Here is a 288,358-nt window from a genome sequence, read left to right as displayed (position 1 = left end):
GTTCTCTCTCATGTAGCTTATTCAATTTAAAGATGCACAGATATCATAGTTATTTAAGCAACCTGTGTGAAGGACACCGATTGTAACTGATCTGATTGTTGGTGGGGAAACGCGTTAGAAGATTTAATTTATGCACCCAGCAGGTCACCAGAGTTATCAGCTGCCATACTGCTTTCATTTAAAGGGGACACAGCCATTTTTTGGACTCCAGAGAAAGCTGCACTGACGGTTGCCAGCACCAGCAGCTTGGAGGCATAGGCCGTGGATGCCCTGAAGGGTATATGAAACCTAGGGGGTTATTCTAGTCCATTCTTTCTGACAAAATCCTTCTTAGATGGACAAAACCATGTGCACTGCGGGTGGGGCAGATGTAACTTGTGCAGAGAGAATTAGATTTGGGTGGGGTTTTTCTTCAAAGTGAGATCTATATTGAAGTGTAAAATCATGCAGTCAGTATTTTCCCTGCACAGAAACAAAATAACTCACCCAAATCTAATTCTATCTGCACATGTTACATCTGCCCCCCTGCAGTGCACATGGTTTTGTCCATCTAAGAAGGATTTTGTCAGAAAGAATGAACTAGAATAAACCCCCTAGTAAAGGTGTCTGTTCATAGTCTGGACATTATTCATATTATATGCTTTATCAACCATTAGCAGGACTATATCTGCTCACTGCATGCTTTACTACCAAAAGCAAAATCTCTCTCTAATGGGAAAAAATCATGTTGCAATGCAGGTGGGGCAGATGTAACATGTGCAGATAGAGTTAGATTTGGGTCATTTATGTTCAAACTGTAATCTAAATTAGACTGAAAAAATAAAGGAGCCAGTATTTACCCTGCACAGAAACAATATAACCCACCCAAATCTAACTCTCTACGCACATTTTACATTTGCCCCACCTACACTATACATGGTTTGCTAATTAGATAAATATTCTGCTTTTGTGATCCTTACTGAAGGTTGTGGATTATTAGGTTGACAGTGATTTGGTGGACAGTGAAAAGGTTGACTTACAGGTGAACAAGCTCACGTGGTGAAACGCGTTCTGAGCTACTCAGGAAATTTCCCATTGCAAGGAGACTTCAACTGGTGCATGCTGACAGGCACCCTCCACATTCGTACACTCTTTAGACAGGCATCATTCTGTGTGAGGTCTAGCCTTTTGGCATCGCATCCACCCCCTGCAATCATAGGCGAATCTAGAATCATGGTAATGGGTGGTCCCAGATCCAGACATAATAGCAGGGGGACCTTTGCGCGGCGTAGCTGAGCGGCATAATGAGGGAGTGGCCTCATGGGAAGGAAGTGTGGCATCAAAAAAAGGGGTGTGGTATTACACTTTAGACAATACACAGTAATGCCCATTACACATTTTAGCAAACTCCGTAATACCCATTACACAAAGCCACACGCCGTAATGCCAATTACACATAAGGCCACAAACCATAATGCCCATTACACATTGTGCCACACATCATGATGCCCATTACATACTATATAACAAACCGTAATGTCCATTACATATTTGCCACATAAGTGCTGCTTACCTACGTGCTCATTGCTAGGGGGTTCTTGCTTGATGGCACCATAGTACCCATTACACATGATTCCGCACACCATAGTACCCATTACACATGATGCCGCACACCATAGTACCCATTACACATGATGCTGCACACATAATGTCCCTTACACATGATGCTGCACACATAATGCCCCTTACACATTAAGCCACACATTATGCGTAATGCCCCCACATACTGCCACTTGTAGCGTCCCTTAAGCAATGCCCCCAAAAGTGCCACTTAATGCTGCAGGGAGAGATGGAGAGCGGTGCAGCTGCTTCTATGGGGAGAAGAGCAGAGCAGAGCATGCTCCCACTCCCCTCCTGGTGTCCCCTCTAGCCAAGTGGACATTTGAAATAGTGTGCGTGCTGTTGTTGTGCGTGACGTCGGGGGTGCACGCCGGGTGGCGGCACCACATGCTTAAAGGGGGGGGGGGGGCGGCTGAGGTGAAAGCGGGGAGAAGAATTGGAGCTGAAGCTGCAGGGGTAACAGTCATTGACAGCTGGGCAGAGAGCAGGGGGCTGCCCGGCTGTATTCAGAGCACTGCAGGTCACGGCTGTTTGAAATAATACCCCTTTTCACAACAGAAAATGCAGGGATTTACCCGGGAATATGGTCCCAGGATCATGTAGGGACATTCCCAGGCTGACCCCTTATACACCAGCCTAGTCCCTGCATTTTCTGGTGTGAGGGGGAGAGGCAACCACTCCCCTCTCCCTACCCCCCTTTAACCAACCAGCTATATCTTCGGAACCAACTGACCCATTTACATGAGACCAGTATCATATTGAAGAACTTTTGAGTTGGCTTCAAATGATTTTGGACTTGTGAAACTGGGCTGTTTGGTTCCAGAGAAATCAACCTTTAAAGAACATAAACAGTCATGAAATTACATTTAAGAAATGAAAAAAAAAAACAACAACGGTTTAACCTCAATATCCCTGGAACCAATTAACCCATATGGATCCAGCCTGGTATCAGATTGAAGGCCGAGCGATTTGGGTTCGACTGAGATCAACCTCGAGCTTCAGTGATGCCGAAGGGGGAACTGGCAGCCATTGAACTGGGTGGGGGTCGGAATTAGCGGGTCCCATGTTATCCTATAGGGAAAACGTTCCAGTTTTGCCTGGCAGTATCTCCGGTTCCCAGGGAGCTAGAGACACGGGGCTGGGCTCGTTGTAAAGCCCCATCCCTCAGCTACAAAATGGGCTAATGGGTGGTCCTGTGCACCCCCGGACCACCCCCTAGATTCGCCTATGCCTGCAATCCTAATATATAAGGGACTGTCTGGTGTGTACACACTTGTACAATTTAGACAACATTACAATTTAGACCATGGGTCCTCAAACTGCGGCCCTACAGATGTTGTGAAACTACAAATCCTAGCATGCCTTGCCACAGTTTTGCTATAAGGGAGTGTTAAAACTGTGGCAAGGCATGCTGGGATTTGTAGTTTCACAACATCTGGAAGGCCGCAGTTTGAGGACCCATGATTTAGACTATCTGCATACAAAATATACAGGAGGGTCCCTGCTGTGCAGCAGCTTCCGGCTACAAGGCAGCAATTAAGATAAGCACTCACAGCTTTACAGAGGATCTTCACAGTAACCCAAAGTCTTTCTACAGCTAAAGCCGGGTAAACACTGTCAATGGCAAATCATCCTTCACCCAGGATATATAAACCCATAGAGTAATAGAAGTGGCACCACCTTGAAAAAGACTATCCAAAGGTTGAAACGCGTTTGTGGGGTGCCACTATTTTTGAAGCCTGTGTGTTACCGAGTTGCCCCATATACCAGCAAAACCGTGAGTGTGCTTCCCGGGTTTTCCATCTGGCCGCTTCTGTGTTTCTGGTTTTGTATTCCATCTGGCACTGGTTTTTATGTCATTGTTTACAATAAAAAGAAAATTGTTTTACTGAATGAAGTTGGAGACACATTTGTGCAAAGAAACCTTGATGAGAGTTCCACCATCTCCTTACATGTAAGCTACAAGTTAGCACCCTTTACTGATTGGTATAAAGAGAAAGAAACCTTTATATAAGGGGTCCTAACCCTTTTCATGAAAGCAGAGTGTAAGCTGTTATAATATCATATCGAGGCACAAGGTGATCCCCTAAAAGAAGCCCACTAATTCTCACGCGGGTGACAGAGGAATCCACCAACTCATCTAGCTCCGCGGGAACCCCTACATATATATATATATATAAACTATATACTTGTGGACTACTACACAAATTGTGTTTTTTTCTGTTTTTATTCACATGTTACCGGATGAAATAATACTGGAAAAGATACAGTCCAGGATTTCCAGCTGGTAAAATACAACCGTTTTTTAAATTTGTCAATATTACCCACAATAGAGCGCTGTCCTCCCAAAATATTATATATTATATATGCTTTTTGTCTGACCAGGTTGATAACTCCTGGTAGAGGTGGCCAGCAGCATTTTTAATTGCACATCAGAATTTCAATCCATTTGTTTTGAATGTATACATTTTAGACTATCAGCATACAATTTAGACTATATAGTGCAGAACTGAACTATATAGTCAATGCAGCCAAAACTTTCTGGCTGCGATACGGGAGCTCACATCAGGATCGCAAGGGTTAAAACCTGTGCGATCTGCATGAGATCCAGATGAGATTTTGACTATATAGTCAAAATCTCATGCACATTGTACAAGTGTGTACACACCATAACACTGCAGACAGAGATGGTTCCTTCTCACTCTTTTCTCTCTGGCATTTTCAATACTCACCCCCGGTCCGCTTATTGATGACAGAGGCAGTAGGAGTATTGGATCTACTATGCCTGGTCTTTATCTATATATATACACATCATTGAAATTATAATGAAAGTATTCACAGAGTTACCATAAATATTGTCCTTAACAAAAACAAAACTTGAATGGTTAATTATTAACTTACATATACAGTAGTGCTTTGGGTACTAATTACTACAAATTATTATTATATTATTCATTGCCTGCCAGCATCAGAAACGCGCTCTTGAAAATTTGGAACATCTTAATCATGTTTGACGATAAATGCACCACAATTACTTTCATGTTTTAAATGCTTATAATGATTTATAAACCCCATATAAGGTAGTATTCTTGACACCATTATCTTACCAAAAGATAATTAAACTTTATGTTTTAATGTCTTCATCATTTCAAATTGTTAAAAGTGTGCCTTTGCTAAGAAATTACTTTGTTTGGCTGCAGACGGAACCAAACATCCCGTGTCTATTGTAAACATTTCGTACCCGATTCTGTGCGGGATACACTTCTTGGTGATTAGTATGCTTAAGCTTACTCAGCATGACAACTGGCACGCCTCTTGCAGGGACAGAAAATTTGCATTTGAAGACACCCACCCACCCAGTTCTTGGACTTCCTACAAAATGGCGGTGTTACCACTGTTTAAAAAGCTAATACCATTTCTGCCTTTGCACCCCAAAACGATTACAGCACAATCGGCCCTGTCTTAGGTAAAAAAAAAACTTCCAGGAGATAAAAACAGGCAAGAGACAGACAGGATTTGTATAGGACCATGTAGAGAGAATGATGTTCATCTCCACCATTCCAGCTGTCAGAAAAGCATATGCTGGTATTATCCAAGCAGGGTTCAACACATGTTCCTCCAAACCCTCTATAGACAGAGCACCGCACTATAATAGGTCTACATGTTACACACTGTGCCCACCTTCATGATCCAGGATTCACTGCCTTCAAGGCAATTTTTATTTAGGGTAACAAAAAAAAAAACCTTGAAATGTAATTAGCAGGTGGCAGCCATAGCAGGCCCTGGGAGTCTGCCTAGATTGCTTTATTTATAATTTAGTTCTGCCTAGAGCACACATGTAACCAGAACAGCATTGTTTGCAACAGGACCAGGCGGCAGAGACAGTATCGGCAAATTAATATACAGTTGCCATTAATTGCAGCAACAGAGCGCTGTCGATGATCATGGTGCAATTGGGCAGCATGGCCCCCGCTAGCAATGTTTTGTCTGCATGCAGGGCCAATTGTGGATTTAGACGACAATGCATGGGAGTGTGCATCGTCAGCAACATAGTTAGTGGGTACACACTAGATGATGTGCCCCATTTGACACTCCGATCTGCCAGATTTGACAACATGTTGTCTAGTGTGTCTCCAGTTTTAGGTGAAACAAAGTTGACATAATTAAAATAAGAAATCTACAGGTTAAACAAACCTTTGGCTGATTATGAGCACTTAAACGTTTAAGGGTTCTAAGACATTTTTCTGTGGTCTGGTTACCAAGACACAATTACAACATAGATAAACAAAAGTGTGTTATTAAGAGGGGAGAAACCATAATTTACTGTAAATTACCATGTTCACATAATCACAAATAACACTCAGACACCTGGACAGCAGTGTAAATGTATTTCTCAACCTCAGAGAGACACTTAAACCTAGGCAAATTCCAAAAAGGAAGTTGCAGAAGTGGAGCAATGTGTGAAAGGGTAATCTTTCTAATCAAACACACATCATAAGGGTTTGGACTAAATATAACTAATTCCGTCTGTCTCTCTCATATATCTGTGTGTGTGTGTGTAACTAACATATATATATTGTAACAAGTTTGCCGTTCAGACAGGACACAGCAGGCAGTTTTAGTAATTGTGCATACTGCCCCTGCCCGTCTCCGCTTCAGGGAGATGGGCAGGGTTAGGGAGAGGAGGTGGATACAGGCGGACAGCAACTGGGAGGCGGCAAGGACCGACGGGAAGCTCCGTCATAAGGGACGCATGGGCCTCTCATGCACGCGCGCCCTTCCGGGGGCAAAATTTTAATTGTCTGTTATTTTAGACTCCTCACATCATTTTGTTCCTGCACAATACTGCCTTGCATGTGCTGTCTGCTGACAGCACATGTGATGACCTTCTGCAGTCAGGGCTGCCATTAGAAACTGTGGGGTCCGGGACTGTCAAAATCCCCCCACCACCGTGTATTGAAATGATACCTGTGGCGATGGCGGTGGCAGCGGCTTCTCAGGTCCTCCTGAGTCCTCCAGAATCTGGCATGCTGGCATTGATGATGTCACACCATGCACGGCTTAGTGCGGGTGCCCAGCATTTCTGCTACCCGCTGCACTGCCTGTGTATATCCCCGGGCAGCAGGAGGATACTGCTGGGCCTGGGGATTGTCTATGCGCAGCGGGCTGCGGAGGACCTGCAACACGCCACTGTGTAGTAGGGGAGGACGGCTGTATGGGATGGGGGTGCTGGTGGGCTGCTGCCCAAGCCCTACCCTCTGTCAGAGGCCGGGCCTGGGACATTTGTACCCATAGCACCCCCCTGTAGGCGGCCCTGTCTGCAATCATTTTATGGTGTTATGTAAATATTATTACTGTTGATGGGGTTCCAGAGCAAAATTGTTTGAGGACCCCTGTATTATATTATTCACTTTCTTAATTTTACTAATGTGGTGTATATAGTTCCTATTGCTGTGTAAGTATCCGGTGGAAGGATATAACAGATCTAATTTTCTTGTGTGTTAGTTGGTGTATGAATATCTGTAATGTGTGTAGTCCCTTCCCTGCAGTTTATACAGTAAGTAAAGAAGCATGCTGAACTTCCTGTGTCCCCTTTCATGAATGTTTGATGTAATATAGGTCACAGATTTAACACTGGTGATGAGGATAAGAGACCGTTTGGTTTGTGGGATAAGTGCAAATACACAAAAAAAATTGCTGGTTGAGCCTAAACTGACCTTTGAGAGGGCACTCTCCATAGCTATTTTAATGGAGAATGCAACCAGAGACGCAAATATTGAAGAAACACGTTGCAGACACGCATCAAGAACTATCCAAAGGACTCTTACATTATGCTCTCATTATTTGGACTGGGTATAGTCAACTCCGGCTTTGTGCTTTATATCCCTTGTACAGTTCCTGAAGGATCGCCTGTTCACTAATTGTTTATATAGGTCTGCGAAACACTGCTGGCAGAGAGTGAAACTACATCTCTTTCTCACACATGCACAAGAAGGTAGCAGGCAAGCTTCAAAGCTTTTGCGTTGAACGGGCTTACGAATATTTTATATATATATATATATATATATATATATATATATATATATATATATATATATATATATATAGCTCGTGGTGGCTGGCTGACACTCGTGGCGCTGAAGCAGTGTACTTGCCCGGTGCACTCCGTAAATGACCTGCTTTGCAGCTAGGTCGGTATATCCATTTCACACACTGGTGGCACACTCGGACTCACAAATAATGTCAAAGGATACCGCATGTAGGTTATCAACGTTTCAGTGCCCTGTGCACTTTTATCAAGAACGGTGGAATGTTCTTGATAAAAGTGCACAGGGCACTGAAACGTTGATAACCTACTTGCGGTATCCTTTGTCGTTATTTTTGAGTCCGAGTGTGCCACCAGTGTGTGAAATGGATATACCGACCTAGCTGCAAAGCAGGTCATTTACGGAGTGCACCGGGCAAGTACCACCAGTGTGTGAAATGTATATATTTGAGTCAATAAGTTGTTCCAGTTTTTTGTTGTAAAATTAGGTGTCTCGGCTTATATTTGGGTTTATTTGCACTGCAAATAAACCTGTTTAGGTTTCACATTTGACTCCGTCTCTGAGTGGGGTGACGAAGTCCTGTGACGAAACGCGTAGAGACATGGCTTGTGTGACGCTACTCTGCTGCTGGAGACGGTGCTGGTGGTCCGAGCTGCTTGCCGGGTGTGTGTGCCGAGCGCAAAGTCGCATCCAGCCGGGAGAGCCTGTGGAGATCTTGAGGGTCCCGTGGGTCCATCATTGCGAGCTGTCTTGCCAGTGGTTTATTGTGAAATCTTGTGGTAGCCAGCCCACACCAGAGGGAGACCTTGGTACGGGCACTGCTTTCTGCAAAATTGCTTTTATATTGTTTGCACACGTTTTTGATTAAAAACAATATTACACTATCAGACACCCCCTCTATTTTTGTAGATGGATATATATATATATATATATATATATATATATATATATATATATATATATATATATATTATTAAGACAGATAGATACACACACACAGAATAAGTAAAGATGGGCATTTAGCAAGGTAAAAGTTTTTCAGTTACTTAATTATGAATCATGAACATGGTCAACTTGACGTTTCGGCCCCCTATAGACCATCATCAGGACATATGCAACGCAGATGTCACCAAACAGCCAAATCCTTCCTTCCTTCCTTCCATGCAGGCTTCTCTGTGTGATAAAAGTTAAAAATAAACAAGTAAAACAAATGGCGTGGTGTGTAGTTCCCCCTTCCACCCCCCCCCCCCCCCCACACACTTCTACAGCACACAGAGAAACCTCCATATTTTCCAAACATCCTCTGCTACAAGGATAATGATAAATATAAAAAAAAATGTTTTTTTTTGGCCAGTCGCACAGAGATTGTCTTTGTTCAATGTATAGGTTTGGAGAACCCCTTATATTGAAGTGTTAGTCATGGACATCTATACACATTAGGGGTGTGCTACCACAGGACAAGATTGAAACAGATTAGGCAGAGAAAAAGAATGTCGATTAGGCAGAGAAGACATTCTTTTTCTCTGCCTAATCAATAACGATAAGTACCTGTACCATACACCTGCTATCCATCACCCTCACACTGCTGTCACCCTTACACTGCTGTCACCCACTGTCCGTCACCCTTACCCTGCTGTCCCCACTACCAGTCACCCTCACGCTGCTGTCACCCACTACCCATCACCCTCATGCTGCTTACATCCACTACCAGTCACTACTGCTTATCACCCTCACGCTGCTGTCACCCACCTATGGATATATATATATATATATATTCGTCGGAGAAGGGCAGCACTCCAGTACAAATGAGTGTAGACAGCGGTGCCTTCCGAAGGAGACCCAGCAACGGAATCCCCAACACAACAAACATAGCGGCGGCACTCGTCAAATAACTGGAAACAGAAGCAAGAGCTGGATATATATATATATATATATATATATAGATAGATAGATAGATATATAAGATAGGGGCCCAACCGCACGGCTTTGCCCAGGGGCCCGTAATCTTGTTACGATGGCCCTGATCTTCAGAACTAATTGCTCCTCTGCAAAATTTGCAGATGTCTACCAGTAGATAGTCGCCACCCAGACAGAGTGGAAACCCACACCGTGTACATCTGCAAGTGAATTGTGAAGACTTTGCAATCCGCTATCCATACACAATTAACTCACCATGGATTGATTTTCCCAAAGTGGGCAAATGTAATGCTGTGTACACACGGTCCGATTTTCTTTCCGATGTTGACGATATAGTCAACATCGGATCGGCATCGGATCAACATCGGATGCAGATCGCAAGGGTTTTAACCCTTGCGATCCCGATGCGCGTTCATGTATCGGAACCCAGAAAGTCTTGGCTGCCTTGTCTATATAGTGCAGATCTGCACTATATAGTCAAGATAGAATGCAAATCGGATGTGCCTTAAGATCCTATCCACAATCATATCTGACCCTCCTACAACTCTGCAACAGAGACAGGCCAATCAAAACCGGCGCAGAGGTCACAAACCCTCCCAGAAAATGCTTGGTTACCAGTAGCGCATGCAGGAAAGGTTTCTGAGTACCCAGAACCCCAAGGCTGAAAGCTGAGGGTCCCCTCTTTCCATGGATACAAGAATTTTTAAAATCGGCCCTTGGGAACCGGAGATATCTGACTTCAAAGCAGTGGTCCCCATCCAAACCTGTTAATTGCTCTTCCCAGACAGATATTTCAGGTTCTGACTGACTTATGCCCCCCATACATGGTCCGTTTTTTCAGTCCGTTCTGTACTTTTAAAGTACACATCGGATCGGATCGCATCCCTAGTGCATGCAGTGTGCATGCACTGCGATCCGTTCCGATGTGTAACTAGTACAAAAAGTATGTGCAGCACATACTTTTTGTAACGTACTATGGGGTTTATTCTAGTTCATTCTTTCTGACAAAATCCTTCTTAGATGGACAAAACCATGTGCACTGCAGGGGGGCAGATGTAACATGTGCAGAGAGAATTAGATTTGGGTGAGTTATTTTGTTTCTGTGCAGGGAAAATACTGACTGCATGATTTTACACTTCAATATAGATCTCACTTTGAAGAAAAACCCCACCCAAATCTAATTCTATCTGCACAAGTTACATCTGCCCCACCCGCAGTGCACATGGTTTTGTCCATCTAAGAAGGATTTTGTCAGAAAGAATGGACTAGAATAACCCCCTATGTGATGTGCGGGAGCGCGCATCGCATAGTACAGAACGGAGCCCTACACAATGGACCGTGTATGGGCTCCTTTAGAGTTTTTCTGATGGTATATTCCAAAAGCTGGGACGCTCTCCCTTTTATGGACACTAGTAGCTTGTCTTTACTGTTCCCAAAACCAGAGATATCAGCCTTCCAGCAGCTGGTTACTGCTCCAGCTCCACACACCTGGTATGAAGTTTTATATACTCGTTGGCAGATTGCTCTGCCTCCTGAATTCTGATCCCCTAGTCCCCAATACCATTTGGTAGGTGGGCTTCTCTAGTTTTTTTTAATTCCATTAAAATATAAGAAATTTATTTCCGGGAACTGGAGATATCTGCAGTCAAGCAAGCTGTCCTCCCACCAGAAATTTATGAATAATAAGCCCACTCCACTATACACCCCTCCTCTGCATATTAAACATCCTCTACCACCCTGGAAGTTATTTGTCAGGGCCCCTTCATTCAGCCCAATGCCCCCTTCTCCCACCTAATCTCCCACCATCTGTGCAGTAAAGGGGTAATTAGTGGAAATGACTGATCCAGGCCCTACATGCTGAGCGGTTGATATAATACCCCCTACCACCTGCGGGACATCAAAGCTTCCCCCACCCCTACCGCTGATGGATTGGTAGGGGCCCCAATACATTGCTATGCCCAGGGGTCTACACTGCTGTTGACACCCCTGTATGTATATATATATATATACAGGGCTATTTTTGTGCAGGCTCCAGCAGGAACTGTGGCCCTTATTCTAGCTCACTCTTTCTGACAAAATATTTCTTAGATGGACAAAACCATGAGCACTGCAGGTGAGGCAGGTGTTACTTGTGCAGAGATAATTAGATTTGGGTGGGGTTTTACTTCTGCCTCACCTGCAGTGCACATGGTTTTGTCCTTCTAAGAAATATTTTGTCAGAAAGAGTGAGCTAGAATAAGGGCAACAGTTCCTGCTAGAGCCTGCACAAAAATAGCCCTGTATATATATATATATATATATATATATATATACACACACATACATACATACATACATACATACATACATATGTGTGTGTGTATATATATATATTTATTATTATTATTTATATACATTTGGTCTATCTATAATACTTTAACTGACCCGGCATATACTGGGTCACCTAAGTGTTTATCTCCGTGCTTTGCTCCACCCCTTTGGAAACCCCCTTCTGAAAATCCTGCGTTTGCCCCTGGTTACCACCCACAAACAGCGGCTTCCTTTCAAAGTTGCAAAAGAACTGTGAAAAAATGAATCACTGATTTTTTACACTGTTTGGCTACGTATAAGTGCAGTCTTTCAAAGACCGTTCACCTTGTAAATTCACACAAAAGCTATCAGCTATGAATAAACCACAGTATACAGCACTTATTGAATCCTGAGATGCAGTTTTAGAGCTAATGACTTACAGTATGTATATTGAATTCTGCCACTAGGTGGAGACAGAGCACTGCTGAATTTGTTCTGCAGATATTTAATATAGTAAAGCACATATTTATCAAGTTTAGTACAAAAGAACATTTGCCAATTTATATATACAACATATAAAATCAAAGTTTTCAGATCCATCTTGTGCCCTACAGGTACTAGTCACTCTTATGTTCAACAAAGCTACCAGAATACAGAGTTTAAGACAATTGTTTATGCATTCACTTATATAGCATGAGCATAGAGCAGTGGCATTTTAATAATGGAGCAATGTGTGGGATGCTCACAACCACACACACTGAACCCAGGGGCGTAGGAAGGTGGTGCCAGAGGAGCGGGAGCTCCGGGCGCCGAGATATCAAAGGGTACCGAAGCCATGCAGCCCGCTCCCTCCCCCGCCCGCTCCCTGTTCTGCCTGGCTGAGCTCAGCTGCCCTGTCCACCGCTACTAAGTCTCCTGCTGGAAGCTCCTGGCATTGAGCATGAAGTTCCAAGCAATGAGCATGTAGGTAAGTGGCACTTATGTGTCAGATGTGTAATGGGCATTATGGTTTGTTATATAGTATGTAATGGGCATCATGTGTGGCCTTATGTGTAATTGGCATTATGGCATGTGGCTTTATGTGTAATGGGTATTACAAAGTTCGCTAAAATGTGCAATGGGCATTACGGTGTGTTGTATAATGTTAGGCTGCGTCCCCTTTTTCGCTGTGCAAGAGCCCCGCCTACTACAAATCTGGAGGGGAAGGGGGCAGAAAACATGCCCTTCCACCGGGCACTGTGGCACCTAGCTACACCACTGACTGAACCCATTCTTTAATACTGAGGGCCAGATGTACTAAGCTTCAAAAGTGATAAAATGGAGAGTGATAAACAGCCAGCCAATCAGCGCATACCTTACATTTTTCAAACACAGTCTGTGACATGGCAGGTAGGAGCTGATTGGCTGGTTGTTTATCACTTTCCATTTTATCACTTTTGAAGCTTAGTACATCTGGCCCTCACTCTCTGAAGCCCCACAATGAAGTCAGCAGCACTGCCGGAGTGTGCAGTAGAGGGCGCTTTTTGGTGCTGAAACTCTACTGCGCTAGTGGGCGGGTGCTGCTCCCTGCAGAGAGGAGGGGGCCAGCCCGGCTGCACACGGGCCTCCACCTCTCTTAAAGCACCCCTGGTACAGAGTACTCTGCAGTGCTTTAAAACGTGAAAAAAATATAGTAATAATATGAAGATTAAGACAAATAACCATGATACTGCTCTCATGAACTTGCAATCTATCAGAGTACCAAGTACAATTTATATGTACTATGCCTATGGGTCTAATTCATATGTATAAAGATGGAGCACCTGTCAGCTAGCCTAAAGAATCGCCAGATCTCCTGAGCTGGTGCAGGCTGGCGCTCATGCATCCCCATGAGCACAATAGCAGGGAGTGGAGACGGGCAGGGTGAGTGGGAGCTTCAGGGTAGACGGGGAGCAGTGGGGAGCCAGCGGAGGGCTCCGACAGAACGGGGAGTGCAAGCATCTTGTGCGCACATGCTCACTTCTGTTGGATGGTGCACATCGGCAATTGGCGATTCTATCTGTACTTCAAAACTGTACTGATTTTCACTAGAAAGTTATGATTTTTTTTTGTGCCTGTCCCTCATCCAACTGTGGTCAGCAGTGTCCCACTGTGTGTGTGTGTGTGTGTGTGTGTGTGTGTGTGTGGGGGGGGGGGGCAGTTAGGGGTTCTGTTACCCTAATTTGGGTCTATGGTTAAGCAGCCCGAGCCACATGTAAATGGCTCTTTACTTAATTTTATCCAAACTACAATTATGCAAATATATGTAACCAATATCTCTGAATTCTATTATCATGTAGTTTTCAACACTGGTTACTAATACCATTCAGTGAGCTGAGGGAAACCATGTATTTTTTACCTACGGTACATAATTATATGAGGAGGTGGGCCATTATTGTGTGAGCAGGGGGCAGTTATATGGAATAACCCCTTGTCACACGCTGCTCTGCCTAGCAAAGCATCATCGATTAGACACTTTGCACAGGCCAGCAAATCACAAAGTGGCAAACAGGGCGTGGCTTTGTGATCACGGACATTACACAAGGCCTTTTTTTCTGCAACTTGCGGGAGTCCTGACTGGGGACCACTATGCAAATGCACTGTGGGCAAAGTACCACTGACACACACTTAGGGCTTTATTCTGGTTCATTCTTTCAGATACACATCCGGCCAATTGAAACGCGCACACGGTGAGCGAAGATACGCCTACAAGGCCACAATTCCATTCGTATGGACCAACACACAAAGGGAAGTGGCGTATGGCTCTTGCAATGTCCGCACAGACTTCCATCATAACCTCCAGCATGCGGACAGCCGGACAACCGACCAAACGCCCTCTGATAATTTTTTTCACGCCACAGCACGACTCATGCTTTAACCCATGGGTCCTCAAACTGCGGCCCTCCAGATGTTGTGAAACTACAAATCCCAGCATGCCTTGCCACAGTTTTAACACTCCCTTATAGCAAAACTGTGGCAAAGCATGCTGGGATTTGTAGTTTCACAACATCTGGAGGGCCGCAGTTTGAGGACCCATGCTTTAACCCATTACCCAAAGTGTATGTTGTTTATTGCATTCAATTAACTAATAGCCTACCTCAATTGCAATTGAGTAGTGTAAAAGGTTAAACTTGCAACGTATGCTTCCCGCGTTGTTGCCATATGAATGAGAGAAACCTGTATGTCGCTGGGGTGTGTATTGCGTGAAACTGAACTTTTTTAGCCATTGCCCGAGCAAATGCGGGCCCGAACATGCGGCTGGTGATCGGCTGGTCAACAGAGCTTGAGACTTGCTTTCTTTTTAAGAGTGTTTTTCATGTGAAAAGCTCTGACCGTTCGGAGACTCGGGCGAGGTGTACGCCCAGCACTTGTCACCACCCACATGCACGCCCCGGTTAACACCGTGTTTTGACCACTTCTGATGTCCCGCCCTGTGATACACCCACATGGCACCCACTGTGTCCGACCATGCACGGTTTAGTTTTATTTGTTTGCGGTCTTTCGTCCGCGCATGGAGGTGGGCGACCGCACATGCGCATGGCGAACGGGACGCATGCGCAATGGGCTGAAAAACGCACTACGTCCAAATTCCTATCCGTCCGACTCAATCAGAATAAGGACCATAGTTATGGCCCTGGATGCTCTGTATCACACTACTCATATTGCTACAATAGGAAGAATACAGTATTAGGTGCATATACACTTTTCTTTGGAGAAATAAAGGGATTTCGAGTTACTTGTGTTACTGTGAACTATGTTCTCTTCCTCTGCATCTACATTGAAATAATACAATACATCTGATTCTGATGGACTTTGGTCTGAGTTTCTGATCTTTTATTGATATATTTCAGAATATGAAACCTTGATGCTCTTGTTTGAAGGATGCGCTTGTCATGCACTTAGTCTTTCCCACCTAAGAAGTTGTTTCTTTTGGTGTTGGATAACGATAACGAATCTAAAAAGTGACAATATTAGTCACTCCTGCAATACACAATGACCTTGCTGTGTTTATTCAGACATGCGACATGTGATGGGAATAGATATCCCCCAGTATAGTTGTACCTCACAGCACCTTGGATGTATTATAACACTGTTGTGCGACAGTCATTTCCTGCTACTGAGAAACACAGCTGGTAGCAAAGATTTATACAGCCGACATTTATAGCTTACTCTCAACACAATGCATAAATTATAGATGTGTATTTGGGGCAGCTGGAATAATTTATCCCACACAGAACTTTATGTTTTTTATGTCGTACTTCTCTTCTAGCTGCATTTTCACACAATGGAAGGATTGAGCGTCATTACCGCCAGTGCCATAGCAATAGAATGAATGTGCAAGTTTATTGGGGTAAGATCAGAGTGATGCAGATGATGCTGCAGGCGAAGCTGGATTTCACCATTATTTTAAAAGCTGTGTGCTCTCCCGGAATACCAGAATACACAGTTACCATTTTTCAGTTTGCCCTTTGTCAAGTTAATCACAGCAATTATGCAACACACGCATGTAAGTATAATCCCACTGCGGGAGTTTATCATTTTGCTGATCTTCTCTTATGTATATCACATTTTTCCTGCGGTTCATGTAAATCTCTCTAAAGTCATAGAGATGCCGTTATGAGCAAAATCATCAATATAGCATTCTTTCTTTCCACTTAAATCAATAGCTTGATTGAAAGGAACAAGAAAAATATCTGCTCGCTGAAAAGATTTGAGATGCTTATAGGATTTTACACACCACACACACACACACACACCTATTCAAAAGTGACAGACTGGGGTATAGTTAACAAGGCATGGTAAGAGAAAGAGTACCAACCAATCAGCTCCTGTCCTTTATGAAACTGATAGAAGCTGATTGGTTAGTGCTTTATCTATCTCCAAGCTTTGATACATATACCCCTATACCCCTTTATCTAGATTTTATTTCCCCAACTATTAATTATACAAGTTGTGTGACATAACTGAACGTTGGGCCGGACTTAGACCTGCTCGCTAGGCAGTGTATATTGACTGCCTAGCAAGCAGGTAAACGCTGCCCTGCTGAATGTACCCCCCCCCCCCCACCACCACCACCACCCAAATCCCCATTCCACCATGCAAGCAGATGTGTAAGCCACACAGTAAAAATCATGCGCTAGTCACACACCATCTAATGGTTTTTCAGATAACAGTCAGCCTATACATACTTTTATCCTGTACAGAGATGTCCGAAATGGGGACGGATGCTGATGTCATGTATGTTTTGACGGGCCAGTCCATCGGTTCTATGGGCGTGCACACTGTTTTTGTGGGCACACATATGAGGTGTCTAGAATGTACAACAGGCTGATTATTTGAAAGATCTAATTAATAGTAATTAATGTGTAACTGCAGGGGGGGGGGGGGATACGGTATGTATACACCACATGAAAAGCCTGTTTTTGTTCCTCTGTACCTTGCTCTGCAGGAGACCTGACAGGCTCAGCACTGCCTCTGATTGAAAACCCTCCCATAACGAGGCTGCTGCGGTCCTCCTCGGGCCTCCACCAATCACAGCTCAGCACAAGCCTCTCAGCCTCTGACCTCTGTGCAAAGTCTCATTGGACTTAGTCAACTCCCAGTAATTCACTTGTGCAGTCAGTGTGCCTCATCACCATTAATCATTGTCACATTGGCAGATAGGTAAAACTGCAGCACTACCCCACTCACATGCACAAAACCTTCTTTTTTTTTTTTTTTAAATACACGCCAGCCACAGGGGGACCCTAGACCAAGGAGAGCCCAAGGGTACTGACCCCCTGAGCCCCCCTTAATCCAGCCCTGTGAGGGGGGGTTTGCATAATCACACAAACCAGTTTGATTTTGCAGTGTAATTGATTGCTGGTTTAAAAAAACTGGAGATTTTTTTACCAAAACTCTCACTTTGTGATTCTCTCATCCTATTAAATGTCACCCTAACTCTCTCTGCACATGTTAGATTTGCCCCACCTGTAGTGCAGCATGATTTTTTCCATCTGTAAAAATTGCAGCCTTGCTAACCATTCTGGCTCATAGTCAGAATCGTGCAAGCAATATTCTTTGGCTTAAATGGGACTCAGCTATTGTGCTTTACGTTCAGTTACTAACGATAGCATTCTCACTGCGGTGGAGACAGCTTAACAAATATTTTCTACCGCACTTCCAATTCCATTGCATGAAGCTATATCGAGCAAAGATTACTGAAATTGAAATTGAAGTGCAAACTATTTATTCTCAGCCATGTGATGAGATTTGTTTGTGCTCCATTTCTGCCCTATGCATGGCTGAACAACAAGACACTTAACACAGAGAAATAAACACATGGGCGCGGAGGACACATTTATTAAAAGGGACAGAGGGACACCAATGCCAGATAAACAAAGGAAAAAAGCATGGAAAATACACAAGTGGTAAAAAGGTGCAATGACAAGGCATATGGCTATGCTGAGGGAAGAATGACATCTACCTGGAGGAGATGGCCCTTTATCAAGGTCTATTGGTCAAAATTGAAGATGTTATTATTGGCAGTTTTGAAGCCGCCACACCTTACCAGTGATTTCGCCCTCTTTGCTGCCAGATTAGTAATCTGGAAATTTATTAGTGAAAATGATACCAAATCCAAATTAAAGGTGATTTTTCGGCATTACTGTTCATGTCAATTTTAAAATTGGGGTAATTGAAAATGGGGTGTTGTATAGAAGGTCTACAGTGTCTAAGTAAACAGTCAGTAGGTTGACCCCATATGGCAACATGCATTAGGTTGGCAGGGTCATAAGATTGACAGGTTCTCGTAAACTCTTTAGGTACAAGAGGAATGGAATATTCTAGCCTTGAAGAGCTTCATAATACCCTTTTCAGACATACGCGAAAATCACGGGTTTTTTCACATGAACACGCCCAAACCAGGGACTAGCGTATGTCTGAAAGGGTATTCCTGGGATTTCACTCCCGGATACTGAGCACCTGCAATAGACCAGGGTTTTTCCCAGTATTTTACTCCCGGGTATAATACCAGGCTTATGTCTGAATGGTATTACCTGGGTTTTTCAGTTTTAAACATGTGATGTGGCTTTTTTTGCTGCCGGGGCGTCTTTTGATGAGGTCATCAGCTGCAGCCGAGGAAGACGCCTCAGGCACACGTGCAGCGCTTGCAAAGGCAGTGGCTGCAAGTTGCTCCTTTGCTCCCTTTGCAGCAACAGAGTGCAGAGTCCTGTGGGAAGTCAGGTGCCAAGCCATAACAGCAATGTATTGTGGGAACTCACCACAGGCCCTTTAGTAGTCAGCAACCACCTTTGAATGATGTCATTCTTGTGAGCCAGCAAAGTGTCTCATTTTAATGATGAAACACTGAAATGCTTGAAAAGCCTGGCTTATGTGTGAAAGGGGTATACCCGGGTTTTTCCCGGATCTGAGGTGTAGTTTAAAGAGGGTCTGTTAAAATCCCGATAGTGACCTGGGTTGAAAATCCCGGGTAAACCTGACCAAAATCCCACGTAGTATGTCTAAAAGGGGTATATGTCTCTCTTCAAATTGAAGCAAAGATTTTATGTACAGGGAATAGGGCGGAAGACTACTCACTAGAAAACTCAGGGGTAAAATGGGAAGGGACTGAATCAGAATGATCACTAATTTGAAAAGCACTAAAAAGTGTCAGATCGCTCTGATGTCGCAGATGCTTTTGCAGTTTACCACACTATATTGTACAAATTAGCTAACTATCCCTTGATCTCACAAACCACGATGGTGGAGATAGATCAGTTCCTGAAAGACCCCAGTCCCCCCTCATTAGATGTAGATCTGCTTCATTCTCTTAAGTGTCCATGGTCTAAGGAAGAAATAAAATTAGACACAGCCTCAATAGACAAGTCCCTCTGTCCTGATAGTTATATTGATTTTTATAAAAGTTAAACATTTTCAATGAAGCCTCTATCTGTGGCTCATCCTCTAAGGCAAGAGTAGTAGCAGTTACCAAACTAGGAAAGATCTCTGCTTTATTGGCTAACCAATGGCTTTGCTTAACACAGATGGTTAAGTTTATTCAAAACTTATAGCTCAATTCTTTATTACCCTCTATAATCCATCAGGACCAGGTGGGATGTGTTCATGATCGATAATCCCTGGATAACACAAGGAGGGTTATTAATAAAATACATCTGACAAACTCCTAAAAAAAAAAAAACCTTTTTCTCTAAACTCCTCTCAATGCTGTCACTGGAAGTGAAGAGGCATTTTATATACTCCACTGGGGATATCTCCATGCTGACCTCCCAACATTTGTATTTAGTGGTAGAGCCCTAACATCAATATCAGCTTTGTACTCTTCTCCATCCATCATGTTATACATGGTATACTGATAATTTATGTTTGCCTCCATCCATAAATTCCCCTTTCTTGGTTTGGTCAGCTTCTGTCCTAGCCACTCATAAAGAATGGGTAGAGTTGGATGCTAGATCCACCAAATCCTTTTCTCATCCACTCAGCTCTCCTTCGAGGGCTTAGCATACCTCATCCCAAACGTATAATTTCCATTTTGAATAACTTGTGTGGGATTTTGCTTTCTGAGCTTACGTCATGTAATATCTTACTTTCCTACTCCGAGACTAAAACACAGTATTCCGTATCTTCTAAAGAAGTTTATAAATATCTTCAGTTAAGATATTGGTTACTGTAACACAATCCCCTAATACAGTGTCAGTTATTCCAATATCTCTCTATGACAACATTTAAAAAGCAGATATAAAGAGTAGCATGATCACTTTACATAAATGAGCCTGTCCCTTAAAATGGGAAGCTGGTTTATCTTGCTCCATTTGGGAGGAGGATTGGTGTTTGACGTGTCAAAAATGTTTTCTAATCTCTAAGTACATTTCTCACTAACTCTCCATCTCCCGTACCTTATAAAAGGACAGTGGTCTCAAAGGAAGTGGGGTAGTTTTGTACCTCCAATTCAAATTATGCCAACCAGTAGCACAATCATATTTACATTACACTGTATGTAGTGTACCTGATTCATATTACACCACAAAGTAGTATTCACATTATGTTACACAGTAGTATTGCTTATCAGGGCCGGATTAACAATGGGTTTGGATTTTACACCCTAGGGTGTCACCCTGCGCTCGGTTGCACTTGCCGCTTGGTAGGTGCAGGATCTAATTCAATTGATTAGTAGATCACATATACTAAAAACAAGTTTCTTGAATAATAAATGTAGTTTATTAGTAATAAGACATCATGTTAGCTTATGACACAATAGATAAATGCAGTGGTTCAAATAAAATATATTTAAAAAGTTTTTAAAAAAATTTTTTGTATAAGTACAATACAATAAAATAAAAGGTTTATATATATATATATATATATATATATATATATATATATATATATATATATATATATATATGGGTGCACAACTAAACTAGTACCGGTACAACAAACCACATGGGGGAGGATGGGGTAAGGGATGACGAACTGAGACTAACACAGTCCTTCTGGTACCAGTTTAGGGTGATAAGCGATTGCTGGTGTGAAAGTTTCAAAGTATAGGCTGAATGAAATCTGCAGTAAATGCAGTATTGGTATGTTCAAATGGTTCCTTTACCTTTTCCTTATGGTCAGGCTGGGATGAGTGTCTGCCGGCAGACTCTCGCTGGTGCTGCTCCTGTGCGTGCAGCGCTGGGCGAGTCCAGGTAGTTCACCTATCAACTAGTTTCACCTTTTGCAGGCTTCCTCAGGATAGTGGTGAGTTTCTGGGCTTCTCTCCCCTTTGCCTTTTTATACCGTTTTGCAGTAAAGGTTGCCTCCCTCTGGGCTGTTCTCGGCTCTCTGCCGCTGTTTACGTCACTTCCGCCCTCACTGTCTTAGTGACTGGGCGGCTCTCTTTCGTTGTACTTCCGCCCTCACTATGCGTAGTATGGTCTGGCCGTCCGTGGCCGTGCTTCCGCCCTTCCAGCCGCATCACATCCGCTTTGTGTGCGGGCGGCGCTGTCTCTCAGTTCCTGGTTATGCGTTTCACGTGCGGGTCAAATTGCCTCCATGTTAATCATTTCCGCATTCCATTAGTGCTTCGTTTTTTCCTCTTAGCTTATTAGAGTTCTTACATGAAACATGTAACACGTAACACTGGGGTTGGTAAGGAACGGGGGTGGGGGGAGACATATGGCTTTTTTAATAGATGGTTGATATACTGCTTATCCTCAACCTTTATGCTTTCTTGCAAATTTATATGCGTGTGGGTAAACATTGTACATTTAAATCATATATAAATGGATAAATACATACATAAATGAATGAATGGATATGTAGATGGTGAGATGAGCGGCCATAAATAATTTATTCTATGGTTTGAAGTTGATCTGGAGGCTCTATATATTTCGGGAGTGGAGCTATGTCTAGAGAAGGTATTCATGCACCTTATCAATACGGATAATGATGAATAGGAGTATAATTACCTTAAACCAAAGGACCCCATTATTCCTGTACTGTACCACCTCCCTAAAATCCAAAAGGATTTAGAGAACCCTCCGGGACGCCCAATTGTCGCGGGCATTGGATCAATCACCTCGAACTTATCGGAGTACATTGATAAATTCCTCCAGCCTGTGGTCACCAAACAACGAGGGTACATCCGTGACACCACTCACATCTTGGAAATGCTCGATACAATCACATGGAAAGACACGTACATACTGGCCACATGTGATGTGAAAGCGCTCTATACCTGCATCAAGCACGAACATGGATGCGAAAACATAAAGAAAAAACTAGAAGAAACAACATTGAAAGATCCCCAAAAAGACTTCATTATAGCATCTATCATATTCATCTTAACTCATAATTATTTTTGTTACGATAATACGTTTTACTTACAACACAAAGGCACGGCAATGGGCACCAAATTTGCCCCCTCATACGCAAACCTGTTTTTAGCGCAATGGGAGTCAGACAACATCTGGGGCACAAAAGACCACTCTAAGAATCTCAAACTTTGGGCGAGGTATATTGACGATGTGATAACTATATGGGACGGCAACAGAGAAGATCTTGAACATTTTATAGAAAAAATAAACCTAAACCACGTCAATTTGGAATTCACTAGCAACATAAGTAGTACCAACGTCGATTTCTTGGACTTGAACATTTACATCGAAGAAGGGAAATTAGAGACAAAGACTTACATCAAGAAAACAGACTGCAATAGCTATCTGGAGGCAACCAGTAACCACCATAAAAAATGGATCCAGAACATTCCAGGAGGACAGCTGAGAAGAATAAGAAGGAATTGTTCAAAAACAGCAGACTACAAATCCCAAACAGAACACTTGATCAAGAACTTCAAAGAAAAAAAGTATGAGCCAATGTTTCTACAAAAAGAACAAAACAGAATTGAAAAAATTGAAAGAAAAGAACTACTCAAAACTCAACCGAAAAAAGAAAATAAACAAGACAGCCAAGTCACATTCATATCAAACTATTCAGCACAAAGCAAAAAATTGGAAGGGATACTGAGAAAGCACTGGCACGTACTCAGAGCAGATGAAGACCTGAAGGAGTACCTACCTGATAAACCACGGGTCATATACAGACGAGCAGGCACAATAAGGAACTCCCTAGTAAGAAGCTACCTAAAACCAGCCAATACCACCCAGATTGGAGGAACAATAACACATACAAAAGGCTTCTCAAGATGCGGCGTCTGCACAGCTTGCAAAAAGACCCAGAATAAAGACACTAAAATCAAGAAAGCAGTCATATCCCACTCCAACGGAAAAAGTTATGAAATTAAAGAACGCATAACCTGCAATACCACAGGGGTAATCTATATGTTGGAATGCTGCTGTGGATTACAATATATAGGGAAGACAAAAAGGAAGCTACACACCCGAATACAGGAGCACCTGTGCAACATAAAAAAACAGAAAAGAAACACACAGCGTCCCTATACATTACACCGAAAAACATAACAGCAACCCTGCATCCCTCATCTTCGTGGGCCTCAAAAAAGTCACAGTACCTTGGAGAGGTGGCAACCAAGAAAACACTTTGACAAGAGAAGAAACAAAACTGATATACCATATGGGAACTCTTACCCCAAGAGGAATGAACGTCGACTTGGAATTAGCAGCCTTTTTATAACCAAAAGAAATAACGCCTCACACACAGCATCCAATATAACATTTCTACTCCTAGCCTAATAATTATAAATTGAGCTCCTCATCATTCATTTTCCACACCCATTTTTGTTTAATATCAATTTCTGGTTTACTTTATTTTATTTTATTTTATTGTATTTTATTTTATCTTATTCTATTTTTCTTCATTTTATTTTCAATTTTATTTTTATTTTTATTTTGATATTCATTTTCATTTTTATTTTTATTTTTATTTTATTTTTTATTTATTTTTATTTATATATATATATTTTAATTTTATTTTTATCTTTATTTTTATTTTTATTTATATTTATATTTATTTATATTTATCATATATATATATATATATATATATATATATATATATATATATATATATATATATAATTTTTCTTATAATAATTTTTCTTATAATGTTTCCTATAATTCTCACATATATATATATATATATATATATATATATATATATATTTTGTCTCATGTCCTACATCATTCATTTATTTATATCTATATTCATCATTATCCGTATTGATAAGGTGCATGAATACCTTCTCTAGACATAGCTCCACTCCCGAAATATATAGAGCCTCCAGATCAACTTCAAACCATAGAATAAATTATTTATGGCCGCTCATCTCACCATCTACATATCCATTCATTAATTTATGTATGTATTTATCCATTTATATATGATTTAAATGTACAATGTTTACCCACACGCATATAAATTTGCAAGAAAGCATAAAGGTTGAGGATAAGCAGTATATCAACCATCTATTAAAAAAGCCATATGTCTCCCCCCACCCCCGTTCCTTACCAACCCCAGTGTTACGTGTTACATGTTTCATGTAAGAACTCTAATAAGCTAAGAGGAAAAAACGAAGCACTAATGGAATGCGGAAATGATTAACATGGAGGCAATTTGACCCGCACGTGAAACGCATAACCAGGAACTGAGAGACAGCGCCGCCCGCACACAAAGCGGATGTGATGCGGCTGGAAGGGCGGAAGCACAGCCACGGACGGCCAGACCATACTACGCATAGTGAGGGCGGAAGTACAACGAAAGAGAGCCGCCCAGTCACTAAGACAGTGAGGGCGGAAGTGACGTAAACAGCGGCAGAGAGCCGAGAACAGCCCAGAGGGAGGCAACCTTTACTGCAAAACGGTATAAAAAGGCAAAGGGGAGAGAAGCCCAGAAACTCACCACTATCCTGAGGAAGCCTGCAAAAGGTGAAACTAGTTGATAGGTCAACTACCTGCACTCGCCCAGCGCTGCACGCACAGGAGCAGCACCAGCGAGAGTCTGCCGGCAGACACTCATCCCAGCCTGACCATAAGGAAAAGGTAAAGGAACCATTTGAACATACCAATACTGCATTTACTGCAGATTTCATTCAGCCTATACTTTGAAACTTTCACACCAGCAATCGCTTATCACCCTAAACTGGTACCAGAAGGACTGTGTCTCAGTTCGTCATCCCTTACCCCATCCTCCCCCATGTGGTTTGTTGTACCGGTACTAGTTTAGTTGTGCACCCATATATATATATATATAAACCTTTTATTTTATTGTATTGTACTTATACAAAAATTTTTTTTAAAAAACTTTTTAAATATATTTTATTTGAACCACTGCATTTATCTATTGTGTCATAAGCTAACATGATGTCTTATTACTAATAAACTACATTTATTATTCAAGAAACTTGTTTTTAGTATATGTGATCTACTAATCAATTGAATTAGATCCTGCACCTACCAAGCGGCAAGTGCAACCGAGCGCAGGGTGACACCCTAGGGTGTAAAATCCAAACCCATTACCTCCAACAGGTATCCTGTAGTATACCTCCACCACCCCGCAGCCCACCCACTTGCACAAGGTCTACAGCGCGGTCACCCCGTAAAAACCCTTTTTGTCCCGGATTAACAATGGGCCTGATGGAGCTGTAGCTCCAGGCACACTCTACAAATAGGAACGTTTTCCCCATAGGATAAAATGGGACCCGCTAATTCCGCCCCCCACCCATTTCCAAGGGCTGCCAATTCCCTCTCTGGCATCACAGAAGCTCGAGGTTGAGCTCAGTCGAACCCAAATTGCTGTCAATCTGATACCAGGTTGGTCTATATAGATAAATTGGTTCCAGAGATATTTTGGGTAAACTAATTTTTTCATTTCCGAAATGTAATTTCTGGCTGTTCATGTTTGAGGGCAGATTTCTCTGGAACCAAATGGCCCAGATTCACAGGACTAAAATAACTCAAAGCCCACTCAAAAGTTCGTCAATATGATACTGGTCTCATGTAAATTGATCAGTTTGTTCCCAAGATATAGCCGGTTGATTAAAGGGTGGTGGTTTTCTCTCCCCTTCAGCAAATGCAGGCACTAAGCTGGTGTGAAAGGGGCTAGCCCGGGAATGTCCCTGCATGATCCTGGGACCATATTCCTGGGTGAATCCCTGCATTCTCTGGTGTGAAATGGGTATTATTTCAAATAGCCGGGACTTGCAGTGCTCTGAATACAGCTGGGAAGCCCCCTGCTCTCTGCTGTCACTTCTGCCCGGCGGCGGCTGTCTTCCAGTTACCATGAGCATGTATTCCCCCTTGGCAATGAGCATGTAATCCCACATGGCAATGAACATGGAACCCCTGGCAATGAGCATGTAGGTTAGCAGCACTTATGTAGCATAATTTTTAATAGTCATTATGGTGTGCGGCTTAACATGTATTGGGCATTATGGTGTAAATTTTTATGAATCATATTGTGAATTTTTGCTCAATCCATTTGGTATAGTGTGTATTTTTGCTCAATCCATGTGGCAAAATGTGAATTTTGACTCAATTAGTGTGGCATAATGTGTAAGAGGCAAGTACAGTATAAAAGGGTTACTATTGTGTTGATATGTATTAGGGGTATATGGGGTGGTAAACTTAGGTGACTTAAAAGGTGCTGAAATGTTGTCTATCAAGTTTTGGCTTTCAGTATTTTTTTATGACTGGAGTGCCGCCTCACCCCGCAATTATCTTAGGAAATCGGTATTCTGTAGAGACAAACCCAGGAGCAGACCACCCAACAAGAACACTGGTCATGCCCCCCACATTATAAGGTGCTGGCCACAACCCCTATTATTGCGCATATTAGGCCCTTGATAATTTTTAGCTCCAGGCCCATTTAGACCTTAATCTGGCACTGTTGCTTATACACATAATGCCCAAAGCAGTAGTATCCTTTACGCAAAATGTCCACAGTAAGTTCCCTTTATAGACTTAAATGAGCTTCCTCGCCTCTCCTTCACTTCAGTGGTGGTGAGGGCATGACCTCACACATGCCGTGCCAGAAAAGGAAGCCGCTGGAAACGGCTTTTCCATGACGGAGGTGGAACAGAGTTCCCCTACCATTACAGTTGTTGAAACTCAGTTCCACCCCATTACCCCTCTGACTTTAACCCCTGTATATAACACTAGTTTTGTTGCATACAATATGGCCTTCTCATTCCAAATTGTATGGGCATAACTGCTTCCTTCTACACATATTGTGGTCTTGCCTGGCGCTATTTAATCTATGGTCCTTGGTGTTTGATCTTATTTCTAAAGTTTTGAGTATTCATATATTTAAACCGTTTATTATTAAGGTCTAGTTTTGTTTTTATGTGTGCAACTATTCCCTTTTATGTTTGTTACCCAATTCCTATTCCTTAAGGTCCATATACACACAACGATGTCAGGCAGACAGCAATGAACGATTCCATTATAATTCATCACACTTCTTTGCGAGCCGACCAGAATGACCTCCAAAGTGTACTAGGGTAAAGCACATAAAACAGTACAAACTATAGATATTTAGTGCAGAATTTAAGGCTGCCCGAGTTCAATGGCAGATAACTTACAAGGCATGGTTTTACCTTGTAAGTTAATTCCCCTTTTATAAAAACGTCCGAGTTCGGCAGACATCTCGTACTGCCGCTGAACTTGGGTGGCATTAAATTCCGCCCATAGATTTGTTTTTTTTTGTTTTATTTAACTTGCAGCTGGATTTAAACTAAGGAAAAGTGCACCAAACAGTATAAGCAATAAAAAACTCTTTACCCCTCACAGGGGTACAGCACACACAGGTTAAAATAATATATTTTTTTATTTTCTTTTTACTTACAACTGGCAATGATAATACATACTGTAGTACTGCTTGTGAACACACAGCCACTTTAGATCTACACAGCACAGCCACTTAAACCAGCCGAGTACAGCGCACCATACAGCAGCATGCCCCTAACATCACTGACTATGTAGAGCACTGGAGTCTCAGTGCAGTCAATTTATAGCAGAGTGCAATGCAGCACACACCAGTGTTTCTGTGAAATGGCGGTGCCTCTTTGTATATGATCCAAACCCGCGAGAATCTGATGCCAGAACCACAAAGTTTTGCCTCATTTTGGTATACGGAAAAGATGTGGACATCCAATATCATGGTTCGGATCCACGTGTTACTGGTAAGTTCGGTTTTCTACAAACCGAATCATCTCAGCTCTAATCAGGAGAACATTTGTGAGGGTGTCCCCAAGATTTTGACTGCCTAGGAGCCTCCAGAGGGTATAATCCAGCACTGGTGACCAGTATAATTTATCCATGATTCGTATGGGATTGGTCCAAAAATGTGCTGCATAATATAGATTCTCTTCCTCAAAAATGTGTTGCTGCACAGTGTGATGACAATCTTGTACATTGTGCTTTAGAGTCTAGATGTAAATTGGTCTATTTACTCCGCCGCTCCATATCACATACATATTTGTCTGTCATCTCTGCAGGGACTCCCATCTGAGATTTGCAGCCCAGCATGTCTGTATATCAAACACACTGTAAATGGAAAAGATTCCAGCAAAACAATTACCCAGTCTAGTGACCTTACTGAATGCTGTCTGCCCCAGTTTGCAGCAGGTCTGATTTATGACATGCCAACCTGCTGACCGTCTCGGCCCATTCACTGAAGATATAAGCAGAGTCCCAGGATGCTGTCAAATGTTTTTCTATAGTTATTATATTTTACAGATTCTCAGATGCTAGATATACAGCAGCATGCGATAAACGAGGGAGCATGAAATATAGAGAGTCGAAGAACCATACATCAATGTGATTGTTTGGAAAGTGTAATGACGCTGTGTACTCTGACAGGTACTTAGTATCCAGTGCTGGGTTTATACTACAGATGCCATAAGGGTTCGGAAATATTTTGCATCTTCTATGAACTACACCAGGTCACACCTGACATACTGAGAAGAATATAAAATCCATATACCCAGTAATACTATAAATGATGGAAAATAGGTTTGGGATTTTTTCACTCGATGTAACGAATGCGGTACATCACACAGAGTAATACTAATTAGGCTTATAGGGGTTTATTTACCAAGATGGAAATTCTATTAAAGATGGGATGTTGCTATGGGCAACCAGTCAGATTCTATTATCTTCTAGAAGGTGCTAAATAAATAAGTAGATTCTGATTGGTTGCCCATAGAAACAACCTATCTGAAATAAACCACAGTATACCGCAATAGGCATAACTATAGCTTGATATCCTCATCCAATCCATAACTGCCTTATGCTATGTGGGTAGGGGATGGTCAGTGCTGTTGAGAGGGGGGGAAGCAGGTAGTTTTTACCCGGGTCTGATGGAGGGTCCCGTGCCCCCTCCCCGGCTACAGGGACCAGGCAGTGGGAGTAGAGAGCAGAGGCTGTCACAGCAGCACAGCCTTTCTCCCCCACTTAGAATTCACTGCTCGGTGCCATATGCTGAGCAGGGGAGAGAGGCAGCAGCAGCCTGTCCTGCGGCACACAGCCCACATCCCCTGCAAACTTTATTTACTGGGGCATGTTTATGCACCTACCACTAGCAGCTTCCTTTATTTAGAGGGGCCACGTGGTGCTTTCAGTGGCCCTAGGGATGGTCATAGGAAACTGATGGTTGGCAGCCATTAATGACTCTGTTCGAAGGAGATGTGTTTCCATGCGATTACGGGATTTCAGTGGTTGCCACCATTGCGCACTCCTTTTCTGTGGTTGCTTTCTGATGACTTTACATTACTCTTGGTGCATGACTTGTTTCCTTGGTGCATGACCAAATTTCAGCTGTCCACTGCACATGCACACTGGCATACCATCAATGGTTTAACCCTTTGAGTGCCAAGGGAATTTGTCAAAATAGGTGTGAAAATTGCCAAGCAAACCTTTTTAATTAACCCTTTGAGTGCCAAAGTTGCTTGTGAGAGATCCTTAAAATATCCGTTAAAAATGCCAGCGCCGCTCACAGCGAGCAGTGCCAGGACTCTGACATGCCAGCTCGCAGACCATCCGCATCTTTTCCCATAAGTAAGATGATGCTTGGCTGCACTTTACAGTGCATGCTCCTATTTATTATTTATTTACAGTTTCTTATATAGCGCAGCAGATTATGTTGCGATTTACAATTGGAGACCGTGATAGAACAAACTGGGTAACAACAGACAGACTTGGAGGTAGGAGGGCCCTGCTGCAAGCTTGCAATGCCTATTGAATATTTATATTTTTGCTATTGCACCACATTACAGCGAACTAATGAAATTTTACAAATAAAAATGTATTTATCAAATCACTAATGCACCATTATAATAATCTGGGGTTAAAATGCTCCAGAGTGGGTAATGGCTGAGAGGCTCCCGTAAACATGGCCAAATCCCCCGCAATCCCCCCTGCCCCCATATTTGAAATAAGTGACCTAATATACAAAGGGCATTCACGTGCACACTGGTCCTTATTCAGATGTGGATGGAGTAACCATGGTGGAGATGATGTGGTACTCTTTACTTATCACGGCGGAGATCGCGGGCATTGAATGCACTAAAAAATCGGGTGCGACGCGACCGACGCGATGCCCGCGATTTCCCATAGGGAACAATGTTAAATGTCTCAATTGACCCGATTTTCCTGTTCAATGCCTCAATTGACCTGATTTTTCCATAGGAAACAATGTTAAATGGCCCACAGAGGCCGAATAGGCACCCTGAAGTGTGAAATGGCCCCCACAATCGTTAACGCCACCCCACGATCAACGTGAACCCGAAGCGTGGCGAGCGCAGGCGGTACGCGTTCTACGACCTTTTCATACCCCCACTATCCACGGCGTGGAGTTGAGAATAGAATAGTGTGGCGAGCGCAGCGAGCCACTGAGCCCGAAGCGTGGTGAGCGCAGCGAGCCCCGCGAGGGGACGCGGATACCTGTGAAGCCCGCGAAGGGACGCGATTACCTGTGAAGGTATCCGCGTGCGCTCACCATGCTTCGGGCTCGGTGGCTCGCTGCGCTCACCACACTATTCTATTCTCAACTCCACGCCGACGTGGATAGGGGGGGTATGAAAAGGTCGTAGGGCGCGTACCGCCGCCGCTCGCCACGCTTTGGGTTGACGTTAACAATTGTGGGGGCCATTTCACACTTCAGGGTGGCTATTTGGCCTCTGTGGGCCATTTAACATTGTTTCCTATGGAAAAATCGGGTCAATTGAGGCACTGAACATGAAAATCGGGTCAATTGAGACATTTAACATTGTTCCCTATGGGAAATCGCGGGCATCGCGTCGCACCCGATTTTTAGTGCATTCAATGCCCGTGATGCCCGCGATTTTTTTACCTGCGATGCCCACGATCAAAATCGTGGGCGCCGTGCTAGGAAAAGAGTACCGATGGTGTTTATGGCGACTGAGCGGCTGTGTGTGTGGCAGTGTGAGAGAGGCAGCTGAGCGGCCACAGGGACCTGTGAAGGAAAGGCTGAGGCAGCCGGCGGTACAATTGGCAGAGTGTGCGAGCGGCGGCTGAGCGGCCGCCGGGGCTGATAGTTTCTATTGGCATCATTTAGATATATCCAAAGGAGGGCAGCGGGAGGTTGCTTCAACTTATTTCCCATATAAAATTGCTACATTTTAAATCTTATATATTGTAAGGACCTGGGGGAAGTTAAATAAGGTCGGTAAGAGAAGTAACGTGAACTGCAGGGGTAATACAGATGTAGTGTCTGTGTGTTCTCTAATGCATAAAAACCATTAACTCTGTGGGGTTAAAACTGTTCTGTGGGGTTAAAACTGTTGACTGTGCCCTTGGAGCAATTTGCAGGTCACCTGAACTGAGAAGTCGAGAAATCCAGGATAGCAAACACCTGTGATGTCGGCAGTGCTCACAGATTAGGCAGGAGGTTGATGTGAAGGCGACCGCATCTATTGGACCTGACTCCAGAGGAGATCTCATCATAATCACCAGGTGTGAGGACGCAAGGAAGGCTAAAAACTACAAGACGAGATACTGTAAGTACCAAACATCAAACACTGCCTGATTCATTCTGTAGAGAGTAGTGGCAGAGCATTTTCTTTTTCTTCTGTGTACCAGGGGTGAGCGTCAGGGAGTCAGATAAAAATGGGTGGGGCCATGATTGAAAACCTCACTCAGTGCATGGCGTGCAAAATGTATGCGCACCTGGAGCACGAGTCCCAGTGCGAATACATCTGTGCGAAATGTGAGTGAACGTGTGCCCTGGAAGCCCAGGTCACTGATCTAGAGGCAGTCAGCTGGGTCACGGTTAGGAAGAAACAGAAGAAGAGGGTCAGGAGGGATAGGCACAACATTTCAAAGCTCTCACATCCGAATAAATTTGCCTGATTGGACGAAAATTCGGCTGATGATGGCGATGATATGATGGAGCTGGAGGAGACTGCCCCCTCTAGCAACCAGGGGAGGGGTCCCTCTAGCTCAAATGGGACGGCAGCTAGAGAAGAACCTAGCCAGATGTTGGTGGTAGGGGACTCTATTATCAGGAGAACAGATAGGGCAATCTGCTATCGGGACCGCGATCGCCGTACGGTATGTTGCCTCCCGGGTGCTCGGGTACGACACATCGCTGACCGAGTAGACAAGATTGTTGGGTGGGGCTGGAAGCAACCCAGCAGTCTTGATACACGTCGGTACCAATGACAAAGTTAATGGTAGGTGGGATGTCCTCAAGAAAGATTATAGGGAATTAGGTAAGAAAGTAAAGGCGAGGACATCTAGGGTAATTTTCTCTGAAATATTACCAGTGCCACGCGCTAGCCCAGGGAGACAGAGGGAGATCAGGGAGGTAAATGTGTGGCTCAAGGAATGGTGCAGGAAAGAGGGTTTCGTGTTCATGGAACACTGGGTGGACTTCTCGGTCAGGCGCCATCTTTTTTGTCGTGATGGATTGCACCTGAACGAGGAGGGGGCTGCGGTCCTGGGGGGAAGGATGGTTAGAGGGTTGGAGGAGATTTTAAACTAGGCACTGGGGGGGGAGGGGGTAGCAAGATTATATGTTACCAACAGAGAGAAAAGATGGACTGGGGGCAAGAAAGTTCAGGGGGGAGGATTTGGGGGGGAGGATATAGGATTAGGATCAGGATTAGTAAAAGGGGCAACTAAGGGTACCGTTGGTGAGATTCCTAGGGTACATACACATATATCTTGTACTAACAGTGATCCTACAACTTTACAGCTTTTGTGTACTGATGACATTATTACAAGTAAACGTATGAGGGGCGGTGGTGGATCTTTCTATACTGTAAAAAAGCTGTGTCAGGGGAGTAGCGGGGAGGGAAATATGGATTATATCGAGATGGAGTTAAGCACGAGGGTGGATACCGGGAACCTGCCTAATAACAAAGGTAAGTTTAATGGTACGGATATGACTAAAAGTAAAGAGAATCTAAAATGCTTTATGGCTAATGCAAGAAGCCTGGAAGGAAAGGTTGGGGAACTGGAATCAGTGATAAGTAGGGACGGTTATGACATTGTTGGTATTACAGAGACTTGGTGTAATGAGGCACATAACTGGGCACTTAACATAGAAGGATTCACACTCTACAGAAAGGATAGAGTAAAAAGGAGGGGTGGAGGGGTGTGTTTATATGTTAATAACAGCCTATTATCAAGTAAGAAAGTAATAAGCGTAGATATGGAGGAAGATGACTCAGAGGCTGTTTGGGTGGAGATTACGGGCATTAATAACAAACCAATCAACAAGATAATTATTGGAGTATGCTACAGACCTCCGAATATTAAAGAAAGAGAGGAATCTCTTCTCTTCAACCAGATCAAACTATCAGCAAATCAAGGTCAGGTATTAATTCTGGGGGACTTCAATCTTCCTGACATTGATTGGGAGAGGGAAACAGGAAAATCATCAAGGAGCAACGAGTTCATACGTTTGCTAAATGACCATTACATCACTCAATTGGTAGATAAACCAACCCGAAATGAATCAATCTTGGATTTATCATTAACAAACAACCCTGACTTAGTTTAAAATGTTGAAATAATTGAGCAATTAGGCAATAGCGACAATAATATGGTTACCCTGGAAATTACCTTCAGCAGATCAGAACACAAGGGACAAGTGAAAGTACTAAATTTCAGGAAAGCGAACTTTAATCTGCTTAGGGTAGCTCTTAGAAGAATGAAGTGGGACAATTTAATGGAGGGTAAAAATGCAGAGGAGATGTGGGATTCGCTAAAAAATGTACTCGATCAACTAACAACCAAGTATATCCCTAAGGTAAACAAAGGGAGAAACAACAAGAAAAAGCTGCCTTGGATGGACAGAAAAGTAAGGGCAGCTATAAATAAAAAAAAAAAACAGAGCCTTTAAACTCTATAAAAATAAGTTAAATACAACAACATTCGCCAGCTATAAGGAGTCAAATAGAACTTGCAAAAAAGTTATTAAAACAGCCAAACGCACATATGAAGAACGCATCGCTATGGAAAGCAGATCCAATCCCAAAAAGTTTTTTAAATATATAAACAGCAAGCGGGTAACTAAAGCAAATATAGGCACAGACAGCAGTGGAAATAAGGTTACTGAAGATAGTAGGAAGGCGGTACTATTAAATGAATACTTCGCATCAGTTTTTACTAAGGGAAATCAGACTGTGGAACTTACACCTTCAAAGCTTGGGTCAATGAACACAGATCTCACTGTGGATTTTAGGCACGGGGATATAATTGAGAGGCTTAGCATTATCAAAACAAATAAATCACCAGGACCTGACAGGATCCATCCCAGGGTACTCAGGGAAACAAGGGAGGAACTAGCCATCCCCCTGCATCTCATCTTTAATGAATCATTATCCACAGGCAAAGTTCCAAAGGACTGGAGGATAGCAGAGGTAGTGCCAATATTCAAGAAAGGTAAAAAGGAGAACCCTGCAAATTACAGACCAATAAGTTTAACATCGATAATGAGTAAAATATTCTAAGGTTTTTTAAGGGACAGTATCTTAGAATATTTGGACGAACATCATATTCTTAGCAGGAACCAGCATGGGTTCACAAAAAATCGTTCATGTCAAACTAATCTGGTAGCTTTCTATGAGTTGGTTAGCAGAAACCTCGATGAAGGATACGCTGTGGATGTGATCTACCTAGACTTTGCCAAAGCCTTTGACACGGTACCACACAATAGGTTAACTGCTAAAATGAGGGACATGGGACTGGGGGAAAACATATGCAGATGGGTAGGAAACTGGCTGTGTAACAGGGAGCAGAGAGTAGTGGTAAATGAAACACTATCAGAGACACAACCGGTACTAAGTGGAGTGCCTCAAGGTTCAGTCTTGGGACCCATATTGTTTAACATTTTTATCAATGATATAGGGGTGGGATTGCTCAGTAATATAGCCACCTTTGCAGATGATACAAAATTAAGTAAAGTCATTAAATCAGAGGACGATGTCACATCACTTCAAAGTGATCTTGCATCTCTGGAGAAATGGGCAAAAAAATGGAAAATGAAGTTCAATGTGGACAAATGTAAGGTCATGCACCTAGGGAGACACAACCTTGGTGCTAACTATAAGTTAAACGGGGTAGTACTAGGTCAGTCTGCACTTGAAAAGGATTTAGGGGTCATTATAGATAATAACCTGGGATGTAGCGCCCAATGTAACGAAGCAATGCAGAAAGCAAACAAAATGCTTGCATGCATTAAAAGAGGCATGGAATCACGAGACTCAAAAGTGATAATGCCACTATATAAATCCTTGGTCAGGCCTCACCTTGAATACAGAGTGCAGTTCTGGGCACCGCACTATAAAAAAGATATCGCAGAAATAGAAAAAATCCAAAGAAGGGCAACAAAGCTTATAAGAAGAATGGAATTCCTACCCTACGAGGAGAGACTATCGAAACTGGGGCTATTTACATTAGAAAAGCGTAGACTAAGGGGAGACATGATTACCATGTTTAAATACATCAGAGGACAATATAAGGAATTGTCACAGACCCTATTTACTACAAGAAATGAGACTAGGACCAGGGACCATGAGCATAGATTAGATGAAAAAAGATTTCATACAGCTGGAAGAAGGACATTTTTTACAGTCAGAGCAATCAAACTTTGGAACTCTCTGCCAAAGGAGGTTGTTTCAGCATCGACAATAAATTTGTTCAAGTCAAGGTTGGATGAACACTTATTGGTTAAAAATATCCAGGGCTACTCAAAATAAATTAGGGAAGCAAATGTAACAACTAAATATGAGGATATCTAGGGAGAATTAGCTTAACTTGGTTGAACTTGATGGACGAAAGTCTTTATTCAACCTTACCTACTATGTAACTATGCTTCCTTTAAAGTACCCGCAATGCTTTCATATAGCCATGCAGCAAGCAAGAGGCATCTGATATACAGTAACATGCATGCATGCATGCATGGGTGATCCAGTGCAGTTTATGAGGTCACAGCATTGTATTACTTGCTACACTATCGTGGAAACCCTGAGGTCACGCAGATTGGGCACTGCAGTTCCGTTTATGAGGCCAGAAAATCTCCATCAGATGGCAGAAACCATGGCATCATCACTTTCACAAAAGGGAAGAAACACGCCTCCATTTTGGGAAACATTGCCAACCACTGCCCTAAACGGCTGTAGTCTGTGAGACGCCTGACGTCTGCAGACATACCGCACCCAATAAAATAATCCTATAGGACAATTTGAGCGCTAGGGACAGGTGTGCTGTGCCGCGTACAAATGGCTGCCTTCTGGTAGAGGGATGCCGCCCTCACTTAGGGGGTAAACAGGAAAAAAGAACCAGTGGGCGTCTTCTGTACGCTAAAACAATTTATTACACAAATAACACGAAAAAACACAGTATAAACACACAAAATTATAATAAAAACAATAGTTTGCATGCATGCAATACTTCAATAAAAAGATTATAAAAAAGCCATTTCACTGCATTTGCATAAGATGTAACCAATAGTTACCAGTTCCTGATTGGATGGATAAATTGCCAGGTGTGGACAGATGTTTCAGTCTCGCACAAATTTTCTGTGGGCAAAATTTTTTTTTTTATAAATCCTTCCAAGTGGGATCAGGGCTTCCAGTACGGATACACACCGTATGTGTAGCAAGAACTCCTTATTGGTACTTGGTGCTGTCTCCTTCGATCATGAAGACATGTGTGAATTGGCCTGATGGATGTGCCGAGCCAAATACCTGGTGTTATTTAAACCCTTTCTCCGGGTGCTGCGCCAACCGGCAGCCCCACTTTGGGCTAGGATGGACGGTGCTCCACTGAGTCAGGAACAGCCCAGCACTTACATGTGCTGGCGTGTGCAGCGCAGACCTCTGGTGCAGACAGCGGCTTCTGGACTCAATTCCCAGCCGGCTGTCTGTATGCACAGTGGGGACCCGGTTGCCGCAGATAAATGTCAGTCAGGCGGCGGGCTAGTAATGTTAGTCAAGTGCCCTGCAGGTCCTCAGCTGCTAGTCCTCCTCTATAGACTCAAGACGCATTTTGCCGCGCTCAGGTGGCTTTGTCAATTTTAGGAATTCCTAAATGTAAGTGCTGGGCTGTTCCTGACTCAGTGGAGCACCGTCCATCCTAGCCCAAAGTTGGGCCGCCGGTTGGCGCAGCACCCGGAGAAAGGGTTTAAATAACACCAGGCATTTGGCTCGGCACATCCATCAGGCCAATTCACACATGTCTTCATGATTGGAGGAGACAGCACCAAGTACCAATAAGGAGTTATTGCTACACATACGGTGTGTATCCGTCCTGGAAGCCCTGATCCCACTTGGAAGGATTTATAAAAAAAAATTTTGCCCACAGCAAATTTGTGCGAGACTGAAACATCTGTCCACACATGCCAATGTATCCATCCAATCAGGAACTGGTAACTATTGGTTACATCTTATGCAAATGCAGTGAAATGGCTTTTTTATAATCTTTTTATTGAAGTATTGCATGCATGCAAACTATTGTTTTTTATTAAAATTTTGAGTGTTTATACTGTTTTTTCGTGTTATGTGTGTAATAAATTGTTTTAGCGTACAGAAGGCGCCCACTGGCTCTTTTTTCCTGTATACCGCACCCAATGTCACAGAGCCAGTTCTGCACATGTAAAGTATCAAAAATCTGTATTTTGTGTTTTTTACATTAATGCCCTTGTAATCTGAATCAGGTCCATTATGATGATTGGAAAAGACTGAGTATAGTTAATATCCTGTGCTGCCCGCATATAATAGCCCAAAAATAAAAGAATATTGCAGTTCAACAACAGCTGGAGGACCAAAGGTTCCCCATCCCTGGTGTAAACTCATTGTAGACTATGGAGGCATAGTAGCAGGAGAGTTAATCAACCTCCCACACCATCTCCACAGGTGCCGGACCGGTTACCAGAAACGGACACTGTTATTTTAATCCATATAATTGTTCAGGCTTTGCCGTGTGTGTGGTTTAGGCTGGGTAAATGTAGATAGTGGCAGGTGCTCAATTAGTTTAGTATTACCATTCATGTGCATGAAAAGGAGGGGTAATACTGAGAAAGTAAGAATGCATGGTTTCCCTCAGCTCACGGAATGGTATTAGTAACCAGTCTAGAACACTACATGATAATAGGCGTTCAGAAATATTGGTTATACTACAGTATATTTTTGACATGTGGGTGGAAACTGGAGAACCCAAAGAACTATTTAATTATGGCATAAAACTTATAATTTTATGATATTTCCATGGTCTAAACATCATAAATATTGTATGATTAATTATTTAGTAGGGGATTATTTAGCTAATAGTAAACTGGTTAAATCGGTCTGATTTATTACCTTTCAATAAGTAAAACTTAAAATTTAGCAGGATGTCACCTTCAAGAACATAAATAATTATAACGCTGACTGCTGTGCGGCTGCCTTGTGTGTTTTTCCTGATAAATTGAAAGCACATGATAATAGATTGCTCATTTATCATAACAAGATTTACTGGGTGTAATGCACTAAACGAATTAAATGGCTGAGAACAACTGGCACTGACTGGTAAAGCAATAACCCTACATATTGGATAATCACAAAATATCCAACATCACAGCACTAAATATTGCATTACCATAGAAGGTCTTTGACCTGTGAAATTTTGTTAATGAAGAGTATTTGGGCATACTTAGATCATGACCAACATGAGGTGTGAAATGAAATAAACATATACTAAAATGGAAATTTAGGGCCTCAATACACAATCCATTTTTATTATGTGCATAAGGGTATGTATTTTACATGCAACTGGTGAATCAGATGCAGCCCGCAGCCATCATTATCTGCTCACATCTTACACCATATTACCCTTATTCAGATCTGATCGCAGTGCAAATTTGTTCTCAAAATGGGCAAAACCATGTGCACTGCAGGTGGGGCAGATGTACTGTAACCTATATAGAGAAAGTTAGATTTGTGTGAGTTTTTTGTTTCTGTGCAGGGTAAATACTGGCTGCATTGATTATTGCAATAGTTTCCTTATTGGCCTTCCCCAATACAGACTCTCACCACTACAGTCCATCATGAACGCAGCTGTGAGACTAATCTTCCTAGCCAGATGTTCATCATCTGCAAAGCTACTCTGTCAGTCACTTCATTGGTTAGCTGTGTTTTACCATATTCATTACAAAATTATTTTACTTACACACAAAGCCATAACCCAAACTACACCAACATACATATCTTCTCTTATCTCAAAAGACCTTCCAACATGAGCTCTACGCTCCTCCCAAGATGTGCGGCTCTCATCCACACATTACTCGCTCCCATTCCCGACTGCAGGACTTTCTTCTCTGTGGAATGCCCTCCCAAGCACAATAAGACTCTCCTTCAGTCTCCAAACCTTTAAGCGTTCCCTGAAAACTCATCTCTTCAGGCAAGCTTATCAAATTCCAGAACCTGTCACAGAACCTTGCATTCTGGTGGAATAAATGCATTAAAGAGTACAGTATCTATCCTTATGTATCATATATTTCCCTATAGATTGTAAGCTTGCGAGCAGGGTCCTCCTACCTTTTGACTGTCTGTAAATACCCAGTTTGTTGTATCACTGTCTCCTTTTGTAAAGCGCATCGGAATATGCTGCGCTATATAAGAAACTGTTAATAAATAAAATACATTATTTTTACACTGCAATTTAGATTTCAGTTTCAACACATCCCACCCACATTTATCTCTCTCTACATCTGCCCCACCTGCAGTGCACAAGGTTTTGCCTATTTTGAGAACAATTTTGTACTGCGATCAGATCTGAATAAGGGCCCATGACATGGCAGCTGCAAGTCATGTTCCTCCATTACAGACACATTTGCACTTAATTTGGCCATCTTGCTATACAGTTCATTAGCCACATCTACACACACTCACCACAGCACCCTAAATATATGTGGACGCAAGTAAATGGAGTAAAGGACAAGCATGCAAGAAAAAATAACAAATTGCAGCTAAAGTTCATCAAACTTACAAATCTACAAACTTTGGAGGAAATTGGCAATAAAACATTTCTCATAAAGGGCCGGATGTATTAACCATGTGAAATACAGATGAAGCCGCTCTCAGCCAGCTGCCAGCTCACCATATTGCAGTTTCTGGCGGACGGCAGATGGTAGGGTTGGGGCGTGCGAGCAGTTCACTCGCTCACACGTCCCGATACTATGCTCCATGTACCTCGGTGCAGGCTTGCTGGGGTCGGTAAGAAAAAAATACAAAAATAAGCCACGCTAAAAACTAATATTAAACAGACTGGTTGATCTATTAAAATTAATTTATTAATACTTCACTAAAATATATATGTAGCCAGCATGAATAAAAACAAGGAAATAAAACAAATGTGCACAGAATTAGAATTTATGCGTAGTCTCCACCAACTGTTTTTGTTTTAGTGTCTCGGAGGTCCTTTAGGCCCATAGATGTAGATGCAGGTCCCGAAATGGACATCCAGGGGGAGAACAGAATAGTAGAGATTTTGCCAGACGTGGCCCAAGATGGCACAAATCAACTCCTTCCACAGATCTTCATGCAAGTGTATTAGTCCTCAACCTCCTGTATTAAAAAATGAATTGTAATAGATCAAGGGGGGTATGCTCTAACATCCGCGCCCCCTTACCGCCCCCTATCGCCGGCTACCGCATTCATAATTATCGCATATGCTGTAACATATGCGATAATTATGGCAAAGGACAGCTCTTGTGTTAAGAGCTGTCCTTTGTGGTGAGTCAGGGGCTCCCCCCTCACCTGGCTGCTGCTGTGGGGGGGCTGGCTCTCCTCCTCCCTGCACCCAGAAGAGGTTCAATGCAGAGAGGAGGAGGTCACAGGTCCAGGCAGCACAGCTCTGTGCTGCCCGGACACAGGTGAGGGGGGCGATGCGGGATGGCAGGGGGTGTCGCGTTAGAAGCCCATAGGCTTCTATGGGGCATCGCCAGATTTCCTGGCAATGCCCCCCCGCCGCGGTAACCCAGAGGGGGATGATTAGTGCATCCCAAAATTAGGTAAAAACCCCGATAACTGAGTTTTTTACCGCATTTTTAGCTTAGAGAATCTCCCACCAAGTATTAATAAATGAACTGTAATAGATCAACACCATGGTCCACACCACATTCTACTGGGGTCGGTGCAGGCTTCGGGTGCAGGGTTAGCAGTAAAGCAGAGCTGGGCTGGAAAGCGTGCCGCTGGAACTTCTGCTGGATGGTCGCGAATGGGGCATGCATGCCCCATTCTTGGTGGTCGACGGACGTGGCACATGTTGATAGTCGTGCCAGGTCCCTGTCTAAAAAGAGTGGCTTCATCTATGCATCTGGCACTGCATCCCAATGATACTAATCCCTTATGCGATTAGTATTGTAAAATACAGCTCTTGACCAATTTTTATGTGTGCTACTGATACACAGAATATTATATTTTGGTCAGCACTAAAAACCCTGCAGTGCGTGATCAAAAAAGACACCTCTCCAGAGGTCTCCGCAGCTATCGCTGGTCTCCCACTCCATCTTTACACTGGGGATGGGGCTGTCTGGAGGGGGTCCCGACAGTCGGGATCCCGACAGTCATTAACCCGACGTCGGGATCCCGACAGTCATTAACCCGACGTCGGGATCCCGACTGTTAAAACACGACGGCCGGGTTCGACGGCCATCGGCTATTTTCCCTCGTGGGGGTCCACGACCCCCATAGAGCCTGGCGAGCGCAGCAAGCCCGCAAGGGGCTTTGTTGCGCTGACCACGCTGTCTGAGACCGGGCAGTCGGGATCCCAACGTCGGGATAATGACTGTCGGTGAATCATACCACACCCTCTGGAGGTACAAAGTGAAGCAAGTAAAGGAAGCAAGTAAAAGAGAAAAATGTCCATTCAGGTGTGGGGAAGAGGGAAGGTGCATGCTTGGCTGGTCGGTGTGACAGTATACACAGGGCCAACCCATAGTAAATGCATCTGTTGTGACATCTCTTTTTGTAGGAGCTCTTTAATTAAAATGTCCAGTAAATATTGTATTACTATTATGTGGAGAAGGAAAGCCAGCATAGGTTTTAGTACATTTAAATTAAAAATGAATTTTCTGTGCAACGCTGAGGTGGATTGCTAGTTATAAATAAATCCTAATCCCTATTTCTCAGTTACAGATGCTAACATACAGATAAGTAGCTGCTGCTCTTAATTATAAAAACTGAATTGTCATTTTGCCACATACAGAGTAAGATGCAGCAAGCGATGCATCCACCACTTTCTGCATGCACTGCATATCGGCATTTTAAGGCTTAATACATGAAGAAAATTACAGAGGACATCTCTTACGGTAAGAGCAGCGCTTTGCAACGATAGGACCTCCAGGTTCAGGATCCAGAGTCCATTTGCTCATGCGACAAGTGATGCAGGGGGTGCTGGGAGGGATCAGATTGGCTCCATCTCAGTAATAGAAGCCCATGGGCTTCTATTGGACAACACCATCTGAATCTATTGCATTCCAGGCTTGGTCTAGATGTGGTACGTGGCCAAAATTTAAAAAACTGCATTTTGTGGAGTTCACTGCATATATTAGCCTACTGCATCTCACCAACTGTACTGGTTCCAAACAGTGGGGATACAGTGCCTATGATCACCCGTTATTGTTTGCTTGTCCACTGTAGTAAAAGTCAGTCAAGCTGCATTTTCTGCATTCAGTAAAAACATGGCAACGGACGCGCTGACTGGTTATACCGAAACACGCTGCAGTTTGTGTTGTTGTCAGTAACCATGGAGACCATGCTCTGGCCTGCGGAAGCCATGTTGGATCACGTGTCCTACGTGGTGAGACGGACGGCTCTACACCCTATTCTAGTTGGACAGGAAGTGACACACCTGTCTTGGAGGAGGCCGGGCAGGTTGCACACTGACGTCTGTCTTAGTTCCCATGTTCACAGGTGAGTTTGTTCAGCTCCTTCATTTGTAATTGTGGCCTCTATATATACCCGGTCAGTCAGGTATGCTCCTGATGACGGACACGGTCTTTGCGAAACAGCTGTAGAGTATGCTTGGCTCCTGACCCTGAATGCAGTATGAACTTTACTTGTACATCATCTCTGTTAAGTATATGGATCAACTGTTTTTTTTATTTTCTACTGCATTATGGATGACATGATTCTCTTTATATAGAGACTTTTTACTTTCAATTACTACAAAATTCAGTAAAAACAAAATATTCAAACAAAACCTATTTAGTGAACAGTATGTTCTATATTCTAAATCTTATAGATAAATAGGGTGTACAGTAAGGGTGATATTTTCACTGATCCAATTCATCAGCAGTTCCTCTGCAGGAGACCAACATCACATTGTCAGCATCGTAAGCTACTTATCCTGCTTTCCCCAACACACACACATTGTGTCTGCATGACAAATTAGCAAAGCTCTTTTTTAATTATAAAAACAATTACAGTATATAAAATTGCTCCCAATTGTCCAAAAAGGCTTGAGGTTCTTTGTGGCGACCACAACAGATTATTATTGTAAATATAATTATTTGTGCTGAACATATTCTGCAAAATGTCACAAAATAAGTGATAAATTATGGGTTTAGGCTTCCACTAAGGAGTATGATGTGTATTCTGTCAAGTTAAAAGGGTACCAGCATCTAGCATGAAAAAATAGTTATTTGCATTTGAATAGGTTTTATAGTTATGAGAAACACTAGCTTCCAGTAAGATAGGCTTGGTCAATACAACACTGAGAGGCTGAACCAAAGTGACAAAAAACCTGTTCATACACACGCACATACACGCTAATATTTATTATTTTTATTTAATTATTAACAGTCTTTTTTACAGCAAGTTCCAATGCAATTTACAATTGTAATTGGGGATAAAACAAACTGGGTAGTTACAGACAGTCAAAATGATAGGAAGGCCCTGCTTACAATCTTTAAGCAAATAGGGATTGATACAGAAGTAAAGGTGTTATTTATTGCATAAATGGCCCACCAGATAGCACATGTTCTTGGTGGGCTGTGATACAATGACCCAGCAATGTTGGCCAGGGGTCAGGAGGATGGAAACATGAGACACAAAATAAGTCAGGATGTGTTGGTACTGTACAGCAGGGATGTAATTGGATAGGGAATGTTTATGAAGGTTATGTGGGCGGTTCTGGAAATGGTTAAGCTTGTCTGAAGAGGTGAATGTTCAGGGAACGTTTGAAGGTTTAGAGACTATAGGAGACTCTTACCGTGTGTGGGAGGGCATTCTCCGAAGAAAGTCCTGGAATATAAACAAGTAATGCATGTGTATGAGAGATGTGAGTCTAGTGAAAAGCAAAGAGGATGTGATGGGAGATATTTTGAGGTAAGTGAAGAGACTTATGTTGGCGTAGTTTTTTTTTTTTTTTTTGCCTTGTTTGTAAGTAAAATAATCTTATATTGATTATGGCAGAATACAGGTAACCAATGGAGGGACTGACAGAGCAATATATATAAAAAAGTGTGGCCTTCATTTGCGCTATTACAGTGGCAGCACTTCTATAGAACCTCTCTGTTAACCCCTTCACGACATTTGACGTATATATACACGTCATGGCCGGGAAGTACTTCCCGACACATGACGTATATATACGTCATGACTTTAAACTGTCACTGCGTCTCGAGACGCAGTGACAGAGGGACGATGTCTGCTGTCCCTGACAGCAGACATGTCCCTGCATGCCCAGGGGGGGCTGCGATGTCGCCCCCCCGTCGGCGATCGCTGTGATTGGCTGTTCAGTGTGAACAGCCATTCACAGCGTTTTCCTGTGTTACCAGCGAATCAGACGCTTGGTAACACAGGTGTCAATCACCGCCGGGCGTCAGGGGGCATGAGGGGGTCATCGGTGACGATGACACCTCACCCCACCCTCACCCCACCTGCCCCCAAGGCTGTGATTGGTCCGTGGGACCCACGGACCAATCACAGCCAAGGCGCGACATTTAAACTAACGGTGACTGCGCTGCAGACGCCATTCCGGTCTGGAATAGCGTGCAGAGCGGTCACCGTGCCTATCTGCCGTGATACTGACCTGATCCTTGCTAATACTTACCTGATCCTTGCAAATACCTTACCTGATCACTTGATCACTGCTTGTAGCGTGCTGGACGCTTCCTGGATCTGACTTCCTGAGACTTCCTGCTGCTGCTGCAGTGTGATAGAGAGATAGAGAGATAGAGAGAGATAGAGAGAGATAGTGACAGAGAGAGCTATATTTTGTGTCTGCTACCCCCCCTTTTTGGGGGTGCAGGGTTTTTTTATATATAAATAACTGTCACTGCTGCTGCTGCAGTGTCATAGTGATAGATAGTGATAGATAGTGAGAGATAGTGATAGATAGTGATAGATAGTGAGAGATAGAGAGATTTGTGTCTGCTACCCCCCCTTTTTGGGGGTGCAGGTTTTTTTTTTATATATATAACTGTCAGTGCTGCTGCTGCAGTGTCATAGTGATAGATAGTGATAGATAGTGAGAGATAGAGAGATAGAGAGAGATAGTGACAGAGAGTGATAGAGAGTGTATATTTTGTGTCTGCTACCCCCCCTTTTTGGGGGTGCAGGTTTTTTTTATACATATAACTGTCAGTGCTGCTGCTGCAGTGTGATAGATAGTGATAGATAGTGATAGATAGTGAGAGATAGAGAGAGATAGTGACAGAGAGTGATAGAGAGTGTATATTTTTTGTCTGCTACCCCCGCCTTTTGTGCTGATCACTATATCTGAGGTGATCAGCAACTTTTTGGGGGCGCAGAGGTTTTTTTTTTTCTATATACCTGTCAGTTGCTGCCAGTTGCACCAAAGGTTGTGCACCTGCTGCCCCTCACTGGTAATCAGTGTCGCATCACTGATCACCTTTTTTTTTTTTTTGTGGGTGCTGTGTGGTCTTTTTTTAATTTTTTTTTTACACACATTGTGATTTTGTGGGTGTCCTGTGGCCACTGTGCGCTGATCAGTGACGTACATCACTGATCAGCTTTTTCGGCACAGGGTTGATCTATTTTTTTTGATCAAATTCCTGTTGCCTTTGAGCGCTGTTCAGTGACGGACGTTACTGACCAACATCTGTGCTCAATTTTTGGCGCAGGACCTTTTTTTTTGTTTTTTTAACCCCTTCAATTTTTTTTTTTTTTAACCCCTTCAATTTTTTTTTTTTTAACCCCTTCAATTTTTTTTTTTTGTATAAAGTATTTTTTTTTCTGCACTACATACACACTACACACTACATACCCCCCGGGTTGAAATAAAGTTTGTACCCCCCCCTACACTATACACGTGTTGAAACATTTCACTACCAGTAACACAAAAATAAAAATGTCATCCCAAATGTCATCCCAAATGTCATCCCAGTCATCCAGAAGAATGTATTCAGTGGAGGAGGCATATGCCATGCTTGCTTCTGATTCTGACACAGCCAGTGAGGCAAGCGGGGAATTTGAAGGATTCGTCTTAAGCTCCTCTTCCTCCTCTGGTGATGAGGGACCCCCTCAAAGACGCCCCCGTAGAGCAGCTGAGACCCCCCCCCCAATAATTGATCTCGTATGGACCCCACCACCAGACAATTTTGAGCCCCAGGTTCCTGAGTTTTTGGCCATGCCAGGAATCCAATTTGATTCCACAGGTCTCAGAGAAATTGACTTTTTCAAATTATTTTTCTCTGATGATTTTATAAATTTAATGGTGGACCAAACTAATTTATATGCCCAGCAGTTTATTGCTCAAAACCCCACGTCATCATTTGCTAGGTGGACCCCTGTAGATGCAGTAGAGATGATGACGTTTTGGGGTCTGGTGTTTCATATGGGCATAGTAAAAAAGCCACAAATTAGGCAATATTGGAGTACAGATGTTCTGTACAGCACCCCATTTTACCGTATGGCCATGACTCGGACTCGTTTTGAGGCAATCCATAAATTTATACATTACACCGATAATGCACAGTGCCCACCCAGAGATGATCCCACCTTTGACAGGCTATTCAAAGTCAGGCCGGTCATTGATCATTTCAGTGCCAAATTTGCAGAGCTATACATCCCTGATAAATGTATTAGCATCGACGAGTCCCTTATACATTTTAAAGGAAGGGTTAAATTCCGCCAGTACCTTCCCAGTAAGAGGGCAAGGTATGGCATAAAAATGTATAAGCTGTGTGAAAGCACCACAGGGTACACCCACAAGTTTAGGGTATATGAAGGGAAGGATTCAAGAATTGAACCGCCAGAATGCCCCCCCTCCCTCGTAGGTGTTAGTGGAAAAATTGTCTGGGATTTAATGCACCCCTTCCTGGATAAGGGTTATCACCTCTATGTGGATAACTTTTACACCAGCATCCCCCTGTTTAAGGCCCTTGGTTCAAGAGGTACAGCAGCTTGCGGTACTGTGCGTAAGAACCAAAGAGGCCTCCCAAAAACGCACATTGCCCAAGTAATGAGAAGGGGTGAAAGCAGGGGAATATGCACCGAAAATATGTTGTTGGTCAAATATAAGGACAAGAGGGATGTCCTTATACTGACAACAATTCATGGAGACAGTACCACCTCCATCCCTGTACGAGGTACCAGTACCCACACCTCAAAACCTAATTGTATCCTAGATTACAATAAGTACATGGGCGGAGTGGATCTTTCAGATCAGGTACTGAAGCCGTACAGTGCCCTGCGGAAAACAAATATCTGGTACAAGAAGCTGGCCGTGTATATCATCCAGATGGCACTGTATAACGCTTACGTGCTATTCCGTTCTACCGGCCAGAGGGGGACATTTATGCACTTTCAAGAGGAAGTCATAAAGGGCCTAATATTTGGGAACCAGCAGGCAGAGGGCCCCAGTACTTCTAGTACTGGCCCCCGTATTGTACCAGGGCAGCATTTTCCCAACGAAATCCCCTCCACTGCAAGAAAGGGCAGGACACAAAAAAGGTGCAAAGTTTGCTATAAAAAGGGAATAAGAAAGGAAACTATTTTCCACTGTGAAACTTGCCCCGACAAACCCGGCCTATGTATAAAGGAGTGTTTCAAAATATACCACACATCTATGGATTATTAGGTTCATCATTTCACCGTGCTTCGGGGGTCTTGCTAATGCCACATAGCACCCACCATTCATTCCACCAGAATCTGAGCTGCAAAATCCAAAAATCACTCCTTCCCTTCTGAGTCCTGCCATGCGCCCAACTGGTATTTTTTGGTCACATGTGAGGCATTGCCGTACTCGGGAGAAATTGGGGCACAGATTTTGGGGTGCTTTGTCTCCTTCATTCCTTGTGAAAATGAAAAATTTTGAGCCAGAACTGCATTTTTGTGTAAAAAAATGTAATTTTTCATTTTCACTGCCCAGTTGTATCAAAATTGGTGAAACCCCTGGGGGTTTGAAATGTACACTATACCCCTAGATGAATTCCCTGAGGGGTGTAGTTTGCAAAATGGGGTCACTTGTGGGGGGGTTCCACTGTATTGGTAATGCAACATAGCACCCACCATTCATTCCACCAAAATCTGTGCTCCAAAATCCAAAAATCACTCCTTCCCTTCTGAGTCCTGCCATGCACCCAACTGGTATTTTTTGGTTACATGTGAGGCATTGCCGTACTCTGGAGAAATGGGGGCACAGATTTTGGGGTGCTTTGTCTCCTTCATTCCTTGTGAAAATGAAAAATTTTGAGCCAGAAGTACATTTTTGTGTAAAAAAATGTAATTTTTCATTTTCACAGCCCAGTTGTACCAAAATTGGTGAAACCCCTGGGGGTTTGAAATGTACACTATACCCCTAGATGAATTCCCTAAGGGGTGTACTTTGCAAAATGGGGTGACTTGTGGGGGGGTTCCACTGTATTGGTGCTTTGGGAGTCTTGCTAATGCAACATGGCACCCACCATTCATTCCACCAAAATCTGTGCTGCCAAATCCAAAAATCACTCCTTCCCTTCTGAGTCCTGCCATGCGCCCAACTGGTATTTTTTGGTCACATGTGAGGCATTGACGTACTCGGGAGAAATTGGGGCACAGATTTTGGGGTGCTTTGTCTCCTTCATTCCTTGTGAAAATTAAAAATTTTGAGCCAGAACTGCATTTTTGTGTAAAAAAATGTAATTTTTCATTTTCACTGCCCAGTTGTATCAAAATTGGTGAAACCCCTGGGGGTTTGAAATGTACACTATACCCCTAGATGAATTCCCTGAGGGGTGTACTTTGCAAAATGGGGTGACTTGTGGGGGGGTTCCACTGTATTGGTGCTTTGGGAGTCTTGCTAATGCAACATGGCACCCACCATTCATTCCACCAAAATCTGTGCTGCCAAATCCAAAAATCACTCCTTCCCTTCTGAGTCCTGCCATGCGCCCAACTGGTATTTTTTGGTCACATGTGAGGCATTGCCGTACTCGGGAGAAATTGGGGCACAGATTTTGGGGTGCTTTGTCTCCTTCATTCCTTGTGAAAATGAAAAATTTTGAGCCAGAACTGCATTTTTGTGTAAAAAAATGTAATTTTTCATTTTCACTGCCCAGTTGTACCAAAATTGGTGAAACCCCTGGGGGTTTGAAATGTACACTATACCCCTAGATGAATTCCCTGAGGGGTGTAGTTTGCAAAATGGGGTCACTTGTGGGGGGGTTCCACTGTATTGGTGCAACATAGCACCCACCATTTATTCCACCAAAATCTGTGCTGCAAAATCCAAAAATCACTCCTTCCCTTCTGAGTCCTGCCATGCGCCCAACTGGTATTTTTTGGTCACATGTGAGGCATTGCCGTACTCGGGAGAAATTGGGGCACAGATTTGGGGTGCTTTGTCTCCTTCATTCCTTGTGAAAATGAAAAATTTTGAGCCAGAAGTGCATGTTTGTGTAAAAAAATGTAATTTTTCATTTTCACAGCCCAGTTGTACCAAAATTGGTGAAACCCCTGGGGGTTTGAAATGTACACTATACCCGTAGATGAATTCCCTGAGGGGTGTAGATTGCAAAATGGGGTGACTTGTGGGGGAGGTTCCTAACTTTTAGCACTTATGGTGCCTAGAAACCTACATGGTGCCTAAAAAAAAATCTCATAAAAAGGAGGCTCCAAAATCAAGTAGGTGCTCCTTCTATTATGAAGCCTGTGGTTTGGTCAACGTGCACACTAGGGCCACATATAGGATATTTTTGAAAACAAAAGAATTGGGGGAATCAATTTTTAGTCACATTTCTCTAGTAAAATCTACTGTATTCGTTAGAAAAATGTATTAAAATTGAAACTCTGCAAAAAAAAAGAAATTTTGAAATTTCACCTACACTTTGTTTTAATTCCTGTGAAACACCTAAAGGGTTAACAAACTTCCAAAATGCTGTTTTGAATACTGTGAGGGGTGCAGTTTTTGAAATGGCATCATTTATGGGGGTGTCTCACATACAAGTCCCTCAAAGTCACATCAGAACTGAACTGGTCCCTAAAAAAATCAGTGTTTGAAATTTTCTTGAAAATTTGAGAATTTGCTAGTCATATCTGAAGCCTCCTAGTGTCCAAAAAAATGAAAAGGAGGTTGAAATAATGATTGCAACATAAAGTAGACATATGGTCTTTGTTAGTTATTAACTATTTTGAGTGGTATGATTATTTGTCTCACAAGCAGAAAATGTGACATTTTGCATATTGCTAAATTTTCCATTTTTTCACGATATTTTGGTATTTTTCACAAAAAAACACAGACTGTATCGACCAAAATTTACCACTAACTTGAAGTACAATGTGTCACGAGAAAACAATCTCAAAATCACTGGGATAAGTAAAAGCAAAAAAAAGTTATCCCCACTTAAGTGAGACATGTCAGATTTGAAAAAAAGGGCTCTGTCATGAAGGCACAAACTGGCTCTGTCATGAAGGGGTTAATAGAGGCCCAGGGGATAGAGATGAAAGCGAGAAATATAGAAGTGCGCTCTAAGTTTTCACCAGAAGAAATACACAATGGTAAAACAAGGAATGTATTTATTCAAATAATTTATGCATAGATTTATCTTCAGATAGATATTTCACATGTAGTTCCGATATTTGATCCAACACCTGAATACAGTCAGTTCACAGATATAACCCAATGTGTTTCGTCCGCTAGGACTTCCTCAGGGGGGATCTGGATCCAGTAGTATTTATGCAAAGGATTTTGTTCTCCTCAATATTAAAAACTGGACGTAGAATATAACGGCATCAGAAATCGTACATGACATCTTGTCATATAGACAGGTATATCTCCAGTAACCAGATATTGAGACAGGCTTTGAATAAAGGTTTTACAGCTCACAGATGGGTGTGTCTCTTCAAAAATATGTGTACTCAGTGGTACATTCAGTTATCAAGAAGAAATTCATGACACCAGTCATAGTGCACTCATGTTCCTTGAAGGTATTTAGATTCAAAGTGATTTCAGAACAGCAGCACAATGAAAAACAAGAGGCTGCATTTCATGGACTTAGATAAATCAATAATGTATTCACAACAAAGGTCATTGACAGTTACAGTATAATGTCAACATTTTTAAGGCTGTAGCCCCTTCTTCAGGATGACTGACAATGATAAAGTGCAATGTGCTAGCGCTAAAGAAAAAAACAGAACAGAAACAGATTCTACCTTACATACCTGAAATACAAGTGCTAGTGCAATGAGCTGGACTTCTGTGGGCGTTTTGGCCCATACAAACTAGTATTAAACAAGATCTTGAGCACTTTGGTTCCTTTAGGCCAAGTTACAAGGGCCCAAACTGGAGGACCTGGACCAGATACACCCATCGTGGAGGCCAAACAAAAAGGATCCACCCAGCCTCCCACCAGCAAACCAACAATCTAGTATTTAACTTATCATCCCATTCACTATCACAGGCCGAGCATAAAGTATTATCAAGAGATTCATCTTGATAATTGGAATGTAGACTTATACCACTTCAACCGTAACTTACAGTTATAGGAATACACTGTCTGTGCAATGCAATAGCCTCTGGTCAGTGCTAAGTTGACCAAGGATTCAACAACCCAAAACATACCTGCAGTTTATGTTAGAGCTACCTATGGGGGAAAAGAGCCAGCTGGTAGGTTTTAAAGGTAAAAGAAAAATGGATGCAGTCAAAATACCAAACAATTGGTATGTTGACAGCCAGAAGACCAACACATTCAAGAAGTAAGCACAGGGGTAAGATTAGGCACTAGGGGGAGGGTTAGGCTGCAGGATTGGGAAGATAAGGTTAGGCTGTGCAAGAGGAGGGTTATGGTTGGTATAATGGGCAGGAGTAGGGTAAAATACTTACCATGATGTACAGTACCATGGCTGTCAAGATTTCATACCCAAACCAGAAAAGGAACCTACAAGTGCAAGTTTGTAGGAAGTTCTGCAATAGTGTTGGGATGAAATTCCTGAACAGTATCGGATTTCCATTGTAGAAAGAATACCACAAATGTGTTCAGAGTTTAGATCTTCAAAAGGGGGCTATTTTGAGGAGACTAAAACTAAAATTTGATAAATACATAATTTTAGTATTTCATTTTAATCTCCAGTGATTTCTTTCTTTTATGCTTTCATTTCAAAATATATTGCAATAGTAACTATGGACACAGAAGATCGCTAAATGACAACTAGCTGCTGATGAAAGTATGGGAGGCCACTGCAAGGCGGAAGCATGGTCAGTCACAAGTACTGAAGCAGTCATTGATGAATAGCATTTTCTGGGCAGCTACTGGTTGGAGCAGTATGGTAGGAAAGAAGGGAGACATAGTCATTGTAGAAATGTTAAGATTAATATTAAGGTCAGCAGCTCAAAACCATAATTGTCTTTCCCCATTAAATATTAACTGTATGTACTACCTCATCTGATTGTACTGCCTCATCTGGCTGTACTACCTCATCTGGCTCTGAAAAGTGCATTGCATTAACTGTCTTTACATCCAGAATACATATGAATGACTGGCGTTGGGCTTGCCAATCGCTCAGAACAAAGACACCAGCAACCTGTAGGACGGAATACCTTCCCCCTGCCCACCCCTAACCCTCCCTACAGCCTAATCCTAACCCTTGTACCCTGCTACCTTAAGCTAACCGCCTCTTCTATTCTCTATACCTAACCCTCCCCCATACTTACATTCAGAATGCCGGCAGTCAGGATTCTAGCACCAACATCCTGGATGACATTCCGGCTCCGGTCTTCTGGCACTAGTCAGGATGCTGGCATCAGTATTGTGACACTTGCATTCTGTCTGCTGCAGTACTAAGAGCGTTCCTTACTTTCTTATCTGGCTGTGGAAAAGGCTTTCTTTGTGGTGATATACTTGTAATTATGCAACAGATCAACATTTTGTGTCTGAAATTATTCTATGGTATCATGCTCCAGCGATGGAACTAAAAAGTAGTGGGCCCAGTTGAAACAATTTTGGGCCCCCATTCTAATATTGTAAGTATGGACAGTTCATGACTAAGACAAAAGGGTCCTGGGCTCATTGAAGGTTGCGGCCACACAATAGTACCCCACAGTAGCACTCTTTATACACGTTACGGCACATAGTAGATCTCCTTATACATTTTACAGCACATAGTAGTGCTCCTTTAATATATTGGACTGCTTCCTATACACAGATATTTTACAGGTGACTTCTGTAAGAAAGCAGCTTATATATGGCCACTTCATCATCCATATGATTACAACATTGATTTGGTACCAGAAGCCAGACTTCCTACAGGGAGTCTATTTTCACTATCCACAACTGAAGTCAATTGAGGGCTACACTGAGTAGAACTACGAAAAAGGCAAGGTCAGTCTCATTTATGGGCAGGATTGTTTTCTGTAAACACAGATGGTGGCTTGTGGACCAATATTTATTACAGGGTTTTCTATTAAATTGCTGTAAAAAAAATAATAATAAAAAAAATAGTACACTTTACACCATTTTCCAAAATTCATTCAGTTGATGTACTTTGGGTTTAGTAATGCATTAGCAGTCTTTCAGGAATTCATACAGCCATACACAGAAGTGAGAGATTTCTGAGGAAAATAGTTTATGGTCTACTACAGTGGGTCCCAACACTGGTCCTCAATTACCCCCAACAGTGCATGATTTCCAGGTCTCCACACAGAATCACAAGTGACCTAATTAGCTCCACCTGTGAATCTTTTAAAATGTGTCTGAATAATGAGTGCACCTTGCTGGGTGACCTGGAAAACGTGCACTGTTGGGGGTACTTGAGGACTAGGGTTGGGAACCGCAGGTCTACTTGGATGATATATTGGGGCAGATGTATCAATCTCCCCTTAACGTTTGTAATCCAACGTTTCCCACTTCTCCTGGCATAACGCTCAGGAGAAGGGACAGTTTTCATCCTAATGTATTATCTTAAAGTTAGTGAGTAACGCTAATCGTTAACTCACCTTTTTTTCTGTCAGGTTTTTTTTTCCTTCTCCAAGATAACGCCTCTCTCTGGCCGTATCTCCCCCTCCTGCCCGCAGCAGCTTCCCCTGTCCCCCTGGTAGGCGGCATATAGGGGCAGATGTATTAATCTTTATTTAAAAAGAAAAAAACTTTAAGTTACAAATCACCCCACCAGCTATTGGAGCTGGCAGGGAATCCGTGCGGCAAATGTGTGGAAGCCGCGATCAGAGAGGGGTCCCTGCGGTGAAGTGGATTAACTCGGCGGGGTCCCTGCACTGCATTGGAAATAACTAGTGCTATCCCCCGGGCGGTGGCGCGGGAAGCGCAGCTGGGTTTGAAACCACTTGCTGCACGATGATTGGCTTGAGATTCAGCCAATCATCTTGCGGCAAGTGGTTTCAAAACCAGCTGCGCTTCCCGCGCCGCCGCCCAGGGGATAGCACTAGTTATTTCCAATGCAGTGCAGGGACCCCGCCGAGTTAATCCACTTCACCGCAGGGACGCTATCAGCTTCCGGAGCTCCCTGGCCGCTGCTGCTGCATCTCCTCCCCCCCCCCTTGCCCGCAGCAAGGCAAGTAACACCACCAGAATCTTGTCCTACTGTCTTTCCCCCCCGACACGGTAGCTAACACGGCAGCCGGCCGTCCCCCTGCTCACAGCAGCCTGCCCGTTCCCCTGCCCACAGCAGCTGCGCCCGTTCCCCTGCCCACGGCAGCCACCCATATTCCCCTGCCCACGGCAGCCGCCCCCACCCCACTTAGCTCTTTAATTAAAAAGAAAAACATAAAAAAAAAATCTAAATCTCTGCAAAGCCAGCCTGGGGCTGGCGAAAAGGACAGAGTGGGCTTTACGTCTGGGAAGGCAATAATACATTGCCTGAGACGTAAAAAGCAATAACTAAAAGACGGAGGACAGCGCCTGAACGTTAAGTTCAGGGCTGCCTCAGAACGACGTAAACAGCAACATTCATACATGTGCACAAAACGTTAAACAGACCATTTACTAGCGTTAAGTGCTAATTAAGCACTTAACGCTGCTTTGTACATCTGCCCCATTGAACCCTGTTTGTCGTGGAGGCAGAAATGACCCTGTGCATGCACATACGCCCATCATCGATGGCTTTGTGAAGATTCTGGTCAATGCGAACGGACCAGAATAAGGGCCTTAGTACAATAAGCATGCTGCTTTAGCACATCACATGCTTTTGTACTAGAAGCAACTAGTACAAAACGTAAAGAGAACATCACTCCGTGTATGGGCACCTTTACTCCCCCTGAGCCTTAACCTAAGATAATAGACAGTAAAAGAGAGAAACTACCATTGAAATGAAAATAGTACCTCTATTTGTTGATTTACCAATATTTATGCTAAAGGCTTGATATACCAAGCTCTCTCTCTCTCTCTCTCTCTATATATATATTTGATATTATGACCTCCCTCACCCATTCCCATATATAATTTTTTGAAGGACCCTCCCACCCCATTGTGTGGATACAGTATATTTAGGGCCAGATTTATGAAGCTTCAAAAAGTGATAAAGTGGAGAGTGATAAACAACTAGCCAATCTGAGCTTTCTTGTCATTTTTCGAACCTGGTTTGTAACAGGTCAGGTAGGAGCCGATTGGCTGGCTGTTCATCACTTTTTGAAGCTTGATTCATCTGGCCCTTATTGTTTTCTGCCGTGTATGTACACATCACACTCCCATTCCTTTTTATGTTTCAGTGGTAAAGGAATCTTACCTTAATGTAATCATTACTCTGCAGCCCTTACTGTAAAAGATGTCCCCCAACCCCAATCTTCTATAGTGTCCACTGTGTTTCAAAGTAAATGCTCTCTTTATATGCTTTTACCCGGCTGGCTAGGGGCCAGGGACCCTCCAGTATGGCAGTTTCTTCATGGGCTGCCTGAGGAAGCATTGTTCTCTTGCCAACACAGTGCAGGAGGTGGAGCTGGCTGGAGCCAGGAGGATGAAAATCAGGTCCAGGGAGAATCTGAAAGTTCATTTTGTGGTGGTCGGTTTCAATGGATTATGGTGTTTGTTCCCTTTTAACTGGCCATGCCGCACTAGACCCCATGACAGCATCCATCACAGTCACTACAGCCAGTCAGTGCTAGACTGAGCCAGCAGCTGGCTTTCATGTAGCACTGCGGCTGGCCTCCGCACATGAATGAGGGAGGAAGGGGGGCCACATCTGAGTTGTACTGACTGTACAACTGTCAGTGCTCCACGGCCGATGGTTTGGCTATGAAAGCCACCTGACACAGAAGTGCTGACAGCTGAATCAGCAGTGTCCGGACAACTCTGATCGCTGGTGGCCGCAGCCATGCAAAGACAAGTCTGTCTCTGAAAGAAAATTTGGTCCATCAGAGGGGGTTTCTGGGTTACTTGGAAACCCCCCTGGCGTGCGCTACTGATCATAGGAATAAAAGTATCACTTAATATCACATTTGAGTTTTTACTTTTTCTCTCCTAAAGTACTAATCCTCCAAGGCTTTATTTTCATTAATTTAGAGAGTTTGAAAAGCTCTTGTTAATGTTATATGCACAATCTTTATACCCTGCATAGGATGAAAAAAAAAAAAAAAACCTCAGTCTTGTGACCAGGCCTACCAATGTTTTCAAATGAAAAATTTAAAATAGAACTATTACAAATAAACACATGATGCCAAAAGCCAGAATAACTAAGAATAGAATAACTTTTTTCTTTTTTAAGACAGGCCATTTCATCATTCAGCTATCAATTTTGGAGAGCACTCAAAGCAGTCTCTAGCACCACACTTTATGGGTAATAAAACCTAGAAAATGTAAATTGCAATTTTATTGCAACAAAATTCTAAATATGTATTAGATTTAACAATGACTAAAGATGCTTGATTTCCCCCCCTCCCCCCAGCGAACATACAAAAAAGGTAGTTAAGCACCCGAGGTAGTATAGGGATGTGTGTGCACCAGTGGCACACACCTGCTAATCAGTAGTATGCCTGAAAATTTTCCGGGAGAGCCCACTCCTGCAGCGCAGCGCAGCCTGGAAAATACTACCAAAGCAGTTAAGCAGCCGAGTAGCTAGGCACATTTCAGAATAAGAGGTGAAGTTTTAGACCAAATATATATATATATATATATTTGATATAGATATATATAGATATATATAAATCACACATTATTATTAAATTAAATTATATATAGATATATATAAATCACACACAAATACATACACACACTCAATAGTGGTGCAGAGCCAATAAAGAATGTCTTAACCAGAATGTCATATATTATTGTCCAAAGTACAGTGAAGCAGACAGAAGCGATGTCCATACATATTTTACTAGAAAAGATTCTTCCACAGGTTGGCACAAATTATACAATCATATATGCATAGAAGAGACAGCCCAACGCGTTTTGTCTGTAATAGACTTCATCAGGGGCAATTTTTCTACAAGCATACAGTACATGAATGTTGAATCAGTATAATATGCAAAAAAAAACAAAACAATTAATATGCTTTACAAGTTTAAACAAACAATTTACAACAAAAAAAGATAAGGAAAAGGAGAATGGAAGGGGTGATGGTGAAGGGTTATTAAAGTGGTATAAAAAATAAACATACCTTCAGAAAATGTATATATATTTCGACAGTCGGAATCCGAGGTTGAATACCCCCTAATTCTTTTTCTTAAGGAGGTAAACACAATTACAATGCTGATTGATAGATGATATTATATTTTTATATTAGCCATTATATCGCTTACATTTTTAGGGCCGCCCACAAGTTTGTTGTCCAGGGCCCCCACAAACCTTAATCCAACCCTGTTAATAGGTCTCATTAAGATACAGGAAACAAATAAATTACATATTAATATTTATTTATTGTTTTGGTCTATAATAGAATGATACATTTACAATCATTTTTACATGACAAGTGCTGTATTGGTTGGAGTGAACAATGATTTTGCCTACTAATAGTTTGCACCAACTAATACAAAACACAATTTAAGTTAATATATGTGAAAGCATTTGCTTTGATTTATTTAAGTGCAGACTCACACACTGCTGACACATTTCTTCATCACTTTTCCCTTAGGCTGGATACACACTGGGACAATATCAGTAATAACATTTGCTGTATTGGAATCACAGACTGTCTAAATGGTCTGGTGTGTACCCTCAATCTAGTGCGCACTCTCACGGATTGTCAGTGAAAGCACTACTTGGTGGAGGCATGTCCAAACTATGGCCCTCCAGCTGTTATGAAACTGCAATTCCCATTGTGCCTTGCCACAGTTTTACTATTAGGGAATTCAAAAACTATTGCAAGGCATGCTGGAATGTGTTGTTTCACAACAGCTAGAGGGCCATAGTTTGGACATGCCTGGCTTGGTGTGATTATCTCTCATACCACCATGCCAGGTAAGTGGTTGTGAAGGAAGCAGAGTATTTCTGCAGGAGATATTATTGTAACGGGATCATGAAAATTAATATCTTATATCACCTTGCAGGTGGCAGCTATGGGTCAGAATACACTGCTTCCAATTGGGCGCCTCTTGTACATTTCCTAAAGAAAGAACTTTATGATGAACACATTAAACAGTGTAAAATAATAATAATAATAAAAAAAAAAAACTAAATACAAAGTTGTAACAATTTAAGTAAAGACAGAGTTGATTAAAAACAATAACAGACGCTACAACAAACAGAAAAAGGCATGGATCACATAAGTTTACTACGGAAGGTGTGTGTTACTTTGTTTAAATGTCAGGTAGAGCAAAAATAGGAAACTCTGCATGGTAGATAAATATTCACATTTAAACATATATGCACCTCTACCGCTCCGCCCCAGACCGCTCGGGGTCTTCTAGCCAGGATTGCCGCGGTGGCCAAGAAATCCATACTCTCAAGGTGGATTTATTGCGATACTTTGACCTTACAGTTTATGCTTCCAAGATTGCAATTTTTATTTCAAATGGACTGGATTGAATATTCATTGGATATAGAATCAAGGGCATTGACATTTTTTAATGTCTGGTTACCGTATGTCCGCTCACTAACAGATTTGGAAAAAGACCGTATTAGACAATTTGTTAGACTATCCACATGGTATAATATGACTACTTTAGAACAGGGAAGCCCGCCCTTTTGAGGAATGTCTGCTTATAGATTTTTCACAATGCCATGTATTGTCTACCTCATTGTAAAAAGTAACTTCGTTTTGGGTTTCCTGGAAGAAATCAACAAGCAGTGAATTCTAAAAACATTCATAAATGGCTCATAAAGTATGCCAGTTTTTTGCACAATTTAATAGGGATTAAAAAAATATTGAACTATTTAAAGTGAAAACTTCTAGAATCAAGTAAACATCCAGCACTAAGGTTACATACCAGCCAAATGTCCCGATTTTTGTGTTTTTTTGGGACTGTCCCACTTACTGGCAGCAGCGTCCAATAGTTTGGGTGAGAGGGGGGGCAGTTTGGAGTCTATATGTCAGCAGTGAATAGATGCTACGGTCATGCGCACAGTGTCTATTCAAGGAGACAGAGGGAATTGGGACATGCTGGCAGCTCCATTATAGCAAAGGCCACGCCCCTTTCTGGGCACCAGAGCAGCTTTGCCACACAAGGGTCACTACTGTCTGTTGGGAATTTTGGGTGCCATGTATGTGGTTATCAATTATATTAGAAACATCTGAAAGTTTTTTCTTAAAATGTCATGGATATTGTGAAAAAGAAGCTGTGTAGTGGAAGCAGGCCCGGCAACAGGGAGGGTCAAAGGGGGCACATTAGACAGGCCCGAGGGTCAGCGGTGCACTACAGATCAGGAATACAAAATACCATGTCAATTTATGATGGCCTAGAAATCTGCCCATCTGCCACTTACCTAATTTAATTTAGACCCTGGCTGTGATCCCCCCCCCCCACTCTTCACCCAGTCACCTGGTTCAGCCCTGTGATGGTGCTGCGCCAGCCCTTCCCATTCTGTTTGTTGCTACTGCTGTGGTTGCTGAGGAACACCCCGTGATCCCACCAAGCAGTTGTGTTTGGCCAGCTTCCCGCCAGCCCCTAACACAAGGGAAGTGTGTGAGACAGCAGGAGCAGCGGCCCTCTGCCTTACTCCCATGCTGTCCCAACAACCTTGCTGCGGTGTGTCCCACCACGGTCCTGGCACCCTCACCACCATCTATATTTGGGGTTATAAATTCGGTCTGCAGTAAAGTGCATCTGTTACAGAGATGATTCGTACCCGCAAAATCATGTGTAATTGGGTTGACCCCTTTATGTCACAGACCTTCTCTTTGCTGCCACTTAAAGAGAAGAAAAAATGTTCTTATGTTTTAATGAGCTTTAAAGTTACTACTGAAATGTTAGCCTATATGTTAATTGAAACGCTTATTTTCTAATGTCACTGGAAAACTGTCAAAGCCAAGTGTACAAACAACAAGACTAAGCATTCATTTAAGGGCTGCTACTTTAATGTGCAGATAGACTTCTAATTTGTCCAGGATTTGCACTATGTATGGTAATAATAAAAGGCGGACTGTTGCTGAACGCTCCCTGTTAGGGCTTCTGCACATGGAAGTTAATTAATTCTGTCTCTCTGTTCTATTTCTGACAGGTGAGCAGAGGAAAGACTGAAACTAATAGAGATTGCTATAGAGATTGCCAATGTAGTGCACACAGCAGTCTAGCAAGGTAAAGGACACAGCAGGGACAGAGGATGGAAAAACACAGCATGTTCTACTATTCTTCATTATTGTCTTTACCGTCAACACAATTGTATGCCATACACCAGCTTCTTTCTAGCTGACTAGCGATACTATCGATATATTTATATAGATCATCAGTGCCACTAATCAAACATGATAGCACATACACACGATATTGGTTTCTGATATCATTCAGCGACATCACTGGGTGTATACAAGCATAGTTGCCTACCCTCCCTGCATTCTGCAGGAGACTCCCTGAAATAGCAGCAATCTCCCTCTCTCCCTCGTTAGTCTAGCAATCTCCCTCATTTCACCTAGCCCACATTACACTGTTACATTTCGGGGGAAAAAAGAAATGAGAGATAGATACATTTACATTGAATCATCAGCACCATTTCCCAGCACTTTAAGTAGAGTAGCTCTTACTAACTGCTCTGGGGCTCATCTACATTTGGATAGAAGTGATTTTAAAAGATTTTTCGGTACTTGTTTCCTAGAACGGCCACAATCGTGAGTGATCGTGGCTCTTAATTAAGGGACACGATCCTCACGATGTGGCCGATTTTTTACAATTTTTTCCCTTTGATTGACAGAAATCGGGTCAATCGGTCGGTCGCGACCAATTAAAATCGGCCGCGATGCGACCGACCGATTGACCCGATTTTTCCATAGACTTTAATGTTAAAAAATCTTTTAACATTGAAATCGGGAGGATCTTGTCGGTCTTGTGCCATTATAATGGCACAAGATGAGATGGACTTGATTAAGTCCATCTCACATAGGGAAAAATGATAAAAAAGGTGAAATGGGCCAATATGACCCATTTCACATTTTTTATGTGCCCGCCATGACCCCACGATAGACGTCAACCCGAAGCGTGGCGAGCGCAGCGAGCCCGCGAGGGGCGGCGGTGCGCGTCCTCCGACCTTTTCATTCCCCTACTATCCACTAGGGCGTGGAGTGAGAATAGAATAGTGTGGCGAGCGCAGCGAGCCACCGAGCCCGAAGCGTGGCGAGCGCAGCGAGCCCCGCGAGGGGACGCGTATACCTGTGAAGTTATACGCGTGCGCTCGCCACGCTTCGGGCTCGGTGGCTCGCTGCGCTCGCCACACTATTCTATTCTCACTCCACGCCCTAGTGGATAGTAGGGGAATGAAAAGGTCGGAGGACGCGCACCGCCGCCCCTCGCGGGCTCGCTGCGCTCGCCACGCTTCGGGTTGACGTCTATCGTGGGGTCTAGCCCACTTAGTAACATTTGGGGGGGCAATTAAAAATAATCAGGTGAAAAAAAAAAAAAAATCGGGTGAAGGATCGGTCGCATCGCATGCGACCAAATCGCATGCGATGCGATCGATCCGATTTTTTATCTTACGACCACAACGATCTAAATCGTTGTGGCCGTGCTAGGAAACAAGTACCGATTTTTCATGCCCCACGAAGTATGTGTTTTCATATGCTGTTCAGTTACTGTCATGTTACTCTTGCAAAGCTTTGCATCTTGTGAAAATTGTCCTTCCTGGTTCCTGTAGGGCCTCTGATATCATTAGCCCTGCCTATCTTCCCATCTCTAGCTCATTGTGTGTCTGACATTTTAACCTTCAGTTGATTCCTGTTTAGCTCTGGCAAATTATTATCTTTTCACCTACTGTTTTGTGCATTATTACAAGAATATCGGCTTGAAATAAACCCTCACCTGGATTTTTCAGACATGCCCCTTCAGTTGAGTTGACACTGTCTGACAAAGTCTCCTGGTGTAAGTACTGGTTCACTACAGATATAAACAGATGAACGGTCTTAAAAGGCCTTACATTTAAAGCTTGGTTATTGAGTCAGAACAAGATTCTTCTCAGATATAGCAGTACACACCCACACTTCTAGGTGCCATGTTCACAATCTCTCCATATATGGAACTAGACACGCCCTTTGGGAGGAGCATGACACGAGCATGACACCCCCCCTCAATGGGCCGCTTTGCAAAATTCTATTCCCATGATAAACGTGATAAACAGCCAGCCAATCAGCTCCTACCTGCCATGTTACAGGCTGGGTTTGAAAAATGAAAGGCAGGAGCTGATTGGCTGGCTGTTTATCACGCTCCACTTTATCACTTTTGAAGCTTGATACATCTGGCCCATAATCTCCCTGAAATTGGTTTTCAAAAGTAGGCAAGTATGATAGAAGTCGCTGACTATATAGTCAGATTGAGCTGTATGCACAGGGACACATGATATGCGCAAGCAGGCACCATTAACATTGAAAGTCAAAATTAAACTCTGGAGGTCACCTGGACGCGGTGGGCAAGCCGTTACTTATGGCCATAAATAAAATGCAATTTTTTTAAATTGGGAGTTTAATTTGTGCACCTGCACCTTTGACTTTGTATGCAGTTCTACTGAAAGGTCTCCGCAGGGTCGCACCTCTCAATTGGTGTGCACCCCAGGACCCCACCCCTGTATATCTAATGCCGTGTATTTCCATACACATTAGAAGGCCAGAGACCCCTTCTGCGCCTGGTGGTAGCACCCACGCCCACCTGTCCTATATATTGGTTTTAATTAGGTTCCTGACATTTCTTAGACTGCATGCAGAGCAAGGTGAGACCTGCACAAATGTTTAATGGTTCAAAAGTGCAGATGGGGGGGTGCATTTCTGGGTTGTGGGCCCTCCTGGACTGGTGTGGCTGTTTGGCATCCGGAGCAACACAAATTAACACTTATTTTAATTTTCACTTTCATCCCTATTGTGTGTTTTATTTCAATGTAATTCATTTCTCACCTTTACCTCTCACTAATTCACCTCTCACTACTTTATCTCTCATTTTTTTACCTCTCACTTAGCCCTGCTATCTTTAGCAGCCTCTCTCACTAACCTATCCTCACTTTGTTTCACTATATATTTCTTTCAGTCTTGTGTTGCCCTGGGGTCACTCGGCTGCACCATTTTGGATGCCCTGTGCCCTAGATTTGTACCCCCCAAAATGTTAGGGACTTCCCCGACTAATGAGGTCACCTGGACGCGGTGGGCAAGCCGTTACTTATGGCCATAAATAAGCGAAGAACCTCGCTTAAAATGCAAAATTTTATTGCAAAATTTTTAAATTGGGAGTTTAATTTGTGCACCTGCACCTTTGACTTTGTATGCAGTTCTACTGAAAGGTCTACGCAGGGTCGCACCTCTCAATTGGTGTGCACCCCAGGACCCCACCCCTGTATACCATTAACATTGAGCATGCACACTAGATGTGTTCTGAGCGATATCTTTCAAAAACTTATCTAGTGTATATAGTGCATAACCAATGGAATTTAGGGAGCATCGTGTTTGCCCCACACTTGTGTACAGAATGGTATATTTACTAAAGCTAGTAAAACCAAGTGATGATGTCGCTCAACCAATCATATTTAAATTATTCTCTATTGCAATCTAGAAAATAATAGACTAAAGCAATTTGGTTGCTCTGGATAACACCACTGCTGGTCTGTTTTAAAAGCTTTAGTAAGTCTGATTTGAAGTTACTTTTGGATAAAATAACCAAACAAAATGTTTCGGCAATTTGTGTGCCCATATTTTGAACCTGAATATGTTTTTGCACCTGACAACCTTTCATCTGTCGTCCAAATGCAAGTCAACCTGTACATTGTCTTTTATCTGGATACTGACCAAAAGACCAAACGATTAAAAGAAAAAAACAAAACTAAAAAAGTTTTTGGGGAGACAATTGATATTTCACTTTATTTTTTATTTTAGAATAACCCGGGATGATACAGGCCATATACATTTTATTTCCACCAATCTGGCTGAGAAGTGAGCAATAAGTTAGAACATAAAGAGTACATACTGTATGATTCCTGAAATTAGATGTTTACTTTTTCAAATATTCTAATCCATTGGATACACTGTAATACTGTACACACATAAATCTGAATTCTTGCTGCAAATAAAGCTATAACTTTCCCCAAGCATTACTTTTCATTAAGATCACCATGATAATGCACACCAGACATGAGAGCTGAATAAGTGGGGAATGGGGTCTCAGGGGACTCAGTACCCCGGACCCCTTTTGTCAAGTGGGCCCTTCAGATGGAGAACACTTATGTAAAAGGTTCTTGTGCAGCAGCAGTAGGACACACCCAAAAAGGGGCATGTCTTGTCTAATGGTGATTTGTGTACCCAGGAATGATGCTTGTGAGTCATGCCTCATGTTTTCATCCGTATGGAACCATGTCCAGTGCTCTTTGAGTTGCCAGGCATGCTTACCCAGCCCCTCCATCTGCTGTGCTCTGTTTAGTAGAGAAGTTGAGTGATAAACTGATTTATCTGGGTCCTGTATAACCGGTTATCTGTTGAGGGTGTTCAGGACTGGAGTGAGACACACAGATTAGTAAGTAGCACATAGGCTGCTGCTAATCTTGCATGTGACAAGATAGACCATATATTTTAAGGTTGTTTAAGTGGTCCTTGTTCCACTATAGAAAAACCTTATAAAATAGTTGTTTCTCAGTTATGTGGCGCTACTAACAGTATGTAAGCATTAGTAAACCATCAGTTTAAAGCTATCATACACAACGGATTTCAATGTCATATACACAATCTAATATACAGCCCACTACACACGCCTTCCTGGAGCGCACACTGCTGCACTTGCACGGTGCAGTCCTGCAGAGGAGGTAGGCAGGATGACAAGATGTGCACTTGCTGGGGGGGTCCCCCTGTCTTGTGCCCTAAACACCGCCCTTCCCACCACCGCCCAGGCTTCCTCTGGCCCTTACAGAGACTTTCTGTACTTGGCTTGAGAGCTCTAAGCTGTAACCCATTAGTGACATTAAATACCTTATTCCACCAAGTCTCAAATTTACAGGAATTGTATCCAATTTCTCTTTGTGAAGCCTTGACATCTTACAGATCCCCCCCCCCAAAGGATTCTTTTTTTCCATCCAACAGTTAATTGTCACTGTTGGTCATATTTCCATTGACAGTCTTTCTGTTGTTATCTATTAAAATGATGCGATAGTGATAGGGGTACAAATGTGACAAGTTGGAAAATACTGCATTGTGAGGACTCCTCTATGCAAGCTAAGATTGTTACATGTACATTCATTTAAAAGGCAGCTACACAGGTGATCTTCACAAGCCTCTATAGTGCTCCTATGTCCCACCAGCCCTTGTACTGGTAAGCCAAGGCAATGAAACGGACACATATTCCGTTCTAACCATTGCTGCATGTAGCAAGTGGCATTTTTAAATACAAAAGACAGACTTCTTCAAGCTATCATGGAGAGAAAATCTTGTATTAATAAAAATGTGTAATCATGAAATTCTACACCCAAGGACATCAGTCAGCCCGCTACATTCACTCATTTTGTTGACAGATTATGTTATATCTAGTTTGATAAGATGCCATTGTACAAGATTTATTTTCTTTACAAATGCCTGTTAAGGGTTGGCAAGAGTGCAGAGATTTATCTATCATGTTATTATATCTTACATTAGATCGGGTTGCTGTGGAGGAAGACAAGAGTCTCTTCAGTTACTTGATGGCAGAAGAGATTAACTGAAATCAGTGTATGGTGAAAGCAGGGAAGACTGTCCACTCTTCATACACATGAATTGTTTGGTTGCAAAATAAAGGATATTCGTCAACTGTACCAAAAGGGCTTGAACATAAAATCCAAATGCGCGGCATCAACTCCGATTTAATTTTTTTTTAGGGCATATCCGTCGATGCTTACATTGAAATGTAGAACCTGCCCATTGCAGTTATCACCTGCTAAAGGTTTCTGAACTGCATTCAGCTCCTGAAAACACATAGAAAGCTTTAATTTGATCTCTTCAGGGACCGCGCTTTGCGTAGACCTTACACAGTACTGTCATTTACACAAATGCTGTTAAACAACTAAGTGTCAGTTATTCAGTATTAAAGGACATAAAAGTCACTGTTGTTGTTGGATAGATCCGTATACTGCTGTAGACTGAACGCTGCTACAGGGGGTTGTGCTGGCACCTGTTGGGATGTACCATTTTGAACCCAACGAGTTTTATTTCCATATGTAACAGGTTTACACAAATGTGTTTCCCAATTAGGCTTTGCTCCTGCCCTGCATTTGCTCTTAAGTCTGTTGTCACTATCACAGTACGTCACACAACACTGGCAGGCTTTGCCACCCTTCGGCCCATTTCTCACTTTTACTGTGCCTGCTTGCACATTTTTATCTTTGTCACTGGCCTTTTTTGGTTGAGCAGAGGATGTCCCTTTTAAACGTCTCTTCTTTTTCTGAATCTGGTCAAGACTTATATCTGACTGAGAAGAGCAGCTCTCATTCCAGCTGGACCTTGTATTCAGGCTGCGCAAAGGCAAAGCCAATCTTAAGGCCTTCCAGAACCTAGAGCTGCTGCGCCTGGAACCTTCCCCTTCCCAGCGGACAAAGGGAACACTCTCCTTGAGTTTAGAAATGGTGGTGTTTGGTCCATGGAGAAGCTTATATTCCACAATGACTAGACTGGTGCAGACAGCATTTTGGCATACGATACCTAGCTTAAACTCCAGCATACTAATGCTTTTATCTGTCAGGTAGTCAGGACTCAACACAACAATCATTCTTCGACTTCTTTGTATGAAATCAAACACAGCTTCCACGGTATCTAGGAAGTGCAAGGGGAAGCATGGTAGGGAGAGGTGAAATGAAAATAGTTTTGAGAGAGAGAGAGACAGAGAAAGGAAAATGTTAAAATTGGGTAGAACCAGATTGAGGCAGAAAAATGTGATTAAGCAGAAAAGTACAGTAGTTATAGTTGTGACTCAACTTAAAGAAAGCAAGCAACTTTATTTTTCACGCAGGCATTTCCATTATGGGACTTTGGCTCCTTAGCTGTCCCACACAAAGCTGAAACCACGAAAACCTACAACGTTTATACCATTGGTGTATGCGAGTTTTCAATAAATGTGAAACAACTTTAGGGTAAAAAACTGTTCAAGCAAACACTGCTGAAGGTGTGAGCAACGGAACAGACCTCCTTATAAGAACTGTGACTACATAAACGGCATACTGTAGGCAATTTATTTTTTCTACTAAATGCCATATATCAGCCTACTAACCATATACCTGTACCAAAAGTAGATGTAATCACTGAAAAAGCTTAATGCAAATCATTAAAACATGGTTATTTCCATAATCACTTTCAAAATACACACAAAATTATTTTGCAAATATTAACAGAGGTCATGGTTAATGCAAAACCCATTAAATGAACACAGATGAAATGTCATTACAGTATTTAAAACTCTTTATTCAGAGTACAAAAGATGTACTTATATGTATTAACAAGGAAAGGTCTTATTTTTGGTAAAATTTTTATTGCATTACCAAGAGGAAAGAAAAACTAATAAACAAAACAGAATAACAGCAGCTATATAAAGTTGCAATGTATAATGTGTAGTGTAAAGGTCCATACACACTGGGCAATTTTGCCCTATGTCTATGGACAGCGATGACGGGGAAAATTTTCGCCCTTCTAAATGATTTTACCCACGGGTGAACGACTTTCCATAGCAGGATGATATGAAAAGCCATCCACCATGTCGCTCATGTGCTGAGCCAGCACATGAATGGCGGCCGCCTGCGATGATGTGGGCGTGCACATCAGCGCTCACCACTGCTCTGTACATACTGGGTGGCTTTTGAGCTGAAAGCAGCTCAAAAAACAAAACTGAGCTGCTTTCAGCTCAAAATCTCCCAGTGTGTATGGGCCTTAAGGGGGAGATGGGATAATTATTACTTGCCGGCAGAATACTACATCCTAGTCTTTTTAAAATATGGACCAATTTATGAGGTAAAAGCTTTAGACCACTTCATCATTAATTAGCCAAAGGTGCTGCATGGATGGATCTAAAGATGTGGCACTATAAGATTTTACAGTTTTCTGCAATGGACCATCTAGCAGCTGTTAAGACCTGATTAATTAGCACTTTAATAAAACTGGAAACCTGAAGAAAAGACTAAACTATCAATACAATAACTATGGACTTTAAAACGGAACCTCATACGGCATTTCACAAGGCAATGAAAGGCTTGTGAGATAACATTTTGTGTTCTCATTTAGGGGTAGATTTATGAAGCAGTGATAAGGGAGGAGAAGTGATACAGTGCCTGGTTATTTATCACCGGCCAATCAGCTCATACATGTATTTAAACCCAGCCTGTAACCTAACAGTCAGGAGCGGATTGGCTGGCCGGTGATAAAGTACCAGGCACTTTATCACTTCTCCTCCCTTATCACTGCTTCATAAATCTACCCCTCAGAGCTGAATGTTTTGTAAAAACAAAAAGAGCACTCTGTGCGCAGTTTGCAGTGCTTGATGTACCCAATCAGATAGCTACTGATCATAGTCATCAGAGTAAAGGTGCATACACACTGTACAATTTTTTTGACCAATTTGGTTGAAAGACATTTCCATTGAACCCAGTGTCCTGGACGAAAGATGTTGACAAAAGATATTGTCAACAAACAAACGATGAATGATGATGCGCATACCCGCCAGTTGTTCATCAAGATTGTTCGTCAACTGTGCATGCAGCTCAATTTGAATATCTTTCAAAAAGAGCCTATAAACTGTAGCTAGATCTTTCTTCTTTCGTCTGTCGTCAATATTTTTCGTCAACATCTTTAGTCCAGGACACTGGGTTCAATGGAAATGTCTTTCAACCAAATTGGTCAAAAAAATTGTACAGTGTGTATGCAATGGAAATGTCTTTCAACCAAATTGGTCAAAAAAATTGTACAGTGTGTATGCACCTTAAGGGCCAGATGTATCCAGCTTCAAAAAGTGATACAATGGAGAGTGATAAACAACCAGACAACATCATTTTTCAAACCCAAACTTTAACATGACAGTTAAGAGTGGAGTGGCAGGTTGTTTATCACTCTACATTGTATCACTTTTTAAAGTTTGGTGCACTGAGTGAGTTGCTATGGTGACTGGTTTATGTGCATCTTTCTAGTCATCTGCATAGGATGATTGTGTTCACGCACCTTACATATCCAAATTTACTTTGTACAAAATAGCACAATTTGGGCACACAAATAAATACTCTTATGCCCAACTCCATATACTACCCTGTATGTCTTCTGTTGCTTGTGCAGTAATGGTATCGATGGCAATTCTAGTGCAGTGGAAAGCAAACACTTATTGTGTAAGCTAGGAACATTCATTGAGCAGTAAAATATAATCACAGAAAACTGGTTTCGAAAAAAATAAATGAGACTATGGGCTCTAATTCTGGCAAGCGTTAGCAACCGTATAAAAATGATTTCTAATTCAATTGCCTTCAGTAGGCTCCATGGGTCCTCTAGGGGCAAGTCAAGAATATGCCTAGGAATCCAGTTTTGCTTCCTTTTGTTCAGGTTCTTATTAATAATGCATTTCATTTTAATTACTTGATTGCGCGTGATTATGAAAGACTACAAAAAGAAGACATGCCTAAAATAAAAAAAGAAGATTAATAAATCGCTATTAGCAAATCTGAAGAAAAACAAAAACGGGAAGGCCGATGGTGAACAGACAGCTCTTGCCACTTTCGTTAAACATGATTTTTAATGAGCAAGTAAGGACATGAAGACACAAAGGATGGTATCCAATTACATAGGATAAAAATCGGGAGCCAAAAACATGTGTTTCACAAAGCTCTCTGATTTTTCTCTGCAGAGTCCGTATATTGACAAATAGCATCTTAACCACCTTGTGCTGACCCTTCTGATAGCACAGCAAAAAAAAAAAATTTTCTGGAAAAAAAAATTGTGTCTCCTGCTCTTATACACATTTAATAATGTGTAATGATAGCAGCCCCTGTATTATAAAAAAAAATTACATGTAACTTCAAAAATTGGAAAATGGGTTCCATTTAAGAGTGTAGCGTTCAATAAACAAATGACACGTCTTGATAAATTGATTACATTGTTCAGACGTGTTGCTGGACAGTAAGAGATTAGAGACACCAACCACACTGCAGGATTTGACATTTCTGCGAAGTATCCAGCAGTTTCATTATAGCAAATTGGTGTACAGACGCTAACCCACTGTTGGAGGTTAAACAGTGTTTACACATACCTTTAGAGTGATTTATTTTATATGCTAAAATGAATAAATAGTTCATCATATAGAATTTATTTTTCTCATATTGATTACGTAAGCTTATGCACCTATTAATTATGAAATTGAGAAGACCATAATAATAAAAGAAAACAAAAACAAAACAAAACATAGTTTGAGTTTCACACCCAGCAGAAAAAGAAAAAAAAAATGGGCAAAACCATGTGCACAGCAGGTGGGGCAAATGTAACATGTGGAGAGAGAGAGTTAGATTTGGGGGAGTTATTTGGTTTCTGCCTGCCTTATTTCTACATTACAATTTACATTTCAGTTTCAACATACACAACCCAAATCTAACTTTCTCTGCACGTTACATCTGCCCCATCTGCAGTGGGTTTTTCCCATTTTGAGGACAAATTAGATCTATTGGGTCTAAATTAGGCCCAATGTTTTATAGCACTTAAGGATTACATATGAAGACTTTTCTGGAATTGTATATATACAATCTTAATATGTTGAATCACCCCTATACCCATTGTTTATTGAACGTTATACCTTTAAATAGACTGCATGTTCCAATAAAAGTGATCTGTGCTTTAATAGGTTTGTTTTACTAAATTTTTTTGCTGATATGTCCAATTGATCATGCAGGAGGATTATGGGTTCCTGTATTCATTACAAAATCAAGAAACAAAAATAAAAACTACTGTATAGAAGTACAATTCATATACTATACTGTACAAGGTACCACGCGGAGTATAAAATACAGTCTGTGGTAAGCACATATTACATAATGTGCTGGGTACCATTGGAAGAGTACTAATCAAGGTCATCCTACTCTGACAATAACTCCAGTCCGATACATCAAGCTTCGATGTGGGAAGGAATACACGGTGACCAAAGGATTTATAATCTCAACACTTGCTTACTGGGATGGTTAATCAACTTAACCAAAGTCTTCAAAATTAAATCACATTTAAATAACAAAACATTTTGACAAAGAAAAAAATGTACCTTAGAGTTTACGATACATTTAAATTTATTTATTTATTTTTTTCCAGATTGAACACCCCTAAATTATAATAGATTAGACCAGAAAGGCCAGGCATCAAAACCTGTACGGTCACCTGAAAAAAATGTATATAGGTAATATTGGAAACAAAAAGCAGACCCCAGCATATATGGCCAGCATTTCCTGTTCTGCAACATTCTATTTATTTACGTAATACTTTAATCATTTTTTGCACAAAAAACAAATGGATGTTCAAATTTATGGAACTGTTCCATTACACAAACACTCTAAATATAAGGTTATATTTTAAAACAGTGGCATGATGTGTCACAAGTAAGTGTAAATAATTATTTATAGATTAATTTACCTTGCAAATGTTAATAGTAGAAAATATGAGTACAGAAACCACGATCACTGTACATTGGTATTCATAAATATGTATGTGTGTTGACATATTACTTTCCTCATAAAATGTAAAGTACTAAATTTATACAGTCATAACATTTATAGTGATAATATAAAAATGATAATAAATAAAAATCCAGCCTTCATAAACTTGGTAAAGGAGAAGAGAACAACAAAGACATAAGTTATAATTTATAACAGTAGAACTATCTAAAATACCTTTATATTTTAGCATGTTTTTTTAAATGTATTATATATATATATATATATATATATATATACTAAAAATACAAAGTAAAAACATAAGACACTATGCAATTTCACACATACCAGCATTTCAGACCCACAGAGTAAGATTTGGGCTGCAAGGCAGAATATGCTCCCATAGCACAATACTATTACATCACCAAATTGTGCTGAATATTATATTGCTTCTCATGAATATTCCTGAGACATTTTAAAGCACACTCTGAATTCCCTCTGCAAATATTAAGCAATTTTATCACTTTTATCTCACAGTGCTATGCATAAGGAAATCCACATGAAACACTTCTCGGAAGCTGACATAACTACATGTTGCGCTGATGCTTGTAAACTTTGCAAATGATGTAGGAAGGAAATGGATGAAGGGGTTCCTTTGGGTGAACATAAGGAAGTTAATTGCGTTTAAAGGTACAGAAGAGCATTTTGGAATATATAATTTTACAGTGTAGCACTAATAAAGTATAAGATAGGGACATCATTAATCTTATTCATTGCCTCTCTCTGCCTAATTGTTCTCTTTCACTGAATATCGATGTGCATATTGAATGCTGTATGCCAAATGGGACTGGTTTGTTCTGAGATTTGCAGAGTTAATTCTACCTCATTGTAAGCTAATCTCTGATCTTGATACAAATTCAGTGTGGCAGACGCCGCAGCAGCACACACGATAACGTATTCTCCTGACAATCATCTTAACCAGAAATTTAAATTGATTCTTTATGATTAGACTTACACTTGCTGCAGAGTTCTACCACATATTCTGGGTGATCCACATTGTTCTATTATGGAAGAAGGTTAAATGTACAGAATGAGTTCACACAATGGAGCAATTATTGGCAGATTGCGCAAGTACGGAGATCACAATGCACATGCACCATGGTGCTACTGCAATCCAGCTCGCTGTGAGGGTTTCATGGAAAAGGGATTGACAAAAACTGACTGACTGCTGTGGTAAAGAGGAAATGGTTAGCAAAACACGTATCATGGCCAGGGCCGGATTTGTGCCTAGGCCTCAGGGCAGCACCAATTTAGGGCGGCACGGCAGGCTAACTGAATAAATGAATAGCAACTGGCAGAGCGTGTGACGAGCGCCTCCACCGACATGCTTCATCATATGTTGGAGGCAGTGCCGCTCAGGTCCTCAGTACACAGTCCAGACTGCTTGAAAAAAATATTGAGGTGGGCTAAAGTTACATTTAAATTAAACATATATATATATATATATATATATATATATGCAACAAAGATATAGAGTGCGCCTTTGTGTGTGTCACCACCACCACCATAAAACAGGTGTATATTTGACACTTTTTCGTAATTTATACAATTTATTAAAAATAAATAAAACAATTTTTCAGATATATTTCATTCTTAAGTAGTCATATTTTCATCATTCCAATGACCCAACGCGTTTCGTCGCTAGGACTTCATCAGGGGTACAAAAAATGACTCTAGGTGGTAAGAAACAAGAATTGACTTAAATATCTAGTACTATTGTCACGTTTAAAATTCTTTTGTTATGTGTGTAATGGTATACATACCAATAGAAATAAGCTTTTTAGCTCAACAAAGGAGACTTCCTTAGATCTTGAACCAATTTGGGTAGTTTAAAAAATCTGCAATAATTATATAGTAACATATTTACATAATTAGGAGGTGAGCTCTTAGATAATTAATGTATATTATTAGTAATAATTATACAGAAAAGGAGGTACAGGTACATACCCGCAGTGATGTTGAATGGGGCAAAATGAGGTAATGTATGGAGAGGTAAATTCATCTGTCCTCTCTAAAATATAATATGGGTTTATGTGACCAACATATTTGTATCAGGAAAAACAAACATTCTCTGGGTACAACTATCTTCCATTATACCACACAAATATATAATATAATAAAAAATGGCCTGAAACCATATATAAGTGGGCTCAGGAACAAGCTTAATTATAAACCTGTTATGCGACAAACTTCAATAATAGGGAACTCCTAAGCCGTACAAACGTATCATATAATGTTCACATTGTTAGATAATTAAACCATATGCATTTCCATGGCAGCAATGGTTCAAGATCTAAGGAAGTCTCCTTTGTTGAGCTGAAAGCTTATTTCTATTGGTATGTATACCATTACACACATAACAAAAGAATTTTAAACGTGACAATAGTACTAGATATTTAAGTCAATTCTTGTTTCTTACCACCTAGAGTCATTTTTTGTACCCCTGATGAAGTCCTAGCGACGAAACGCGTTGGGTCATTGGAATGATGAAAATATGACTACTTAAGAATGAAATATTGCTGAAAAATTGTTTTATTTATTTTTAATAAATTGTATAAATTACGAAAAAGTGTCAAATATACACCTGTTTTATGGTGGTGGTGGTGACACACACAAAGGCGCACTCTATATCTTTGTTGCATTTTTCGTTCTTCTTCCCCCACTAACAGGGGGGACTTGTAGAGGTGCTGCCTACCATTTCAGCGCAGTGAAAGGGTTATTTCTTTATATATATATATATATATATATATATATATATATATATATATATATATACATATAGGCAGGTGTGGTGCGGCACTCGAAGTGTCTTATTATGCCGAGAGTGCCGCACCACACCTGCCCATATCTCTACCTGTGAGGGCACCGGCTCAAGTTACAAACCTGTCTCTGGGAGTGCCGATTCTTGGACAAGTATATATATATATATATATATATATATATATATATATATATATATATATATATATATATATATATATATATATATAAATGCGGGGGGGGGCCCTTCCTGCGCTATAGGAATGGAAGCAGCACCTCTGAAGGGTCTTCTGTTAGACAAGACCCAGATAATAGAAATGGGAAAACAGGGGGGTATCACAGTGCGCTAAAATACAATAGATGACGATTTAAACATTCAGTATTTAATATAAAATGTACAGGTACAAGAATAAAAAATGAGCCCTTTTTTTAGGGTATCACAAATATACAATTGGTGAACATGAATGATTGCTGTTCAATTCAGGAGATCTTGATCACAGTTAGTCCAACGCGTTTCGTCATATCATGACTTCATCAGGGGCGGATATTGTAATCAGCAATGACGTAAAGGAACAAGTAGAATCTATGTATGTCCTATATACAATTTTCAGCGTGATGTCTCAGAAACATTCCAATGGGATTTCAGCAATCATAAAGGTAAGATGATTCCAAAAGAAATGTCAAAATTTTGCCAGATGTATAGAATTATTAGAGAGCTCAGGAAACAACAACCAGTCAGCAGGGGTTCACTAGTGCAAGTCAATATATATATATGAGAAAGAATGTTTCAGGGCTAGGATGCCCTTTTTTGAAGACAACTTGGCAAGTTAGGACTTATTAAAATAGGGGGGAGGGTCGGCTAAAAAAATGTTGTGCCTAGGGGCGGCCTGACCCTTAAATTCGCCCCTGATCATGGCTTTATTCGGGGCATATATCTGCTGTGAGCTTGCATGTGCGTTGCATCTGTCGTGTCCATTCTGCATAGCTGTTGGCCTCCCTTCAAGCTAAATGTTCCTCATATTTTTGTATTGGCTGTGAATCAGATTGTGATTGCTCCGACGGGCATCTTTTTTTCATTTCTGGATGACTGCTTTACTGTTACGCAACGTAGCAGGCAAATCGCGGCATAGCAGGTTGAATGCTTATGCACACGCCTGCTAACTATTAATAGCTATAGGGCAGCCAGCAGCTACAGGTGGTCGCAGTGCCGTAACGAAGCCCTGTTGTTCAGAGCAGCAACTATTGAGATCACATCTGTAAAAGGAAGAAGTGTGGAAATGTTCTGGAACAGTTAGTTCCACAATACCCATATTAGGAGTCTACAGTTCCCTATCTTCTGAAAAGCCAAAGCCAGATTAGAGATAGGCAACATGCTAAATTCATGCACTGCAAGTAAAATATAATCCAAAAGTCTTTTATCATGGCACATGGGGGTGAGGGGGATACTTAATATTTGCAAGTACTCCCTTAAAGAGAAAATAAAATAAAACTCGGAAATTCCAAAAATGACCCACACATTATGCCATCACAGTGTACAGATAAAGCAGAGTATCTTTTACTTTTATAATCTGACTGCAGTACTGTACAGGACCTACACATACTGTATGTAAAGGTCAAAGATGCTGTGCATTTCGCAATGATGTTCTACCCTGCACACAGAAGAACTATGATCAAAAAAGGCACAACGGTTTCTAGAAACCATAATTGGCATTCAATGGCTTCATTGTATTTCAGCTTGAGCTACAAAACTTTTTTCCACAGGTAAAGCAAAGTGTCATTCCTTTCTGCTCTCACCAGACTCAGAGGGGCTGGCTATTCCTGCAGTTTGTAAGTTGCAGTCATGCTTGTGCCATCTTATGCGGCAGTGTGCATCATTGCCAGAGTATTTAGGTGCCCAGTATGTGAAGCCTGTCCTGAAAGTCGGACAGGCTGCACATACGATAAATCACATGTGCAGCCATCAGCAGCACATGGTGTGTGTTTCTTAGCACCCACAATATATCACATCCGATGCCGGAACAGGAAAGTGTCACGCAGAAGAGGCGTTCTGCGCACTCTGCAGCTGGTAGTGGGCAGTGGACGCAAGTGGCAGTAGAAGTGAAAAAAAAAACACATTCATAATAATGGGATGCGGCTAATTGGCTAAGAGAGACCACTCTCAGCCAATCAGGGGTCGTCGATTCCTTTGACTTTTTTTTTTTTATACTCTTGCCTCCCGCCTTCAGCTCCCCGGGAGTATTACATGCGATAAATGTCATGAGATTTATTTATCGCATGTAAAAATGGCACGTCAAGTGCCAGATCGTCTGCCCAGGGAGCTCGGGGAAATTGGGTGTTCTTTCCTTCTCACTGGTAGAGTTCACTGTAGCAGGGGATCAAAATATGATAGACAGGCTTAAATTTTTATTAGCAAATGGTTTTAATCTTTGAGCATTACCTTTTCCATTCATTCCATTGAGTGCATTGAATAAAGTTGCTCTATCTCTGTGTGATGGCACTGAGACTATAATCAGAAATGCACCTACAGTACTAATGTTATTCGCCTCAATGGAAACTTTTTCATGTACTGTACCACTCCCTCTAATTAATTTCTCCTCCATGATCCCTCATCAATTTCTAATTACCCTTTCATATAAATTAATCTGCTACAACCACCTATAACCTATGTAAATAATGTCTTTCCTGCAAATTATTCCCCATGGCAATTCATAACCTCTCAACTTCTGTAATTCATTCAGTTTCCTTCCCATGTAATTCATTCTCCCGAGCCAGTTCTTACCTTATATACAAGCAGTAGACAGGAGTCCATGGTATAAGTCAAACACCCGTCAGCTGTTCAGGTCACTGACTGGGTGTGTGAGCCTGCTCCCAGCCTATCAGTGGCACCCAACAGCACGTGGCATGTGGCTAATATCTGTGCTTCCGCTATCCACTGCTTGCAAATAAGGTAACCATATGGTATAACAAATGTGCCACGTTCAACAAGTGTGGTGGATTTATTTTCTTTTGAACATTCCTGCGAAGCAGCACAAGGGTTTGCACTGCTAATTAAAATTGGTCTTGCATTGGAAGGTATAATTTTATATTTTTGCCCCTGCTAATAACCACTAACCGGCTAATATCTTTAAAAAATATATCCCTAAAACTGAGGATTATTTTATTATCAATGCATGTAAATAAGAGCTATTTAAACTCTAATCAGTATAATTTTATTAACAGATATAAATATGTGTTATTAAATTTATACCTAATGAGGGTTAAAAATGTTTTGACTTGCCATTTAACAATTATTAGCAATTTCAGGGACATTTAAAAAAAAAAAAGTAGTCTTATACAGTTAATAAAATACTCTTGAATAAAACAATTCCTGTAAACTGCACTTACACTTACTTGGCTGTCCTGTAGGAACCTCAGTGAGCAGCAGGGGGTGACACAAAAAGTTTGGTCTTTTGAGCTGCTTTCAGCTCAAAAGCCGCCCAGTGTGTATGTGGCAGCGATGAGTGCTGATATGATATTACGAATAAATAACAAGAGCTGGACCTTTAGGACTAATCCACAGCAGACATGGCAGGCAGGGTTGGACTGCCTGAGCCATGCCACAGCAGACATGGCAGGCAGGGTTGGACTGCCTGAGCCATGTCAGCCAGCCCCAGCAGCCCACAGCTCGGATTGGGCACCAGCATGGCAGCAAAGACAGGCAGGTGGCGGTCCTCTTTCCCTTAACAACCATCCCAGGACCCTGGCTGCAACCCCCCCCCCCCCCTACAGCGGTGTTTCACTCATTGAGCACCTAACAGCAAAAAAATAAATCGGCACCTCTGAATTTACAAAACTCAAAGTTCTTAACCCCTTACCGACGCAGTATGTTTTTGCCTTCCTGACAGAGGCCTTTTTTTCAAATCTGACAGGTATCACTTAAGTGGGGATAACTTTTTTTTGCTTTTACTTATCCCAGTGATTTTGAGATTGTTTTCCCGTGACACATTGTACTTTAAGTTAGTGATAAATTTTGGTCGATACAGTTTTTTTTTTTGTGAAAAATACCAAAATGTCGTAAAAAAAATTGTACATTTTGCTATTTGCAAAATGTAAAATTTTCTGCTTGTGAGACAAATAATCATACCACTCAAAATAGTTAATAACTAACATAGACCATATCTAAACTTTATTTTTAAATAATTATTTCAACCTCCTTTAATTTTTTTGGACACTAGGGGGAAGCAGAGTCTAAATTTTACACATCAGACAGTAAACGCTGCTTTTGGCTGTTCACGTTTGAACAGCCAATCGCAGCGATCGCCCATGGCGGGGGGCATCGCTGCCCCCCCTGGGCAATGAGGGAAGATGTCTGCTGTCAGGGACAGCAGACATCGTCCCTCTGTCACCGCGTCTCTAGACGCGGTGGCACTTTGAAGTCATGACGTACATTTACGTCATGTGTCGGGAAGTACATCCCGACCATGATGTAAATGTACGTCAAATGTCGGGAAGGGGTTAAACCCGACAATGGCAACATTTTATGTTGTGATGCTCACTTCCTGTAAGACTGACGCCGCAACAGTTTTGAACCACTTTTTTTAATAGGTAAAAACAGTGACACACTCAAATGAATAGGAGTCGGCAGTTCAATTGTGTTCTATGTTGAACAAAAAATATATATATTTGTCTACATAAACAATACAAAAAACAAAATGAATAGTACTGTACATAATAAAATATGATATATACATTAAATATAGAAAATGTTTCATACACAACATGCTGTCCGTAATATAAATGCCTGAGTTAAGAAGGGGTAGATGCATAGGAGTTGGCTCCATAAACTAGCTACGCTGTCTTTCTGACACTGCAATAGCCACCTTCTGGCTTAAAGCGCATTAAAAAGGCAGATTTCTGTGGTTTACTGAGGGAATGCATGACAGGTGGATGTATAAAAAATATGCTGCTGGGTTGCTACATATTTGGTTGCCTAGAGAGAGCTACTTAATTCACTTTCACATTTATGCAGAATGATTTGGCTGGACCCTTGGGGCCACTGAAAACATCCTCCTCCTAGACCTCTCGGATTTAGCTAAGTGGAGAATTTCTAACATACGCTATCAGCCTCCTTGTAATTGTCTAGTCAGCAATTATATGTGCTGCTTCACTGAATGCACAGTAAAAATGCTGCTCTTGTGCTGCTAAGGACATGAATTATATTTGAATTATATTTGGCGCAAATGCTTGATCAGCAAAAGATTTATAGTATACTGTATGTGATGCTCACCTAGTGGAAAAAGATTTCAGAATCATTCAATTATCAGTGCCTAATGTGCGGGACAACTTCAACAGACAAAAAAAAAAGTATTGGATGGTTTGATAAAATAAAAATCAAAAAGTTCAGTGTTCCTTTCAAAAGATACACAAAATATAAAAGTATATCGAAAAAGTTCTTAAAATCAACCACTCAGCTCAATAAACAGGCCAAGTGAAATTATAAAAAAGGATGTGGGGCTGGATGATGACTCACCAGAAGGGGTGAGACCACACATTGGCGGTGTTTAAAAGTAATTAAAAATGTACTTTGTTTATGCAAACCCCCCACCCCCCATTTTTTTATTTAGTTGAGGTATTCTTTGAGGGTGGTCTTTAAGGCTACAGAGTTTCCAAGCTTACCTACAGTTAAAAAAAATGTATCTAGTCACAGTTTTGGCATGTTGCATGTTACAGCAATACAGTAAAGAATCCACTATCAAGTCTAAGTCTTGTTAAAATGTTTCTGAACCTTTTCTTTCTGTTAAGATACTGTAGATCTTCACTCTCCAAATTCATACATTTATGTTCTTGTAACTTTGCATATCAAAATGGTCTCCAGTGTTCCTTTTCAAACCATGGAGCACCACCGCTTAAAAGCATTTTATACCATTAAAATTCACAGATTGACTTTGATCAAACTAGTCTACATTCTCAGAGCCCAATATAGGGGGATTACGGCTACGTCACACCCCTTCTAACTTTCCCTACACTGGAAAGCATCCAACATTTTCAAACATAACTCTACCGGCCCCTGATGTCCATATCTTCAACCTCTATCAGGAGCAGACTGCTTACTTTAGTGTCACTCTACATTGTACATGGAGGACTGCGGGACCATGCGGAAACTACAACTGCTTTTAGTGGAGGATGTTTTCTTCACAGGCAGCGCAACGTGGAGCTGTTTCCAAAACCTACCCCCGGGATAATTTGATTTTTCACCTTTCCATTTAATCACGCCGAGTACTGATTGAGCTAATTTCAGTTCTTTAACCTTCTCTCTGTTCTTAATTGGCCTAAATTGAACTAACACAAGCCAGATATTGCCCTTGGTGGCCATGTTTTCCAAGCCAGCTTTCAGCTCCAGGAGGGCCTGTGTACCTTGGTTGACATAACAAGGGCTAATCACAACAAGAAGACGTCGGCTTTTCTTAATGAAGCTCAGAGTCTCGTCTGTAATGACTGGGGAAAGAAAGGCAATATGTTAGTGAATCTGAATGCAGCACAATTAGGTTTGTAGTGCACCAGGATTCAAATAGTAACAGAAGAAAACCTTGAGATAGAAATCTGCAGACATGGACTTTGTACCTAGGAACTGTGTAACCATGTCCGTTGTCCGTTGTGTTATGATTCATGAAAAGCAAATTATTATACCTTAAATGTTCTATGCTTGTTTCTCTTCATGTCCAACCGTAATCCAGTCTCGTGAGAGTTTAGACCGTTAGCTAAACTGCTACATACATACATACTCAATACACCAGATGGTCACAGTAACAAGACATATGTTTCCTACTGAAAATGTAACCAAGTACTTGCGAAGAATAACCAAATTATCCTGATGGGCCCTCCAGCACAGTTAAAAATAGATGTGCCTGGCGTGAAGGTTATTTTAAAATGCTTTTCTTGTGAATATACACACTAAAATTTGTCCAGTTTCCTTTCATATGTTCACTTTAAAAGAAATTTAGTATGATCTTAAATAGATTAAATACAGTATAGTAAGTCTTTACAGTACAGCACATAAAATAATTGTAACCTCGTAGATTAAGATGATGCATATTGGTACGATTCAGTCAGCTGCATTAAGCTGATATTACGCGGCTGGTTAGCTAAAGTTGCAGTATGCGCTGTCGTATCTATTTGAGTCAAAATACAGTAGATCACCCCTTCATAATTCAACAGTATGCAACCTGGGGAAACCACCTTACACTCCCAATAAGTGACAAAAACATGATATAACAATATATAATGATAAGCAATGCATTTGAGTTTCTTAAAAAGGGATCTAGTCATAACGTTAATATTCATGTCAATTTATGTCACAATGTCAAGATCTGAAAACATCAAGATTCAGAAATTACTGGATAGTTGGGGCCAAAATGAGCAATATTATTTAAAATATTGCTAAGTGTGTATGGGGCTTTATTCGGCATTAGCCTACTATTGACATTTTGTTAACATTCTAATCATTGCCTGGTTCATGGTTGCACGCTACTCCGACGTCCACTGAGTTGAGCATTTATCGATGGTCTACTCATGCGTCACTGTTTCAACACAGTGATTGAATTGCAATTAAGGTCAGAACAAGGATTCATTTGCAAGTGATTGACAAGGGGCATACATTAATAGGCAGTGGCAGTAGAAATATGGGTGTGTCATGAACATTTTCATGGTGTTTATCAGCCACGGACTGTGACCCCATACACAGGAAGCACATGTTGGACAGCCATTCTGATGAGGCAATGTTTGCCTAATCTGTGTTGATGCTGTGAACATGTTCTCATCTGAGGGTAGCTGCAGGTGCTCTGGTCGGTGTTTCTATGCCAATTACGGCACCTGTTATATCAGCATATTTTTGCACATCCTCTAAGTTAAAAATTGCATCTGCAATAGCATTAGCATACAACTATGAATCAGGCCCTATGTCGACATGAAAAATGTTATCACCATGTCGATATAATGTCATTAAAATATACACACCCAATAAATGTTTTTAAAAAGGTAAATATTTACCTTTTTTAACATTGGAGACATTATGATATTCTATTTTACCAAATGAAAGCCTCTAGATTATTGTGTGGATAGACAAATTTGGGGAAAAAAACATTTGTAACTTTCGTCAACAAGTACCACTTTCCCATCAATACAACACCCCAAAATACCGATCCCACATTTTTTAGCTCACAATCACATTTATTTATTAACAGTTATTTATATAGTGCACGCATATTCTGCATATTTTTACAGAGAATCGTTGAACATTCACATCAGTCCCTGCCCCAGTGGAGCATACAATCTATATTCCCTACCACATGTACACGCACACACAGACATTCTAGAGTTAAATTTGTTGGGAGCCAATTAGCCTACCAGTATATTTTTGGAATGTGGGAATAAATCGGAGTACCTGGAGGAAACCCACACAAGTACGGGGAGAATATACAAACTCCGCAAAGTTATGGCCATGGTGGGAATCGAACCCATGACCTCAGTGCTGTGAGGCAGTAATGCTAACCATTACACTGCTCGTGCTGCCGTAATGAAAAATGACATGTCCTTCAAGGCTAAATTATGCTATTTAATAGCGTTGAAGCATAATATTCTTCACTGTAGCACGAACATGGTTGGTATTACCGCCTTACAGCATTGGGGTCATGGCTACGATTCTCACCATGACCCTATATGTGTGGAGTCTGTATATATATTTTCCCTGTGCTTGCGTGAGTTTACTCTCGGTACTCCCAATTCCTCCCATAATCCAAAAATAAACTGGTATGTTAAATGGCTCCCAAAAAATGAACCCTAGTGCGAGTGTGTACATTTAGTAGAGTATATAGATTGTAAGCTCCGCTAGGGCAGGGACTGATGTGATAATGTGAAATATTCTCTGTACACTGCTGCGGAATCTGTGTAGCATTGGATGTACAAGAGTTTCTGGAGTCTCACCTGCTCAGTGGCTAAAAACTAAAACCAATGCAGCCTCCGGTGAAACCCACGCAAACTTAACACAGGTTACAAATTGAATAGCAAAATCTTGTGGCTGTGGGTTGTTCACCTACTTTAACCCTTTGAGTGCAAACATATCTGTGAGAGTTTGCAAAGTATCCACTAAAAATTAACAGTGTCACTCACTTTTGTTTTATTAAAAAATGACGTGTAAAAAAAGGATTATATTATCCTGCATAAGATAAACATTACAGGTCATTATGATGAATACAAATGTTTTCCTGGCAATTTTCACACCTATTTGACAATTTCACTTGGCACTCAAAGGGTTAAGAAACGTTCTGAGAACTTGCTGCTAACTGCATTGGCCCCTTTATCGAGAAAATTCAAATGGTTACTTACTTCCACCAGGCAAACTGTCTCTGTCAAATATACACAACTTGTAGCCAAATTCATTTTCCAGGACCCCTCTTAGTGTCACTAGAACAAATTCCTCTTCCTCTGCATTCCTTGCATAGGACACATATACATCGTATTCCTTTCCATCTGCCAAAACCACAAAATGTGAGATACAAAACAATAGTATCAGCAATACAATAGTCCACAAGTTGCACAAAACAAAAAAAAGACTTGATTCTGGCTAAGCCACCACACTGTATGGTGGGAAGAAACTCAATAGCGGATACCGATTTCTCTTTTTTCCATTTGGATTTTTCTCCAATGAAATTGCTCTAAATACATTACATTGGAGATTGACTACAGATAACATATGGTTGAATTGTTATCCACTTGCCCCTGATAAAGTCATGTGAATGACGAAACGCGTTGGGTCATCTGCATCATCCGAAAGATGCGCGTCGTCAAATTGCTTTAAAGGACGCCACACTGATGTACTGTAAAACATTGTATATGTGATTCCTATACACTTCTGGTTTGCCAAAAATGGCGATTTTTTTTAATGTGATTTTATAACAGTTTTATGCATTAAATTTCTACTTTGAACAAATTGAACTGATTCTTAGCGCCCTCTGAAATTTTTTTCTTTCATATCTATATGTTGGGTTCGGTCTGACAGGGGATCCTTCAGAGGTGCTTACTCATGGTGGTCTGAGCGCAGATTGGAGACTCGCCCTCTCATATATATATATATATATATATATATATATATATATATATATATTTGCAGAGAAGTCGGCACTCTTCCAAAGAGTATAAGCTTGGCCCCGGTGCCTCCAATTCGAAACCCCAGGTCAGGATACATACATACAGAACCAGCAGGTGGCACTCGGTTTCCACAATAAAGGACACAATAAAGGACTCAAAGACGTGTGTCAGTCAACAGACTGACACACGTCTTTGAGTCCTTTATTGTGGAAACCGAGTGCCACCTGCTGGTTCTGTATGTGTATATATATATATATATATATATATATATATATATATATATATATATATAATATTATATATATATATATATATATATATGTATGTGTGTGTGTGTGTGTGTGTGTGTGTGTATGTGTGTGTGTATGTGGGAGGAGATTATGTGTAGAAATAGAGAAAGGTAGTGCCATAAGGAGGAGTATGTGGCCACATAGGGTGGGCAGGCTGGGGGTAATACCAGCCGTACCTGCCTTCAGTACCAGCATGCGCCCCCCCTCTGGCTCCATGGCCTGTGTACTGTGTGGGTAGTGCTGATATTTCATTTCCCATAGTGCCGTGGAGCTGTACTGCTGCATGGAGCATCTGTAAGCAGCTTGGTTGATTATGTATAAAGATTTGAGCGCCGACCAGAGGGCGGGTGAAGCACAGCACGTAACGGGGCTGGGCACAAGAATACTGTATTTTAAACAAAACTAAACAATGTTTTCTTTATTTGAACATCTAATCATTATTTTTGGATTACCCTCATACATTGGGTAACATTTACTTTAAATCATTTAAAAATGTTAATGTACTAGTCTAAAACATCCATAAGCTAATAATATCTGCACAAAACATCACCCCATAACGGTAAAAGTCCCAAAATGACAGTAGCATATAATATTTTGAGCTAAAATGTACCTCCAATAGTTTCATCTGTACCAAAGTGAGCCCTGTAGAACAGCACCAGTTCCAGCCAGTAGATGTGGTACACCACAATGAAGCACACAACAAGAAACAGAGTGGCTCCCAGGCCACAGGCCAGCTCGGTGATGTATCTTGGAGTGCCAACTGCAGAAAATGTTCCAAATGCCATGTTATTATGATGCTCATGTCAGCATGAATACTGCAACTCGCATCCAAATTAACTACAGGGAGATCCCTAATGACTCCATACAGACAGATTTCTTCAGTGGAGATGTACATTTGTCTTTACAGCACATGTCAATTCGGTATATGCATAATAGAGTAGAACAGCTACAAAAACATAATTGGATGCATTTTTGGCACATTTCATTTCACATACCTACAATTGGGAATAAGGAAAGATCTCATTTATAATTTAAAATTCATCATGACTGGCTGTCTACAGGAATCCTAATAGACACATCTATGCATTTAATTGTGACTTCTTGTTATCCTTGTTGATGTCAATTATTCAACAGCCAATTTAAGGAGGGAAAAAGAATGCTGTAACTTCTCATGGGAAACAGAACAGATAGGTCAGCAGCAAAGGGGTGTCAGGAGTTCAAAAGGACATTGCCATCAAGACAGAGGACGGTTAACTGGTCAAATAGCAGCAAGAGAGCGTAAACCTTAGAATAATGATAATCAGATTGCAGATCTAATTATATTGACATGGAAATATACCTAAAACATGTAAAAATAAAGTACAAAAGGCTATCGGCTGATTCAGAAGATATTTTTTCTCGTCATACTGAAAATAAATATAGTAACACTGGAATCTGAAATGCATGTTGAGAGTTCATTTAGTTATAATAAGATAAAAAAAGAGGAAGAGAAAAAAGAATGGGGAGAGAGGGCTGAAGAAAGACAGGAGGAAAGAGGGAAAGACTAGAAAGAGATCTGTATTGTAGAAGATTGGGAGCAGAGCATGCTAAGTTAAGGTTGCAGTACAAAGTGGGGAGAGTTGTGTTTCTGTAATAGGTGCAAGATCTGCAAAGGGGCTATGAGTAATCTGAGCTTGGGCTGATCTAGTAGGTAGAGGTACAGAGGTGTCCTCATACAGCTCAAACTGCCTTGCTGTGTGTGAGCCATAAGGTTCCTTGTAACTCAGCTAACCATGTGCATTATTTTTGCTGCACGAGGTGACTGTGCTGATTAATATGAATTATGTCCCTAGTATATTGTGTATGTCTGAGCCTGTAGCAGAACAGAACTTGTATTGGAAAAAAGGTGCGGCTGATACATTGTCGAACTTCATACACAAATTCAGAGACTCAGTTGCACACGGATATAGAAGAGTTATATCAAATTAATCAGCAGTGTCTCCATTGTGATCCGGAAAAAAAAAAAAAAATTTCATAAAAGATGCCCAAAGGATCTGGCTGCCAATAGGGACTATTTGGTGTGACTAAAGCAGAGATGAATGACGCCATAAATACACAGTAAACCAAGTCTGGCATGCAGCAAGGTGAGGCATATAGAACATAAAAAAATGACACGGGCATATCAGCTAATATATTATATATAAATATACATTTGTTGATATTTTGTTGATATAACGTCCGTTTCTATCAGGGCAGATGGTGATATTAACAGGAAAATTATCCACTTTTTGGTCCTCTCCAATATGTATAGTACAGTATGTATGTATGTATGTATGTATGTATGTATGTATGTATGTATGTATGTATGTATGTATGTATGTATGTATGTATGTATGTATATATATATATATATATATATATATATATATATATATATATATATATATATATATATATATATATATGTATATATGGCCAAGAAAACTCCTTATCTTCCAAGTGTTCACCTGCATGATCTTGTTTTAATCATGTACATTCCCTTCCTTGTTTCACAATAAAGCATGGCACTGCAAAAATTTTGTAGTTTTCAATGTCACAGATCACTCATGTCTTAAAAGATACCGCAGGTCTGTTGCCTCAGATCAAAAAATTTTTTGATTTGGAGGCTCTCCAGCCTCGTTCTCAAGATAATGTGGCATGCATGAGCAATGAACACCCATCTTAGTAAATAAACCTCTTAGTGAGCACAATGGAGCAAACTGGCAGCAACTGGAAATGGCCATATACCATCTGAACATCTTCACAGTTAAACAGGGCAATAAACATAACATATATGGTACTTGTGTATTATCACGGCGCCCATCGCATCGCATCGCATGCCACTAATTAAGGTATGCGATGGGACCCCATTTGAGCCTTTTCCCGGGCTTGAGCATACAATTTTAATATCGCAATGCATGCCATTATAATGGCATGCGATGCAACGCAATCATGCCCGATTTGGGCTTATTCCCATGTTAAATGCCCCCCCCCCCCCCGACCCAATTTTTAATTGTATACCCCTTCCCCCTTCCCCAGTCATTAAAAAAAATAAATAGATGTATCTAAAATATATATATTGTTTATTGACCCACTCTTATTTTTATAGATTTTTTACTATAAAATCATTGATGCAAATTGAATATGAAGTCTGATGTGTATGTCTCAAATTAATTAAAGACTGTCAACAATTAAATCAATTAATAAATCTTTAGAATGCTGATCCATTATGGATCAAATCTCCTAATATACTCTCTCCTGTGTACAAACTGTCTGATATATAAATGAGTGCGAAATAACCTATTGAAAGTCTAAAGGTATAAGCTAAACCCAAATGTCTAGCAACATATTCCCAATTAGGGCGTAATTATACAATTATATAATCCTCTCTATATAAAGGTTTTTCAGAACTAATCGGCAATAAGTTGTATATGTCTTCTTAATTGCCTCTTGTTAAATAAATAAATGTTATATGTATTGTATTGTTTTGACACCGGGCACACGTCTGAATAAATGTTATAAGGCAATTAAGATATTGAATTGGCAATTGAACAATAATGCAGATGCCTTTAAATATCATGGAGGTGGACGTACTGCAAACCATCTTGAAAAAGTTCCCGTTGCTAGGGAACGAAACGCGTCAACGTCATATCCGCCTGAACGCCAACCCATCTGTGAGGTCACGATCACGTGGTTTCGGAGCGAAAGCCACAGATCGTTTACCCCGGCTCAAACCGGAGCTTCCCCCAACACGCACAGCCGCAGACACCAGCCAGCCGGCTCAACGGCTTAACTGCCGCTTCCCACTGGAATACAAAGTAAGGACGCCAGCAAACAACGTGCAGCGGGTCGAGCTGGTCATCGGGCTCCCCGTCCCTCCATCTCGAACCATCAAGGAGGGTGAGCATATTCCTAAGGAGACTCTGCGCTACCTGACACTTACCACCTGGCGTTACATGCGCTTAACAGGCAATTCGCATCAAGCTCCTACATAACAGCTTATAAAGTGCTTCTGGCTTCTACCTTCTCCCATTCATCCCCCGCTACTAACAGTCTGGCTGCTGCGAACCGCTTATTGACATTGACTGTGCTCCTGAAACCACGCTTTACCGTCTAATACGTGACTCATTTGGTGTTGGCTATTCTAGCCTATTTTTACTCCAGGGCCTCATCTGCATATGAGTGACCCATTTCTTCGATTTATGGTATCTGCCTTTTATCTGTGTATTTATATATTTTTTATGTGTATGTGAACCTTTATAATATGCTTTTTCTTATATAAAAATCTAATTACATAATTTGAAACGTGCCCAGGTGTCCTTTTGTTCAGCGTGGTTCGCAGGTGATTAATCCAGATCTGTGCAAAAACCAACTCTTTTTGTAAACCCTCAGTGAGTCACCAGCAGACTCACTTGCCCTTGCTGCAGCCAAACCTGGAATATTTTTACTATAACTCCCATTGAAAATTTAATTGATTCACTTAAGCGCCGGGCCCTGTGGATTGTGGAGATCTCCTAGGAGCCCCCTCCTCACCCATAGATCTTTTTCCTTGATAGTAGGGTGGTGTTAACAATGGGGGGGGGGGGGGGGGGGCATTTAACATAGTCATTACCCATCAGGGTGAGTATACAATTAAAAATCGGGTCTTGGGGGCATTTAACATAGGAATCCGGCATCTGGGTGCCTGTGCGATTAAAAATCGGGTCCAATTGCGTCGAATCGCATGCGATGCAACACGATTTTTTGGTTGTACAATGCCCTACGATGGAAAATGTGGGCGCCGTGATAATACACAAGTACCACTTTGATTAAATCATGTGGATTCTACCGGTTTGAGTAATTTGAATGAGAGCTCCTTGACTGGTGTCAGAAATGTAACGTGAGTCACAGGTCTCTATTTTGGCGATCTAATCTGAAAGCCCTTAAGAAAACATTTGGAAACATAGCGGTTTGCTTCCAATGTTTACCGGGGGTGTGTGTGTGTGTGTGGGGGGGGGGGGGGGGGATACCCCCTAAGAGTGCAATTTATTTTAAGCTTCTAGGTATTATAACTACCTACCTCCTTATATTATTGTCATTTTTAAAATGTTGAATTTCAGCTTCATTTTTGAGTGTTGTGCATTTAAACTTTGAGAAATTAACATGAAATGTAATGTGAGTCACATGAAATGAGCCATATGTATTTTTTTTTTTGCAAATATAATGAGTTACACATCTCCTCATGGGAGGAAAAAAACACACACACAGCTTTATTTGCTTTCTGGTCACCTTTCTCTTTGACATGTGCTTGCCTGGAGACAGCACCCAAACGGTTTTTGGCAGAGCAGGTATAGTTGTGCTTGAGCTCATCTGGAGAGATGTTTTTGATGTGTAGCTCTGCTATTTTCGTCTCTTCTTTAGATTTTAACGGTCCCGGTATATCGCTAGAAAGGAAATTGTAAACCACAGTAATCACTTGTTGCTTTAATGTGCAATAATGTAGACAATGAAGCACACACTCTTATGCTAGCTAGCTTGCCAAAAAGTTCACACAGAAGTTAGGAAAAATACCATGTTTAAATGGTTGTGAGATCACTATCTGTCCTCTGTCATCCCAATAGTGTGTTTTCTAGCAAATGAAACTAGATGGAAGTACTGTGCTCCATTCCCACTTCTCATTTTGCAGAAAAGCTTCAAGACATACAGTAAGTGTAGTGTAGACATAAGCAAATGTGTTTTACTGAACAAAAGTGCAGACCTACAAATATTACAATGATCACAAGGATAAATTTGATCACAAAAACCCAAAAACATTCTGTCCCTACTGAGATACAAGGGAGGTAGAATAATAGATCATTACTTGGCCTCTCCATAAATCAAAATAATGGAAGCACACAAGGCAACCAAACCAACCAGACTAGGAGACCAATTATATCATATCACTGTACCTTGTATTGAAGGTTACTCTGGGGTCAGCAATTTCGTTTGCATTCTTCCCATTCACTGTCCACCAAATTTCATTTATGGAATTATTCACATTTGGGAATAAAACGTTACATGAGAGCAGCATATCTTCTCCTAAAAATAATGTTAAGATAATAAATAAAATACACCCTAATTAAATACGTATTTCAATATAATTTTGCATAAGAATTCCCTTTTCATACCATACAAAGCAAAAATTAAGATACAATTTAAAATTTGGTTAACATTATTCTGAATTGTTTGTTAAAAGGTACTCTATACTGAATGCGCCTTACTTTAATTAAATGTACATTAAGAATTACTGAACCTCTGGGGATTTGACAAAGATAAAGGTGGGGATCATCAAAATTAGCTATTATAATACAGAGTAGGCAGTATGTCATAGGATTAGCTACCCAATCATATCAGGCTATACAAGAACTCAACTGAAGTGCAGGTGGAATCAAAGTATAGTTAAGATAGCTAATGTAACATGTAGTGTAGTTGCTGAGTGATAACAAAGAGGAGTGACATTTTGGTTCCAGATTACAAATAGTGGGGCAGATACATTTTAGCGGCGCATCGGGTGCCATTAGAATACTTCCTGCTTCGCCTCGTTAATGAGCGACATCGATAAGATGTATTAACATCTTGTCTGCCAAAGTGGGGGAGTGCAAACTTCCCCCCTCCGAAGATGTCCCCTCCTGAAGACAGCGAATCAGTTTACACAGTAACGTGCTAACTCCTTCCCCCCGGCCGGCTGGACTGGGCATCCGTGGGTTCTCGCTACTCACGCAAGATCTCCACTGCAGCCCATAGCCAACAGCAGGGACAGCGGCACCGATAATGACAGAGGCGCATGGCATTTACCACACACCGGCTCATTCATACATGGGGGAGAAGCGTTATCAGTGCACATAACGTGCGCTGATACCCCTTCTCCCCCATATCGACTCTTCATACATCTGCCCCATTGTGGCATATGCAGGGGTGGATCCAGGATAAAATTACAGGGGGGGCACCATGATAAAAGAGGGTTTGGGTGGGGGAGGGGCGGTGTTAGTGGTGTCAGTGTACATGCTAAGAGAGCGGCAGAGAGAGGGTGGGAATAGGATTAAATAGGCCCTGGCATTTAAAGTGCGCAGGCCCACCATGGCGACAAAAGTAATGGACGTAGTTGTGCGCGCGCCGAAGGCGCGCTTTGGAAAAGGGGGTGTAGTCACTCAACAGGGGGCGTGTCCTTGAGTGTAGTGTACAACACCATATACAACTCCTACACATTATGCAACAAAATACTAGACCCCATTGTACTTGCCCCTTACACATGATGCCAAATGGAATGAGCCAAAATTCACATACTGCCACTCGGATTGAGACAAAATTCACATAATGCCACATGGATTGAGCCAAATTTCAAATAATGCCACATGGATTGTCACAAAATTCAGATAATGCCACACGGATGGAGCCAAAATTTACATAATAACACATGGATTGAGCCAGAATTTACATAATGCCACATGGATTGAGCCAGAATTCACATAATGCAACACAGATTAAGCCAAAATTCACAATATGCTTCATAAACAGGGACATTGTCCACCAAAGGCGCGCATTAAACATAATGTCCATTACATGTTAAATTACACGCCATTATTTCCATTATGTATTATGCCAAACACCATAATGCCTATTAAAAATTATGCTACATAAGTGCTGCTTATCTACATGCTCATTGCCAAGGGTTTCATGCTCATTGCAAGAGGTTCCTTGCTCGTTGCCATGTGGGATTACATGCTCATTGCCAAGGGAGAATACATGCTCGTGGTAAATGGGGGACATGTGCCACCAGGCAGAAGTGATAGCCGCTGACAGTGGCAGAGCCTGGCTGTATTCAGAGCACTGCAGGTCCCGGCTATTTGAAATAATACCCCTTTCACACCAGAAAATGCATTCCCAGGTTTGCCCCTTTTACACCAGCCTAGTCCCTGCATTTTCTGGTGTGAGGGGGAGAGAAAACCACCCTTCCCCCCCTTTAACCAGTTATATAATTTAACCGGCTATATCTTTGGAACCAACTGACCCATTTACATGAGACAAGTATCATATTGAAGAACTTTTGAGTGGGCTTTGAATTATTTTGGTCCAGTGAAACTGGAACGTTTGGTCCCAGAGTAATCTGCCCTCAAAGAACATGAACAGCATTAAATTAAATGTAAAAACTAAAAAAATCGGTTTACATGCAATATTTCTGGAACCGATTGACCAATATGGACCAGCCTGGTATCATATTGAAGGCCCAGCGATTTGAATTGAATGAGATCAACTACAAGCTTCTGTGATGCCAGGGGGGGAACTGCCAGCTGTCGAAACCATGTGGGGGTCGGAATTAACGGGTCCCATATTATCCTATGGGGAAAAACGTTACAGCTTTGCCAGGCGATATCTCCGGTTCCCGGGGGGCTAGAGACACGGGGCTGGGCTCGTTGGAAAGCCCTGGTCCTCAGCTACAAAATGAAATGACAGGGGCGGCACGTGCCCAGGTGCCCTCCCCCTGAATCCGCCACTGGACATATGCAATGGTGAAGGAGTTCCGGTAGCATTGCTGAGATTCAAGGAAGGTTAAGACTAATAGCCTGATTCTGGTTCACTCGTAAAAGCAAATTTTCTCTTTAATGGACAAAACCATGTGCACTGCAGGCAGGGCAGATGTAACATGTGCAGAGACAGTTAGATTGGGTGGGGTTTGTACTTCAAACTGATCACTATATTTCAGTGTAAAAATAAAGCAGTCAGTATTTACCCTGCAGAAACATAATAACACCCAAATCTAACTCTCTCTGCACATGTTATATCAGCCCCACCTGCAGTGCACTTGGTTTCGTCCATTAGAGAGAGAATTTGCTTTTGCGATTGAACCAGAATAAGGCACTAAATCTGCTGATATGACATAGTGCTGTATCTCCCACCCCTGGGCTAAAGTACTCTACAGCACTATGACATTCTAATAATACATTGACAGGCTTGGGCATATGCAGATCCCTTTTATAGAGCCAAGTAAAAAACGAGCACCTGCAGTCTAATCAGTCTGATTTCTATGTTATTTTATTGCGGCAGATAAGTCATGCAAGTCAGTCACGCTTAGTTAAGAGAAAGCTTGTAGCATTTAACCATTGTAAAAATGATAGTACTATGACAAAAGATGACAGTGACAAAATGATGGTGGAACTAGAGGTCAATATCCGCGATGAGGGTTTGAGTAAACAAGTAACTGATGACCTTAACCGTGCTCTTCTTATCCATTAAGAAAAACAATAGTAGGATTCAAAGGATAAATATAAGAGCTAATTAGACAACAATAAGCATACTTTTTGTTTTAAATGCTGTATAGGTGGCCTAACATCCCCCAATGTGCTATTATCCTTTCCTTTCTAGTGCACAAGCTTTATGTGCTCATTAATGTTAATGGTTTAAACAATATAACCATAAAACGCTTTTTACCTGCTTTAAACTCATAACTAATGTTATCATTTGGAGTACTCATATCAGGTGGCTTCTCAGTAAAGGGATCTGAAAGAAAAAATTACATAAAAAATGTAAAGTTATACAAATCTCCATACAGTATTACCTGAAACACATGGTTTATTCCAAATACAGTACTAGGGGAAGTAAAAAAAAAATTATGCCATCCAAAAAATAGGGGTTTATACCAACGATTTTTATCATTTTGCAGGGCAATAGGAGGCATAGGAGGAATTCTTACATCTGCATAACTAGGTGTAAATTAAATCCACTCTGTATTATCCATCTGTGTTGTTTGGGGGTTTCACTGGTTGCAGTTGTAGATTTGGAGTGACATTTGTTTTCCAAGGCAAGAAGGAAAAAAATACTACGTTATTGCCTTTTTTTTTTAAATCAAAAGCAGATCAGCAGGAAGAGTGATGATACTAAAGGCCCCCCATACACTAGTCTGGACCAAATTGCCCTTGAGCTCCCCTGGCAGCCCCAGAATGCTCACTTACGATTTGGCACTTGATGTGCCATTTTTCCATGTGATAAGTCAAATGCGATTTATTGCATGTAAACTCCCGGGGAGATGCAGCAGCAGCGAGGTGCAGGAGAGCCAGGGATTTTTGGGGAGGGCAGTGGCGGGGTCCGGGCAGCGGCAAGTGCTGGGCGGCAGGGTGGGACGCGGAAGCAGAATTTAACAAAATATTTTCAAAAGACTGTCCGTCCGGTTTTTGGCTGAGAGAAAGATTTTTTTATATTGTGCTGCTGCTTCCCTGCACGCACCCCTTGCCTGGACCCCACAGCTGCCCGGCACCTACCTCTGCCTGCCCCGTGGCACCTGCCGATATTCACCTCTGCAAATAGGTGTGTGCCAGTGGTGCTTCTTTGCTGGCACCATAGGCTTGCGCAGCCCGTTTTCTTAGGGGGTGCACCATTGGAGGGGCGTGTCCATCACCACCTACTGGGCGTGTCAGTCATCGCCTATTATTACAAATAATGCAACACACTGTAATGCCCATTAGACATAATGCCACGCACAATAATGCCCATCACACATGCCACACACAGTAATGCCCATTCCACACAACGTAATGCCCATTACACATTATGCCAGGGCTTAAAAAAATGTTAGTAAAACAGGGACAATAGGGACTACCAAAAATTTACACCATAGTGCATTTTACATATCACACAGCCATTACCACATTCCTTAATGCCCATTACACGTTGCGCCTCACACTGTGATGCCCCTTACACATTACGCCTCACACCGTGATGGCCATTACAGATTATGCCATGGGGGGGAAGGGGTGTGAATTGCTCTTTGCCAGGAGTCACATGCTCCTTATCATGGGTTTCATGCTCCCTGGGAAGGGGGTGGTTAAATGCTCGTTGACAAGGGGAGTTTCATGCTCATTGCTGGGGGTGCGCACTGCATGCCAGCGCTCCTGAGAATCCGCACTTCCGGGTAGCGCTGGGTGCTCTTCTTATAAGATGCCGCTGGCCGGATGCTGCATGCCGCACACTGAAGCTAAATTACTGGTCAGTGGCAGGCAGCATCCGGCCAGCGGCTCAAAAGGGACGGAGGCTGCGGCGGGCCCTGGACACTTGTACCCCAAGTACCCAGGGGCAAATGCCCCCCCCCCCCGCACACATAGTATACATATACACAGCCCTCTATGCATGCACATACACACACACACACACACACATATACATACAGAGCCTTCCCACACATAGTATACATATACACAGCCCTCTATGCATGCACACACACACAAACACATACAGATGTAGTATACACATACAGAGCCCCCACATTCAGAGATCAAAATCACCAGTTTGAGCAGAATGAGCCATGTGAGCGGGACGCGGTATAGCAATTGTGAGTCTACATGCTCCCTAATAAAGTGAAAAACTCATGTCAACCTTTTCCATGTGGACCTTAGGCTTGTGTCGAACTTTTGTCAATGTCAACCTTGTGCATGTCAACATTTTGTCATCGACACAATAATTTTGACCTAGACCAGTGGTAGCCAACTCCAGTCCTCGAGAGCTATCAAAAGTTCACATTTTCTAGATCATCTCACAGGTGCACTCATTACTGAATGACACATTATAAATGTTCCACAGGTGGAGCTAAATACTTCACTTGTGATTCTGTGAGGAGACAAGGAAATCGTTAACTGTTGGTTGCTCTCGAGGACTGGAGTTGGCTACCCCTGACCTAGACAATGTCTGTGTGCTATACCACACCCGTTTTTGGGTACTGTCCTACAGATGGGTACAATGTCCCGTGGGAGGAATGTTCGAGATAATGCTCTCACCTACCAGCAGCTGGGGAAGCAATGTACAGAACCCTCCACCGTGTACATGAAATGGAGGCATGATATGTAACAATACCCTAACTTCATGTAATTGCTGAAGCTTGGATACAAGGGCCCTCCATAAGCCTATGGATGATTTGGTATCTAACGGTAAATAGCAATTATATATCGTCCGCATTGCACTGTTGTACGCACTACCAACATTTATACCGGATATATTGTTAACGGCCAAACGACGCATGCTACAGTTGGAGCCCCTCTCAACTTTGTTCCTTAGGGCGTGGCTCACCATGGCTATCCTGATGTTCTCATCAGCAATACAATACATAGAACAATACAGTAGGGTATTAGCAGAGTAATCCAATTACTCACTTAATCCTATTAAAGGGCTAAATGAAGAGGGCTCCATCTGTATATTGTTCATTATCTGGAAGATTGCAGTGTGTATACACTACATGTTTTTGTCCTGGAGTCTGACAGAAATTGCTGATGACAAGACATTGTCTGCTCATTGTCTAGTGGGTACTCAGCTTTAATATAACTCCATAGCCAAAGCTAAGAATGAAATAACACATTTAACATCACCAACAAGGAAGGTTGATGGTTACTGTAACATCTCACACTGAGCACATTAAATAAATACAGCAATTTTTTATTAAATACTGGTACCAATTTTCTGACACGTTGAACAGCTGTTTATTGGTGCTTATAGTCCCAGAACACTGGCTATAAACTGAATTCAGGCTCCCCAATCACTATAATTTATCCTTCCCTATTGTAGCCCTTGGAACTTTATTAAAGTTAAAGCAGCAAATCATTTACAAGACAAATCCACTGTTGCCTTGGTCATAATATTAACTATGACCAACGCCAAATGCACTAATTACAAACTGGTTGCTCTGAGGTTTAGTTGGAGATCCTCCTGTTAGACCCATATTTAAAGAGAAGATTAGGGATATTATTTCCGGATTAACCTGGCGCTCAATCGCATATTTAAAGAGGAAATGGTTTTGTTCCTCCAATCAGCAGCTGCCTGTTATTTACAGCAATTCTATTCCATCTTTCTAGCACTGGGGAGACTACTATTGATTGGAAAGAGCAGAACAATAAGACAAAACAGATTAACCTACACATTGCAATCTCTATACAAGTACAGGAGATGAAGTGTATAAGAGAAAAAAAAAATGCATCATTGTAACATGTAACAGGTGTTACTAAGCATTATCCATGGACCCGATTCACAACTGTATGCCAATATCACAGCTCTGCGAAAATATGCAAAGTTTTAAGATTGGTACTTGTTTAGTTTCACGGCGGCAGCTCGTGCCGTTCTAGCTATGAATCTCGCAGCTTGCCAGACTGCCTTAAGCTACGCTTTCAGCGTAGTGACTGTTTGAATTCTGGCAGCTTGCCAGCTGCTTACTTGTTTAGTTTCAGGGCGGCAGCCCATGCCGCCTTACTTCTGTAATGTACGTTATCAGCGTCGTACTCTGACTCCTCCAAGGCAGCCCAGCGCTGCTACTCCTAAGCTCCTGTGAAGCCTAGTGAGTGCCTCTGACACAGCGTTTGTGCCCGTATGATATCCTCTCTCCTGTGGAGAGGGGATCATGAGGGCGCCGGCGGAGAAGCAGTCCATCTTTGTGATACGTGGGAGCGTCTCAGACGCTCCAGCAGCAATGTAATGATACGCTCCGATCTGTGTGCCAAACTGCCTTACTTCTCTCTGAGCACCTCTGACACAGTGCTTGTGCCTGCATGATATCCTCTCTCCTGTGGAGAGGGGATCATGAGGGCGCCGGCGGAGAGGCGCTCCATCTTTGTGATACATAGGAGTGTCTCAGACGCTCCAGCAGCAATGCAATCATACGCTCCGATCTGTGTGCCAAACTGCCTTACTTCTCTCTGCTACATAATGAGGAAGCCCAGCGCTAACAGGTCTTTGTGGCGCCACAATGACCTGTCAGCGTAGTGACTCCGTGGCAGCTCAGTGCTGACAGTGCGTCTGAATTTAGTGTCTACTGCTTAGACGCTATAGCGTCCAAGTAGTAGACGCAAAATTCAGATGTCTAAGTACAGCATAGGGGTGGGTGCAGTGTTCAAAATACTATTAAACCTGTTCACAATGACAGTAGTCGACGTAACAGCTGTCAACCTTGTTTATTCCACCATCCATGCCATCCCAAAGCGTGGTGAGCACAGCGAGCCCCGCGAGGGGACGAGGAACGCGTCCTCTCAACCTTTTCATACCCCCACTATCCACGTTGGCGTGGAGTTGATTTTATATAGTGTGGCGAGCGCAGCGAGCCACCGAGCCCTTAGCGTGGTGAGAGCAGCGAGCTCCGCGGAATACATCTGAAGTTATCTGCGTCTGCTCGCCATGCTTTGGGCTCTGTGCGCTCGCCACAGTATATAAAATCAACTCCACGCTGACGTGGATAGTGGGGGTGTGAAAAGGTCGGGAGGACGCGTACCCCGTGCGCTCGCCTCTCTTCAGGATGCAGTGGATGGTGGGGGTGTTTCAGGAACACATTCACACCTGCAAAGTCATACACCTGAGACAGAAATTACGACATGTGTTAACTGTTTTTTAGTGAAAGATAAAGATGAATGAGGAAAAAATTGATAACATGAAAATACAATTAATTAGAAGAACAATAAAAGATACAAAAAACAAGAAAATTTTGGAAACAGTCATTCGGGAACTGCAGTGCCATCATCAGCACTTGCAAAGGAAGCAGCTGCGGATGTGGACGGTCTCGACTCAGGCTCTGCGGCGTCGACTTTGTCGGCCTGGGGGAGCAGGGTCAGCATGTGCAGAATGTGCTTAAAGGGGTCCTCCGCGTCAAGAGTCTTCCTCCAGATAAACTCCTGGAGGTACGAGTCCAGGTGATGGCGCGCGGTCCCCCTTTGGCGCTTATTCCGGAAATTACAGGATCCGCACAGCCTTTCTATATTTTGCATATGCACTCCGCTCTCTGGATCCACGAAGTGGAAGCGATGATTTACCCTTGCTTGATGAAAGCCAGCCTGCTCCAGCTGGTCGGTCTGGTACACTCTGGTACAGTCGCTGTAGATCGTGGTCCCCGGGAGCATGTGCCTCTTGATGGCAGCCATGAGCATGTTGGCATCCCGCCTCTCGACTGCCATCAGTCTCGAGATGCCTCCGCAGATCCACTGTTGGGGCATTAGGCATCCAACATTGGCCTTTCGACAGACAAAAAGGCTCTCATCGACCTACACTATGGTGCTTGGGCCGCCAATCTTCTGCTGAGGCTGCGACAGGAGGTCGACAGCACAGGGGATGCAGTGTAAATCCCGGCGGTCGGGATCCCGGCGTTCAAAATCCCGACTCTGGAATCCCGACCGCCGAAATCCCAACACTTTCTCCCTCCGGGGGTGTCCACGACACCCCCGAGGGAGAATAAATTAGTGTGCCGAGCGTAGCGAGGCACCGGGCCCGCTGCGTGGCGAGTGCAGCAAGCATGCAAGGGGGCGATCCACGTCCCCCCTTGTCGGGATTTCGGCGGTCGGGATTCCGGCGTCAGGATTTTGAACGCCGGGATCCCGACCGCCGGAATTTAATACTGAATCCCAGCACAGGCCTCCCGCAGCAAACTGTTATACTGCACAGTGGTGGCCTGGGACACGGAGAGGTGGCGTTGGCAGAACCGCACACTGGTCAGCTCCTCAGCCCAGCAGAATACGAATCGCAGGAGGGTGACGAAGGTCAAGTGGCATCCTGCGAACCACTGTGCTGCTCTCAAACTAACCTTTCTGCCACAGGCCCTGATATGGCAGCGCCACATCTGCTCCCTAACAGAGAGCCTCATCCGGTGCCCATTGAGGCAGGTCTGGGTCTCAGGCAGGAAATGCATGTTCCTGCAGAAAAGACACTGTCTCCTCCTGAAACTGAGGCAGAGTGAATATAGTCAGCCTCTCTACAGCCATCTCTGTCATATAGTACGTCTGCCTCTCACAAAATACAAGAGCTGACTGACCAAGTACAGTGACTAAATGACAGCTGACTGACTACGCTAACCGCATACTGCTCAATCTACAAGCTGACTGACTCAGTCGCGAGAACTAGACGCTGTTTCGGACAGGGATGCTAATTTTGACTAGTACACGCTAGGCGCTTTTGAAAACTAGACGCTAAGCACTTCTCAGTACATACGATGACTATGCTAATTGCGTAAACAGTACTGCCTACGCTGACTACACTGCGCTACTTCTGACTGACTGCACGCGCTGCTGATAACGTAGGGATGCTAACGTACATTAAAGAAGTAAGGCAGCTGGTGAGCTGCCATCATTCCTAGCTAGAGCGGCACGCGCTGATAGCGTAGCTTAAGGTAGTCTGGCAATCTGCCAAGATTCATAGCTAGAGTGGGCTCATGCTGCCGCCATGAAACTAAACAAGTACCTTAAGATTTATATCAACACACCCATAGGCAGCATCTCGAAACCACCGATTATGTAGAAAGACAACATCAGATGCACATCAGTCGCTAAATAACCACTGGCAATATAACGATGGAGTCCTTGTAATTGTCTATGGGATAGCAGTTGCAAGCTGTTACTCCGTCCCCAAAATAGTGGACAAACGTCTAAGTTTGAGTCGCCATTCCACAATTACTTCCCACAAACAAATCCTGTGTGAATCACTTTGTGAATACATCTTGACTGCAAACATCATTTGAAGACCATCACAGCACATGTGCAATGATGTGTAATGGGGAAAAAAAATGTTCCACTGCATACAAAAATCGACACTGCGTCCATCTCTGAATCAAGCCCGATGTTCCTACTGCCAACATAGGAACAAACCCTAAATCCTGCACACATTTATTGTACAGTATTACTCAAACTGTGTTTAGTTTGCTACATTGTTCTAATAATTCTATGCAAAAGCGTTAAACATTAGTCATATACTTCCATACTTCTTATTTGACAGCTTTTCATAGGCCAGCATTTATTAAGAATTAAGGCCCATACAAACTAGGCAATTTTGTGCTTTTCCCGTTTTTAGCTACTTTGAGTTCAAAATATCCTAGTGTGCATGGGCGGGCAATGAGCACTCCCACATCATCGCTGGCCTCTGCCATCCATCGTCCTATATTACATGCCAAGTAAACCACTTTGCATTGACTCCTACAATGGAAAGTAGCTCATCCTGTGAAAATCGCTGGGCCAGATAAAAACTGCTAAGTGTGAATGCACGGAGGGATTTATCGGCCAGCGATTTTTATAGCATCACTCATAGGCAAAAATGCCCAGTGCGTATGCACTTTTAGTTAAAAATGATAGATCGTATGAAAGACAATACAGAAAATGACTTCTGTTAGACAGTCAATGGTCAACACTTTTCAGTTGTATGCTTTTCTTACATATGCCTTCGACAAAAAGCGTCCTTGTAAGATTATAAAATCTTCCATTTTCTTCATATGAAACAATACATGTATAGTTTCCTTCATACCGCTCTGTCATGTCAAGAAATATTAGATTGGGACCCTGGGGATCCCTGTCCAAATACTGATCGACCAGAGAACAATTCTAAAAAAAACAAAAACACAAAGTTAAGAAAAGCCATTAAGATATAGAACGTAATATCCAAATGTGACATAAACATTTTATTATTTAGCTGAATACGGAGCCATACATTGATCTTTATCTCCGAGTGGTAAGCGATCAGAAAATATAATAGAGACTAGCAGAGCATATAGCAGAGTGCAAGATAAGGACTCAAAATAATATGAGTTTAAATTGATATTTTACAGGCTACAAGCTTAATATTTAAACCAAATGTAATTTTACTCAGGCTGTTGTGAAGGGATTAAAAAAAAAAAGTTGCCAATTTGAAGTAAATCCCAGAAGAAAGCGTGACCTATGTGTAACATTTCTAAGATGGTAAGAATAATAAGCAGAATTAATCATGCCGCACACAGAAAATTATATTTTTATTGTGCATCAGAAAAGTTTCCATTGGGAGATCAGCTTCATTTCCTTGACCTCCAGATTTCAGTTTGAATGGTGAATTTGGTTACTGCACTTCTACAGTTATTCACAGACTGCACAAATATTGTAGTTTCTGTACATACGCACACAGGATGCATTATCTAAGGCTCGGTATACACTTTGCCGATGGTGCCACTAACCGATTTTTGTAACATATGCACTTACCAATCGCCTTCACGATATGTCTGGCCAGACATCAAAACTGGGCAGGCATTTAAATGTGCTTGTCCATCTGTGATGTCATAGTCAGCAGTCACCATAATGGGTCGGATGTTTGCCGGTTGACACAGCCACAGATATCTGCAATATTGATCAGCATCGGTCATGCTGCGGTGCACATCCAATATGTTGTGAATGACACCGATTACAGATATATTGAGAGTACAAATGAGTCAATGCGCTTAAGATATATTGTTCATTGGCTGCACGAACAATATATTGCATAGTGTGTACCCAGCATCAATTTTTACATTTGGTCAGATGTGAAAAAACAAATGAAAACATTAACATAGTAAGTACATTACAGGGCTATTTTTAAGCAATTTATGCACAGTCATAAATTAATTTAAACACGTTCTCTCTGATGCTAATATAAGCCAAAGGACCTGTAACACACAACCTTTTCACACAAGTACTTTTGGCACCAATATTTACATTGTCTACAGAATTCAGAAATGTAAAATGTACTCTGTAAAATACGATGGTGTTCTACAGGAATGCCCAATAAGTAAATAGTTCTAAAGCTTAATTAATGCATGTCTAATGTTTCTAATTAAAGTGATGGCAAAGTGCAAAAGTGGATGTTTCCAACAACCACTGTTTTACATGTCTGAGCGTATGAGCCCTAAGCACACAGCCAAAATGGATTTTCTTTTTCTAGCTTTTAAAAATTACATTGGAGAGGTATAGACACCATAAAAAGGAAATCCAAGGCATTCTCATTTGTTTCAGTCATAAGGACTCTTTGTACGGATGGTGTAATGGTTAGCATTACTGCCTCGAGTCACAGCACTGACGTCTAGGGATCGATTCCCACCATGGCCTTAACTTTGTGGAGTTTGTATATTCTCCCCGTGCTTGCGTGGTTTCCTCCCACAATCCAAAAATATACTGGCAGGCTAATTGGCTCCTAACAATATTAACCCTAGAATGTCTGTGTGTGCGTGTACATGTGGTAGGGAATATAGATTGTAAGCTCTACTAGGGCAGGGACTGATGTGAATGTTCAAATATTCTCTGTAAAGCGCTGCAGATTAGGTGTGTGCTATAAAAATAACTTAATAAATAAATAAGGCAGAACAACAAATGGTTGCCCCTAGCATGCCCTTTTCAGTCACTTAATTCACATCTAAAATTCACCTAGTATTGAAAGTTGCACCACACTAACAAAATGTTACTTACTCAAAAAGACATGACTACCACTTTCCTTTTGACAGAAGTAGCCCTAATGTAACGGAGAAATTAGTCTATTTATGAAGAGGGGGTGATAGAAAATTATCAATTAAACAAAAAAAAAATCTCTGCTAGAACAGCGAACTTGTGTCAATAGCAATATGGAAGATTCAAAGGAAAGAATAGTGACTATTTACTTCTCTTAGAAATATATCAAGGATGTAATCAGTGCTGAACATATGATCGGTTTTCAAAACAGCAATAAAAGCCTTAGATATCGGTTCATGGTTGTATTCAATGAGTCTTGTATATTATTGAAATCCAGCTAACGAACTACACGACACCCAGAGATATAGGCTTACTAAAGCCTAGTGCATACTACTGTATATGTTGCATGTCTTTTTGGGTTGAAATGCACAGTTTGTTCAGGTTTCAAAATAGTCAGTAAAAGTTCATTTTCAAACTGTATATATTAAGAACAGTGCCCCCCCCCCCACCCCCGAAAAAATAAAGTCTACTTTTTTTTTTTTGTTAATATTAGTATAGTAACACATTTAAGAAAGGTATTGGGAGGCCGCAATCTCCCAAACAAATGCATCCTATTTTGCGGAATGGTGACTATAAACCTGCAAGTGTATCATATTTACCTTTTACCTATTCTTCTGGAAGGTCCAGGAGACTCACAATTATTTGGTTAGTCCCTGAAAACCTTTAAGAGTGGGTAGATCTTCAGCATCCTGCCCACTTCCTATATTAGCCCTGCCAGCTCGTCATATTTTTTTGGAATGTCCAAATTACGTGAGATACCAGACCCTGACCACTGAGATGTCATCTACATCTAATTCCCAGGAGAGGGTAAATGAAAAATCGGCTAGTACGAAGCCTATGGTTTTCTTAAAGCATCCAACACCGCCCCGCTGTGCAGGGAGGAGGCAGCACCATCTGAGCAGGGGGCTGATGAGCCGTGGAGACCTGCTCACCCCCCGCCAGCTGCTTCGCAAAGGGCAGCTCTTATCACAAGAGCTGCCCTTTGCAATACTAATCGCATACGTAAGAGCATATTCGATTAGTATCGCTGCGGTAGCCGGCAGAGTAGGGCAGTAAGGGGCAGCAGAGGATGGTGCAGGTAAAAAACTACATGTCTCAGACACCAAAACTCTAAAAAGGGGCAAATTTACTAAAGCTTCTAAAAATTAAAAGAGGTGATGTTGCCCATAGCAACCACAGACTATAGATGGGCCAAATGGTTCTTTTCTGATGCCAAACTCTATGTTTCTATGTAATACACATTTGCCATTCATGAAGAAGTTGGACATAAGTAAAACAGAGGAGTCAGAGTTGAAGCTTTTGTGCACCGACATTACAGCACTGGATGAAACGAATGAAAATATAGGGATTGCAAGTTAAACCCTTTCTCTGCAGCATCCCTTGTGTGCAGGGTGTGTCAACACTGCATACATATAATTCAAGTAACCCCATAGTGGCCAATGCTGTAGCCCAAAATCAATGGCAAAGTAGAACAGCAGTTATTTGATTTGTGTTTGTCCCTGTGAATAGTGTGCAATGTTATCGGAGACTGGTGAAGGTGCACTACACGCTGACAGCTGAGTCTACAATGCTGCGGCTGCTACCAGCAGTGGCGGATTAAGGTCTGTGGAGGCCCTGGACAACAAAATTGTGGGGGCCCCCACAGACACCCCCCCGTTCCACCCCCAGACAATCCCCCCCCCCCCCCCCAGGCGAGGCTGGTACGGTATCTGGTCAGGCGTGTAAAGGGTCTCTGCAGTGGTCTGGGCAGTCAGCGGCAGCGCCGGGCCGGGGTCCCTGTAGTGTATGAGAAGTCAGCGTCTGGGTACTTGCAGCAGATGGGAACTAGTAGCGGTATTAGTTCCCAACAGCCGCAAGGACCCCGCCGCTGACTTCTTATTCGCGGCAGGGATCCCGGCCGTCACTGACTGCCCAGACTGCTGCAAGGACCCCCTGCGCTGCCCAAGCACAGGGTGACCGGAGCCCCACACTGGCAGAAGTGCTGGTGTGGGGGCCCCGGGGCGACCGCCCCCGTCACCCCGTACTTAATCCGCCACTGGCTACCGGAGAGGACAAGCCCACTAAAAAAGATCCAAATGTCGAGTTCTCTGTCCCTGATTACACCTTCTGACAAACTCTCACATAATTTATATAGTATGATAGAATACGTGGGTTGTAAAGAAATAAAAATGAATCTGTCTTCAGCATCAACTGAGGTACAGGTTAAGACAGGACTGGTTTTCTTGTTATAATTACAAAGTATGCATAAATATCTTTGACAGCCAATTATATACTGTTTTGGTCATGTTTTGTTTGCACTGTACTTTAATATACTTTAAGAAGCACTGTGGGCCCCTTGTGGTGCCCTATAAAAAGGTTGATTATTATCATTATTATTATTATTATTATTATTATTATTATTATTATTATTATTATTATTATTATTATTATGTTGAAAGTGATAATTCTAATAATTCAACTTAGCTCCAAAAAGAATAACTGAAAGAAATGAAAGACAAAGAATACAATAAAAACACAAAACAACGAATACAGAAATCTCTCAGCTTAAATCCTCACATAGGGGAAGATTTATTATAGTTGCACTTAGCGCGCCGCTATAATACTTCCTGCTTCACCTCATTAGCGAGGCGAAGCATGAGGGGAGACCGACAAGATGTACTAACATCTTGCCTGCCGAAGCGGGGGAGCGCTAACTCCCCCCTCCGGCGATGCCTCCTCCAGCTGACGGGCCTTCCCCCAGGCCGCCTGGACTGGACTGGGCATGCACGGGCTCTCACTACTCATGCAAGATCCCCATCGCAGTTTAGAGCCAGCAGCAGGGACAGCACGGTCCCTTCTGTGAGCATAGGGCATCACCACCTGCAGCTGTCGAAGTTGATAGATGCAAGGGGCGGAACGGTCATACATTGGGTAGGAGGCATCCGCGCAGTATAAAATATCGTTCCTGCACTATGCCTCCTGCCCCGCACATTAGACACCTGCACAGCGGGTGTCATAGAACAGGGGAAGCGCCATCCCTTGCCATAATGCACGGGGATAGCACATATACCCCTGATTGACAGGTAATAAATCTACCCCATAGAGATTATTTTTCAGGAAGCATATTAAACACCATGAAATGCTTAGAATTCAAAGGATGATTATCTTATCAGACAGAAAGGTTCTACACTTTATTAAGTACATCAAAAATATTTTAAATAACATAAATAAGAGCAGAAAAACGTCAGAGCCTTACAGCAGAAACAAGCAATTAACTACATCTCCCATAGAACAGACAAATCAGGATCAAGGAGTGTGCATGACAAAGTAACAGCATTTGTAAGCTTTCTCCTCAGATCAATATCACTGAAGGCTATCGGCAAAATAAGATGAAAATATCTCATGAGACTCGTACTGTATGCTAGCGTGCAATCAGACAATCCCTTCTCCTGATGGAGCTAAAAAGAAACCATTAAATCGACATATTCATGCAACAACCCTGGTTTTGGTGGGCATTTTTATTTGAGCAGACCAGCAGGCCACACAGCATTTTGCATGGCAAATGGCTGCTATATAAAAAAAAAGGTAATTGTGTAGTTTCACGGCAGCACCTAACGCTATGCTGTCAGCGTAGCCCAACGGCAGCCTAGCGTAGATAGCGTAGTGCCCCAGCGGCAGCCCTGCGTAGTCAGCGTAGTGTTCCCATCAGGCAACGCAGTCACTGTACGGTCCCCACAAGCTGCAGCTCTGTCCCTGGCAAGCCTAGTGAGAGCCTCTCACACAGCGTCGGTAACAGCCAGATCCCCTGTGCTGGCGGATGCCGGCAGAGGTGCTGGCAGATGCCGGCAGAGGTGATCGTGCGGGTGCCAGCGGAGAGGCACTCCATCTGCCTGAGACGCACGGGCGTCTCAGTAATTTGTGCGGCAGGGTACGGCAAGCCTGCCCGTGTCCGCTTCAGGGAGACAGTCAGGGTTAGGGGTTCAGTTGTGTGTGCATCTCATGTACAAAGGGGGGGGGGGGTGCAGGTGCATCTCATGCACAATAAAGGATGCATTTGCCAGTGTTCCATGTTACATACTGGAAAATGCCTCCATTTCATACCCCCACTATCCACGTCAGCCCGAAGCATGGCGAGCGCAGCGAGCCCCACAAGGGGACGCGGGACACGTCCTCCCGACCTGTTCACCTGTTCATACCCCCACTATCCAGGTCAGGGTGGAGTTGACTTTATAAAGTGAGCCACCGAGAGTGGCGAGCGCAGCGAGCCCCGCGAGGGGATGCACAAAACAAGCCCGAAGCATAAAATCAACTCCACGCTGGCGTGGAGAGTGGGGGTATGAACAGGTCAGGAGGACGCTTACCGCATACCCTCACAGGGCTCACTGCGCTCCGGACTGCCATCGATAGTGGGGGTGTTTCAGGAACACATTCAAACCGGTCATGTCATCCATCTGAAACAATAATGATGACACTTGTTAACTGTCAAATGGATTTTACTGACAAAGAATAAAAACAATGAGCAATGTTAAATAATAGCGTAGAACAACAAGTCCAAGAAAGGTGTAAAACACTTATTCCTCCGGCACAGCAGCCCCTCCAGATGCAGCTGATGTCGACGTAGCTGAGTCATCCTTGGTGTCAGCTGCTTTGTTGGCAATTGGGACAAGTCAGTGCATGTAATATGTGCAGGAAACTGTCCTCCGTCCCTAGGGTTTTGCGCCACATGAATTCCTGCAAGTATGAGTCCAGGTACTGGCGTGCAGTGACTCTCTGCCTCTTATTCCTCCACTTGCAGGAGCCCCAGAGCCTCTCGATATTTGTCTGGGTCCACAAAGTTTTAATGGTGGTTGATGCGCATGTGGTGGTACCCCGCCTGCTCAAGTTATTGCATATTGTACGTATGCCAACAGTCTGAGTAGATGGTGATACCTGGCTCAATGTGTGCTTCGATGGCAGACATTAGGGTCCAGGCATCACTGCTGGCCACTGGTGTGATGAATTAGTCACTAGTGTCACGTGATATCCCAACAAAGAGCCAATGCTCTGGTAGGACACGTCCAACATGGCTTTTGCGTTGGACTTTCGTCCACCTCTACAATTTTCCCAGGTCCACCAATCAGGCGTTGGGGTTGTGCCATGAGATCAATTGTACATGCCTCTTACATCAGGTTGTTGTACAATATGGCAGTTTTGTTGGATATTTTGAGGTGCCGCTCACAAAACTCCTCGGCCCACGAAAAAATTAAGTGCAGAAGGGTCAGAAAGGATAGGTGACATCCATGAAACCAATTTGCCCCATGGAGACTAACCTTCTTCCTGCAGCCTCTTATGTGGCAGCGCCACATACACTCCTTCACTTTAAGCGCCATAGGATGGCCATTGACACAGCTCTGTGTCTCTGCCAGTAAGTGGTGCTGCTGAAAAAAAACAAATCACTGACTCGGTCTGTGGCAGGTTAAAAATAGTGAATGGTTCGGCAACCATAACCCACACAATGTAATAAGCGGTGACACATCGCTGAATGACTACGCTAGCCGCGAACGTACTGACTAAGCTGACAGGGACGCTGATGACACTGAATACGATCAGCCGCTGGCTGCGGGAACACAATGCTGATAGGGACACTACGCTGACTACGGAAGTACCAAAAAAAAACATTAATTGCTTAAAACATTTAAAAAAAAAAAAAAAACAGAAGTGTCACCAATTGCTACTCTTTAGTAAACAAACCCTCACATCCATCGGTGGTTGGAAAATTACAAATTGTTACACTGTACATATCCTTTATTTAACACAAGATAAGATTGGTAGGGCACAAGGTTGTTGTTTTTATATGAATACAATAGGTTAAGAACACTTAAAATATATTCAACGAGTTAAAAACCCATCAGGTTGGGACCAGAGGCTTTCTGAAAGGTCAGGTAAAGCCCAGCATTTGCATCTTATGCCACCATGCTAGTCAAGTAATTAAGTTGCCCACACCCCAGAGTGTACTCGGAAAGAGTTTTTAGCACAGCTGGCAACCTTGGGAATAATTAGAATAGGAGGTCACATCCTCAAAATGTGGAAAAGCAGATGATCTACAAACTGCACTATAAAGTACAAAACTCCTGTAATTGAGACGAGTGACTGGATTTGCAGCTCAGCTGAGCTAGACTGCACTGAACCAGATGGAAATGCACTAAATCGAACTCAACACAACTGGACTATTTGCAGACAATATCTCCAACACATACTCCAGGAAGCACAGACACAAGCGGATAGCACAGCCACTCAGGTGGTTGAATTTATAGGGCATAATATTAGTTGATTATTGGATAACTTTGTATTGTTTGATTTGCAGAGTTCTCTTTATTTGTATGTACAGTATGATCTAAATTAAGGTAAACACATTTAATATTACATGTATGCAAGACCAGATAGTGCCCATGAGATTACAAACTTTCTTTATTCACTGTACCTCCTGATGTTGGGAAAACAAATAGATTATTGCTACTGCATGTACAATTTTATATTACATTGCAACTTTTAACTCAAATACATGCAAGTCCTTACCAGGTACCAGTTAAAAGTAGGAGTTACATTTGCAGAAAAATAGCCCTTGATCTCTGGACAAGTCAAAGTAGCTCCGGACCTCAAATAGAACTTTTCTACCTCCACTTCCTTGGCACTGGAAACACAGGAATTGTGGTCTTTTCTCAGCACTTCCAATGGAAAAGCTACTTTAAAGCAGTAAGTGCTGTTCCTGAAAATAAAATATATTTGTGTAAGACGACTCTGGCACCATATATTTCTCTTCACTTTCAACTGGAACATTGAAACATGGTTTAATGACGTTTACAGGCTACAGTATGAAAGCAATATATTCTCACCGGTACCTTGAAGATTAAAAAAGGAATATGAAATCAATAAAAACCTGTACAAGCTTATCAAGATTGCAATAACAATTCTTTTTATTGTATTTTCAGAAAGTGTGTAATGTCGAAATTGTATAAAAAACCTGCATTATACTTCACTCAAGGGACGGAAACAAACCATTTCTTACAAAATGCATGAAAACTAGGATTCCTTATGGATATCTGTAGTTTGGAAATATACTGTAAAGGTTTATATTAGTAACTATACGATGGGGAGAAAGCATAATTCCAGAATGGTAAAGGTCCACATAGGCCCAAGGATAGTTCCAGATTAACATGTGCTGAAGTCATTAGCCCAGTTCTGTGTTTATTTGTGGGACAGCGGCACACACTCGAGTTTGCACAAATAGGTCAGACTACAGCAGTAGAACCAGCCGCAAAGAAACAGAGGTCCGTATGTGTCTGCAGCATTGAAGACCCCAAGCTGAGGTGGCTACCCCCGAACTTTGGACTCCTTTTATGAAAATCCATTTGCCTAATTTTTATGGTATTTCCACCGTGTCTGATGTATGTGAATACATTTTTATCATTTTGGAAAGTCCGTGGCCCTTTTTATTGAGGACTGAAAGATACCTTTCAAGGAACGCAGGACAGAATTTTAATGTGAGTGCTGCGAGGAAGCTGCCCAAGCTATTGAAATCAGTGTGCTGTTATGTCTGAGAATGCTGCCATTCTCCAACAGAACAGCTCTAGGAGCTCCATCCCAGCACTATGCGCAGCACACAGATTTAATTCAACACCAATAAAAACCTAAATAGCTTTTGCGATCTACAATGGTGGTGCACAGGTAAAAAGGAGCATTGTATAATGCTTTACTGCATAGGGGACTGTTTTGATGACTGATTTTTTATATGTTCCTACAGTACTTTCCTTTCCAGCTATAAGGAAACTTTCTGTTCAAGTAATAACCTCCAATTAATATGATCATGCTAGACAAAGAACTATGTCTTTAGGCTGATATCAGTCCAAGAGACCACTTACCTCAACATGCAGGTGTAATTCCCTGTGTCATTGAGGAGAACTGGCCGAAACCAGAGTATGTCCTTATCTTTGCTGATCCTGTTATCTGGAAGACGAATGTTTATTGGCTCTTCAAGATCCTTCCCTTGGCCTGTCCAATACCACATTAATGTAAGGCCTGTGGAATGTGCCGTACTATAGTTATGATTCAGGTAGCCCTCAAAGACAGGGCATCTTAAGCGAACAGTTTCTCCATCATAAACTTGGGTCAGCCTCCTGGTGTCTAGCCCCCAGTCATCATAGCGCTCTAGAAAACAAATTAATGATTCGATTAGCATTCCTTTTCTCTAATTATTCGACAAACTATATGTAAATTAAGCAAATAAAGCTACATGTACAGATTTGCCCTTCTACCCCTATCCCTTGTTCCATATGACACAATATGCATTGTGTGATTCCGGGGAATTGGTTTTTCGGCACTTTTACATATAGTTACGTACGATCATTTTTGTAGAGAAGGGATTGTTATAAAATAGGCTGCAAAGGGTGTTAGCCTACAAGAGGGGGAAGTCAGGATTAGGTTACAAGAGAAGTGGGTTAGGGGGAAGGTAAGGGTTACAATATTAACCAATGCAGGATGAAGCTTTATTTATTTTGACAAGCAGCATCCTATCTGAATCCCGTATCTGACCCACCAAAAACATATTATACCTAAATGACTAAATACTGTACCACACGTCGACAACTGTTTGAATAGAAGAGCTTTTAGTGACATTTCAAATAATTAAAAATCAAAGAATACACAATTTGCATTGCGAAGAACACAAAAAAATATTTTATGTAAATAAAACCATATTTGGTATGTGAAAATCTAGATGTTTGTATTGATATTACCAAAAAATAAAAACATTTTATGGATAGCCTAATAAATGAATGCTTGTGCACCAAATACACTTTAATGTAGAGAAATGCTATCCCAATATACCAAACTTGTAAGTTGTTGTAACTTAAGCCGGGTACACAGACATTACACAATATCATCCATTAACAATACCGATGGAACGCCTTGACAAAAGAGTACGTACACATTAAATGATATTGTTAACATTATTGTTCAGTGGCCACATAAAGGAGCAGGCTGTCATTGACTATATACTGTAATATGGATTTTACTGCATGTACAAACAGAAGGGGTTTATAATGAAACCCAGGAGCATACATTATTAACTATATGATTCGTACACATCAATATGCACAACACTATATTGTTATCATTCATATTGAATCTAATGTGTGCCCAAGCTTTATTTACACTTTATTGAAAACTTTTATGGATGTTTACACAGATGCAGTGGGGTCATTAATGACTCATGAATTGCAAAATATATAATTACTCCTTAACCCACAATTGTAATTACTGGTTAATGTCACAAATGACCTGCTTTTAGCAAAGTTCTTTGCTTCCTTTTCTCTGCTATACCTACTGGACCTTTCTGTTGCTTTGACACTGTGGATTATTTTGTGATCCGCCACACCCTCCAGCACTGTTTTGACTTGGTCACCTCTTACGTCACTAACCGCTCCTTCTCAGTGTCTGCATCTGTCTCTCTCTCACCCAGTTTCATGTCAGAGTTCCCCAGGTCTCTGTCCCCTTCTCCCTTGTACAGTTCTTCCTTGGGTATGCTCATAAGCTATTTTGGTCTTTAATACCACCTCTATACCGATGACAAGCAAGTAAACCTCCACTGACCTCTCCCACTCTGTACAGGTGCCTCTCTGCCTACTTCTGAATGTCTGAGCATCCACCGAAGCTCATCATTGACTAAACTGATCTCATCATATTTCCTTCACCATCTTCCCAGTTCCCCAACTCTGCTGCTTGGTTGTCACAGCCCCAACCTTATCCGGTCACTTGATCCGGCCTGGTGGTGGCACTGTGCTGACATTTCTCACCCTGTATCTTGCCACCAGTCAGTCCTAGACACAAAGGTAGTTTGAGACACAGCTGCCCTCAACCCCACCCCTATGCCACCCTAACAGCATAGTCATCATATAGAAGTAGGTCATCACTATCAGACAATACCCTTGCTGCTATGGATATGCTGGATCATCGAGCATGTCCGTCCAATTCGATATTTTAAAAATTGTTATGTCGGCCGCATCTGCCCTGCCGTGGCCTATTGATAAACAATTTCTTCAGTTCCTTCATATGTAAGGCAATGGAAAAGTGACTCAGGACAAAACTCTTTGAGATATCTCAGTATATGCTTGTCTTTGCCTTTCATGCTGACCGGCATTTTATCTGCATGTGTGTACCCAGCATAAAGGTGCATATACACTGGGTGTTTTTGCCCAGGGTGTATGGTGAGAGATGATGGGGAAAAATAGCTGTGATGAAAAATGCTCAGTGCATACACACTGAGCGGTTTTCACCCATTTAGGCGATTCTCCCGTTATGGAAAGCTGTCCACTCCACCGCTCCACTGTTGGTAAAACCAGCAGATGAGCGGTCGGCCCAGTGATGAAGCGGGAGCGCGCAGCATCGCTCACCACTGGCCCTTACACCCTGGTCGGGTTCCAAGCTGAAAGTTGCACAATTCAAGTAAACTGAGCTGCTTTCAGATCAAAGTCGCCCAGTGCGTATGGGCCTTACCTATCTGCATGCTACATTTCTCCCTCCTGCAGTAAAACATAGTTTTGCCTGGGTGCAATCACTTCCTCTTCTTTCCTTTATTCCAAACTCAGAATTAGGCTAATTGAGAATTCATTATGTTTAGTATAAGTGTTGTATACTGTAGGTTTGTTTTTTGTATGTATTTTTTTCAACAAATGGTCAGTGGCAATAATGACAGTAAACTAATATATTTTTTGCTGTATATTTAAAAAAAAATGCAATTTTATGAACAAGCAGAAGAGATCTGTTCCTGGCTGTCCATGAATAGTGTTAGCAGAATGAGGTCTTGGGACTGGCAATTATTACATTCCACTATGCACCATTGACAGGTTTCCATTATACGCTTTCCTCAGTGACTGACAAAGACAGAAACATAAATGCCCTTTATTTGGAAGTTGAATCAGTCTAAACATTTCATTGCTGCTAAACCTCTGGGTGTCACAGTTTAAACGATTTGCTTAACCCTTTGAGTGCCAAGTGAATTTGTCAATATAGGTGTGAAAATTGGCAAGCAATCATTTCTATTCATCATAATGACTTGTAATCTTTCCATTATATAGGAAATACAGAGGGGTATTCAATCCTGGGCGCTATTTGTGACAGGGGAAATAGCGCCCGCCGCTTATTCACTGCTGCTGTTTCCACGAGCATTGAAAGCGGAGTTGTACAAAACAGATCTGACATTTAAACCAGTCGGATCTGTTTTGTCCAAAATGGCCATGGATTGTCTAATTCACAAAAGAATTTCATCAATCTATGCCAATTTTCACCAACACGCCCCCTTTTCAACAGTTAGAACATTGAATTTCACATGTTAACCAGCTGTCGGGCTGTGCTAGAACGGCCCGGGGTTCCCACTGTCAAGACCTTCTGACAGTCGGAATCCCAGATTGAATACCGCCCATAATCTTTTTTTAAAACATTTTTATTTGAATTTTTGTGCCGCTGGCATTTTTAATGGATATTTTTGCACATCTCTCTCAGATGTGGGCACTCAAAGGATTAATCTGTAGCACAGTTTTCTATAGGATAGCCCGGTTTCAATGACAAAGCTAATGATCACATAAATGTTACTTTACTTCTAGGTGGTATTTTTTACATTTGCATTACCACTTAGCCTTGCAAAAAAATTTTGATATCTTGGAATTTAGCAATTTCTTAGTTAGAGATATCTATCTATCTATCTATCTATCTATCTGAAAGGCGCTGAGGCGGTGAAACGAGTCAGTGTCCCTGCCCACTTTGCACTTTATGGACTGATCCGGACCAGCCTCAAAACACCACTTGGATCCTACCAATTGTACCAAAGGATTCCAAAACCAATCTGTTTGACCACAGTTGCAGTGTACTCCCTTACTTCAGGATGGTGATTCGGCCTAGCCCATTTAGCCCTTGAGTCCCTGGGAGGAACAAGATACACCATGGTCTTCAACTAAAGTGGATGGTAACAGCAATCCTACTTATTGCACTTGCACTTTATGTGGACCTCTGAGGCATACTAGGAATGGACAGTTACTCCATTTTCCATATGTAGGGCTTACTACATCATAGTAGTATGATGGCATATCTGAGGCATACTAGGAATGGACAGTTACTCCATTTTCCATACGTAGGGGCTTACATGCATCATAATACCAGCATTTCCCTAAAAAAGGTCATTCATTGTATTAATAAAATGTTCTTATTTTAATTTAAAATCAGTCCAATCTCCATGTAATTTTTTTATTTGGTTTTAATTGTTAGTCAGCGCTGATTTTCTTCCTTTTGTTTGTAGAATTGTAGTTGAGGCCCAACTAGCCTGACACATTTAGAAACTGCCAGTCATCCAGCCCACATCAATGCGCCACCTCCCCCTTTTCCCCTGTAAAGGGGAATACCGATTTTCCATTCTTATATGTGCATTTTTTCTGGTCTAACAAGTAATACCCAGTGTTATAACAGTAACACATGCATCCGTGAGGGATAGGCCAACAAGCAAGCATGTGGATTGGGTACCTATGGCTTAGACACCACCCTTGGAAGTTTTAATATTTCTTTTTCATTAGTATTAGATAGGAAATGCCCATAAAGTGAGACAATACAGAGACTTTGTAATCAGTTTTATTTTATTTTTTTTCAAAACAAAATATAGGTTCAGTATCTTTTGACCAGAGGAATTTTGGATAATGGATGATTCCATATTTTGGAATATTTTTATATTTGAATGGAGGTACTTTGCATTTATGATATATAAAACACATCAAACACATGAAATACACACAAATATATTTTATTTGTGCATGAAACCAACTTTCTGTATTATCTCAGGCATCTCATTGTCTTGTACATATTTAGTGCTAGTTACATAACATGCCCCCCAGTAGTGCCAGTTTCATATAATTTCCCCAGTAGTGCTGTTACATATCATGTCCCCAGTAGTGCCAGTTACATATCATTTCCCCAGTAGTGCTTTAAACAAAAAATATTATATTTTTCTCACTTTCTGGAATGTATGGTTTTCGGAATAAGTTGGATAATGCATATTTGGATAAGGGATACTCAACCTGTATATACATTTTGGAGACTATGGTTTTCGGAATAATTTGGATAACTGATATTTGGATAAGGGATAATCAACCTGTACTACCAAATTGAAAAAAAATAAATAAAAAAATCTAGTGTTCTAAAGTGGTACTAACAAAAAAAATAAAAAAATAAACACATACACTTTAAATCTTGTTGCATTATCTCTTGCTGGATAGTAATAGTAATATCTTTTCCTGACTATAATTTACTTCCTCCCTTTTAAGACAGGATAACTAAATTTATAACTAGCCTATACAGAGTCACAAATATCTGGTCAGAGATCATTTTATATTGTAATATGTTTCTCAAAATAGATCAACTACAGATGTAGAACCGCTTATTCAGCTTACCTATGGCGGTTGTACCGCAAGTCCGCCATGGCACAATGTATGTATACATTTTAACAGGTTGGCGATTAGCGGTGGTGTTGCCAGATGAGTGCAATACCAGTGATCATCTACCAGATTACTTTTTTAATCTTCACTGCGCATGCATGAAATGTGTGTTGCAGCATGTGCATGAAGTGACTACAGTATTAAAAAGCTCTGTAGTGCAGGAACTGCTTTGTTACTACTGTACTGTACAGTAATGGCTACAGCTACAGTATAAGTGATATCTCTATAAGTATAATGGGGAGACATCAAAGCTCCTCCTTAAGTTCCTGGATGCCAAAACACTGTTTAGCCTCTTTCTACAGTATTTCCTATTTGCGGTACTCTGTAGTAATGTGCTAGGTGGACAATTGGAGGGGACCCTACATATGGTTTCTTGCCGCTTCCCTCACTGATTTCATATAAAACTACCACCAAGAGTCTCCTCTTTCATATGGTACCAGTCTCAAGTCTCTAGGACACATAGAACTGGAGATATCCGGGTGCAAAAGAGACACATTTTTCCGTAACTGTGCGTAATGCATAGTACTAAACATTACATGGCATGCTCTATGGTCCTTGTGCATGGACTTGCACAAAAAGGCTTTTATAAAAAACAGTTTTTTTTCTGTTTGTCTAGTTTTATTAAATGAAACAATGCCAGGGGAGGAGGAGAAAAAAGAAAAAAACTCTGGGTGGGGGCACCCTTATATCACAGGTCAAAGTTTGTATGAATTATTTAAGATTTTACTTTTATTAGTTATGCTCTAAAAATACTATATGCTGGTTCTTGTACCTGGTTAATTTTAAAAATTAGTCTATATTTTATTAAATATAATTAGTCTATATTTTATTAAACATAAGGTTCGTAAATGTTTCAATTAAGAAAAAATTATAACAATAGAAAACATTGTTCCTAGCACCTCCAGAGAGTTTTTTCCTATTTGAGTAATAAGTAGCACTTGCGTATTCAATAGCACTGCTTTAGATTATTTATATAATGTAAAACTTTTGAAAATATTCTAATAAAAAAAAAAAGTTTGACACTGTAGTCGAACACGGGTTTCCAGTGTGCAGAGCGGCACAGTTATCCACTACCCTACGCCACCTGGTGATGTATATAGTCCGTAGAGTGCTCCTATTCAGAGGCAGCCATAGCGCTGTTGGAGAAACCGGAGTCGTGGGAGACACTCCCAATTATCACTGTTTTGGAGCCGAGAGTCTCATTCTGTAGTATACTGTGTAAGCTAAACTGCCTGTCTAGCGGACAATATCGTGGACAAGACGCCTTATCTGTATGCCAAATGAGTTGAGTGCAGCTTTGTACTACTGCAATCTGCTCTAAACATATGGTCAGTGCCGCCTGGTAAATTGGAAGAGGGCTGATTTATTGAGAGCCTCTGCTCCTTCTTATATTGGGTTCATTCATTACCAGGGGTGGAAGGGGTTAAGGCAAATGTAACCTATTCAGCATGTACAGGAGGGTTAATGATGTTATTATACAGAGGGTGTTAGTTCTCATACACAAGTTTATATATATGTAACGCATTCATAAATCTGCTTCCTTGCAACCTTTGTTCATTCAAGTTTAGTGCCATATCTTAGGTTGCTAGAGTTGTTTAAATAGCTCTGGTTTAAACTTTAAGCAGATGTATCACACATACAGTACATGGGGCTGTTGCCAGTGTTGAGATTCTACGTGAGATATATTGTGTAGTGCAGAAATTAAAACTACTCATCTATAGAGCACTAATATAGACAGGTTCCCTTCTCTGTATGCCAAATAGATTAAGTGCAATTTAGGGTTCCTGCACTGTGCTCCGAACACGCGGTCAATGCCGTCTGATGTGTTTGGAGAGGGCTGATTTAGTGAGAGCCTCTACTCCTTCCTTTAGCCGACTCGACACATGAGATTAGCACTGGGTCATTTGAATGATTAAATAGTGTTCATTGACATAATTCTTAATCTATTTGGCACAATATTTTTATATGTGCAATGTGATAAGGTGCAGCTTTAGGTTACTGCACTGTGCTCTGAGCAAGCAGTCAATGCCGTCTGATGTGTTTGGAGAGGGTTGATTTATTGAAAGCCTCTACTCCTCCTTACTGCTGACTCAGCACATAAGGTTAGCGCTGGGTCACTTAAATGGTTTAATCGTATTCATTGACAAAATTAATTATCACAGTACACACACACACACACACCAATTATACTAGAACACAGCAGAAGTACAGTTGTACAGTACAGGTGGAGACGCAGCGATGTTCACGGGCATGAGACGCACAAGCGTCTTATTCTGTAGTATACTGTGTAAGTGCGCTCCAATCTGCAAATGGTGGGGTTCCATTGGTACAGTATATCAATCCGCCGCTAGATTGGTGGAGCATTAGCCTCCTAGCGCTGGTGCTTTGTATTGCATGGTGCGCATCTACGCCCCAAGGCGGACAGGAGCACAAGAAGAAAAGCTATTGAAAAAAAAAGTGCTATTGAACTCCATATTATTTTACAATAGGCATAGGGTTTTCAAATTATTTTGCACTGGGACCCCAAAAGTGTTCACTGTGGGATGGCACTCCATAGCTAATGTGAACGGTTTTGGGCTGCAGGGTTCCCCGTAGGAGATGTAATTGGTGAGCCAGAGTGGTAAAAAAATCTGGAGGTTGGTCCGGTCACTGAAGGACATTTTTAAGTGCTAAATAGCAGCAGGACTGTAATGTGCGCTCTCCTTCATCCACGAACATCTTTTCTCACGAGGCATAATAGGAACGGACCTGAACAAAGAGCAGACATTCTAAATATATGGTACCATATGGACTGTCCTACATTATCTGCTCTCTGCACTCAGTTTGCTTATATAAGAAACCTCTCCATTTTATCATGTTTTTAATTCATTGCCATTCTTTTCATGTCATATGAATTATGTTTTAAACTTTATTAAAAACATGTTTTCATAATACATATAATAATTGGCACCTCCATTGTTTGAATAACACTATTCTAAGTTTATTGTATAGCGCAGTTTTTACTTCCCCTTTTTTGTATATCCAAGGATCACTGATTTAGAGATTAGAGAAATCATCAGCCTAAAGGGCCCCACACACAGCACAATTTTCAGGCATTTTCTGAGCGATTTTAACAAATCACTCAAAATCCCTGAAAACGCATTCAAATCGCTGTGTGTGTATAGCCCACACAGCGATTTACATGCGCGCCCCTGCCGTTCTGAATCTGCCCAGGATTCAGAATGGACCTGCCTGTCAATCTAGAGCAGTCGCTCAGAAGCTCCTGCTCATCTGTGGCCACGGATGTGAGCAGGGCCTTCTGAGCGACGCTGGACGTCGCCCTGTAGTCCCACAACGCCGCCCTGTTGACCTGCTGGACGCCGCTGCTGTAGCCTGTCCTGAGGCAGGGATGAGCCATTGAGGGCTGCGGTGCCTGGCGCACATCTCTGAGGACTCAGCGCTAGCGGCCACCATGGCTCAGGAGAAGTAAAACAAATGTTGCCAAGCAACAATACCGGGCGCTGGTGTGGGGTGCGTATGCGAAGCAGCTACTTAAAGGGGTGAGTGATCCCTTAGAGGGTAGATACAAAAAAAGGAAAGAAAGTAGCGCTGATAACACCAATGAACATTCACAATATTTAATAACAAAAATTTAAGAACAAATAACAGTAAAAACCACAGGATCCGTTCCTATAAATGCCACCGCCAATAATGATAAGCTCCACTATATCCAAAGGAAGATATGTAATAGGCACCAGTTAGTGGTATGCTGGTAGTGGATGGATTGAATAGTTACCACAGTTGCCACAGTTGGATCACCAGGAGGAATTGTTCCATTCGGAGTACATAACAGCACTATCTCTCCAAAGTAGGTGAAGGTGCCAGAGTCCAATGGAAATTAAATAAATGGAGTATGTGGTTGTTGTGCAAGTGGTGGCTGGTCCGGATCCAGTGAAATAAAAGTGCTGGGTGCAATGTCCAGGGCTCCTGACGCGTTTCCCTGCAACTAGGTGCAGCTTTGGCTCAGGAGAAGATGGAGCTGGAGGTCCCGGGCCATGGGAGCCTGAGGAGGTCTAACAGCGCACCTGTCAAAATATTTGATGGCCTCGGCACCGGCAGCGGGCTCAGCGCGCCATGTAGGCAGCACAACGTGTGAGCTGTCGCTGCTGTTAGCGTCAGTGAGTGGTCAGCCATGTACTGGCATGATCCCCTCTGTCTGACCACATCTCTCTTCTTTACCTTCTGTTATGTCTTGGCCTTACCCTCCCTGTTCCCTATATTCTGTTCCTGTCATCCATATCTCCTGCCCCTTCTGTCCGGGTCCTGTCACCTTTGTCCTGTTTCTGCCACCACTCTATCCAGTCCCCTCTGTTCTGGCAAGGCTCTGTCACTCCTATCCTTTCCTTTCTCCCTCTGTCTAAGTCAAATAACTCTGTCCTGGCCCCACTGTACTGTCCTTGTCATATCAGTACTAGCCCTTCACCCCACTCCTGGCCCTGTCTCTCCTGGTCCTGCCACCTCTATGATTGCCCCTCTGTCCTGGTCCTGTCTCTGTGACCTTTGTTATTATTCTGTCCCTTTCGCCTCTGTCTTGGCACTGTCCATATCACTATGTGTCATTTCCCTTTGTCTTCTCCTCTCTGTTATATTCACCATTGTTCTGTCCCTGTCACCTCTGTACTGTAGGCTAGAAACGTAAGAGGTTTCTAATAAATGATAAGTCCCACCAGAGCAACTCTATGTAAAAATGATTCTCTGGATTATTATAGCAAGGACAGCTATAGTACACTACTGTGTGATGTAATGTAAATAAAGGATACTACTGTGTGATTTAGTGTGAATAAAGAACACTACTGTGTGAAATAATGTTACTGTGCAATGTAATGTGAATAAAGGACATTACTGTGTGATTTAATAGGAATTGGCCGTATTTTGTGGCTATGCCCCTTTCCCATTAAGATACACACTTTTTAATCTAACCCTGTTTTGCATGGGGCACACCAAAATGTCTTGTTATGGCATTAGGTCTTTGTTCAGAATTTCAATATTGGGGCTAATTCAGGTTGGATCGCATACAGTGGTGGCTCCAGACATGGGGAGTCACACCAATTGGCAATTGGTGTGGCTCCCCTATTTGTATTTTGGACTGTGCTGCAGCCACTCATCTGGAGTGGCGATTGATCGCATAGGGGATCCAACTCACATTATGCCCAATGCCTGGCTTCTGCATGAGTGCAGGACCTGTTCTGAACATGCGCAGGGCAGTTCCTGCAGTCACAGCACAGAATAGCGATTGCCCCAGTTTTTTCAGGAGTGGTCAGGCTAAGGATTGTGCACCAAGGCAGTTTCCTTGACTCGCAAGTCGTGCTCTGATAGGTAAACTGAGTAAGGGCCCTACACACAGCACAATTTTCAGGCATTTTCTGAGCGATTTTAACAAGTCACTCTGAATCCCTGAAAACGCATTGCAGGTACATGCGTGACGTATTTGTACCCAAGACACTATTCACATAAAACCTGCCACGGGCTGTACCTGAAGTGAGTAGCTGTAGCCTGCAGTGTGCCCATGCTGTACGGCAAGTCCATTGCTGTAACCTGCAGTGTGCCCATGTTGCCACTTTGCCATCAATGACAGGTGACACTCCCCCAGGCTTTATTCCAACCCCTTATTTACATGTGAATACTTTTTTTTTATTCCCCTAAAGTTTCTGTGAGAGATTTGAAATCTCTCATGCTGAATCTGCCATTATGAATCTCTGGCACAAATCTGTGTGTGTGGCTCATTATCTGAAAAATTTAGTTTAAGGGAAATCTCTCATGATGAATCTCCCATTATGAATCTCTGGCACAAATCTCTGCAGATGTAGGGCCCTTAACAGTGGACATGGAGTCGCAAACCCATACTGAGATGGTAGCGACCCACTTTGGGGTCAGGATGCACAGTTTAAGAGCTTAGAGCTGATGAAATAGAAAATACAGAAAATGTAATATAGATTAAAAAGCAAATGTAAACACTAAAGCATATTTCTATCCGTTTTAATAACACTGAACTGCAATCTACACTAAGAGCAAATGGACTACTTCAGAAAACTGTTTGGATCACTCCAAGGAACACTAATACCGCTTTTCAGATCACACCTAATTACCAGGTTCATGCCAGCTTGTTGCTGGTTCGACCCGGTAATTGGTGCTGAAGGGGCTTACCAGGCAGCAAACCAGCATTATGAACCGGATTGCTGTGCAGGGTGAACGGGTTAAATCGGGTTGAGTGACCCAGTTCCCGTTCACACTGATGGAGGAGGCAGTGCTTGGAGCACTGCCAAGTGCTGCCTCCTCCCTCTTCCCCGATTATGATGCTCAGCCACACCCCCGCATGACGTCAGCGAACTGGCAATATTGCTGGGTTGCTGAAGGGGCCTAATTGGGACACATTGGGACTAAACCGTTTCAAAGTTATGATGCAACCCTGTATTTTTCGATGTGAATGCAGATGGAACAAAAACTGTTGTTTGATGGATTGCCTTTTGCGAATGGATCTGCGAGTGCATCGCTGTTTTGAAAGGGAGGTTCATTTTTTCTATCTGGGCGGCAACTTCTTGATCTCAGGCAATTACATTTTCTACACCTACTGATCCCACACTGAGTTAGCTCCCTAGACCTAATAAGGTCCACTGGACATAAAAAGTAGCAGTGCTTTGGTGCAATGTGAATAAAATTACTATAGAATGAAAAGAATATGGCAGTGATAGATCGCACCTCAAATAAATAGAATATCTACCTATAAAGGATTATCCTTTGTTACCACCATCTTTTTTTTATAGGCATACAAGTCAGACAAGTTCTTTACAAGAGCTGTGAGAACATACTTGCCAGTACTATTCATTGCTTTAAAACAAGCTAATTCACTGGGGGGACTTTTATATAGTTCCATAGATCTCTGCTATACCAGAAAGAAATCAATATATATTTGGCTCTCTCCTAAGGATTAATTAGTTTGGGACTTTGTGTTCAGTTTCATGTTGAAATTATTGATCTACATTAACCTGTTCCACAAACGACTACTTCATTTTATTGATGAGCACTTACCTATATTTTATGTTGTTTAAGATCTAGAATAAATAGTTAGCTTTTATATACAGTACTTATACTGGTTTCAGCTCTTGTGATTATTTCAAGTCGATCCTAGCACTGCCAAACGTCTTCCCTCTCTAAAACATACTGTAGCGTTTCATGGATAGAGTATTATACATTTTTAGAATGTAATCTAAACTAAACTAAACCTCACTGACCGCATCAAATCCAAACGTCAGAACAGTACTGTATCTACAGAATGTTGTGACAGCTACTCACTATTTTAATGCCCCAGGTTACAATTTATAGGATATACAGTAATGTGACCTACAGTATGCTTATTACTAGCATTACAGAGGCTTCTGGGCACAAATGAGTGCATTTGAAAGGAACTATAACAAGCTATTCTTGAGAATCACCATTCCGTCCTTTTTATCTGCACCAGATGAGCCTCGCCCAATACGTACTAATGAATACAAGAGGTTTGCAAGTTTTTTTTTCTACAGAAAGGATGCACAATTTAGCTGTAAAATAAATTTTCATCCAACATTGCAGATTTAGCTAGAAATGTCCGCTAACTTGAAAAAAAAATGTTTCCAAAATTAATCTGAGCCATCGCTGCTTTTAAGATATTTGGTAAAGTCTAGATTCAAATTTAATTCAGCTTTGGGATAGGATATACATGATGGTACAGATACCAGGGAGAACAATATGGAATATTTTACTGAGCTATACAAACAGCTCCTCATATCCTGTGAGACTCTAAAAAAAAAAAAAAAGAGAAAGGTGGCAGCGTTGGCTGAATGATAACAAGACGGTATAATATATATTTAATATGTAAAAATAAATAAACACTATCAATATATACCACAATAAAAATTAGTATTGTTGAAACATAATAAATATAAAATAAAATAAAATATAGAACTGTATTTATAATATGTAATATATATTGATATGGAATAACACAGATGCAACTGGATAAATATATTAGAACTGTGTTATTCAATATCAATATACAGCTCCATCTTTTATTTTATTATGTTTCAATAATACAAATTTTATTGTGGTATATATTGATAGTGTTTATTTTGTTTTTTCTTACAAATTAAATATATATTTTTACTGTTGAACCATCTTATTATCATTCAGCCACCTCTCTCTCTCTCTTTTATTTGAATATATATTTTTTTGGCGGAGTGACTACCCCATGCCAGCTGCTGCTAATTGCGCAACACACAAATCTTTCTCTTACTCCTGTGAGACTCTGCTAGGTTTGGGCACCTTTTTTGACAAAAATGCATCTCATTCAAAACAGGATGCGAGTAGGACATACCAGGAGACTGAGCTGATTACTTTGTTCTGAGACAGTTGTATATGTGTGAATCTGCATTTGAAATTCTTCAATGCAGTGGCTGCTGCTCTCTTCCATGTCAAGTTCCATTGCACTTCAAATACAGACACAGTATCACATAACAATCAGCATTAGTCTCCTGATGTGTCCTAGTCACATTGCAATTAAGATGTATTTCGTGAAAAAAAAAGGGATGCTCAACACTAGTGGAGTTGCATAGTGTCAGCTCACTCATGCCATGCATCACCCGCTGTGTGATGTACTGAGGCTAGATGTAGGAGGACACATTTGTACATATCTAAGTTAAAGTCAAATAAATTAGTGTTGACTATACACATTTCAGACCAGGTACAGATATGTCTTACATTTTTGCTGCAGTTACACCAAAGAGCCCTCTTGGCAAGCGAGGTTGTACGAGAATTTTCTAATGTCGGACGTCTTTTGCTGAGAAACACTTAGTTGCAACACAATGCAGCTAGGATGCACCAGAAGACTCTAATGTTTAATTAGATATATAAAACTTCTATACACTAAACTCACACATCTGTATATTGTAGGCATGGTTGTGTGGCAGAATGTTTGTTTGATACAAGATTCTGGAATCCCAACTACCACTGGAAGACCGGCACTGAAATCCCAACATCAATCAGGATACAAGCACTAGAAATATGTCAGCATGTCGAAAATAAGTACAGGAAGGTACCAGGTTAGGTTTAGGCAATAAAGGGGGGGGGGCTTATGGCCAGGCTGCAAGGAAAAGGTGTAGGCACTTAAAAGGTGTGGCTAGGGCTGGGCTGTGGGGTGGGTCCATTTTAGGTTGCAGGATATGGATATTAGGTTTTGGAAGTAACCGGGTGGGTTAGGGACAGACTGCATGTGGGGTAGGGTTAAGCTAAAGGTAGGGAGGGTTAATGTGGGCAGGGGGAAGTTATGTATACTTACCTGATCCTTATTGAGATTGCTTTCTTTGGGATGTTGGCATCGGTATTCTGACTGCAGGCATGTATATATCCTGTGGGGCATTCTAGCGTGGCTTAAGGGTGTAAAAGGGACTATGTACCATACCGTCATAATTGTGTATAATACCCTTTCCAGACATACGGCAAAATCCCGGGATTTTGCACGTGCACAATCCTGGTACTAGGGTATGTCTGAAAGCCTCTACCCAGGATTTTGGTCCTCTAAAATACCGGGTCCTGCGCACCTGCAATGGGTAATGGGATAAAATCCCGGGTAGTATGTCTGAAAGGGGTATTGGGTAACTTTATTGTTGCAAAAGTATTGTGTGTAGAAAATAATTAATTGGAGGTACTGATGTGTGGCATAATGTGTGGATTTTTTAGAGGCATATTATGAATTGGGACACCGATATGTAGCATATTCTATGCAGGGACTCACAAGAGTTGCAGGTCCACCAACGGATTTATACCTCTTCCACAAAATTGCAACTAATAGAAAAAAAATCCACAGCCATGTAATCTGGGCTAAAGCTTCCTCTTGGAAATTCAAAATCAGTGTATTATAAATAATATTATTTCAATTGTACAAGCACAGCCAACCCCACATCCTGAAGTCCATGTTTAGCCTCCTACTTGGCAATTAACAACAATTTATAACGTACAATAGCTTAGACCGAAAAGTCTCTTCAAAGAATTTGGGTTCTGGGAGCATTTATGGGGCAGATGAATTAAATTAATGTTAATTTTAACTAGAGATGTGCAGGCTCTGATTTACTGTGATTTCAAAGCAGGATCTTATTGGCTATCAACTGTCAACAACTGTCATGTGATTTGAGATAGCCAATAAGATCCTGCTTTGAATTCAAAGTAAATCAGTAAATTTTTCTAATAAAAAAAAAAAAAGAACAGTGGCTACAGAATAAGAATTACAGGGAATAAATTTATTTACAGCCTTAACACTCCGTTCTGTAGGTCTGTCAGCAGGGTAATGTAGAGAAATTAATGTAGCCTTGCATGGGTGCCGGAAATCATTCAATGGTCACTGACCAGTGAATGATTTTTGAAGAGCTCGCCAATCTAAGTCACTCTCCGGTGCCTTAGTGGATTCATTGACATCAGCTGCCCGCCCACAGAATGCCCTCTACCTGCCTTCTGCCCCCCCCCCCCATTACTGAGAGCAGCAGAGTATGCAAGTCTCAGAGGGCGCCTGCAGTGAAGACCTGCACATACGCATATTCGCAGATCTTCAACATCGGTCTCCGTAGCAATGTAGCGAACCGATCAGAATGAGGGCCACAATCCCTTTGCGTGCTGGCATGGTCATGATTTAAAATGTAAACAATTAAAAGGTATGTAGAACAGCTTTTACATTTACAAAGAACAAGGGTTCTCCAGACCTGCCAACATGAATTTGGATTCCCACAGTGTAATCCGTGCTGGTCACTGCATGCTACAGTAAAAAGGATATATTGAGTGCACTTTCCAGTTAGGTTTAAAACATATATTCAAAACATGCTGGATATTACAAAAAAATGAAATACTGTACTTATTGACATATAAAATTGAATTAGTGTACATGCTGTGGTAAATACCATACAACTGCAATCTCTCATCTCTGCTCAGGCATTTAACCCCAAATGCCTCCAATACATTTAAATCTCCACTAATTATGCACCACATAGCGACACCATGTGAGTTGGCAAGCACTGTGCTTTATCATTTGTTCTTTTTGTATAATTTCACTCTGTAAAATTATATATATATATATATATATATATATATACATACACACACTTTATATACACTAACATACATATATTGCAAAGGTGTGTGTGTGTGCGCGAGTGCTAGTCTCTCTGGTTTTCTGGGATATAAGAAAATAACATGAGACACCCGATTTGACTCGTTTAAAAAGAGTGTACATGCATCTGTCCATACCTCTCAACAATTTAAGGGGGTAATTCTGGTTGATTCACAGCCTTGCTAATCCACCAAACCCCTCCCGGCGAATGAACGCCCACCCGCCCCCCTCTGGCAGTGCCGGTTCGCCTGAACAGTTAGCATAAACATCCATTCGCATGCCTCGGGTAATCGGCAACCACCGAAAGATGCGGAAAGTACACGCATATAAAAGTGACTTTTAAGTCACTTACATATGCGTGCCCGCTGGCACAGATATGGGCGGCCAGCTGACATCCAGTGATGTCAACTGCCAGCCCCCTGCTCCCGCGGCCAGCGTTCTCATGGGAACGCCCATGGAACGCCCATGGAACGCTGGGTGTTCCCATATGATGATGGGGCAGCCTGGCGCCCCCTGCCCACCATTATGGGTGCATGCACCCGCCAAACCGACAGTTCGCCGTTGGTGCACGCACCCTACATCTGCACATGCGCCGAAACACGCCTGCGCAGACGCGCACCATCGGTCCTCCATGCGAATGCACAGAGGACCGAATGGATTAGAATAACCCCCTAAATGTTTTAAGCAGGATTTGCTGTGCCAGAAGCGCTTCCACGCCCAAACACGGGCAGGTCCTTTGGTGGAGGGAACTGGGCCTCATATGGAGGATGACAGGCTCAAGAGCCACGACCCCTGTTTTCATAATTTTTGAGGCATGCCCAGCACTGCCAGAGCAGCTGGGCATCCCCCGGCTTGCTTCCCCGCACTGTTAGAGGATAGATTATAGAGCAGAGTAGAGGTAAGCATGGGCTCCTCCATCTGTATCCCCAGCCCCTCACTCGTGTGACACTATGACCTGTTGGTGGGACTACGGAACAGTGTCCAATTAGCAGGACAGTTGGGAAGTATGATCTGTTGAAGACCTCCCTTTGGGGGTTATTCTGTTTGGTACGGTGGGACCGTATACAGCGGATCGAGCTTTTTTTTCATCTGCGCATGTGCGGCGACCTCACACCGCTCACGGACGGTCTCTCCGTGTGAAAAAACCTGTCCGCAAGAGCACGGTCATTGTGGGCGGCATGTGGGCGTTTTTATGGGAGCGGCCGGAATAATGAGGAAAACTGGGCGTACATGGGGGTGTGCACACAAAATGCACGGTGCCACAACCGGCTCGATCAGCGAACGCACCGTGCATTTTGGCCCAAAAACAGGCAGGCGCCAAGGATTGCTCCTGACCACCCCTAGAGATACCGCATGAGAGCGGACGCCTGGGTCTGCTAATTAACGCTGATTACTAGTCAAACACATACACCTGAATGTAATAAGCAATGCTGCAGTCTATTAAGTGAAAATCATTATTTCACTACCTGCAAGCCACACACAGCCCTCAAACACATTGGAAGCTTATCTTTCTACACTTCTCAACATGTAAAGGTTGGTTTAATTTTAGCTAATATTCATTCTAATACCTGGTTATATATGTGCAGGTAGTTATTTTATAACCATCTTCAGAAAGTGTGTTTTTATACTTTAAAAAAGCAGGACACTCAATTCACAGGAGTCAACATGTGTCACCTTTTTCACTGTAACACAAACATACCAGTCTTTCAATATTAAAAAGACACATAAACCATGTCTAAAGCCCCGTACACACGGGGGGAGATCTATTGCCCAGTGTCTCCTTTGCATCAGCGTCCAGAGATGGTCGCTGATGAAAAGGACCTCTGCTGGGGGAGCTGCAGAGGTATTTAGCGATTACAATGGGGCAGAAAACGGGAGTGCGCACTCGGCGATTTATCGCTGGTACGCACTCCAATCACTGGCAATACGGTCGCCTGCGACCATATTCCCAGCGATTATAGCCACTATCGCCCCCGTGTGTACACAGCATTAGAGCAACAATGATGTTTTTGTACTCAATTTCTACTTGCAATGGTGGAGCAATGTCCTAAGGCCATGGCCACTATTTTGCACACAATCTGTATTTTTTTTCCCCCAAGAACATACAGTACATTATGCACTTTCATATCTGCTATGAACTTTATGTAGCACACTCTGTATGTAAGATGCCACCAAGCACATTATTGCAATCACATATCTCTAACAAAGGATCCCAACATTTGCCTATCACACTCTAAAGTGTTATTTTGAACAATAGTAGAACATGTTTACATGTGGCGTATGCTCAGATATACGGAAGGTGTCGGTGGGAAAATGGACGAGATCCGTCCGTGCACTGTGGCGTACGCTCTGATGTACGCCAGGTATCAGTCGCTAAGAGGGAGATCTGTCCATGCACGGTGGCATATGATCAAGTGAACGCCACTCCCCATGGTCGGTGTCTGTGACCGTCCGTGTACGGCTGTTCTGTGGGCGGACTTACGCTCACCGAGAGCGTACGGAAAACGCACGGTGTTATGGACCGTACGCACGTTTCACCGTACCACACAGAATAACCCCTTTTATCCCGGACTGTTGCGGAAAACCCTTGTGCTTAAATTATTGGTTCCAGCGCAGTAATTCAAAACATTTGGCTGCTACCTTCCATGATAACTTTAGTGGGTCACGGATCTCCCATACCATCTTTATAGGTTAGGTCACAGGGATTGGTGATCTACACATCCACGCAGTCTGTGATATCGTTCCTTTATACACCAATGTGCCCAGGCTCAGCAATAACCAAACATCCACGCAGTGTGACATCCACATCCATGCAGTCTGGGAGAACACTCTCTGCTTCAGCAATTTATGTATTATTAATAATATTTTAACTGCACAAGCAGAGCCAACCCTATCTCCCTTCTGCTGTGTTTCATCCTCCTACTAAGCAATTAACAATTTGTAGAGTAAACTTCGCGTCCTAACATTCTTTTTTCAAAAAACGTGTGTTCTGAATGTTACAAAAGTAACAAGATGTTACAAAGAATATACATACAGCTAAGCAAATTGAAAATAAAAATAGGGTTAACTTACAGCAGTAACACATAGCTAGGTCTGTCCGCAGGGTAAGGTAAGGGTGAGGAATATATGTAGAGACTACACTACAGGCGAAAACCCATGTGTGTGTTTTCAACTTAGAACAATGGGTCATCACCCTTTTTATCCTCCTAGAGCAGGGGTGGCCAACCGGTCAGAGGTAAAGAGCCGAAAAATATCGGTAGTCAAGCTAAAGAGCGAAGGCGCCCAAAAAAATATGCCTCCAATAGTGCAGTGCCATATATACATATGCCCCCAATAGTGCCAGATACACATATGCCCCCCACGGTGCCGGGTATGCCCCCACGGTGCCAAAAAGCTGGTATGCCCCCACAGTGCCACAAACTGCTATGCCCCCACAGTGCCACAAACTGCTATGCCCCCACAGTGCCACAAACTGCTATGCCCCCACAGTGCCACAAACTGCTATGCCCCCACAGTGCAAATTTCCCATCAGCAGCACTCACTGTTGTTGCTGCTGTTGCCAGGCGGGGAGAGGACAGGCTGGTGTCCCCCTGCAGTCCTCCTGTCATGTAACCGATGGGAGGAGAGCACAGCACACTGCGCATCTGCTTCCCCCTCACTTCCCTGTGACTGGGCCGCCCTCCAATCAAAGCTCACTGGCTGACTCCTGATTGGCTGCTGGCCCACGAGCTCTGATTGGCGGACGGTCCAGTCACAAGGATGCACAGTTAAGGGGTAGGAGAGATGCGCGATGCGCGCTCTCCTCCCCTCAGAAGGAGAAGGGATTCAGGGAACCGGCAGCAGGGGTGACTGGGACAGACGGTGGGCAGCAGTGGGAGCAGGAGCCGCACTTTACAAGGGGGAGAGCCGCATGAGGCTCAAGAGCCACAGGTTGGCCACCACTGTCCTAGAGTATCACACTTGGGTGATGTCATTCCTGGTCTGGCTGATGGGTGGATGCTAAATAAAAAACACGCCCTTGTAGAAATCACCTTCACATACTTGGTTAAAACGTTCCCTGTGATCTGAATCTAAGATCTGCGGTGCCCATTTAACCCTTTGCTAATTTAGCAATCTGAACACAAACTTAATGTGTTTGGGACTTGGGATAGTGGAGAGTTTAGTTCTTGGAAAAAATACTTCTCAGATATATGTATGAAAAGCAGTCTACCGCTACAGTCTAACTCTGTATATACTAGGTCGCTCTGTGGGGAAACTTACATGCATTTGGGAACTATGCAAACATAAATGTTACTACATATACTACATGAAGCGGAGAAGGCTTTTATCTGCCCTGTGTCTAAGATGCCATTAGTCAACCCTGGATATACATGTGATCTGATGACCGCCCCACGAGGTGCTTCCCTTGAGACACCAACACAGACAAAAGACTGTCCTGTCAGGTCATTGGCCATGTCCCTTGAATTCCGCTAACTTTGAAATGGTCCAATCTAAAAGACTGGGCTATTTTGTTAGTACTTGACAGTCCGATATGAATCGGATGGCCAGATACTGGCTCATCCTACTGTTCATCACAATCGGCTTTGTCCTGTAGTGTACAAAATAAAGAAGAGCTTTATTTTTACACTGTAACGGATATCCATTTGAGACCGCCAAATCAACATGGGTGATCTGCGGTCTGAAAGCAACACAGCCACATTTCCCTGGTCCAGCAAATCGACATTTCAACCCTGGTCACAAACAGGGTTGAACATGGTGGTGACCTGGGTTGCTGTGCAGTGTGAACGGGTAACCTGGGCTGAGCAATGCGAGTCCCATTCACACTATGGAGGAGGCAGCACTTGGAGACATCAGCTCCAAGCACTGCCTCAACCCATACTACTGATGCCACCCCCCCCCCCAGCTCCCTGCAGAAGCTTTCAGACCGCAAATGCCGGGTCACTACCAGGATGGACCTTTGTTCCGATCACAGTTGCGACCTGGAATTTGCAGTCTGAGAAGGGTATTAGAATTGAGCTAGGACCCACCCCTTCAGGTGGGAATTCAGTTAGATCACACATGTGAGTAAGTGCAGGTATATACCGCACTTGCGTTACTTCTAGACTCACAGATGTGCAAGTATGATGCCTGTTAGGAGACCTTTTAAAAATGCCCCAACCGCTGTGAAACATGGTTTTTCCAGGTTACAAATTTTCTCCTTTCTAGCCTTGCTCCAACTCCGAATTAGAACTTTACTGACTTTTGACAATATTAGAATAGTTCACAAGGATGTAGTAGAAAAAAAACTTGTGAGTTAGGCAGAATAATTTAGCTGCCATGGAAGAACCATGGTATCCAGCAGATAATGACAATGAGGCGAAAAATACGGAGAGTAGCACCTTGTTATAACAATAATTCTTTACATTGAACGCACTTTTCTCTCAATAGCACTCATTGCCACAACTTCTGCAAGAATTTAAAGTGCTTTGAGTACTCAGCTGCCGCCCCATGTAATTAGTCCTTGCCTCTCTGAAACTTGCAGTCTAAAATCCTTACATACACACAAATCCATTACTGTCAGAAGCAGATTATCCTGGCATTATGATTTTGGACAAGGATGGTTGCAAATTCTTCACTGCTGGCAGTGTACACACTATCATGGGATGTAGGGTTTGAGGCTGTGCAAATGATGGTATTGTATGTGAATGAAAAGTATCAACAAGTAAACATCTCTGATGTCAGTGGCAATTGAATATTAATATTACTGGAGGAATAGGGTGTTGGAAGCAGTTATTAGAGTGTGTGGTTTTGCCAAGTGATTTATATGAACTCTAATGTAGCACAATTATTTTCCATTTCAAGTAAGGACATAGCTGTGTCCTTTATTTAGAGATTTCAATTGTTGGGTCTGAACAGTATCTGTCAATAGGTCGACACATAAAAAGGTCGGCACTACATATCTTTGTCATTTTTTTTTTTTTACTATTTCATACTATTCAGATAGACTCAGATTGGGGTAATGCGTGCCCTGCTTCATCCTTACCTGAAATATGGCGAGCCAAGCGAGGGGACGGGATACACTAATTCGGGGCCACTTGTTGACATCAAATAAATAAAAATAAAAAACTCCTTTTCATGTCGACACTTTGCTCATATAGACCTTTTGTCTATGTCGACCCAGACAATGTTGACCTTTTGACGGTGGACCCTTTATATAATAACCCTCTCAGAATATGGGTCTTCTAATGGAATATACCAATTCTGCCACAAACATGCAGGAACATTAATATGGCATTGCCAAATGCTCGGTCAACAACCTTAAATGAGCAATCCCTTAAGGTGGCCCCTCAAATCTTACACCACCACATCAAAAGCTACTTAAGCCAGGAAATAAACTAAATGAAGAACTATCTGGTATTCAGAGTTGATATGGCCTCTCAGCTGAAGCATGAAATATCTGCACTGGGATTTAATAATACTGAGTATAAAACAATGTTCATGTTCTGCAGAGGCTGATGGCAAGGTTTGATTTAACATTATGATATAAAGCCCACAAACAAGCAGTGAAGTCAGGAAAATATTCCCAGGATGGTTTCTCCAAGCTAAAAAACTCAATTCAACACACAGTACATAGGGGGTTATTCCAACCTGATTGTTGTTGTGCGAACTCGCAAGCCGCTCAAAAGACTTTTAACCCCTTGAGTGGTGGGTTTTGCTGGGGCAGGACAAACCTACCAGGGCAGGTTTCTTCTGCCCCAGCAAAACCCACCAAATAACGTTGGAAGTCCCCCCCCCCCCCCCCCCCCGCACCTCAGCTCGGGCGTTTGCACGCCGGAGCATCCCTGCCGGCGGCGGCTCGGGAAGACTCTGGTGCCTGAGCACTCCCAAATCCCCCCGAGCCTCGCGCCGACGTCACTGCTGCTGTAAAATGAGTGGCAGCTGGCCGCTGGTTCAGAGGAGCTCCGGTGTATGCCGGAGCAAAGGTGATGGGGGGGGGAGGGTGTGCACATTGGAGGTGCTGTGCCAGTGGTCCATAACTTGACACCACTGTCGCACACCTATTCTATATCAGTGGTATGCCGGAAATTTTCCAGGACAGCCCACTGCGGCAGCAATTTCCGGGCATACCACCCAAGTGCCTACCGATCATAGTGAGTCAAACAGTGACAAAAAACAGCAAAAAAAAAAAAAAATCAGGAAGTCACTGTTTGTGGGTGGACATCTGCAGTTTCCTGGGAGTGTCAGAAAAAAACAGAGGCATGCCCAAGCCTTTTCAGGGAGGGTCTGCGACATCTCCTCCAGATTCCATCAGCCGGTCTCTGTTGTTGTGGAAGGGTCAGAGAAGGGCAAAAACTAGAATTTCTGGTGCCCGGGTCAAAAAATAAATAAAAAAATCAACCTGCCCCTCTGCTGCCTGCAATCATGATAGTAATATTATTACAGAGCACTTTTTTATATAGATTAATTCAATTGGATGGAAACCTATGGCTGATTTACACTGTAAATAAAAACCTATTTCAGATTAACACAGTAAGTTACAATACTGGCTAGCAGCAAGTACTGTAATTTACAGAGTAAATCAGCCATAGGTTTTTATTTACAGTGTAAACCACGGTTTCTCCATCCAATGTAATTAATCATCGGCACTGTGGCTGCACATACTGTACCTCCTTTCAACAATATTGGCATGTGTGGGATGCGGTGCCGGGGTGGGTCGTGGAGTTTCCGTAATAACCACAGTGCTGGCTGCCACAGCTCCTGCCCCCCTCACCTCTTCCTCAGAGTCCTTTCAACAGTATTTGGTGGTATGAGATGTCGGCGTGGGCTGTGGAGTCTCTGTAATATTACTTTGCTGGCTGCTGCGGCTTCCGCCCACCTCTCCGTCCCGCACGAGTCTGCCCAATGGCTCTTCCACTTCTGAAGCCAGACATACGTGCGGGTGCCAACAGCGTCATGATGTCACCTGTGCGGAGTTACTGGAGGAGGAAGGACACGGTGGCGCCAGTATGCATGGACTATCCTCGGCCACGCCATCGGAGTTATGGTGTGTACACATGGTGTGAGCACTGTGCGATGCGATCCTTATGCGATCTGCATACAACTTTGACTATATAGTGCAGATCTCCACTATATACTCAATGCAGCCAAGACTTTCTGCTTACTATACGTGAACGCACATCGAGATTGCAAGGGTTAAAAACCCATGCCATCTGCATTCGATTCTGATGCAGAATCTGATGCAAATTGTACCCGTGTGTACACACCAGTATGCCCCCCCCCATACAGTGCCCAGGTCACATGACCCCCCCCCCCCCCCCACTACATCATTTATGACCCTGTTCAGAGTTACGTACACTTGCATAGACTGGAAAAATCACTCAATGCTGAGAGAGTGGAGAATGGATTTTCAGATCAGCGAACCATTCGCAAGTCATTCGTTGACTTGCACAGGGCAGGATTTCACTTTGTCTGGGCTACGCCTATCTGATCGCAGTCCTCTGCAAATTCATGCAAAAGCAATCCGGTATGAATCGGACCCATAGTGTCACAGCATCTTCTGATGGATATATACTGCAAAACAATGTCCCAAAATAAATGCTGTCTAGGTAACTAAGTTTATACTAAATCAGGAATAGGCAACCATTTTCTCTTTGGATGCCAGGTGGTCAGCACTAAGACAGCACTTGTAGGATGTATCTACCATTACAACATATGCAAACATTTATAAACCTGTGCTGGGATTACAGGCCACATTTGTGTCCTGTTCGTGGAAGCTTGTTATAAATGTCTCCCCCTATAAAAATAAAAGCTGGAGTAGGAGAGGAGGATTAGCAGCACACCTAAGAGAAGAGGAACAGATTTCAAGGGTTCCGCTTAAAACTTCCTCTATTGTCATCTTGCGGCAATAGTGCCAAAGACTGCATGCCCCTGTTCTAGATACTTGTGATGCAACAACAACTGCCTGTAATTGATACATTTTTATAAGCATTTTATAAATAGTGAATATATAATCTGCTAATATTCTTGTAGTAGCCTAACTTTCTATTTGTACATTTATGAAGACCTACAGTAGATTACCTTAAATCCTTTTTTTCAAACTGCCATTACAGCTACAGGAAATCTATGCTTGAGTCCAGTTCGTTAAATGAAATTGACTGAAGTATGAATTCTATGCTCGAACCTGGATATCCTTAAAATCTGAACTGAATTGCTAAATTTTCCATTTTTTTCCGACATTTTGGTATTTTTCACAAAAAAACACAGACTGTATCGACCCAAATTTACCACTAATTTGAAGTACAATGTGTCACGAAAAAACAATCTCAAAATCACTGGGATAAGTAAAAGCAAAAAAAAGTTATCCCCACTTAAGTGATACATGTCAGATTTGAAAAAAAGGGCTCTGTCAGGAACGCAAAAACTGGCTCTGTCAGGAAGGGGTTAAAGGATTCATTTACCAAATGTCTTGTACGAACTACCTGCTCCACTGCTTTCAAAAAGGGTCAGAAATAAAATGAATACATGACAGTTTCTCAAGTGGGAGACGTAATAGAAGAAAAGGTGACTTGAGAGGATAAATCCTCTTTTACATCAAGAAATCCGTTCAGGAAACTTTGTGCATTATTGTTTTTTTTTTTTTGTACTATATAAATGAATGTTTCTAACTGGAAACAAAATCATCCTCAGAGATTATATACAGTATAGTTCTATGGAAATCTGTAAACCACACATTGGCATATATTCAATGCCGTGGGCGAGCGGTGACTGCGAGCAGGACTTTTTGCTCGCAGTCACCGCTCACCCTGTCAGTATTCAACTGACCCCCCTCATACGCAAATTCCCCCTCGCTCCGTTTTTTGAGCGAGGGAGAATTGGCGTATGTGCCCCCAAAAGCTGCGAGAATCGAGGCTAATTACAGCGAGTTTGCTGCACTAGCCTCGGCTCTCGCAGTTTAGGGGAATCCTCGCCGTTCTGTGCGAGCGGCCGGCGCGGGGGTTAAACTGCGAGGATCACTGGTTTTCTGTGATCCTCGCAGTTTAACCCCCTCGCCGGCCGCTCGCACAGGCATTGAAAACATGCCATTGATGTAGTGTTAACTCAAGTGTAATTCAAATATATATGCAACAATAGTCCTTCAAGTTTAAGCTGCAAATGATTCTGCAAGAGCCTAGATAGTTTCTGCTACTTAAATTACATTAAAGTGAGCACTACAACTATGCTTGAATTCACAAAAAAGACAGTGTAATTCCACTGTTGTGGCAGAAAAAATGACCATGTAAGCCTTTGTTCTTCTGTGGTTTCGTCAGCACTAATGCAGAAAATATTGCGACTAGCCACATAAAAAAGGAGATTAGAGACAGCCCGGTAACAGAGGTTCTGGAGTGACATACAAGTAAGAAAGAAAGGATAAAATAATAAAACACTCCTTGGTGATGTGTGAAGACATTTAGGACATTTCTTAAGTGGGAGAGATAATAGGGAAAAACTAGGTGATGTTTCAAGAGGACAAATCCTCTTATCAAGTACTCTATTAATGAAATGTTTCTAACTGAAAACTATATTGTCGGGATATCAGTACCAATTTTTTATAGAAACACACGTTTTGTACCAGAACTAGAAGCCCAGCTGCTTAAAGTGATATTTATTTTTATAGTTTCACAAATTGTAATAAAGGTTAACTGCTTCTTCTGGGTAAATCCGCCTCATTGCCATAGCAGCACATTTTAAATTGCATGCCAATGTATATCAAACATAACATAACCAATAGAATTACATTAAAAAGCAATAGTCAGCCCTGTCGGCATATGTTGGCTCAAAAAACTGTGGAAAAACCACGTCAACCTTTTGACTGTCGAGCTAACCCATGTCGACCTAGCCACCTGCCGACCTTACAGTATGTCAACCCAACGGTGTCGACCATCATTAGGTCAACCAAACGAATGTATCCCATAGAAATATAGGGTGACACACAACCGCTTGTAGCAGGCCAAATTTGGTCCCCTGACAGATGGTGGGGGTCTACGCATCTACATAAATGTATTGCTATATTGCTAGGGTATATATACATTTATAACATTATTAGGGCATTACATGAATACATATGCATTTGTCAAGTCTTGATATATATTAAGTTATATTGGCGTGGCCATTTTAAAAATAGAGCTGGTCCATGATGTGATGGGAGCCAGAGCAAGAGGAGGCAGCGGAGGAACCTGGGGGAGATGAGGAGGCTGTGGTGGGAGCCAGAGGGTGGGGGTGGGGGGAGGCTGAAGTATTGAGCCGGTCTGCAGGGTCAGACCTGAAGGAGGGCTGCTGGTGGTAATTTGGCCTCACTTGCCACAGTCCCCTCCTTTCTCTATTTCTCTGACCCACTACTCTCTTGCTCTCTCTCCCGGCATTCTCTCCTGCTATGGGGCAGTGTAGTGATAAAGGCTTGGGGTGCCCTTGAATGATTTTGCTATGGGGCCTATCAACAGAACTGGTATTGCCTTGCTAAATGGGACTTCTTCAACGAAGTGTCAGAGTGGACAGTTTACACCATGGGTCTTCAAACTGTGGCCCTCCAGATGTTGTGAAACTACATGCTCCAACATGCCTTGCCACATATTTTCCTATAAGAGCATGCCAAAACTGTCAGGGCATGCTGGGACATGTAGTTCCACAACATCTGAAGGGCCACAGTTTGAAGACCCATGGCATACACCGTCGATTTTCATTTCATTTCGTCGAACTCAGGCAGTTTTACTTCCAAAAACACAAAGCCCCAAATCTAAAATGTCTACACAACAGAGATAAGCTACATGGCAATATTGGTCAGCATATCGATATGTAGTAGGGTTACATACTGTAGCGTGTGTTTTGTTAGAAACGGCCAGAGAGGATTATAAAAGAAAAAATGGTACTCTTTACCTAGAACGGCGCCCATCGCGGTGATCGCGACATCGCGGGCAGTACATAAACGGCCGCGACGCGATGCCCGCGATCACCGCGATTTTCCCATAGGGAACAATGTTAAAAAGCCTGATTGACCGCGATTTTGCATTCAATGCCTCAATGCCCGCGATTTTCACATAGGAATCAATGTTAAATGGGCTACAGAGCCCAAATAGGCAGAATTAACCCTTAAATGTCCCCCCAATTTTTGTACGCCACCCCACGATCCACGCCAACCCGAAGCGTGGCGAGCGCAGCGAGCCCGCGAGGGGCGGCGGTACGCGTCCTCCGACCTTTTCATGCCCTACTATCCACGTCGGCGTGGAGTTGAGAATAGAATAGTGTGGCGAGCGTAGCGAGCCACCGAGCCCGAAGCGTGGCGAGCGCAGCGAGCCCCGCGAGGGGACGCGGATACCTTCACAAGTAAACGCGTCCCCTCGCGGGCTTCACAGGTGTCCGCTTTTCGCCACGGATACCTGTGAAGCCCGCGAGGGGACGCGTATAACTGTGAAGGTATCCGCGTCCCCTCGCGGGGCTCGCTGCGCTCGCCACGCTTCGGGCTCGGTGGCTCGCTGCGCTCGCCACACTATTCTATTCTCAACTCCACGCCGACGTGGATAGTAGGGCATGAAAAGGTCGGAGGACGCGTACCGCCGCCCCTCGCGGGCTCGCTGCGCTCGCCACGCTTCGGGTTGGCGTGGATCGTGGGGTGGCGTACAAAAATTGGGGTGACATTTAAGGGTTAATTGTGACTATTTGGGCTCTGTAGCCCATTTAACATTGATTCCTATGTGAAAATCGCGGGCATTGAGGCATTTTAAAGTAAAATCGCGGTCAATCAGGCTTTTTAACATTGTTCCCTATGGGAAAATCGCGGTGATCGCGGGTACACGATTTTTATGTACCCGCGATTTACCCGCGATGCCCGCGATTTTTTACCCCCGACGCCCGCGATTCTAATCGCGGGCGCCGTTCTAGGTAAAGAGTACCGAAAAAATATATATATTTTGGTATGTACATATATTTTGGTTTGAGAATCCCTTGCTATTCGACTTAAGATTCGAGTGCTATACAATCTTTGCTAACTCTGTACTGTTTACATACAATTCATACAATCTACATTCGATTTGCACTATATAGTCATTGCTGCCCTGTCTATCTGGGTTTCGATTTTGCTGTCAGGGGAGCGCAAGGTAAAAAACCTGTGCGATCTGTATACGATATGCATGCGATTTTGACTAGTCAAAATCTAATGTTAAATCTCAATGTGTGTACACAGCATTAGAACCGAACACTTTTAGAGCTATTTGTGCATCCTGTTATAACAACGATTGCTGTTTGAATTCCCTTAGTAATTTCTTTATTGTAAGGGAAATAAATTGTTTGGTAACTCAAACATTGCCCATACTTTTTGTTCCTATAATCCGATTTACATTTTTATATTATGCCAGCAGAAACAACTTTTGTCTCTATTGGTAGCGAAGGCTTGTGGGACTGATTATTAGCAATATCATTGTAAAACTAATGAACTTTCTGCACCAGCCTAGTTTTGGCAGAGGATCAACAAATTCAAATAAGCCTGATTGTGTTATAACAACACAATAATGAATGAGGAGTAAAATATGCAATGTTCCCATAAGTCAGATATTTAATGGCTTATATTCCAATTCAAAGGACGCATAGATATGATAAATGAGCTCAGCTATCTGTGCCATGACATTTCCAAGGCAGCAGACCAGACAAGTATCAGAATACGTGTTTTGCTATGGGTTTTAAAAGACATCACGCATTGCGGCTCTGTAAAATGGGTTTCTTTAGTTCAAAAGCTTCTGCACGCTAAGCACTACATTGTCACAGTACAGAAACCAGACACCAAACAAAAAGAATTTGACCTTTAACTCAATAAACGCTTATTAGCTTTGCAAAGTCTGAGCTTTAGTGTATCTTTGCTAATTAAAATCCAGCTAATTTGACTAATTAATTCACCCAGACCTTGAAAGTGCATTGGCCAATTTGGGGCTTCTATACTTTCAATAGATTTCTCTTTACTTGTATAAAACTTTCTATGTAACAGTGACAACGATTTACTGGCGAATTTCCACATTTCACACTATTGTCCCGCCAGGTGCTAAAAGCCCCAGATGCACAGCTTTATCTCAGTGTGAGGTCTACATTTATCTAACACTGTACATTCCTCCTCTGCAATGGAAATCTCAATTTAGCAGTGCGCTAGATGCGTGGCTGTGCAACGTGTCCTTTAACATCATGAAGTGGAGCCGCATATCCTATTTGCTGGACAGCGTCTGAGCCAAAATGCTGCTTGTGCTCAGTGCTTCCCGGCAAAAGAAAAAAAAAAAAGACCAAATCCGGTTAAAATTGCCCTAAATCCTAGGAATAAGGGATGAATGTTGTGGTATTAAGGTGAGTGGGCATCCCATGCCAGTGGTGCTGCTCTACCCTGTGATGCTTGTTCAGCATGTTTAGCCCCATGGTCTGTGATCCCGCAGTCCATGATAATTGCCTAAATAAGCAGCTGTGAGCAGCACCTGTGACACTTAAATACCGCCTTCCCTTACCAGATTACAATCACGTTGGTACCCATGTGTCATTTCATTGAGTCATTTCTTCAATGTCACTGATTTCAGTGTTGGTTCCTAGCTCAGTGATCTGGCTCCAGACTACTGGAAACCCTGCAAATTCTGCTTATAGTCTTCTGGCTTTCAGCAAACCTGTATTGCGAATTCCAGTGCTTTTTAGAACTTGCATTTTCTGGGAGTTTCAGAATCTGCTTGAATGTACAAGTGCTTTTGACCCTTCTTCTTGTCTACAGTCCGGCCTGTTTTTACATACAGTAGTATTTAACATAGTGCTCCTGATTTGGCTCACAAGGTATTCAGTCTGCATTTAAATAGCACTCTGCCATCTGAACCTTTCTGCCAATTATCCGGTTATCTGCATTACACGTACCCTGAACCTGTCTGCATTATATCCTGCATTATCTGCATTTCGAAGTATCCAGAACCTTCAGCATTATACCTGCATTATCTAAATTATCTGCATTTCAAAGTATCCAGAACCTTCAGCCTCATACCTGTATTACAAGTAACCTGAACCTGTCTGCCTTATATCATGCATTACCCACATTACAAAGTATCCAGAACATTATCCAGTATCCATCCTTATATCTATACTAGTAAGCCAGCTTGAAGCAAATGCTTTGAAAGCTAGTCTGCTACCTTATGGTTGCCTCTGTGTATGTGCATGTGTGAAAGATGTAGTTTCACTCTCTGCCAACAGATGGCACTGCCTCGGAGACACACAAATGGAGATTATACATACGCATATATGTATTATCGGCTCATAATTTCCTTTGGTGTACTACAGTATATTTATACACGCAAGTAATAGTCATTATATTTTAAAGGTCATATATAAAAGTTATATTTTATTAGTAGCTACAGCGCACATAGCACTACTGGAATTCAAAGGTGCCCCCAAACAGAGTCCTTTCTCTTTTTCCTCTCTTGAATACCTTTTTGTGCCCAGATCGCAAATACAGGGTTGTCAACTCCTGGGATAAACAGAGGATTTCCCACAAATGGTATGTATGTACAGGTTGAGTATCCCTTATCCAAAATGCTCGGGACCAGGAGAATTTTGGATAACGGATTATTCCGTATTTCGGAATATTTTAATATTTCAATGATGTATTTTGAAGTATCTTGCATTTATGCTGTATAAACACATAATATACACACAAATATATTTTATTACCACATAAAATACACACAAATATATTTTATTTGTTCAAAAAACAAGGTTTCAAAACATGAAACAAAATTTGTGTACTATCTCAGATATTGAATTTGAATGCCAAGCAATCATTTTCTTGCACATATATAGTGCCAGTTACATATCATGTCCCCAGTGATGCTGTTACAAATGTCCCCAGTGAGTTTTAAGCAAAAAAAAAAAATTTTTTCACTTTCTGGAATGTCCGTATTTCGGAATAATTCGGATAACGGATATTCGGATACGGGATACTCGACCTGTATTTAGAATACAGATAGGATCGAGGCAATTTGCCACAAATTGACTACCAGATTCAGTAAGTGTTGTGGAATAATATATTATTAAACAGAAGTGGGGGGATAGAAGGCTTGGGGGAGTGAAGGAAACGGACCAAATTGTAACGGGCAAACATTGCCAATTCAGAGGGAGCATGTGTATAGACCTCCCTACATCAGTGGCTGAGGGAGTATAATCTAAGGGAGGAACATGAGCGCTGAGGCATAGTGCTTGCCATCTTAGATTCTCTGCAGTCTAAGTCAGTGTGCTGTTTGCGAGATTTAGCAGGCATGTGAGCAGTCAAATACCTCTCCATACGCTGGCAGAGGGTGCCCAGTGCTACAGGTGGTGGCAGTTCTGCTGGGAAGGCTCAGGGAGAGGCAACCTACATGTAAAAGGAGCTGTGGCTTCTCAGGGGATTCAGTATGAAATCCCGGCGGTCGGGATCCTGGCGTTCAAAATCCCGATGCCGGAATCCCGACCGCCGAAATCCCGACAAGGGGGGGACGTGGATCGCCCCCCCTTGCGGGCTCGCAGTGCTCGCCACGCAGCGGGCCCAGTGCCTCGCTACGCTCGGCACGCTAATTTATTCTCCCTCCAGGGGTGTCGTGGACACCCACGGAGGGAGAAAGTGTCAGGATTTCGGCGGTCGGGATTCCAGCGTCGGGATTCTGAACGCCAGGATCCCGACCGCCGGGATTTAAACTGCATCCCTTCTCAGGAGCAGCTCACACTGCAGCTAATCCTGTTGGGTGGGGAAGCCGGAAACAAAGAATTGTCTTTTAAGAAACAGTCTAGTGTGCCTACTCAATATTGTTAACGATAAGGTGCTCCACTCTGCATCAACTGCACATGCAGGTCAATTTTGGGTAAGTAGCCAACGACCTGCATGAGGAGTGGGGTCAGATGACATCACTGAACGATATAGGTAGCCAGTATCATTCAGGGTGTACGCAGTGGACCAGTAGCACTGCCAAAAAAAAAAAAAAGTTAACTAGATCAGCTGAGCTGCTGGTTGGCTAGTCTTAATGTGGCTCAACAGCCTGTAAAATAGCAGTTAAGAGTTGACTGACCTAAGCACGTTCCACTTTATCACTTTTCAAGGCTTCATACATCTGGCCCATGAATAAACGGATGTAGACTTTTCTCAAAGTGTACAAATTAATTGTGAAAAAAAGAAAAATGTAAAAAAAAAAAAAAGGTTTTAATTTAAAAAAAAACACTAATTTGGGAAAAGAGGTTTGATTTCAATATGAAAAACATTTATCTGAGGGTATAGTAAGGTTTCAACTGTATATGAATATGCAGACGTATGGATGGTAATCTGCTTGCACAAGAAAAAATAGTTCATGAAGACTTCATGAATAAAGTATTATATACTGTAAACAATCCTGTATGTTCACAGACTTCCTTCATCAACTTCCTAAAATGACTAGCTGGCAAAAAGCCATCACCTTGACCTATTTTCTCATAATCACCAGGTACTTGTCCATCTGTTGTCAATGATCTGGCACATTAACTTTAAGAACTCTTATGCAAGTAGGTTATTTTTCAATTACACATTGAATGCACCAATCTAGTCAAACGCTGCTTAACCAATCATATAATGTAGCAACATAACATGGCAGTACATTCCACACGACTAAAGGTTATTGAAAAGATTAACGTAAATTAACATCTATGGGATCCCGATGAGAGCGGTGTGCTTTTGTGATGTGGGAATTTTTGTATTTAAGACTGAGGTGCCCGTTCCATCAGTGCATGCATTGAGTGACACAGGGGCCACATGGGGTTCTGGAAGGGATACGATTGGATACCTCTCAGGGCAGAATGTGATAAGAAGCTCATAGGCTTTTATTGGGAAACACCATCATTTCAAAGCTATAGAATGCATGAATTGGATCGTACTGCTTTTATGGTAGCAGTCACTTGTGTTATAAAAAGTTTCAAGCAGGACACAATGAACAAAAAAGTCAGCAAATCCCAATTCTTCAAGTGGAAAAACATGACAAGCTACCACACCTCCCTCTTTCCTTTGAGCCAAGAGTCAAAGTTAGTGGAAGCTGTACAAATGGCTGCAGTTAAGAAAAAAATAAAGCAGAGATCAATACATTTGAAAATAAAATGCCTCAATGGGTTGCTGTGCCGACTCAAAGGCAAAAGTTGATGAGCTCTACCATTTCAGTGATTTCAAGGATGGCTTATAAGCAATAGATGAAACACGATAGAATATAATGAGAGTAGTTTTTCCAGAAAGAACCAGTGAATAAACTCTGGTCCTGACTCCTTGCGCTGAAGCAATAACTCCAGGCAATTTATAGAGATACTTCCAGGTGCCATATCAGATAGCTTAACATTGTATAGGGCCCATCACGCCTCGTGTGGATGAGCACCAGCTAAATAACCACTTTGTCATGTAACCTCATCTGTTTTGCCACGACAAAACAATTCTAGAAATAGTGGGAATCACACAATCAATACCATTCCATGGAACTAATCTATTGAATATTTTCAGAACTTACTTTTTGAACTCTGCAAAAGCACAAAATAATTTCCATCACAAAGCAAATAATAAATTCAAATATAAATGATTACACTTTAAAGTGCAAGTTCTCTGTGAAGGCAAAGTCTGTCCAGCCAAGACACATGATCAAGGAGTTAAACCGCTGAAATTTCTATATCTGCATAACTGGTAACCTGTAGTACCCACTTCAATATCTGCCAAAATGACACACACAAAAGGAGTAGTAGCTCAGTTATACCAATTGTGTAACATCAAATTTACCACAGCCAGTGGCAAACGCAGGATTTCTAGGTAGGGTTTTCCAAATGCAGTCTACAATCACCCACTATGCAGAACATAGGAGCAAGTACAGCTCAGATGCACAACCTTGCCCTGGATCCAATGAGGAACTCAGAACAGAGAAGAAGAGGTTATACAACAATGGGCATTGTAGTATACAGACCACAACCTAACCCCGACCTCCAGCCCTGGAACATGCACTGATTTAGATGCCCAAGTCAATTGCACACAATACAGGGAAACTAATATACTCAGCAATGGCAATGGTGTAAACCTGATTAACCACAGAATACAAAGTACTTGCAGCAGAATTCAATGAAGTGCCTGGTACAGACTTAGAACAGAATCCACAAGAATGTCAAGTGGTGAAATATGGCAGCAGATGGAATGAACCACTGGTACACTGGAGGTAAACTGGCTGAGAGCAAGTCTGTACACAGGGCCTTATTCTAGTTCACTCTGACAAAATCCTTCTTAGATGGACAAAACCATGTGGACTGTATGTGGGGCAGATGTAACATGTGCAGAGAGAGTTAGATTTGGGTGGGGTTTTACTTCAAAGTGAGATCTATATTGCAGTGTAAAAATAAAGCAGTCAGTATTTACCCTGCACAAAAACAAAATAACTCACCCAAATCTAATTCTCTCTGCACATTTTACATCTGCCCCCTTGCAGTGCACATGGTTTTGTCCATCTACGAAGGATTTTGTCAGAAAGAGTGAACTAGAATAAGGCCCACAGTGTGGAAGCCACAGCACTAATGTGGGATATACAGCCTCAGAATACAGTTCAATGAATGCTGGCAGCATCAAGGCTGCAATACTGATATTTGGCAGTTACAGCAGCAGGTAATATTCATTTAACAGCAGACATTCAGTAAATCTACGTGCAACTTGGAAGCTGCGGCATTGACTAATGGTAACACAGTTATAATGATTCTGCAAGAATTATCATAACAGCAGAGTATTCACTGGAATCACGATAACAGGGCACTAGAAGTTGAGATCTGGAGCCTGGAACAATCCTAGGGAGAAAGACTGTTTCTCAGGCCTGATCCCAAATGCTTGCAGATATAGGGAGTTATGTCTATTCTTTGATCAGGCTAACCAGGCAAAACAGAAAAATCACTGAATAAGTCTGAAAGGAGGTCTGGAAACAGAAATTAAGGAATGTGTAAAAATGGGAGGCAAAGACCACGACTCGTGACAGTGGGTACTTTTAGAGACAAGAATGCTAGGTTTTCTCTCACCCCTCCCTACCCTCAAGTAAGTTGTGTTTGACTATCAGAGTTTTTAAATTCATTGAGCAGCTACCATTTTATATGGCATTTGGAGGGTATGCAGGCTATTTTAGTACTTTTTGGAGGATCGATGGGTGACTCCAGCAGAGTTGGTTTTAATTAAGAAATTTTTAGAAGTGCTAGTATTAGAGTGAATACTATTATCATGTAGTATTAGGGACCACCAGTATCAGAGAAACCTTGACACACATCTTTCTTGCATAGAATAACCTCCTTCCATGCACCTCAAGACTATTACTAAATTGATGGTGCAGCTACACTTGTATATTGAAGGTTTATTCAACTGACTTGGAAACAACATGGCTGCACCCATACAGCCATGGAGTAGCTGTAACAAGCCAGGAATGATGCAGAAATGACAGACTAAGATCTCAGTTTCTGATATCCATATGGCGCAATGCGTCTGGCACAATACCCATGCTTCATGCTTTACATACAGTGTACCAAGCACCTTAGGATTTTTTTCCCCCCAAAGTAATATGAGAACATTACAGATCATGAATAACAAAGCATGAAGGAGATCACTCTAATGGTGCTGCCTTGGCCTATTTAACCTAGATGGTATACTTTTTAATTCCCCTCAGCCTTGAGCACAGTGTACTACAGTAGGTAATTAGGATTAATGTTTTGGCACGGCTAATTAGTCAATGTAAAGTTAAACAATCTAAGGATAGGTGAATGTGGACACAACTGCATTGAGGATGTAAAATGTGGAAAATATGCCATTGATTTACATGGAATGTTAAACACTGAAAAAAGCTAGTGACTTTCTTTTTCAAAGATTCAACTTACCACAAATGCAACCTTTCCTTAATGTGAGGACAAATAGACAAGTCAAAAGGAAACCGAACTTCATCCTACAAAGAAAAAACAAAAAGTTGATCAAATAGATGAAAATGGCCCAGGTTATGGTGTCATTATTTTAAACAGGGGGGCATGGAATTATTAAGGAGGTTTAGGATTTGTTCCTTCCTGAGTAAATCTCCATGTTACAGTATTTACACTAGCAGTGCTAATAGAGTTACATGGGACCTGTCGGCTCACTTTCACCAGGTATCTCTCTCCACATGAGGTATTGGAGATAGTTGTACAAGGGCACAAAAGGCCAATTGTAATAGCAATATTTTTAGTAAATAAAACATTAGATTTTTAGAGAACGTTAAAAAAAAAAATTATGATGGGTGGTTCCCCTCCCAAGCATAACCAGCCCCGGGCTCTTCAAGAGAGTCCTGGTTTTAAAAATACAAGGGAATAAAATGACTGAGGTCCCCCTGTATTTTATTAACCAGCACCAGGCTCTTAGACTGGTCTCAGTACCAAAAGTACAGGGGAAAAACACCATAGGCATCCCCCATAACCAAGAAGGTAATACCACCAAGGAACACTTCTGTTGGTCCCTATGGCCGAAGCATTACCTACCCAACTAGTCGTGGCCGAGGTCCCTGTGAAGTGGGGAAATTTCCCAATAAGTCGTTGTATGTATGTATGTATGTATGTATGTATACATACATATATACACACATACATATGTTTTGCTGGTATTATTTGCAAAAAAAACCACATTATCAAAAATTGTTCTCATTACATTTGTCCCAAAATACGTTCCAAGTCTTCATATTTAATTGTGCCCGGCCCAGATCCAAGGACCCTGATACCAAATGCAGCAAAGCAGACCAAAAACATAACCAAGCCTCCTCTAGGTTTCACAATAGGTGTGAACATCTTTCTAAAATTCCAAAGTCACAGGACAATTCCACCAAATATAGATACAATTGCTCCTTTGCCCACATTTCCTCCAGCACAAAGGTGAGGCTTGGATAGCCTCATAAAAGCTAGGTACCAATTAGAAAAAATTATATGGCACTCAGACTAGAGATAGCAGGCCCTAGAGACCCCATCCCTAATATTGGTTGATAGATCCTTAACGGAGGAGTCGGAGTAGTAAATCTAAGTAAAAGAATATAAAACAAATATCATATCTAGTCCTTGGCTAATTTTAATACCATGCTTAGTGTTCCCGCTAGGCTGTTTTAGCGGGGCGCTGCGCCCTGTCCGATTTTTAAAGGGCAAAATGCGCCCTGCCCCGCTAGCAACGTCCCACTTAAACAGCCTGGTGCCTGCCCCGACTGCTTGCACGGGGAAGCCAAGCCAAGGACCGCCACTTTTGTGACATCAGCAGCCCGGGGCCGCCCACAAGTGTGACGTCGGCAGGCCCGTCCGTCGTCGCACCCCCCCGGCACCCTGCCCACCCAAAAACCTAGAGTGAACACTACATGCTTACTGTCCTTCTGTTAAATATGGGGTTGATTTTCCTCTTAAATGCACATCCAGAGAGGTTGGCTACAGTCCCATGACTTCAAACTTCTTACAAAAATTTGCTATCTCAGGAACATCAAGAGGCTTATAGATGGTCTTTATAGTCTTAACCTTTAACATGCTTGTCTAATTTTCTTTATGATATCCTATATATTAAAATAACAGACCAGAACTTACTTATATACGGAAAATTAGGGTTCAAGAGAAAAGGTTAACCACTAAATTTTAATCCATGGCACTCCACCATCTGTGGTGCTGGAAGTATAAAATAAAAAAAATTCATACTCGCACTCACCTAATTACACTTCATGCGGTATTTCACTAAAATTCAGGGAATGTTGGTTCCCTGATGCAATATTTTGGAACCAAACATGTACTTCATGAAGTATTCTTTGCCATTCTGATACTATGAATTTATGCTTGGAATGTGAAATTGGAATTGTAAACAATCTGCAATTAAGTATATTCAAAGGAATTTGGGAGTGTTCTTGGTTGCCGGTTGCAAAGATCCCGTGAGATCTTAAAGCATAAAGTTTCCTTCAGATATCATGTTCGCTAATCATTATCTCTGCTCAGTCTCAGATTCTGAAGTTCTTATCAGAATGCCATATGCAGAGTCTTGAATTAGAGGCATTTCTCATTCTTCTGTTTTGTTAGAGCTGCAGAAACTGAAGAAGACACTGCAAACTAAGCCTTTCTTCTCTTTATTTCTGGCTTTTGGATTCTATGTCTTGCTTTCTATGTTCTTCCAAAGTTAGTGAAGGGGGGGCATTTCCTATTTAATGTTAGGGCTCTGGGGGTATCCCCGCAAACCCCTGACTCCGTTGCCTAAGACTGGGGTTGATGGACACGTGCAGAGCTAGTCTTTTCCTTTAATCGTCCCGGCTGTAAGGGCGAATTAGGTCCACCCAGACTCCGTTGCAGTCAGGTCTTATGTTTTGACAACGTGTCCGTCAAGGCCGGAAGATAGCAAGGGGAAAACTAACTAAAGCCCAACAAGGAACGTGGAACCCCCAGAGCAATGCTCAGGAGATTACACACAATAATAAGATGGACAGCACCGGTAACAATGGTAGCACAATACACAGTGTGGATGCAACAATGCGCAGGGATGGAATACAAATAATAAAGTTGCTCCTAACCCGTGACACGGGGGTGAACAACCACCTGGGGCCGTACCACCCAGGCTGTGCACAATATAACCCAACGCAGGTGGAATTGCAGGTATGCAGGGAGTAAAAGGAATGCAGGGCGAACCCTGACTTATCTGAGAGATGGAAAGGATCACAGATGGAAGGTGGACTGCAGCAGCGCTGACACAAGGAAACACTTGACCAGATATCCAGGGATCAGGAACTGATACAAGGAGCCAGACACGGGTGACCAGGACAAGACGCTGTACTGGGACACCAGGAGAGGACTGGAGACACAGACAAGGATAATACAGGGTTCAGGAACTGGGACAGCACAAGTTTGCACACAGAACTAGGGCTGGGAGCTCTGAGCTACAGGCTATGGCTGGCAGGGTTGCATAAATCAGGATGCCTTATCAAGGCCTCAGGCAATTAGAGCAGCTGTGAACTCCATGCTAGCAGGGTTTAATGAACACACACTTGTGCATAATTGATGCACAGAGGTCTGGACTGAAACGGCACAGACTCACCACTGGAGGCCACCAGAGAGTCAATACCAACACAGGCTGCAATAAACCAATGACAGGCAAGACAGATAGGAGTCATAACTGATGACTCCTAACATTTAACTGGATGGACGGAGATGAAACAAGGTGCATGTTTTAAAACTGGTTGAATATTTTTGTGCCAACTTCACACAGACAAAAATATATACATACACATAGAACACTGTCACTGCTTCGTTGCATAGCAAAACAGAAGAACTGCCTGGGTGTAGCCCAGCCTATCCAGGAGTATAGGGGTGCCCCCAAAATGATGTAAACCAGGGCAAGTCATGAGATCACGCCCCTTTCCAGCTGCACACGCAGGGTCCCGCAAATAAACTGTAAAATGTTAGGAAGTACAAGCTTCAATTACGAATATCCTTTTAAACATAAGAAACGAAAACTTTCAATTGCATATTTGCAGTTGATCAATAAACACAAAAGAAAAAAAATCACTGATTTGAAAATGGTTACTGTAATGCACCTAAAACCTCATATTGCATGCTATCCATGCCTAACATGATAAAATAAACAAAAGTGACATCAACATTAAAAAGGATTTAAACATTATCATCACTTTAATTTATAGGTTTGTACAATTTTTCTCCAGCATTTTTTACTAAACATATTTTCTTTTTTATCTTCCATCTTGAACTTTCCGTTATGTCTTTATAATAAAGTGGTTTTGTGATAAAATGATATCCGAGACTTAGAGAATACTGATCTGTCATAACCCAGGAAAAGAAACCATAAACAACTCTGCTTCAGACATATTATAGTTACAAACCACATAAATTCCACCAAAATAGAACTATTCATTTAGTAAGAAGTTCAGATTGGTCTTTACAAAACAATACATCAGACAAATGTAGACATCACCCAATAACCATTAGTTTGAAGGAAAGCTTTCATGGACATTGCCCTATCTACTGTATGGGCTTGGTACAATTAGATGCAAGTCTGCTAATGCTATATTGTTCATGGGAACTTGCAGACAATGCATTTGCATTACTGAAAAAATGTGAGATCCAATTAAAAATTCCCATACATAGCAGTTGTGGTGAGGGTGTGAACATATTCTACAAAATGCAACCAGGGAAAAATGCATGAATATGCGAGGAGACCTTTCTGGATGGCTTCATTAGCAGAATCAAATAGAAGGCATAAGGAAAGTATTGTACACTATTAAAAGGTGTGAGATTGCAGATTTGTGCAACTATATAAAATAATTGGTACTTGTGTATTATAGCGGCGCCCCCGATGTGCATCGCGCGATGTTTTCATCGCATGGCATGCGACGCGATTTTTGCCCCCTATGCGATGAAAGATCATATAAGCACCATAAAGGGTGCTTTTAAGCACCCTAATGGGTGCTTACAATGTGAAATGCACCCCCACGCCACCCCCCCCACTATAAAAGTCAACCCGAAGCGTGGCGAGCTCAGCGAGCCCGCGAGGGGCAGCGGTACGCATCCTCCGACCTTTTCATACCCCCACTATCCACATCGGCGTGGAGTTGAGAATAGAAAGTGTGGCGAGCGCAGCGAGCCCCGCGAGGGGACGCGGATACCTTCACAGGTATTGGAGTCCCCTCGCGGGCTTCACAGGTATCCGCGTGCGCTCGCCACGCTTCGGGCTCGGTGGCTCGCTGTGCTCGCCACACTTTCTATTCTCAACTCCACGCGGACGTGGATAGTGGGGGTATGAAAAGGTCGGAGGACGCATACCGCCGCCCCATGCGGGCTCGCTGCGCTCGCGACGCTTCGGGTTGACGTTTATAGTGTGGGGGGGGGTGGCGTGGGGGTGCATTTCACATTGTAAGCACCCTTTATGGTGCTTATACGATCTTTCATCGCATAGGGTGCTTATACAATGTTTAATCGCGTCGCATCGCATTGTATGCCATGTACAATGTCATACAATTTTAAAATTGTATGACATTGTACAGCATCGCTCGATATCGCATACCATCGCATGCCTTATGGTATGCGATGCGATGGGCGCCGCCAAAATACACAAGTACCAAATAATTTTTTTGGTTTTATTACAAAAAAAAGGAATTGAAAAATAAAGCAGATAATAAATAAATGTGCTTTTGGGGTAACTCGAGGCAACTAATGTAAAAAAAAAATAATAAAGTTATTTATTTTTACCGCCCCAACATTTTTTCATTAAAATAAATACTTACATTTTACATTTTGGGCTGATTTGATGACACTTGTCGTTACCCCAGTAATGATTGGCTCAATTAAAACTAACTGTAAAATTCCAAATGCCTTATTAGTCATTATGAGGGATGTCCAAACATGTATAGGGGTTCTAAACAAAATGCTAAAATTTTACTTTATCTTAAAATAAAGATTTTCTCTACTTTTTCACACCCCTTAAATTTTCTTTGAAAAAGCACTGAGTTTTAAAATTTCATTGAAAGTACATTACATTGTATGTGCCATGATAGCAGCTCGCAGGACCAAACTCACAACTAATTGGATCAACCCTGCTGCATGTTTCCTATCATGTATTATGCTCATTTTATGCTGTTAACTCGCCAGGATGTAATAGGTACCCAGATCTGTGCTAGTTTCTAGACTTCAGAAAGGCATTTAACACTGCCCCACTTCAGACTTCTAAATAAACTAGAAAGTGTGGGATTGAAGAATAAAACCGTTAAATGAATAAGAGACTAATTGCAGGACAGGATAGACAGTAGTAGTAAATGGAGTGCATTCTATGGAGGAAAAAGTTACCAGTGTAATATCCCAGTGATCTGTACTTGAACCAGTGCTCTTTAATATTTATGTTGGTGGCATTGCAAATGCTATTGAAGGGAAAATATGCAACAGGATAGACACACCAGGAGGGTAAAACAAATGATTGTTGAGCTAGGTAGACTTGAAGAATGGTCAATAATGTGACAGCTACAGTTTAATGCTAATAAATGCAAAATCATGTATTTGGGTCTCAAAAACACAAAGGCTAAATAAAGTATCAAGTGTACTACTGATGAATCACTATTTCAAGTGATTTAAAAGGCAGGAAAGCAATGCAACAAAGCAATAAGAAAGGCAAGTCAGATGCTTGGTTGCATAGGGAGAGGATGAAGTTGCAGGGAAAAAATAATAATGCCATTGTACAGGTCACTGGTATGGCTTAAATCTGAAATGATGTGTTAATTTCAGGAGGCAATATCTGCAGAAAGATATAATTACATTAGAAAGTGTGCAGAAAGAAGGGCAACTAAAATGGCCTACACAACAAAACTTACCAGGAAGCAATAGAACATCTTAATATGTATAGCTTGGAGGAGAGAAGGGAATCATAGAGGCTTTCAAATATACCAAGGGCTTTAACAATAGTGTTCACTTTAGCACCAGCTACTGTATCTTTGAAAACACATGCAGTTCCTCTTCCCTACCTGGGGTGTCGCTGTCTGCTATAGTGCTTCTAGCACAGTGTGGTCTGAATATCAGCACTGACATGCTAGAAACACCACAGCAGACAGCGACACCCCAGGCAGGGAAGAGGAACTGCATGGGTTTTCAAAGATAGCGGGTGCTAGAATGAACACTAAACAAGGTACAGGAGGAAGACCTTCTTCAAAGGAAGAACAGTATCAGAAGTCAAGGACATACACTATGCAGCACCTGATCCTGATGCACAGCGCCCATGGCATCGGAATCAAATGTAGAAAAAGACTGTGCAGCACAGTTTTTCTACTATCTCAGAACGAGGGCCATGCTGCTCAATATGGGCCATGCTGCTTCCCTCCCTGCAAGTTGTTGCTTGCACCCCATTGGTCACCAATATTGAATCAATGTCAGCACGTCGGATTGGCCCGAGTGGCCACCGCAGAAAGCAGGGAGTTTGTGCATGTCAACCGCTGTTTTGCACCTAATAAATGCAGCATACCAAAATGTTTGAGCAGGAAAAGTTTTGTAAAATTAGCTTCACCAATAGTCACTTCAATGTCATATATATATATATATATATATATATATATATATATATATATATATATATATATATATATATATATATATTTTAGTTCTACCAGCTATACCCCTATTTATACTGTATTTTTCAACACACCCTGTACGTTACCTCGTAATTTTTTTGTTTGCTATGTACGGCGCTGCGGACACTTTGCGGCGCCTTATAAATAAACGTACTACTACTACTACATATATATATATATATATATAAAATGGTTGTTGGGTCCTGGCACTCGCTATACAAGGCTTACTTAGCCTGTTGCCATCCGCATTTAGGAACCAAGGCAGTCCCACAATATATATATATATATAAAATATATATGAGCCTGATGAAAATGTCTAAATAAAGACATTGAAACGTTGCTTAAACCCGTCTCATGCCTTGTTAATATGCGGGGAGTGCCGCACCACCAAATCGAGATAGAGATAGAGATAGAGAGATTATATATATATATATATATATATATATATATATATATATATATATATATATATATATATATATATATATATATATATATATATATATATATATATATATATATATATATATATATATATATATATATACACACTTACCAAAAGAATTGGGTTTCATCCATCCCTGCCTGCAACCACTATGCATGACTATTGTGTAGCGTGTACACACAAATCATTGCTTGATTAATTGTGTGCAGTAGCTGCACCTTCTCATTGGATGGGCTATCCACCAGACAGAATGATGCAATGTATGGTGCAATTTGGTTACATTATCCATGTAACTATAGATCACATAATCATAGGACAATCATATGTACAGTTAATCCATATGCAGAATTGAATACAGAGGTTATACAGAATAACTGAATTAACCTGTATCTATTAGATAAAATGTTAAGGTGTATGCCTCGATAGAATTATGACAGACAGCAGATCAGATTCCTAGAACTCTTCCTGCAATGCATAATTACATTTAATACCCTGAAGGGACATGGTCAAATGCCCATGAGAAACCACAAAGCATTCACACTAATTTCAGCCCTAATATAGGTCAGTACTTTTGGTTACAAAAAGTAAGAGTACAGAAAAATGTAATTTCTCCATAGCCGCAGGATAGCAGTTAATGGAAACCTTATCATAAAGATAGCTGTCCTTTTACCAGGGACAAGATATGACAAACTCGCCTTAGTTTATCTCTGGGCACAGACTCTTTTCTGTACCTGGAGAAAAACAATTCTTTCAGGTTCTATTACAATTACGCAATAAACATACAGGCGACTCTGGAAACGTTGTGTTCAAATTGTCTACTATTCTACTCTGCTTATTCCATGGTTTTAACAGTCACTAGCAATCAATTATGCTACACAGATCAAGCTAGATATGCTGCTTTCAGACCGCATAACTGGCTTTGACCCTGTATTTGGAAACGTTTCCAAAAACGGGTCTGCCAGATAAAACCCCTTTCAGACCGCAGCACTTAAACGGTATATTACCGTTTAAGTGCCGATTTTTTGACACTGGCAGACCCGTTTTTGGAAACTTTCCAAATACAGGGTCAAAGCCAGTGCAGCCTTCAGCACTCCCCTCCGTGCAGCTTCCCCCCCCCCCCCTCGCGTGTCGACCGAGAGCATGTCGACGCCCCCCGCGCATGTCGCCGCCCCCCCGCGCGTGTCGGCGCCCCCCCCCCCCCCCCCCCCGCGCGTGTCGGCGGCCCCCCCCCCCCTGTCGACTTACCCCGTGCCGGTACCTCCGTTGTGGACTGCAGCTCAGTATGCTCGGAAAGCACTTATGAAAAAAGTGTCTTCCAGAAAATGGCTGCCCCATAGGAAACCCAGTTTAAAAAAACTGTCTTCCGTATGGGGGCAGCCATTTTCTGAAAGACACTTTTTTCATAAGTGCTTTCCGAGCATACTGAGCTGCAGTGCCGGGAACCACAACGGAGATACCGGCACGGGGTAAGTCGACACGGGGGGCGCCGACACGCGCGGGGGGGTCGACACGCGGGGGGCGTCGACACGCGCGGGGGGCGTCGACACGCGCGCGGGGGGTGTCGACACGCGCGGGGGGGCTCCAGTGCTGTGAATACTTAATGAGCGCTCATTAAGTATTCACTGTGCTGAATTTAGGACCCAGCTCATTGGCTGGGTCCTAAATACCGTTTCTGAGCCGATTTTTTCACTAAAATACCGGTTCAGAAACGGGTAGGACCCTGCATTTTAACCGGTTAGAAAAAACGGCATTTTCTAACCGGTTAAGTGGGACTGGACCTTTCAGACCGCACACATTACCGTTTTAAAACGGTAAAAAAACGGCAATATACCGTTTTAAAAGTGCGGTCTGAAAGGGGCAATAGTAAGGTTTACCATAGAAACTTTGTTTTTTATAATGGAATGTTATATATTCACTATAATCCTCTGCTCCACACATGCAAAAAAAGGAAAATATGATCTGGTATTCACCGTAGACCCTCCGACTCCGAAACCCACCTCTACCATGAAAGGGTGGCCACTATATTTATAGTTCTCTTCCCTACTTCTGTTCACCCTCTCTCTCTGCACCAACATGCCGGATCACATTTATTTATTATCAGTTTCTAATATAGCGCACACATATTCCGCAGCGCTTTACAGAGGATATTTGAACATTCACATCAACCCCTGCCTGAGTGGAGCTTACAATCTATATTCCCTACCACATGTACACACAGACATTCTAGGGTTAATTTGTTGGGAGCCAATTAGCCTACCAGTATATTTTTGGATTGTGGGAGGAACCCGGAGTACCCGGAGGAAACACACGCAAGTACGGGGAGAATATACAAACTCTGCACAGTTAGAGCCATGGTGGGAATCGAACCCATGACCTCAGTGCTGTGAGGCAGTAATGCTAACCATTACACCATCTGTACTGCCCCAGTAGTAACTGCCCCATATGTATGCACATGGATGGAGTTTTCTAGTGTGTTTGGGTAACTTAGTCTGTCCCCAGAGCACACTATCCTGAAATAGGAGTTTTTGGGGAAATCACTGAGTGGTATGCATTAAAGTGCAGGGAACTCTTGTCTCATTAGCTTGTCATCGGTGGAAAAAAAGGCTGCAGAGTCAGGCCCATATTGCATGTATACCTGCAATTCAACCTGTAACAATGAAAATGGATCAGGAGGGAGGGTAGCCTAGGGCTCTGCTATTGGTTCCAGAGAGACATTCAGATACATTTTTAAGCTTTCAGGCCCAAAGGACAAATAAGCATACCAAACTGAAACAAAGCAGTAAGGTTTTACAAAGACAGTGATATGTAAAAATAAATTACAATTTTTAAGAATGATAATATCTGACCAGTAAACAAGGATCATATATACCTAATCTTGAAAAATACCAACCTACAAGCTGCTGTCATTTTTCAAACAGCCTATAACTGGTAGTTAGGAGCGGATTGGCTGGTACTTTTTCATGATCCACAGCTTAGTACATCTGCCACCTGAATGACTAGTGAATCACTGTACTGACACTAGACAATTTCAAAGATTAAAATATGTTAATGCATCACTGTAACACTTGTTATAGTGCTTACAGATTAGAATAAATATGTATTTTAAAAATAAAAAGGAAGAGATGTTGTCTAAGCCCCCTAAACTCCTCATCACTATTAACAAGGCTTTCTTATGACAATAAGAATAATTTCAAAACAAAAACAAAATAAAACAAGTATTCCTATTTGGGGCACTTGCTGGAACTATTTTAATAAAATTATAGATAAGTAGTCTAAATTATAGTGGTTCAGATCATAGAAATTTTGTCTAAAACATAACTTATTAATGTAATTAAAATCAATCCAAAAAGAACAGGGAAATCTAGAATAAGCATGTGAACTAATGAAAAAATTGAATAAAGCATGAAATAAAACAAAAATGCCTACTCAAGGTCTCAAAATTATTATAATCACAATTATATCAGATTTATATATATTTATCCACCAGTAGTACACCTGACCATTAAATAAATTACCAATAGGCATTCATCATCTATAGGTATATGAAATTAATAAATACTTATGCATTCATACAGTAGAAAAGTAACTTTATTTATAGTCACACCATTATACTTTAATGTGAGCTAGGAAAATTACATTATATTTGTTAAATAACTTCTGTAAATCCCTTTCTTTTAAGAACCAGGGCCACTGGAATTGTTTCTATCACATATAGGTCCTCTGGGGGTTATTTGTGTATGACTTTACTAACAATCTAACTTCAAAATTTGAATAGAATGTCCATTATTGGCTGTTAAAAACAGCCACTCATCTGATACCGCGATAAGGACGGTCGATCGGTCGGTCATTAAATCATTATATCCAAATGTTTTTATCAGCTGAAATGTCATTGGCGCTAATAGGATATTGCCCATACTGTTTCTCCTCATAAGGTCTCTCCTCTTAACAGCTAGTAACATATAATTGTGAATTTTCTCAATAAAAATGTTCACCTCGCACCAGACATTTCTATGAGCTCAAAAAGAATCTGTGTACACAATTCATTATGTGATCTGGCAGGGGTCGAAATTAAAAAAATAAAAATAAAGTTGGGGGGTGTGAGGGATGGAGTAGGGGATCTGGTCAGTGGAGCTTTGTAAAAAAGGGATTTGGTCTAATAGGACAAGAATTGGATTATTGATGATACCAGGATCCAATGTAGAGAGCGCGAGAGGGAGAATGTGCGAGAGAGAGCGAATGCGAGCGTGAGAGAGAGAGCGCGAGAGGAAGGGGGAGGTGGAGGAGAGAGAAAATGCAAAAATAATAAATTGGAGGCCCTTTAGAAGAGATCTATCAATTCAACAATACTGTACACGCAAATGCAAGCCTCTTCATAAATAAGCCAAAGAGCCTGACAGAAATAAGAGAAAGAATAACGTCTAATAAAAAAAAAAAAAGTAGTCACAAACAAAAATGGTCTTCCATTTTAGAGATGTTTAGTACATAAAACATGAACCTTAAATGCTCTGCAGTATGTAATTCTAATAAATAATACAATACCATAAAGAACAAAGTGCCAATCATGTCAAAGTAAATATCACAGAAAAAAATTAACAAAACATTTCTCAGAATAATGGGAACAAAAATGACCTGTGAGTGATCGCCTTATAAAAGCAGAGTATAAATATGCTGCGAGTTTATCCTTATTTAACATTAGTTTTGAATGCGCAAAAATAACCCACAATAAGTGTATTTCACATATATTCACAATATCTTAAATGGAGACATCCTGTGGACACTCAAATAAAGCAGTACAAAAAGTTAGTCAAGCACAAGTATTAAAGAAAGTATTAGCAATATAGGAAAAGTATAAGCATTCACAATATTCGTCCCGCAGGGCTAAATTACAATGTGCAGAAATGGGTGAAATGGTCTGGCAAAGAGGAGACATACTGTAGTAATCATAAATTTAACACCGAAAAAGTCGAACTGTATAAATGAAAATGGTGGTGCTTGTCAGCACAAATAAATGCATCTTTAGGTCTGCTTTGCAAATAGATTTTCTATTTATCCTGTTCTTCAAAACTACATACTCTACTTAATTGCGGTTGTCTAGATATCGTAACGAAACAAAACAAAGCTAGACACGCTTATTTTCCAACAAGAATTACTGTTGCACTTCTAAACAACTGATGTGCACATGCATAAATGTAACATATGCCTGCCAAACTTTTTTAAATCAAGTCTTTTTTTATTGTTTTCAACCATAAATGTTTCAAAGAGAGAAGAAAAAAAAAAATACAGTGTGCTGTAATATCACATGAGTCAAATGGTGTATACACACGGTGAGATTTCCTTGCTATTCGACTTGATGCTGTGTACACACGGTGAGATGTGACATTAGATTTTGATTATATCTGTTACCAGCTGTAACTCCTGCTCTCTCCTCCTTGCACCTCATCCGGCTCCCATTCGGAGACAGCAGTCTCAAGCCTCATCTTAGAATCAAAAAATCAAGAGGGGCATGTGACAAGGCTGCTGTGCAAGACGGATCGGGGGGGTTGTGTGGATTGAAAAGAACTATTGTACCGGTGGGGTGGGTTTAAAAGCCAAACCGAGAAAAACTAGAAAAACTGAGCCATGAGGTGTTATTATATTCAAAATAGAATATCTTTCCTTAGACCTACCTGTACTTAACATCTTCTATTATCCAAAACAAATATGGCCTCTCATCTAGAATGAGTATGTGGTCAATTAAAATACATGTACTTGCACAGTGTCATTGATTGGAATGTAAAAACCGGCAATGGCATTTCATATAACCTTCTTCTCACCCAAAACACGTGGGAGATCCTACTGGAATATGCACACTTAGGAGGTTAATTTACGGAGATGGGATTTATATTGAAGATGGTATTTTGCCCATAGCAACCAGTCAGATTATACTTCTTACTTTTATAGAACTTTCTAAAAGATAACAGATGGAATCTGATTGGTTGTTACAGGAAACAGACCATCTTTAATAGAAATCCCATCTTAGTAAATGTACCCATTACTGTCAAAGCTGTAGCTCCCATATGTATAGGGAGTGCGGCTACTATGGGACATAGAGCCGAGTAGGGCTTATTGTAACTTACCTATCAGTGTTACATGTGGAATATAAATGTTTTACCAATGGGTGGCACAGGGGTCTTTACAAACTTTTACATTGGTGCCTGCAATATGCCAGGGTATGCTCTTGGACCTGCTCATTGTAATAAAGGTATAGAATTAACTGTTGAGAGTTACAGTGTTACAAAATATGAACTGGGGATGCTGTAATGGTATCCAAAATGGTATCCAGATGATATTACGACAGTCAAAAGGTTGACATCAGAAAGTCCACATACACTTGGTTGACATTGACAAAATGTCGACACAAAAAGGTCAACACCTTGGTCGACACATGTTAAGCGCAATGAGTCACTTGGCCCAAGGCATGGTGAGCAAAGTGAGGGAATGTGCAACACTAAATTGGGGATCCACATGCTGAGGTGTCGACATTGATGCAAAAAAATGTGAAAAACTCACATCAACCTTTTCTCAATGCCGACCTAGTGCAAGTCAACCTTTTTTTAATTGTGGACCTACTGCATGGGGACCTTTTGTCAATGTCGACCTACTGCAGGTCAACCTTTTGGTGTCGACGTAGACACATTTGACCCTTTGATCCAGACCTGTCAATATGACGTGGAGGCAATACAGTGTAGCAAAATATGAACCGGGGACACTATCTCATACTGTGAATTGTGGCCACTGTGTGGCATAATGTGTATTAGAAGGCCTGCAATGTGTGAAATAATGTGAACTAGGGCACTACTATGGATTTATAATCTAAACTAGGTCACTATAATGGGGTGTATAACCTCAACAAGGGCAATACTATGGTTCAGAATATAAACTAGGGTACTATTATAGTGCATACGATTAACAACTGATGCGGAGAGGTGTCTCTAGAAACAAAATATTGCTATGGGACCTACTTCTGGCTATGCCCCTGCTATCATCCACTGGTGGGCAAAGGCTAACTGAATCCACCCGTTCAAATTTTCTGAGTAAAGTATTTTCTGTTATTATATATATATTTCTGATATATATATATATATATAGATATATATATATATATATATATATATATATATATATATATATATATATATAGATATAGATATAGATATAGAGAGAGAGAGAGAGAGAGAGAGAGAGAGAGAGAGAATATCTATCAATCTATTACAATAAAGCACTGTTTGCCTCATCAGCAAGTCCGGGAGTGCCGTCTCATTCATTCCATACATAAATAAATACATTACACCTCTCCCCCTATAAAGTCTCCCAGATATTTTCCTTTAATTCTGAAACATATTTTAAATACATTTTATTTATTAACTGCCCATATTGATTATTTTAAATACATAATCAATAGCTGTCCCCCCTATAGTTAATCATGAACAGTTATATGTCTTATGTCTATAAATGCAAACTGCATGGGATAAGCTTATCAGGCATTATTGACAGATATAGATTTTGCACATCAGCTTATACCGTTCCTTCGTAAGACAACAGGACATTTTTCACCCTGACAATCATCAAAATGTCACGAGGGTAGAAAAGTTTGTGTAGAGTTAAATGAGGCCAAGCTGATTTATAGACATATGAAAATGGTACTGTACTTGCTATCAATTTATACAGCTGTATTTCACTGGTTTTGTAGACATGATTATACTTGCAAGCAACACATCTCTAATCATTTTTTTTTATTATTTTGAATACTTCTACTTAACGCCTCACCATTAGCGTACATGTCACTGTTCGTCTACATCATTATTCAGAAATGATTGCAGAAGTCTACATTAGAATGAAAAATACCAACAAAGTAGAGAAGAAAATGGCACCAACTCAAGGCAGCACAATCAGTGTAACAAATAAAAAGAAATGTTCTTTGTCTACAATATAATGTGATGTTTTACATAAAGTAGTTCTGCATGCAGTTATGCACACAAAGCATATCTTTTATTCTGCTGCTGTTACAGACACAACCAAAATAAGAAATTACTCAGGCTTACAGTAATTTGGCACATCAACCCCTCCACGCCACCCCAGGATTGCATTTGATACATCACATTACAGAACTAAACACTCCAAATATAGCTACCCAGTTGGAAATGCTATAATATATTTGTGAAGATAATTATCATAGGTTATCTAAAAAAAAAAGGCTACATCTGAAAAAACAGGTATGTGTGGACAAGGTGGGGTAGAACACCCTGATAGTCTGGATTCAGACAGTCATTAGCTCGACGTCAGATTCCCGACTGCGGGAACTCAGACAGCTGGGGAGGTCCAACAAAGCTCCTTGCGGGTTTGTTGTACTCGCCACCTATTTTATTCTCCCTGTATGGAAGTCGTGGACCCCCACGAGGGCAAACAGCCGCTGCCCATGTGTCAGGCTTTTAGCAGTCAGGACTCGGAGTAATGACTGTCGGAATCCCAACTGCCGGTGAGCCCTCTGGCACCTGTGTGAATAATGGAGACACCAGTCAAGTTAATTTTATGATTTTTAAATCCCAGTGATCCAAGTCAAATCTATTAGGATATAATTGTCACAAGGTTACCAGATAAACCACCAGACTCTCTCTGCTCCCATACCACTTCATTATCAAGGGGTCGTATTATCAAATGCGAGACTAGACTAATACCCCTTTTCCACCATGGTAATTGCCGGGTTTACCTGGGTCATGGCTCCATGGAAAAGGTTAATTGAAAAATAACCCAATTCCAGAGACCCAGCTAGCAGGGTCCTTCCCAGGTATTGCTGCAGTATTAACGGCTGTTCCAGATGCCAATAAAAGACTCTAGAGAGATTGCTCATATTTGGAGATGAAGCTTGGAGGGAACAGCTGCCACTAACCCGGCTGCAGCCTGTGGTGTAAATGGGGTTTCAAGCTGCTATGAGATGGCGGTGACACAGCTTCAGTGTTCAGTTACCCATTTGAGACCCAATATTTTAGTGAAAAAATGGGTAACCGTATAAGCAAACCTAGATCTGCCAAAAGATTTTGACTTTTTTTCAATGAAGTTTCTGCTATCATGAAACAATGACTTGGAATGTAATGTAAGTATAAGTAAACATGTTATAGTATCTCTACTACTCAGACATATTAGGATTATATAAATACTTGCATGCTAGGAAGAAAGGTGTTCATGGGAATTAAAAGAGAACGCTAAAACCTGGAATAATTATAAGTTTCACAAATAACAATTCTCAATTTAAATACAATTTACCTCTCTTGCAGTTAAAATGTCCAAATGAGTGGAAGGCAATATACATTTTCACATGTAATAATGTTAATTATGTATCATATGAGATATATAGATCTATATAGATATTGTCGATAAATCTGGAAACTGTAGATAAAAACTGTTTGCATTCTGTAAGTATTTAATTTTCCTTAGAGGCAGATGTTACAAATCTAAATAATGGTTTCCTGGCGGAAGCACAAATGGTCCAATTATCTTTGGGATTGATGAAGAGTGCAGTTGGTCCAAAACAGGATACTGTTGCTAATTCATAATCAGATTTCTTCTAGTATGCAGTGTATAAGGATAGTACTTGCAGAAGATCTTATTCTGCAGTTGGGGGATGAGTGGGATAAATAACTGTTTTACTTCAGGTAAAGAAAAACAGTTTCTAAAAAGTATTTAAAAAGTTGTATTTTAAGTCCTGCGGATAGGGGATATGCCATTTGGTTGTAGTTGTCTCTGAAATCAATTTAAAAATGGAGATAAGTACTTCCTTTATATGTTTACATGTGTGAGCTAGAGGGAATGATTGGGCATTCAGCAGATATATGAGATCTTGACACGGGCTTACCTACAGGAGAGAACAGTTGTTTTATTTACTTTTTGTACTTACTTTAAATAATTGCACAGAAACTAGATAAATCCTGTAGCCCACTGGCAATTATTAAAACATTATAGTTCTGCATTTTTCATCCACGTTCCCCTTCAGGAACTGCACATTTAGAACCATAGCTCTTGATTGCACACCAGCTGAATTACATACAGCATAAACCATGGATCTTCAAACTTAAATGAGAATATTACTTTAAAAGTATTTCTGCGATCTGGCTGCAGAGTTAGATAATGCAATTCAATGAATAAAGAAGACTCCAGACTTTCCAGTTCCGACAATCCTTTTACAGCTGTTTTGACACTTATAATGAACCTAATTGTACCTAGTCATTTGTATCTGTAAATGGAGTGTCACAGAAACTGCTTATAAACTCAATAGCAATAACACCTTAGCATGCAAGTTCTCTGCACAATGCTCACAGAAACTCCCTAATGAAGTCTATGGTATTTCAATTATCTCTCACAATTACTTATTTCTTGAGAACATTTCTGATGTTAAAAAAAGCCAACTGACCCTTCAGCTATAATATCATATATAAGTAACCAACCTTTCACGACTCATCAGTCAGAGATGCTGGATTATTTGATAAAAGGGACTCTAGTAATAGCAATGTGAAGAGAGAGAGGAAAAAAAAAAAGGAAAAATTGGAGAAGGAGAAACTGCGCTTTATTAAAATTGTCAACAGATACATTTGAGGATCGCTGCTAAATATATTTTTACCTATAGAGGATTGAAATAAAATAGCGCCAGACTTTCCAGCCCTTTCAGAAAAAAAAGATCTGAATACTGTTACTAAAAGATACATGTAAAGGACTTTTGGCACTGTAGGTATGATGCAGAATGATGTATGACCAGAATGTGAACATGTGCAAATGTAGGATTGCAGAGATAGGCATATTATGGGGGAACTGGGCTTCATCATTGAAGAAGTTAAATCCAGGTGGTGAGTGCTGTTCTTACCTAGTCAACGTTTTGCAATTGCACTATGCTGATCATTCGTTACAAACTAGTGCACTCAGGTTAAAATCATATATGCTAAACTGCCCACAGCCACTTAGCAAATATGATCTTTAGCAATGCTAATGCAGGAGGAGGTGAAGGCCATCTCCTTCCCACATATTCAATCGCCATTCGGGATGAAAAATGCAAACATTTTTCTGTCAGACAGAGACGTTGCAATACCTCCTATATCTGGAGATTAAGTCATAGACCTCATCTAGTGGGCCCCCTTTCCACTCCTTCACCTGACTCTATCCCCTCCACCTCTTCCACTACCTATCTCATTCCACCATCTCCCAATTTCCTATCTCCTCAATACTATCCCTCTCATTAAGCACTGTCCTGTCCACCATCAGGAACGCATCCCCTTGTCTACCTCATTCTTTAAAAAAAAAATGTAACCTTGATGTGAACATTCTAAACTCCAAATACTGACCAATTTATCTCCTCCCTTTTGCCTCCTCACTCAATGGATTTTCTACAACCCCCTTACCTCCTTTATTTTCTCCCAATGCCTGTTTGATGTATTTCAGTCTGGCATCTGTACTCTCCACTCCACTGAAACTGCTTTCAAGAAAGCAAGAAGGAAAAAAAAAAAAAACTATGGTACTTATGTAGTATCTGGGCTGCCGATTTTTTGATTGTATGCCTTAAGTTAAGGCATACAATCAGATGCGATGCGATATCGCATCGCATGCGACCATCGGATGCGATGACCCGATTTTTCCATAGGAATCAATGTTAAAATGGACTGAGTCCATTTTAACATGGAATTCAATGGGAAAAAGGGGTCCTTTTCATACCCCTACTATCCAAGTGGGCATGGAGTTGGATATAAACCTGTGGCGAGCGTAGCGAGCCCGAAGCGTGGCGAGCGAAGCGAGCCCCGCGAGGGGACGGTATTCTGTGTCCCCTCGCGGGGCTCGCTACGCTCGCCACGCTTCGGGCTCGGTGGCTCGCTACGCTCGCCACAGGTTTATATCCAACTCCATGCCCACTTGGATAGTAGGGGTATGAAAAGGACCCATTTTTCCCATTGAATTCCATGTTAAAATGGACTCAGTCCATTTTAACATTGATTCCTATGGAAAAATCGGGTCATCGCATCGCATCCGATGGTCACATGCGATGCACCCGATTTAGAAATCGGCAGCCCAGATACTACATAAGTACCAAAACTATTTGTTGCCAAATCCAAGGACAATTACTCACTGCTCATTCACATGAATACCAAAAACCCTCTCCTCTTGTAAATCTTCTCTCCCTTGATCTGCATGGCACAGTCTTCTCATAACTCCACCCCCTCCCTCTTCCACTAGCAGTAGGTGTCCCCTATGGTTCTGTTTTTAGACACTTGAGCCCCTCTATTCTTCCTCTGTATGCCCCCATTAGATGAGGTCATCAGCTCTTTCGATCTCCAATAAGTTTCTATGTGGACAATTACAAGATCTACAGTACCTTTCCTCCCCTGACTTTCTCATTTGTATCTTCAACTATCTCACTGCTTTGTTCTTGGTTGTCCCAGCACTCTCTTAAATGTAATGTCTAAGCTAATCATCTACCATTCTAGATAACTAGACACTGCAATTGTGGGAGGTAAGGTTAAGATTCAACTATCTCCTCTTGCTGTAAAATAACACTATGAGCTATTGACTCCACAATACGCGTTTGTGTGCGTGCGTGCACGCATGTATTTGTGTGCATGTAATAAGTGAGTGGTTTAGCATGAAAAAAAATATTGCCAACAGCATTACAATGCCTCCACTGGCATGCCTTATTCCCATTCCTGTTGCAATATTTGGTACTTGTTTCCTAGCATGGCCACATATCTTGGCCATCGGGGGTAATTTGAGTGGCCTGCGACGCGACCGACGCGATGCCCCCGATTTTTCCATTGAAATGCATTGAAAAATCGGGTCGGTCACGTCGTGTGCACCTAAAAATGCTTAAATGGTCCAGACGCGATGCCCCCGATTTCCCCATAGGGAACAATGTTAAATGCCTCAATTTACCCGCGATGACCACGATTTCCCATAGGAAACAATGTTAAATGGATCAATTTACACAAATCAGCATAGGAACAATAGTAAATGGGCCAAAAACACCCCTGAACATTGAAATGTCCCCCCAAAAGTAGTTGACGCCACCCCGCCATCAACGTGAACCCGAAGCGTGGTGAGCGCAGCGAGCCCGCGAGGGGCGGCGGTACGCGTCCTCCGACCTTTTCATGCCCTACTATCCACTAGGGCGTGGAGTGAGAATAGAATAGTGTGGCGAGCGCAGCGAGCCCGAAGCGTGGCGAGCGCAGCGAGCCCCGCGAGGGGACGCGGATACCTTCACAGGTAAACGCGTCCCTTCGCGGTCTTCCCAGGTGTCCGCGTCGCCATGGACACCTGGGAAGCCCGCGAGGGGACGCGTATAACTGTGAAGGTATCCGCGTGCGCTCGCCACGCTTCGGGCTCGGTGGCTCGCTGCGCTCGCCACACTATTCTATTCTCACTCCACGCCCTAGTGGATAGTAGGGCATGAAAAGGTCGGAGGACGCATACCGCTGCGCTCGCCACGCTTCGGGTTCACGTTGATGGCGGGGTGGCGTCAATAACTTTTGGGGGGACATTTCAATGTTCAGGGGTGTTTTTGGGCCATTTACCATTGTTCCCTATGATAATTTGGCTAAATTGAGCCATTTCACATTGTTTCCTATGGGAAATCGTGGTCATCGCGGGTAAATTGAGGCATTTAACATTGTTCTCTATGGGGAAATCGCGGGCATCGCGTCTGGCCATCGCACCCGATTTTTTTTAGCGGCCGCGATGGCCCCGATTTTACCCCCGATGACCGCGATTCTGATCGGTGTGGCCGTGCTAGGAAACAAGTACCCAATATTTTCCTTAGGAAATTAACGAACACACACCCAGCAGTTCTATGGTCTGATGCTCCCAAACCAATTGTAGACATTTTTGGTGGTGGATAGGGGTAAGCATTGGCACACTGACCAGTCTGCACCTATGCAGCATGGAGTGATGGATGGCGTGTCACCATTATATATAATAGCAAGTGTTTACTTTTTAAGTAATATTTGCTACAGTAACCCTGTGGGATTAGCAGTGGTCACTCCTTGGACCACTTTTTGTAGGTACTAACCACTACATACAGATGTTGGCCAAAATAACTTTACTTTATATCAACTTGCTATCTGTAAGGTAATAAATAACTTGTTATCATTAGTACAATTGACTATGTTAAGGGAGCATTTTCAAACCTTTTAATATACTCCCTATATAAAATCACCACATCACATCCTCCAATCTAATAACTGCAAACTAATAAGAAACACATTCTCCCTCCCCCAACACACACACACACACACACACACACACACACACACCTCTCTCTGCCAAGTTGACAGAATACCCACAACAATAAGAATTTTTCAATGTTTTTTGTGGGTTACTTCGGGTGACCATTATCCCTTTATCTTTGCCAAAGCCTTTCTACTGTTCCCCTGTCTGCAGTAAGCAGTGCAATACATTTGTGCTAATTAAACCTGTAGCAGTTCAGTGGTCAAAACACTCAGTTGATATGTAAGGATATGCATATACCCATGAAATAAAGTGGTCACTACTCTGAACACCATGGGGGAAATGTAATAGGATGAGAGATTTGGAAAATGAGAGCTATATCTCCTGTTTTTTTTTTTTTTTTTTAAAGCAATCATTTACACTTCAAAATCAAACCAAATATCTCACTTACTGAATCACTCATCCTATTAAATTTCCCCCCAGGCCTCAGAATATCTGTCACAAATCGCACTTTACCCATTTCCACAGCAAATAACTATAGGGAAAAAATTACTCCTTAAGACATATTCATTATATTCATCTATACCTTCATAAAGCCTAACTTGGCAACTTAATGTTGGAACGATGTGCCTACAAAGTACTTGTCTCATGTCCATAACTCTATCAACCTTAAATGGTCTAACAGTGACCACATTTACCTAAGCAAGTAAAATAGACTATATAGCCTCTGGTCTGTAAAGCGAACAAGGAGATTTCCTATTTCTACTGTGTTGCTATGCACAATGCCTGCTCTGTCATTGGGTTTACCAATATTAGGAGACTCAGATTTCATAACTCAGAATTAGCTTAAATTCATTCACCAACTTACAAGATATATTGCACCTAATGGGAAGAAATCGATCAAGCAAGTAAGGTCATTTAAACTAACAAACTATCAAATGGAAAAACAATATATTGACAGCAACCAAAATACCTCGCTGTTCACAGTAAAAATTCTGAATTGTCATTTATTGCACAATGCAACAGCCTGTGCATTGCAGAAATAACCTCCTTTCAGAGGTGGAAGAGGCTAAGGGAGTATTCAGTGTGTTTCAGTTTTTCGGATAGCTAATCTGATGCCCAATTATACACTTTGCGTCTGCCGCTATTGAAAGTATGCCCCAAAAGCATAGAAAACTACCACAATTTCTCCCAGAAAGTGACGAAAACAGGTGGTCCAGTGGCTAATTTACCGGCTCCAGGTGTTTTTTGGCAGTGCTATAGGGCTTAGGCACTAATGGAATACCCCCTTAAAACAGAAATGTAAAACATGATCATCTATTACCAGTTATTTATATAGCGCATATATATTCTGCAGTGCTATACAGAGAATATTTTTTAACATTCACATCAGTCCCTGCAACAGTGGAGTTAACAATCTAAATTCCCTCCAACATGTACACAGACATTCTAGGGTTAATTTTTGTTGGGAGCCAATTTACCTACCAGTAGATTTTTGGATGGTGGGAGGAAAATGGAGTACCCGGAGTAAACTCATGCAAGCACTGGGAGACTTTACAAACTCTACACAGTTAAGGTCATGGTTTGAATGAAACTCATGACCTCATTGCTGTGATGCAGTAATGCTAACCATTACATTGCCGGTGCTGCCCATGCTTGGATAGGCAAAAGAATATTCTTGCAAAGAAGGGTTGGGATTATAACTAAAGGATAAAAAAAGGGGCAGACTAGATGGGCCAAGTTCTTTCCTTCCATCAAATTCTGATTCTATGAAACAGAGAATTACACTGCAATCTTACTTTAATACATAATATTTTAATATTATCAATGTATTAATGGTTTAAGAATTGTTTCCGCTTCACATAAGCACACGTTGTGCATTGTATCAGTAGGTTTCATTTAAATCAAACTGCTAGAAAACTGGAAATACAGTAATGACTTATGCAAATGTTTGCTTTTAACAATATGCTGTTTGATGTAGTCCAGTCTTAATCTATGTAAATGTATTTTAAAAGTAGAACACTAAATGCAATCCTCAATTATGATCTTTTGAAGAGCGAAGCAGGCAAATATAGCAGTGACCCGTGCTTACTTCAAACTGGTTTTGATTGCCAACATTCTAATTGGACAGAAGGGATGATTAATTTAATATTCATGTATGTATTTCAGATTCATGTGTTGTAGAGCCTAATACACTGTTCATATCTTAGTTTTACCTTCTTTCATTAATTTGGACTTTGGGTCTCTTTCATTCTCAAGTGCATATACAGGTGAGCTATAAAAAAAAAAATGATACCAAAATCTATAAAAGTAATTGCAGATTATTAAGAAAAAAATGGAACTGCTCCCACACACGCCCTAGCTGCCACAAGACAGACTACTTCTCAGCAAAGAGCAACCCTGTAATACCCCTTTCACACCGCATCTATAACACAGTATATTGCCTATTTTGAGCCCAGCCAACCTGCTTCTAGCTGCAGTGTGAAAGCACCACAGTGAATTTAGCGGGTCAAAAAAAAATGGTAGTTGAAACTGTTTTAAAAGAAGGATCTTACACCGTTCTAATTCGATTCATGTGGCAGTGTGAAAGCCTCAGGCCCGGTATTTTCAACCTATGACTGCAACAGGAGGTGATAGGCTGTCTCGCTGCATGATGTCACCAGCCAGAATTAGGAAACAGGAAGCACATTAGGAGTGGAGAAGCGTTTTTATACAGCATACTTTACAATGCATTAAAATTATGGCAGCCTGGAGTGATGAGGAGCTGAGGGTGTTGCGGAGGATTAGAGGGTTGGGTGAAATTGCCAGACAAATAACTGGGACTGTCAAGGATGCAATCATCTTTAAAAATAATGCAAGGAGCCAGTGATGCATGGAGCTTGTGGTTTCCAGAATACCTCACAGCAGATAATAAATTGAAGGCCCTTAAAAGGAATTTAATAGGGTCCATGCCCATAACCTAAACAGGAGTGGGGCTGTCCTTTTGGAGTGGGAGTACTATGATCAGTGTGCCACCATATCTGGTTTTCTATTGGTGAATAATAGACAGGTTCCAGCATGCCATGTGAAAGGTTTAGCTTGCTCTGACCTTGTTTATAAAGGTTTTGAATTACCGGGTCAGAGCAGGGTTTAAGATGTGAAAACACTATAATTATAAAGGGATGTGGTGAGCTGGCTGAGGTCATCCAGTATACTCCTGATCCATGTGTAATAGAAGTATGCAAGTATGATAGAGAATGGTAAATGGATGGGCTTGAATGGTGATAGCTGAGGTTATATATATGAATAGTATACAGAGATTTGTGTCTTTTAGATACAGGAAGTCAAAGCATAAAACAGATGAGACAGAGCAACGGCCTTTGCTGATGTCACAGGCTCAAATGCCTAGATGATCACCACATAGCATTCTCACTGGTGTTTATTGGTGCATGGGAAAGACCCAAACCAATATATCATGCCAAATATCTACCATATCCATCTACCAGGTGGAGTGGTCTCTGCAATCCATTTTAAATGCTGCTGCCATGCTGATCTTCCTAGCAAGACTCATCTGCTGATCCACTCTGTCAGTCCCTCGACTGCCTGTATTTTACGGTTTTCAATATAAAATACTTCTACTCACATTTAAAGCTAAGAACCATACTACCCAAGCATATATCTCTACTTATCTCAAAATATCTCCCAGCTCGACCACTCTGCTCTGTTCCCCTCTTCAGCATGGATCACTGGCTCCCATTCACGATTACAGGATTTTGATTGGGGCTGCTCCCACTCTATGGAACACCCTTCCATACAAATTAAGATTCTGCACTAGTCTCCAAACTTTCAAGCGTTCCCTGAAAACTCACCTCTTAATGCAAGCCTTCAAATTTATATACTGCCCACAAAACCCTCAGAAGCACTTATATATCTTATAGACTTGCAACTTGGTGGCACTGCTATGCTGTTACTGGTTCCTGTCCTTGTGCTTCCCTCTTATGTCCCTATAGATTGTAAGCTTGCAGCAGGGTCCTCCTACCTTCAAGCCTGTATGTTGGTATCCAGTTTGTTTTATCACTGTCTACAACTGTAAAGCTCAACAGAATCTGCTGCACTATATAAGAAACCGTTACAGAATGAGACCTTATTTAGTATTTTTAATAGAGCACACTTGAGGATGTAGTTGCAGTCCGGCAGTGCATCTCTACTAATACAATTACAAGCCATCCCTGGAGTATTTATCCGATCAGTGTGATCTCTGTACATACTGAGCTAGAAATAACTCGTGTGTACATTCTTTGATGGGATCAGGACATCAGCATCTAAATTACTAAACTGCACATAAGATGTGACCTCCCAATCTGACAGTTGCACAGAGTACTCACCTGCATACACACAAACAATCATCAGAATGATCAGCCAATATCACTGACCTGGCCATTGTCAATATAAAACTGACACATTTACTGAAAGGGGTGGTTATAAAGAGGGCATTGCTGTGAAGTGTACAGTGCGCCCATTTCAGATTTTACCTGTTTATTCTATTGTAAGTACACAGGGCACCAATAGTTACAAATGAACTCTACATTTCCTACAGGTTTCAATTATACAAAATTCTACACTGTGGAATTTCATTTATCTATGAATGATATACAGTACATTAGAAAAGTCTATTATTTCTGATTATGTTGATCAGGAGGAAATGCATTTAATGTGCTTCTTTTTAAGAATGGCTGCTGGTGTTTACAGCACATTGCAGACTCCTCTAGCAGACAATGAAAACAATCAATCATTTTCCATCTGGTATGGTGTCAGATTTTGTGTAAAAGAATTACCTGGCCTCCATCATTTATTCACATAGTTATACTATAGTCACATTAATATCCAAGTGTCGCTGTGTAAAATAAAGGGAGTCATCCATTCCAGTACTGAATGATGCCCTATTACTCATTCAGGAGACTGAACTTGCAACACAGACTCTAAATAACATGGTAAAATGTTCCTGTGTGCCCTGGAGGATTTGTAGGCATTTAAAAAAATAAATCTTACAGCTGCATCCAATAAGGGAATTGAATACAGAAAGAGGATTTAGCAACAAAGCCTAATCTGGACAAATGTCTATACAAAATAATAATAAATATAAAAAGTTGTGTTCTGCATGAGCCAGGATCTGCTATACTCCCTCTCTCTCTGCATTGTCAACTGTTGCAGTCTATGTTGTCACTAGTTACTAAATACCTTACAGTAATTCGCAACTTTTCTCAGGATGTTTCTCCCCATCTTTTCCCTTGCTGCCAAGACTATTGTGCATTTGTTATTCCTTTCATGTGTCTTCTGTTAAATTAGTTTTTTTTTGTAATTCTAAATATATATTTTAAATCTTCGGTTTTAAAGAACACAAAAAAGCTAAAGAAATGATGCTTGCAGATCTGTATACAGGTGTCTGTATAGTATAGTTCGGCATTTAAACATTATTTGTTTCTTAGCTGTAGTAAAATAACGGCCCATACACACTGGACATCTTTGAGCTGAAAGCCGCTCAGTTTTGTCATTTGAGCTACTATCAGTTCAAAAGCCTCCCAGTGTGTATGGAGAAGTGATGAGAGGTGACCGCTGATGCACGGTCCTGCATCACCGCTGCCCCGGCCGCTCATCTGCTGGTATTACCTGCATATGAGGGAGGGAGTGGACAGCTTTCCATAGCGTCCTGCTATTACAGGTCATCTACCCCCAGGAAAAATCCCAGAGCCTAGAGATTTTCATCATCATTGCGATCCATACATGCAGAGCAAAATCGCCCAGTGTGTATGGACCTGTAGAGGCAATTGTATGTAGGCTAAAACACTTAAGGTCCATACACACTGGGCAATTATGCCCAGTGTGTATGGACAGCTTTGACCACAGGGGGAAAGCCACTCGGTGCATATACATTGAGCCGCTTTCCCCCTGCCCGGTGCATCAGCGGTTGGGGATGGCTTTACATAGCGCAGCGCTATGCAAAGCGGTCCTCAAAGCCGTTCAGATGGACGGCTTTCCCGGCGATGATGCGGGAGCGTGCAGCACCGCTCATCGCCGGGCCATATACACTGTGCAGCTTTGAGCTGAAAGCTGCTCAAACTTGCTTTTTTGAGCAGCTTTCCGCTCCGAAGTCGCCCAGTTTGTATGGGCCTTAAGAAGCATGTCATGTTCATACCAAATGCAGTCACTGTGATTTTGTTTTGGATGCTAGATTCACATTGCAATATTAAGTTACAATATTGGCTCAATATCACGTTGTGGCTCTTAGCAAGTCGGTAAAACTATTACAAATAATAGTCTGCTCTATCTGACCTCACTAACTGACTGATGCTGCATGGAGTGTATGCTCAAAAAAGGCAAATATTGTCCAATTTGGCCACTCATACAAATATGAGCAAGAGGCATAAAAGAGCCATAAGGAAAACATTTCCCTATTACTAAGGGTGTGTAGATAAAAGAGTCAACACTGTCTAGGTCAGTGGTGGGCAATAAGTGGCCCTCTAGCTGTTGCATCAGTTTCAGCATGCCTTGCATCAGTTTCAGCATAGTCAAATAGCAAAACTAAGGCAAGGCAGGCTGGGATGTGTAGTTCAACAGCTGGAGGGCCGATTATAGCCCAGCCCTAGTCTAGGTTGACAGCAATAAGGTCAGCCTTGATAGCACATGAAAAAAGGTTGACATGAAATGTTCACTTTTTTTGCGTCAATGAGCCCCTGGACCCCCGATTAGTGTACCGAGTACCATAGCATGACGCCTCACTATACTCAGCACGCTTTACCAATCTAATTTGGAATACACATGGATGTTAAAGAAAGAAAAAGTCGAAAACGATTTTGGAAAAATCATGAAAAACATTTAAAAAAATTTACATTTTGCTCGTCTCGACTTTTTTTTCAAGGTCAAAAATTACAGCTCTCTAGAGTATCAGATTTCTTTTGACGGCATCCCCCAGACCAATAACCATATATAATTTGAATTGGACCACCAATCCAAGGCACCATGGTACACAGTTTGAGAACACTGCTATAAAGGTCAGAAGAACATTATACTTGTGATTTTTATCTAAATAGAAGAAAACCACACTGCCAGTGGTGCCTGTAGTTGTGGTATAGAGCAGTGGTTCTCAACCTCAGTCCTCAAGGACCCCCAACATTGCACATTTTCCAGATCTCCACACAGAATCACTGGTGAAATAATCAGCTCCTCCTGTGGATCTTTTAAAATGTTTCAGTGAATAACACGAGTGCACCGGTGCAACTGCCAGGTGACCTGGAAAACGTGCACTGTTGGGGGTCCTTGAGGACCAAGGTTGAGAACCACTGCTATAGAGCATTCTTGTCTACTTTGCCCGAATTTTCAAGCGATTGTCAAATTCTGGCAGAGTAAACTCAACATCCTGGTCTCTTCTCCAGCAATGTGGGCTTGCGCAAGCATGATTGGCTGTGAATGCCACTGTGCTGCAGCAGGATAAAGCCACAATGTATTTTGATGCAAAAACGCAATGATAAAAAATAAATAATTAAATAACCACTCCAAGCTCCCCTCCCCCCGAATCTCTTGTATCTACTATCAAAAGTAGTATATGGAGTCTAGAGATGCGGCTAATATACTTACTTTATTAATTTATCTCAATTATTTATGAAACATTGTTTTATAAAAAATAGAAAGTAGGTGGAAGGTGGTGTGAGAATATTGGATGCATATTAACCATTCGCTTGAATCTCAAACAATATATTCCAGTTAAGGTACATGGAGGATATCATTTGCTGTTTTAAGGACCGTAGATAAATGGTTTAGCGCTCACTGATTACAGCTTGCTATAAAACCTGTTAGCGCCTGGACATATCATGCTGCAATGAACATTTATTGTTATTGCAGGCAGAGTAAATTAGTGTCTGCTTTTGCATGTAGGCCAAGAACGCTGCATATTATTACACTGCAATTTAAATTTGAGATTAGACACACTATTCAAATCTAAATGGGCCCATACATCAATTGTCCCCTCCTCTAATTCCTAAACTCCCTTTCTCTGATGATCACATGATAGAAATAGGAGCTTTGCCAATTACGATTATTTTTGGGTTGGAAATGATGAATCCAGGATTTCCGACATGCCAAGGGAAATTTACTAAGATGGGAGTTCTATTTTACATGGGATGTTCCTATGGGCCACCAATCAGATATTATCTATAATCTTCTAGAAGGTGCAAAATAAATAAGTAGATTAAGATCGGTTGCCCATAGCTCCCACCTTAGTAAAATATCCCCTGTCAACTTGATTGTTGATATACGGGCATCTTATATTTCTGCACACTTTAGATCTGCACTCACAGGTACTTGTTATTTGTTGCTTTACTATCACCTTACATGCCCAGTATATCCTGTTACTACAAAAAAGTAAATATATCAGTCTGTGTTGACTGATGTCACTAAGTGGAGGTGGCATATCTTACTTACTGTATACCCATATAAAGTGCTGTAAACAAATAGAGGTTTCTTTATCACAACTAATAGTTCTATACTATTAGGTGGAGAACCTCATTTACACTAATCAATCAAGTAATGGTGTACATAAAGGTTTCTTTTAGGATGGCTTATTCATGCGCACCAATACTTACTGCATAATATGGGTTGATCAGCATACCATCACTGGTGGTTAAGGATTTTCTTACAGTAGCTCAAGTAAAATATTTCTTTCCATGACATAAAATAAACAAACTCTAAAGAGAGCTCTATTTATATCATCCTTTCATAAAAGTATTGTCCAGGGGGTAGGGGTGGTGGTACATTTATGTATTAATGAGAAGACATTACTTATCAAGTATCAACAGATGAAAATAAAGGTTATGGATAAGTATAGCTAATTTAATCGATAATACCCAGAGAGAACAACCTCTCCTTTATTCACCCACTCTGTCGTGCCATCTCCTACACTTCACAACAACCTTGTTCCAAAAATGTGGGGACCCCAGCAGAAAAATCCCTTCAGAGAGGTTTGAGGGTGCAGCAACAATTCACATTGAAGAGTCCAAAGAGTCCTCTTCCATTTAACATCTAGTTACTAGCTTGATGCTAGCAAAGTATTTACAAGCTAACAGGTTTTATATCAAGCTGTAATCAGTGAGCACTAAACCATTAATCTACTTTTACTAAAAAGACAAATGATATACTCCACTTACCTTAACTGGAATATATTGTTGGGATTTCTATACAACTAGGCAAGCTTAACGCTAAAAAAACCCCCAACAAATCTAAAATAATAGAACATTCAATACATGTTTTTGGCAGTCAAACATGGACTCCTGACACACGAAGTAACAAAAACAAAAAACCTGTGTGTTTTAACTACGAGTCAAATATATAGAAGCCAATATACATGTTTGGCTTAAGTCACAACATTATGAATGAACAGTATTGGAGAGAAGTGAGTCAGCACCATAAACACATACAAGTACAAATTACACTGTCAAAGAGTTCAATAAATAACAAGGGAGCAATCCACTTTTAGAACTGCTCATTTTGAAGCCCACACTTTGTGCTATCGTGGCCTTTCACATGCGATTACTCCATACCAGGAGGGTATGGCAACCTTTTCTTTTATACTATAATATTATTTTTGATCAACCAAAATGTCTAACAACCATGAGGATGCACTGTGACTATGTATTTCTGAAGATATGATGGAATATTTCTGTGTTGTGAAAAAAATAATTCATATAAAGAGGGAAATAAATTGAATCAAGCAGAATTCAATCTATTTTATTTTTATATATAACATTCAGTTATGGATACGGACATTAAGTTATGGCTAAATTATGTAGCAAGACATATTTTATAAATGTTGTTCCTGGCAAAGTCCCAAATAATCAACTATACAAGTGTATCTAATAAGGATCTGGCTGCTGTTATAGTTTATAAAGCAAAGTGACATTTCTTATGCAGCAAAATCTTTTATTTGTACATAGAAAATCTTGTCTTACTCTATATATATATATTGAGAAAGTGCACGCTTATATTTATTTTCTTCTGTAAACTGTACATACACATTCCAAGCTGTGAGACCATTAGGCGTTTGGCTTAAAATAGATAGGATCTAAAACTTCTGCAGCATATTTAAAGTGTATAGAATTTCTGTCCACAGTTTATTTTTTTCAAAATCCACAATGTTATTGTACACAGGGAAGATCATCAATGTCTAGTACGTAATAGGATAGAGGGAACTGCCAAATTGTTCTCAGCCAGCTCCAATGAACAAGTGAAACACACTATTCAAATAAAACAACTGAGAAATACTTGCTTGGCATAACCAAGACGTAAAAAATTAGCTCTTTTGAAAGTAACCGTAGCAAGAACTTATGTAAACAAATTCATAAATTACTGTGAAATCATGGAGCTATACCAGTGATTCCCAAACTGCGTGCCTAGGCACCCATGGGATCTGCAAGACTCTTGCAGTGGTGCCTCGGGATGGTGATCCAGGACCAAATCAAATTATTATTATTATTTTTTTTTAATAAACTTTTTATTAAGTTTTATCAGAAAACATATTAATCTGTTTTAGAGAAGACCAACAAGTCCATTGATAATTATAGTTTACAAAGCAATGGTAATACAAGTAAGCAGAACAGCTATGATCGGGTACACAGACCAAGCTTTAGTATGATGGTTCAAAAAAGAAATAGTGTCTCTTCCCGCTTAGTCTCCTTTTCTTCTTGTGGATATATATATGCAAGGATATTATAGCATTATTATAGAGGCCAATCGCCTGCTCTCATTCCAGTCCCATCAATAGGTGACCATTCCATTGGCCAATCTGCTCATAGAGGCCGTGCAATAATCCATTTAGTTTCTCTTAGCAGCTATATATTCACATAAAAATAAAATAAAGAACAGAAACACAAATATATACCAAAGGGATAAGGGGGGTGTAGAAAGATAGGGAGATACAATAGGAAGACAAGACATGACAAGGGTAACATTAATTTTTAACATATTATACTTTATATCTATATGACGTGACTCTTAGGTCTACTTGTTAGTACTTCAGACCACGTCCGCCCGCCTAACCCAGTCCTGTTTGTAGTACAGCATTCTAGGAAGACATATTTCTCAGCAAGAACCAGGAAGTATGTTCAAATAATTTATTAATATGAATGCGAGTGTCTTCATTTAAAGTTTCCAGGTATCCACCCCACTTCCTATAGAACTTCTGCACCCCTTTTTCAACATCTGGTAATGTCGCCTGTCGTTCGTAATAAAGCACTTTCAGTAATCTATTTGAAACCTCCATCAAGGTGGGGGCTCGTTTTTCCACCCAGTGACATAGGATGCATTTAGTTGCTACAGCTAGAATCACTGTAATTGCAGGGACGATTTCTTTTTTCCTAGGCCCGAGATTCCACACACCATAATTCGCCAAGAGGCACGCAATCGGGTGTTTGGAAACTGCTATTGAAAAGGTCCTATTTATAAAAGATACCACCTTGTTCCAAAACAAAGCGACCTTTCGACACTGCCACACATTGTGAAAGAAAGATGCGCTCTGAATCAAACATTTAGGACACTCACTAGAGTTATCTCCCCCCATATGGGCTCTTTGAGCTTGTGAAATATATGCTCTATGGAGCATCTTTAGGTGAACCTCCTATAGTGAGGCCGAATGCAAGTATTTAAATGTCAGTTGTTTATTTCTGACCAATGTATCATACTCTGTGAGTTCAGGAATATCTTGTGTCCATTTCTTTAAAGTATTGCTCCATAGTTTTGGGGCCTGGAACACCTGAAGGCCTTCATAGTAATCCCGTAATCGATATCTACTAGTGCGTGTTAATGTTAGGAGAGTCTTTATAGGATCTCTCTCTGAATTTGGTGGCATTGCTTCTGGCATAGTTTGAATAAAGTGTCTAATTTGAAGGTATATACAGAACTGAGTGTTAGGAATTTTGAATTTCTCCCGTAGATCTGCAAATGAGAGTAATTTGCCCCCTGGGTCAAATACATCTTTAACTGCTGCTATACCTGCTGCTTTCCATGTATTTATGATAGGGTTTTTAAGACCTAGTGTAAACGTGGGGTTACCCCAAAATGTTGTATTAGATGAAGAACATGGGTTTCTATTGTTGCGTTTATTGGCATAGATCCATAAACGATATGTGTCCTTAAACATTATATTATTCCTAATTTCTCGGGGAATCAATTTGGCAGGAGAGTGTAAAAGAGCACTTGGAGAATATGGGGCAAATAATTCCCCCTCTATTTCTCCATTGGTGTATATAGATCTGTTCCACATCCAATCCGTGATGTAACGGAATGAGGTGGCCCTACAATACTCCCCCACATCTGGGACGGACAACCCGCCCTCCTGTCTAGGCAATTTGAGCTTTGCAAAAGCAATTTTTGTTTTTTTTCCTGCCCACAGGAATTTTTTAAAAAGAGATTCTACTTTTTTACAGTCACATTTAGACAAGTATATAGGTAGCATCTGTAGCGCATATGCTAGCTTAGGGAAGGCTACGCTTTTTATGACCGTGGCCCTGCCCAAGAGAGAAAGAGGTAGAGAACTCCAATTATCTAGAATTTTGGTAATGGTGCTTATAATTGGTGTAATATTTACAGTGTATATTTTATCTAATGACTTGGGGAATCTCAATCCCAGGTATTTCAGACTGTCCGCTACTATTGGAAACTGCGACACGACATAGTCATTCCGTAAGCCAGACACATCCCCCGTCAGAGGCAGTATCTCTGACTTTGAATAATTAACTTTGTATCCTGCGAATGTCCCAAATAGGTCAATTTGGTGCGCTATGGCAGGAATAGATACTATCGGGTTTGACACAAAGAGCAACATATCGTCCGCGAAAAGCGCTATTTTGGTCTGGGTCTTGCCAATCTTTATTCCCGTAAATCGCTGTAGCTGTCGCAATTGTATTGCTAACGGTTCCAATACCATGGCAAAAAGCAACGGGGACAGTGGACATCCCTGCCTTGTTCCCCTCCCAATTGTAAAGGATGAGGAAAGGTAACTATTTCCCAATACCTGGGTTTTTGGTTCAGAATATAGCGCGGTAATAAGTGTTATAAAATCTTTTGGTGCTCCAAACCTGTACAAAGTCTCAAATAAATGGTCCCATGACACAAGGTCAAATGCCTTTTCGGCATCTAGCGAAAGAATGACATTTGTTTCTGAGCTATTCGCTGTTTCCAACCATTGCATCACTGACAATACCTTTCGCACATTGGTGACCGACTGTCTCCCCCATATAAAACCTGTCTGGTCTACGTGTATAACTGAAGGAAGGATCATCTTCAGTCTATTTGATATTATTTTTGTTAAAATTTTGTAGTCTGAATTCAATAAAGAAATGGGCCTATATGATGCAGGCAGTTCTGGGTCTCTGCCCGGCTTTGGGAGGACCTTGATCACTGCGGAATTAAAATATTTTGGTAAGGGTGATCCTAATAGTATAGCATTATACACCTTATGTAGCACATCTGTGATCCTGGGGCCAAATATTTTAAAAAATTTGTTAGAAAACCCATCGGGTCCCGGGGCCTTAGTATTTTGCAGGCCTGTTATTACTGCCTGGATTTCTTCCTTGGATATCGGGGTCACTAATGATTCTGCCTGGGTCTCTGAGAATTGAGGTATCTGTATTGTATCCCAAAATGCTTTTTTCTTCTCGACATCTATATGTGAGGGACTATATAGATCTGAGTAAAAAATTTTCAGAACTTCGGCAATATCAGCATTTTTCCTAACTGTGTTACCGTCAGCCTTTCGTAGGGATTTAATTATGGAGGGAGGGTGTCGTCCTTTCAATAAGTTGGTCTTATTTATGGTCAAATTTATAGGCAAAACCAATGCTGGTGGCTGCCAATCAGACATATGATCAATCAGAATCACACCTGTACACCACCACATACCTGACCTTAAGGATGACCGGTATGCACAATATACTTAATATTTTCCCCCATATTTATCAATAAAAAAAAAGAAAAAAGATGATATTCTATGGTGCTGTTATTTAAGAAAGTTTGGGAACCTTTGAGCTACACAAAACATTTTAGTGGAAAAAGAGAATACTCAATCCCCCTCCCCATCTTGGTGATCAGCAACAATAATGCCCTACTCTGGGGTTGTGACTATCCCTTTACAAGAGCTAGACCAAAAACGTAGACCCTTTTCACACTGAAGTGCTCAGGGTGGCGCCGGCACCATTTGCAATGCATTTTTTGTGTAACTCTTCTGCTGGCGCTTGTAGATCATCTGGGGCCACTCTTAAAATTTATGATTTTTTTTTTTTTTCATCATTCATTATGCCAACATGGTCATAATGTTGATGATGGAAAGAGCAATGAGCCAGCGCTGGCTGAATAATTAATTCAGACGGTAATAAAATCTAAAATGTATTAACTAATTATACAAATGTTTAAATTAATAAAATAACTAAGAGTAATGCATAAATGAATACATAAAAATGAAATTAAAAGGATAGGGGATGTGTCACATAGGTGACATCGAATTGCAGGATTTAAAAGTCAAATGTTAAAAGATTTTGCCCAAAACTAAAAGTCGGTGCAAAATAAATGACTTCCCCATACTCGCCAGTGGTGGCACCACAGTGGTAATTTAAAAAAAAAAACTAATGAAAAAGGGTGCAGGGGATTGCTTGCTGGGCCCCAGCCCCCAAGCCATGGGGCCCTATAGCAGTTGCATATCCTGCACCCTCCATTGTTACACCACTGGGCACAGCACCAGCCGGCAGCAACAGGCTATCAGCAGATATAGCGCCTCTTCTGGCCAGCCTCCCCCGGCTTTGCATTCTCTGCAAAATAGGTAGTGCCAACTCTGTATGGAACAAAAGTGCCACTGTTGGTTCTGTTGCTTTCTCTGGTTTATTTATACTCCACAAAGCAGAGTTTCTTAAACCTGTGTTATGTTAACAAGCGGAGGTACAGTAACTCAGATAACTTAATGGGGTATTTTACTAGCATGTAAGAAAATAATAATATGGTTAATGTAGAGTAAAATCAATAGATAATTAGGGATGGTGAATCAGGAAAATAAAAAACCTGTTACAGTCTCGAAAAGAGATGGGATGCTGGGAGCGGCCCAATATTTCCCAGGATTTTTTTCAATTTTACATCTGTTAAAGAACTGATCTAGATGTGTGAAAGTCAAACTGATTCGACCAGGTTTTAGGACTTAAAGACAAAATTCGGAAACATATGCTTTAAGAAGTATCTAAAACTATGCCAACTATGCCAACAAAGACATCATTGGGATTAAATTAAGTTGAAAATATAGTGTGACAAAATATTTAAGCAGAATTGGTTTATAAACCCATAAATTTTACTTGTTACAACTATATCTGGGGAGGGCGAGGAGGAAATGCAAGTGTGTTATGTTAACATTAAAATAAATAACCATTACAAATTCTATAATATGAATCATGAGTATTTAAACTTCATTTACAGTGAACCAGTACCTGGGGCCTGGGGTTGGTTACGGCCATGGGAGGGGGGACTGCAGCCTGCACGGACCTGACTGATCTGTGCAGGCTGCCGATACGAATAGGCTGCCGATACGAATACAGCCAGTATCACGAACCTAAGAATGCAGAGCAGGTTAGAGCCACGCTGGGAAAGGAGGAGGGGGTTTTAAATCTAGGAGCCAGAATGAAAGTTTAGGAGCCAGACGCATAAGTGCCGCTTACCTACATACTCGTTACTATGGGCTGCATGCTTGATTCCAGAGGTTGCATGCTCTTTGCCAGGGGGAATTACCCCTCTACTAATTCCCATCCTCCCCCTCATTACTATGCGTGGTAACAGCAACAGCCAGGCAGAGCAGTGGACAGAAAATACTTGGCTGTATCATAGCAGGTCCACAGCTATTTCAAAAAGTGAGGCGGCTTGTGAGCCAATCTGATCTCGTGTTCAGACAGCCAATTCAGAGCTACCACTGCTTCTCCTAATTGGCTTGTGAGCCGCCTCGATTTTTGAAATAGCCGCTGACCCGCTCGGATACAGCCGGTGGGTTGTCCACCGCTCTGCTCAACTGCCCAGGATTTTATCAACCAGCATCCCGGTAGCCAGTATGCTAAATGCATCCCCAATTTTTAGACAAATTAAAATATCAGAGCTGAATCGTGCAAACTGTGCACAGCTTTTGGGGTACAAGGCTTCCCATAGCCCCAGCCCTAGCTCATATAGCGGTCTATCAAGTTACTTAAGCTGCCTGCTGAAAATAAAAATGGAGGTATCATCATAAGTGGTCTCTCGCTCTCAATAAAGCTCCTCACTCATATAACCCATCTCCCACATGGTTTCACGCTCACTAGCACAGCTGAACTAATTAGTGAGCCAGGTACTTTTGGAAAAGAGAGTCATAGAAGAGGGATGAAGTGGACAGTCAAAGGTCCAGCCAATCATCACCTAATTGACATGTTACAGGCTGTTGTATGACAGTTAGGGGCTGGTATACAGCCTTTGTGAAGCTGAGGAGTGGGGACAGAGCTCAGAGATTACTTCTATTAATGACTAATAGAAATAGGCTGTAGGGGGGAGATGTACAGTACTAATGCCACCCATACACGCTGCGATCCTGGCGGTACGATGTGTGCTTTGAGGTGCGCGCTCCCGCGGCACCTCATCGCACAGTACAAAAAGTATGTGCTGCACATACTTTTAGTACTTGCTTTTCATCACATTGCATGCACAAGGCATGCAATGCGATGTGGTGGGTGCTATTTAAGCCCACAACGCACGCCGGGATCACAGAGTGTATGGGCAGCTTTAGTTTTGGAGAAACTACCAACCAGCTCCTAAATGCCATGTTACAGGTGGTATTTGAAAAAGGGCAGGTAGGAGCTCTGATTGGCTGGTACTTCCTTGTATTTCTTTGCAAGGCTTAGTACACCTGGCCAGTGTGCCTAATTTAAGACAATCACTTAAAATGTTCTGCATTAGGATAAAGGTAAGAGCTGGTTGTGTTCCCAGTTCATGTTATGCCTCAGAGGGGGTAGGGACCAATGTGTTTTGGCCACAGAACTACAATGTAGCATATTTTGAATTTGGTTTTGGTTTGGTGACTATTCCACTGTGACATCCATTTCCAGTGTGTAATATTGCCTGCACCTCAGGTCATTAAACAGATTGCACTTGTCTTAAAGTCACTCTGTTTAATTGGGAAAAGTTGGCTCCCAATACTTTGTAACCAATCCAGTAATTACAAGGCAGACAAGATGGCTTACCTCACACAAACTGGAGTATTTATTTTAAAATCAAGACAGAGTTTAATTAAATTATGTACAGTAACAAATCTGGATCAGGTTCTGTAAATATATGCATCAGTACAAGAATACTTCTAAAGTCAAATTTTTTTTTTTATTAATTAAATTAAAGAGCTCCTTTTGATGCGATAATGTAAGAAAATAACACTGGGAAAAGGAAGTCAATTTTAGTACTTTAAAACATGGGTCTTCAAACTGTGGCCCTCCAGATGTTGTGAAACTACAAATCCCAGCATGCCTTGCCACAGTTTTGCTATAAGTGAGTGTTAAAACTGTGGCAAGGCATGCTGGGATTTGTAGTTTCACAACATCTGGAGGGTCACCGTTTGAAGACCCATGCTTTAAAACCTTCAAGTGCACAGACACTTGTGCGATTTGGCCACTGTTCATCCAATTCTGATGGATCGGGCAAAGAAATAAGGTGAAAAGTGGCCAAATCGCATGTGTTTGACATCCCATGTGATCCAATGCCTTTTGAGCACCAATTTCCCTTGGACTCCCCCCAGGAGTCCTTTTGCATGCAATAAATCACATGTTAAAATGGCACATTACTGACAAATGGAGCTGCCGGGGAAGTTCTAGAGAAATCAGGTAAGTAGGACCTGTGTATTGCCACCTTTACACAGTTATGGGTTACGGCTGAATGAAGAAATGAGTTATGTATAAAGCTAAATATCATGACTTGATATGATTTGCTAACATTTGCTAGAACAGACTCAGAGTTATCAAATTCTAAAACTGAAAATCAGATTTTCCCTCTGCACATGCAGAACATTAATATGTCAATTTGTACCCTAAAATCATTCAAGACATGTTTGCTTGGCAACCTATACAGCTGGAATGAAAAACAACTGAGAAACGGTTTGCACACTTCACTATATTTTACTCTTTGAACTTCAGATTGACTGGTATATTCCCATAGCAATTTGTTCAATATATACCATCACTGCGTTGGAATCTACAGTAGTTACTGTGAATGGAAGTGACAGACAAGTCAAAAAACATTAATAGAGGCTATCAAGAACAATGAGCACATTATACTGACTTGCCTTCAGACTTGTTCCCATTATTGTAGGATTTCCTGTAACATTTACTATACAGTATTTTTTATTTCAAAAGTTACTTGTGTGCTTTTCAGTAAAGATTTACATTCAGAGATATGTACTGTAACGGTTCACGATAGGGTACTCTTTACCTAGAAGGGCGCCCGTCGTGGTGATCGCGGGCATCGCGGGCAGTACATTAACGGCCGCGACGCGATGCCCGCGATCACCAAGATTTTCCATAGGGTTCAATGTTAAATTTTGTGCTGACCGCGATTTTACATTCAATGCTTCAATGGCCGTGATTTGGCCATAGGAATCAATGTTAAATGGGCTACAGAGCCCAAATAGGCACAATTAACCCTTAAATGTCCCCCCAAATTTGTAACGCCACCCCACGATCCACGCCAACCCGAAGCGTGGCGAGCGCAGCGAGCCCGCGAGGGGCGGCGGTACGCGTCCTCCGACCTGTTCATGCCCTACTATCCACGTCGGCGTGGAGGTGAGAATAGAATAGTGTGGCGAGCGCAGCGAGCCACCGAGCCCGAAGCGTGGCGAGCGCAGCGAGCCCCGCGAGGGGACGCGGATACCTTCACAGTTATACGCGTCCCCTCGCGGGCTTCGCAGGTGTCCATGGCGACGCGGACACCTGTGAAGTCCGCGAAGGGACGCGTTTACCTGTGAAGGTATCCGTGTCCCCTCGCGGGGCTCGCCACGCTTCGGGCTCGGTGGCTCGCTGCGCTCGCCACACTATTCTATTCTCAACTCCACGCCGACGTGGATAGTAGGGCATGAAAAGGTCGGAGGACGCGTACCGCCGCCCCTCGCGGGCTCGCTGCGGGTTGGCGTGGATCGTGGGGTGGCGTTAAAAATTTGGGAGGGACATTTAAGGGTTAATTGTGCCTATTTGGGCTCTGTAGCCCATTTAACATTGATTCCTATGGTAAAATCGCGGGCATTGAGGCATTTTACATTAAAATCACGGTCAATCATCCTTTTTAACATTGTTCCCTATGGGAAAATCGTGGTCATCGCGGGCAGCAGATTTTTATGTACCCGCGATTTACCCGCGATGCCCGCGATTTTTTACCCCCGACGCCCGCGATTCCAATCGCGGGCGCCCTTCTAGGTAAAGAGTACCCACGATAGATCCCACAACTGATCTTTTTATGCAACTGCATATGAGGCACATATTTTGACTAGAAGACTCAATCAGCAAGAAACTGAGAAGGGAAATTACAATTAATCATTTTAAAACAATTAATACTTTTGTGTTGTTAAATGTATTTCATGTATGGGTTACACGTTTTTTAGAACAATCTAATTCCAAACACTCTATATCAGTGGTTCTCAAACCCGGTCCTCAGGACTCCACACAGTCCAGGCCACCTGACAGGTGCACTCATTACTGACTGACACATTTTAAAAGATCCACAGGTGGAGCTAATTATTTCACTTGATTCTGTGAGGAGACCTGCAAAACATGCACTGTGTGGGGTCCTGAGGACTGACTGAGAATCGGTGCGCTAGATCAGTCATGGGCAAAAGGCGACCCCCTCGTCTCTTCAACCACAAGCACCAGTTTCATTCCAGATTTGCCAGATATGGTTGTTGATCGCACCTAAACATAGTTGCAATTGAATAGCTCCATTGGGCAATATCTGCTGGCTGTCAGTGAGCACACAATTGAATTCCTACCAAAGAGCCACAAAACTAAGCTTCCTAACCTGTGCCAAGGAAATACACAGTAGACCACTGACTCACAATGTACCATTACAGTCTAAGTAAGATTAGGATGTTACACAGGACGTATACCACATAGAATTAGACAAGTAAAGAAATCATATTAAACTATAGACCGATCTGTTGAGGAGTCTTTAGAAAAAAAAATTATATTATGGTACAACAGCATTATTATTAATTTTTTATTATAGATATAGAGATCAATGATACAATTAGACATAATGCAACCATGATTATAAATAAATAAGGTAAAATTAGATGTACTGTAAATTAAAGTTCATATATCCTACAATATCGGTGTAACCTAATGCTGCTATTGATTATGTACTGAAAAAAAATTATCGCTATTTTGAGTCATCCATTAGGTTTTTGGTCTCTGCTGTGATGCAGCCAATTTGATTTAAAACTGCTTAACTACTGATTGAGTATTACATGAATGATTGCAAATAGGTAGCAAATGCATTAAGAGTCATTCTTCTATAGCTGTACAACATACATAGGCCGGTAAAGGTTTGTTTTCATTTTTAATCGTTATAGACAGTTTGCAGTTCAACTACAAAACTGTTGAAAAGCACATTTTTATAGAAGTGCACTACTTACGTAAAGGAACATCATTTTATAGGCATTCATATTACTATAACAAGATTACATAAGAGCACTAAAGGAAGTTGCGTTTCAAAGAAATTACTAAAGTCTGCCTTAGGTTCTTCCGCATATCTGTAATATACAATTTGTGCCCAAGTGGATAACTAATCAAAATGACACAAACATACAGAACGTGTATACACATATTCCATTCCTTGTATCCCCCTTTCTGAAAAATCTCACTGCTAATTACTGCACCATCACTCTTGTTTTATTTGCCTCCAAACTCCTTCAGTAGATTGTCTACAACAGCCTTATCACCATATTCCCTGCCACTGCCGGATTTATATTTTTTTGGTCTGGCTTTTGCCCCACCCACTCCACAGAAACTGTTGAGTTATGAATGCTCCCATATCCAAAGTCCTCTGCTTTGCTAATTCACCTGCAAATCCTTCATTTCATTGGTCTGCACAATGGCTGTCCTCCTACCTCTCTGACCAGGTCTCTCTGTCGCTCTCTCTATCATGACTATTTCTTTACACTTCCACTACAATTAGGTGTCCCCAAAGGTTCTGTTCTTGTACCTCTTCTATTCTCCCATTACACATCCTCTTTAGGGAGATCATCCGCTAATTTGACCTTCCATATCATCTATGCTGGTAACATTCACATCTACTTCTCTAGCGATGACCTCTCCCCTCTTTCCTCACTTGTATCTCCAGCTATGTCTCTGGTATTTCCTCTTGGATGTGCAAGCACTTAGTAAAACTTAACATGTCTAAGACAAAGCAGATATTCTTCCCATCCCCTCAAATAACCTCATCTTCCCTAAATCCCATTAACTATTGACAGCACCATCATCACTCCAAGCCTGAGAGCGCAATCACTGAATAATCTTTGATTCTTCCCTCTACGTCAATCCCCACATCCAGGGGGAGCTATATGACCTGGAGATCTGTTTATCTGTGCACATCATCTGGTTCTCCCTATGTATTACAGTGGAGGGTGTGTGCAAGGTAAGTGTCCCTGTCATTATTGCTCTCTCTTTAAGTTAGCAAGCCAAAAGTGCAGGGTAATGTTTGAATAGTCTGTGGCAATGATCCTTCTAACACTTGCAGCTATTAATTTCAACAGTTGGTACTGTTATTGCCCATTCACCACAACAGGGAAAGCTCTGTCGCTGGCTTTGGTGGCTGCCGGCTGCATAGGAGATCTCATGATACTGGGGAGAACTTGCGCATGCCCACTGAGTCGGCTGGGACGAGAGACATAATGCAACAGCACTAGGCTGATTCATTGTGTAGCTTTGACAGGGATCGACATCGGAGGTAGTTTTGAGTCGCATATCTAATTATTATTATTTTTTTACATCTCATCATTACCAATTCCTGCATTGCACTAGTAAAGAGGCAAAACAGGAAGTGCTATACCCACACAATGTGTGTGTATATAATACATTCACCGCTCAATACCTTTCATTTCTGTCTCAGAAATATCTCCAAGATCAGACCATTTCTCACCCCGGAGGCTACCAAGGTCCAACCATTCCCTTGTCAGCTCTAGTCTGTACCAGTGTAATCTCCACTTATCTGGCCTCCCTGTCCCCCACCTCACTTCACTCCAATCTCTCCTTAATGATGCTGGGTGGCTCATCTTCCTCTTTAAACAGCCTACAGAGGTTTCCTCAAACATCTAGCCATGCAGCATGAGACGCCAGGTGTGAGTGAGCTCCCAGGTCCCATGTAGCCCTGCTGTCATTATCCGGGCTGCAGAACGACAATCCACGGCCGTTTTCGTGGCCACATCCCCTTTGCGCCCATCGGCAGGCGGGACATTGAATCCAGTCAGTCGTTCTGTGGTAGATCTGACCGCAAACAGGCCTGGATCACGGCTGTCGGCGGGGATCGACAGCCGTGATCCCACATTGCATACCCCCCTTAGAGACTTAGTTGCATGCAGGTACACAAGTGTCATATAAAATGAATAATCACGGTCTCCTTGTGCGTCCTAGTCAAATTGCGTTGCGATTAAGAGCATTTTTGGCAATAAAGAGAAAAGGAAAAAAAAAAAAAAAACAGAACTTCTCACACGACACTGCCTGCCAAGAGGGGCTTTTTGGAGTGAATGTAGCAAAGATGAGGAGGACGCATCTTTATATCTACCTACAAGCCCAACACTGGCTTCCATTCACCTTCAGAACCCAATTCCACTTCCCCACACTCACTTACAAAGCCCTCACAAGAACCATCTCCAATTTACTTATATTTTCATCTCGCATCACACTCCCACCTGCCCACTTTGCTCTTTAAATGAATGCTGCCGTCCTCTTCACAGATCATTGGGCTATATTTGGGATGTTGCCCGAGGATCAGAGAACAACCAGGGGTAGTAAACAACTCTTACCAATTGTCAGTGCGGTGGCACGCAAGGCCATCCTGCAGACATGGATCCACGCCACCCCACCCTCGCTGCAATTGTTCAGGACAAAGCGTTTTCATGTTTTTAACATGGAATGGATTGAATGCCTATTGAATAAGGAAATCCGTATAAAGAAATTCTTTGACACGTGGTAAAGTTATGTCACGTTGCTTCCTTTGGCAATAAGTACCAAACTTCATAATTCTTTTAAAACACACTAAGTGGTACATGTTAAGGCTTATTTCGGGAGTCCACCGGTGGACCTGACAGAATAATTGGGAGATATTCCTGTACTGTTTTTGAGCAATGACGGTCCTGGGCCATATTGATTGATTGATTGTCTAATTGTTCACCTCTAAATAATGAGACAGTAGAGAACTAATTTGTGTTTCTTTTAGTGCATTTTATCTGAGACAATGATTGTTCATACATATCACACTGCGCTATTACATTTACACTGATTATGTCATGAACATTGTACTTTTTGTTATTGCATGTAATTTTTATTGGTGTTTCAATAAACATTTATCAAAAAAAAAAATAAAAAAAAAAAATGAATGCTGCCTCTTCTCCCCCTTCTGCATACAAGTATATCTGTGCTGCTCCCTACCCACAGAAGTTTCTCCCTCTCACACTGTCCACTCTACAAAGCTTCCAGCAGACACTCAAAAGCCATTTCTTGATCTAAGCCTTCCAGCTCATATCCTAACCCACTGCTCCATGCTTCTCGCTCGCTATCCCCACTGCTCCATGCTCCTCGCTCGCTATCCCTACCCTACCTATTTACCACTACCTTTAGACAGTAAGCGCTCATGAGCACGGTTGTATTTCCTAATTTGCTTTAATTCCCCTTATTTATACCATTGCCTCCTCCAACTGTTTGCAGGATGGCAAAACCGATTGGTACCATTGTAATTTATTGGGTATTATTTCTGCTGATGAAACAAGGTTTATAAACGTTATCCATGTCCTGTAATACGGTGTCAGTCGCTTTTATCCTGTTTTGTTTTCGGTTTCCATTTTTACTTTAAAATCTTCTGCTACAGTTAAAAATACCACAAACCAATGTTTCACCCAATACCCATCCCCTTACTTTATGGCACTCAAAACTGCCTCCTCATACCAAAATATTTATTACATAACCTTTATTTAAGCTCAATACACACAACAATTGTTTAACTATTATTCCTGTACAACAAAAGAACATCACCTTTGACCCACTCTAACACTTCTCTCTAAAGCTGGGTACACACTGGGCGATATAATGTTAATGATTTGCAGGATTCCAAAATGAACCATACATCCAACATCTGTCAATGTTTACGCTCAATATCATTAACATGCTTCTGTGCATCATTAATCCCCCCCCCCCTCTGTACATGCAGCTCAATCTGACAATATTATCAGAGACTGCATGTAGGAGCAGCAAAGGCAGAACTACCATTGGTTCAGCAGGTGCAGGGAACCCTGTCACCCCTTTTTTTTATTGCGTACATTTTTTATTGAGTTTTTGTTACATACAACAATAAAAAAAAAAAAAAAAAAAGAATACATGTCAACAGTAACAAATGTCTCTGGGAAATAATACTGGTGTGTACATTAAAAATAATATGGTATAGAAGATATGTTCTCTGTGTGCTTTTTATAGATCAGTATAGTAATCGATGGAGCAACTATATATTCCTCGATATTACAATATGGAACATACATTACATCGCAGTATTTAGAGCCATAGCAGCGCCATTCCACTTAGCAATATGTGAACCTTTCATGACTGGAGACTTAATTTACCAGTAAGCGCCAATGGTGTATGGAAGGGGAGGATACAGCCAACCAATGACGTGCTATAATGACCTTAGCTAGGGTGGGGAGACACAGGACATATTTATAAAGTGCAGGAGAGTGACTATTTAAGATCAAGGGCAAACCTACATAAAGCTGGAGGAAGAGTTGGTTCTGTAAGTACAATATCAGCCCCCACCACCCCCAAAACACAGCAGGACAAATCCATATCATATGACAAAAGCCTGCACCATGAGTACCACATCTAGGACAGTCCGCAATAACCCTGTCACCCCTTTACCCTTTTCCAGTCACCCACTGGTTTTCCCTGTCACACTTTGCCTCCACCTATCACCCACTGCCATGTTGCATGTTTTGAACTTGGGTTGGGATGGTGGAGGGGGTGGCTCAAATGATATTTTTACACCCTGGGCCCACAACCCTCAAGATTCACCACTGCTGGGGGGGGGGGGGGGAGGTGACATCACTGACTGATATCATTAGTATTTTGTTCTTCCGCGTCACCGCCATTATACTTAGTTATTGTATATTGGGGGACTTGGGAAATATCCCAGTATGTACCCAGTTTAAGGGTTAAATCCAATTAAATGTAATGTTGCTGATGTCTAGTTTGAGTAGAGCACAGAGTTTTAAATGTTGAACCCCAGAGCCAGTTTTCCGAATCTCATGGTTAGGCAACCCTGGCCTAATACAAAGACAGTCAAGTGAGACCAGAAAAGTCTTTGTACAATCCACGGTCTGGTAATCTGAAAGTTTTAGCAGAGGTGTTTCGACAATGAACAAATCCAGTTAACAGATTTAACAGAAATCAAAAGATTAGCACAGGTAGAGGAACGGGTAAACGGAGCCAGGTGAGTACACAGAGCACCACAAATAGACCATCAGACCAAAGGGTAGTCAAGTTTGAACAAAGCTCTTTTAACCTTGCAACCTCATTGGGGATGCACAGTAAAATAAATTAGGATTTATCGGGATACCACCAGTACTCACTTAGCAGCACGTTTAAATTAATAAGGCTCTACAAAACCTCCATGTCGGGTCATTTTTTTTTTTTTTTTTAAGTAATTCTTAAAATGACGGTCTCTGCAAGTACTGTATTAACATTTCATAACAGTCTTACATCCTTGTATTTCCTCCTTGATCCTACTTATTGGACAGTCCTTACACTGTACCACTCAGTTATTGCCTCTCAAACGCACTGCTGGCAAACATGCTGCAATTTCAGACTCTCCAGGAGTTCCCAATTGTAAAATAACAATTTCAAACAGACAAGGAGAATGTAGAAATCCTTTTCAAAGCTGCATGGTGTATTAATGCTAGCTCTATGAGGACACGTGTGTGTGTGTGTGTGTGTGTGTGTGTGTGTGTGTGTGTGTGTGTGTGTGTGTGTGTGTGTGTGTATATACACATACAGTATGGTATTAACCAGGATAAATCAAAGAAACACACAATTGTGAAGGTAGATAAATAAAATATAAATAAGTATAGCAAAAAAGGGATTTTTACATGTTTTATTTAAAACACACACACACCCATATATAATAATATATAAAGGTTTCCTCAGGCCAGAGCAGGCGTACTACTGCTTACCCTTACACCTCACACCAGTCATACTGTACCAACATCAGACTTAAGATGGCGTGGCTGGCGAACGATGGGCAAATGTTTAGGTCCATAGTGTGGTCAAATGTATGCATCTAAAGGGCACATCGACAGCTAAAAATTCATCACCAATATGCCAAGTTATAAGTTAACAACATCTTCTAGAAACAGGCTTAGATTTGGTACAATGCCTTCAAAAACAGCAAATCCCGTCCACCTTGGGAAGCACACAAAACCTGATTACACCACACCAGCACACTAAGTGTTACACTGCTCTAGCATACACACATACAGTTACATTGCACTGTTCCAGGCCCATACTCAAGTGTTTCAGAGCAACACTCTAGCACACATAGGGGGGTATTCAGAAACAAATTCCGACTGTCGGAACGTCCCAATAGTTGGAATCCGGGCCATTTTTCGTTCCTTCCAACAGGAACTCGACAGTCAGTATTCAATGTATAGACTTTTGAGCGTCGGAAAGTCTACAGATCTGCGAAAACTGCCACAGATCGAAGACAAACCGGCCGCAAAGTCGACAATCTGCAACCGTTCCCGACAAAACAGATCTGAATTGTTTTAAAGTTGGATCGGTTTTGTCGGAACCGGACGCCAATGCGGTTGATAACAGCAGGATTAAATAGGCAGGTCCGAATAACCCCCTTCAACGTTTACACTGAATAAGGTTATATACAAGCACAGAGGGGTCAATTAGAATTCTGTAGGGAACTGAAGCTGATCTCCTGGTAAACTTCACCGGTACAGACAAAATCCAGCATAAGTGCCTGGATCTATTTATTTTCTGCTTAAAGTATATTAGTCGTATATAGAGGTTGCATTCAGGTTAATCGGGGTGGAGTTGTCTTGCATTGATGGGTAGGCATGTGTCCAGGCGGGTATGTGTAAATGTATGCATTTGGCCAGTGAAACTATGCAAAATATGCTACTTTTCAACTCCGCCTCATACTGCAGAATTCAATGGACAGTATGGGGCAAATTCACTTATCTATAAGGACTTTGACATGCAGTCTGTGGCTTCATTGATTTCGGCTTATTAGGAAAGATAAAACCTGGCTTACTTTTTGCGGCACCACTAAAACACGACAGAACAGTCCCAGTAGTCTCTACAGTGAACTCAATCTGACTGTACTTGGTTTTTGCCCAGATGATTTTTTTTTCTTCTTCTTCTATACAAGATGCATATTTATAATGGTTTGAAGCCCTGTGGATAAAATAATGAAATCTCTACCAATTGCATAACCTTGAGTGCTAATGTCACATGCTAAGTGCCTTTTTCTTGCCTTAATTAGAGAAAATAATGGTGCTGTATACATAAGATAAAATACAATTTCTAACTAAATACAAAGTGTGTACTTGATTAAAAAAAAAAAGGGATGGACACTGGCGTACTTCTAATACTGTTGCACATACAGTACATACAAAATTGTAACTTTTGCAAGTTTATGTTCTAAAATTCCCCAGGGCAACAGTTAATCGAGCTAATAAAATTCGAAATACTTTATAGAGCAATGTACTCCATTAGCTCTTTCTGAGCATAGTTTAATAGTTTAATATGAATGCGCCTAATCACGTACCATGTGCATCCATGTAGTCCATGGTAAATATTCATATATTTCTGTTGTATGCATAATATTACACATTGAGATTCACAAACTCATTTTGCATTAGGACGTGTGCATAGATCTTTCCAGCCTTGCATTTAATGTCAAACACTCACATCCCCTGCAGTCTGGGAGCCTAAATTAATGTCACTGAAATGTCAACTATTAATTGGGGGCGAAAAATAAATAAAAGCGACGCAACACATGTGAATTAATACACGATGCAAAGAGAGAAACGTAGCTTATGATTACATGGGGAGAACTCTCAACTGCCACACTCATATAATGTAGAATAATATTTGCAAATAAACACAATGATGAGCATAATTATCACAATCGGCATATGCGATGTGAAAAGGATGTGGAAATCCACAATGTGATATTAAACTGCAAGGATGTATCAAGCATCATAGTGTTCCTGCAAGGCTGTTTAAGCCGGGCGCTGCGCCCTGCCTGATTTCTACAGGGCAAAATGCGCCCTGCCCTGCTAGCAGAGCCCCACTAAAACAGCCTGGTGCCTGCCCTGGCTGTGTGCACGGGGAAGCGCAGCGCCGCCTTAGACAGCGATTCCCAGCACTTCCCCGGGTGCACGGTAACTTCAGCGGGGCCGGGCATGCCCCCTTTAGTGAAGGCGGCGGCCGGGCCCGCCCCCTTCAGTGACGCGGCAGACACTAAGCGCGACCTGTCGACGCAAAGTCATGTTGACTTTCACTTGTACATTCTAAATGTCGGTATTTTGACCTTGTCTGGATTTTAAATGTCGGTATTATTGACCCTGTCAGGATTTCATACCGAATCCCTAGTTCCATATATGGAGAGATTATGAAAAGACATTGTGAAAGTGGCACCTAGAAGCATGGGTGTGTACTGCTGCATCTAAGAGGAATCTTTGAAAAATACTTATATCCAAATGTAGATGAGCCCCAAAGCAGTTCGTAAGAGATACTATACTTGGTAATGTGCTGGGAAATGGTGCAGATGATTCAGTATAAATGTATCTGTCTCATTTCTCTCTCCCCCCCCCCCCCCCCCAAAAAAAAAAAAATGTAACAGTGTACTGTGGGCTAAGTGAAATGAGGGAGATTGCTAGCCTAATGAGGGAGAGAGTGAGATTGCTGTTATTTCAGGGAGTCTCCTGCAAAATGCAGGAGGGTAGGTAACTATGCCTCAATCCCTGTTCTTTTTATTTTATCATTGATAATGTTATGTTGCCCATTTTTCAATGCATTGAAAAACAAGTAGCCTCTTAAAGGGTTACCACTATATCAGCCTTTTGGGACCCAAAACCAGCGGGTGCCGGATGATGCTCCGACAATCAGTATCGGGATCACGACTGCCGGTGTTCCGACAAGTGGGATCCCGACTCACAGGGGCTATTCTCCCTTGTGGAGGTTCAAGACCCCCATAGAGGGAGAATGAAGCCACTGGGCCCGCAGTGCCCCGAGCGTAGAGAGCCCGCAAGGGGCTTGTTTGCACTTGCCTCTCTGTCGGAGCACCGGCAGTCGGAATCCCGCCGATCTACCTTTCCCTTCCATGGAAGTTAAGACTATACATTGTATGTGATAGTACTACAACCAAGCGTTCTATAACACACACACTGCTAATATGGAGAAACAGCATTGCAAGCAGTGTGTATAACACATTTATAAAATGTGATACATTATTATTTAATATACTTAATTCTGTACTTATTCACTGCCTAAACACACTTTTTAAATGAACATACTTCATATGAACAAAATTCACACTTCAGAACAACCAATTTGTAAATGTAATGATCAAACAAGAAAAACTAATTGGTCTTAACATGCTCTCAGCATCCCATTTCAAAGGAAATCATTACCAATATTGAAATAAACTGCCTCCATGTGTTTTTTTTTTAAACATTTACATAAAAAAAAATAAAGCAAACACTACCCCCCCCCCCCCCCCCCCCCCAAATAAAGACAAAAAAACTGTTGTGAAGTATTATTTCTGCAAGAATGTAAATTAATCTCACCACTGATTCATTTTTCATGGATCCGGAAGCATTGCCATAACAGATAATCCCACCAACCTACTTGGAAACTATGCTAAATCTCCCACTTATGACACTAGCATGAATAAAAAATAAAAAATAAAGGTGTGGTCAAGGAGGTTTCTGAAAAAGAAGTTAATGGGAAAAAAAAAAATCTAACTTACTATTTATGACAGCACCTTTAGGATATAATGATTCTATTAGATTTTTAACCGTGGTCATTCTTAAGTAGGGAAAAATAAACTTTGACATACCCCAAGATAACCAGTTCTCAATAGGAGACAGGAAGATGGGACAGTAATGCATCTAGTGCCCTAAGGTATAGGTTATTGGTAGGGAAGGGCAAGATCAAAATTACCTGAATGTGCAAAGTTCCAAAGGCTTAGAGTATCTAAAACCGACAAAGGGGCTAGTAGAAATGGGGTTAGATTTGTTTAGGCAAACAGAGGTGGGCAGGGAAATCTCAAAATAGGCTATGCTTCAAATTCACTCAAGGCACAAAGGGCCTTATTCTAGTTCACTCTGACAAAATCCTTCTTCGATGGACAAAACCATGTGCACTGCAGGTGGGGCAGATGTAACTTGTGCAGAGAGAATTAGATTTGGGTGGGGTTTTACTTCAAAGTGAGATCTATATTGCAGTGTAAATATAAAGCAGCCAGTATTTACCCTGCACAGAAACAAAATAACTCACCCAAATCTAATTTTCTCTGCACATGTTACATCTGCCCCCCTGCAGTGCACATGGTTTTGTCCATCTAAGAAGGATTTTGTCAGAGTGAACTAGAATAAGGCCCAGAGTGAGGGGGAAGAAATATATTTTATAATAATTGGGAAAGTAAAGTGATCTCATCAGATCTAGTCAAAACGGGAAGGGTAAGACCTGTCTGTGGTCTAGGGTCAAACAGGTATAAGCCAATAGATGTGGTTTACATTTCCACACATAAGATTATATCAATCTTCTTATCGGAGACAAAAGTTTACCAAGGATTGCATAAGGTATAAAGTAATAGATATGTTTTGGAAGCAACATAATTTTAAACACCACCAAGTGGCCTAGCCAGGAGACTTCCTGATTCATCTAAGACAAAGCTAATCTAAGACAAAGCTAAAGAAGTCAGCAAGGGGACATAATTAACCATATGCACATACCAGATATCAGAAGGGATGAAAATACAAAAAAATATAGCAAGGTAGAGTCTTTCTAATCAAATGGAAAATGAGACATCAAGGACTGTAAAACCGTCAGGCAGGATATTAAAGGGAATGGCATCAGATTTGGTAGAACTCAATTTATAATATGAGGCAACACTATAACTATGTTACATATTAAGGAATGCAATAAACAAGTTCTCTAAGGGGGTTACAAACAATAAAACAATCAGCAAATACACACAATTTCTGTGTAGAATTACAAAGTACTAAAACTGGAAACTCAGAGGATAATCCAATCATTTGGGCAAGGGGCTTAATGGCCAAAACAAATATTAGTGGCAAAAGGGGCATCCCTGACTTGTGCCATTAGAGATTTAAAAGGGAGAGAAGAACAATTCTAGTGGAAGGACCAGTATTAAGTGCCAAAATCGATTGAAGAATGTACGTGGATAATACATAGCCCATATTATCCCAATGTAGATGAGGGTCAAGAAACAGTAGGAGGAATTGTAACGGAGTATTTTATTTATTAATAGTTTCTTATATAGTGCATACATATTCCGCAGCGCTTTACAGAGAATATTAGAACATTCACATCAGTCCCTGCCCTAGTGGAGCTTACAATCTATGTTCCCTACCACATGTACACGCACACAAAGACATTCTAGGGTTAATTTGTTGTGAGCCAATTAGCCTACCAGTATATTTTTGGATTGCGGGACTATACCGGAGTACCCGGAGAAAACCCACGCAAGTACGGAGAGAATATACAAACTCCACACAGTTAGGGCCATGGTGGGTCGATCCCATGACCTCAGTGCTGTGAGGCAGTAATGCTAACCATTACACCATCCGTATGTGATGACCATTCAATTTAATCCAAGACCCTTGTCAAGAGCTTGAGATTCAAAAACAAACCTGATTTGGTCTGGGTGTATCAACTGTGGCAGTAAGGGATTTAAACGATTGGCTATTCATTTGGCATAAATCTTTAAATCAGTGTTTAAAAGAGCAATGGGGCTATAGTTCTTACAGTCATGTAGTTCCTTACCAGGCATCAGAATAGTCACCAATTCTGCTAGAAAAGATGCGTGTTAGGATTTCAGTTTGTAGGTCAAACGAGATCGGGGGGGGGAGGCCCTCACCTAATGCAGAATAAAAAAAGGAGTACAGCAATCAGGGCTGGGAGCCATCCCTCTAGGGTAACGGTTTAATCACAAGCGGAAACTCCTTTTAAAAGACCAAGTGGTGTTCAGGGTGGTCAAAGTATTTTCATCTACTAAAGGAAGAGGGAGAGAATCTAGGAATGAGGAGATAGTTGTGGCTGAGGCTTGGGGATAGAAGAGTTTTCATGTAGATTTTATAGTTTAGCATAAAATTCAGAGAACAAATTAGCAACACTGTATCTGGAGAATTAAGACATTTACCAGATTGGGCACTGCAAGATTTAATGTGGTTATGGACCTGTGGTTCTGGGGGGTTGGTATTGCGCTCCACTATTATTGTGTTTCGCGGTGCAGCAGATTCTGGGTTCTTCCGCCTAATGAACCCTGGGGTAGGTACTGTGATTTTTTCTTGAATTGCGCACTCGCTGGTGTTGATATGGACCTCTTGTTAATGCTAAACAAATGTATTGCAACAACTGTTTGAAACAAATAAGTATTTATTTATTGATACTTTAAAAGGTGCATTCACTCTGTTTGTGCGGGGTTAATGGGGATGGGTAGGTCTCCCTGTTGTAGTATCTTCACAGGGACCTTCAAAGATGCAGATCTCACTCTAGTGTCTTCTGCAAATTGGTTAGGGGTGGTGCAGCTTGGTTGCTGGTTAAAGTTAGTTATTCAGCAGACTCCCGTGGTTTGGCAATGCACGGGGTCTGTCTATCGGTGTTGATGTTGGAAAAAGGGTGGGGGGTGGTGGGTAACTTGCAAGGCAAATCGGGGTTTTGAATGGGCGCTTTCAGACCTTTGGTGTCAGCGGGAGTCTCTCGCATGAAAAAGAAAGTCTTTGAGGTCAAGGTAAGTGTACGGTGGTACCGGGGGCTGGCGTCCCTAACCCTCCGGTGGTGCACCGTGCACTTACCCGATACCTGGGCTTGCTTCTTGCAGGGGATGGTAACCGCGTCTTCTCCTTCGGTGTTCGCCGGCGTCCTCACTTCCTCGCGATAGCCGGCAGTGGATCCACACCGTTGCTTCAGTTCCTCGCGGCACTTCCGGGTTCGGCTTTGCGGCATCGCCCGGGGTGTCGCGGGTTCCGTCGCGGTGTGCGCTCAACTCCTCCTGGAGGAGACTTGTATGGTGGTGTGTGGGTGCAGGACTGGATGTCCTAATGGTCCAACGCGTTCTCCAATTATGTGGGACTTGGGTGATGGCAGTGAATGTCATCCCTGTGGGGTCCCTATTGTGTGTTTCATGAAAATGTTGTGACAGGCTATGTTGTTCTAATCCTTTTTTAATGTTGCGAATGTGCTCGTACATTCTTGTCTTTAGGGGTCTGATTGTTCTCCCTATGTATTGTTTGTTGCAAGGGCATGATATTAAATATACCACCCCTTTTGTGTGGCATGACATTTCTTGTTTAATGGAGTAGGTCTGTCCTGTAGTGTGTGATGTTATATCCGTCACTTTTCTCTGTCCTTTCCTATCTGCTGTTTTACAGGCTGTACATGTCCCGCAGTAGTGGAATCCCGGTGTTTGAGTTTTTCCATCAATTTTGCTTTGTATGAGGTTTCTGGGTGGTATATGATTATGTACCAGTTGTTTTTTAAGATCAGGGGCTTTTCTGTAAACTATTTTGGGTTTCTCAGTCAGTGTCTCTGCTAGTATATCGTCTTGTTTTAAAATGTGCCAGTGTTTGTTTACTATTTGTTTGATCTGTTTGGCTGAATCGTTATACTGAGTGATGAAAAATGGACCTTCTTTTGTCTTGGTGTCTGTTGTCTTTTGGGTTTTGTTTATGAGTGTCGACCTGTCTACCGTCAATATTTTGTTGTAGGCCTCATCTACTGTCTGTGAATTATATTTTTTCTCCATGAATTTTTGTTTTAATTCTTGTCCTTGTTGTTTGTATTCTTCTATTGTGGAACAGTTCCTCCTGATACGTGTGAACTGTCCTATTGGTATGTTGTTGATCCAGTTGGGGTGGTGACTGCTGGTGGATAGGATGTAACTATTGACATCTACAGGTTTGTGAAATGTTTTGGTGACTAGTGTGTTATTGTCAATATATATCTCTAGATCCAGGAATTCTACCTTTGATTGGCTATACTGTGTAGTGAAGGTGAGGTTGATATTGTTGTTGTTGAGATGTTTGTTAAATTCAAGTAATTCTTCCTCAGTCCCCTCCCATATGAAAAGTACGTCATCTATGAACCTGCGCCAGAGGACGAGGTTTGACCCGAAGCCATGCCCCCTCCATATGTTCTCCTCTTCCCACTTACTCATAAAGAGGTTGGCATAACTCGGGGCAAACCTCGTCCCCATTGCTGTCCCCTTGACCTGCAGATAAAATTGGTTATCAAACCAGGTGTAATTATGGTTGAGTATGTAGTTGATAGAATCAAGGATGAATTTGGTTTGTTCCTGTGGTATGGTGTTGTCTGATTCCAAAAAGTGTCTGGCTGCGTCTATTCCATGTGTGTGTTCTATTATTGTGTAGAGGGAAGTGACATCGCTTGTAGCTAGCCACATTCCCTCCTTCCATTGTATTTCTGAGAGTGTCTGTAGTGTGTGAGTGGTGTCCCTGAGATATGATTTCTGTGTGCTGACATGTTTCTGTAGGAATGTGTCTATGTATCTTGACAAGTTTGATGTTATTGAGTCAATGCCTGATATTATGGGTCGTCCTGGTGGATTTATGGCGTCTTTATGAATTTTGGGTAATTGGTAGAAGACAGGTATTACTGGGTTGGTGGGGTTGATGTAGTCGAATTCTTTTTTGTTTAATATGCCTAGGCTCAATCCCTCATTTAATAGTGTTTTTAATTCCTCTTTGTATTTTGATGTTGGGTCTCCTTTGAGTGTGTGGTATGTAGTCTGGTCTCCTAACAGTCTTAGTGATTCTTCTGTGTATTTTGATGTGTCCATGACAACAAGCCCACCCCCTTTGTCCGCGGGTTTAAGTGTCAACTCTTTGTTATCCCTTATTGATATGATGGCTTCTCTCTCTGCTTTTGTGAGGTTGGTCTTGGTCCTGTTTTTGTTTGTGGGGTCTAACTTTTCCATATCTGAGATTACCATTTGTTCAAATGTGTTGATGAGGTGTCCCCTTATGTAAGTTGGATTGAATGTTGATGGTTTTTTAAGAGTTGTGTGTTTGTAGGGGTCTTCCGGAATTTTGGGTGTATACTGTACTGTCTCTCTGGCATAATATTTTTTAAGTGTAAGTTTCCTGGTGAATGATTTGATGTCAAGGTATGTTTCGAATTTGTCTAATTTATGTGTTGGAGCGAACTTGAGGCCCTTTTGTAAGGCTGTTTTGGCAGGTGTAGTCAAACGTGTGCTACTCAGGTTAAATATGCCTTTGTTGTCATTTGAGTTATGTGTTTGTTCTACTTGTTCTCCGTGGGGTTTTTGGGTTTTGTTGTGTTGCCCTCCTCTACATCCTCTCCTATGTCTGCTAGTTTTCTTTTCTGTTGTGCTGTGCTTCTCGTGGGTGTTTGTGTCTGGCAGGCGGCAAGGCCTGCCTCTATGTCTAAAAAATTGATGTCCCATTGTGGTTGTTGTGTGACGTCTTCTTGTGTGTGGTCTGTCTCTATTTGTTGTGTTTGTCGGTCTCCTCCTCCTTTTCCTATCTCTCTGGGTCCTATATTCTCTCCTCTTTGTTGTGTGATACACCCCATTCCTAGTGATTGTCTCGCTGTCTCTGCGTAATCTATCTGCTCTACTCCATGTATTGAAAAGGAGGAGTCTCCCTCTGAAGCACATGTTTCCTCTGAGTATTCTTCCTCTGTCTCTATTTCTAAATCTGTCTCAGTGTTGGTGTGTATGGCTTTCATGTATTGTTGGTATGTCAATATGACGTTACTTCTGGGGTGTCTGTATATCTTATTTTGATTATTTATGGGGTTCGTGAGGAGGTGTTTTCTGATGTTTGTTTTCTTGTTTTTATTTTTATTTTGTGTTGCGGTCTGGTGCTTTCTGGGTGATGTTTTGTTCTTTTTGTCAGTGTTCTTGGTTTTTATCCCCCATTTATCCCTGAGGAATTTGGATTTTTTCTTTGCTATTATGTTGTCCTCACCTTTGTTGAGCCTAGCTTTAGTAATTTGTTCTATGATCTTATAGTCTCCATCAGCAGTGTGGGGTTCTAATGTTTTGTGTAACTGATCTATTTCTATGTCAAGTAGGTCTAGGTCTTTCTCATGTTGTTCTATTAGAAGTTTAACTAATTGTATGGAGTTGTTTTTGAGAATGGTTTTGAGAATGGTTATGGACCTGTTAACCTTGCAGCTCATGAGCTATAAAACTGGAGGCTTTGGTTTCAGCATTACAAATTTTAACACGAAGACCAGTAAAGCTTAATGTATATATTAAAGGTAAGAAAGAAAAAGAAATGGATCACCCTCATGTGCAGCTGCTAGTGATATCTAATGACACTTGATGGAGAGACACCACTCCCCAAAACTAGATACACACAATATCAAGTGGAGATATTTGAGCGCTTTAACATACAAGAATAATACATCCCTTATTTTAGGTGATGTTCAAAAGACTGATTGATCGACCCAACAATTTTTCTCATAGGACACCTTGAGGAAGATCCCAGTGGGGATTGAAACGCAAAGTGGGAACAGAGGAAGACCACTCTGGACTACTGGTGGAAGGACTGACTTTGGTCGGACCCCCTGGTCGGATATTCCGGAAACTCTTCCAGGTTGTAGACCTTTTTACATCAGCCACATTCATTACCTAGAAGTTCCAGTGATACCCTCATTGTTTTATATATTTTTTTTTTACTCTGCATGTTAAAATAAATTGGAATATTATGGAAGCCTTTAGAAGTCATTTGTGATCCAACAACTGCATGGTCCCAAAGAAACCTTTATAGGAACATCCCAGCACATTTTCCAGTGAGTTGGGGTACGCACTGTATACTATTGAGGTGGAACCATGTGGGTGGCCCCTAAAAGATACCATTATAGGAAATTACCACACCTTCACATTGTGAGTTGGAGTACAGAGTGTTTAAAAGATACCTTGATATGCTTAAAAAAACTTAACGTTTATGTGAGTTGGGTATGCGATTCTTCTCTCTGAACATATCCGGTGGAAGAAATAAATACCCATGATCATGAATAGAGGCCGTGAGGTTATCAGAACTCTATCATTTGCTATATGTTTTATTTTCTTTTAAATGGACAATTGTATGACCTTTCACCTATGAGCAAAATTGGTGGGTTGATCAGTCAGTCTTTGGAACATCACCTGAAATAAAGGAAGTATTATTCTTGTATGCTAAAGTGCTGGAATATCTCCACTTGAAATTGTGTGTGTGCATAGGTGTGCGCACATTGAGTGTTAGGGGTGCAAAGGCACTCCCTAATGCTGTGCCCACCCAACCTTATGAACACCTCCCTGCCGCTAGAAATACCTTTTACCAGAGACTTTTTCTTAGTGTAGTGAGTGCCCCTTTGATGGTGCACCCCCTAATAAAATGTGCTGTGCACGCCTATGTGTGTGTGTGTATATATATATAAAAAAAAGGTGTTTGGACAGCATAAACCTCTATGTAAACACATTAAAATCCTTATGTATCCCTCCTATTATCCCTATAGATTGTAAGCTTGCGAGCAGGGCACTCCTACCTCCATGTCGGTTTGTATGTACCCAGTTTGTTTAATCACTGTTGTTTCCAATTCCAGAAAAGCGCAACAGAATATGCTGTGCTATATAAGAAACTGTAAATAAATAAATAAATAATATAAAAAACAGGGGCATACACAGAATTCGGTTTAAAACATAGCAACATTTTATTTGCCCCAATGCTTCTAGAAAGACCGCTGATTCCACAGCAGCTGCTCTTTTTTTGCACCATTTGTGTGTGAATGACCACAGGTCATATCCAATTAGCCCCAATAAGCCGGTGCAGGACAATTTTTTGTTTTACAAAAAAAAACAACCAGCTCCTATCTGAGGGGGACACTTCCTACTGCAACTTTGAGTTTATATTTACAGTACTTCAGCAAACTAGCATCTACAAGCTCCCCTCCAATCTGTGCTTTACCAACCCCCCAACTCCTTATCACACTTAATAAGTATTGTAATCTAGGAGATGCCTAACCCCAGAGGAGATCTGCCGTGCTTGTGAGGATTAAACAGGAGCAGAGGAGATTAAACATATTAGTGTGAAGCATTATGGAGTGGGACAAAGGGACCGCCACTTACATTATAGCTGACGAGTCTCCATTTTCAATTCAGCCCATGGGTTGAACCCAATTGCTTAAAATGTAATTTTGAAACTTGGTAGGCAACTGTACAACCTTGGTCTTGGCTCCCCCTGCCTCTTGCCACATTACAAAGGCACCATCATTGTACGCCATCATATCAGAACAAAAGCTGCACATAATAGCATATATAGATATGAATGAAGTCTAACATGGTTTCTAGATTTTAATCTCCTTAAAATGTAAAAAATCCAAAAACACACTAGTAGCAGCAAAAAAAATTATTATTGACAGTTCTGCCTGACCAAATATTAACCTCAACACTACATTCCATGAACATGATATAAATATGTAATGAAAAGGGGGCAGGGGGCAGCAACAACACAGCCTTTTAACAAAGATCCAAATTACTCCATGGAAGAAACAGCGCATACAAATATGCTTGAATAGACAACATTCTTCCTCAAGAAGAAAGAGGATGTGAGGACCATTCAATCTTTTAATTACAGAACTATGGGGAAATTTTTATGCAGCAGTTTCTTGCATATTCTAGAAAATAAGTTTAATACCCCTTTAGTGAAGCTGTTTTTCCAAGCATTGGTGTTATAGCTCTACTCCTGACACCCAGGGCAATTTGTATTTCAGTGGGAGAATGCGGATTCGCATCCAGAATATTATGAGAGAGATATAGATATACACACATAAGCACACTACCATTCAAAAGATTGCGGTCACCCAGACAATTTTCATGTTTTACACAAAAACCGACTTATTTATCAAAGGAGTTGCAAAATTAATAGAACATATCGTCTAGACATTGAAAAGGTGAGAAATTAGGATTTTTATTTTCAATTATAATGTTGTCCTTCAATACTCCTTTTGCAACAATTACAGCATTACAGACCTTTGGCATTCTAGCTGTTCATTTGTTGAGGTAATATGAAGAAATTTCACCCCACACTTCCTGAAGCACCTCCCACAAGCTGGGTTGGCTTAATGGGCACTTCTTGCATAACATACGGTCAAGCTGCTCCCACAAAGCTCAATTGGGTTGAGATCTGGTGACTATACTGGCCACTACATTACAGTCAGAATACCAGCTGCCTGCTTCTTCCCTAAATATTTCTTGCATAATTTAGAGGTGAGGTTTGGGTCATTGTCCTGTAGGAGGAGGAAATTGGCTCCAAGCGCTGTCCACAGGGTGTGACACGGCATTGCAAAAATGGAGCGATAGCCTTCAATATTCAAAACCCTTTTACCTTGTAAAAAATTCCCATTTTACCAGCATCGAAGCAGTCCCAGACTATCACATTACCGCCAGATGGCGTCAGGCACTTTTCTAGCATCTTTTCACTAGTTCTGCATCTCATAAACGTATTTCTGATAAATTTAATGTAAAAAATAAATAAAAATAAAGCTGTGCATGCACAGACATCGCTTTGCGAATTCTCAGAGTAGTAATCCATGCTAAATTAGGCCACATATACGCAACAATAGAACATTCTATTATTGCAGAGGGTTTGCCAGCAGCAACTGTTTTGGCTATATTCAATACATTTTTTACAAAAATAGTTACTACATCTTGAACTTGAGCTGGTAGCTACCAATCTCTTTGTTTGTCTAACCATCGTACATTGACTTACATAGATCCTTGATGCACTACTTCTAAATGTTTTATATAAAATGTATTTAATTTTCTGTTCCACTGAATCTCCCTTCTCAGTTCCATTTTATTCTATTTAATTGAAAGTGAAAAATATAATACACCACTAAAAAAAAACCCCATACCTACATACAACAAAACATATCAGATAGCAACCTCAAGAAAAAAAAACGACTAGAATTATGCATTTTTAAAAAAAGGTAAAACTGATAATATAAATAAACATATAAAATAATGGTCTCATATAACCCTGTATGCAGTTCACAGAAAGTAGGAACAAGGAAAAGAAAGGGTGCCTGAAAAAGAAACTAATAGTCAAATACACATAATGTCAAATTTCCAAACATGAAACTCCTGACCTAAGAAGCAAATTACCCAAAATAATTTGGATATCCAAACTAACCCAATCTTGTAGTGCCAAGCCCCTCTAATCTATACACAATCTAGCAAAACCAGCTTTAAAGCAAGTAAAACTTACAATATAGAGAGTGCTGCTTGGGTTTGTTGGAAGATCAACACGTTCTTACAGGAAGATACTATAGGGGTTATTCTAGTTCACTCTTTCTGACAAAATCCTTCTTAGATGGACAAAACCATGTGCACTGCAGGTGGGGTAGATGTTACTTGTGCAGAGAGAATTAGATTTGGGTGGGGTTTTACTTCAAAGTGAGATCTATATTGCAGTGTAAAAATAAAGCAGTCAGTATTTACCCTGCACATAAACAAAATAACTCACCCAAATCTAATTCTCTCTGCACATTTTACATCTGCCCCCTGCAGTGCACATGGTTTTGTCCATCTAAAAAGGATTTTGTCAGAAAGAGTGAACTAGAATAAGGCCCATTGAGAGGTCAGTGGAATCTCAAAATTTTTGTACAAAAGACCCATTTAGGAACACCAACCCAGAAATCCTCATTAACATGTCATTGCCACAGTATATGGCAAAGAAAAAAAAAGTGCCAGATTTTGCTTCACAGGGACAGCTCTAAATTTTCCTTTACGAACAGGTGGTCTCAATGTACAGTAGATGGAATGCTTGTATCTGTTGAAACTTCAGAGTAAGGGGAGAATGGAGACGGTCGCCACTTTTTTCAACTAGCCTATCTCTCCTCCTATCCTATTGTATTTCGTTCGTCCATTCACCTATTTTTAGTATGTTAACTGTTATGAGTAGGGTCCTCCTTACTCACCCTACCTCATCTGTGCTCCTGTCCTTCCCTTCCTCTACTTCATCTTCATTCTCCTCGACAATTTTGACACCTACTTCTGAACTGATGCTGATTTTAGTTCTACCAGCTATACCCCTATTTATACTGTATTTGACTACTACTACTACTACTACACATCAGGAGAGGATCTAAATAAACCCCCAATTCACTTGACATCGCCCCATCAGCCAAATTGGATTTAATAAGTAAAGAAGATAGCAATACCTTAGTCCTGAACTTCACACTGTTAGAAGGGAAACATAATAAATAAAAAAAAATCATAAATTTGACACAAAGGCTCCCAAATGCCTTCCATATTTCATTAAAGTTTTTAAGGTTCTAATGGTCCCTGCATACGTTTCTCACAAGAACTACTTTGTAGCTCAACCACACGACCCTTCCACTTCCATTTCCAGCATAACAAATTTCATCCACAAGAACTACCCCTAGCCAACATGCTAACAGATGATCAAGATTACAGATCTGGCCTACCAGCGCAAATGGAGTCTCGACTTTTCCCATTTGCGCTGGTAGGACAAATTCCCACCAATGAAAAATACGCAGCAGTGCGCAATGTAGTTCTTGATAACCTGAAATAAACAACCACTATTGTAAAATGAGGTAGCCGGAAGGCGTACTAACAGAGTCAGAAGTGGGGAAAAGCCAGACTGCCTATACTCCAAGTAGAGTTGAGCGGCGGGCACTTTTTCGAGTTTTGGATCTGGATCTCCCTTTGTGTTTTGAATCTCGATTGGTTTTGGCAAAACCACCCTTGCGGGTTTTGGTTTTGGATCTGGATTTTTTGGGAAAAATGCTAACAATTGCTAAAATAACAGATTTTGGGCCTGTCTTTGCCCCTAAAGTATTATTAAGCTCAACAACATTAATTTCCACTCATTTCTAGTCAATTTTGATCATTGGATATAGTCCGTCACACTGGACACTGGATATAGTCCGTCAGACTGGACACTGGATATAGTCCGTCAGACTGGACACAGCCTCTGGACACAGCCCCTTGTATTATGGACACTGCAGCCCCTGTACACTTAGTGTAAAGTCAGCAGCACTGCAGCCCCTGCGTGTGAGCACTGCAGCACCTAGTTTACAACAAAATAAAAAAAACAGTCAATAAATAAATCACAGCACAGGGCACGGAGCAAGGAGCACAGATCCCAACCACCCTCTTCCCTCTCCTATAATGGAGTGAAGGTGGGGTGGGGCGCGTGCGTCTTATGTAGAATCCAGATCCCACGAGAATCCGAGTTCTTGATAACCTGAAATAAACAACCACTATTGTAAAATGAGGTAGCCGGAAGGCGTACTAACAGAGTCAGAAGTGGGAAAAAGCCAGACTGCCTATACTCCAAGTAGAGTTGAGCGGCGGGCACTTTTTCGAGTTTTGGATCTGGATCTCCCTTTGTGTTTTGGATCTCGATTGGTTTTGGCAAAACCACCCTTGCGGGTTTTGGTTTTGGATCTGGATTTTTTGGGAAAAATGCTAACAATTGCTAAAATAACAGATTTTGGGCCTGTCTTTGCCCCTAAAGTATTATTAAGCTCAACAACATTAATTTCCACTCATTTCTAGTCAATTTTGATCATTGGATATAGTCCGTCACACTGGACACAGCCCCTTGTATTATGGACACTGCAGCCCCTGTACACTTAGTGTAAAGTCAGCAGCACTGCAGCACCTAGTTTACAACAAAATAAAAAAAAACAGTCAATAAATAAATCACAGCACAGGGCACAGGGCACGGAGCAAGGAGCACAGATCCCAACCACCCTCTTCCCTCTCCTATAATGGAGTGAAGGTGGGGTGGGGCGCGTGCGTCTTATGTAGAATCCAGATCCCGCGAAAATCCGACAGCGCGATGATGACGTTTTGCCTCGTTTTCGGTCCGGAATTCAGGCGGGAACTCCCGAGCCTGCTCGGATCCTGACTCGGATCACCATATTCGGATCTGCCAGATCCCTGAGATCCGGACCCGCTCATTTCTAACTCCAAGTAATGAAAAGAACAGTCAATTTAAGTTTTACCCCATAACACTCCACACCAAGGAAGATATTGATCTGAGGAACTACAGATGAAGGCATAAACTATCCCTTTGCATCTCATCTGCACACAAGAACGAATAGGTGACCTTTCCTGTCCCTTGGTCTGGTAGAATGCCACTGCAGGGGCATTAAAGGTCCTGTTTTTGCATTACCTAAACCATGGGAGGATTACAGTAGATCCCAATGCCATGTAGCTAAATGTATTTAACTTATGGACTTTAAAACCATTTAGTTCTAAGTCAGACTTTGCTTCATAACAACAAAAACAGCACTGCATTTGGTCATCATGTCGCTGTAACATTATAAGTGAAAACCAAATCAACAACAGACACTGAAGAAGTGATACAGTTCATCATATATAGGGCTATATTCAGATGGTGCATTATATTAAACTGACTTTGCCAGCCAAATAACATTAAATCACTAATTGATAATATTTCTTGTAAGAATAGATTATGGATGCCTCGGGGCATAATCTACTGCAATCAGCATGATAAAAGGAAAGAACACCAGTTTTCAAGTACTTGTGTAAATGTTAAGAAGCTATGTCAATAAATGGCATAAAGATTATTCTAACAAAAAATGGTCCAAGGCCTAATTTTGCTAAATTTGAACAAAAGTTTCTGATTCCTGTCTGATGGATATTTTTACTTTGGGAAAATAAATTGCATTTCTAAAGCATGTCATTTTGGAATAAGCTATTGTTAAATGCGGTTTCTAGATGGCGATAAAACATTGTGGCGGGGAGCATTTGTGTTTCCTTAAGCAGTACTTAACCTAAAATCTTCCCAGTCAATGTATTTGTATTCACACAGAAATCATCAGAGTCATAGCAGGTAAATCATCCTCCATGGATCAATAAATGTGGCAGGAAACAATTTATAGTCATTGCCTGTAGGTTTCAAATCTCGAGAGCTACGTCTGTCATACTGCAGCAAAATAAAAAAGGCGACATATGCACTGGCCAATAAAATGCACTAAATGCAAATAAATAAAAAATAAATAACTAAACTGTGCTAGATTTCTGTACACGTTTTATATTTATTTCATTAATTTTTTTATAAATTTAAATTACAGAGTTCAAAACACTTGTAAAACATGTTCTTGTGGCAAAACTGGAAGTAATGTTGTTCAAAAACATATAGGTACTCCTATGTAAACACGTATAATCTACATTTCAGAGCATCTACAAGAAGTGGTATTGTGTACAGAACAATACACTTACACAGATCTGAGTGTTGGAAAGATATGTAATGCTAGGCTGAATATATTAAGCTCATCTATAAGCCAATGAATGTGAATCGTGCAGTTTGTGATGAGGATGGTAAATTTCCAGCACATTTGCTGCTAAATTACTCTGCAATGGAAAGGCAGGATAAGACTGGACCAGCAGGTAACCTTGAAGCTTTAGTAGTGTGATGAGTTTACTGGGTTTTGACAGTAGAAACATTTCGCAATCCTGTATAGACAAGGTGAACGAACAAAGAAGACCTGAACATAGACTAGCATTGCTTTGCCCAAAATAATTGTCGACTAGGTACGTCTGACTGGGGTCAGAAAATTACATAAAAATCAATGATGATCAGATGACTATTTCTTAGTTTATTAGTCAGTCAATCTGATCATGCAAATGCTTAAAAGCACAGATCAGAATGGGAAGCAATAAACATGGCATAAGGACCGGAAAAAGACACAAAAAGGAAATTATGGATTGAGAATTATACAGGGAAAGCTACAAGGTTCACAATGCTGTATAATGTATAAAATATAGTTGCCAACCCCTTAGGGCTATTTCACACACTCCGGCTCCTGCCGGGCGTCAAAAACCTATACGGCCAGGAAGCCGTGCAGCACACAGTAGTTTAGAATGGAGGGGATGGCCACAGCCCGGCAGCGGTCCCTTCCAGTGGTGAGAGCCAGCTGCAACCGGGCGGCCGTGCTGTGGCTGTCCCGTGTGAATGGACACAACAGTGTCCATTAACAACTACTGCGCACTGCACGGCTTTTGGCCGTGCGGGATTTTCGCCGCCCATCAGGATCCGGAGCATGTGAAATAGTCCTCAGTATCCTGCAGGAGAGTCCAGTTTAAAGCTCTTATTTCCTGACGCCCTGCATTATAACTCAAATCTCCCAATTTGTTTGGCTTCTTTACTGCAGCCATGGTTCCACTAAGGAGTTTCTGGCCAGTAAGACAGTAATTTGCTGCAGTCATTTGCACTGACTTCTGTCCAGGCGAATCAGTCTCTGCTGTCTTTTCTTATCTCAGCATCATCTGCTACTAGTGTGTGAGCTGTGCAATATTTTATTTGTAATATTTAAGTAGTACACATGATGCGATTTTACCTATGGCTGATTTGACTATGCAATCTCACTTGAACTCCCCAGAGCCCAGGACCATACAATCTTTATTATCTTCACTTTATTTTTCTTGATTTTGACTATGTGCTACAGGTATATGGCCTATGGCCAAATACATTGATGGCAATTGTGACTAGGTTGCTTGAACAGTCGGTACTTGTGAGTTATCCGGGCGTCCGATTTTAAAATCGGGTCGGATCGGGACATCGCATCGCATCGCATGCGACCATCGGATGCGATGCGATGCGATGACCCGATTTTTCCATAGGAATCAATGTTAAAATGGACTGAGTCCATTTTAACATGGAATTCAATGGGAAAAAGGGGTCCTTTTCATACCCCTACTATCCAAGTGGGCATGGAGTTGGATATAAACCTGTGGCGAGCGTAGCGAGCCACCGAGCCCGAAGCGTGGCGAGCGTAGCGAGCCCCGCGAGGGGACACGGAATACCGTCCCCTCGCGGGGCTCGCTTCGCTCGCCACGCTTCGGGCTCGGTGGCTCGCTACGCTCGCCACAGGTTTATATCCAACTCCATGCCCACTTGGATAGTAGGGGTATGAAAAGGACCCCTTTTTCCATAGGAATCATTTTAACATTGATTCCTATGGAAAAATCGGGTCATCGCATCCGATGGTCGGATGCGATGCGATGCGATGCGATATCGTATCGCATCGCATCGGATTGTATGCCTTAACTTAAGGCATACAATCAAAAAATCGGGAGCCCGGATAACTCACAAGTACCGAACAGTCTATTTATCCATGAAATACTGACCTTGCAGGTACTTGTGCGATTTTACCTAATTTATAACATTCTGATGCATCGGGCCGAGAAATTGGGTGAAAAGAGGCAAATCCCTTATGATTTTGATCCAATCCAATGCAGAGTCCCCTCTGCATTGGATCAGAGTCCCTAATTCACTAATGCAGCACTAAAGCTATATTGGACCCATAGCCTTGGCTGGGATTGCATGTAATATATATATGACATGCAAAAAAAGGACTGCATTCGATTTATTAACTGCATTAATAAATCGCATGTAAGTGCAAGTGAAGTGAGGCCACAGATGTTAGAGCATCCAGCCCAAGGTTCTGTAGTTGAAAAACTGTTTAATTTAAACTGTTTGACTATTTTTGTTAATTTTACTGAGTTTGTGAGCAAATTTGCTGATTCTCATTTGCTCCCACACAGTACCAGATTTTCAGTCCAACCAACCAACCAACTAGTTGGATGGATGGATGAAAGCTGGCTAGTTTGAGGGAATCCTCACTGTTCCATGACAGGTTAAATGGAGAGGGTCGCTTGTTTTTGGCGATCTTCGCTGTTTAACCCCTCGCCGGCCACTTTGAATGCGGCCCAAAGATGCGACCTTGCCAGGGAAAGCCCAGCTCAGTAAGTGATTAATGAATCATTACATTAAAAAAGGAAAACCTAAATTAATTTACATAACAAAACTGGGTAATAATAACTTGGGTAATAATAATAATAAACAAAAACTAAAATAAATAAAAGCATATATTCAGGTAAAAAACACCACCAATAATTGTGGCAATTCATAGGGATATTTGAATTCTAAAAACAGAAGAGGCAGATTTCACAGTTCCTTTGATAAACATACCAGGTGCTATTTTGAGATCCATAAATTGTGATGTTGTTTAAGTGTTATATAGATTAACCCGAATATAATTACCTAAGCAAAAGATCACAATATATATATAATTTAGTAAGAGATGCAACTTTGTCTCATTTAAAAGTATGTTGTAATAAGAGTATTTCAGCTTCACAGTGAAGTTTCATTAACACCTAATTAAGACAAAGCTGTGACAGAAGGGTGATGTGGAATAATTGCACTGATTCAAGCAGATGGCTACAAAACATATGTTTGAATATGAAGCCATACAGGGCAGGATTATTCTACACACTACCAAATACATATTAGCGTTACATAAGAAATGTCACCATACTACAGGATATTTATAGGAAAAATATATTAAAAATAAAAATTAAATTAATAAATCATACATTTTCTCGACGTTCAATTGTTCTATCATTTTGAAATGCAAAACTGGATAATAGAGTTTTTATTTACAAGAATTTAGTCCATGTTGTTTAATAAGCTGATTAATTTAGCAAATGATAAAACTAGAATTAAGAGCTGTAAGGCCCATACACACTAGAAGATTATCTTTCCAATCTGGCTGGTTGGAATGAAGATCTGTACATTTTTGGGAGCAAATGACAATTTACCATTTGCTCTTAAATATGGATAACAGACACAAATTGGTCCTACAGGCAGTCAATATAAGGCCCATACACACTAGAATATATTAAAGACAAAAAGATATTGGTGAAAAATTTCCCTTGAGCTGATCGTGAAAGAAATTAGGCATCCACACTGAACACTGGGTACAAATGGCATGAGAAATATTGGCATGTCTGGAAGATGTCAATAGCGTTAACAATGAGCGAGGGGGCACATTTAGACATACACACTAGAAGATATTGCCATCAATATTGTTCAGAAACCCCTTTTTGAATGAGATTGATGCCAAGATCTTCTAGATCATGGATGACCAAACTATGGCCCTGTTCCAGCTGTTGTGGAACTATAAGTTCCATAATGCCTTGCGACAGTTTTGCTCATAGGGGATGCTAAAACTATGGCAAGGAATGCTGGGATGTGTAGTTTCACAACAGCTGGGAGGGCCACAGTTTGGACATGCCTGTTCTAGTATGTATGGGCCTTTATATAGATGACTGCTTTTAGCCATTATCCAGCATATGGGAGCAAATGGTCGATTGTAATTTGTTCCCTGAAATTTCCAGCTTTTGACTCCAACCAGCCAGATTGGAAAGCTAATCTTCTAGTGTGTATGGGCCAATAGACTTTGGGTAGAAACCAGAGGGAACTGTCCAGGCAAAAATAAGAAAAACAAAACAATCGAGCACAAAAATTGAAGCAACATGCATAAATATAGAACACAATATGTTCTTACTATAGTGATTGCAGATGTACACGCTTATGCTGCTTTCACACCGCAAAAATGGCATGGACCCAGTTTTTTTAAACATTTCTAAAAACGGTTCAGACAGCGAAAACCCCTTTCACACCGCATATCTTAAACAGTATTTTAATGCATTGAACCTGTTTTAACCAATAGAAAACAGTTGATGTTCAGACTGCAAAAAAAATGTATATAAAAAAAAAAAAACGGTGTGAAACGGGTAGGACCCTGCTTTTTTACCGTTTAGAAATACCGGTATTCTGGAACCGGTAAATTCACTCTGGACCTGTCACACTGCACATATTACCATTTTGAAACCGTAAAAAAAAAAAAAAAAAAAAGCCATAATGCCAGGTAATAAGTGTGGTCTGAAAGGGGCATTAGCAATTATTCAAGTACTACATTATAACCAAACCAATTATTTACATATTTAGGTTTGTTTTAATCCCATTTAACACGGTGTAGAATTTGTTTCCAAGACAAGATAAGAGGTTCCTTATAACAGCAGGTACAGTACTATGTACACCTCCCAACATGCACCTCTCCAGAAGGGACAAAAGCCTCTGTTGCTGGACTTTCTTTTTAATGTAGGATCACAGTCACCTGTTTTAAACAGGTTAATTGGTAAGAAATGTGTTTCAACACAGGTGACGGCAATTGTAAATTAAGAAGGAAGTCCAGGAATAGAGCATTCTGTCCCTCCAGGAGAGGGTCATGTTAGGAGGTATGTTGGTGTTAAGTTTAGCAGTTTCACAAATGGCTTCAGCATTTCTATTTGTTCATACCAACATTACTGTATGTTTAAATTGACACTGCTGTCAATATAATTTGCACAAATTCAATAAGACCTCTGGTGATTCATCCCATAAATACACAAAGGTTTCATAGATTAAAACCAGGGTTACTTACCTGACCCTCTCCTTCCGGTAGAAAATGCTCTGTTCCTGGACTTTCCTGGTAATGTCAGATTGCCATCACCTGTGGTGAGCTAGGTAATTAATAAGAATGGTGTTTCACCACAGGTGATGGCAATCCTACATCACCATGGAAGTCCAAGAACAGAACATTTTCTCCCTGAAGGAGAGGGTCCTGAATAAAAGTGAAAAGAGAGTCTAGAGGTGCTTACACACGAGGAGATATATCGCTCAGTGTCCCATTTTCATCAGCAACCAAAGATGGTCGCTGATTAAAGGGAACCTCTGCCGTGGGAATCAGCTGGTCACAGGCAGCGATCAGAAGGGGGCTAAAAATGTGAGCGGACAATATGGTCGCTGAGCAACCATATTGCCATCGATTTTTGCCCCTGTGTATACAGCTTAATACAAGATTTTATTGTGTGGGCAAGGGTCACACGAGCATGGGACATAAAGGTGGCAACTCTCACACATGCTCGTATAAGGGAAATGGAGAATGTTCATCTACACACATGCTTTGGTTGACAAACGTTTCTGATGGGCGCAGGGGTATAACAGTGTGGTGGTAATGTTAGCGCAAAGATGTACATCAGATGTGTCAAACACACGGCCCAATTGTATATTTTTGTGACGCCGTAATACTAATAGAAAACAAGTGGAATATGGCTCAAGTCTTTCCTGTTCACACTGGAAAGGAGAAGCATTATAAAATATCACGCTGGGTGCTGGGGGAGGGGGGGGGGGGGGGCACCACACTCTTTTTGATGTTCTATAGCAAATGAGCCAGTACAAATTTATTTTCGAATTAGAAAAAAAAAAGGTTCAATGACACTTCAGTAAGTTGGTAGGGCTGTAGATTTCAGTTTTCTGTAAACATTATTTACAAGACCAATAAAAGCCTGCAAGAAATCCACACCCTGCTTTATTTATATACTTTCTTACTTACCCCATAGGGAAGTAGAACAAGAGAGGACAGGTAAAGTTACCCATAGCAACCATTAAGCTAGCTTATAGGTATCATTTTACAAATGATACTCAACAGTCTTGACTTGAGCAATTTCTGTTATACTTCGTTTTAAAAAAACGCCTCCTATGCATCTTATTGCACAATGGTGAAATGTACCTAAAACTACACAAAAGCACCACATACACTAGACCTGGGGTAGCCAACTCCAGTCCTCGAGATATACCAACAGTTAATGTTTTCCCGGTCTCCTCACAGAATCACAAGTGAAGTAATTAGCTCCACCTGTGGATCTTTGAAAATGTTTCAGCTAGTAATGAGTGCACCTGTGCAGCAGCTGGGTTGTCTGGAAAATGTGAACTGTTTGTAGCTCTCGAGGACTGGAGTTGGCTACCCCTGCACTAGACAATATATCGTTAATGATGTGCTCTCCCACAGGATGTTAATAATATCTACGGTCATCTGAACATGCAGCTCAATGTTGACTAGATTGTCATGACTTCATGCTGGGGGCTGGGTGATGTCACTAAAAGATCTAGTTAACAATATTTTTCAGTATATATATGCACTAGATCTTAACAATATTTGCAGTGAAGTGAATTGTCGGTACTTATGTAGTAACTGGGCTGCCGATTTCTAAATCGGGTCGGATCGGGAGATCGCATCGCATCGCATGCGACCATGCGATTCGATGCGATGCGATGCGATGCGATGACCCGATTTTTCCATAGGAATCAATGTTAAAATGGACTGAGTCCATTTTAACATGGAATTCAATGGGAAAAATGGGTCCTTTTCATACCCCTACTATCCAAGTGGGCATGGAGTTGGATATAAACCTGTGGCGAGCGTAGCGAGCCACCGAGCCCGAAGCGTGGCGAGCGAAGCGAGCCCCGCGAGGGGACGAATACCGTCCCCTCGCGGGGCTCGCTTCGCTCGCCACGCTTCGGGCTCGGTGGCTCGCTACGCTCGCCACAGGTTTATATCCAACTCCATGCCCACTTGGATAGTAGGGGTATGAAAAGGACCCATTTTTCCATAGGAATCATTTTAACATTGATTCCTATGGAAAAATCGGGTCATCGCATCCGATATCGCATCCGATATCGGATGCGATGCGATGCGATATCGCATCGCATCGCATCTGATTGTATGCCTTAACTTAAGGCATACAATCAAAAAATCGGCAGCCCAGATACTACATAAGTACCGAATTGTCTTATATGTATGGGGCTTAAGTTTTCCTAGTAAAACCTGTGTATTTTTCCTGTATATATATAAATGCATTACTCTGCAGTGCCATGAACAGTCGTAATAAAGGTCTTACAAGACTGACTCTCTGCTCAGCAGCAACACTGCTGGATTTCTGCCACTATAGAGGAAAACAGCAATTGTGTCAGCCAGCGACTCTCTTCACACAGTGGCTGGGAGCCTCACACGGTTATTATCCACACCTTTGTGGATCACAGAAACACTCACATCTCTCCTTTATGTCACACACAAACAGGTGCAAAGCAGAAAACCAGCAGTGACTTATATAGGTCTATAATAATCTTCCCAGCAAAGCAATCAAAGCCTGGGGTTTTCTTCTGAATGTAGCAATGAAAAGCAGTCAGCAAGCTGATTTCTCTCATGACAGTGAAGTCTTTTTTATGAAGGCATTAAAGCCACAATCTGTGACAGTCAGTGAGAACTGCTGACCTCAGCATAACTAACAGAGCTCTGTTTGCACAGAGAACAAACTGCTCATAGTAAAAATGGGTACTTATGTAGTATCTGGGCTGCCGATTTTTTGATTGTATGCCTTAAGTTAAGGCATACAATCAGATGCGATGCGATATCGCATCGCATCGCATCGCATGCGACCATCGGATGCGATGACCCGATTTTTCCATAGGAATCAATGTTAAAATGGACGGAGTCCATTTTAACATGGAATTCAATGGGAAAAAGGGGTCCTTTTCATACCCCTACTATCCAAGTGGGCATGGAGTTGGATATAAACCTGTGGCGAGCGCAGCGAGCCACCGAGCCCGAAGCGTGGCGAGCGAAGCGAGCCCCGCGAGGGGACGGTATTCTGTGTCCCCTCGCGGGGCTCGCTACGCTCGCCACGCTTCGGGCTCGGTGGCTCGCTACGCTCGCCACAGGTTTATATCCAACTCCATGCCCACTTGGATAGTAGGGGTATGAAAAGGACCCCTTTTTCCCATTGAATTCCATGTTAAAATGGACTCAGTCCATTTTAACATTGATTCCTATGGAAAAATCGGGTCATCGCATCGCATCGCATCCGATGGTCGCATGCGATGCGATGCGATGTACCCGATTTAGAAATCGGCAGCCCAGATACTACATAAGTACCTAAAAATGTAATGCTTGGTTTTTTTTATCATAAAATCAAAAATATTCTACTGCAATAAGTAAAGCTGGGTACATGTGGCACCCCAGACTTTTTCCATAGAGTCCCAGCAGCGGGACCGTAGGGGTTAATTCTCCCGTTCCATGCAGGGCGCGAAGGAGCGTCCCCCAGGCTGACTGACAGCTCTGGGGAACGTATAGAGAGAGAGGAAGTCAGGAGGGGAAGTTCCTGGAGGAGAATGCCGGGAGGAAACGCGGCAGGGTGGAGGGAAGGAGCTGGGAGGAAGAGACTGAGCGGCGGCGCGGTGATGACCGCGCGACCCCCGCCGACCTCCAGACACTCGCCGGCAGCAGGCACGCGGCGCGCGACCCCTGCCGACATCCAGACACTCGCCGGCAGCAGGCACGCAGCGCATGAGGTGCGCGACCCCCGCCGACCCCCAGACGCATCCCGGAAAGAAAGAGAACGGCGCAGCGCAGAAGTGGCTGGCTGAGTGAGGCAACGCTGCAATAGCGCCCACACTAGCAGCCCTCCTGCAGAAGAGAGAACCAGCAGCAGCCCGCCCAGCAGAGCGAGGGAGCGGCATAGTGACGGGCAGGAGCCCGCATCTTGAACCAGCCTCAGGTACCACTTTTCGCTGCTCCCCCGGGCACCTTCCCTGCAGTAACCCGCACCTCAGCCTGGCCTATTTCCCCGCTACACCCAGCAACACGGCCGACTGTCCCACAAGACTTATCCACCATGGAGGGGACAAGTGTACCCGAGTGAGGGCGATACCTATTCCCTACCTACGCTACGAGGGAGCCCCACATTAGCCTCGCACAGTGAGACTAGTCACCCAGAAATCCAGAGTGAGACCTGGTTGTAGAAGTATTCTGCACTTACAAACATTGCCTTATTACTTTCATATCAAAGGAGGACACTGTCATCTGGGGATCAAAGTTAATATTGTCAGGAGCCAGTGAAGGAAAGGATTTACCCAGTGACTGTGCAACTAGTCCATGGACTTAAGTATATTACATATCGTTTCCTGCATTTAGTATGTTTGGTATGCCAGTCCCCGGAAATTACATGGTAATAGGTGGCTAGTGACATAAGTTTATGTGTGCATAGCCGAGTGGGAATACTATTGACTGAAATACCCAGTTGGCGGTTGGCGGCATTAGTCTCCCCACTCCCCAGAGTACTGGAAGGTTTCATTGTATTCATTCTAGAATTGATTAATCATACTCAGGTGCTAGTCGAGTATAAATTGTACTAACCAGGTGAATGGTCTAAAGTATCTACCAATGACCTATCTTCAGTTTGCACTAAATAAAATACAAAGTATTGCACCTGCTGAATGCCTTGCTTGAGTTCCTAGGGTGGTGTGTTCTCTGCAGCCGACGCGGCGAAGAATCGGTGTGGAATCAGGAGTATCCAGCGACTCCAGGTATTTATCTATCCCCACCGGCGGCGCATCACATACACATCTATACAATCATTGGGCCGTTCTTCCGTTCTGGGACTGACGGCCGTCCAGATTGTATAGGTGTGTACGCTGTCCCGACTCACTCTGTACGAGCGATAAACATCCAAATAACGGTCTTGTCCCTTCATACCCAGTCGGTCGAAGGTTCAGTGCTGTTTAATATTCATCCGATAGGACGAGCTCATATCGGAACAAAAGTGCAGTGTGTACGCACTTTCGATCGATATGCTGGCGGTTCTTGCGACTATACTGCCAAAGCTGGAACGCCCATGTGGGCGTTCCATAGCTGCATGATCTTCCCATGTATATTTAAATAAATAATCGTTGAAATATGTATGGCGTCATTCCCATTCAATAGGGAGTATATATTAAATATCAGTGGCTGACTGTAGTCGCGTACCCCGTCTTTATACCAGTTTGCCGTATCTGTCCCTAGCCACCCTGCCGGCTGAGGCGTACCCAGTCTTTACAGTGGTTTTCAAATAAAGGGTCAAAAACCAGTTTTGTGATCTGAGAGCAGTACATGGCTCCTTGTAGGCACATTGTTTGTGCCACTGAACACGTGCATGGGCAGGACATTCGAGCGCTATTAACCAATCACACAGTTTTCTCTGCACGTGTGCAACAGGTTTTCTATGCTTGCGACACAAAAGAATCTTCATTCTGGAGAAATACGTGGATGTAAACAGCAGAATACACACGCTTTCCTTTCACTCTTTCCTTTGGTGAGTACTCAACCACAGTTTATTGTTGTTATGACAAAGGCTTTATTGATGTATGTTGTGTGTATCATGAAAGTAATGTCCATTCTGTTTTATTTTTGAACAGACATTTTTAAAAATGGCAGAGAAAAACGTGGAATTCATGAAGGAATTCATTGAGGCCTACAGAGACCAGAATTGTCTCTGGAATAGTAAATCCAGACATTACTCAAATAGGCAGAAGAGAGCTGTAGAGCTGGAGGAGTTGGTGAAGGTCAGCCTCCCTTACTACCCCACGGGGAACATTGAATGGGTGCGGACAAGGATTGCCAACATGAGGACAGTCTTCAAAAAGGAGCTGAACAAAATAGAGGCATCCAGAAAATCAGGGGCTGGTACAGACCAAGTTTATGTGCCCAGGCTCTGGTACTATGATCTACTGGCATTCACAGTGGACGAAGAGCTGCCGAGGGACTCCATTGGCAATATGACTGCAGCCCAGGCTGTCCCATGCGCCACACCTCGCAACCCTGAACTTCCTGAGGAAACCCTCGCTGGCACAGTAAGTACACAGATTACACACATTTGACTTATTTATTGAAAATTAAGATGAAAAGTACAAATAAAGTACAGTACAAGGGTAGCATGTCATAGCAATTTAGCAGATCATGTCATCCTGCCAATCCACTGCGCCTATACCATTAAAGTACTGCAAGTACTCCTCCCCGGTCAATTTTGCATGCATAGAGGCATTTCTTGTATTTAGATTGGTCTCCAAGCATGTTAATCCTACTGGCTCCTCAACTATTTCACTGTCATCCATGCTGGAAACATTGGGGTGTGCAGACTGTGTTTTTCTGCGTAGATAGTTGTGCAGCACACAACAGGCCATAACTACCTTGTCTTTTATCTAGCCGCAGATTTATGGCACTATGAAAAATCCTAAACTAATTGCTTAGTATGCCAAATGTATTTTCAACCAATCACCTAGCTCGTGACAGGCGGTAATTGAAAATTCTGCATTCTCTATTAAGTGACCTTTGTGGGTAGAGTTTTACAACATTGGCATGCAAGGCAAACTTCTCGTCAGCCAAAAAAACAAAGTTTAAACCATGCACATTCTGTGTCCGCTCTGGAAAATGAAGTCCATTGCTTTTAAGTTGGTCATGGAACATGGTCTTTTCCAAAGCCCCACCATCAGACACCCTGCCATTTTTGTCAATGTCCACACAGATTAATTCATATTTGGCATCAGCAATAGCCATTAAAACAATGCTAAAGAAGCCCTTATAATTGTAGAAAAAAGAGCCACTATTAGCTGGGGCATGATGCGGATATGCTTTCCATCGATGGCACAACCACAATTGGGGAAATTCCAAAGATCCTTGAAATTTTGGGCAACAGCTTGCCACTCCTCAGTAGTCACAGGGAACTGAAATATAGAAGTAGATTTTGTTGTTACATTATGTTTTACAGCCTTCTCTATCTGTGGAAGAGGAGTGCTCACCGACACTGGATGTGGCGTCACAGCTGCCTTCACCCACAACCACCACTAAGCAAGCCACGCAGCAGCCTGAAGCTTTATCAAGGAGAGGCCGTAAAAGGCCAAGGCAGACACCAGATACATCTGAGGTGATGACTCGCCAGATTCTGGAGTCTGCCAATCAACTCATGGCATTGGATGAGGATGAGCAGGACCACGTGGGGAACGCATTTGCCCCAAAAAACTGAGAAAACTAGATCCTGCAACAAGGGTAAAGGCTGAGGGTCATCAACAGGGCGAGTTTTGTCGGGTAAGGGTCCCGACACTGGCCCGCAGTGTCGGGACCCTTAGTCGACAAACTCGCCTTACTGATGATCCTCCTATGTCATGGGTTGAATTCCAACCCATCCACACTGCCCCAGTACCACGCCACCAAATGTACCACCCAGGTCATTATCCCTACTATCCCCAGTATCACACTTCTGCGCAACCATGGCAGCAACAAACTGTAGTACCTTCACCAGTGCCAATACCACCAGTTTCATCCAGTGGTCTCTTCCAGGGTTTTGGGGAAACACCATCTCCCTCCCAAACAGGGATGGATACAGATAGTTATCATCCTGATCCCATCCATTACCAGCAGCTTTAAAAAGTTTTGATAGATATAGAAAAAACACTATAAACTGTTATAAAGTTTTTATATTTATATTCTAAATGTTTACAAGTTTGTTAAGTTTATAATAAAAGATTTTACTTAAAAAATATTATTTGGTGTTCATGTCTAAATTTTAGCCAGGCGGCAGGGTGACTATGGTCAGATACGGTAGGTAAGCATCTAAGTTTTAGTCAGCCGGCAGGGTGACTAGGGACAGACATACTACAAACTGCTATAAAGATGGGGTGCATGTATATTATTTGGCATATATTTACCTTCATGTATTGCTCCTGTAGAACTTGGATGGTGGCATCACAGGTCTAAGGTATTATTAGTCCCAGAGCTTGAGAGGATATAGTGGTGCTGTACCTCAGATCTGCAAGGGTCCTCCCAGTAGCCAGGAAACGTAGCGTTGCCAACAGCTCAGCTGAAATAGGCCGCCTAAAATAGGTGTCCTCTTTTTTGATTAAAGGGGTGACTAGTGCCAGCAGCTCCATGAAGGCAGGATCATCCATACGAAGATAATTCCTGAAGTCATTGGGGTTTTTCTCCTGTACCAATGGCATATGGGAGAAGTTGTCTTGCCTCAGAAGCCAGGCTCTGGTCCAGCAGCTTCGATTCTTGATAGATTATATATATATATATATATATACACACACATACACACACACACACACACACACACACACACATACTGCAATGTTGTGGCCATAGCAGCAAGCACGAACCTTTCTTTTCCTCAAGCTCATGATGAAAGTGGTAGAAAACAAACGGAATGAATGAACAAATGTACGTGTTCACTGCACAGCCAGCACTGATGTAAAAAAAGGAAATCACTTTTGTTTAGGTTCTGTGCTCATGCCGCTTTGTTTTGGTATGCCCTTAACCCAGCCCATTATGATAATTTTGTTTATATATAGCATGTCAATAGCCCAAATAGAGAAAGAGTGTGTACGGTGGTACAATCTTTTTCTTGCGACATCGGACGTTGCAAGTAAAATTGTTCAGGTGTGTACATGCGTATTAGCTGGTGATTCTGGGAGGTCGGTCGCGTCTATGGTTGGTCGAACGGTCGCAAGAAAACAGGGATTGTATAAATGTGTACCCAGCTTTACACAGCAGGTGACAACATAATGCCATTATATAGGAGGGCTAACTAACCAACCCATTTAGACACCATACAAAATTAAAGTGGATAGATCTGCAGCCACAGACAGTGTAATGGTTAGCATTACTGCCTCACAGCACTGAGGTCATGAGTTTAATTCTTACCATGGCCATAACTGTGTGGGTTTCCTTCTGGTACTCCAGAATCCCCCCACAATTTATTTATTTACAATTTCTTATATAGCGCAGCAGATTCCGCTGCGCTTTACAATTGTAAACAGTGCTAAAACAAACTGGGTAACAACAGACAGACTTGGAGGTAGGAGGGCCCTGCTGCAAGATTACAATCTATAGGGACATAGGAGGGAAACACAAGGACAGGCACCAGTAATAGCATAGCAGTCCCACCAGGTTGCAAGTCTAGAAGGGAGCTATATAATACATAGATGGAGCGAGCCATCTTTGCAGGGGATGGCGGAAGATTCGCCAGCCGCTGTAAGGGGACGCGTGTGAGCCTCTAGCCATGCCCCCAGCCGTTTATTTCCAGCTGCTCAGCAGCCGACAGGGGTCTCCCAACAGCCCCCCCCCCCTCGCTGCGGGACACTGCCGGCCACGGGAGGGACGCGGGAATGTCCCCAAAAACCGGGACATTCCTGCGGTAATAGGGACTGTTGGGAGGTATGCTTAAATATGATAGGCTTGAAAGTTTGGAGGCTAGTGGAGAGACCACAATCCAAAAATATACTGGTAGGTTAATCTGCTCCAAACAAAATTAGAATAAGTGTGTGTGCATGTACATTAGGTAGGGAATATAGATTGTAAGCTCCACTTACTGATGTGGGACTGATGTGAATGGCCAAATGTTCTCTGTAAAGTGCTGGGTATGGGTAAATAATGGATAATAAGCAGATTTACACTAACAATGGAGGATTGTGTGCAGGTTTTTTGGAACTACACATGGAAGGTAGAAGCTTGGGGTCCACAATGTTTTACTAATAAGCAAATTTAAAAAGACAAAGAGATAAGTTCCTTAAAGTGTAACATGATACAACCCCTCAAATAACATGACTTGCTTACTGTGTAAATTCCCACCACACACATCTTTATCTCTCAGCAGTTTGCTGGGCCTGCTCTCTTCAGGTATTCATTGCTGCATAATGGTTAAAATCTCATTTGTATGCAAACTTTTAAAGTAGTATTTTGAAAGTAATAGATCACAGCATATGTTTAATTAGTGCTCGCAGTGTGGGTTTAAATGGATGCATTAACCATTTTCTTACATTTAGATAAAGTACGTGAAAATGACTAATATAGACTTAACAATCCTATGAAATAAGTCAATTTTTTTCTTCCCAGTCTCAGGAAAAAATAAACAGCAGGACAAGGCTTATGGCCATATCGGAGAAAACAGATTCCCTAATTGAGATCATATAGATTTAATGTTCCAGCAGCAAATGTAATCCTAAAAAAAGTTATATAATTAAAGTTGCAAAAATGCACAAGCAATTATTCAGAATATTAAAGCAATAGAAAGCAATTATTAGTAGTCCCCCCCCATTCAGCTTCCACTGCTTGCTTCCTGTCCTGGCATTGGAACGGAAATTATATCTGTAATTCCCCAGAGCTGTTTTTTTGCAGCTTTCTCTAACATAAAGCATTGTCACCATTCTATACCATCAGAAAGTAAGGAAGAGAACAAGCAGCAATTTTCTTCTTTCCACCAGCAAATACTCCTTTACATCACTAATCAGGTAATACCAACTGTCAATATATGTCTACATGATGACAGTTTTTATTAGCAGTCTAAATTTAGTATAAAGATTATATAGATTCAATCCTGGCTGATAATTCCAACAGGCTGAAATATCGTCCATCAGTATTTCATCCCGACCATTTCCGTCCAGGACTCGCCTATGCAGATTTCACGGTTTAAAAATTTGAATCCGCATGGTCGAAAAGACGGCTGCTGGATTGTCAGAAACAGCAGCTGTTTTCGATTATTGGGGTCATTTCCACTGACAGTTGGAAAAAAATGTAACAAACACTTATTAGGGCGAATGTAGATTCGACCTATTCTTGTCGAAAACGGACAACGGGTCTTATTCTGGTTGATTCGCTTGGGCGTGAATTCGTACCCTTGCGAGTCATCTAGAACACGACTTGCAAATGGTGGTGCACCCACCCCCCCCCCCCCTTTGCACGCCGGGTTCGTCTGCCCTGCATGCAAATGGATGTTTAGCATAAATATCCGTTCGCATGCCAGTGGGCACCTTCCCCCATCTTTCGATGGTCGCCGACCATCAAATGATGCTGAAAGCACAGGCATATGTAAGGGTGGTCCAGACCTCTCGTACATATATGAGTAGATTTACAGGGAATTGGGCTGGCAGCTGACATCTGCTTGGGTCAGCTGTCTGCCCCCCCCCCCCCCCCCGCACTTGCGTAACAAATGCATTAGCATGTGTGATCCACCTTGCAAATTTGCGCAAGAGCGAGTCAACCAGAATAAGAGCCAATAACCTGTCGAAAATATATTCTGGGATTGAATACTCTCCACAATCTATAAATATTATGGATTATTATTACAGCTGCATAACAAACAAATGGCTACTGGTTTTCAATATGTGGAGGGGGGGGGGGGGGGGGGGGTTGTTCAAATACACAATTTATCTATCTTGTGCCAAGGGAATTGCCCAATAGGCAGCAGCACAGCTACAATGACATTAAACAAAGCACAATCTTATTATAACAGCATCAACTGGTTAAAGCTCCACATTCACCACTATAATTTGTATGGGGAGTGAGAGCTTTTTAGGTCCCAAAGAGTTGTAAAAGGACATTTATAATGGAAATGGAAATCTCATATACTGTAGGCCTTGATTCTGGTTCACTTGCAAAAGCAAAATTGCTTTCTAATGGACAAAACCATGTGCACTGCAGGTGGGGCAGATGTAATATGTGCAAAGAGTTAGATTTGGGAGCGATTTTGTTTCTGTGCAGAATAAATACTGGCTGCTTTATTGTTACACTGCAATATAGATATCAGTTTGAAGTACAAACCCCACCCAAATCTAACTCTCTCTGCACATTTTACATCTGCCGCCCACTCAATGCACATGGTTTTGTCCGAGAGAGAGCGCGAGCGAGCTTGCTTTTGAAAGTGAACCAGAAGCAGGCCCATAGCCAGCAAACCAAGCTAGTATTGCTAGTAACTGAAGGAGTATACTAAAGCGCTATATGTGCTAAGATAATTTGTTAATAGCTTTTTCACCTTGTTTTCACAACCAGGAAACCAGAATATTGCCCTTGACATGAGAGTATGACAAGTGTGCATGAGGAGTCTGTGCAGATTCATTTGATATATGACACTTGTATATTATGAGGAAATTAATCTGTATACAGAACAGAACTTTTATTTGTATTGGAAAAAATGTTTGCAGTCAGAGAGGTGTATTCGCTTTTACATACTGTATGACTATTTTGTGGCAAAGCAATATAATCTTGTTTGCCTGTAGCTTTTCATAAGTTAGAAGGCGATACCCACTTACCTCTTCATGGAAACTAATACAGTAAGTGTCCAGTGGCTTTGATTGGCGTTACATAGGCCGTTTTCACTCTTTGTTTAAAGCACGGAGTCTATTTCATATCTGTAAGTAACAATATGGAAAGAAACATATGAACCCTTAATTTACTGTACTTCTAAAACTAATAGCAAAGCAAGGGCAAAGGCCCTAACCTATAAACAAATTCAAAAGCAAATATCTGTACACTCCCAATCACACAGAGTATAATATCTATAGGACTTGTATTCACAACAGGGTTGCTGACTTTTGTAATCTCCTCTCTGGGAGAAGCCCGGACAGGAGACTTTCAGCAAGAGTTTGGGGGCAGGGCTTCATTAAGCCCCACCCCAATTTTCTCAGACGGGCGGGGCTAAAATGACACGATTATGCCACTTTAGCCCAGCCCCCACCATGGAGATCGGCAGATCATGTTATTTAAACGGCAAGCTGAGGGGGAGGAAGCCGCGATCAAGGAGGGGGGGGGGGGGGGAGTGGGGGTCCCCCAGAGACTGGGAGGGTTGCCCGATTTTCAGGACCCTCTTTACTAATAGTTAGAGACAGATATGTTGTCATAGGACACAATCAAGGTGTCGGACATACTTGTCATCTCTGGTCATGGTCTAATGAAATGTCAGGGGGCGGGTGGAGGTGGGAGGTGCTGAAGGCAAAGCGCTGTGTATCAATTGCAACCCCTGCATGTAAATTAATTTGTTATAGCATATAGAAACTAAAAAAGAAATGCATTGGGTCATCTCCCTTTAACTTACTATACATGGATTGCTCAAACTACTGGCAATGTTGTTTAATGCTGCAATCAGTAGCATCTAAAGCAGGCATGTCCAACGTTGGCCCTCCAGATGTTGTGAAACTACACACATCCCAGCATGCTTTGCCACAGTTTTGCTATTAGATAATGATAAAACTATTGCAAAGCATGCTGGGATGTGTAGTTTCAAAACATCTGGAGGGCCAACGTTGAACATGCCTGATCTAAAGTGAGGGCAGCACCAGAGGCGGAACTACCATTGGTGCAGTGGGTGCATTGTAACAGGGCCCCTCTAAGGGACTCACTGCTGTCCCTGTCAGACACACCCTGCCTCATCACCCTTTGCCTTTCCCTGTCATCTACTGCCGCGTTTCATATTATGAACTTGGGTTGGGGTGTGGAAGAAGGGTCCATATTATATTGTTGCACCTGGGCTCACCACCCACAAGCTCAGCCACTGAGAAGGACTATACCGCAGCCAGGCTGTAGAATCCTCCCCCTAAGCATCAACTAGCTGCATTTATAGCTGAGGGAGGTACAAAATTTGATTATTTATTGCAGTGAACATGTGGGCATAGCCAGGAGACTACACAACCCTGTTGGTACAAGTTGGCAAATACGGCACAGAGGGTTTTTCAGACCTGATCGCTGCTATGCGTATTTGCAAACAGATCGATTGAAGGATTGTGTATGTGTATGGCCCGCAGCATGCATGCACAATGGCATTTGGTGCCAAAAAAATAAAATAAATCCACATGGGTTTTGAATTATTATTTTGCCAACATGTGTTGACAGGCGGTATTTCATATCTTACCATCCACTGCAGTGTGGTGTGAGAATATACTAATGTGCAGAGGACAGAAAAAAAAAACCTTTCCAAGTCGATCTTGTGGCTATATCGACCTTATGACCCTGTTGACCAACAGTGGTCAACCTTTTGACTGTAGATCTAGACATTGTAGATCTAAATATACCATAACCGTGATAAACAGTGATATTTTTTAAAGTAGTACCAAAGCAATAAGATATCCACAACAATAGAATTGCAATTTGCTAACCCATACAATATATAAAGACTACAAAGCATTGCTTTCTATTTGAAACTAAAAACTAAATTTAGAACAATTTCTGTGTTTCAGACTGCAGAAGGGACCATTTTAGCAGATCCCAAATGCTAGAATATATAAATAAATAAATAAATTAAAAAGGCCAACTACTCCTCACCTCTAGGAGGGTAGTATCACTAGTGACATAACACAAAGACATCACCGATATCTAGGGAATGGTCCAGTTCACTTTCCAAAGCATATGCCTGAATTTGGTTAAATAGTATAACCTTTTTTACTTTAACCCTTTTATTGGTACATCATTCTTTTTGACACAACACCTATGTGCACTAAATCAAATTATCTCCATAGAGAGATCAACTATCTATGTGAGCCTTAGCCTCTCCTTTGTTCATTTGAACAAGGCTATAACATGTTCTTTGTTTCACAGAGGTTCTCCGTCAAGTCATTGTCAGCAACTACCACAGAGGCCACAGAGTTTAGTTGCTGTGCTATGGCGGAGTTGGTGTACCAGGATGGACTCAGAGAAAGGGATTCAAATGGTAAGTTCTTACAAAAACCCCCTTTTCTCTTTCGTCCATCCTGGTGACGCAGATCAACCATGGGATTTTCAAGAGCCGGTCCTTTGGGAGGGTACGCTCAGGCTTACAGTTCTCATCACTGCTTGCCCAAATGAAGCATCCTCCGACACAAACTCATGGAACCTATAGAATTTGGTAAAGGCATGAACAGAGGACCAGATGGCAGCCCTGCACAACTGCTTCGCTGTAGCCCCATGACGCACAGCCTAAGAGGAAGCAACTGACCTGGTGGTATGGGCATTTATCTGTGAAGGAATAGGTCTACCTACCTTAGTATAGACAAAGGCAATTACTGACCTTAACCATCTGACAATGGTCTGCTTAGAAGCAGGCCACCCTCTCTTATGTACATCATATACTACCAACAGCAAATCAGTCTTGCGAATAACCTTTACTATTTCAACGTATATGCGCAAAGCGCGAACACCGGGAGCACAATCTCCTAGCTTAAATTAAAACTTGACACTACCTTAGGTAGAAACTTAGGCACTGTATGAAGCACAGCCCTGTCCTCATGAAAAATCAGAAACGGAGACTTGCAAGACAAGGTCCCCAATTCCAGCACTTGCCTAGCCAAAGCTATAGCCAACAAAAAGGTAAGTTTCCAAGACAAAAGTTTAAGATCCGCCGACTTTAAAGGCTCAAAAGGAGGTCTTTATAACACTGTCAAAACCAAAGACCGGTCCCAAGGCGCAACCGGCTGCCAATATGGGGATGTAAGCCGCATAACTCCCTGTAAAAAAAGTCTGTACTTCAGGTAACAGGGCTTCCCTTTTCTGCATGGTCTCGATAACTATTTTAAAAAAAAAACCTTTTTCCTTAGTAGGGAGGTTTCAAATGCCAGGCCGTCAAATGTATACAAGCTAGGTCCAGGTGTAGAAACGGTCCTAGTCAGAATCCGCTTTATTGGCCAGGTATACTTGCGTATACTAGGAATGTGTTATTGGTTTGTCTGAGCAGGTCCGGTCGAAGAGGAAGATGCCAAGAGTCTGTCGACAACCTCAGTATGTCTGAATACCATGACCTTCTGGGCCAGTCTGGTGCAATCAGAATGACTTTCACCTCCTGCATCCTCACTGTCTTCAGGACCCACAGAATCATAGGGAACAGAGGGAACACGTAGTCTAGGTTGAAACGCTACGGAACGGTCATGTCATCCACTGCCCACACTGTCGGATCCCTGGTCCGAGAGCAGAACTTGGGAACCTGACAGTTGTTCCTGGATACCATCAAGTCTATCTCTGGGAGCCCCCTAGAGAGTCACTATCTCCACAAAGACTTCCGGATGAAGCGCCCACTCTCCCTCCAGCAGCTCTGCCCTGCTGAGGAAATCCGCTTCTACATTCCGGATCCCCAGAATAAACACAGCCGACAGAGCAGGAATGTTCACCTCTGCCCACCTGAAAATCTGCGAGAATTCCTGCATTGCCATTCTGCTGGGAGTCCCGTCCGATGATTCAGGTAAGCCACAGCCGTGGCATTGTCTGGCTGTATGCGTTCAGGTAATCCCTTCAAGAGATCCTTCACCTGCAAAAGGGTATTCCAAACCGCCTGGAGCTCCAAGATCTAGATCTGCAATTTGGATTGTTCCTTGGACCACAGACCCTGCCACCTCAGGTGCAGAACTACTGCCACCCCAGCCCCTGAGACTGGCATCGGTTGTGACAACCAGCCAATCCCACGAGTGGAGGGAACGCCCCAGTTGCAGATACTCCCGATATGTCCACCAGATCAAAGACTCCCTTGTCTCCTCTTTCCTAGCAGTTTCGCTCCCTGCCAAACAGTTGGATTTGGAGACTGAAGGATCAACAGAACCAGGTGACGAATGTCCACTGCTTTGGACTCTGGAAGAAACACCCGATGATGTAGGTGTGTGTCCAAAATCACCCCCAGAAACAAGTCTGTGTGTTGGTGTTAAATGAGACTTAACCACCCATGGTCCTGGAAGAACCGTGTCGCAATGACCAGATGTTCCTGTAAATTGTCCGCCGACTCCGCCTCTAACAGGAGGTCGTCTAAGTACGGGATAATTACTATCCCTTTTAGCCTGAGGGCCGCTGCCATGACAGCTATCACTTTTGTGAAGACCCTCGGGGCTGTTGCCAGGCCAAAAGGAAGAGCCTGGAACTGTAAATGAGTATCTCCTATCGCGAAATACAGTAAAGACTGATGTTCTTTGCAGATAGGCACATGCAGATAAGCATATTGGATGTCCACTGATGCTAGAAATTCCCCCGATTCTATGCTTAACAGCACCGATCGAAGAGACTCCATGCGAAAATGGTCCAGCTATAGATGCAGATTTAAAGACTTCAAATTTAGAATGGGTCTGAAGGACTCGTCTGGTTTGGGGACCAAGAAGAGAATGGAATAAAAACCTCTTTCTTCCTGGAGGTACCGGGACCACCACTCCCTTCCCAAGAAGGGATGTTGCCACCCTCAAGAGAGCTTTCTGCTTAAAAGCCCCAAACTAATTTAAAAATCACATCCTTTCTTGGTGAAGTTTTTACCCATACTACTGTTTAGTATCTTAGAGCAATGCTAGTTATAAATATATAGGGGTCATCTACTATAGGTTTTATTTTTGTACATATCCATATGGGGCTGCAAACAAATCGTATTCAGTGCCAAAGAGATTAAAATTACCAAATGACCAAGTGATGCACAGCTAAAGAATTTTGTGTGGGAGTTAATCAAGTAACTCAAAGAGCAAAGATTTTCTATCACAGTAGAATTATGTTCACTTCCTGCTGCAAAGCTTTACATTTTAAGCTGATGCATGGTGTAGATGCTAGAAGCACATCTGGAATGGACACAGGATGTGCAGTACAAAAGTGCTCACAGGGTAAAGGGGGTGGCTCCCAATGTGTTGACCAATCCTGCATAACTATTTCCAGTTGGGCCAATCTTCTTTCTGAGGAAATATAAAATCAATGTGATGAGGCAGCTTCTAGACACAGATAGGTTGTGAGTGCTCCCGCAGATTGGACCAACATATCGGGTACATCATCTAGTATGTATCCATGATAAGCACAACAGGGGATGTCACTATCTTTGACATGCTGCAGACCCTCTTCCCTTTAGACCAAGCACTGGAAAGTGTGTATGTACTTGCGACATGCTGGGTCATATCATTGCCAATGTCGGGCTGGGTACACATCTTCACTCAGAGCCGCCACAAAACATAATCCAGAGAAATGGCCCCAGCTCTGCTACTATCTGTACAAAGGCAAGGTTGAAAATGGGTCCAGTCAGTGCACCTCTTCTAACAACTGACTCTCAATATGTTTAAGGTAGGTGAATAGGGAGGGTGATTTCAGAAGGAGTGATTTATCACCAAGAGTATTCATTACTTTAGTACTTTTATTTTTAGATTGCCATTACTCATGGGCATGTGATGAGTATAGGAGTGAGGATGGTGAATAGGAATGGAGATTAGGAAACACTGTGGTTGGGGAATAGGAATGGAGATTAGGAAACACTGTGGTTGGGGGAATGACAGATAATGATGACAGGTGATTAATAAATTACAAAGAGAAATACAGGGGGCGGATGTAAGGCACTTTGATTTAATTCTGAAAAAATAAAAAAAATCATATATGTTACATTATTATTTCGCTTTTAGAGACGAATACTACCTATTCCTTTTTCAAACAGGTTACAACTTTTTATTGTAAAATTATTTGGTACTTATGTATTATCTGGGCTCCCATGTTAAATGCACCCCATTTTTTCATACCCCTACTATCCAACTACGCATGGAGTTGATTTTATATAGTGTGGCGAGCGCAGCGAGCCACCGTGCCCGAAGCGTGGCGAGCGCAGCGAGCCCCGCGAGGGGATGCGGTCTCACAAGAAAAACGGGAGCCCAGATATTACATAAGTACCAATTATTTTTATTAGTTTTCAAATAGACATTATACATACATGACATGTCAAAAGGGTGACTAAACTTGATGGATTTAGATAACGATCTTTACAGGTCACTTTTATAAATGGTGGCTTTGCATGTATATATAGGAGTATAGACAATTAGCTTTATACAGAAACAGCATACATGAAAATAAACAAAAATAGAAAAAACAATTACAAAAAACACACATGCATTAACTTGTAACATGCATCCCACTATTTTTACGATTTTCCTTAACTGTACTAATAATGTTAATACTGATCTTTAGTTCTTCTACCTAGGTATATCCTTATCCTATGGTAATATTTTAATTAGTTAAGTTAATTGTAGTCTTATGTCAGTCTGTCTTAACATATACCACTCCGTTTTATCAAATACTCGGATTATTGTCTCCTGATGCTCCGGTGGCAATATTTCAATATATGGTCCCCATTTCCTATAAAATTTAATCACACTTTCTTCTACCGGAAAATAAGAAAATCTATCTAGATAATATGTCTTCAATAAGAAAGTTTGGACTTCTATCTCCTTTACTCCAACACCCAGTGACCATCTTCATACTCATCTCCATCATTGGCCTCAAGCCTCTAGTTGTATGTTGATTGGGTCCTCACTACTTACATTTAAGCTGTAATGTGTATTGAACTGTGGTGCTCTTTTATTTGTACTGTATTTTTGTTATTTATTCAATGTTATGCCAAGTTTTGTCTCCCTGTATTGTTCCTTTGTACGGCGCTGCGAAACACTTGTGGCGCCTTATAAATAAAATAATAATAATAATATCATAGTAGGGGGGTGTTGAATATATCCAGTGGTTAAGAATCATTTTCTTTGCCACTGTTACCAAGAGTTAAAAAAGGTGTTATTGTTCTTTTTCTATTACAGACCTCTGTCCAGTTCTGAAAATTTCCACAAAATGCTAACTTATCCAATAAAATATTTATTTGAAAAGGTGTATCTAATGAAATCTGGTATTTTATTCCAGAAGTGCTGTATCTTTTTGCAATTCCAGATATTGTGTATAAATGTTGCTGTGTTATGTTTACATTTTGGACATCTTCCTAGTTCATTTCTAACAAAGTGTTTCCTTTGAGCCTGTAAAACATATATGTTCTGTGAATTGTCTTTAAGTATATTTCTTGAAATAAACTTGAGTTTAAAGTGCATAGTGTTGAATCTACAGTATATCTGTGGGTGGCAGCAGCGGTGGCTGGGCTGTGAGCTACGGTCCTCGGTCTCTGCCGCCCACCTCCGTATCCCCTGGGGGCGGTCACTCGGCAACCAGGGGATGCAGAGAATCACTTCTGCCCCAACATGTTCTGGGTTCCGGGTTGGTGGATAACAACTATCGCCCAGCGGTTTCTGGGTTACCCGGTGAAGCCAAAGGGGCCAAGCTGCTGCAGCCAATAGAATTAGAGCCAGGGGGTGGGACTGAAACATGCTCAGGTGAGCCCTTTTAAGGGATTCAGGACAGCACAGCCCTGCCGATGATCAGTCACCTGCCTCTCTGCTGGTTCCGGTCATCCAGGTTCTTGCTTCTATCTGCTCCTGGGTCCATTCCTGTCCGGTCCTGGTCAGTCTGATGACTCATCTCCTGGGTCCTCTGTTGGTCCATCCCGGTCCGGCTCTGGTACCATAAGTGCTCCATATTGGAGCCTGATTTTTCTTTCCATAACATATTTTGGTTTGCATAATTTTTACAGATTGTCTTGTCCTCATAACCTGCTTGATTCGCCCAGGGTCCACCAGACGGATGGCACGGGTAACGCCATCGTGCACGTTTACCCGTTCTTGGTTAATTCCTTATTTGGTACTTATCGGTACAGTTTGTGTGGTTTGTTGTGCTTTGTGTGTGGTTATATTATTGTCCATGTGGTCGCATTTACTTTTGTGGTCTATTATCCCTCAGGTTGTGGAGTGCCAACAGTCAGCTGCGTTTAGGCAGGTCCCTTTAGTCAGTTCATCCTATTGGCAATCTCCTTCAAGATTCCAGTATCTTGTGCATACGCAAGACCTGGTGGCACCGGAGTTGAGGAAGATTTAATTTGCCTTTTCAAAGGTGGCTATTATAGGCAAAGTTCTAGTTTCCGCAGGTAGCCGCCATCTTTTAGCAGGGGCCAACAGATGCAGAGTAGTGTGTGATGTGGCTGTCCTGGTCGATGCTATGGGTTAACACCCAATTCATAACAATAACATTCTGAAATCTGGCCAGACAACAGAGATTGGGGACCTAATTCAGACTTGATCGTAGGAAAAATTTGTTCGCAAAATGGGCAAAACCATGTGCACAGCAGGTGGGGGCAAATGTAACATGTGGAGAGAGGTGTAGATTTGGGCGAGTTTTCTTTTTGTGCAGGGTAAATATTGTCTGCTTCATTTTTACAATGCAATTATATTTCAGTTTGGAGTACACACCTTAACCAAATCGAAATTGCTCTGCACTACAGGTGGGGCACATGTAATATGCGCAAACAGTTTTGCCCATTTTGAGAACAAATTTGTCATGCAATCAGGTCTGAAAGTAGGCCCTAAGACATTATTGACAACAGTATGTTGTAAAAGCTACAAGGACAATAGACCAGCATTGTTCATCAGTTAGAGTTTGCCAGGTGGGTTATAATTTGTGATGATCTCCCATTCTACCTCTCTCAGCAACTCTTACCACGTGCAAGGGAAAAAGCATTAGGTTAGAGTGCAGCACTGCACTACATACACTACTGCTCCATTTTGTTCACAGTCTTTGCAAGTGACATCGGCGGTTGGAGTTCTATTCCATATGTCACTCCAGCAGCTAATGGGCATCTAAACAGAGCAACAATAAAATTTTGCACCGTCTTGAGGTAGCCACAGGGCAAAACAATTGAAACGCCCACAAAAAAAAAAAAGTCTAAAAGCAGGCATGTCCAACCTGCAGCCACATCCAGCTGTTGTGAAACTACAGATCCCAGCATGCCTTGCCATAGTTTTATCATTACCTAATAGCAGAACTGTGGCAAGGCCTGATGGGACTTGTAGTTTCACAACAGCTGGAGGGACGCAGGTTGGACAAGCCTGGTTTAAAGTAAACAGCAGAGGTCATTTTTATGACCAAGTTTTTAAAGTTTCAAAAATAGAAGACAAATACTAGTCCACAATGTAATTGGACATTTGCATCACTCTACCCCTGATGGAAAGCTGTTGCCAGTCCCAAGTTACTGTTAATGTGCAAATGCTGAGCAAAAAGTAGTAAAATTTACGTTAAATTTTCAGGTTATGTATCCAGACCCATGAATTATTGCTGGTTTGAGGGCTGCTTATCATGGATTATACTCCGCTTGCCTCAAGCGCAAGCTCCAATAAATGTTGGCTAGTCGGACTAATTGGATAGCGCTCAGTGCATCCATTAGATGTGGCAATTCTTTGCAGCTAATTAAATACCAGCGGGGGATAAGTTGCAGAGCAACAAAAAACTGGGCGCTAACTAGGGGTGTGTTGCGAAACAGCTACTTAAGAGGGGTGAGTGACCCCTCAACAGGAAGATAGAAAAAGGAAAAATAAAAGTAGCGCTACTACACCAATGAACATGTAAAATATACCATTTAATAACATATAAAACACTTCAATTAAAGTGAGGAGGATCCGTTCCTATGTACACCGCCAATGATGTCCAAAAAAACTCCAATGTTCCAAATCAAACTCTGGATAGATGAAGTAACACAGTCCCCATATGAGGGTGGTAGAATTTTATAGTTACCACAGTGATTGTCACCTGGAGATTATGTTCCTAATTGGATTGCATTGCAGCATGAGATTCTCCAAACATGGGTGATGTGGTCCAGAGATGGTAAGGAGGCTGGAAGGGTGGCAAGAAAATCACTGAGGGCGGCTGGTCAGAATCTAATAGATGGTATGATAAAAGTGCTGGGTGAAGTGTCCAGGGTATGCTCCTGACGCGTTTCCCTGCATCTAAGTGCAGCTTTGTCAAAGGAATGGATTACCATTAGATACCAGCATCATTACCACCCATGAGGCTGTTTTACCAGCCGAGTGAGCCACTGTGAAAAATCGATTGGACAGACGATAAAAAAAAAAAAAAAAAAAATGTGTATGCACTGAGCGATATTCCACCCATCAATTTTCACATCGTCGTTCCTTATACACGCTGGCTTTAATGTGTTCAACTTGATCTTCAAGAGTGGTCTGCAAAAGAGTTTGGTCGTCCATTGTACAGTCCAGACCTGGCCTATTGCAACTTAATTTTGTTACCACAAAATCAAGAGCAAGATGTATGGCATTCATTTTGAGTCACCAGAAGACATACCGGCTTGGGACTGGTCAAGCTGCTTCACCACGTGGTCTGAGTGCATGTCACTTTGCATATAGTTAAAAAAGTGGACATCGGATGATATCACTTCATCAGGGAGAACAGGCCACGCCTATATCTATCTTTTCATTAGTTTACCTGGTACTTGTTTAGTTTCATGGCGCCGTGCTACTTCCGGGTGTACGCTCGCCACGAAATATGTCCAAAAAAGTCACTTAACTCCATGCCAACATGGATAGTTCATACCTCCACTATCCATGTTGGCATGGAGTTGATTTTAAATAGCGTGGCGAGCCACCGAGCCCGCAGCGTGGGCGAGCCCCGCAAGGGGACTCAGACGCACGGCGCCATGAGACTACACAAGTACCGTTTACCTGATACAACACCTACCTACATGCCTACAAAAGAGAAGTAATGTTGTGCGTGTCATTAATCACTCGAAGAAGGTGCAGACTAACACCAAAATGCACTTTAGGCCTTCTCATAACGTACATATTGCTTTTAAATCTAGATCCTGATAAGTATTCCTTGTTGGAGCAACTACTATAAGGGTTTTGTAAATGTGCTGGTCCAAACAAATTTGCATATAGAGTGCAGCAATACTGTAGTTAATGAGTAACCTCAATAATGTGATAGAGATACAGATAATAAATGATGCAGTTACTCCTTGCTTGACAAGTATCAAGCTACAAGCAAGTGTCCATAAATCATATGCTGTACGCACTGATAGAATTCTGGATAAAAAGAATGTACAGTAGTAGTCTTTGCCAGCACATTGAAATCAATGCCAGGAATGACATCCAACTGAAAACGCCCTTAAATAATTTATACTTCTTTGTTAAATAACAAGTGTATTTGAAACCGGAGGAATGGATTCTTATGGATGGTGTTTCCTAAGTCCTCAGGGCATCCAAACAGTGCATGTTTTCCAGGTCAGAGGACACTTGGTACAAAAGATATGCCTGAAATAAAGTATATACTGTAGGTTACATGCAGCCTTCTCTGACCTTTGACTGCAAGAAAATGCTAGATCTATTAAGCCTGACATACATACATACATAACTGCATTACTGTGAGTTATGAAAAAAAAAAAAAAAAAACATTATGTACTACCGCATCAAGCTCAGTATCTCTAACCAATTAAGGGTTAGTCCTTTGCTATTACTACAGTACATATAATATTTTTGTTTACATTTGTGTCTTACAACAATTTTTTTAACATTTTACCACATTTAGACAAAAGCCTGCAAATACAGTACTTTACGAAAACATCTGCAAATTTGCCGAAACTACGTGGATTTCCAAGTAATTTGCAGATCCATGTGTTTTTTAACCATGCCAAATAATAAAAAAAAAAAACACAGCAAATACCCCCCCTTAAAGCCTGTACACACTGTTGAATTTTGAGCTGAAAAAAAAAAAAAGTCACCCATTTTTGGTATTTTGAGCTACAGCACTTTTAGCTCAAAAGCTCCTAGTGTGCATGCCCCAGCAATGAGTGGTGATTCGAAATCATGCGTCATCGGCGGCCCATGAGGCTGTTTTACCAGCGGAGTGAGCTACTGTGAAAAATCTATTGGATAGGCGACCAAAAAAATTTTTTAATAAAAAGTATGCACTGAGCGATATTCCACCCAGCAATTTTCACATCATCGTTCCTCATACACGCTAGCATTAATGTGTTTTTTTTTTTCCAAATAGAATTTTTGTAGATAATTTAAACCCATGTACATTATTTTCTATAGATCATTCATTATCAGTTGGACTCAGTTTACAGTACTAAAGAACAACAAATTAAATAAAAACACCTTTTTTCTAGCACTTCATTGGAAGGCTGACAGCAAATAAGAGGCTGTATGATTGATAATTTCATAGTTATCCTGTAATAAATCATATCACTTATAGTAGACTAGAGGTTAATCCAGGTCACAGCATTTAGGGACTTTCATGTAAACAATCAAAATAGAATGTTGTGCAGAGTACTTATTACAATCAGAAGAAATGATTATTCCTTATTATCATCCTCTATACACTATATTAAAAGCAGAAGGACAACCTTTATGACATATTTCTATGTTGTCACTGTCTGGCAGGCTATCGTATATCAAATTAAATGTCTTGGTCCATAGATTTAGGGGAAGATGTATTAAGCCTGATAAAGTAGTGATAAAGCAGTGATAATGCACCAGCCAATCACGGTGTTTAGTTGTTATACTGGGGCATTATCATGTTCCACTTTATCATTTTACCAGAATTATCCCCTTCAGTGGCAATACCGAGAATTTTCTGGGCTATGCCTCAGTGCCCAGACTGGCAAGCCCGGAAAATTATTGGGATTGCTACTGTTTAGCGCCAGGCAGCGCAGCTGAGTTGACGGGGGGCTTCAGCTCTGCCCGGCTCCCTCTCCTCCGCCGCGTCTCCTCCTCACCCCACCCCGCCGGCTGTTGTATTACAGCCTGCGGTTCCGGATAATGACACACTGGGTTGAGACACGCAGGGGCGGGCAGTGGCTGACAGTGTTTAGCGGCCCTTCCCCCCCCCCTAAAAAACCTCGCCCAGCTACCTTAGAAAAAAAAACACCACTGAAGGGGTTAATTCGTCTGCCCCTTAATGATGTAATTGGCTGCTTCATTTCAGAGATAGGTGGCAGAACATCTGCTGCTATGTACAATGCATGCAGGGCCGTCTCTACTGTTATGAAGCTGTCTAGAGTGCCAGGATCGCGTCTACCTACAGTATCACAAAATTGAGGATGCCTATGAGAAAGAAATCCTTGTTGTACTTAACGCAGGTGGTGCTGTTGTACTATTCAGAAACCACCACCTTTCAAATGAGGGTTGAAAAGTGGGTATTGGTGGTGGTGTACTGAAAATTTGCCTACAGTGCTGAGAAGTCTTACAACGGTCCTAAATGCATCACCATTGCACTCTGAAAAATGTGACAGTTGGTGACCTCTCCCTGTGCACTTGCTGGCAGACCTGGAAAATAACAGTGATTGTTTAAACTAGGGATGAGCAGGTTTGGCTCTCTGAGCCCACCTGAACTTCACAATCTGAAGCCGGATACGAGCCTGGCTCGGGTTTTTCTGACAGACTCTGATCCCATATCTAGGCAAAACATCATCCCACTGTCGGATTCTCACGGATTTTGGAACCTATATAAATCCCCGCTGATCAGCACCATTACAACTTCAGCATAGAAGAGGGTGCAGGAGGGACCAGTCTGTCTGTGGGTAGTGCCATCGGATGGGTCTGCTGTTGTACTACAGGGTTCTCCTCTACTCTATCAGTCCAGGGGTGCCCTATCTGCCATATACCTGGGTGCTGCCTCTCTGTCAGGTGCAGCCATATAGTAGTCCTGTAGTGCTGCCCTGTGCCATAGCGAGGTCCATGGCTGCTGTATTTAAGTCCAGTGGTGGTGCGTGTTGATAGAGAAACGGAGGACACACAAATTTAAAGATAAGGAACCACTTCCTACTACCATCAAGTCCATCAACATCGTCTGCTAAGGCCAATGTCATAGAGAGCCTGCAAACAAATGTAAAAAATTCTAATTCTAATTTAAAAATGCAAAGTTAGTCAAAGAGAAACTTAAAATTGGCCTTATGCCATTTATGACACAAAGCCTATGTTAAAGACTGGTGGTTCAGCTTTCCTTGAAGATGGAAGCCCTCCTTTTTAAAAATGTCAAAAATAAAACTTATGAAAAGTACAGCTATCACAAATCCTCAAGTCCAAGTGTGTCAGCGGTTGCGATGTCTAGGCCTGACCTTCCAAACACTGCATGGAAAGGAAGAGGCTCCTTCCACCATTTGCACAATTTCTGCAAGTGCTGGGAGGAACACCACCAATTAAGTTGCTGACATTCAGGATGTCACTGTAGAAGGATGATGAGGATATTGGTGTATCTGGCGCTGAGGAGAATTCGACCTTTATCCCAGAGAGGAAGTCAGAAGACCACATCTACAACGTTAATTAAGAAATGGACTGTCCAAAAGTCCTTTGCGAGGAAGATGAAGTATGACAGCAGTCACCCTGTTGCAAAGCGGATAATTGAGGCCATAACAACTATGTTGGTGTCATCCAGTATCAGCCATCAGTGCAGTGGGATTTATAGAGCTGATGGACGTACTGTGTCTTTGGTACCAAATCCCATCTATATTCTACTTCACTTGGCAAACTAATCCCAGACTGGGACAAGAAAAAAAATAAAAACCACCATGGACAAGTGGAACAGGGCAAACTAAGGACTACATGACTGACAGCCCACTCGGTAGATGTATTGCCTTAAGCAGCAACAGCAGCAGTGGTGCCAGTAGCATCATCTCATATATGCCAAGTCATTATTAGGCAGGCTACGGTGTATATCACTGGTTTCCGTAAGAGGCACACCACTGAGAACCTCTTCGGGAAGTAGAGGGGAATCATTGCTCAATGGCTTACCCCACTTAGACTCTCCTGGGGATTTGTAATATTGGACAACCCCACCAAAATTGTGTGGGAATTACATCTGGGCTAATTCCAGCATGTCCCATGTTTTGCTCACGCAATTTGGTGGTGCAAAATGTTTTGAAAAAATTACAGGGGCATGCAATAGATGCTTTTGTGGACCACTTTTGACATTTGGCGACTGCATGTTGAAGACTGGAGCGCCAGCAAACCCCCCTTGAACCTGCCCTACCATCACCTGAAGCAAGAGGTAGTAAATATGTGGAATTCTACCATCTATATGCTTCAGATGATGGAGGAATAGCAACAAGCCTATACATCCACCCAAGGGCAGATTCAGGAGAAAATTACAAGGGGGGGGGGGGGGGTTACTGGTGCCAGTGTATATGCTAAGAGAGTGGCAAGAGAGAGGAGAGTAGAGAGGGCGGGAATGGGATTAAAAATAGGCCCTGGCGTTTAAAGTACACAGGTCTATCTTGGCGACAAAAGTGAAGGATGTAGTTGTGCACGCATCGAAGGCGCGCTCTGGAAAACGGGGTGTGGCCACTCAAAAGGGGGCATGTCCCACACCATATACAACTTCTACACATTATGCAACAAATTACTAGACCCCATTATACTTGCCCCTTACACATAATGCCAAATGGAATGAGCCAAAATTCACAAAATGCCACGCGGATAGAGCCAAAATTCACAATATGCTTCATAAACAGGGACATTGCATGCCTTCGGCACGCATTAAAAATTTACACCATAATGCCCATTACATGTTAAGCCACACATCATTAGGTCCATTACGTATTATGCCAAACACCATAATGCCTATTAAAAATTATGCTACATAAGTGCTGCTTACCTACATGCTCATTGTCATATGGGATTACATGCTCGTTGCCAATGGGGAATACATGCTCACAGTAACTGGGCGGCAGCCGCCACCAGACAGAAGTGATAGTCATTGACAGCCAGGTAGAGAGCAGAGGCACTGCAGGTCCCGGATATTTGAAAGAATACCCCTTTTACACCAGAAAATGCAGTGGTTAACCTAGGAATATGGTCTCAGTATCATGCAGGGACATTCCTGTGTTGGCCCCTTTTACACCAGCCTAGTCCCTGCATTTTCTGGTGTGAGGGGGGAGAGAAAACCACCCCAACCCCTTTAACGGGCTATATCTCCGGAACCAACTAACCCATTTACAGGAGTAAGAACTTTTGAGTATGCTTCAAATGATTTTGGTCCCGTGAAACTGAGTTGTTTGGTTCCAGAGTAATCTGCCCTCAAAAGGACATGAAAAGCCATGAAATTTCAGAATAAATAAAAAAAGAAAAGTTAACCCGCAATATCTCCCGAATCAATTGACCGATATAGACCAGCCTAGTATCTTATTGAAGGCCCATCGATTTGGGTTCAAGCTTCTGTGATGCTGCATGTACATGCATCTACAAAATGAGCTATGTCTGAAATGTCAGGGCGGGGGGGCATGTGCCCCCCCCCCCCCCCCCCCCCCCCCCCCAAAAAAGGTCATGCAGCTACCTCGGTGCCGCAATCTTTTGGCCTAAAAACAATAGTGAGCTGTGAGGTATTCAGGATAGATTGGAAACTAAAAGTGTCCGGTGCAAATCTCTAGTTGACCTCCATATTCACCCACATTCAACAACTTGTCTAAAATGGCACTGCTGGGACACACTCATACTTTTTAGGGGCGGCAATTTCTTTTTTTGCAAAAAAAATATAGTAGTATTAACTACAGTATATGCATGCTACTGTATGTACTAATATTCCTGATCACTTACAGCAGGGGTGTCAAACTCAAATTCATCGGGGGCCGCATCAGCAGTTTGGTCACCCTCAAAGGGCCGGTTGTATCTGTAGGACTATGTGTCCACTCTTTATTATCATAAATTATTGTCACTGCATTCAATTATTGTATACTCAGCAGTAGCATTTCCCTCCTGCTATTGCTGTGAACTGCAGTGCATAAAGGGCACACGCTGCCTGCACAGGGGGGCAGCACTCAGTCTTAGGGCATATGTCCTGCTTATTATCATGGGACACAGCAATTAATGATGGGCTGCAATGTGCCAGTGCACCACACACACATAGGCAGAGAGTTTGACACTTACCCGCTCTGATGCGTCCACTCCAGTCTGAGCTGCTCCACCACCAAGGACACAGCTGCGCTCTCACACAGGCGCATTTCCCCCTCCCTCCTGTGAGTAGCGCTCCTCGCACTATCTATCCAGGAGTGGGGGGCAGCGTGCTCCCGGTCACTGTGCAGTGCACACTCAGCAGTAAGTGACCTGGAGCGCACAGCAGCAGCAGCACCATTCACCATGACAGACCTGCTCTTTCCTCTCTCTGGCTCCTATACAGCAGGTGGGAGCAGAGGAGGGGTTGACGACCGGCGGCACTGCGCTAGAGGGCAGACATTCTCTGGTTTGTAGGCTGCCGCGCATGCGCTGAAGAGGTGGCTTTCTTGTTTAAAAAAACAAAAACGAGAATAAAAGGTGAAGGCTGGCGGCTGCGCGGGCCACATGAAGAGGTCTGGCGGGCCGGATTTGGCCCACGGGCCTTGTGTTTGACACCCCTGACTTACAGTATATCATTATAGTTCTGATCGGGAAGTAAACAGTCTTTATTCTACTCCGCATTTACAGTTATTTTAGTTACTGCTTCTTTCATTACTATTCCTAAAGATTTCCTTGAAACACAAATAACAAATGTTAAAATTTACCACAAATGGAAAGGCTTTTGCAAAGTCTTTTTACATGGAGATGAAAGCAGGGAAAATAAACAATAGGCATTCTTTACCAGTTCATGGAGTGCATTCTGCTTTACAATTTAATTTATTTTTCATGATAAATAAATCTATCATTTCCAGTGCAATTCTCCCAGATACTGGTGAATAGGCAATTACACTGATACTGTATAAGATGGTTTTTGCAATCCAATTTTCAGCTTGAACTCTGTTATGTCGTCTAAAACTTTCCTGCTACTAGATATGTACCTTTTGTGTACAAATACCATATCAATATGCTATGTACCTTTTGTATACAAATACCATATCAATATGCTGATCGGTGAACAAACTTATTATTTAAAGGTATTTTTGTTTTGAGATCTGAATTCCATCAATTACTGTTTATTTAAGATTTTAAATTAAAGGATTTTTTCCTTAGTATGTGCTTGTAACACAAAATACAAAAAATTTGAAATACAACACTGCCAAACACTTGTCCTGTTGACTAGAAGTACAATGCATTTGGAAAGTATTCAGTGCTTTACTTAAAAAAACAAACAAAAAAAAACCTAAGATCCTATGTAGATAAGTATTCATAGCCTTTAGCATGAAGCGCAAAATTTAGTTCAGGTGCATCCCATTTCCACTGATCAAGTTAAGCTGTAGGAACATCTCAAGGATGAACTGTGGTAAAATCAGTTGATTTGACTACAGTATATAAGGCTCCACACTTGACAGTGCACGTCAAAGGAATTGTCTTTAAAAATCCAAGACAGGATTGTCTCAAGGCACAAATCTGGGGGAAGAGTACAGAAAAATATCTGCCGCTTTGAAGGTACCAATGAGGACAGAGGCCTCCATCATCTGTAAATGGAAGATGTTCAGAACCACCAGGGCTCTTTCTAGAGCTGGCCGGCCATCTAAACTGAGCTATCGGGGGAGAAGGGCCTTAAGCCCCGTACACACAGGGGGATATATCGCTGAGCGATATATCGCTCGCGATGAGCGATATATCGCTCACTGTCCCATTTGCATCAGTGACCAGAGATGGTCGCTGATGAAAAAGAAACTGCCGGGGGAGTCCGGCAGTGGAAATCAGCTGGTCGCAGGAGCATGTTCCTGCGACCACTACGGGGGAGGAACCGGGAGCGCGCACCCGGCGATATATCGCCGGTGCACACTCCCATCACAGGCAATATGGTCGCTCAGTGACCATATTGCCCGCGATATTTGACAAAATCGCCCCCGTGTGTACACAGCCTAAGATCTCTGAATTACCTTCTATTATTAGGAAACAGGATGCACCTGAACTCAATTGTGAGCTTCATGGCAAAGGCTGTGAATACTTATGTAAATGTTATTTCTTAGTTTTAATACATTTGCCCAAAAAACTTTTCACATTGTCACTATGGGCATTGTGTGTAGAATTTTGGCCGGGGGGGGGGGGGGGGGGGGGGGGGGGGATATTTATTCCATTTTGGAATAAGTCTGTAACATAACAAAATGTGGAAAAGTGAAGCGTTGTGAATACTTTTCTGTACATAACAACCTAACCACAGGATGAGGATGCTTCATTCTCATACTAATCCTTATTGTTAGGATGAGATATTCATGTTCGTACAACCCATTAATGTTAGGAGTTATCATATATTTTGTAAGTATCAAATCTAAGCTTTAATCAAGAAAACAGTGGTCTATAAATGACAGAAGATGCCCTGTTGCTTAATCCTCAGGTTGTGTCTCTACATGGCAGACAGCCAATAAAAATGCTGAGCTAGTCTGTGCATGTGCCCTATTGGCTCCATGCTGGGAAGAGATTCGAGCAGGGGATTAAACGACATGTGCTTTATTATCTTTTCCATAGTGCCTCATAATGAATTTATTTATTTTATCAAAAGAATGAAGACAAAACGCAGCATGGCATCACATTAATTTACAAGCATCATGACCATACTTCAAAACACAGAAAATGCATAAGCCCCCAACCCAAGAATGGCCCAGCTTCACAAATACAGGGAGTACTGTAGAAGCATATATTAAAATTTTAGCAGTGTTCCAAAACAATAATACTGTATGTGCGGTCAGTGTATCATGAAAGTGAATAGAGAACATTGGTCTTCTGTCACACCAAAATGACTGTGTTCTGTAAAATGGCAATTTGAAAGGCAAACAGTGTTCCCCAAGGGATACATATGATATCCCGGCTGTCAAAAGACCAACACGGAGAATACCAAAAGCGGCTCTGTAAGCAACATAACACTGCCCCCTATCTATAGCCATCCCTGCTTTCACCTAACCATATCCCTCCCCCCAGCATTTGCCTAACCCTGTACCCTGCTACCTAAACCCTCCCCCCCCCACCCACCCTGCAGTCCAACCCTAAACTCCTCCCCACAGCCTACCTCTAAGTTCCCCAATGTGCCTACACATAAATCTTTGGCACTTACTTTCATAGATTATATTGCAGGAACCTTTCTTGCTAGATATTAGACATCTATATTGTATTTCATAGGTAGACAAAATTATATAGCACGCAGGAACCAGCAGAATATATCACAGACAGAAAATTATACCTATAACAAAAATTACTTTCTAAAGATAGGATTGCACATATTCAGCCATAAGCATCAGAATATATTCTCTTTGTGTCTTCGTTCCATATAGTAAGCAGAACCTGACTCTCCTTAGCCATATTGTTTTCTAGATGCAGAAAACGACATATTAACCAGAAGGACAACGCTTTCATTGCTGCAAAAAATAATGAACACTAAAAATCAAAACAACAGGCTTGGGTGTCATGGTTTGCAGTCCTCAATAACTCCAAGGTTTCAACTCATTTCCTATAATACTGTAAAACAAATCGACAGGAAAGTGTTAACCATTACTATTTTATTTACACATTAAGTCACACTGGGCATCACAATTCACAGGTGAATACCCCTCTCACTCCCACACAGATAGCTATAATGAGTGGGCGACCTTGGCCAAATCACCTAGCACAGCTTTTTCAATGCCAAAGAGGACTGCAATCAATCGGCCTGGGTGTGTGAGAATTGCAATGTACTTCATGTCCCTATAGTCACAAAATGAATCTGTAAAACCAAGAGCTGCATACATTCACTGAGAATAATAATAAAAAAAAAATAGTATAAAGCAGTACAACAACGCACGCCATCTGTTAGGAAGATAGCAACTGAGGCTGTGGCAATCCAACCATGATACCTGTATGTATAAGCCTAAAACCTCAGTAACATGCACTTGTGTCTAGGAATAAAATATGAATTCCTTATTGATCCACTATGAAAAATGTGAACACTTACAGTAACACTTTCAGTAATGGCAATTATACATGAGAGAGGAAAGGGCAGACAAGTCATCAAATGCAGAAATTAAAGGCAATATGCCAATAACTACACTGATGATTTCATGAAAGACAAAAGGGGGCAATTCAATTTGGGGGGGGGGGGGGGTGCAAAGTAATTGGTGCCCATTAGACAAATTTAATTGTTGCTTAGATCAGGGGCCCATTTCTTTTGAAAAAGTACTGGGTTTAGCCACAAATTGGCTAAACCTAACAAGTTCTACTTGGGAGGCTGCAAGCAGAAATTTCAGACATACGCCAAAATCCCCTTTTTTTTCACATGAACACGCCCAAACCCGGGACTAGCGTATGTCTGAAAAGGTATACTCGGGATTTCACTCCCGGATACTGAGCACCTGCAATTGACCAGGGTTTTTCCCGGTATTTAACTCCCGGGTATAATACCCGGCTTATGTCTGAACGGGTTTACCCGGGTTTTTCAGTTTTAAACATGTAATGTTGCTTTTTTTTTTTGCTGCCGGGGCGTGTCCCATTTTAATGATGAAACACTGAAATGCTTGAAAAGCCTGGCTTATGTGTGAAAGGGGTATACCCGGATTTTTCCCGGATTTGAGGTGTAGTGTGAAAGGGGGTCTGTTACTAAAATCCTGGGAGTGACCTGGGTTGAAAATCCCAGGTAAACCTGGACAAAATCCTGTGTAGTATGTCTAAAAGGGGTATTAGTGTTTCTCTGCAGTAGTTTCTAGACAATTTGCAGTGCTTTAAAAACATAGATCGAATTCAATTAGAAGCGAGTGGTTGTAGCTGACAGGATGAGGGCCCAATGCTTTTCATCATGCCAAGAACTTATGGGGCCTACACTACGCAATTCCAGACCAATTTCTAAGCAATCTGACTACATCGCTTAAAAAATGACCCTACATTTCTCTGTGTGTGGTCGCTATTGCCGGACAATCAAGATCCAGAATAAATCTAGTCAGATCACCAGTCAGGGCCAGTGTTCTCACTGGAGAACACTGGCCCTGACATATTGCTCAGCACCCATTGCCGACACATCGCTGAGTAATCTAGCATAGCTCAGCACAGTAGCCCCATGTGTAGGCCCCATTAGTTGAGAGATGCAGTTTGCCTGGGGCTTAGCTGCATTAAAACGCATCTCCAGATTTAAGTGCTGGAAGCGCTGCATGTGGTAACACTGTTCAGCAACTGGATTTAATGGGACAATAACATACAATACCAAACATGCCTTTTTTTGTATTGAATATAAAATCCCCTGTAAATCCAGTGTCCGAAACAGTCTGGCAGATATGAAAAGCACATAGCACTGTATAGTAAGTTTAAACCTTTATTTTAAAATAGCGTTTTTAATTATCACAACTTCAACCAAATAATCCTCACTAATATCTCATAATATTATGCAGAAACTGCAGTTTGAGAGTAATTGTATGCATTACAGCTATGTTAGAGCAGCCCAATGCAGGAGACTGCACAGAAATCTCCTGTAAAAGGCGAAATACTACTGTGCACAGTTTCTCAGGAGAAGCCTTTAAAAAAAATGTGAAAAACTCCTCCAAGTTGTAACTTGCAGGGACAGAGGCTTTATGACTACTAATGTGGTTGTCAGACAATGCTGCCATCTCTATACAAAAACAGAAGTGCAGATTATAGGATTAGCACCAAGGAAAATGTACATCTGCAATGATCTCAGAGAAATCAATTGTTGCCACTTATAAATCTGGAAAGGATTTCAAAAGGTAACAATTTAAAATCCATCGTTCTTTTGCAAGATTATAATCATTATTTGCAAATGGAGGACAATGAATGACCGTGCATCATAATAATAATAATAATAATAATAATAATAATAAGACTAGGCCCACCAGTAAATTCACTCAAAGGTAAGACTGTAATACCGTGTGATGCACAGGCATCGGTCAACATGCTAAAGGGCTTTATTTCTGAAGAAGTAGTAGTTCCTTTTGAAAGCCAATGATTGCTGGTGTGATCGAGGTGAGAGTTTGAAATGGCACGCAGTCAAGTTACAGCCTGACATGCTTTATACCTGGGGTAGCCAACCGTAGTCCTCGAGAGCTACCAACAGTGCATGTTTTGCAGGTCTCCTCACAGAATCACAAGTGAGCTAATTAGCTCCATCTGTGTATCTTTTAAATTGTGTCAGTAATTAATGAGTGCAGCAGCTAGGTTGTCTGGAAAATGTGAACTGTTGGTAGCTCTCGTAGGCTAGGGTTGGCTACCACTGCTTTATACTAACCACATAAAGCTACCACATATGTAATAAAGACCGTTGGTTAAATTTAATAGGATGATAGATTCAGAAAGTGAGAGATTTGGTAAGAAATCTCCAGTTTTTTTAAAGCGGCAATCATTTACACTGCAAAACCAGTTTGATTTTGAAGTGTAAATGATTGCCACTTTAAAAACACTGGAGATTTCTTACCAATTCTCTTACTTTCTGAATCTATCATCCTATTAAATATCCCCCAATGTTTTAGGTTTCTAAAGTTGCATCAGAAGATTTCTGTACCAATGTCCGTTGCACAAGGTAGAAATAAAGTAAAGGTTTTCTGCTCTAAACCCAGACAGCCATGTTTGGCAAACACAGTACATCACGAGGACCCCCTGTCAAGTATGGTTGATGGATTATGATTTTGATTTACCTTGCAGCTACATGATTTTGATATTTTACAAAAAAAAAAAAAATTATATTAAGTTTCCGTCAAACCAGATAATTCTGCAGGAAAATGTTCAGCAAATGAAGTTTAACTGGATTTCAATTCTCCAACAGGACGATGACCCTATGCCCTCCAGCAGATCTACAATTGAATGGCTAAAACAAAAGAAACCAGCCTTTGGAATGGCTAGACCAATTATTTGTGAGTTTTTAGCAAATAAATAAATCCGAAAGCCATAGTGGCAGCAGCCGTATGGTACCCCGAACGTGACCAAAAGTGCCTGCAAATATGGGCCGCAATTAGGCCGCAAGCGGTGCAATTTCAGACGCCATTGCCGGCATTGAAATGCCATGACAACTTGCACCCTTCACAAATAACTGGACTTGATCCCCCATGTCCTAGCACATTATATACATAAATATAACTGACATAAGATAATAAGTACATTAGCATGATAAAGTATATAAATAACACTGAGATAAGCTTAATATAGAAGACCATTAGGATAATAGCACTCAGCTGTGTTTCTGGGAATATAAAATGAATCATATAAGAAAAAACACAATGATGATTTAGCAATGAACATTGAAATTGACACACCTGGAACGTCTTCCTTTCAGCCAACCGAAGCGTTATAGTGTTGCCAAAATCGATGTTAACTAATGATGACAGGATGGAAAACCTAACTGTCCAATGTTACTCAATAGAAAATAATCATGGCCAGTAAGTAGCTATATCGGTTTGATAGTATGTGCCGGCTAAAGTAACTGATCATCAGCTGCCAGTACCAAGTCTCACCCAGGACCAGGCAATCTCATGTAATTAGGGGGATCAGTCTCTCCCATCCTGGCAGTGGGAGCAGCAGCATCGCCGGCCCATCCGCTACCAGAAGGCAATCTGGTGCTAAACATGTCTCCTTATAGTCACTATAGAGGCAGTGCCGCCGTGCTACAAGCAGCCCGCACATCATCGCCTGTATACGCGTGAGCATAAGCTGCATGCCAGTAGATAGATCTATATATATAGATCTATCTATGTGACAATCATCAGCACATTAGCAGCGTCCTATGCAGCAGCAGCAGCATCCGGAGTAAGTTAGCAATGCCCCCACTAGTTATCTGTGGCATGTGCGCTATATACACAGTCTGTGTGCCCGCACACCACTCACTTTACCATGTAGGCACTTGCTCCCATCTCAGGTGCAGCCTCACCTGTGTCAGACGCTCGCTCTCCAGCCCGAGTCACTGGCAGCTGTGCGGGGCAGTGCGGCTCTCCAGGGTGTCAGCGCTGCAGCAGCCGCCGGATAGCTCAGCCGCAGACCTGCCGCGGGTCACCCAGACACTTTCCATGGCACTTTTCTTTCCTCCTTGCCTCTCTTCCCTGCCCGCTCCTACGGCACCTCCCCCGTAACCAGCGATTGGTTCAGGCCGGCTGACGGCCGTACCGAAAGGATTTCTCCACCCTGCTCCGGGTTAGGGGGTGGAGCTCGCGGGTAGGTGGTGGCTGGTGGTGTTGCTGCAGAACCGGAGTTGTCAGATTTTTTTGTGAATTGCGAGCGACGTTTTAGGTAATGTGTCAGCGTCAGTGAGTCATATGCTGCTGCTGCACACCGCTAGCCCTGTATGTCACAGGAAAAGGATATTGTGTAATGGCAATGTGTTGTGTTTTCCTGCAGCGAGTAGAAGTTAAAGATATCAGCGGTCCCTACTGAATGCTATACACTCACTGACCTACTGTAGCCTCCACATTGCTGCGCAGCCCCGTATGTGCTGCTACCGCTAATCACCATCATGTGTACAGTAGTGGTATCCGCAACTCACTACTTCTCTCAGCAGTCTTCCTTGTCCCTGATCCTCTGTCCTTCTCCTGTCCGCTCATCATCAATCCTTCCCTTCCTGCTCATCACCAGGGAAGGACTGATGAGGAGCAGGCAGGGAAGGACTGGTGATGAGCAGGCAGGGAAAGGACTGATGAATAGCAGACAGGGAAGGACTGATGAGAAGTAGGCAGGGAAGGACTGGTGAGGAGCAGGCAGGCAGGGAAGGACTGGTGATGAGCTGGCAGGGAAGTATTGATGAATAGCAGGCAGCAGAAAAGGACTGATGAGGAGTTCCCTGCGTACTCATCAGTCCTTCTCTGCTGCCTGCTATTCATCAATACTTACCTGCCTGCTCATCACCAGTCCTTCCCTGCCTACTTCTCATCAGTCCTTCCCTGTCTGCTATTCATCAGTCCTTCCCCTGCCTGCTCATCATCAGTCCTTCCCTTCCCGATCACTATCAGTCCTTCCTTCACCGCTTATCTGTCCTTCCCTGCCTGCTCATCATCAGTCCTTTCCTGCCTACTATACATCAGTCCTTCCCTGCCTGACCGCTCATCATCAGTCCTTCCCTGCCTGCTCTTCATCAGTTGTACCAAGCCTAATCATCATCAGTCCTTTCCTGCCTGCTCATCATCATCAATCCCTGCCTACTCATCAGTCCTTCCCTTGACTGCTAATTAGCCCTTCCCCGGTCCGCTTATCATCAGTCCTTCCCTGCCTGCTCATCATCAGTCCTTCCCTACTCGCTTACCATCAGTACTTTTCTACCCGCTTACCATCAGTCCTTCCCCTGCCTACTCACCATAATTCCTTCCCTGCCTGCTCATTATCAGTCCTTCCTTGCCCACTCACAATCTGTCCTTCCCTGCCTACTTATCATCAGTCCTTCCCTGTCCAGTCATTATCATCAATCCATCATCAGTCCTTCCCTGCCTGCTCATTAGTCCTTCCTTTGCAGCTCATCGTCAGTCATTCCCTGCCCCCTCTCACTCCCACACAGATAGCTATAATGAGTGGGCGACCTTGGCCAAATCACCTAGCACAGCTTCCCCGGCCAGCTCATCATCAGTCCTTCCCTGTCCCCTCAACATTATTAGGGTGACATTTATCATTAATGTGCAATGCCGGCATGTTGACATCGCCGGGCATCGCATTGCGGTTCCTTGTAATACCGCCGGGATGTATCATTATGGGGGCGCAGGGACAGGTCGACACATGCATTAGGTCGCCTTTGGGAAGGTCCACAGCCAAAAGGTCAACATGGGTTTTTAACTTTTTTATTTGAGCTGACATGTGCCGACAGGCGGTATTTCATGTCATACCATCCACTAGGGCATAGATGGAGAATAGAGTGCCGGAACCACGGTGAGCGCATGCAGTGCACCAATACGGTGTCAACCTTAAAACCCTGTCGACCTTAGGCACGTCGATCTTTTGTCTGTGTCAACCTAAGGCCTGTTGACATTCATTGATTGACCCAACTTATGTCGACTTTCATTTGATCGACCTAAAGACCCATACCCTTCATCATCAGTCCTTCCCATGCCCGGTTACCATCTGTCCTTCCCTGCCCACTCACTATCAGTTCTTCCCTGTCCAATCATCATCAGTCATTACCTGCCCACTCATCATCAGTCTTTCCCTGCCTCCTCATCATCAGTCCTTCCATGCCTGTTCAACATCAGTCCTTCCCTTCTTGCTCATGATCAGTTCTTTTCTGTCCACTTATCATCAGTCCTTCCCATGTCCACTTAACATCAGTCCTTCCCTACCGGCTCATCATCAATCCTTCCCTGCCTGCTCATCAGCCCTCCCCCTGCCAGCTTATTTTCAGTCCTGCTCATCATCAGTCCATTCCTGTTTGCTCATCATAAGCCCTTCCCTGCCCGCTCAACATCAGTCCTATCTAGACCCTTAGTCATTCCCTGTCCCCTCAACATCATCAGTCCATACTTGCCCGCTCATCATCTGTCCTTCCCTGCCCCCTCACCATCAGTCCTTCCCTGCCCAATCATCATCAGTTGTTAAGTTTTCGCTCATCATCAGTCCTGCCCTGCCCACTCATCATCAGTCCTTCCCTGCCCCTTCATCATCAGTCATTCCCTGCCCCTTCATCATTAGTCCTTTCTTGCCCGCTCAACATCAGTCCATCCCTTCCTGCTCATCATCAGTCATTTCGTGCCCATTCATAATCAGTCCTTCCCTAAACACTCATCATCTATTCTCCCCTGCCTGTGTGGAACCCTGACCCAAACACTGGCAGACTACCAGAACCCTGCTAGCACTGCAAGGGTTAACCCCTCACCCACTCTGGCTGCCATGGAATGTGAGGAGGGACTCAGAGGGAGCTAGGACGGGCTCCAGGTTCAGCAGGTAAAAATTCAAGAGCCCGAGGACAAAGGAAAGGGAATGTAGAGCAGCAGTGAGCTGGTTGTTTGATGCCACATCAGCAGTGAAGAGGGACATGCGGCCGGCCATAGAGGGCCGCGGCTGAGGACACAACAGGCCATCGGGAGAGACGCCGCTGCTGAGACGCTGCCCAACCACTCATTTTGTCCCCCGTATTTTGGGAACCAGGACCTGGCCTTGAGCCTGGTGCTGGTTTAAACAAATTCATGGTACCCTTTTTTGTTTGCCCCATGATTTTTTGAAACCAGGACGGCTCTTTGAGCCTGGGGCTGGCTATGGCCATGGGGGGGATGGGGACAACCCCACACCATTTTTTTATTTATTTTTCACTTATTTTTACACTAAAGCATACATGGATCTGACTGCAGTAGGGTTACCACCTAGTCCCTTTAATTCTGGACACATGTTAATTACACAGGTTCTGTGGCAGTTTAAAATCAGGTGAAGTGGAGTCTTGAAGTCAGCCAGCCACAGAACCTGTGTAATTAATATGTGTCCGGAATTAAAGGGACTAGGTGGTAATCCTACCGTGCAGGCTAAAGCCAAATACGCCTGGAAAATTAGTTGTAGCCATATCCCGCTAATGAGCGGACGTATTTTACATACGGCCGCTTAGGAATCACTATTCAAATGAATGGCGATTCCTACTTGTATTCATTCGATGGCATATACATTCGTATTAATAAATACGAGTACGAATTCACGTATTTTCAGCATATCTAAATTGCAGTGTAAAAATAATGCAGCCAGTATTTACCCTACACAGAAACAAAATAGCTCACACAAATCTAACTCTCTCTACACATGTTACATCTGCCCCACCTGCAGTGCACATGGTTTTGCCCATTTTCCAAACATCTGCACTACGATAGTTCGGAATAAAGGCCTATGTGCAATGCTTGCTGCATAAAACACTTTGCTGGGTGCTGTTGACTTTATTTGCACCACTTCTGTTGCACGTACCTTTTCAATGCTGACCGTAATGTGTAATGCAGTGTTATATGCCGGTGCTATGCAATAACCATGATGTGCCTTTAAATGCTGAATTCCAGTGTGATATGATATTGTTTATACAGTACGTCTGTTTTGTTGTGCCTTTAAATGCTTAATGGTTGCCCTACTGTTATGTTATGCAGGGATAGTGATACAGCTTATGTGTCTTATGACTATGCAATGCATGTGTTTTCCCTTTTGTTACCAAAGTAAGTTTACAGTGGTGACCGGTGATTCCTTTAATAAAGTTCTTGGCACTACACCCATCTGTGGTGACTTGCTGTGGGGGTTCTGCCTATCTGGGGTTTCTCCCGTCTTCCTGCCTACACAGCGAAGCCAGAAGACCAAGAGTATCGATGTCCGACAAACAGAAGACACAGGTAGACAACCTCACAGAAACCTAGGAATTCGGCCGGTAGGCCCGGTGTCACAGCTGTTCCTCAGCCCTTCCCTGCCTGCTCATCATCAGTCCATTCCTGTTTGTTCATCATCAGCCCTTCCCTGCCCCCTCACCATCAGTCCTGTCCTGCTCCCTCACCCTCAGTACTTCACTGCCTGCTCACTATCAGTCCTTCCCCATTTACTCATCGTCAGTCCATCCTTGCCTGCTCATCATAAGTCATTCCCCTGCTTGGTCACCATCTGTCCTTCCGTGCCAGCTATTGGGAATTGCAGTGCACATCTGCGTCACAGTGCAGACCCGCTGCCAGCTTCATCCTCGGCCGTAGTCCATTGCAGGTTGTCCTGATGACATCCCCTGTTGTCACCTCGGGCCTAGTCGGCATCCCATGCCATTTCCATGCTGCATGGGTGTTGCCATGACACCTGAAGTCAGATGACTTGTGTGCACCTATTGTCTACTTGCAAACTCAGTTTCTGTGACCCTTGCGCTTACTTCCTGGTTGATGCTGGCTTAACTGATGCTGCGGCTTGCAGCCAATCATAGCTACCAAGTAGAATATAAGCTAGGCTATAACCCTCTAGTGCCTTTAACAACTAGTCTGTTCCCTGTGTTACTCTCCAGAGTCAGCGTTCTAAGGCTTCAGTTTAATCCTTGCTCCAGCGTTACCTGTGCACCTGTGTCCTGCTGCTGCTGCTGCTAGCCAGCTCCCTGGTCAACGCATTCCACCTGAAGAAGTCTGTGCTCGGTCCAGGATATCCTCAGCAGAGCTCACCACTGGCTCTTAGGCCCAAAGCCTACCATCAGTTCCCAGACCGATTATTCTATCATTCGATCCAGGCTGTTAAAACATCATTGGTTTACAGACCGCTAACATCGCTCCCGGCTCCCAGGCGAAGTACCCCATCATCGGTTTCCAGACCGATAGTCATACCATCAGTTCCCTAACCAATAGTGTTCCCTATTGGCACCCAGGCCAATATCTCTCCGAGACTAGAGTCCTCCCTCGGTTCCCAGACCAGCCCCTGCAATATAACATTACCCAAACTACCTGTCACCATCGATTCCCAGACAAACTACTGCAAAATTGATTGTCAAATACACTCAAGGCCTCCAGTTTCTACTTTCCATTGTATCCTGTACATTAGTCTCAGTCAGCCATGTTCAGAGAGGGTGTAGCGAAGTCCAAAGCTCCTTACGGGGCTCCCTGGCGACCACTGGCGGGTTAGACTCTGCGCCCTGTTCCTGGTACCCGTCAACACTCTGTCCCGGCTGCTCCCTTCTACACTATAATTCTCTATTTGCTGTATGTCATCCAGATTTCCTCCACGCCCTAGTGGATGATAGGGCAAGATGGTCCCCCCACTGGCCCACCAAGATCACAGCCAGGAACACAGATTTCTCCAGTGTTGCCACCAGCTCATCATCAACCCTTTCCTGCTCGCATATCATCAGTCTTTCCTCATCGGATTCCCCTGCCTTCTCATCATCAGTCCTTCCCGGCCGCCCCTCAGTCCTTTCCTACGCCCCTCAGTCCTTCCCTACCCACTTACCATCAGTCCTTTCCGTGCCCAGTCACCATCTGTCTTTTCATGGCTGCTCTCCATCAGTCCTTCCCTGCCAGTCCTGCCTGCTTATCAAAGACACATTTGTGCAGCCATGCTCCCAGACAGCCCATCTGTGTGAAGATTTACTAAACAACAGAACAATCACTGTTTGGTCCTTCATTAAAATGCAAGGCATCACATGGCTGCTACTTTGCAGAACCCTGCAATCAAATATATGCCAGAGTAAAATCCCACCATGTGCAATTCTGCGATAAGCTTGCAAACATTTTGCAGCCCTGCCATTTGCTGCAAATCCATTCTCAATCACTCATCATTGAATTATTATTCTAGTGTTTGCAGTGTATATCCCAGGACTTACTCAATGGCTGCAATAAAAACATACTGTTTGGTTTGGTCCGTGAGCTGAAAACACTTGGCCATGCCCAGGGCTGGATTTCCCACTAGGGCGGCACCTGATGGGGGCGGCAAGGCACCCCCCTCACTGGCCTAGGTTCACCGGAAGGAGGGGGTTTGCAAATCATATAAGTGAGGGAAGGGCAGGGGCCGGGCCTGTCTCCCCCGCTCAGCCTTCTACTCACCCAAGCTTCTGCTGCTCAGCTCCCCATCCATGGCGGTGGGGGGTGCAGCGGCGGCTCATGGGGAGGGCAGTGTCCCTGTGCTCCAGCACTGGCAGCTACTCCTTGGCCATTCTGTGCTACAGAGCACAGGACAGCCGTCTGCTGCACACAGCTTCATAACCAAGATGCACTGGGGAGGGGGGATGGCAGCTCACGGACAGCCTGTGACCGGCTGGAGGAGTGCTGGTAGCTGTGGCAGTTTTGAGGTATCTCTCTCTCATAGGGGTGGGGGCCGGCAAAATAAGTGGTGCCTAGCGGCGGCCACTTAAATCCGGCCCTGGGCATTGGTGTTTTTCCTAACTCTCCCAGAAAATGGCTGGGTTACACCCACAAACGCCAGTTTTTTTTGTCAATCAACTTGTATGGTCAGCGATGTAAAAAGTAGCATACGTAACTTCAGTCTATCAGTTATCACAGCATGCAAATTCATGTCGTTTAATCTGGTTAGAATAACCACCATAGTTCAGTTGGCCGAGCAGCCATAACTGACATATGTAATAGGTCAATTGGTGGTTCAAAGGTTTACATGCAATACTGTACAGAGACCTGGAAATTCAGGATGTGTAAATCGTCTGCTCCTCTTGTCAATGTAATTTTTAGTAGGACTTCTATTGTTGTTTATAAATTATTTAGGTCATTTTAGATTAGCAATAATCAATTTACAAATGGTCAATCTTTCTTAGCTTGTCCTTTCAACATGTAGATTTCAGATGGACACTAGGCTGATAACGATGTGTGAGATCTTGGCTGGACATGAGGCAGGTACTGGTTTTGTCTCGGGTGGACACCAGATTGGTATTGGTGTTTGCTAATAACGGGGAGCTCTTGATTGTATGTGCATTATAGCTAATGCTCATGTGAAAGGCCAGGGTTAGAGTATCTTCTGCACATTTTCCTGCGCCGACTCGCTAGCAATCTGACAGACAAGGGGCGTTCTGAGGTGGATCATTCGAACTGAGTGGACTGATAAAGACCCATACTCTAGAGGGTCAAAACGCGTTGGCGGAGTTTATGTGGCACATATTCTGGACAATAAGTACGAGAAGGCCGACGTGAATAGTGGGGGTATGAAAAGGTCGGGAGGACACATAACCGCATCCCCTCACAGGGCTCGCTGCGCTCGCCACGCTTTGGGGTCACGTGGATAGTGGGGGTGTGCATGGGTGCTTTTAAAATTAAGTACCATCACATCTCATGGTATGGGTGCTTATACAATGAAAATTTGCATCGCATTGCACAGAAAAATTGCATGCGATGCGATTTTCCATACGTATGTAAATTGGGTGTCCTCCAAATACACGTACCGAATGCAGTTCTATGAGTCTCTGATGATGGACATTGATGGTACAGTATGTTGGATATGAGCACTACAGTTGAGTATGGAAGTTCAGGTAAGTCCCACTTACACAGGCACAACGAGAGTTCAATGATGATGTTTTGTGCACCGATGGTGACTGATATTGATGGAGTAATCTGAATGGTGATTGGTAGAAACCGGTAGAACTTGGGTCTGAGCAAGCAGGTAGTGAGCCGCGAAGGCTGGAAGCAGAGGTGATCCGATGGTGAACCAATGGTAATCGTAACGGCTTGGAAGATTCTATATAGACTGCTAGAGTAGCTGAGAAGCTATCAGCAACCACTGAGACTCGCCTGGAACCGAAGGCATATCGATGATGTACGATGTTGAATTGATGGTAATCTCAAGTGCTTGGAAGACTCTATGTAGACTGTTGGAGTAGCTGAGAAGCTAATCAGGAACCACAGGGAGTCGTCTGAAACCGAAGGAGTATCAAAGGTGTTGCCTGGGTTGATGATGGAAGAGAACCCAAAAGGAATCGCTTGGAAGCTAATAGTAAACATGGGAGATGGAGCAGATGCAGTATAGTTCCAAGGATAAACTGTAGTATATGTGGGAATGTGTAGAAAAACCACAATTATAAGGGAATAAGTCAATACTTATCTTTTGGGTCCACTGTTGCCCTTTTCATTCAATTTTCCTAATTAGATGGTATTCAATCTCATGCGGTATGATACATAAAATTAAATAAAATAACAGACTTTTGTAGCAGATACTGTTATCTCTTTTTACAATATATTTTTAAATTCAATATATATTCTCTCGTACCTCACTTACACATAGGTGCAGTGGCGAAAGTTCGTTCCAGTTGCCCAGAGGCAAGATATATATTGGTGCCCCCCCTCCCACACACACACACACACACACAATCCTATATAACCTTATATAAAATATATATTTCTGTTCAGAAATATAGATAGATAGAGATAACATATATTTTTCAGAACTCAGGCTTTTAAATTACTAATTTAAACTTCCAGTGGGAGGAGAGGTGCCCCCTTGGGAGCAGGAGCCTGGCGGCAGATGACTCCATTGCCTCCCAGAGTTCTGCCTCTGCATAGGTGTAGTGAGGGGATGGATATCTAGGTTTCTTTATAACTACTGTAAGTCATTCTTCTATTAGATCGTACCTTATTACATAGAGGTAACGTACATGACTTGCATCAAGGTATCTTTAACGTGCGTACCCGTACTCACTTGTCTGCATGCTCTGCCATCCAAATAAAGGTATCTTTTCCCTAAAAATTTTATAAAAGCGATTTTATTATGAACAATAAAACACTCACTTCCATATGAGAAGATAGTATAAACAAAAAATTGATTCATCAGTTTTCTTGGTGGGAGGGTCACTTGATCTCTAGGGGTTGGTAGTCCCAATTTCTACATGCTAAACCTGGTTTTAAAACACTGCAATTGTATAAATGGTCCTACTTTCCATCCAGAAGACCGTGACACACAATCCCTCCCAAAAAAACATCCAGAAGACAGTGACACACAATCCCTCCCAAAAAGTTTTCCTAACTGATTGATCAATTTTTTGTTTATACTATTTTGTATAAAATAGGAAGCCACTGAGCGATCCCATAGGCGGAGAAATGCATATTGGAATCCCATACAGCCTCGTCACCGCCATTTACCTTACCAGCATACAGTCTTCCACTGAACATGAATGGATTTATTTCATGATAAAGGGCTTAATTAATGACAGTGAATGATTCTTAGAAGAGGCTACAAATCAAAGAATGACAATGTTTTTTATTGTGTTTTATTAAAAAAAAAATGTTCTTTGTATTGTTTTGCAGTTGGAAAAGTGCTCCAAGTATTGTATGGACCGGATGTATCAAAAAATGCTCTGTATTGTATATTGGTCTCAAAAATCTCTATTACATATTGGGATACATACAGGCTATCAGAATCCCAAAGGAGGGAATCCCAACAGGGGTTAGATAGGTATACTTCACATAACCCTCTCTCCCCACAGAATAACCCTAACCCACCTCGCTAGTGCCTACCCCTAACCCCTGTACCCCACCACCTAAAGTTAACCCACTGACAACAGAGCCTAACCCCACCTTTCAAGTGCCTAATCCTTACCACCCCCTCCCCGCGGAATGCGGTCAATTTGCCGGCGGTTGGAATACCCTGCGGTTGAAATACCAACACCGGAATCCCGACCGCCGCAATGACAGCAATTCACTCCCCCCCCCCTTGTCGGCATTGCGGCAGTTGGGATTCCGGCATCGGTATTTCAACTGCCGGGATTCCAACCAACAGCATTTCATACTGGACCCCTCCCCGCCTAACCTTAACTTTCCCTTCCCCTTGCAGCCTAATCCTAAATCCCTCCACCCCAGTGATGAAACCTAACCCTTGCCCAATCTAACACTAAACCACCCCTGCATACTTTTGTTCGGCATCCTGGCAGTTGGAATTTTTGTGCCGTCATCCTCTTAGATGTCAGGTTTTCGGCGTAGGTCTCCTGGCAGTAGTTGGTATTATGAACACCAGCATGAAGTGATAATGTGGCTGGTACCTTATCACCAGCCAACCAGCTCCCAATTGCCATTTTGTTTTAATCCAGACGGTACAAACGACTTTTTCACTTCACCGAGCTTAATAAATCTGCCCCACTATTACTAATGTTTTCTAATGCTAGTTTGGGGATCGAACCTACTGTATTTCCTCCATTGATTTAATACCTGCTTTTGCCTGAGGTCAGGACTTTGCAGCAACATCCATGTTGGTCAATTGACTGGAATTCAGGGCCTGATTCAGACCTGTTAGCAAGGCTGCAATTATTGCAGATGGACAAAACCATGCTGCACTGCAGGCGGGGCAGATGTATCATGTGCAGAGAGAGTTAGATTTGGGGGAGTTACAGTATTTTGTTTTTGTGCAGGGTAAATACTGCCTGCTTTTTTATTTCAGTTTCAACACACCCCTCCTGTTAGGAGTCGGGAACTTATGTGGTCGCGGTCGGGCTTTATTTCAGCTCGAGTATTACACCATCCTAATCCAGATGTCCTTTTCATTGTTGAGGTAGACAAGCTACCACTACCTTCTTGTCTGGATCAGTACTTTCAGTGTGTTGTTCGTGATCTGTACTAAGCCTGCTACAGCTCAGTACTGCGAGTGTTCTCCCTGTTGCTACTCTTTACTTTTATTATTAATTACCATCTTGTGCATTGTTGCACCTAGTTGCTACTGCTAGTAGCATTCGTTATAGTGTGTTGTGTTCCATTGTGTGCATTATTGCACCCAAGTGCATTGTTGGTATCCTGCGACCAGCTGCATTTAGGTGTTTATTCTGGTTGTAACATCCTGTACATTGTTGCACTTATAGTTCTTCTAATATTATTACATAGGGGTTGGTGTGTGTCTAGTAATTTGGGTGCTGTGTCCCAATATCTGTCCCCACTCTATATTGCCTTGCCCAGCCTCCGATAGCAGCTTTGTCTATGTGAAAACCTAGAGTATCCAAGTATTGGATGACCTAATTCTCCTGGGAACAGTGGCTGCTATGCATGATGTCTTTGGCTGCAGGTTACTAGAGGATTGCTGGGCAAGTGCAAGCATGTCACCAATCCTAGCACCACACAAAGAGAACTCTTCACATGTTACATCTGCCCCACCTGCAGTGCAGCCAGGTCTTAATCAAGCCTTCAATGCAAGCCTCCGCTAGTATTACCCTGGGTGCTTGATGAACCACTGACCTAGTGTTCATTCTAGCACTCTGCTCCTTGTAAACTACTTCCTGCCTGGGGTGTCGCTGTCTGCTATGGTACTTCAAGAACAGTCTGGTTGAGATGTTGAGATACAAACCAGACTGTTGTAGAAACACCACAGCCAGGGCCGGCGCTACATGCTCAGCAGAGCCTGCAAAGCAGGGAGGCGCCATGCTGGATAGGCGCTCCCTTGCTGTGCGACTCTACTGCTGTCTGCTATACCTGCCAGCAGCCGCTGCCCCTGTCTAAGTACAGTATGACAAGAAGCAGCGCCGGCAGCTTGAGCCCTGAAGTGCGGCTCTCGCACCATGCAGCTGCTATCTTATGTGCTGCTGCAGACCAGACAAAGCCCGGGGACTTACCACTAAACAGGGCAGGACCTAGGACCCAGACAGCACTGCAGCTGCTCATCCCGGAGGTATGCTGCGTAAGAGAAGTGACACCAATCACACTCTGTTATCTCCGTGGCTCTTTTCAGAGCTGGGAGAATGGACGGACAGAGAGAGAGGTCAACAGCCAGGTCAGTGACGTGTGCAGACGGCATGCTCCAGTCTCCTGTGCACCTGGACTGAAACTACTAATTACCTACAGTGCCTCAGCCTCACCCTGAGAATCCCATACAAGGCTAGCAGTCCACAGTGGAAAGTAAGTTTCTGACAATGAAAAAGTGAAAAAAGGGCCTATATATTATCTGTAATACTTAATGAGCCTACTCTTTCACCCACTAGTGATCTGGTAACATCTCTCTCTGCCCCTGGACATTCCGTCTATCTCTCTCATACCATGCTGTCTTCCTGTCTCCCATGTCTCCCTCTCTGTCCCTGGTCTTTCTGTATTCTTCCCCATGTCTCCATCTCTCTCTGCCCCTGGTCTCTCTATATTTCCCATGTCTTCCTCTTTCTCTGCCCCTGTCTCTCCCATATCTCCCTTTATCTCTGCCCCTGGTCTCTCTCCATCCATCCATCCCATGTCTCCACCCCTCTTTCTCTCTCTCTCTCTCTCTCTCTCTCTCTCTCTGTCTTTGGTCTCTCTCCTCTGACCTCTCCATCTCTTCAATGCCCCCCCTCTCTCTGCCCCTGGTCTCTCTGTTTCTCATGTCTCCCTCTTAGTCCCTGGTGGCTATTTCTCTCCCTCCACTAGCCTCTCTCCACCCTTCCCATGTCCTGACCCAATCTCTCTTTCTCCCATGTCACCCTCTCTCTTTAACACCAGTTTCTCTCTCTCTCATGTCTGCCTCTCTATTTAGCATTGGTGTCTCGCTCTCTCCCGCATGCCTTCCTTTTTCTCTGACCCTGGCCTCTCATTAACAATTATTCACCAAAAAAGTGAAATACCCCCTCCCCCAGTTGACCATGCCACCATGTTCACCACGCTGAGCTACTCTGCAGCCATCCACTGTTGCTGTTGGCCGCAAATGCAACTGTCAAACTGCATGACAGGCAACAGCCCCAGCAGTGTCGCATGTCAGGTGGGCAATACCAGGGAGGACACACAATGATTGTATGCAGTCTCACACACACACCTGCTGCCGCAAGTGCATTTACTGTTTCCAGCATACACTGCTACAGGAGTGATGTTGGGGTTCTCACTGATTGGACTCACATGCTGTATGTGTGTGTGTGACCAGCTCCAGGGATTGGGGAAGTATTTGTAATTGGCACTTCTGTGTCATAATGTGAATAAGGTACACTACTATGGTGTTATATGCAACAGGGACAATAAGTGGGTGCAATGTGAATGAGATTGTGCTAATGTGCTCAGTAATTTGAATTTGGATGGTTGTGAGACCACACTCTTTTATTGTGCGCTATCCCTTTATTAAATATGGGAGGGCGCAAATTTATAGTTTGCAGGGAGGCGCCGCACACCTTAGCACCGGCCCTGACCACAGCAAAGAGTGACACCTCAGATAGAAAGGATGAGCTACAAGCTATTTTCAAGGAGCAAGGAGTTAGAATGAAGACTACTGACAGTTGTTCATTTGTCCAACATCAGAATCCCAACTGTTACAAGTCTTACAGTCGGGTTCCTGACGTACAAGGCCTATTTTCCCTTGTGGGGCTCCACAACCTCATTTAGGCCCTTATTCTGGTTGGTGCGGCCGGAGCCGCACACGGTGCCCCGGCCGCACAAACCAAGCCCCGCCCACGAGACGGATCGCCACGGCCGTCCGTACACGGACGGCTGGCGATCCGCATAAAAATGGTGGAGGCGTACGCCTCCACCATGGTGGGAGCTGCCCCCTGCATTCGATGGTCGTCGACCATCGAAGGCAGGTCCGCACGCCCCAGCAGCTCCCGCAAGCTGAGACCACACGGACAATCGTCCGTGTGGTAGCTTGTATGGGGGCTGAGAGCTGACATCCGGCGACGTCAGCTTTCCGCCCCCATGAGTTGCGTCATGCCCTCATTACCATGCATACGCCCCGCGTTTGCATGGGAACGCCCATGAAACGCGGGGCGTACACATAGGGAAATGAGGGCATGAAGCCCCTCACGCCCCTATACGCCCCCTTTGCGGCGGACGAAATCCGTCTGCGGCGAAGGAGGCTGCACATGCGCAGATTGACCTCTGCGCATGTGCAGTGTCAAAACATCGGCGGTACGGCCGCACGCGGGCCGTACCGCATAGATTAGAATAAGGGCCTTAAGGAGAATAGGTGGGGACTGTCAGGCTCCTGACAATTGGGATTCTGATGTCGGAGAAAGGACTTTCGGAATCCAGACTGTTGGAGGGTTATACATACTCATCTTCAAGCATTCGTCTATGCAGTTGTGATCCTGCTGGTCTTTCGGTGTCACTGGCATTTTGCTTATAAGAAAAAACTGTCTTAGAAGTTCCAGGTCCTGACTTTTTTTATATTGTTTATCTTTAGCAGGTGATTCAAATACATGCGATTACCACTAGAACAGCTTCTGGTGACTTTGTGGCCTTTATGGCAAAAGTAATCTGATTCTTGTTCAGCTCGCAGCGTAGCATAATTGCTCTTATGAGCACAGTGCAATATGCCAATTTGCGGCTTGCTTCTAATTAAATGGCACTCTTAATGTTAAATGTTGTAATTTATGTGACCTTTATTATCAGAAAAGAGCATATGCAAAAGGAGATATGTTATCGGCTATAAATATTCTAAAACTTGTTTGTGTTGTCAATGTCAGACAATTTATACTAGGGACATATTTGTTTTGCTTTTAAATAAAGCTGCCTGTTTTGCAAACTGCAATTTTCCCTGCAGTATGTCTTTTCTATCAGGACTAAAGCTGTGTACACACGGCAGCAATAGGGGCTGATATCGCTGGGAATATAGTCGCTGGCGACCATATTGCCACTGATGGGAGTGTGCCCCAGCGATAAATCGCCTGGTGCGCGCTCCTGTTTTCAGCCCCGTTCTAATCGCTGGTCGCAGGAGCTTGCTCCTGCGACCAGCTGATTACCTCTGCGACACCGCCGGCAGAGGTTTCTTTTCATCAGCGACCATCTCTGGTCGCTTATGAAAAGGGGGTGTTGAGCGATATATCGCTCAGCAATATATTGTCGGGCGATATATCACCCTGTGTGTACGCACCTTAAGCTAGACTTCTTTTTAGTTACATATCTCGTAATGTCTTTTACTCTGTAGTTTAGTGACATTGACTATAGTATACATTAGATGTATTATAAGCCATGTTGTCAAAAGAACTGCATTGAAATTGCTAATATGTTTTAAGCCTGCAATCGGTTTTTGCCCCTGGCAAAAGATTTCTCTGTAGACTGGAATAAGACATACGGTTCTTAGAATTTCTGGCTGTATTATAGGTCTGATTAACCTGTTCTTTGCTAGGTAGTCTACTGAAGTGTTTAGGGTTCATGTTTTGAAAGAAAAAGGAAAATAGGCAAGTGATTTTGTGTTTTTATATTATTTTATCAAATGTTGATCCTAGACAGCGATCAGAAAGTGATAACTAGTAGCCAAAATATAACCATAGTGGAACAACAAGCAAATAATGTAAGTAAAGTATCAGATATAGCAGTACTTTTACCACTTGAGCTGTTTTCAGCTCCAAAGCCGGACAGTGCTTATGGCCCGACGGTAATTGATGATGCGCATTTCTGCATCATCGGCGTCCGCAGCAGATGAGCGGTGGGGTGACTGGCTTTCCATAGCGTCCCGATATGGAAAGCTGTCCACCCTCGCAAAAGTAGATTGGATGGGCGAAAATCGCTCAGTGTGTATGTTCTGAGCGATTTTCACCCCAGCAACCTTCGGCATCATCGTTCTGCATTCACACTGGGAAAAAACACCCAGTGTGTATGCACCTTAAATTGGTTACTCAGTTAGAAACATTTCTAAGGTTCGGAATGCAGCACACCTGCATCCTTATGTAAAACTCATGCAAAAAGAATCAGCTGTAATGTGGTTGGACAGAAGTACTGTGCAACAGTAAACTAGTCAATGGGTAAAATATCCTTGTTTATAATATTAATTTTAAAAATCACAGTTTACCTCTCCTGTATTTTGTCACTGTGTCTCCAAATGCGGTACTTATGTAGTATCTGGGCGTCCGATTTAGAAATCGGGTCGGATCGGTAGCATTGCATCGCATGCGACCAAATCGTATGCGATGCGATGGTCCCGATTTTTCCATAGGATTCAATGTTAAAATGGTCTGAGTCCATTTTAACATAGAATTCAATGGGAAAAAGGGGTCCTTTTCCTTTCCCCACTATCCACTGGGCATGGAGTTGGATATAAACCTGTGGTGAGCGTAGCGAGCCACCGAGCCCGAAGCGTGGCGAGCGTAGCGAGCCCCGCGAGGTGACACAGAATACTTTTTAAGAAATCTGCGTCCCCTTGTGGGGCTCGGTGGCTCGCTGCGATCGCCACGCTTTATAAAATCAACTCTATTCCCACTTGGATAGTGGGGAAATGAACAGGACCTTGTTAACATTGAATCCTATACAAAATCACATCGAATCGCATTGCATCGCATGCGGTATCGCATGCGATATCGGATGCGATTCGATGCGATTTTGCCGAAAATCGCGTTGAATCGCATCTGATTGTATGCCTTAAGGCAGTGGTTCCCAAACTGTGTGCCGTGGCTCCCTGGGGTGCCTCGGGACACATGCAGGGGTGCCCTGGGTTGGTAGTCCAGGACCAACTCAAATTATTAATGGTTAATTATTTATAAGCAAAAGCAATGCTGGTGGCTGCCATTAATAAAATGTGTACAAACAGAAGCAAATCCTGTCCTTTACCACATACCTGACCCAAAGAATCACATATAAACCCAATCTAATAAATTTATTTTTGGCCTAGGGGTGCCGTGAAAAAATTTTGATACTCTAGGGTGCCGTGATTCAAAAAAGATTGGGAACCCCTGCCTTAAGGTAAGGCATACAATTAGAAAATTCGGCAGCCCAGATACTACATAAGTACCCCAAATGCTTCTATACAATTAATGACTTTCAGCACTATGATGGATAGCTCCAGCAATTCACCAACCACTATGCTGACATCCATTCACTATCTGGCTGCAGATAAAGAGAATGAGAAAGAGAATGCTTTTAGTTATTCTGCTTTAGGTAGAAATGCTGTCTGGCTGCTCTTATATTGTGTGATTCACAATCAGAGCGGACATGCAGCATTCCCTACCCACCTTTCAAGAAGCTCTGGAGGTACCAGACCACCCTTATTCAAAGGCCCTTTGAATTGTGAGGCCCTGGGTGTTAGGATTAGCACCTGTTCTAAAAGGATAGAACAGGGAACTAGAGCACTAAGGCACCTGGAGCAGTTGCACGAATATCAAGAAAAAATAAATGAGTAAACTTAACTGAATACTAAGGACTGACAAGAGTAACAGACAGTAACCAGGAGCATAGAGGTGAGGATACAGATCAAATGACGAGGTATGGATGCATGAATGGAATGTGGGAATAACAAAAACCAAGCTGTGACCAATGTTAGAAAAAGGTCACAGCATCCTACTCTAACAGCTAACTCTATTGTTTCCCCTAGAAACCACTGGATACCTTTGGTGCTAAGGCTTCACCCATGTTTGAAGGGGCGAATCAGGTCCGCCCAACTCCGGTGCCACCAGGTCTTACAGGGAAACAAGGCACCAGTGGAATCAAGGGAAAACAAAAGGAAAACTAAATAAAACTAGAAGGCTATCTGAAAAACGAAGTTAAAGGGAGCAATAACAATGCACACAAAATTCAGAAGTGACCTCGTCGCACACAAAAGAACAATGGCGATCTCGTGGCGGATTAGAATCAGAGACGACCTCTGGGGTGGGGATTGATCGTATGTGTAACGTTTAATTTGATAAAAGAAAAGAGAGTATGGAATTGTGCTTAAAAATGCAAGGATATTTATTTATGATAATGTGTTTGTCAAAGTCAGTTTAGATCCAGTGGGTTCACTGGGTCTATGTCTCAACAGGAGACCCCACCCCAGTGACCCACCTCCTCCCTCCCATTTTCTCCCAACCAACCCCCATTCCCCTCTCTCCCCTCTCTCAGGACAAATGGAGTAAGTGACTCGTGAACCAGTGGTACTGATGACCAGGAACACCAGGATATGCAGCTTGCTTTAGTGGATACCAACTGCAGGTGTAAAAACTCAAGGCTGGTAACTCAGGGCCTTATTCTGATCGGTGCGGATATTCCCGCATGCGGACGGACCGCCGATGTTGATCGTCTGCGCATGTGCAGAGGTCACTCTGCGCATGTGCAGGCGATTTCGCCGCACGGATTCTTTATACGCCGCACAGGGGGCGTAGAGGGGCGTGAGGGGCTACTTAGCCTCATTACCCTATGCATACGCCCCGCGTTTCATGGGCGTTCCCATGCAAACGCGGGGCGTATGCATGGTAATGAGGCTGTGACGCGTGGGTACGGGGCGGGCATCTGACATCGCCGGATGTCAGCTGCCCGCCCCCATACATGATTTCACACGTACAAGTGTCCGTGTGGTCTTGTGTGGCGGGACCTGGTGGAGCGTGCGGCCCTGCATTCGATGTTCGGCGACCATCGAATGCAGGGGCTGCTCCCAAGACGGAGGAGGCGTATCCCGGTCCAATTTCATGCGGATCGCCACATATCCGCGTACAGACGGCAGGTGGCGATCCGTATGGAAGGCGGGGATTCGCCTGCACGGTCGCGGCCGCATATTCTGATCGGCGCCCAGGCTGCGCAGCGTGACCCCTGACTTCACGCCATGCTGCGAAGCCCGTCCGCCGCCATGCCTGTCAGTGCACTTCAGCACAAGCACAGTCGCTCAGCCGCCCGCCCGGCCGCTGCATGGATGGACGGACGGACATCGCTCCTGCTGCTGCCTGTCACCATACCTCTGTAAGTGACAGTGCAGGGCAGGGGGATGGGGAAGAATGGCGGGCGGGCAGGCGGGGCGAATAAGAGGGCATTTATATTGATATTTGGGGGGGGTGCGGTCATTTTTTTTTATTAGGGAGGCCAATCCCGGGATTCCCGGGATCCCGGGATTGAGCATTTTTCAATCCCGAATCCCGGGATTGAAAAAATGCCCCGGGATTGGCCTCCCTACTCCTGATGAATTCATACAGGCTTGGAAATATCAAATTTTTTTGCTGAGAAAAGAAGGTTAATAAATAAACTGTGTTTTTATTGTATTCTGGGGTCAATAGTAATTTAATTACAGCCAGGAAAATCAGGAGCTTTGAATTTCTTATGTGGCATTGCAGACCCATCAACGTGAATGGGAATAAAATTCCTACAGCTTCAATTCACTTTTAAACTCAGAATCTAACAACACAGGTTGGTGCTCTCCACAGGGAGTTAATCACCTTTTCCGTGCTCCTGTTAGATGATAGTCCAATTATTTTAGGTCTTACACACTCCCACCTTAGACTACAAAGTGCAATTGTGGAGAAAGAGTTTCCCTCTGTCACATTCATATTAGGATCTAGTCAGGAGAAGAGTGAAAGACAGCCTTCAGCACTTGTGATAGACAGGAGTATTTGGTCACGCTGTTTGTATTAAGCATTTTACTCCCTTTCTTAAGATACATTAATGGCATTTTTTGAGACCTCTTCTACAAATGTGTTTTTGTTTATTTGACTACTTACTGTACATTTATTGTAAGCTAAGAAAATGTATTTTTAAGCAAGGCTCATATACCATATTGCAGTGTCCAAGCCTTTTGCTTCCTTGTGTTTTCCCAAGTTGATTATGATTAGGGTCCGGACTCCTACAGTAATTCCCTGGCATTCTGTCCTTGCCTGGTTCTTGCTTGTTTATGTACACGTGTTCCTTCCTATCCAATCCTGTCCCAGTGAGACAGATTCCCAGTTCTTGTTTCAGTGTATACCAGCCCTGTACTTTGGAACCCAGATAATTAATTCCAAGGTCTTCTATACTCCTGTATGTCTGGAAAAGCATGGTTAAATTGCCCACTAGAATAACTTTGTAAATGTGCTTCCTACTGTAATGCTTTTTCTGGATGATCTACATTACCTGATTCCTAGTTTTCCTGTGTTCTGAACACTGTCTGTTCCTGAATTTTCCCTTTCTATACACTGAAAATTATTATCGGTACTTGTGTATTATCTGGGCGCCCAATTTTATCATTGCATGCCACTACTTAAGGCATGCGATGCGATTTTTCATTGTAAAGACCAGATTTTTAATTGTATAGTCACCCACGGGTGATGTCATACCCCCACTATCCAACTACGCATGGAGTTGATTTTATATAGTGTGGCGAGCGCAGCGAGCCACCGAGTACGAAGTGCAGCGAGCGCAGTGAGCCCCGCAAGGGGACGTGGATTACTTTACATGTATTCTGCGTCCGCTCGCCACGCTTCGGGCTCAGTGGCTCGCTGCGCTCGCCACACTTTTTAAAATCAACTCCATGCCTAGTTGGATAGTGGGGGTATGAAATCACCCATGGGTGACTATACAATTAAAAATTGGGTCTTTACAGTGAAAAATTGCATCGCATGAATTGTATGCCACTATAATGCATGCGATGCAATTAAAAAATCGGGCACCCAGATATTACACAAGTACCATATTATCAGTTGCTACCTCAGGTAATACCAGTCTTGGAACTAGAAACACAGACAGAGGGTGCAGCAAAGCCCAAACCTCCTTGCAGGGGTACCTGGTGAAACCTCTGGCATGATAGATTCAAAGCCTCTGTTCTGGGTATCAGCCAATCCTAAAGTATGGGTCAACATCCATCACCCATCCATGATTTGCAACAATGACAATTGAAGTAGCCGGTGAGAGGCAGAGACTACAGAATGGAGAGAATTGGAAGCTTCACTGTGAGATATGGACATTGCTTATTCAATATAGGATATATTTCTTGATTAGCGTATATTGTCAATTAGTCATTTTGATTGCTAATTGCTAATTTATGTAATAAATTTTTAATGCTAAAATCTCATCTGCAATTTTTTGTGAATGTTGGGTAATCATTGCATCTCTGCTGATATTGTATAATGGGGAGCTGCTGCCAAAGAATACCCCACCATGGTAACTGACCTATACCAAACCATCTAAAACCTTACCTCACTTTGGGGGTAATGCCATAGCCACAGGGTCCAATATAAACGTTTACCACAGATGTGGCATTACCTTACTGACTAGTGGAGCCAAGTGCTTGTTTCAATAATACCGGGAACACCTACGTCTTTTTTCCTCCCATATCTCTAGAACCAGGACATTGTGCATTTTCTACCCTTTATTTTTAGAACCAGCAGCAACTCAACGAGGGAGACGTTGGGAAAGGACAGGCCACTGTACCACCCCTAACTCCATTAATCCCTCCAGAGATTAATTATTAGCACCTGCAAAGCTAGACTTCACCTATAATAGCCACGTTTGAAGGGGCAAATTAGGTCTGCCCCAACTCCGGTGCCACCAGGCCTTTTGGGGAGACAAGGTGCCCAACATCTCCAGAGCAGACAAAGGGAAAGCTAACTAAAACCCGTAAAAATGGGAAACAAAACCAAATGTAGCATGACTGTCCTCCACAGGAAGGAATCCTCCAGCAGACCAATGTACAATTTACCAAAAGTGACCCCTACATTTATCAGTAACTCCAGGTAGTTGAGTGGAAGAACTCGGGAGCAATCAAGGGACACTGAACACTGGCAGGATCAGAGGAGCTGAAAATAAGACCGATGGCAGAGACCAGACAGAGGCAGACCACACAGAGAATCACCGGCACCGATCAGAAGGCCGCCAGGAAGTTTAAACCCAGGACGACCAATGAGGCATCCCGGCGCGTGACGTCAGATGCAACTTTCCTGTGACTGTGGGAGCATCTCAGCATCCCCGGCTGCAAAGGACCGTCGACAGGCAACTTGCCTGTGACTTCCGTCAGTGATCCTCAGCCGCCAAACTAACCGGCGATCAGCAGGCACCCGGCACCTAACACAAATAACCCAGGGCTGGTTATGTTACATTTGCAACTCTTTCTTTTACTTTTCAACACAGAAGCACTATATGGATCTGAAGGATCCATGCATGCTTCTCCAAACTTGCCAACCAAAAGCTTTTGAAAATTATTTTTTTGGGGGGTGGAAATTAGGCCATTTGCAACCGTGATTGAGTAGTTCTTGTCAGTGACTGTCAATACGAATCCTAAGTAAATTACCATGTTCTGTATTTGGTATGAGGAAACACTACCTAGTTTGGCCAAAAGACTATTGATTCATACTTGTGTGTAGTGTTCAGCCATGATTTTCATTCATATTTGAGCAAGCTATGCAGTTTTAGGAAATATACTGTACTCTTTAGACTATTATTTGGCAGTTTAAATGAAACACATAAAATATGTAACATTAATATGGAAGCTTAACGAGGCATACCAATTTGAAAAACAGTCAACTGCATTAGTTGAAGATATCCCTGTGTTTATTAATGCTGAATGGTGAAGATCTTGAAATTTGAAACGTCCAGTGCAATACATTGGCTTAATGTGTTTTGGCTGTTGTATAGCGAGTACTTTTTCAGGATTTTTTGTTGCCAATTGTCACAGGGGATCTTGGGGACACTGTATATGTGCACAGTATCCCCTTGCATAGCTCGCTATGCTCTCCATTCTTCTGGCACTATTCAATTCTAGTGGACTATTCAAATGGACCAGCTCCAAAAACTCCTGTAAAAGTCCTGTCAAACATGTGGCTGTCAACCATGGTCCCACCAATCACCGGCCAGTGTCTAACTAGCGTTACTGCCGCCGATCTTCACGTGTCTAACTCAGACGGGTCGACTAAGGGTGGTCGACCATAGCATGATCGATCTAAAACCCGTCGACCCGGTAGCCAGATACTATGTGTTTTGTATTACTCACCATACAGTAACTGCTCTTACGGTATATAGTTTTAAGTTAGAATACTCCCCTTCTACAAATGGCTGTACCACCGGATGGGAGAAATCAGGAACATTCAGGGTTGTATTCATTTGTTATATCGTGCCCTATCTCCTGTCTAAATTTGTTGGGAATTTGTTGGGTGATATTCAATTGATCTAATTTTTTTCACATATCGCGCTCATTATGGTCAGGTTTTGCTGCACATTCGCGTATTTCAGCTCACCACCCTCGGGGATAACGAGCGGAAATGCTGGTGAAAAACAATTGAATACCACCATCAGTGTTTCACCTATGTATTTACTAGCATTCTGCAGTACAAAGTGATCAAATAATAACTGCTTTGAACCAGGGTTTCCTGTCTTTGAATTATTGGGGATACTTGTACAAGAACTACTAAGAAGATGCTTCAAACAGAGAAGGAGGAAGCCACTGATGCTGACTACAGGCGGGAAACGCATTAGCCTCTATAAGGCATGCACCTAGGAGGTTCAGTAATTCTATTTGATTATTTCTCAGCAGACATGATCACTGTCACTAGTGAACTCAAGAAAGCTGCCTCACAGGTTTCAAGCACCAGCAGCTGGGAGACAGGGATAGAAGATGCTGTTTAAAAGGCACTTTCATTTGTCTGGCCAGACTAAGCATTTAACTCTGCATGGCTTCATTGATATCAGACATCTAATATCATTTACAGAACTAACAACACTAACCGTGCATGTATTCAGGGGTTAAAGTGAAGGGTAAGTGGAACGAGGTGGAACTGAGTTCCACCACCTCAAATGCTAGGGGGAACTGAGTTCCACCTCTACCATAGCCCTGAACACTAATCCCAACAGAAAAGCCTGTCCCAGCAGCTTCTTCTTCTGGCACAGTGCATGTGATCATGTGGAGGAGTTGGAAGTGTCTGCACAGACATTTGTTATCTCTTTCATATCCTATTAGTCCATTCCAATTAAATTTTGAATTTTTTAAATTATTTAAAAAAAATTTGGAGGTGCTCCCAGGAATAATGGTTACTGGTACAAAAAAGAGAGAGAGGAAGTAGTCCCAATTCGGGCCATTTACTGGACTAATATATTGTTTTTTGTCCTATAGAGCGTATCCACCGACAGATAATTTTCATTTAAAACTTAACTTTTATTGTAATTTTTTTTAAGATTGCTGAAAGCCATCGAAATATGAGTTAACAATTGTGGTGCAAAAATAGAAAACTAAAGGTGATTAAAAATGAGATGCACTGGCAGGGGTGAAAGTGTGGCGGTACGGGGTGGTACGGCGTACGACTATAACATATTGCGACGGTACCCCGTACCGCCATAACAAAATCCCGGCAAGCCTGTCACTGCACAAGTCCGGAATGCGGGGGTGAGAGGCGCCTGCGTGTGCATCATCATGACCGCGCTGCTGTTGGTAGTGTTATGTGCGCCGGTCACCGCTGGGCTCTAGTAGCAGTGGCATACTATGGGAGCGGAGCTGAAAGGTAGATGGACACTGGCAGCAGCAGGGGCGGAACTACCGCCGGCGCTCTGCCGTCCGCCCGGCATGCTGAATTTCATGTTGTGGTTTTTTTTTTATAATGTGCATGGACGGCGGGGGGGTAAGTGGCATAGCAGCGGGTTACCCCAGCTGGACGCCGGGACAGTTTTCTGGTGGCCCGCACCCATAGTCCACTCTATAGGCCAGACCCGTAGCCCCACCACACTCAGCTGCTTCTGCTAATTAGCTCAGCAGCAGCGCAGCCGTGAGAGTGTCACTCTAGTCTAGAAGGAGGGCGCCGACGGTGCTGCTGCTGGGTCAGGATCTGACTGACTGCTGGCCGGCCACAGAGAGACCTCGTCCCCCTAAACCCATGGCTCCTCCTCCAAGCGGCATATCTGATTACAGTGGATGCAGCCTCCTGCACAGATCTCAACAACTGTCAGAACCCGGCGCAGAGAGGCTGCTATGATGGCCTGCCTCTACTGATACACACCAGGCCCGCAGCTGCATGGCAGGAGCTGCTGCAGGCTGAGAAGAGGATGCTGCCATGGAGAAGTGCTGCTGCATGAAAGGTTTGTTAAAGAGTTAATTTCATGAATGGGCTAATTTGCCCCCAACCCCCATACCTCTTCAATTCCCCACTGAGTGTCCACTCTATAAAGTGTGTGAAACTAATGTATATAACCCTATGCAGTGTAACCTGTGCACCCCCCCCCCCCATGGAGCGCAGTGTGACCCGATGTGTGTATGTGCTGGAACAGTTCAGTGTAACCATGTGTGCAAGTGTGCGTGTGTGCAGAGGTGCAAGTATGGCGGTACGGCGTACCGCTAAAACATATGGTGCCGGTACCCCGTACCGCCATAACAAATGACCCGACACTCACTGTGGATGCACGGACAGCCGGCCGGTTTCCCCAGTGGCTGCAGTCTCTGTGCGGGGTCGTGGAAGGAGGGATCCAAGGGGTCTGCACCATCCACGGAAGGCTGCGCCGACAGCGGGGGTCCCAGGCAGGTCACGTCTGCGGCCGCAGCCACTCCCGGAGGTCAGCGGCGGCTACGGGAGCTACTAGAGTCCCCGGCCTGGAGGCAGCAATCCACGGGACCTTAAAATTGCAGCCTGTACCCAGCACTCCAGGGGGGACGTGGAGGAAGCTGATGGGAGGAGCTGTGCTGCACGGGGGAGCTCTAATCGGGGAGGCCCTGACCGGGGACCCACTGCACCGGCTGCTGCTGGAAAGGCCCTGCAGCAGGTAATGGCCCGGTCACTTAGGGGGGTTATAGAGAGAGATGGGACATTCTGGGATCTGTAGTTCCACAGGGGACCCTAGGAGATTCCACATCCTGACAGGCTGTCAGGATGTGGAATCTCCTAGGGTCCCCTGTGGAACTACAGATCCCAGAATGTCCTGTCAGTGATGCCTGGCCCTAAGCTAGCTTCCTTATAGCGACAAGCTGCTGTCATGCCTCATCTGGCATTTGCATGCAAGCCCTGGCAGAGCATGAAACCCTTGGCAGAGAGCATGCAACCCCTGGGCCCTGGCATACAGCATACAACCCCTGGCACAGAGAATGCAACCCCTGGCAGAGAACATGCAACCTCTAGGCCCTGGCAGAAAGCATGCAACCCCTGGTGGAGAGCATGAAACCCCTGGCAGACAGCATGCAACCCCTGGTGGAGAGCATGAAACCCCTGGCGGACAGCATGCAACCCCTGGTGGAGAGCATGAAACATTGAAACCCCTGGCATTGAGCATGAAACCCATAGCAACGAGCATGTAAGTAAGTGGCACTTATGTGGCATATTATGTAATGAGCATTACCGCGTGTGGTATTATATGTAATGGCCATTACAGTGCATGGCATAATGTGTAATGGGCATTACGGTGTGTGGTATGTGTAATGGACATTACCATGTGTGGCATAATGTGTAATGGGCATTATGGCATGGGTAATATGTATTGGATGTGTGACATGTAACAGGCAGTACTGTGTAGATATCCTTATTTATAGTTTGTCTGGCTCCTACACTTTGATCCTGGCTCCTACACTTTGTGTGCAGGATGCAATGCACAAGGCCAAACAGAAATGTCATTGTGTTCTAAAGTTTTGTCATGTAGCCACTTCCCCTAGTGTCATCTGACCACGCCCCTGACGACGCCCATTTTCGGCGCGTGCGAAGCGCGCGCCACAGTACCACTAAGACATTTTTTCTACTTGCACCTCTGTGCACTGGATGTATATTCTATTATTTTAATGTCCTCAGTTCAGATCAAATTGAATAATTGATCAAAGAGAATATATTTGGATAAAGGTTACCATGGATTACTAATAAATTCTGTTATGGTCCCCTTAGGTTAATTACCAGTCCTATTGTATAGCTTGTTCAATGAATAAGTATCTTTTTTGGAATTCGTACTTTATAGAAGTATTCCTATACATTGTTGCTATCTGGGTACATAGATACATTTATGTTCATACATAGATATATTTAGTTCACTCTTTCTGACAAAATATTTCTTAGATGGACAAAACCATGTGCACTGCAGGTGAGGCAGATGTAAAACCCATCCCAAATCGAATTATCTCTGCACAAGTAACACCTGCCTCACCTGCAGTGCACATGGTTTTGTCCATCTAAGAAATATTTTGTCAGAAAGAGTGAACTAGAATAAGGGCCTCAGTTCCTGCTGGAGCCTACTGAAAAATAGCCCTGCATTTAATCATCCTTCCACTATTGTGACATATCTCTGAAGACACAGGCAAATATTTCCCCTTAAACAATTGCCAAATATAAGTATCTGTATTATTAGTAGCAATTGTATTGTCTCCTGTGAATTAAATATCACAATATCCGATATTGCTTTAATATTGACTTGTATAGTTGATAATTGTTATATAATATGTTGGCTAGGTGTTATCCCTTTAAAGTTGTGCCCAGCTCTTTCAAATAAGTGGTTGTATACTATGATGCTGTTGTTGAACGTTAGTGCAATATCTGATTGCACAGTGTGTACTAGTGCACGCTGTGACAGGCACTACAGGTACCAGCCGCACTTACAAGTCACACTTGCAAGTCGGGGTATGTGTCACAAATAATTATTGTTGATGCTATTGCTGATAAAGTGTCAGCCAGCTTTGGTTAAGAGATGCTACTAAATAGATGTTACTTTATTCACATCGGCTTTCGTTATGTGATTAATTCCGGCTGCACCAATCAGTCAAATATTGTGTGGATATCATATGTTTTATGTATATGTACCTTAGAAAATTACATGTGTTTTATAACAGAGGATGCTTACATTTTGCTGTAATTATTTGTCAATTATG

At 42.3% G+C, this 288,358-nt stretch overlaps 1 protein-coding gene across 5 annotated transcripts; it reads right to left on the bottom strand.

Moving 5' to 3' along the window:
- Positions 1 to 65,632: 65,632 nt before the first annotated feature.
- On the bottom strand, positions 65,633 to 261,206 carry IL1RAP (interleukin 1 receptor accessory protein). Of its 5 annotated transcripts, none has more exons than XM_083177543.1 (12): positions 260,526 to 260,976; positions 235,466 to 235,564; positions 151,414 to 151,478; positions 113,760 to 114,045; positions 112,417 to 112,606; positions 103,815 to 103,980; positions 96,092 to 96,160; positions 92,575 to 92,704; positions 91,916 to 92,070; positions 87,240 to 87,389; positions 85,578 to 85,721; positions 65,633 to 68,553 (listed from the first exon to the last, which is right to left on the bottom strand). In XM_083177543.1, exons 2-12 carry the CDS (start codon positions 235,471 to 235,473, stop codon positions 67,829 to 67,831), a joined length of 2,088 nt encoding a protein of 695 aa, XP_083033669.1. In that variant the 5' UTR covers positions 235,474 to 235,564; positions 260,526 to 260,976; the 3' UTR covers positions 65,633 to 67,828. The 5 variants fall into 5 exon arrangements, with proteins under 5 accessions (XP_083033669.1, XP_083033670.1, XP_083033668.1 ...); XM_083177544.1 differs by lacking the exon at positions 260,526 to 260,976 and adding an exon at positions 260,113 to 260,135; XM_083177542.1 differs by lacking the exons at positions 235,466 to 235,564; positions 260,526 to 260,976 and adding an exon at positions 261,045 to 261,203.
- Positions 261,207 to 288,358: the final 27,152 nt, after the last annotated feature.

This window comes from Crinia signifera, chromosome 3 (assembly GCF_055691185.1).
Source record: "Crinia signifera chromosome 3, ASM5569118v1, whole genome shotgun sequence".
Classification (NCBI taxonomy): domain Eukaryota; kingdom Metazoa; phylum Chordata; class Amphibia; order Anura; family Myobatrachidae; genus Crinia; species Crinia signifera.
Note: the sequence above shows the minus strand (reverse complement) of the source record. Positions and strands in the feature narration are given on the sequence as shown.

What these genes read in the sequence shown, in the direction of transcription:
- IL1RAP (XM_083177542.1), bottom strand. Translation starts at nt 261,106, where the DNA reads ATGATGGTGATTAGCGGTAGCAGCACATACGGGGCTGCGCAGCAATGT. An exon ending in AATTACACCTGCATGTTGAG is followed by an intron (nt 112,607 to 113,759) that starts GTAAGTGGTCTC and finishes TTTTATTTTCAG; the next exon opens with GAACAGCACTTACTGCTTTA. An exon ending in TACAGATGAAACTATTGGAG is followed by an intron (nt 85,722 to 87,239) that starts GTACATTTTAGC and finishes TGGTTTTGGCAG; the next exon opens with ATGGAAAGGAATACGATGTA.